The 247,313-nt window shown below is 21.8% G+C and overlaps 13 protein-coding genes across 24 annotated transcripts in view; 6 read left to right on the forward strand and 7 right to left on the reverse strand.

Annotated features, from left to right (window-relative positions):
• Positions 1 to 12,275, reverse strand: part of LOC105366532 (zinc finger protein rotund) — a 126,177-nt gene extending 113,902 nt beyond the window's left edge. Inside the window, exons 1-2 of the mRNA XM_011505012.1 lie at positions 12,121 to 12,275; positions 11,849 to 12,026 (exon numbers count right to left, since the gene is read on the reverse strand). Of these exons, the coding sequence (XP_011503314.1) occupies positions 11,849 to 12,025 (177 nt within the window). The 5' untranslated portion in view covers position 12,026; positions 12,121 to 12,275. The remainder of the gene's footprint in view (positions 1 to 11,848; positions 12,027 to 12,120) is intronic.
• A 24,106-nt stretch (positions 12,276 to 36,381) lies between these two features.
• LOC105366531 (ubiquitin carboxyl-terminal hydrolase 48) lies at positions 36,382 to 104,153 on the reverse strand. 6 transcript variants are annotated; one of them, XM_011505005.1, is made up of 18 exons: positions 103,985 to 104,149; positions 103,475 to 103,620; positions 103,189 to 103,392; positions 102,764 to 103,090; positions 102,463 to 102,699; positions 102,110 to 102,363; positions 101,549 to 102,027; positions 101,224 to 101,325; positions 100,738 to 101,156; positions 100,359 to 100,641; positions 99,583 to 99,767; positions 77,791 to 77,901; positions 72,815 to 72,927; positions 62,524 to 62,645; positions 61,906 to 62,022; positions 57,686 to 57,811; positions 39,708 to 39,789; positions 36,382 to 36,703 (listed from the first exon to the last, which is right to left on the reverse strand). In XM_011505005.1, exons 2-18 carry the CDS (start codon positions 103,612 to 103,614, stop codon positions 36,684 to 36,686), a joined length of 3,321 nt encoding a protein of 1,106 aa, XP_011503307.1. In that variant the 5' UTR covers positions 103,615 to 103,620; positions 103,985 to 104,149; the 3' UTR covers positions 36,382 to 36,683. The 6 variants fall into 6 exon arrangements, with proteins under 6 accessions (XP_011503307.1, XP_011503309.1, XP_011503310.1 ...); XM_011505007.1 differs by lacking the exons at positions 36,382 to 36,703; positions 39,708 to 39,789 and adding an exon at positions 50,465 to 50,826; XM_011505008.1 differs by lacking the exons at positions 36,382 to 36,703; positions 39,708 to 39,789 and adding an exon at positions 52,901 to 53,200.
• A 3,906-nt stretch (positions 104,154 to 108,059) lies between these two features.
• On the forward strand, positions 108,060 to 109,290 carry PolZ2 (DNA polymerase zeta subunit 2). Its single transcript, XM_011505014.1, has 3 exons — positions 108,060 to 108,134; positions 108,641 to 108,938; positions 109,005 to 109,290. The coding sequence occupies exons 1-3, from the start codon at positions 108,122 to 108,124 to the stop codon at positions 109,288 to 109,290; spliced, it is 597 nt and encodes a 198-aa protein (XP_011503316.1). The 5' UTR covers positions 108,060 to 108,121.
• On the forward strand, positions 109,011 to 110,373 carry Pldn (biogenesis of lysosomal organelles complex 1 subunit pallidin). Its single transcript, XM_011505051.1, has 6 exons — positions 109,011 to 109,035; positions 109,461 to 109,568; positions 109,643 to 109,750; positions 109,818 to 109,905; positions 109,987 to 110,073; positions 110,350 to 110,373. The coding sequence occupies exons 2-6, from the start codon at positions 109,510 to 109,512 to the stop codon at positions 110,371 to 110,373; spliced, it is 366 nt and encodes a 121-aa protein (XP_011503353.1). The 5' UTR covers positions 109,011 to 109,035; positions 109,461 to 109,509.
• Positions 110,300 to 112,416, reverse strand: O-fut2 (O-fucosyltransferase 2; the record flags this gene model as incomplete). Its single annotated transcript, XM_011505015.1, has 8 exons — positions 110,300 to 110,534; positions 110,606 to 110,735; positions 110,796 to 110,973; positions 111,208 to 111,400; positions 111,476 to 111,743; positions 111,885 to 112,010; positions 112,129 to 112,265; positions 112,322 to 112,416. Coding segments are annotated over 8 exons (1,281 nt in total), but the record flags the coding sequence as incomplete, so codon positions are not given.
• Positions 112,417 to 116,214: 3,798 nt separating this feature from the next.
• Bulli (regulator of MON1-CCZ1 complex protein bulli) lies at positions 116,215 to 120,732 on the forward strand. Its single transcript, XM_011505016.1, has 9 exons — positions 116,215 to 116,364; positions 116,492 to 116,797; positions 117,264 to 117,438; positions 117,522 to 117,684; positions 118,116 to 118,221; positions 118,401 to 118,554; positions 118,647 to 118,710; positions 119,037 to 119,426; positions 120,209 to 120,732. Exons 1-9 carry the CDS (start codon positions 116,227 to 116,229, stop codon positions 120,696 to 120,698), a joined length of 1,986 nt encoding a protein of 661 aa, XP_011503318.1. The 5' UTR covers positions 116,215 to 116,226; the 3' UTR covers positions 120,699 to 120,732.
• A 3,626-nt stretch (positions 120,733 to 124,358) lies between these two features.
• LOC105366561 (uncharacterized) lies at positions 124,359 to 126,529 on the forward strand. Its single transcript, XM_011505052.1, has 2 exons — positions 124,359 to 124,376; positions 125,912 to 126,529. The coding sequence occupies exons 1-2, from the start codon at positions 124,359 to 124,361 to the stop codon at positions 126,527 to 126,529; spliced, it is 636 nt and encodes a 211-aa protein (XP_011503354.1).
• Positions 126,530 to 131,412: 4,883 nt separating this feature from the next.
• Ntan1 (N-terminal amidohydrolase 1) lies at positions 131,413 to 149,537 on the reverse strand. Of its 2 annotated transcripts, XM_011505017.1 has the most exons (7): positions 149,269 to 149,537; positions 141,775 to 141,962; positions 141,127 to 141,192; positions 133,415 to 133,597; positions 132,595 to 132,803; positions 131,997 to 132,158; positions 131,413 to 131,666 (listed from the first exon to the last, which is right to left on the reverse strand). In XM_011505017.1, the coding sequence occupies exons 2-7, from the start codon at positions 141,959 to 141,961 to the stop codon at positions 131,541 to 131,543; spliced, it is 933 nt and encodes a 310-aa protein (XP_011503319.1). In that variant the 5' UTR covers position 141,962; positions 149,269 to 149,537; the 3' UTR covers positions 131,413 to 131,540. The 2 variants fall into 2 exon arrangements, with proteins under 2 accessions (XP_011503319.1, XP_011503320.1); XM_011505018.1 differs by lacking the exon at positions 133,415 to 133,597 and having other exon boundaries at positions 149,269 to 149,536.
• An 11,050-nt stretch (positions 149,538 to 160,587) lies between these two features.
• On the reverse strand, positions 160,588 to 161,944 carry Snm1 (DNA cross-link repair protein snm1). Its single transcript, XM_011505053.1, has 2 exons — positions 160,728 to 161,944; positions 160,588 to 160,595 (listed from the first exon to the last, which is right to left on the reverse strand). The coding sequence occupies exons 1-2, from the start codon at positions 161,896 to 161,898 to the stop codon at positions 160,588 to 160,590; spliced, it is 1,179 nt and encodes a 392-aa protein (XP_011503355.1). The 5' UTR covers positions 161,899 to 161,944.
• A 1,841-nt stretch (positions 161,945 to 163,785) lies between these two features.
• On the forward strand, positions 163,786 to 168,262 carry LOC105366539 (lysosomal alpha-glucosidase). Its single transcript, XM_011505020.1, has 15 exons — positions 163,786 to 164,254; positions 164,341 to 164,498; positions 164,582 to 164,756; positions 164,843 to 164,933; positions 164,995 to 165,233; positions 165,312 to 165,416; positions 165,937 to 166,194; positions 166,276 to 166,478; positions 166,628 to 166,735; positions 166,808 to 166,985; positions 167,054 to 167,202; positions 167,282 to 167,366; positions 167,550 to 167,820; positions 167,909 to 168,105; positions 168,180 to 168,262. The coding sequence occupies exons 1-15, from the start codon at positions 163,964 to 163,966 to the stop codon at positions 168,246 to 168,248; spliced, it is 2,577 nt and encodes an 858-aa protein (XP_011503322.1). The 5' UTR covers positions 163,786 to 163,963; the 3' UTR covers positions 168,249 to 168,262.
• A 7,624-nt stretch (positions 168,263 to 175,886) lies between these two features.
• LOC105366563 (zinc finger protein 260) lies at positions 175,887 to 178,057 on the reverse strand. The gene is made up of 3 exons (XM_011505056.1): positions 177,720 to 178,057; positions 177,541 to 177,548; positions 175,887 to 177,477 (listed from the first exon to the last, which is right to left on the reverse strand). Exons 1-3 carry the CDS (start codon positions 177,967 to 177,969, stop codon positions 175,921 to 175,923), a joined length of 1,815 nt encoding a protein of 604 aa, XP_011503358.1. The 5' UTR covers positions 177,970 to 178,057; the 3' UTR covers positions 175,887 to 175,920.
• Positions 178,058 to 199,603: 21,546 nt separating this feature from the next.
• On the forward strand, positions 199,604 to 200,760 carry LOC105366564 (dynein assembly factor 1, axonemal). The gene is made up of 6 exons (XM_011505057.1): positions 199,604 to 199,634; positions 199,735 to 199,826; positions 199,885 to 200,106; positions 200,185 to 200,327; positions 200,418 to 200,581; positions 200,661 to 200,760. The coding sequence occupies exons 2-6, from the start codon at positions 199,736 to 199,738 to the stop codon at positions 200,758 to 200,760; spliced, it is 720 nt and encodes a 239-aa protein (XP_011503359.1). The 5' UTR covers positions 199,604 to 199,634; position 199,735.
• An 8,241-nt stretch (positions 200,761 to 209,001) lies between these two features.
• Positions 209,002 to 226,740, reverse strand: Gbeta13F (guanine nucleotide-binding protein subunit beta-1). Of its 6 annotated transcripts, none has more exons than XM_011505023.1 (8): positions 220,905 to 220,978; positions 220,517 to 220,633; positions 216,724 to 217,000; positions 212,764 to 212,909; positions 211,829 to 212,122; positions 210,311 to 210,512; positions 209,751 to 209,967; positions 209,002 to 209,169 (listed from the first exon to the last, which is right to left on the reverse strand). In XM_011505023.1, the coding sequence occupies exons 3-8, from the start codon at positions 216,778 to 216,780 to the stop codon at positions 209,063 to 209,065; spliced, it is 1,023 nt and encodes a 340-aa protein (XP_011503325.1). In that variant the 5' UTR covers positions 216,781 to 217,000; positions 220,517 to 220,633; positions 220,905 to 220,978; the 3' UTR covers positions 209,002 to 209,062. The 6 variants fall into 6 exon arrangements, with proteins under 6 accessions (XP_011503325.1, XP_011503326.1, XP_011503324.1 ...); XM_011505024.1 differs by lacking the exon at positions 220,905 to 220,978 and adding an exon at positions 220,744 to 220,879; XM_011505022.1 differs by lacking the exons at positions 220,517 to 220,633; positions 220,905 to 220,978 and adding an exon at positions 226,661 to 226,740.
• Positions 226,741 to 247,313: the final 20,573 nt, after the last annotated feature.

The raw sequence follows: 247,313 nt of genomic DNA on the forward strand, positions 1-247,313 counted from the left end.
TTTCCCTTTCTTAAGGATAAATCTGAGGATGAAGAAAGTAAAGAGAGAAAAGAGAATATGTTGTAGAAGCTCTTAAAAGAAGCCGACAAGAAACGACTCATGTACAGTAGCCAACGAAAACATTCCAGATTATACTCAATTATTCGAGCGTGCTATACTAAACCATTACGAGCTATAATGCATCTGAGATCAATGGACTTACTTTATTCGTTTCTATTCTTTATTCTGTCTTTCGTGTTTTGCAGGATAGGTATCGAATCTTTTTCACTTAAAGCAACAAAGAAAGAAATAGTCCAGGTTATCAATTGAACATTAAGTCGCATCAGTAGAACAATCGTCATAAAGTAGTGTGATATATAATTGTGTAGCCGATTTAATTTTTTTCATATTTTTTAATTTCATTTTGTAACATCGCTAATAATTAAATTTGAATATTTCCATTTCAGATTCATTCAAAGTAAAATGCAATTCTTCATTTAATTGACATTTTATTCGACTTCCAAGTACGTTATTAAAAATGTTATATTTATAAAGATAGGTGATACTAAGTATTTTTTATAATAAGCTTTGGTCAAAGTAATTGATAATTGAGTAAGATTTAAAATTTAAAAATTAATAATAGGAAAAAAAAGATGATTGAAAACAACATCTGTTAAATAACAGACATGTAAATTATTTAAATCAATGTATTTGTGTTATCTTAATAAATATAAGAGTATTTTAAAAACTATTTAGATTAAATAATGCAATTTGAAAAATAATATTATAATATAATGTATATATACATTACAACTTAAGTAATTTCCGTCCTATAAAGCATTGTGCATCAAACCATTATTGGGTCAATTTGGTCTTTCAAAAAAAAAATTGCTTAAAGCTCTTTTACAATTTTACCGTATATTTTTTATCTGTTTAAAATGAAATATTTTAAATTTTTAAATTTCTATACAATCATTCATGAAAATAATGAATTTTTAATAATCATATTATTTATAATATATTTAGTTTTAATTGAAATAAAACAAATGTAATATGAGAAAACTTATTATGATACATAGAACCTGAATATTTTAAATGATATATAATACTAAATGCATTTATTTAAAACTGCTAAATTACTGTGTACAAAATATTATAAATACAATTAATGAAATATCTTTGAAGATACACACAGCGTAGAGTAAACGATAATACAATTCCATATTTTTTATTAACAATTTCTTATTTGTTAAGTGTATATGCATATTGTCTTTTGATATTTAATCTACTTTTAATAATGCAAAAACATCAGTTATATAATAATATAGTTACGTATTATTTTAAATTGTTAAAATAATCTTAATATACATTATACTGTTTGATTAAAAGAATGACGTTACAAAAAAATAAAGAAGATAGAAGAATTGATACATAAGAAAGATATAAAGTATAAAGAAAATATATGATTGAGAAATCAATAAAAAATATTAGATTAAGCAAAACCGTTTAATACAATAATGTAAAATTAATTTCAATCATTATAATAGACTGTTGAACATAATTGTTATTAAAAAATACTATATTTTTATACTTAAAAAAAATAAAATGCCTTCAAAAAAACTTTTTTTTATATAGAAATAATTTTTTTTTTAGACTTTCACAATTAATCATACTTAAGTGATAAACTGGAAATTAATTAATTATTTGTTTTAGATAAATAGTAGAATTAAAATGTTATGTATAAGATACTTGAGGAAAAAATTAAAAAAGGAATTGAATACAGAAAAAAAAATAACAAACGAGAAACCTACTGACTATTATAATAAAATGTTATTGTTCAACATAATGAATAAAAAAGAAAGTGCGATTACGCGGTTAAACTTTAGGGCAATACACTGCACGAGTATTTTTTACAGGAAGTGAACACTATAAGTATATGTTCAGAACCTCAAAAATATACTATAAAAAGTACGCATTCCGCATGAATTTCATTACGTAAATACTGTTCATGGGCTGTTTATAAAAAGGCTATGATTAGTACGTGAGTCTTATCTGTCGAAGTAAGTGCCAGTACCTTGAAAGTGTTTCGTAATTTTATTCCTTGTTCAACTTAATTATAATAACTACATACAAGATTTTGAAAAGATCGACGTTCATAGGCCGTCACCTTCTCAAGTATTTCCAATATCCTGCAGAATATCTCATTTAATTTCTACTTGAATTTCTTTCGCCTTATTTTCATTGTCAGTTTCCTCACTGTCATTCCATAAGTTTCTATTTATTTTCTCGTATGTTATCGATTTATAGCAAATATTAACAGTAACGTTTTACCAATGTATACTAATTATGATTTGAAAATTATTAGAAAACGATGTGCTACTGTTTTTCTAGAAGCTATGTATTTCGTTTTTAATTAATATTTTAATTTGTTATTTTAATTAATAATTTCATATTAATATTAAAAATTTGCTATAGTGCTCTTTCCAGTTATAATTTAAAAAACAATTTTTTAACTATTTAAATTTTACATCTATAATGTGAGAATGATAATATTAAATTTATATATATAATAAACATCAAATTCTAATAAAAAAGAACATTCTTTAACATGAAATTTTCGTAAGGAAAAATGCTTATAATTCTGATTTTTGTTCTTGTTTATATAACTGGCATATTGCACCAATCAATGTATTTTATTCTAAATTAAAATAAATATTTCTTAAACAAATATATTTATTAAATAGTTTACTTAATATAATAAATAAATATACCCATTATTTGTGTTCATAGAACATTCGATATTCTGCATATTTTTACTATTTTTATAAACTTAAATTTTTTATTATACTTATTTACCTGTATTAAAAAATAGAAGAGAAAAATATATAATAAAATTTAATCTTAAATTTAAAGTATTAACAATAGATTTAGATTTAAACCATTTGAAATTTGTCAGAATTACGAAAAAATATGTCAATTTTAATAAAATTATGGATAAATATAAATATATCTTCTTTTAGTAATATAAATATTCTAAAGAAAAATTGACATAAATTACATTGTAAATTATTATTTATTTCAATTCAACAGAAATTATTTTCATTATAGAAAATAAAATTTGTAATAAAACATTTTTCTTTCCTATCATAATTTAAAGAATATAATAGTAATCAGCAAATTAAAAACTAATTCAAATATGAAAGAAGGTAAATTTTAATTTTTCGTAATAGAAATTCAACTTCGAATAGATTTTCTATAACATTTTCGATTTATAAAAAGGCTGTCATTAATACTTGAGTCTTATCTATCGAAGTAAGGGCCAGTATCTTCAAATTATTTCGTAAATTATATTAAAATATGAATTAGCATATTCATAACATTGAGGTTTTGTATAATAAATTATTCTTTAAATAATATTAGAATATAATTATTAATTAAATATTTAAATATTATAAAAATATTATCAATTCCATATAATGAATAATTACATATAATTGTTGAATTACTTCTAAAATTCTTAGTTAGTTAATACTACATTTTCTTAAATGCTGCTTGTTATTTTATTATAAAAATTTATTGACTAATACAAAAAACTATCAATTTTTGAATATTATATATTTACCTTAAAATAATTCTATTAATGTAATCCATTTAAAATTTCTTTTATGATGGACCATATAACAAAGTTTTTACTAAAAATGTTGATATAAGAAATAAGTTAAATAAAATTTGATATAGTATTTTTATTTTAGAATAGATATAATCATAATAATAATTTTCATAATGAACATATTTAATTTTACTTAATTTTATTAAATTACTAATTTAATATAAATTTTTATAAATAAAAAGTATTTTAAATTATTTAACTGAATAAACAATATAATTATTCAATATTTATAAAGTAAATAGATAAAATTAGAAAATCGTATTTAGTAAATTAATACCATCGAGAAAGGTACGCAATAATCTAAAATTAATTAAAAATAATAAATTAAATAAAATCTTTAATTTATTAAGTACATTTTTTTTTAATCCAATATTCGTACGAGCATTTATATATAACTCTTTAGTTTTTTTCATAGGATTTTTTAAAAATGATTTGCGATGTATTATTTATTTAAAAAACAATCAGTATCTTTATATTAAAGAGACATCTTTATATCAAAGAAAGATTAATTAATATTACCTTTAATATGTAGAATATTATGTATGAATTTATTATAATTAATATGATCTACCAAGAATTTTGAAGTATTCATTATACCTTTTTTGCTAGATTATTATAAAATGATTTATTGAAAATAATTTAATTCAGAAAAATGAAGAGGAGTAAGAGGGACTAAATAAGCAAATATAAGGGGATGACGAAATTAACGAGGAATGTTTTATATTGCATCTACCGACAACCTTAAACTTGGACAACCATGAACACTGGAAAACCGTCTATCCATTTAGTAATAAAAGGAAACTTCTACTAGCGCCACTCTTGAGACAAAAGTAGAATCACTAACTGCATGGCTGTGATGGTACATTGAAGCTGTTTCTTAAAGTTTAAGAAAGTGAGGTGTGTAATTCAAATATATGTGTACATAATATATTATATAATTTTATACAATTGTATTTCCTTATATTTTTTAATTTTCGTAGGGAAAATGTTATATATTTAACTATTGATATTATGTTAAATACTAGTAAATATTATATATTTAACTATTAATATTATAAATAACTGTATGTATGTACTTTTATTACTGTTGATTTCCATAAAAAATTTCTATATTATTTATAATTTACAAAATCTATATTATTATCATGGTATATCAAACATTTATAGTTACTATTATCAACTTTCTATATTTTGATATATTTATTACTTTTCAGTTATATCTTGAATATTATCCTCATATAATTAGTTTAATCAACTAAGAATTCCTTGCACATTATAATTATAAATACAAAATGAAAAGAATTAAATATTATCATAGTCTTTACTTAGTAAAAACAAATATATTTTTCTATGGTTAATTTAACAATACATGTATAAATAAGTATTCAATAATTGAATAAATATATATACAACGTTTTTATATATTTTAACTGTGAATTTTCAGTTCAAATTATAAATTTTTTTATTTTCTTCATCTTACATCTATTTAAATTAATGCTAAACTCTATTATTTCTTTAGTTGGTAATAATAAACTAAATGTTGTTATATTCAAAAATTAAATATTTGAAAACGAAATTTTTTTCAATTAATATTATTTTAATATATTCAAAATTATTAACTAATCATGTACTTAAATATTTAAAAAGATCACAATCTATTTTCAATGGATTTGAATTAATAACTATTGTTATAAAATAATCTTTATAATATTAAAATAGTTGTATATAATAATCATACAGTAATAAAGATGCATTTATGATATATTAAAAACTGTTGTTAAAATTTATAAAAATCAATATTACAGTTAAATAATTGTAATCAAACTATTTTATGAAGGATTAAAAAATATACAAATTTTATAATTATATCTTGTATAAGAATTTACTAACTGAAAACTTATATTTGACATTTTTAATATCATAAATATAAAAAGAATAATTAGCTTCTATACTTTTATAAGATTACCTCAATTATTTCTTTTAATATGAATATTGAAATGTAAATTAAACAATAAAAAATTATAATATAATCAAATCATTAAAGTCCATACCTGATGTAAATATTTACACTGACTGCTATTTAAAAAAAAATATAAATAAAAGTAAAAAAATTAATATAGAAATTAAAACAAACTAAATTAATATTTAAATTATTACAACGCATTGTTTTTAATAGACTAAATAAAATAAATTCAATGAAAAAAAACCAATAAAGAATGAATGTTTTTACTTAACGTCAATGCAAAGTTAAATGATAAAATAAAACTCATATTCAAAGTTTAACACTGAAAATGTACAAATTTTGTATGATATTAAATTAATATTATTAGTAAAAATAATGTCATTCTTATTTTATATATTGTAATATTTTTTAAATTAATATATATATCTATATGATTTAATAGATAGTTTTCAAATAAGCTATTGATTTTAACATGTTGGTATTATAATAAGAGCCTCTCGGTTCCAAAGGTAATTATGCAAACTACAGAGGGACTAGAACTATACAACTCCTGAAATTGATGTTTAAAAAGTAACAGTAACAACTTCATTGTTGTAGCCTATTAGGTAGCAGTATTTACTTGTTCAATGATCAGATATAAATTAATTCAACAATTAATCGTGTATTAAGCTTAATTGGTTCTCTGTTAAGTGTCAATTGTAACGTAATCTCTTGTGAACTATCTCCAGGCATTCAGAGTTCCTTCTCTTCGGCATGCTTCTTATTACGTGAACTTGTAAGATTCTGCGATAAGTTACCTGAGATTTAGTAGATTCGATGCATCGCTGCGATAGCTGCACCCAAAATCTTGTTACCAGAATACTATTACTGACTCAACATATAATTTTATACTTTGTATACAAATGCCATATAAAGACATTATATTCTTATCTTTTATTTATATACCATTACTTCTCTATTATCATTCAACCATACTACCTAATTTATATTTAGTTTATTTTTTCTATGTAACTTTCTCTAAAATGAATTCTACATGCCATTAATATATATAATTGATTTTTACTATGTATTTAAGATTAAGTAGAAAATTTAAATGTTTGCACTAAGTAATACATATATTTATATATTGTTAAACATTATTAAAATTTCTACGCCTCAGAATTTTATTTATTCTTATATAATATAACAGAGGTGTATGTCTATGTAATAGGACAACTATATTCAAATTTATTTAAAAAATAATAATGTACTATCAATATAATAATAGCATTTTAATTAATTTGCTATTTTATAATTTATATTATTTATATTATTATAAAATATGTTATTAATATATAATTCTTCCTATTATATTTTTATATTATAAAAAAGTATAAATTGTATAAAATTTCAATATATTCTTTAAAATTTGGTTAATTATTTAAAATTCATATAATTAAATTACTTAAAAACTTTAGAAAATTGTTCATTTTATTTTTTTTTCTATAAGATCTATTAAATGAGTAAAATGAACTATTAATTATTAGAATATTCGAGAGTAATACATTATTATAATTGGTTGAATTGAAGTGTAAATCATCATAATTTATAATAAAAAATAATCATACTGTTTCATCATAAGTAGTTTATACTATCCAAAACAAAGATAATAAAAGTATGGAGTTGATACTTATAAAAGATCCTGTAGATTGAGAAGTTCCAAAAAAATGAAAAATAATTTCTCATAAAGGCTTGTACAAATAAGCGAAAGGTGCTTGAAACAAAGAATAACGACACATGCACATATGTAGTTAAAATTACCATGGTTACAAAATACATATATAAAGACAGAATTGACTGACAGAAAGATATAAAGAGAAATAGAGAGAGAGAGAGAATTTAAACCGTGTAGAAGAGACATTAACCCTGAAGTACAGGGAGAAAAGCCACCTGGCAGGTTTTTGTTGCAAGGAGATGTGATATTGTTTTTACATCGTTTGAGTTTACCCCCACTTCCGGTGGACACCAACGGACGCTCCAATCACAGATGAAGCTAAGCCACGCCTTACCACCCACGCGTACCTGGGACACGCCTACCTTCTAGAGATAGGTAAGTTGGAACCCGGACGATGGAGATGTTCATCGAATCACTACACGTATACTCAGCCAGTAAGGAGAAAGAAAACTTCACCTGTTCTTCTATTTTTATTTTTCAGTTTTTATCTCTGCCTTCTTCATGTTGCTCTTTTTTTATATAACATATTTTTTAGCATCTAATTTGTTATATATAGATAAATGCTTACGTATGTAAATGATTTCTAGAAGCCTCTTATTTTCTACTTTGTCTAATTTCTATTTTAATAAAGTATACAAAAAATTATTTACCATATGTTCAGAAATTTTTCATTATTTTATCGAATTTCTAAATTTTCTATGTAAAATCAAATGATAGAATTATCTTATTAATTTAATTTACCATTATTATTATGTATATATGCATTATGTATTTATTGTATTAATGATATATATAACAGCTTAATCAATAATACAACTATTTTAACTTAATAATCGAATTTGTAGCTATGATAAACAATAGTACTTGCTTATTTTATTAAATAAAAACTGTCGAATATTTACTTTACAATTATGTTTACTTTACTAATTTATGTATAATGTATGTATCTTTAATATTTATCTATTAAATATACACTTTAATATGTACAATACGAAATAAGTATATTGTAAGTGAAAGTTTTTATAATGACTAATAAATTTTTCTTTTTTTAAATATAAGAATGGAATTATTTTATAATTTAAATGAAATTCTGAAATTAAACATAAAGTAATTTTTATTTTTTGGGACATAACAAATCTGTTTTACTATATAGAATAGTAGCAAAATGTAATAATCCGTGATAATTTGTAAAATATATAATCATTATATAACTGTAAACTACATTTTTATATTTACATATCTGAATTAAGGAATATAATTTGCAGACGAACTAAATTAAATTAGAAATGATATAATTGTTTATCTTAGTGTTTATATGGAGTCAAACTTAGATCATGTAAAGTAAATACTCGTAGTTTATATAAAACAGACTATTCATCGGCGTTAATAAAATATTAAAAATTATTTTATTAATTAATCAAATTAAAATATTTGTTCGGATAGCAATTAAAAACATAATTAGATCTTATATTAATAACTTGTATAAAATTCATAAAGGTAATTAAATTATATTATCACTACATTTTCAAATATATTTAATATATATTGATTTAGTAATTTAAAAACTATTTAAAAATCGTTGTTATTGATCTTGGATATAGAATTTGGTGAATTGATTGATAAAAAATATAACATAATACAAAGAAAATTTATAATTTTTTCGTAAATATTTAAAACTCTCTTACGTGTCATATTTTTCCAAAACAGTATATGTTCTATCATTAATTAATTTCATCTGTTTATAATAAAGTTTAAATAAAAAAGATACATTATAATTATTTTATTAAAAAATATAATAAAGAATTATAATTTAAAAATATAATTAATTATTTAATAATTATAATTAATTTTGTTAATACAGATTTATAATCTGTATTGAATATTCAAATACTCTTCTAGAATGACGGATTTATAATAAGAAATAAATTAACTAGATTTTAAATTGATTTTTAATAATTTAATTTCAAAATTTTAAAAACTATACTATTATAATATATAAAAATTAATTTAATCGAATAAAACTTGTACATAAAAATATAAAATAAAATTTGGATTTTATAATTACGGAAAATTATATTATAATTTCAAATACTTTTTGTAAATTTACTAAAATTTTCTTTTATTTTAAGAAGAAAAAAGGCTGAACAATATTATTATTGCATTCTTATATTTTTATTTGAAAATAGATATTCGATATTTGTAAGTGTACTAATACTCAAATTATCTTAAAAAATATTAAAAAAACCTATTATTAAAAAAAAATTGAAGAATATAAATCTTTATAAGTATACGAACATTTTTGAAATATAGTAAAAAAATAATAATGAATATAAAATTTGGAAAATTCTAAAACCCAAAAATATATTGTCACATATATAGATGATAATGTATTACCATATAATTTATTACGTGATATTAGTCTGTAATTTTATTAAAATATTAGTATCCTATAAACTGAGAATAGGGTAGAAAGAAATAAATAATAGCTACGATATCAAACAATAATTTTATACCGCGCTTCTTTAAGAGCATAACAAAACAATCATTAAAATATAGAATATTCAAAATCTTAGACTAAGTTCGTATAATTAATTTAGTTATCTATAGAACAACTATATTATAATAATAGATATAATTTACAGATTGTCGTCTGTAGAGAGTTTATGTTTCTTTGGTTTTTTTTCTTGCCTCCTAACTGAAGGATAAACACATAAGTTATATATGTTATTTATATATTTCACATTTCTTCACAGATAACATATAGGGTAAACCAGCTGTGCCCAATCTGCTAATTTATAAACAAGCATTAATAACATTTAATACTTAATCAGCAATTTAAACCGGGTATTTATCAAGTAAAGGATGGAGATATAAGATGAACAAATTACAATATCACAATAGTTATTAAGTTTGCATAACCACTGCCAATAGATTTATTTACTAATAGGTTCTTTAAATTAGTTAATTTCAAATGGTGCCATTAAGTTCAATAGATATTTTTAATATTACTTAAATATTACTTAAATATTTAAAGAAAACTAATTTTACTGGCTTATCTTAACATAATTAGCACTACCTACCAATTTAATTACTATACTTACTATTATGAATAACTAATATATTTATATATATAATATATTTTGTACATATTTGGTATAATGATATGGAAAGAGAATTTGCATTACATTGGTAATAAAATTGATTTAAAGATTGCTAGAATATGAAGAGTATTCATTTATCGCATATTTATAAATGCAAGAAAAAATTTATTGAAACGTATAGATTACATCATATACAGATTATATGCAACATATGCTGATTCTCCTGGAAAATGCTGTACTGTTTAAAAGTGAAAAATAAAGTTTTAATATAAAACTGATAACTATTAAATGGATTATACCTTTAACAAAATCAATGTATGAAATATAAAGATATAATTTAAATAATTTAAAGATTAATCTACATGATTTAAAGATTAATTTAAATGATTTAAAAATTAATTTAAATGATTTAAATGATTTAATGATTTAATGATTTAATGATTTAATGATTTAAAGCTAACCTTTAAAATAATTTTAAAAGTCTAATAACATGAAGTAAATGATAGTATTTCTACTAAATTAGAAATCGGTATTAAAAATAAAGAATTTTCTATTAAATTATTAATAGTTTTGTTATATAATAAACTTTTGACTTTAGAAAATTAGAATTTTTCTAAAAATATGTATATAAGAATATCAATTACAATCTTTACACAATATTTAATTAAAATAATAAATGAAATGTTTTATTTATTCAACTAAACTAATTGAAGAACTTTATCTATAAAATGCATAGTTATTTAAAATCTTTAGTTAAAATAGTTTAAAGTACATAAGCTAAATTTTTTGCTAGTCAAAAGTTTTTGAATTGTTTAAATCACACAATCTCATTTTTAATGAGTTAGACATATCAATATTAAAATTAAGAAAATATTTATGTTATATACATATTATAATTAAATCATGTGTTTTGTAGTATAATAGAAAACCTGTTTATATTAATTTTTAGATACAAAAATTTAAAGTGGATATATGTAATAATATATATGACGATGAAAAATATTTATATAAAAATTAAATTATTTTAAGTTTATTATTATTATGATTAATATCGTTTCAATTAAAATATTTTTAGTACAATATTAAAACAATAAATCTGAAGCATGTAAAATCATAATTTCATTGTAAGGGAAAAACGCAATTTTAAAGTAATATATAAATGTAAAATATATAATGAACGATTTACGGCACGAATTATGTGTATACGTGTATAATTGTAAGAGAAGGAATCCATATGTATTTATATATATATATATATATATATATATATATATATTAAGAGCATCGTCGCTATGCTATAAAAATAAATTAAATATATATACTATTTAATAATTATTTAATAATCGGATCAATACCTTTATATTGAAATCATTTATTCTCTAATATATTCGTATACTCTGATATTTATATGATAATCCTACCTTGCTTTGCACATAATCGAGAGCCAGCATACAATCTGAATAGCCGGTTTCCGTTTTAATGGTAGTACCACCTTGTCCGGGAGCACTCGAGCAGAATCCAGAACCGACAACTCCTACAGGACCGCCAAGACCGGCGGCTGCAGCAGCAGCTACGCTCTCCCGGTACCAAGGGTACATACTGCGCAGAATTGGTGAAATTTTTGTTAAAATTTGTAGTCTTTCTATTTTAATTAACTCACTGTTTAACCAAAAACCTATCTCACTCACTCACTTTTTCTCTTTATCTATATTTTTGTGTATTTCGTATACATGCGTTATATATTACACTATTCAAGTGGTTACAACTAAGCGTTTTATGAACAATATGAAAGTTACAAATAATTAAATATATCTAACCGTTAGATTTTTAATAAACTATTTTATTTCCAAAGTTGTATTGAAATATACCAAGTAAAGAAAACTATATTTTTTTTTACTTTTTCTTTTACAATTAAACTTTCTATACTTCTTTCAATTTCTTATAATATGGTGCTTGCACTATACTATTAATTTTTTTATAAAGAACTGTAATCAATAAAAACGTTATCCGAATTTACTGGATATTTAACTTCAATATACGAATTATTAAAATGTTTTGTAATATTTATAAATGAAGTAGTATCGATGATAATGGCGTTACAAATACAGCGTTTGTGAGTTTATGGGTTTGTCGAGTGCACTATATATTTTAATTATGGTATATAATAATTTCGATAAATCTGGTCAGTTTGGAGTTTTTAATTAAACAATTCTAAATTTAATATGTGATAAACTTAACACGTTATAAACAAAATGTCGGTTAATAAGAAATATATAATCAACTGTTTTTCATGTCGTCCTTTGCTTCGTTACGCAGAGCGAGGTTTCCTGACGCACGATATGGTATGTAAACACAGTGACCAGACTCAATTATCGCATCAATATGACTTTCAGTAATCTTCAATTTTTTGACTAGATAATTTTATCAACTGTACTTGACATTCTGTTTGACACTGTCATCTATCTATATGAGCGACAGCTGTTTATTGCATGCTTGTCCAAAAGGTATTTAATGATTTCAAATTTTTTTCATATTTTCTTATCTTCTTATGTATATTGCACAAAATTAACATTAAGCCATAATGTATACACATATCTTTATTTAAGTAGACAGCAATAATATTTATATTTTCATATTGACATTAACGGTAAATTTTGCTATGCACGGAGCACGTGTTCTGTTTAATCTTCTTTAAGCGTTGACCAATATAAAGTTGTAATAAATGCATTAGTTATATACTCTGCAAAAGTAGCGACTGATTGAATAAAAAATTTTTTATTTATCACTGTATCTTGATTCACTCAAAACTATGATAAAGAATGTTAACGGCGAGGTAGAAATAGAAAACCGCAGGTTAACCAGTCTTTCTTTTTTAATAAATAAATCATGTCTGGTGCAGGTGTGGATAAGCACAGAATGGTAACACTATGATCTCACAAGCCTGTATTCATGCTGCGTTGTTGTATAGCCGTGATATTGCCTGTATCTGTATGAAGGACGGCAAAAAATTCCCGCGTTCCGACGTCTTCGTTATCGTCGGCCCCGGAAATCGAGAACCGTGGACCGCGAACGCGGTTTCTACACTGACGCGGGACTTGCGATTCGAACAAGCCTTCGGCTTAGCTCGCGAGGTGTCGGCTCCTTTCGACTTTCGCATATGCGCCATCTCTTTTACTCCTTGCACCACTGCGTCTTCGCTCCTTGAAAAAGTATTAAGATAGAGAATCACTAGCGTTGACTAAAGTTATGAAAGATAAAAATTTGAATAAATATATATATATATTTATGAAATTATATATATATATATATATATATATGAAATATTATGAAGAAGAAAAGTATAAAAGAAAAATAATTCGAAGCGCACGCGTAGAAATGATTGCCCTCTGAATGAACTAATACAAGCGAAAAGAATCAGTCAATCAACTGAAATACAATAAGAAATATATTACTATTATTTTTAATTTAAATGCATAGAAATAAGTTCAAAAAAGATAGATGAAAAATTAATAAAACAAATGGTGTTGAAACTTCTAGTTATAAATTTTTTTAATTAAATAATTTAATATTAAAATATAAATTAAAAATAAAAAAAATATATTGCATATATAAGTGTAAAACATTATATGTGTTTCAATGATATTTTTAATTCCGTGAAGAATAATTATGTTTTCTTTAATTACATAAGATACAAAATGAATGTGTAAATATCTTTTACTTATTAATATTTGTTGGAGATTTGTTAAGAGAATTGCAACCAACTAACTGCATTTTTTAATACTAAATTAAAATATTTAAAATTGTATATAGTTATAGTCTCTTTAAATCATGATTTATAATATGCACTTAAAAGCTAATAAATTAACTTATGCTATATAATATTAATATTTGAATATATTTTAATTTTTGAACAATTATATATTTTATAGTATCTGATATAATGGACTATGATGATAAAATTTAACTCTATTTTCAATTAATATATTTTAGATATGCTTTTATATAAATCCTTGTGTATATATACATATACTTCATTTTATTTCAGTTATGTTGATTAACACTTGCACAAATAATTATCATTCAATATATGTAATGTAATTGGTTAATTGTTATAAATATTTTCTGTAGTTAATAATTATATGTAATGGTACCATAAATTAAATTTCTATAAATAAAGTCATAATTGTGTAAATAGTGGAAAATGAAAGCTATATCAAACATAGTCAATATGTATGTTTCTGACTCAATTAATATATATATATATATGAAATATATATAATTAATATTTAAGATATTTACTAAATAATATAAATAGAGTTTTTTTATATCATATAAATATTTTTAAACTATGTACATTATATTTTTAAACTTTGTACATAACAAATTAATTTCCCTTACATAAATTGAATGAGATTTAGAGCATATAATCATGAACAACCTATTTTTGGAAAAAGTAAAAAAATAAATGCATGCAAAAGAATTTGAAATTATATTCAATTTTGAACATTATAAACCCATTAAACAATTTTTTTTATTATTAAACGACTTTTACTCATAATGGTGTTACAAATTACTTTTTAATATAAGTTAAAATTTAAATGAATAAAAAAATTACTTTATTATTTGAAAATTTTTAAGTTTTTTTTTATTAACATAGCTGTAAATCTGCAAACGATTATATTGATATATGCAAAAACATTTTTAAATACATAAAACTTTATTTTAAAATAAAAAACTACTGAAGCTTTTATAACATAAGTATTTTTAAAATTAATTTAAACTTTGTTATTGTTTGGTCCTAGCTTTTTCGAAGATTTGAAATATTTTTTATATTATTTTTGTTTACATTTCATACAGGCTCAATGAATTAAAAAAATTAAATATATAGATAATAATTATTGCTTTAAAAATATGATATGATGTTTAGTAATTTTTAATTTGGAATGAAAAATAATAAACTATGAAAATAATTACTTATGAGCTTATATAAAAACTAGATACAAAATATAATTTAATTTTTTTCAGAGAAACTGCATTTTGATCAATAATTTTAAATTAAAAATGGCATTTTAACAATTTGAAAATAAATAGATTTCAAAATTTTACGAAAATAAGATTTATCCCATCTGTATACTTTTTATTTAGTTAAAAATTTCCTAGTATTATAGTTAAGTAATTAATATTCATTGTCAATTTTATTAAAATACAAATTTTTAGATTTGGATTTAAACGTTTCATTATTTTATTACATGTTTTTCAAGCTTCTAAATTTTCCAAAAAGTAAAGGGAATTTTATTACACAAACGTTTTCATGTAAGTACATTAATCTCAGTACAATTTTACTCTTAGAGATTATGCTGTGACTTAATGAAAAAAAATAAAAAATAAAGAAATAACTAAAGTCCATGTCGAAGAAACTCTGAAAATCAGCCAATATTTATGAGATTATGTCACCAATGACCTATTTTATTAATATTAGATTTAGTAATTAATAAAATATGAATTACAAAATATGAAAAAATTAGTCTTTTCTTAACCCACTTTCTTCTATTTTCTTTTAATTCTGATTCTATACCTATTTTTGTTTTTTTCTATTTATTTCTATTTAATCTATTTTTTTTCTGTTTACTCAATTTTTTTCATGAATTCATATAATACTATTAATATCACTGTTTAGAATGTGTTGACAATAACACGTAATATTATAATAAGCATACATTTTATAATAAAATAATTACATAATTGTTACATACCTAGATGTAATACGATTGCCACATAATTCAAAAGAAGTATGTCTTTATTTCGTAATATTAACGTTAATGCACTTTCGCAGACCTTTTTTTAATAATGCAGAATACAGTTTAAAATTGTGTGGTGAATATAATGCAGGATTTTTTTTGTTAGCGATGTAAAATTTTTATTAAACCAATATGTTTTTTAGAGTTATATATTATTCATGATTATATGTTACATAAACTATGCATATATATTTACTTATAATTAATTATAAACATTTACAAATTCAAATAAGATTTCAATTATAAAAAATAGTTAATTTCGGTAAAATATAATCTTGCGTTTGGAAAATCAAAAATCTTTAATTATTAAAATGTTTTTCATTTTTAATAATGTAGTAGACATCATGTTATTTACTATTTTGTTCTTAAAGCAAAGGAAAATATTTTTTCTTTAAGCTTACTAAAATTGTAACTAATGTTTATATTTATTTAGTTTATGAATATTTATATAGATATCTAAAATTATCGATTTAGTATTATTAAATGATTTATAAAATAAATAATTTAATGTCACAAATACAAATAATTACAATTAGTTTAAATTTAATTTAAATAAATGATAAGTACTAAATTATGAGAGAGGGAACTTTCAATTCCAAAATATTAAAATATACAATTAAATAAGTATATTTTTGATAAAAATATATGTTATATTGTGTAATTAAATATTCGCATTATTTATTATATGTCGAAAAAATTAAAGAAAATAGTATATGGTATCTGTTAAATTTTTTAAAATAGTGTACAAATTATAAATGCAAACATATTTAGTTATATATTCATAATCAAACTGTAAAAATAATATGTGAATGAATTATTTTCTAAAAAAAAATAAGATTATAACAATAAAAAATAATTTAAATTTTTGCATTCTATCAATTTAATACAATTGATTTTTTATTTAATACTTGAATTTTCAATAAATCAGGGATATATTTTATTTTTGGTCGGACGGTATATACTCGTTTCTCTAGGATGCAATAATATAACAATATTAAAGTAATGAAAAAATAAATATTTTAATATTGAAATAAATGTTGTATTTTCATAATCATAAAAGACAATTTTAGAACTAAAAATTTAGTAAATTCAGCTTGAAAGTTCTTAATTGAAACTTTTATTATTTTAGAATATTAAATATATATCTATAAATACAATTTCATACAATATTTAATTGTTTTAGCTTAACATAAATAATTACATTTACCTTAATTGGTAATTAATTAAAATTAATCAATATATGAGTCTGATATTTATCTTATAATTTTGTTCTGTTATATATCAACATTATAATGATAGCTTTTTAAACCTATACATAATTGTCATATTTCAATTTTTTATAAAAAGTTGTATTTTATAATATTTTATCGTATTAATGAAAAGTATATTATTTATCTATAGTTTTCATAAGATATTAGAATATAGCAATCATTCATCAAATAATTATTCTATATTTATTTATTAAATCATTATCATTTATTTAACGATAAGAAATAATGTACTATTTATTTATAATTATAATAATATTAAAACATATCTGATTATATATAATATGAAATAACTATATATTAATAAATATAGTAAATGTAAATAATAGTATAAAAAATAAGTAATAATTAAATAATTATATTATTTTAAAAGTTCATCTTGAACATATAATAAATTAAATGTACATATATTTCTCTCTTTACTATTTTAAAAATAAATATATGAAATGGTTGTCAAACTTATTTAATATGATTATTTTATTGTAAAAATTAGCTGCATATGAACAGTTTCTAATGAATTGAAGATTATATAGATATATGAATATAATATTCTGTATTATAATTCTGTGCTTGAAAATAGACCATTTGAATCAAAATATTGATATACACTTAAAAAATTGTAGATAAAAATATCATGCAGAATGAATACAAATAAATAAAAACTTGCGTTAAATCATATTGACGAAGCATTTTTCTATTAAATAAATATGAATTTATTTCGATAAAAAAATGGCGTGTAAACAAGTATTTCTCTGCAAATATTTGCTTGTATACCAGTGTTTAATGTAATAAAATAAGAACTAGATAGACAAGATGTTAAATAGAGACATGGAGTTAAAAATATATGGAGTGATTGGTTGGTCCATATTCATAAAATTTAGACTAATCTGCATCAAAGTTTAAAGAATATATAAAAAATAAGAAAGATAGATGAAATAGGGAAAAGGAAGATTGTTAAAATTAGAAAGCTGGACGGAAAGTAATAAAGACAAAAGATGAATCATGTTGATTAACTTTTAATTCGATGCTTGCTTTTGGATTCATTACTCATTTATCACCGTTTATTCTCTGTTATCGTAAATATGAGTGAGATTTTTTTTCTATTACTTTTTTTTATTGAACCAAACAGTTTTTCCACCTTTTATTCATTCTCTTCCCTTTTCTTTTTTTTATTCCTGAGGATCTTTCTAAGAATCTAGCAATTTTATTACACATTATTACTTTAACACTTATAATTTATCTCAATTTATTAAATGGTATGGACAAAAGCTTGAATCTAAAAAGTATATATCAATGAAAATATAAATGGTAATATTTCTAGACATGAATACATAAATAATTTATATTTAAATTATATTTAGTTATAACTTTTTATATAATTCTATTTAAAATGTAATCGGCTAAATTAATATGAAAATGTTACTGGTGTAATTGAACTATTAATTTTGTTTTTGACTATTAAATAACCCAAAATAAAAAATCATGCTAACTAGTACTTTATCTTATACAAATATCTCAAATATATTAAAAGCGTGATAATTTTATAAAAATGTTATTTAAATTGAAAATTATCTAATACTTCTATATAAATTAATTAAATTGCATATTTAATATTTTTTACCATATTTTTGATACTGCTTCGTTTAACTAATAATATTTGAAATTGTATTTAATATAAAGGTCATACAAAATGTCAATATTAATTGCAAGCATAATAACATATATAATAATACTTATAACATTATAATATTATTATATTTAGTTTTTAATTATATCGTATTAATTGAACTTATATTTATTTTTATGAATACTATTGGAATCAATTAGATATGAATTTAATCAAATAGCAAATAGACGACGTACTTAATTTTTTAATTTATTAGTCCGTTATTATTAATAGAAAATAATAAAAATAACGAAAATAATAATAATAATCTATTAGACAATAAAATGATATTGTTATTATCTATTTTTAAATTAAAATTTTTTATCAGTAATAAATGTTTATGTATTTCAAATACATTTTTACAATTTATTTTTTAATTTATAATTTATGCTTTTTAAAATATTTTTATTTTAAATAAAGAAAATCTGTTGTGCATTTTCATAAATTAATTGATTTATATATTAATTAAAATTAATTATAGATCGTTAATTTAAATATTATTTTCAGATGAATAAAATAAATAAAAAACATTAATAAAAGAATAACTAAAACAAGGATAATATATGAAAATTTAATAAATGATTGTCGCTTAGATAAACGTATTTATAAATAAAAATTTGTAAGAAATTTTTTATTTGTTTAGAATATCGGCTTAAAGTTACAACATTTCTTGAACTTTCTGCTTTAAAAGAAACCAGTAGAAAGAGGCTGAAATATCAGAGAAATGTGCAAGAAACGAAAGGAGACTATGCTTTAAGCTGCTAGCAAGGTATAAAAAGCAAGACGCATATGAGTAAGGTAACTAGGCGTATACACGTTGTGGAGAATGCAAGCAAATGGTTGGAGGCGCAAGAGAGGTTTCCTCGTTCGCGCATCGGAGGATCTTCTACCTCGTCGAGAGGCGTGTTCTACCCGTTCTCTTATTGGATAGTTTCTACTTTGGTGGAACCTCCCACTGCATGCGCACCTCTGCAAAAAAGATTCCACTTTGTGATGAAAGCAGTAAATGAAAGAGTAAGTATGAGTGAGGAAAGAGAGAGAAAAAAGAGAAGAGAGGGTAAGAGATGCACTGAAAAAGGATAAAAGGCACTTTTGTGGTTTGGCAACCCTACAAGAGAAGAACCTACAGTGGAGACAACAGAGCTGACAGTAAGCTTGTATTCTCCTCAGGCTGCTAATAAGAGAAAGAAAATTTATTTTTCTTCACATTTGTTTTTCGTTAATTGTATATGTTCATATATGTGTACATGCATGTATAAACATAACGTAATAAATCAACAATAATTTTTCCACTTTATCTGGTATTGTTTTAGGAATTTTTTTATCTTTATGTATTTACATATATTTGTATTGGATCTAATATAATTAGGTGTTGTAGATATATTTTCTTCTCAGAGATTTTCTAAATTTTTCCATATTCTTGTGCAATAGAGATTATATTAGAACTATGAATTTATATTAATTTATGTGAGAATGTGAAATAATATAGATAAATACAAAACACTGTAAATGTTTAAATTGTATCTTATTTTATTTAATATTATTCAACAGTAACTTATTACTTAAGTCATCATTTTATATTTAAATACATATACAAGTAATTACTTTTAGAATATTAAATATTAATAAGAATTCATTTTTCATATATAAAGCAAAAAATTTTAAATTATAAATTTTTAAATATTTAAATATTATATATGTAATGACCTAAAAGTAAAGAAAATATATGAAGTTGCAACAATTCAAAGCTTTTAAAATTAATGACAATAGCATTAAAATATTCAATTATAACAATTTGTATATATTGAATTTTCAACATTCATACTGAAAAAAGTGTACCAATTCATTCACTTGATGTAACGCACAGATCAATCACAGCCATATTCGTTAAATATCAAAATAATTGACTCACAATTTATCATTAACCTAAATACATCAATTATTTATTAAAAACTTATGTATACATAATATGTATTCATATCCATTAGAAACTTCAAAATTTCTAAGAGATTTGTAAAGACAGTATATTTATATTCTCCAGTAGCTTTTTGTTTTTTAAATGGATATTAATAAAATATTTTATTTTATGTATTATTTATTTATATAGTATGAAAATATAATAAATATTTTAAAATATCTATTAATCTTGGACACATAAGAAAAATGTTTTTAATAGAAAAGTATGCTATTGTATTTGTAATGGTCAATATTAATCGACAGGGCTATTTGCGCATTAATATATATTTAGAAAACTATTCTAATACTATATTATAATATTAATCTAATACTTTAAAATATTTTATATTGTACAACTGAATATCTTTGAAATACTTGACAGGAAAACTTACTTGCCTACTGTAATATTATACGGTTTTCTATAATTAAATATTTTTGAAATTTTTTTATTGATAGTTGTCTCATTTTACTTTTTTTATTATCTCTCAAGGAATTTCACGAAGAATAAGAAAATTTTCTTTATGAGCTTTTTAATATTTATAAATATTTAAAATAAAAATGTTATTATCTCTATTTGATTTTTTTATGTAAATAATTTCATTTTCATTTTTTATTCTTTTTCCAATATCGCAAAATTTTTTAATTTAAATAATAGTAATAATATTACTGAATACTAGTTGACATAATTTCTCACAATTCAGAAAAATAAATTGATCTATAAATCATATTCAGTCTAAAAAATATATAGGTAAGTATTTCAAATATTGCTACCTACAACGTTATCATACGATGTTTATATAGATAAGAGAAATTACGAAAACTAGGAGACATAGTATTAAAATTTAATTAGAAAATATGAATACATTAAAAAGAGTTAATATTATGTATATACAGTAGTAAAAATAGAATTTTCATATATAAGAATATAACATTAATCAAATAGATAATTTAACTTTTCAATAACAATGTAACCATATGCGAAACATTTAATGGACTAATAAAATGATTGATATATAATTAGTAATACTATTTATTTACTTATATATTATTTCTACACCAATTAAATTTTGATAATGCACTGAATCATAAAAATGTTTATTTCATAATTTTTTGTAATTAGAAAATTGGCTACTAATCTAATTTAATTAATTTAAAATAATTCTTTCAACCAAACAATCGATTTATAATATATTAAAATATATTTGAGAATAATAATGTAAGATAATATATAAATTGAAAGTGGATAATGAATTATTGTAGGTTGTCTAAAATATTAGGATGTCTAAATTTATCGTTCTTTTAATATTTTGATAAATAAATAAGAAATCAATAAACGTAGAAATGACAGCATTTTGATTAATATAAATATAAAATACATACAAATTATAAACTTTTAATTTTATTTAAAAATTATATTCGTCAATCATGTGTATTATATTAGATAATACAAGAAAAACTATAAAAGTATAAAGAAGATTGTTGGCTATATATATTTCCATTTATTATACTTAATATATATATCAATTTATTTGTAAGGACAACCCTACAAGAAAAACAAATTATAAAAGAATATTTTTACAAACCGTATTATGTGATAATAAAATTAATTAATTATACTGAGATTTGATATTGTATTATTGAGTACGTGAGTGTTTCTAAAAAGTATATTGCAAAAAAAAATGTTACCATTTACAGAAAAAAGTACGGAAAAGGAAAGATTTATATAATAGGAATAGAGTAGAAAAGTATAGTGACGGAAATTATACTATTTACAGATTTTATTTATTTTAGTATTTATAAAATAAAAGAGTATACAATTCTATATATTAATGTAATAAATAATAATAGTGCATAGCGTTTATTGTTGTTAGCTTACTTGAAAATAAAAAAGATATAATTAGTACGACGGTGTTCTACAATTCATGAAATATCTTCCTGCCAAAAGTATTAGTGAAAGAACGAAGTAACTAAGAAATTAAATACAACTACAAAATATTGTTTGTTATTTATTTAAATATTTATTTAAATATTTATTAATACAATGCAAAAGGATTCATTATTTTAATGGATCTATCGTAAAACTGTTTAATCAATTCATGACAAATTTATCAAAATTACAATAAAACAAAGCCCAATTCACACTTTCTTTTATCATGTTATAAATTAGCCATAATTACGTACATACTAGGGGCACAAATTATGTGCTTCTTTGATTGATTGAGACAGAAATGAAGCTGCATTATAAAAGATCTTTAGAAAAGATATGCCTAATCTAAATTACAAAAAATTAACTAAATAATCTACTATTATTCATTAGAATATGTATTACTTAGTTATACGAAATTGATAAATATCACAGACCGATTAAGGATTTCAAAATATTAAATAGTAAATAAAGAAAATAATTGTAAAATAAGGCTATATGAATAATTAATTGAAATCAAATTTGTAAAAGCTTTGCAAAACTATGAAAAGTAGTATAAAGTTGACTTATAGTCAATTATAATACTTATATAATAATGTATAATAATATAGTAATATAATAATACTTTTAATTATAAGTTGTAAATTGGAAAAACTCCTTTTTTTTATTATATGATTGTAATTTCTATTTTAGCTATTTACACTATAATAAATACTTTCGATGGTGTAGTCTTTAGTCGGAATATTATATAGGTTTTACATAATGCCTCAAAACGGGCTCACGTGTCTGTCTTGTATTAAATTATATCTAATTATACTTTATACTAAAATAATCATCATTAATCATAATGATTACAACAAAGATGATTTCGATTAGTTATCAATTTCACTAAATTAGAACTATGCATTGTTAAAAACCCGTATAGCATTTTACTCTCATAATTGTTATGCATTAAATGTATGAAAAAAGGAATATAAAATATATATTATATAGTTAAATAATTTATATTATAATATTTATCTACATCTAGAAGACTACTTTAAAAATTCACTAGAGCATAGAGAATAGAAAAATTGATTGACTAAAAATTGATTGATTGCTGAATTAAATAGAAGTCGCATATATATTCTCAGAGCTTTCCAATTTGATCTCTTCCGCAGTCATTCCGCAGTTGTATCTAGAATTTTAAATATCAAAAACTTTAAATACACTTTGGAGTAATATTTATGGCATAGATATAAGCTTACTCGTTACTAGTAACTCGTTACTATGTGACTAATTCTGAAATAATTATATCTTATTATCATTCACAGAGTTTCATTTATAACATAGAGTCACATATAGTTAACTAATATAACTCATTTCATTTAAGTGCATAGGTTTTACATGATTTTTCTTTGTTTAATAATAAATATTAAACATTACGGTAACAAAGTATGTGACAATGATGTTATTTTTATTCTTAACCTTCACTCTTCATTGCTTTTTTTTTGTACTTCTTCAGTCAATCAAAATTCATCCAGCTATTCATAAATTTACTAGTTTTATTATCACACATTTCTGGAATAGAGTTGTTGCGATTTATTAATTAATCAATTATATACATAATAATTCCTCCAAAAATCATATTACATTTCGCGCTAATACTTGTAATATAAAAGCTTTATAACGGACGAAGTTTTAAGAAAATTATGGTTTACTTGTAATAGTGTTTTTGGTATAGATATTATTATATTAACTAATTTCATTTTTCATTTCATATTTGCATCTTAAAGATCGAACAGTAATTGTTCGATTATTTATAAGTATTTTCTCCCTTTAGCGTTTTCTGTGTGCATTATTAAATAGCCGTTTTATTTAATATTTTTCATAAATTATGGAAACTGAATTTAATTTTGAGCTAATTATTTTTAACTGACCTCAAATCATTTTTCATCCAATTTTAAAATAAACAGTATTCTCACGATATTTGTTATTAGTTATACAACTTTATTAAATATGTAAATCATATTTGCTTAAAAAGATAAAAAAAATTGTCATTTATTATAATATACGTAATATGGTTTTTAGTCATTCTTTTGTATTTTAATTTGTGTTCCAAATGCTATAAATCTGAAAATTTGTAATTGAAAAACAGATTATATCTGTCCATAAAAGTTGCTATTTTTCTCACTTTTTTTCTCAACAAGTATTTAAAATATTTTAATAAATTGTTCAATATGCAATCAATGTACTTTATTATAATAAAATTTTATTAGAAATAAAATAAAAATTCTTATTAAGTTTATTTACTTCTTTATAGTCATACGCTAATAATTTTTGTATTTAATAATTCGCTTTTTTAGCGTTTTGCGAGTATACAAAAAGCGCGAACAAACCATTAAAAATTATGCATACTTTTAATTGACATGATTTATATGCCAAGCCAAATAATTATAATTAGGCCAACATTTAACATACATATACCAAAAACTGAAAAATAATCTTAAATAGTTAATTGAAAATGATCATTACTAGATTTATGTTAATTTTCACAAAACATAATTTTATTTATACTTCATAGTCTGATATTTTTATCAATCAATACAATACTTTTTAAATACTATTTTATACTGATTATTAAATGTTATGTAAATTATTTTATAAGAAAATATTTATATTGAGCAAGTTTTTTAATTTACATTGCTGGTATTACGATTCTGACTAATGGGATTAATTATGACATATATAGAAATAGGATTCGTATTATTTATATAATAATTTTTTATATACGGAAAAAATTACTTACTTTCTCTGTTTAAAATGAAATCTTTTAAAGTTTTAAAGGCATTAACTTTGTTTTTAAATACTCACAGGAAATTTTCTTTGTGTAAAAATATTTATTTATATTTTTTATGTAATTTAATCAAATTCATATACTTTTGAATAAATAATAAATAAATCTTTTCTTTGGTTATTATACACAAAATGATAACACAATATTTACTCAACTTTATTGTACTAAAGTGAATTTGCGTGAGTTGTCTCATTTACATATATATATTTATGTATATATTTATATATATTTTAACGTTATTGTAACAATAGTATTTAAAAAAATTTGTATTTGCCCAATTTTATTAATCTTAATATTTACAATAATAAATATCGATTGTAATTATTTTAAAAATATTTAAACTGATAATATTATTGAATCAGAATTTATAAAATTTTAATTTCTAAATTTTTTTCAATTCTAATTGATTAGGTATAATTTACTATAAATATATTTTATTGTGAGTTATTGAATATACTTAATTTATATATAACATTTATTTATTTTACATTTCTCAGCTAAAATAATATACAAAATTTTATAAATAGATATTTTTATGCAGAGAAAAATTTCTGTGAGTAATTTTTACAATAAAAGTTAATCGCCTTCAAACAAAACTTAATTTAATTTGAGCTCTTGTTGTATAATCACTAACAAAAATTTAAATATATTTTAAACAACGAAATTAAATGATTTTTATCCCTTATATTCGGAATTATATAAGTACAAACTAAAATTATTAGCGATAAATCCTGACAGATACATTTAGAAGAATGACAAAGCTGACTGAATTTCAAAGTGTGGGAGAATTCACTGGTATTCTGGCATGTCGCGATTGCTGTTGAGACACTAAAAATTCCTTAAGTCGGCTTTCTGAAAGGAATCACAGCACTTCAAGAAAGCGTATAATCTCTTATACAAGGTAAGTACACGTATCAAACTGATTAGTTCTTTTAAAAAAATGTTCATAAAAAGGGGCGCATATAATAATTGTTTATGATTTACAAAAAATATATATGTGAACAAATTCTTCAAATATGGAATATTTTCGTTTCTTTGACTAGGCTCCTGTACTTATTAACAATATTGTTTATAATCCGTATATTATTTTTGCTATTATAAATATTTATTATTAAATATTATTATGCATACTTAATATGATATATATTATAAAATTTTAAAAACATGATAAAATAATATAATTTATTATAACATACGTTATTTAAAAATTTATATTTCAAAATAAAATTTTTATATCAATATGAAAAAACTAAATAATGTATTAACTAATAATTTACGCCAAAAAAGAATTAATGATACAGTTCAAGATATAACATACTTAATAATTATAAATTAGAAAATAATAAATAGATATTGAAGTACCAGATTACACTAATTTATTAAATTATATATTATATCGTAAGTCAACATAAATATCGAATGATAAATCGTAACACGATTAGTTAATTGTCTCCAATTTGCTGTAATTACTTTCTCACGCAAATGTTACTGTCAATTACGTTCTTTTAAAGGACGATTAATTTAATTTTTTTAGTTTTAATAAAGAAATTTATATTCATATTTAACAAATATCACTTTATAGAATTTATTAATATACTTTTGTAAGATTTATAGCTATTATTTTATATTCTGGAATACTATATAATTTTCATAAAATTAAAGAATATGATCTTGAAATTTCAGTCATCCGATACGAGTATTAATATTAGTCGTAGCAAATATATTCTGAAAAGGCTTTATATTGAAATCTTTAATAAACTAAATATATCAAATTATAACACCCATTTACTTAAGTGATGTATTAGACAAACAATTAAATCGTATACGAGTTTTAGTATCAATTACGAAAAAGTTAAAATGAATAAAAATAAATAAACATATAAATAAAAATATTAAAAGAATAAAAAGTAAAAATTAATTAATCAGTAATTTTGTATTAATTACCTATCATTTTATCATGAGAATGTAAAATTAATTGATTAGTTTATTAATATAATACGATAATATAGTTTTTCATAACGAGAACGAAAGATCGTATACTGTTATACATTCTGGATCATTTATTTTATTGTGGTTCACAAAATGTTCATCTAGAAAATACAGCACTAGTAACATCTCGTCATCTAATTGACAGTCGGAATGAGGAGGAGTAGGAGATCAACGGCTATACTGGCAGTTGACAAAAAGCTTGACGCGTGATCGAACTGCTGGATGCTCTCGAAAATGATCCCGGCGTCACATCGTCGGCTATGGCTCCAATATTTCGTTTTAGTCTGGTTGCTTAACTCCTTTGCTTTGACTTCTCCGCAGTGTACGAAGACGCCTTAGTCGATTTCTTAGGCAATTAAAAAGTTCGAAGGCTCGTTTGCTTTTTCAAATTTATTTCACCGAAACCTGTGTCCTTTTTTCCTAGTTAAAACTTCTTTACTTATCTCTTACATGTCTGTGAAGTAGTTATTATGTCCAAAAGAAATTCTGTTGTAGATGACCCTCTTTTTTATTTATATTAACTTGCAGTTTGTCATATAAAAATTTTCGTTTGGAAAACATTCGAAACACCTCCGTATTTAAATTTATATTTACATTTTCTTGTTGATGAATCATTTTAATTAGTAACTTTTATTCACCTAATTCTTTAAAATTAAGGCACTGAACTTGAAATTATTTATTTAAAATAAAAAAGATCAATTAAGCATTATATATTAATACATTAAACATTAAGAAGTTAAATTATTCTAAACAATAAATTACATTTTATTATTAGTTATCAGACATATTTGTGAATCTAATAAATTCATTACAAAATTATATTAGTATAAAATTCTAAGAATATAAAACATCATTTTTAAAATATAAACTTTTTATAATAATATTTAATAATTACTTGTATAATTAATATATTATTTAAAATCCATTTGAATGCAAATATAAAAAATGAATTATTATAATGAAAACATTATCTTTTTTTTTGAGGAGAGAATTAGCACAGATAAAAATTTCATAATTTTATATATGACGATTTTAATATTGATACTTTTTTATTTAGTAGTAAAGAAACTATTTTAGTTTAGTTTACTCTATAGTTCTGATTAATAATATCCGAATTTAAAATAGTTGTAGCTTCTTCTTTTATAAATGCATATAACAAACATATATACAATATAATATCAACAAAAAGTTATTAATTAATTCAATTTCCTTGTATATAATGGAGTAAATTTAGTATAGAGCTTTAAAACCGTTAAATATTTTTGTTTTTTATTTTTATGTTTTGTTGTATAGAACAAATGTGTACAGAAAATTAAAGATTAAATTTAAAATTACAACCTAAATATAGAAAAGCATTTTAATGCATAAAATAATTGTATACTTTTATGGTTATATCTTATTTGTTATATACTATTAGTTTATATTATTAGTAGTTACATATTATTTGTTAGGAATACCAATTTTAAATAACAATATGAAAAGTTATACTATTAATTTCATATATATTACTTTGAATGTTTACATTTCTATAAAGTAAATATAATATGAATGTTATTTTTATGGAGTAAGTTGCTAATGTTTAGTTAGCGATAATAATAGTATTATCTCATTTCATTAAATAACATATTTATTTGAAACTACAAAAGATAAGCATAAATTTCGAAATATAAATTTAATAAAATATGATTACATTCATTTTTAAAAACAAAAATAGTGACTAGAATTAAAACTAAGTTTTCAGTTTAATCGATCACAATAATAAAGTTTTTGATAATATAGGAGTTTATTATGAAAATATAGAATGACAATAATATTTATTATTAAATAAAAATATTTACTTTTTGATAATTTAATTAAAAAATTAAAAGAGTGCGATTTATGTTAGATGATATCACAGAAAGAAAAATTATAATTGAGAATTTTATTACGTGTTAGTGAGATATAGTAACAAATTAGTTTATAATAATGGACAGAATAACATAATTGTTTATATTTTTAATATATTCATGAAATTGAATTAATGTCTTTTATACTTTAGTAAATTCGCTGGTATTTTAAACAAGCTTTTTTCAAGTTACTAGAGTCTCATTTAAGACTGATCGTTGAGCAAAATGGCCGCCCTCGTCCTGTAAATAAACGACTGTCATCTGACGCTTACAAAAACCAGATACATAGCAGACTGGTCTCTGAAACTTCATTCTTACTCTCTATATTTTTCTTCTTTTGTTCATGTCTTTCTCTTCTTTACTTTCTTCATCTTTTTCGTGATCATCCTCTTCTTCTTTATTCCCTTTCTTGCTTTATAGTTCTACCTTCTCCACGAATCTAAAGATTAATTACAAAAAAAGCTTGTGACCAGAATTGGAAACGTTCTTCCGCGAATCGATAGGCTGATATTTCATTTGTTTTAATAGAAATATTTATTTTTCTTAAAATATATTTTAAATATTCAAAGAGGTAGTACAATTAGCTGTATTATTCTGTGAATTACTTTAGATATTTTAATAGATTTAATATATTTCATTGAAGTATTAATAAAGGACAAATTATGAATAAAGAAATAATTAAAACATTTTTAGAAACTACATAAATTTATATAATTATCATGATATTACGATAATATTTTATACTAAAAAAACTCATTGTAAATTATTCTGAACTTTAATTAAAATTATAATTTTATCATTTTAAGCAATTTATCGTTTTCTATTCCTGAAAATATATATCAGAGACAGATGGAGTAAAAGAAAAAACATTGTAATTATTAACTATATAAGTAAATGATTGTGAAAGAAAAAAAATTATAGTATTATATTGATAATAACAAATTAGGTAATATTTAATACATTAGCTGAAAAAGTTATTTATTAAATATATTATAAAATTTAATAAAATTTATATTATAACTACAAATTTATAATTACAACCCTTTTTCTAACATTCATTTATATAAATTAGGTTACATTATCTTATATCAATTTTAATGAAAATAGAGCTCCTAACATTTAACATTCATAACATTTATATCATTTTTAACATTTAGCTAATTTCTATTTATATTTAGATAACAAATTAGGATGAAATGAAAAGAAATATTACATATTTAAAGATTGTTGTTTATATTAAAAATAATTAGTGTAACATATTAAAAATAATTTTAAATGTACAAAGAAACTGAAAATAAGAAAAAAAGTTGTCTGTTATCCCTTGTACATAGATCGTTGATTGATTTTTCTATTAAATCAATATAAGCATCCCCATTTCTCAATTCATAAACTTTATGATTTACCTATTTTTTTAGCAATACCTGCAATATGGTTTTGGAAGAATCTCATTTTAAGATTTTGAATTTACTTACATCAAGATTAACTTTTTGTTTATGTAGTTCACAGGTCTGGTATATATTAAATAAATAATTGCCATAGATCGTTTTCCATTCTTGTTATACGCACAAATGTGTAGTTGCTTTATTGTAAAAAACTGATCATTGCTCTGCTTATTATGCAAATAAGTATATAAAAATTAAATGAATTTAACTATAGAAGAATTTTGACATGAAAATGAACAGACAAATGAAGAGAAATTTTATCAATTTGTTAGTATTCGATTTTCTAAATTCAATTTATATCTTATATAAGGATACCATCATATTATATTATCTATCTTTCATTTTTCACATTTGAATTTCGCTTGGCAACAAAATTAAATTAATAAAATAAAAGCTTATATATTTTGTGATACAGTAAAAAAGAAAAAGTAGAAAATTGAAATCAATGAATATTTAAATATCAATTTTTATTGTTTACAATAATTATACAACTTTAATAATGTGATATAAATCTATCCATGATGGACAGTCATTTTTAATAAACTTGAATTTGTCATTAAAAAAATTTAAATCCAATTAATACAAATGAAAAATATTTATAATATTTATCTTTACCAATATATTAATAAATATTTACTAAAACTATATCTTTATATAAATGTTTATATTAAGCAATATTTCAATTCTGAAATCAATATTTTACTACATTAATTTTACTATTATAATATTATACTATTGCAATAACAGAATTCATTATCGCATCATTTTTTATGTATGTATGATAAGTTTCCGAAATAATATTTCAACAACTACTAATAACTTAAAACTTTTAAAAATTTGTTATTATGTTGCGTATAAATAATTTACAAATATTTATATCCTTATGTTGAATGGATACAAAAATAACATATATTCACAAGTGCCATGGATTATATGAAATGAATTTTCGCAGAAGATGGCTAACGACAACAAAAATGAATTACTATTTTAGTAGAAATGATAATTTAAACAAATGTGATTTTAATCATTTTATATAAATTTAAATAAACATGCGACCATAAAAATAATATAATTTAAAAAACAGTTTTAATGTTTATAAAATAATTAAAAATAAGAATAATTACAATAAACTAAAATAGGATTAACTTTTTTAATAAAATATGAAAATATTAGAAACAGAAATAAAATAATGAATGCTGTTTTAGTACTTCGTAATTAATTCTTCAGCTTTTATTAAAAAATTTTTAAGTAAACAACAATCATATATATATATAAATGTAAATATGTTTTAAGTTCGTATTACAATCTAAAAACTATTCCTCATAATTTTAACGCATAAAAAAAAGGACCTTAATTTAAAAATATCATTGGAATCAAATAATCCCTTTTGTGTTTTCAAATCATTTTAAAAGGTCGATAATAAAATAAGATAAAATAGTAGTTAGAGTTTATTTTTCTTTTATCGAGTTAAAGAATTTTAAAGAAAGTATATATAACTTCCGCTTATATACTTTGCTGAAAATTTGTTCAAAACAGTTTTTAGAGTAGATGTAGTAAACATGAATTTTAATTATAATATATTAGTAATGGTTCATTTTTTGTCGAACACATTATTTTATTAATTATACTTGACAATTTATTTCATTTATTAAAAATTATTTTTTACACTTTGTCAATTATTCCATAACTCTTAAAAAATAATTATATATATTAGAAAAATTGCTGTTTCTTTTATTTAAGATAGCGAAACTAATAGTTTGATAAATCTGGTTTAAATTTATTAAATAATTAATTAAATATTTTGACAAAAAGTTTAATCATATTTTACTAATAGCTCAATATTATTAATTTTAAATGAATTTTATGTGAATATGTGGTTAGAGAATCAATTTTATATATTATTGAAATTTAATCCAAATGTTTCATACTAAGTAAAATAATAATATTAAGCAGATAAGATACGAACATCAACTACATTATTTATTTATTAATATATGAAAGATTTTAATTAATCTATTTAAAAATATTGTATGCCTATAATAATTAAACAAATCACATAATATATAGGAAAATTTTTATATACACTTTAAACATTCATGTAAAAATTAACTACAATTATAGTTTTTATAATTCTGAATTTTCAATTGTTATATATAAAATCAATAAATTCCAACTATTCTATAAATTCTATGATATTCTATAAACATTCTTGAAAAATTGCATATATATATAATTAATTGTATCTTATATAAGTTGATAAATAATAGTAGTCCGAGAATATTAAAGTTAAAACAAATGAATTAATATTTTCTTTTATCAATGCTTTTAAATTTAATACTTTTTATTAATGGTACATATAAAACATATATATTGCAAATAATATAGTATAAATTTATATTTGTGCTATATACAAAATTACAGGTGTTTACTAAAGTATTAGATCAAGGAGTGCTATTTTATCAGGATTAGTAACTTATGCGGGTCTCCAATGACAAATTAGGCAAAAAACATGATACCCTTCCAATTTATAAAGATCAAGTAACAGAGCAAATGAGCAAAAGAAAAATGCAGGACTGTAGTTCAATAAATTAAAAAAAATCACATTAAATTTTTGGAAATGTTTGAATTCTATAATTTTTTCAATTTATATGTTTATTACTCAATAATTAAATTAAATTACATTAAAGAACAATTAAAATATATTAAATTTATTAGGTAATGGACTTTGTTTTTAGTATAATTATTTGCTTTTAGTGTTACTGAATTAAATCATAAAAGTATGTATTATGTTTTATAATCAAAATAAATTTTAATAATATACAAGTATGAAATAAGTGTGCCTGAGAAAATTTTTCTAAACACAAAATTTGACAAACAGTTATATGAAACGTAGTAAATTAGATATTTAATAAAATAAAAGACAATGTAATTGCTTGTATCATTATAAATTTGTACGAATATGTACACCTGCACATATAAATAAATATAGAACTATGCGTTAACGAAATCCCACGTTTTTAAAGAAATATATATACAATATAAGATTATATTCATTTATTTATTTTTAATTAGTTGAATATTTTTGGTATATACAATTAATTAATATATTAACGTCAATATAGTTTAACTAGTAATTACTTGTAAAATATTTTTTATTTGATTTATGTTCATTTGTTAAAAATTCGATATTTTACAATTAAAAATAAATAAATATAGATAAAAATATGTTGTTCAAATTTTATAATTTGATTCTATAACATTTCTATATTAAAATTAAGAATGAACATTAATATTCTACTAATATATCAGAAAATAGATAAAAAAATCTAAATGTAATTGAATTTCAATTAAATAAAAGATAAAATACTTTGAGCAAAAGCTTATACGTTAATAATTCGGTAAATTTTAGAAAAGGTTTTAAGTGATAGTATATATAGTATCAGTATAAGTTATTGAAAATTGTAGAATTTGTCATTTTTTTATTAAGAAGTTCAATAGTATAAGGACAAGTTTAACATAATTCAATTTATTCAATTGGCTATATGATTGATTTATAATATAAATAAGAGAATGATGACTTGTGCATTTAGTGAATCGTCCAATACTGAAATTTGGACGCATGAATACGCATACAAACTATTTCCTTCAACTATTTTCTCAATTTATGTCGAAATCGTAAAAACTTTCAAAACTAATTAATGTACTTCTAATAGAATCGGCACCAGGCTTCCATCTTTTTTCATGGTCTATTTCCATGGTCTAATTTTCTTTAATTAATGAACCAAATAAAGCAAACTCATTATATTTTATTTCAAATTTTTATAAAATTTCCTTACACTGGTACATATTGTTATTAATTCAAACTTTAAAAATTACAATGAAAATCAAAACGTTTTTAAACACTTCTCCAATTCAAATTAAATGTTTTATAATATTCTTATTTCGTCATAAATTGTGATTTTTAATTTAATTCCTTATATTTGATTATTTTCTGATTTTTAGGTTTGAAAAATTTGGATCTTTAAATTTTCAATATGACTCGTTAAACAATATGTATTTTACAATATGTAATACATTTATTTTTTCACTATCAAAATAAGGTATTTTTTAAAGAAATAATAGTAAATATAAACATCGATATTATTATTCATTTCATTCGTTCATTTCCTAGAGTATGTTACTATCATAAATAATTTTAAAAATTTAAGTATAAATTTTTTATGAAGTTTTTTATGAAATTCTGAAATTCTTTATTATTTTTATTATAAAAACACGATAAAAGTTAAATTCTAATATTTATTAAATAAATTTTACTTAGATTATTATATTGAAGTTATAAAATAAATATAAAACTGTTAAAACAAATAATCGTAATATATCTGGAGACTTATTATTATTATATTCTACTCCACCATGTCAAGAAAAATTAATTTACCCCTATATAGTATTTAAGAATGTGATTTTTTTCTATACATAATAACAAAAAATTTATTTAACATGCTTTGTAGTATTTCTACGAATGTTTTAACTTATGAAAAATATCTAATACATATTAATTGCCTTATTTATAATAAATATCACTATAAGCCAATTATCCAATGTATTGGTTTTTTTATCGTTTTAGAAAATTTTTAATAAATTCATAGAATAATTTTATAATATACGTTCTTTTTATAGAAATATTAAATACACATTTTATTATTTTTTTAAACAAAATTTGCTTTAACGTAAAAATTATAATAATATATTTAAATAATAATAAATCATATGTAAAATAATGTTCTCTTATTGAAATCAATTTCAAAATACATAAGTTGTCATTTTTATCATTGTATGTTCTAATTTAAAAATAAAATGTTTTAAACAAGAAATAATTTTATTTCACTAGAAAGGAATACTTATTTTATAATTATTATAGAACTATAAATATATATACACATACATACTGTTAGTTTTTATGAACTAAATTTAACATAAAGTTGTATATTTGTATACGTCTTATTAGTCTATTTTATATAAAATATTTGTTAAAATATTACTATAATATATAAAAAAATTATATATATATATGTATATTTTAAGTTGCATTTTATGTAATTAAATATTTGTAAATTTTTCTTTTTTTTCTAGTTAATTGTTAGTTGAGTATATTCAACGTTAAAGAAAAACAATTATAATTTTTTAAGATTTTAAAAAATTTTTATCTAATTGTACTTAAATGTATTAATTAATACTTATGTGCTTGTAAGACATTTGCGTGGTATGTTTGCAGAACAGGAATAGTTATTAGTGAAAGTTTTTGGTTTTCTTTCAATATTTTCCATACATTATCTACATTGAAATATTTTTTTAAAGTCTTTTCTTAATATCTCTCTCCATCGCATCTCTATGCACTTAGCATTAATAGCGATACAGATTTTCATATAAAAATATGTTATTTAATTTTATTTATTTACATATTATAATTACAAATTCTTGATTTAAAACAGCATTATCCTGCAAGTTCTGTTCCTGAAATAATCAAATAACAATACATGATCGTAAATAATTTACTAATAATTATTATATTAAAATCAATTATATAAATAAATACATAATATTATTTTTATTTTTAAATATTTTTTATAAAATTTCATACGTAAAATAGTTTTGCTAATGTAAGTTTTTAAATCAGTGTATTTTTTAAAGTTTTCCAGTTTTTAAATCATCATAATGATTGTTAAATTATATCTCTGTTAGTGCCATATTAATTATTGAAAACAGTAAATAAGTTATAAAGCAAATTTCAATAGTATCAATATAAACTTAGTTATTAATAGTTTACTGACAGTTTATTAACAGTTGTGTGATTGTTATAATATATGATTGTTATAAATATTGTAATAATAATAGTATTTTCAAGTAAAATCCATAATCTGTTGATAATTATTGCGTGCAGTCGAATTATGCAAATTCCTCAAAAAATAATTAAAAACAAGGTATTTTTGTAAATATTAAGAAATAGGTTATTCAAATTTAATGGGTTTTATAAATGAAATCTAATCGAAATTTTAATGTAGAACAATTTTTTTTATTCATTTAGATATAATGTTATAAATTTTGTATAAAGAATATAATTAATTAAAAATTTAATAACACTTTTTTAACTATATTTTTATTATCACTCAAATATATATTTAAATATCATTGAATGAATATATTTGTAATTTATTCAATATTCTTAAAACTGAATTTTTGAAGAGTATAGAGGAATATTAATAGATATTAAAAAATTACTGTTATATTTAATAACACTACCTATAAGATATTTAATAAATTTATTTATTCACAACTTTTGTTTTTCATAATATTTCATGATTTTCTTTATTATTAATTAAAAGATAATGACAGTATATATAAATTTAGTTCTTTAAATACGTACGTTATAATCTATAAAATATCAATAAACATTATAACTTCTTATATTTATAAATTATAAGCACATGTATGTTGTAATAAAAAATATATAATATTTTAAATTTTCTTTTGATATTCGTGAAACAAAAATTATTATTTAATTAAATTAAGTTTGTACGTAATTATATTAAAAATATTAATGATTAAAAATAAAATGTATTACAAAAGAATCATAATTAATTAATTATGTAGAATAGGTACTTTTAATGATATAACTAATAATTATTCAATTATATTTACGGTTTTTATTAAATTATTAAGATTTTTTACTTAAACCAACAAATTAAAAAAAAGTTAATCTAGTACAAATATATAATTTATCAACACAGTTTAGAATATTTGGAACTTAAGAGTTTATTTTAATAACGCAATGAAAAAAACATTAATTTCTATAAATATCTAAAAAGGCCTCTCATACTTACTAATTAATCATCATATCATACTTTATTAATTAATAATATATATAAATGTGGTTTCAAATATTAGATAAAAATGAGAATGACTAATAAATTACACTAATATTTTACAATTGTTTACATTTCTAAATCATTTATTCTTTTTACGTATTAAATTAGCGCTATTATCACTATTCGGTTTTTTATTATAATTTTTACAATATACCATATATTATTAAATATAATTATAAATCTGGCATTAATTTATTATACATACATCCAGTTACTGTTTATCTTTTCAGATGGATTAATGTTTATTAACACAATAAATAATACTGATTAAAAAAGAATGAAAATAAAAATAGCAAAAAGATAAAAGTAGTTTCTCACTTGGGATTCATTTCGCGGCAAATTGCGACATATTTGTCAGATTTTTGTTCACGAACAAAACCCAGCTAGTGTGCTCCCACTTAACTGAATTGATTTTCAGAATAGCTGTCTGATATATCAAAGAGAGCAAAGGGAAATCCATATATGATCTATTCTACAATTTCGAAAGAGATTAATGCAAAATATCAAAGTTATTTCAGACAAAAATAAATATTAATTTTTCGTATTTATTTCCCTTTGCACACAATTATTTAAAAAAACATTCTTTGATTACGAATTCTATACTTTTTTCAAATATAATTTTGTAAAATTTATTATCGTTAAGTATTTATAACATATATATACATATAATAGATTGTTTAAAAATTTGTTTTGAAATTTTCAAAATATTAATATTTTTATAAAAAGGATTTAATTCTTTTTATAACAATTTTATATTTATTTTATATAATAAATTATAAATTATTATTTTTCACTTGGGAAATGCCCTTTTTGTAGAAAAATATTTAGGATTATAAGATATATTCAATATATATTTATAAAAATATTAAAATAAATTTAAATTAAATATTCAGAATATTTAAAATTATATTCTTGTTAAAATAAAATCATTTTTCGTGATAATTTTAATATAAATTTTTTATATAAAATTTGTATGTAAATTACAGGAATTAGATTATTTACCTTTTTTCTTTGTAGTATAAAAGTAAATGCTTTTTTATGTTTAGAAACATTTTAGTATCTGTTCAAAAAATAAACAGAATTTACTTTAGGATTGTTATCAAATTATAAATGTTATCAACTGACTTGGAATATTTTGCTGATGAAATTGAAAATTAATAGGTCCGACACAAAATAAATAATTAATATTTCATTTAATGTAATACGTTAATATTAATCAAGTACAAATAATAATGAAACATATAACTTTTAATGAAATTTAAAAATATTTGTTTTATCAAGATAGCCTTCGATAGTACATTAAAAAATAAAAATGGAAATTCAAGAATAGACATTTTTAATTTCAATCTACACTTTAATAACTTCTTCAAATTTGATGAAAAAGTATATTTATGTTTATTATAAATAAGTTAATAAATAATTTTTTGTAACTAATATTATAGTTTTTCAATATTTTTATATAAAATTCTTCATTGAATTAAATGATTTTAAAAGTATTATTTTAATGAAAATATTAATTTAAATTAATAAATAAACTTTTTTTAAAGATTAATTGTGATTATTAAATTTTATGAAAAAATAAATTTATTTACCTTTGAAACCTTTTTCTGGAGACACATAATCTTGATTGACGGCATCAAATTCGTTATCACTATTCTCTATTGACTTATCAACCTATAAAAGATGATAAATTAACATAATTGATTTAGTTATTATTCATAAATAATGTGTAATACATTAGCAATATTACATCAAACAATCCAATAAGCAAACTCTTAAATTATAACTATAACTACATTTATGATTTATAATTAACAGATTTATATTTAAAAAGTGTGTTATTGATTTATACATTTGTTTAATACGTATATAAATAAATAAATATAAGCTTATAACGTAATAAACAAAAAATTTCTATACATGAACTATTAACAAATATTTTCATTTCAAATGTGAGATTTAATTTTGGTAAAAGTAGAAAGATAATCCTAAAGAGGAAAAAGAGTTATTTTTTCCTTGTGATAATCGTTCTCTGAAAAGATATAGTATCGTTACATCAATCCATGGACCCTGTTTTCATCAAACAGATGCATATATGTGCACGTGCATATGCGCATGTGTGAGTAGAACACGTGTGAATAACTAAAAACTAAGAATTTCTTCCCACGCGTCTTTTCACATCGTATCGTTCACATGTGCGTATATTTACATCTCGTTAATTTTTATTTTAAAATGCAATAGTAATTGAAAAATAGAATACAATTTATTTAAAGTAATAGTTTAATATCTTCATGTTATTTTCAATATATTTCCAAAGGATATTTTGTTTATTGCTGATAGATTGTGCCATATTAAATTATTAATTTTATTATCTATATGATAATTTCAATTTTGATTTTGTAAAAAAATAATTGTAATGAAATAAGAAGTTTAATATATTTAAATATTAATGAATGTAGTTTTTAATCTACTATGTATCATTTATTCACAAACTATTATCATTATTTTGTAGAAAAGTCGATTATATGTTTAAAAATACTTTTATTGATTATAAATAAATTAACTAGACATATGTTATAAATAAAACAAATAAAACAAATAAAGTAATATTAAAATATTACTTTTTTGAGTTATTGAATTTAAAAGATTAAAAATCAAATATATAAATCTTTATAAAGTTAAAATAAATATTTCAAATTATTTTTTGAATGTATATTTTAATGTTCAAATTATTATTTAGTTACTTTGATTCGCAAAATCTATTTCTCAAGATATAAAGTGCGTTAAAATATTTTTATTAATGCATTAATAGTAACAAAACAATCTTATAAATAAATTATAATAAAATTAAAGCATTTTGTTTTAATATAAACACTTCGATCGGCTGCCCCCCCCCCCCTCCCAGCTAAATATAGTAAGTACGATATCCAGAATATAGTTAAGTGTAACACACATGTCTCTCCGTTTATGTGTTTTCTATTCAATATCAGATACATCTGGTCGTATCAGAATATACTATTTTGAAGGATATTTCTACAGTATCGTAAGATACTTAATATAATATAATATAATATATATTAATGTTTTATTTAAATTAAGTATGAAATAAGAGATAAATTTCTGAAAAATAAAAATTTTAATATATATTTTAAAAGGGTTACATAATTTACCAAACCAAAATCATTTTTATATAAAACCGATGCATACACCGTATATTAATATTTTTCTATTATTTTCTTCACATAATTTTATGTAGAAAATTCAAATTCATTTAATAAAACCTTATTTGTATAAATATAAATAGATGCAATTTGATAAAACCTTACAGTATTGTTAAACTATTGTCCTTTTCCAGTAATTTTAATACTTAAATCATAATTAAAAATAATTGGATAATAATGGATAATAATTGGACCATAATTGGAAATAAAAAATGGTATATCACTAGTCACGGTGACCGTCAATTTATTTCACAATGATCTTCATATTCAAGTTTCAATTACTACTTTCTTCTAAATAAAAATTAATTATTAAATAATTTATACTGTATTTTACAATAAGCTTGCCACTTATTATTTAATGTTTTCGATTTTTTAAAATTGGTCCTTTTGCTCTTTCGTATAATAAACTTAAATATTTTTTAGTTTTTTAAATTATTTTATTAATAGGAAATAAAATATTGATATTGAAGCAAATTTTTAGTAATTGAACACAATAATAAGCACTATTATTTGTAAATTGAGTAATTATTTACATTTAGTTTTAAAGCGTAGATGGAAATTTCAATGTTATCACATAATCTTTAATTAGTAAAAAATTTAATTTATCCTTTAATTATTATTCATAATATTTATATTTATAATTTTAATTTTTTCACTGCGAAACTTCAATTTTCTAAATTTCTATTATAAATTTTTATCAATAATATTTATAGTATAGAATAAATAGCTAGAATAATATCAGTTGAAAAACAAAATTAAACACCTATTTTAATAATAATAATCATATCTATAAAAAGGTAATGATATACATATATAAGAATCAAATAAATTGAAATTTGATTTTATAAATATTTATTGAAAAATTATAAGATAAATGAATGTTAACTTCTTGAGAAGTTAGAAAAGATTATTTTGTAAAAATGTTAATTGGTAATCATTATCAAATAAAGAATGTTTTATCACATTTTATTAAAAATTTTCTTTTATTATTCTATTTTATATACTTTAGTATACTGATAAATCCATTAATATTTCAATTTTATTGAAATATGAAAATTAAATACAAATTGAATTTAAAAATTGCATATAAAAAGTTTATATATATATATATATATTGTTTCAATGTTAATTTTGTTTGATATATTTTATTACTTACTGTATTGTAAAATATGTATATTATTATAAATTTTTTAGTTTAATCAGGAATTTATTCAATAATTTTAATAAAATTTGTATGTTCAATTACAATGCGTAGATTTTTTATTTTGATTTGATATTGTGTATTCTACATATATAGAAAAATTTAGTGTTATTCACATTCACTCACACACAATCTCATTTTATCTCTTATTCTCGCTCTCTCTCTCTCTCTCTCTCTCTCTCTCTCTCTCTCTCTCTATCCATACACTCACATAAATATGTATGCTATAAAATGAGTAATATCATCCAATCGTTGAATAATGTCAGAGTCGATTTTAACAATATTCTTCCAATTCGCTTTTATTTTGTCTTTATTTGTCGGTTCTCTTTCTTTATCATTCTTTCTTATATACAAGCTAAAGTCTTTTCTGCTATTATTTTTTATTTTTCTTATTTCGGAATATATAAAGTACAACCGTTATGCGACTATTGGCATCCCGTCTGTTTTACTCTATTTTCACTTGAATACTTTCACGAAGAGTGGCATGTGCGTGACCGCTTATTTTTATAACAGCAGACGAACGAGCTTTAAAAAGGCAAAATTACCGGTCAAGAGAGAATTTGAAAGAGTGGGAGAGTGAGTAAATGAAAGGAGAGAGAGAGAGAGAGAGCGGATGATGTGCTAAACAAAGGAAGAGCGAATGGACAAAAGAAAGCGAAAAATGAGCAATAATGTGCCAAGCTTCGTAAGTTTCGGTATGTATGTAACAATTAAGGCATTCTTGAACTAAGAAATTTCAGCCGAAAGAAATAGTAGTCCCAAATAAAGACAAAAGGAGAATAAGGCGGAGATACGAAAAAAAAGATATAATACATGGAAAAAGTAAAATTAGTCAAGATTTTGTCGAAGACATTAAATAAATAAGTTTTTTCTTTGTTAAAAAATGTATACTTATACAATTTTAATCATCAAAATTTTTAACTAACTGGAAAAAAATAACTTTTTTCTATAATTGTAGTCATAGAAGGCATTAACTGTAGAATTAATTTCTAAATATTTATTTCTATACTTTTAATTTATAAATTATTTAATTAAAAAAAAACTACATAATTTGTATATAAATTACGTAGAATAACAGTATTATCTTCTAAACATATCTTTTTCAAATAATACACAAGAATATGATATAATTTATTTGAATTGATTTATAATTTAAAAATTGCAATGAAAATAAAATAGATATATTTTTCATACTATTAGAAATGCATTATTGAATACGTACCCATATATTTAATTAAACAAGTAATTAGTTTTCGAAATAAAGTAGAAAGAGAATATAACTAGGTCAGGCATAATGATTCAAGTCCATATTTATTTTTTATGAAGAAATATATATTGTATATTTATATGTAAGGTTTGATCAATAATCAAATTAACTTTGCTATTACTAAATATATATAATTAAATAATAATTAAAAATTGTGGATATCAATGTAATTCAAATACAAGTCATGAATAAATTCATATTTAACAGAAAAATAATTGTAGCAACTAATTTCAATTATTAAATAAACTTTAAATATGAATTTTTGAAATATTTGTAAATAATTAATGATAAATACGGAAAAATCTTAGTTCTAATAATGTTTAATATCGCAAAATGTTATTTACATCAGATCAATAAAAATAGTATTACAATAATGTAGATATTTTCAAGTGGTTACTAATCATTAATAAATGGTAATAAAACTTTTCCATCCTTCCATCCTTAGCTGAATAAAATTTTCCAGCAATTTTCGGTTTTGCATCCATTCATGTTGACTACATTTTCGTAGACAATAGGTACCAAACAGCAAGAAGATAATGCTCCAAGCTGAGTTGCTTCAAATTCAGCTCTGCAATTATGAGCCATAGACCATCACAAGGCTTGGAAAGAGGCTCGTAACGAAGCTGAGTATATTACTCGGTATTTCAAAAGCCACAGTCGATTTCCTCTCATCATCCTGCCGCAGTGAGGTACTTGATAACCCCGAGACCGGGAGTGCCCTGGTTAAGCTTCGTCTCCCCCTTCTCATCTCAATGCTGGTTCAAGGACTTTTTCGGCAAAAAATGTACTGCAGATGGATGAAGAGAAGAACCCTTTTCGTTTACTGAACCCGTTACACCACTCTTTTTTGTGCTTGTTTTTTAATGCAAGGTGCACGACCAGAATGTTTTCTTTTTCATATTATATTTGGTCGTTGAACACTAATAAGAAAAGTTGAATCACAAGAATAATTTACGATTTTTTACTCTTAACAGTTATAAACAAACAATCACTAGTTAAAATTTATTTATTCATTTTACTTTTTGAATCAATATAATATTGAATTACTATAATTTATATATTTATTACGTACTCTTAATTTTATGAAGAATATGTAATTAGATTTTGAACAATTTTTTATTAATGATTTAAAATAGACATGCTGTAAAATATAATTAATTTTATTGGTAAAATTGGTATAATCAATTTTATAAGAATTCTAATTGAAAAAATTAATGAAAACAAAATTAAAAGAAGAATAGAAAAAAGATCAGATTTCAGAGAAATAATGTATTTTTAAATATTATTTTGATCTTATTTAATTAGCTGTAATAGATTAAACTAAAAATTTTTATAACAGACATTTTTTATTTCTTATAAAGATTTTGAAAATTAATATTTAAAAATTATTTGTATTCTGTAATAAATACATTAATTATATCAATAATTTTATTTAAAATATTTAAAAACATTTATATGAAAAATATCACTTTTTAAAAACAATTTAAAACATCAGTAATAATTTATTTATATCAAAGTTTTACATTAATACGAAGTTGAAACTGAAATTAAGATTATATTATACATAAGAATTAAGAAATCATTTAAAATATTATTTTTTATATAAATATAACCTTATAATAAAAATTTTCATAACGTCTTAAATTCATAAATTCATCAATCTTTTCATAAAATGTTGTTACTAGATAAAATTTTTAAATTATAAAAAAATAACCGTTTTAATAATTGTTCAATATATTTTTTATCAGGATTAAAAAGATTTACAAAGAATAAAATTTCATCCATATAATTTGATAGTTATTTCATTTATCAGTTTATTTATGTACTTTTGTTACACTTAGATTATTTTCCACTTTCTGGTTTTCATACTTTCTATTTAAGTTTTAGGAAGCAAAACCTTTCGATAAATGTGTTATATGTTAAAAAATAATATTTGAAAAATAATAAAAAATTTTTAAGCATTCAAGTATTTACATATGTTTAGTAATTACGATTTATTGATTGTATTTTGAAAATAGGATAAATATTTATTACTGTTTTTGTGTTGCAATTATGCAAGTCTCTAAGATGCAACGAAAATAAATGCGGACTACAAGTTACTTCTACGTACCATAAATGAATTGAAATAATATATCAAAGCCCAAAATTAAACAATGTCAATATCAAATTATATTAAATATAAAATAATTTGGCAATAATATTTGATGGTAAATAAGAAGAAAACAATGTGTATAATTATAAATTAGAAGCTGAGGTAATGGACTTAAGAAAAAAGAAATATTAATTATCACAACAGAAACACTTTGACATTAAAGTAACAATCAAAATAGAGGCATAGGAATCAGTCTAGGAAAAATTATAAATCGAATAACTTTATATAAATGATTTGATAATAAACGATGTCTTCAGTGAAAATGAAAACAATTTTTCTTTGATGGATTAACTCCAGTGTTTATAAATTTTATTTAATTCCTACTTAGTTACATTTTTAATAGAATTATTTATTACAATAATTAAGGTGTTACTTTACAAAATGTGGTATGTATTTGATTGTCGTAAAAATAAATTAATATTAAAAACAAAAATAACAATAAAGAATGAGATTAAAGAAAATTATTGGTCCTTTTTATAAAAAATAATATTCACACGTCAAATACTATTATATATCTATATATATATATACTTATATTGTCTTAAAATAAGAATCTGATGCCATGTGAAAGCTTACGCGATGCAACATTACGTTAAGTAGCTACATGGGCTCGCTTTAAAAAATGGGAATAATGAGATATTATTAGTCTAAATTAAAAGTAGTGATCTCACATTCAGATTCTATTGTTATAATTTTTCATACGAACGTTTAAAACATAGCCCATTAATACAAAGATATTTATTCATGACATTAAGGAACATAAATGTTTAAATCAAACTTCTACATTAGCCGATATTACATCAATAAAATATGGAATAAATTTTATATTATACAAAATAACAGATATATTTTTGTTGTTTATTGAATTTAAATGAATTAACGACAACAACAATCAAAATAATAATACCAACAATAAGGATAGTAAGAGTAATACATTATGACTATTTTTAAATAAATAGCTGATGTGTGTTAACTGATAAGCTTAAACATTTCATTTATCATCCAATTTTACTGTCTCTTTTGTCGCACGTAAAGAAACAAAATGTAAAGAAAGCACGAATAATAAATGTTTAGTACACGTTACAATACTATTTAAAATATATACTTTTATTATACTTTACCGCGAAAAATATAATATACAAATATTGCTTATTATTTAAAAATACAATATCAAGCACAGGAATCAATTGAGTATTATACAATAGAAAATTTCAAATGGTTTTGTATTCTGTTTATGTTTTGTACTTTAAACGGTGAATTAACCAATTGACCAATATTACTAAACTTACGTATACATACATGCATGAATAAAATTTGTTGATACTATAAATTATATAAAAGAAAAACGATATATAAAATTAGTTTGTAATTATATTTATATGATGGATCACCTCAGCATAAATGTTTGAGGAAAAATTGCATAAATAAATTGTTTAATTTATATTAAATTAAGAACAAAATACCTATTTTATAAATAAATAGTGTTCTACTATGTTAGTGAATATTTATCTTTGATTATTTATTGTCATAAAGATACTTTATACTTAGAAATCGAGAAATCTATAGCAAAAGAGAAAAATGGACCAAGTAAGTTATGGAGAGACAAAAAGAGAAACAGAGATAGAGAGAGTGCAAGAGAGAGAGAGAGAGAGAGAAGGATAGATAAATGAATTTTCTACCCTTAGACTGTATGTTAATGATAAGAACCGCAAATTTAATAAAGCTCCATCCAGTAATTTCGCGGAATGCAAATACCATATTGCTAGCATCTAAATACACGAAGTTTAATATTATTAAATTTTAGGTACAAAATGTACGTGTGCGATAAGTTAGATTTTATGGATAACTTTATTATATTAAAATCACATTATGAAATAATGGGTTTAATTTTATTCTTTTCATCGATTACACCATTATCCAACTTTCCACATTTTAAAAATTATATTATCTTATATTTTGATATGTACAAATAAATGAGAATTTTTCTTTTGACTCATAGTTTTATCTAAATTGATCGATTAAGTTTGATATTAACATCATTATTTTTTCATAGAAAATCAATTTAATTTATTTTTTATTTTATTTTTTAAAGCCGTATTATATTTTGGTAGAAATATTGAATTTAAAAAACAAAGATTTGTATACCATTAGTATAAATATCATTATAAAGAATTTAATTTAACTAAATTAAAAATAATCTACAGATAAATTTGGGGGTTGGGGTAATAATGAAAAAGTAAACACGAGAGTATATAAATTCAAAGTAAATTAATATTGTCTCCACAACTGTCGTAGAGTAAAACTTATGAAGCTAATTCAAAGGGGAAATTATTACTTGGGGTTGTCTTGAGTCACACCGGTATATTCATGTAATATTTTATTGTTTCTTACAGAATATTTTATTATTGGTAGAACTCGTAAACTTCATACTTTTAACTGAATAGTAAGTACATTATAAATTTGTTTTCAACAATAATTTTAAAATACTAAATAATAATTGAATGCACAAAAAATTCATTTTTAATTATATGAAATTGAAAAATATTTGTAATTTATAATAAAAAAAATAAGTTGTATTTTTACTATATTTCACTATTTTTAATTGAATGTAGAATAGAATATTTACATAACATGTTTGAGTAGTATTTTAAAATATTTATATTGTACATAATAATAATTAAATTCCATAATCTATTTAAATATACATTCATAATATTATTTGAAATTATATATTTCATGATAATTATATAATATATGACAATTATATATATTTGAACTGATAAAAATAAAATGTTTATTAAGTACTATTTTTATACTGCATAAATTAAAATTAAAAAGAAATAAATAAAAGCTTGAGATTTAATAAATGGTGTCATTGGATAATAATTATTAATATATGATAATATTATTTAAGGATTTTACTTTTTTTCGGTGTCTGTAGTACACTATCTTATAGGGTGCTATAATGATAAAGCTCTTAAGTAAATTAAGAATTCTGTATTGTTTATTATCATTCTTTTAAAGCAAACATAAAGACTTATATGCCTTTGTCATAAAAAGGTCTTTATTATCTATGAACATTTTTTTACAATAAGCAAATTAATTTTAATAATTTAAAGCTTTTTTCAGAATTATCGTATACATTAATTTATTAAAGAATTTATATATTTAAACTAATTTACTTAATTAACTAATAATTAAATAATTAAATATAAATTTCTATTATAAGAAAAATATAAAATATTATTCGAAATCATATTAATTTAAAATTATTGCAAACTTAATTGCGTAGCAGTAATTTTGATTAATAATCTTAAATTATAATTTTAATTTTATCTATTAACTTTCATAAGATCTATTTTTAATAAATAATATATTTTTCGATAAAATTTTTGTAAACAATAATACTAGGAAATATAATCCGATACTATTATTGGTATCAGTTAAAAATGTTTTCTTGTACAATTTTTCAAATGTTTAATTCAATATTTATTAATATTTTATTATTTATTATATAATTTTAATAATATTATACATAAAATTACACTATTATTACAAAAATTAGTTTTTTAAAAATAATACTGAATCTTTCTTTCCTGTCTTATCTATTTCCTTTTATTTATTTGTGTGAAAGCTTTAAGTATGATAAGGTTATATATTTATAATTGATGTAAATTATATTTTTAAAGTGTACTTTTGTATATATTTTAGTAAGCTTTAATGCAGAAATAATAAATAAATGTAATTTACTTAGTAGTCTAAAAATTTTAGTTTATTCTATATCCGTGACTTCATTTCCTTATACCAATTACAAAAGAAATTTTAAATAAATCATGAAAAAAAGAAAACAAAATTTTATAGGAAGCTCATTTATTTCAAAATAAATTATTTTAAATAATATATGTAAAGTAATATTTTCTCGAGTTTTATCGTCTTAATAGTTAAGAAAAAGCATAATTATTAAAATAAATATAAAAAGCTCTTAAAATGTAAATAAACAAAATTATAACATTATTTTTATTAGTATAAGATTTACTTTTATTCCATAATAATAAAATCAACAATAAAATATATAATAATTTGACACATAATTTAAACTGTGAGAGGGTACATTTTTATTAAAAACAGTATATGAAAATTGTATTTTGTACAAAAATATTAGTTTAATGATTTAATTCTCAATTAGTAAACCAATTATAAATAATTAATGTAAACAAAACTTGATTGCATCAGATATTAATGTTAAAGTTAATAAAAAAAATAGTTAATGAGTCAAATTCGAGTAAAGTAAGAGAGATTGAAGAGCAATCAACAGAAGAGATCAGAAACGACTTAGTCCACGAAGAAGAAAAGTAGACAAAAGCTAAAGTATTAGAAATGTCTACGGTATACAGAGTGAGCAAAACAGTGGGAGAGAGATATTGTAAAACGCAATGAAAATGAAAGAGGGAGAGAGAGAGAGAGAGAAAGAAAAATAGAGAGAGAGAAATAGAGACAGCGAATGAGAAATTGGGAACAGAGAAGTCTAGAGAAGATTCTTAGTGTGTCGCTTAGCACCCTATCTGCAGGGATCTTCGTGACCCAACCAACCCCCGTTTTCCAATCCCAGACAAGGGCTGCGTTTGTCGTGAGCATTACTCACTCGATGCGTTTCTCTACGCGTAAGGTCCTTTCTCTCTTACTCACCAACGGCAGTTTGCTACTTCAAGCGACTACATTAGGGAACAAATCTTCTTCTTTTGGCTCGCCTCCGGTTGTCACGCTCATTGTCACCCCTCGACTCTTTACTCTACTCTCTCTTTCTTTCTCTCATTTTTTGCCTGTTTTCTATATATTTGTATATCCATGCCTTTTCAGTTCTCTCGACAATCTATTTTTGCAGGGAACACAAATACTCTTAGTAAAGTGAACCTTATCTAAAACAAATGTCTTGGTAACAGTGTCAATTTGTTGCGGCTAATACTAATGTTTAACATATCGGTCTTTATTAAACTAATCAATGCCAATGCCTGTTTTTATTAGATTTACTTTTCAATATTATTTTTAAATATTTTGCTCATAAAAAATTTATTCTTTATAATCAGGTTTGAATAAATTCAATTACGTCTACATTTTTCAAATGTTTAGTACTATTGTATAATATTATACGTGCTCTATTATATTGGTATATTGATATACTAGCATGTTAGAACTTAAAAATTTATTAATTTGAATTTTTTAAGGGCTATTGAGAACAATGTAATAAATAATCTCTATTGCTGAATTATGAAATAACATTTTATCGAAATTTACATATATTTTTTAATATGTTATCATTTTAATTAGTTTAAATTTTTTTTAAATATAGACAAAAATATGCATATAAGTTACTATAATAATTTATTAAGTACAATAATTAATTAAAATAATTACTACATATATATTGAAATATATAGTATACAATAATAATTTGTGGAATTGTGCAAATTTCTATCAAGATCATTTTTTGAAATTTAGTTTAAATTTTATTCTTCAAAAATTTTTGCATATAACTTATTTCGTTAATTGAATTATGTGTAGAGTTATCTATTTATATTTTAATTAATATATAAACTTAAATTTTTACCAGTATTTTTTATAACAACATAATAATATTATAATGTAATCAAATAAATTAAATAATTAACAGTACTTTTTATGATAATGAGATTTAGAATGGCAATTTTTATTTATTAAAACTTGTTCAAATACTATTGAAGAAACGAGCTTTAATCATTAAATTATATTAAAAAAATTTTTTAAAGAATTGACTATTATTATTAATATATATTATATTTGGAAAATTTATAATTATATTTAGAATATTTATAAGCTTTGGATCATAATATCTATTAAATATTTTAAACTTTAATAATCAATTTTATTAATAAAAACGATTATTTAAATAAAGATAAAAATAGAAAGCATATTATCAAGTATCTATTTATTTTTAAATAAAATCTAATACTGCTGAAACAATATAAAAAATATAAAGTATAGTGAAAGAAATTTTACATAGTTTATATAAGTAATTCTATATTTTAAGTGGATCGAGGTTAGCGTTTTCTACTATTACTGCCGAAAGACAGATATAAATCACCGCATTTTCAGATTGTCTTTTTATCAGTGGCTTTTTTACAGCCTATGTACCACTCTCTTATTGTATGTACAGATGATCACATGAACCACATATACAGACGCGTACTCTGTGACCATCACTGACCCTTGTGGTCATAAATATCCCCATTAATATTAAGTTAGGCATGTGCGAGCGCATGAGGGTGTAAAAAAGTAGATATAGAATCGGAGGAGGGATAGCGCGTGAGAAAAAATCTCGTATTCCTCGGAAGAATTTCATATATGGGGGACCGTGAGGTTCAGAGCAGAGGTCGAACAGAGAGCTAACAAAACTTGCACTAAGACAGATGGGAATTTGCTTTGCGAAAAAAATCCATTGCTTTAGCGGAAAATATTTGGCTTATTTTTTCAGCTTTATCTGTTCTAACTTAAAAATTTTTATTTAAAAATTATTAGTTACAAAAATAAGTTTTAGTTGAAAAGCTAAAATGATAAAATAATTCATCTGATTTTTATTTTATACTAATAACATGGTATTATATTGTTATTTTATTTAAATATCTCAAATGTATTGAAAAATGATATATAATAAAAAAACAATTAAAAATAATAATTTAATCCATATATTTATTAATGAATTATACCGAAATATTAAATAAATTACAAATTATTATATTATATGTGACTAACATATTAATATACAATATTAATAACTATATATAATATTTATATGAAAACTTTAAAGATTCAAAATACTCATGTAGTATTTTTAATAGTAAATATAAATAATACATATCCATATTTACACACATGTATTCATTCTTACATATACATATTCAAATTGTCTATTCATAATATTTACCGTGAATTTTGTCAACGGCGTACAGTTTAAGTTCTTTCTTAGTATATTTTGAGAAGTATATTAAAAGTATAACCGACTAGTACACATTCGTAATATTTTCTTTCTACAAATATAGCAATATTATTTTCGAAACTCGAAATTATCGATATAGTTCAGTCATCTTATCAATTAAGTCTTCACTTCTTTTTTTATTATAGTAGTTATGTTTATCGTTGCTTGCAACAATTTACTCGACTTGTAAAACGAAGAATAAAGTTAATTATTAGGTGTGTCTATTTCTTAGTACCTGTAGAAAAAAGAAGAAACAGAAAAAAATATAATTACGGATTAATAAATAACTTGATTTATATTTTTCTTAAATAGTTCATTACTTTTTTATTAATTATTTCAAAACGGTAATTTTACATTCTTTATAATTATTAGTTATGCAGATAAAATTATTTTTTTATGTTATAATATCCTCATAATTATAAGTTGACAGAAACTAATGTAAAAATCTTTAAAAAATCTTAGGAATTATATCAGATTCCCTGTTACAAAATGTTAATAAAATCAAATGTATAAAAAATATAGAAAATTATATACAATTTTATTTTTATCGGTTTCAAACGAAATATATTTAAAGTATACTTATTCAATATTAATATTAAAAGACTCATAAATGTAGTACACCAGATCGAAGATAGAATTATAAGAATTATTAAAGTTTTGAACTTAATTTTCCTTCTTTAAAAGATTAAAGTTTATATAAGTATTTTTTAAATGTAATTATAATTAATGAATATATTAATTTCAGTATAATTGATAAGTTCTATGAATTGATAAGTTTAGAATTTAAATATCTTTTTATTAATGTATATATATTATACATGTAAGTATGAGCAGAATGTAATTTAATAATAAATGATTGCAATTTTTTATAATTTTATTTACAAAAAAATTAATTTGAATTTAAAAACTGTAAAAGGTGTAATCTAATATCATTAAAATTTGTATTTTATTATATAATTTTTTATTTTAAGACTATAACAAATACATTTTTTTTATATTGCCTTACAATTGAACTATTGCAGTATATATATATAGTATTTTTCATTATCTTAAACAATAACATGTTCTATAAATTTATAGAACTGAGTTTCTAAATATATATTCTTAGAAAAACTATTTTTTTACTATTCTTCATTCGTTATTATTTTCCTACTATTCATCCATTATTACTATTTGCATTATTTATATATATTATATTAATAGTTAATTAGAACACTAATTTACTCCAATTAGTTATTTTTTATAAATATATTTTAAAACAATAATGAGTATAAAAAGAGCATTTTTAAAGTCGATAAAAGGGTTATTATAACCGAGTCAGTAATTCCATAAATTTAATAAATCAATTATTTGCAGTTAAGCGTTCAGTTCTGACAAGTAATCGATATCATCAGCTCAACTATGTGTTATTCAATACTAATACCAGTAGTTTTCAAACAACTGACAGTGTACGTAACAGCCATTTAAGTGAATAGGGGTATTACATAACAAGTTAGGTGCCAGGATGTCCAATATATAGTTATAAGGAAGCGATTTAACGTGCACTATTGACTCCATCCAATTGAAAATTGTGGTAAAGTCTGCTTGCTCATGTATGGCTCCCCTCAAAATATGTTCTTCGTTCTACGGCCCTCATTCCTTTCTTTTTTCTTACTACGTGTTGCCTCTATTGCTTCTCTTTTTAACTACCGCTACTGACCGCTACTGACACTACTTCTACTCTGCTCTTCATGGCCGATCGACTAGTCTTTAAAATCGGTCGATCGTCTTTTCACTGGGCGGCGAAAGTGTTTGATGTCGTGTGACGAATGTTCACGTTGGACGCGCCTTCTCTCTTTCTCTTTCTCTCATATTATGCTTCTTCACCATACTCCCTCGCTCTCTACTTGTTTTTGACCATCTTTCTTCAGTCCATATATACTAGCATACCACATTTGCGAAATGAAAAGATTTTACCGACGTTATTGAATACCATAGGATATCTTGGAATATTTATAAGCCAATCACCAAGAATATGTTATGTTTTTCTCTATTTCGAATTGACTGTTAAAGATATTTTTAAATATTTTTTTATATATTATGTATTTAAAATTTTAATTTTTTCACAATAAATGATTTTTAACAATAAAGAGAAATTAAAACATGGAAATTTAAAATTCAAGAATGGAAATAATTATAAAATATATACATAAATTGATAAATTCATCAGATTGATCATTATTGCATAATATACTTATATCGAATATGGAAAAATTTATGTAGTTATTAAATATTGTCTTATTTTTCTTTTTTATAAAAAATAAATAAGATAAATTTGGCACATTTGACAAATTTTCAGCATATATTCTATATTATAACTCTTTTTTTATTACTTAAACGCTAGAACGAATTATATAAATCTTTAGTTTATCTAATTTTAAATTATTTTATATATCAATATGAATGTATACGTGATATATTACAATGCGGAAGTAAGTTATAATCCGTTGTTTACAAACTTGATAAATCTTAATTTAAAAAAAAGGATAAACTCAGAATTAATAAAAATTAACTTGAGAGTCAAAGTGTTATTATAATTACTAAAGTAAACTTGATACATAAAATTGGAGGCTTTTTAATTTATTAATATATAATCGAAATAATTTTATAATTATTTATGAATACAGTATATACATTTCATTTTCAAGATCCATTGAGTAATATTCTTAAAATAAGTTTCTTATTTATTTTGATACCATATAATATTAAAGAGAAGAATTTTTTTGTCAACTTTCTACATGACATTTGGAAGATTTATATATCTAATTGATAGACTCTATTTTAATTTTATAATTTTTAATTACATTTTATAGATTTTATTTAATTTTTTGTATTAAAAAATATAAATAATAATTATTGAAAAATTGATAAACTATTAACAATCTCATTTATTAATAAAAAATAATATAAAATATAGAATGCATAGATAAAATCAATATAAATTAATAAAAGAAACAATTTCGATGTTATTTTCAGAAATAGTAAGTAAAAAGATATAAACTTAAATAGATCATCTTGAAAACAACAACTTTTCCAATATTTCAATGCAACAATTTAACAAATTAGAATTTGAAAACTACGACAATAATTTCTAATTGTATAGATAGTAACTGTACAAAAATTTATTGTATAATAATTTAATGTATCCTATTTTATTAATTTCTGTTTTCAATAATGTGCCATGTTGGAAAATAGAGTAATTGTATTTTGTCTTTTATTGTATTTCATAACTAATATTTTAAATAAACAAATATTTAAAATTTTTTTTTAATTTGTTATTAAAATTAGATAAACAATTGATTATTAAATATATTCAAAAATTTTAATATTTATGCAAAGTTTTATTTAAAGTTTTAAACATATGTAAAAATTAGAAAGCATTAGTAACTATTGTAAAAGTACTATTGTAAAATGCATACAAATTTTTAAAAATTTATATACAATCTAATCCATGATAAAAATAATCAAAGCGAGTACTATTTACGGATTTTCACTCAATCTTTTTAATAGTATAACTTAACATAAGTTCTATTAAACTATAGTACATTTACAAAGAATGCAAATATCCTTGAATTAATTTCAACATTACAATTTGATAGTTTATCTTTTACAATAATAAGAAATTAAATAAAGAATAAGTAAATAAAAAATACATTTAATTATTTTATTTTTTCATAAACCAAAGGGGCATGGAAAGGAAAAACAAAGGAAAACTTTAATCTCCAATCCGTTTTCGATAGATTTCGTAATTTTTAATTAGTTAAGAAAAAAAACTTCTGAATTAAAAGAAATTGATCAACTCATAATTAAATATATAATAAGAAAAGATGCATATAAAAATATATTAAGTTAATATTATAAGTTTATATTAAGAAAAGTATATTTTAAAAATACTCCATTAAAATGATTATAAAAATTAATCTTATTAATTCACTTCAAACATTTAATAATTGTATTTTCAAATGTAAATATTAGATTATTGATATTAGAAAATTAAAATTTCATAAAATTGTCATAGAAAAAAAGAAAATTAACAAATTATACATTTAAACTATATATTTAAATTATAAATATTTTCAATGTATATCAAAATAAAAAATAAAATAATTAAATATATATATGATATATTTTTAATCTACAAATATTTTTAAATTAAATCAATTTATATATATATATATATATATATTAAGAGTAATAGCTTTTAAAACATTGTATAATTAAATAATTTTAAAAATAATTTTTCTAGTTACTAATAAAAATAAAATAAAATGTACTAGGTTTCTTTAGAGGTGTTATATAGCAATTAGGTTTATCCAATTAAAGCTTCTAATCTGAAGCGCATTCCTATGTTTATACAAATTTGCCGCCTTTCTGTTATCTAAGAGACTTAGTTGTTCTTACTTATCCATTGTCTTGGGGTTCAGTTTGTGGGGGTGATCTTAAATCTAAATTGCAATCATTTGTCAAGATGAATGCTTTGAACACGCGAAAAGCGGTAATCTTCCATAGAGACTGAAATTACTGCTAAATGCGATGGTCTAAATAAGTGCGCATCTGGGTATGCAAGTAAAATAAATTAAATAAGTTCTTCACTCTAAAAAAGTGGCGATTGAAATCAGTAGTCTAATAGCAATTCATAATCTAATAATAACTTAAAATATTAATAATGGAAAAATATTACCCTTAAAGTAAGTAAAGATCCAGGTAAAATGCCAAGTGTAGAGAGAGTTTGTTCGTCATCCGTTAGTTCATGGTCCCCAAGCATTACATGTTGATCATATGGCCCTGCTTTATAAATATGCATAGTCTGTGAAAATATATTAATTTAAATTTATATTACTAATGTTATAAAAATAAATATTCATAATAATAATTGTAACAATTAAATATCTAAAATATTTAAATATAATGAAATCATTAAATACATATTCAGTAGACATATATAACATAATTAAATTTATAAATTAGTAGTAAAAATTCTTCGTACCACGGAAATTAGAATTTAGAATTTTAACGTAATGTTTCATATAATACACTCATTTATATGAAAAATAAATCTTGCAACATCTTATTCAAACACATTAAAACAGAGTTTTATATTTAACTAAATTTGTTAATAAATCCAATATATAAATAATTTAAAATAAAAGTTTTAACATTAGTTTATGAGTTACGAAAAGTAGAAATTTTATAATTCGCTGTTTATGAAGCAAAAATACTAAAACAAGAACACAAAAAAAATTAAACTGAGTAAAAAGCATAAAAAAATAAGTAAAAGAGGACGAATAAGAAAAGTTTCAAGCACCGCGAACATCTTGAACATGCACCCGATAATTGCTTAATTTGTAGAAGCACACCAATATTGCTTTTTACCGAAGAGTGTGATTTGTAAGTGTAGCGACGTAAACACAGCCAGTTTCGTTTTACGAGCTCCATGGTGCCTCACGCCTAAGTACATGATTCATAATTTACTACGTATATAGGAGCGTGTGCCACGTTAATTCAAGTTTACATTATTACAGTGAGAAAAGGACAGCAATATAATTTAATGTAGATGCAAAATATTGAAAATGAAAATGACTTGAGATCATTATCAATAAAAGCTTATATACAGTATTTATAACAAAATGGATATATCTACGAATATAAATAAATAGGGATAAAAAATACTTCAATTCAATATTATTGAAATTATATTTATTTGAATTGCATTAATATTAATGTTAATATAATTCTGTTTTCAAACGATCAATATTAGAAAATGAAGAACCTTAAAATTCATTATCTCTACTGCCACTAATTAATGGTGTTCCTTTCTTAAATAATTATATTTACAATGGACATTATCAATATTATTATTATGTAGATTATGCACTAACATTTATCTCATCTTTTAATTTTCCTTTTTTAAATTATAATACTGTTTAAAATATATTATAAAACATTCAATAGTTATAAAAAATATAATTATAATTTAAGATAATTAAACCACTTGATTATATAATATATGATTTTATAAAAATATAGATGAGTTTTACATAGTATTTTTATAAACTAAATACATATTTCTATATTGAGAATGCTTATTATATAAAAATATGTATATTCCTCAAATATTACAAGATAATATGATCCAGATTAGAAAATCCAGAAAATTCTTCAATTATAATATGATTTACTTACATAAAAATTTAATCATATTTTATTAGAATAAAATGACATATTGCCATAAATATATAATTTTATATACAACAATTTTAATTTTAATGCAAATCATAAAAACTATAATTTTAATATAAAAAGATTTTAAATAAAAATCATTAGTATACATAAATATTTTTTTATGTTATATAAACGTGTTATTATTAACTAACGTTAATAATAATTTTTTTTTTTTAATTACATTTGAAAGTAATTACGAAAATAGTTTACATAATTTATATTTGTAATTCTTAAATTACATACTAATGGCATGTGTTACAAAATGGTAAATATGTTGAATTATAATTATTTAGATATATTACCTTGTAATCTTATAATATAGTAGTACTTATAAAATTACGAATTCTCAATAAAAAGAAATTTAATTCAAACTTCTGTGATGATTGTTGGCTTGCTAACTTTATTTCTGTATAGCTTTATTTTATATAGAACTTTAAAAAATTTGATTTACAAAAAGCAAGTTTAAAGTATGTATATGAAATAAAATTTGCTTTTAACAATAAATATTTTTGAAAATCACATTTTATTCTTAATTTTAAATTTATTTAATATAGTGAACTCTTATGATAAAAGGTTAAGAAATTGTTTAAAATTTTATTTTACACAAAACTAAATGGTGATATAGCATATATTACTTAATAAAGATAAGTATTTAAATATTTTTCTGTAAATAAGATCTGTTTAGGATTATAATAAAATTTATTAAAATTAGTCATTTTTTATTCCATTAAGTAGTACTATCGTTTACAAAAGTTTGTAGTAATGACAATGAACAAATAAAAATGTATTATTTTCATAAATCATGTACTGGATATAATCATTTTTAAATATATTTTTTTAATTAAAAATGATATTATATTAAATGCATATTAAATTTAATTAAATTAAGGAATATATATGGTTCCTGAACAACAAAATTTAATTAATATTATAGATATTAGTATTACTTATTCATTTCTATAATTTATATTGGGAAATTAATTTATTTGTTTGTATTGTGCAAGCAAAAGGAAGGAAATTTTTTTAACATTGAACAAAATATAAAGAATAATTATCACAACATTTATAATTATTTTTTGAATAATTAATTTGTATTTATATTTACGGTTCATTATTAATAACAATAGACCTGTTAAGCTAAATTGAGCCTCTCGATTAAATAAATTTATTTTAAAATTTGATATATTGATTTACTCTACGATAATATCTTTAAATATTTTCTAATTAAATTATTAAAAATTTGTTTCCATTATTATAGAATAAATTGGAACATTTAATGGTTGTTTCTATTATGTAACTAAATTATGGGATCATAAAAACAGGTTATTTTAACTAAAATTATTCTGATTTTGTAAAAGCAATTTGAACAAACAAAGAAAAATAAAGAATTGAAAGAATTTGAATAAAAAATGGAAAATTGAAGATTAACCAGTCATAAAACTTTTGCAGCATAACAAAATCAAATTCAATACATATACATCATGATTTTATAAACTAAGTAATTATCTATGTCTTATTTTTCAACCTTTTCCATTTATTACGTTAATATATTATCATATGTTAATTATTCATTAAATAAAGTTTTGAAATTTGGTATTACAGAAAAACAATCAGTACAAAAAACATCTTTTTAAAAATTTAAAAATGTATAATAAGATAACTAAAGTATTAAATATGTTAAATAAATAAATAGTCCATACAAAATAAATAATATATATAATAAAGACTAACACTTTGAAATTTAATTATTATTTAAATTAATGATTCACGTATAAAAATTAAAAAAATATAAATATTTTTAAAAAATAATAATTTGCAGTTGAAAGTAGCATTAAAAATATATAATAAACGCAGATTGCTTGAAATATAGAGTGTTACGTATCCCCTCTCCTTCTCTTATTTATATTCTGCTATGATCCGAATAGATTCTACGGATGAAAAAAAGTACTTTTCATAATAATAAATTCATAATAAGAAAAGCAAAACATAGAGAAGAAGCAAAATCCTACAAAGATTAATAAAAGAAGAAATAAACAAAAAGAAAAAAGGGTACAGAAAATAAAATATAAAAAGAAAGTTCTTAGTGTTCAACAATCAGAAGAGAGTAAAGTGGAGAAGATGAAGGTCTGTTATTAGGATCGAGGTTTATGCCTTTTTCGGGTTTTTGCCATTGCCTCCGCGAGATGGCTTCAGCTTTACAATATAAATACGCTGATAGTTTAAGCACACTTCCCAGAGCTCCAGTTTATATGCTAACCAGCCATAACTATGCTTTAAAACTTTTGACCAGCAACGATAATGGGGTTCAGACATTCAGACTTCTTTCGCGAACGAGCACCAGATAACTAACCTCAAAGACTCAAGTGAGTTCATGCTTCCAGTTCAATGTTTATCATTAGACTTTTTCATTTTTATTTAACTCTGTTATTGTCATAATTAATTTATTTAACCATATAAATATAATGTACAGTTATATTGCATTATTTATTTTTTGAAGTTCAAAAAGTGATTTCTTAGTTAAGTACTCAAAACCAATAGATATTTAGTACATCTATTTTGTAGTATATGTATTTAAATTAATTTTATACATAAATAATTTCAATAGAATTTATATTATTATTTATAATACTATTTATATTTTTTTAATGTATGATAAAGTAATAGATAAAATTTTTATACCATAAGCTTTAATTCTTTCAAAGTATTTTCTGATGATACGGTTAATTCATGTGATCCTTTCACCTTTCGCCCTCTTCTTAGTGGTCTATTATTTGTTACTAATAATCCATCAGATACCTGTTAATATTTATATCTTTTTGAATAAATTATATCTTATACTTTAATACATAAATACATTATAAACCAAATAACTATAATTCATTTGATTAGATGTGTCATTTTAATTAAAGTTTATATTATTTTAAGAAGAATAAAGTTTAAAAAAATAAACATTACAGTAAGAAATAAAATAATGAATTTGATGAAATACCGATAAAACAAATAATATGAGAGATGACTTTGATGTTAAACAGGTGCAATACCTCTAAAAAGAAACTTGACTAAGCGAATACATATAAATCAAAGGGAATTACTGTCTTTAATCATTGTAATTACCGCAAAGCTAATATCTTTATCAGTTAAGTTAATCTTAGGCAACAGTTAATTTTAAAAAAGTTTTACGAATAAACTATATAATTCACTATGACCTACTCTCTTTTTCTCATTATTTTTTTCTTTACATCTTTCTTCTCTTCTTATCTTTTTCTCCTTTTCACACTCTTACTACAAATTACTCACCTCAGTGCCGCTTCTTCCTTCATTGTCTTCCAAGCGCTTTATGTAAATTGTTGCCTTTTCGTACTTCAGATTTTTTTCTTGCTCCTGTTGTAACCTGTCGAACATGCATCCAGTACAGGTTTCTGAAAATAAAGACAAGATCATATCTCAACAGACATTGTTTTCTTTTGTGTGTCTAATTATATATCCTAATATAACCAGTTTATTAGAATTCATTCATTTTGTTTTTTAATATACAAATAGTATAAATATTTTTAACAAGCACTTTTTGTTAAGATTGGAATTTTAACAAATTTTATTCTAAAATTATTAATAGAATAGTAGATTTATATATTAGATATATTATTTAAAAATTATATAATTATGCTATTGTTTAAAACAAACGATTCTTTTAATTAATAAATAAAAATTATTAAATATATTCTAATAAACAATAAATGTTTATATAAAATAAAAATAATTTATAAATAAATCTTTTTTTAGATTATATTTCATATGAAAAATTGAAAGTTAATAAGCTAAGATAACGCCTGTAATAAATTTATATTATTTTTGAATGAAATAATAATAACTGATATTATATTTTAATATATTTTAATAAAGATTTATTATGTAATGAGAACAGATATTAATTTAATGTTATATACACTACTGAGTGTATAAACTATATTCCCTCGTACTAATTAATTATTTGATTGTCGCTTTATTTTTTAAATTCTTTCTACAAAAATTTATTTTTCATATTTAAAATAAATTAAAAAAAAACTAAATAATTTTATTTAAGAGGATTCACCAATATATTTAAATGTTTAATATTAAAATAAGATAAAAAATAAAGAAAAATAGAGAACTTAAATCAATAATTAGTGGGGACATTTCCTGATTGTGAAATGATTCCATATAATTTAAATCCTACTATCGAGTTATTCAGGATCGTATTTTGGATAGTAAATAATAATTAAGAGAGAATCAGAAAAGTTTTATATTCACAGATAATTATTTTTATTATATTTATAAATTAATCACGTTAAATAGTTTTAAAATTATAAAAAAACAAAAAAATGTAAATATTCAATAATGGGCTTACAAACATAAATTCAAGGTTCCAGGATTTACTATTAATATTAAGTTCAAAAAATATAATTATACAAATCATTAATTACTTTAATATGATCGTGAATTTTAATATCTTTGTAACTTATATTTTCTTTGATATTTACGTTTAATAGTTTTAAATGCTTTTACTTTATATATTAGTGATAAAGTTTAAAGAAAAATAATAATTTTCAGAAAACCTATTTTATTGAGAATATAACTTTTGTTTTTTTTGAGATCAAATTTCAATAAAATTTTATTTTTCTCTGAGACGTTTAGTTTCCACTGAATTAAAAATAATCAAATTTAAATATATGTTTAGAACTGCTTATTATTGAATTACTTGCAGTAAAGTATACTTAATTCTAAATAAGTATTATTTTGCTTAGCGTTCTACAATTTTGCAAAATGAGAAAATAATTTTGTTAAACCTTATTTTCTGTTTGGAAGAATAAGCCATATATGATAATATGAAAGTTAAAGAAATAAAAATGACAATTTTTTTCTTCTCTAATTAATTTTTATTTTATAATATACATAAAAGTTCTAATTCCAACAAAATTGATATTAATTAAAAAAATTTTAAGATAATAGTTATTTTTAGGTTAATTCAAATAAAAAAGTAAACACTGAATTTATAGTTCAATATGAAATTAATTAAAAAATGTTGAAAACATATACAAATAAAAAATGGAAAGTAAAATGTTTAATACTTTTTAATATTTGAAGTTTCAAAGATATTAATGACGTTAATTATGTATTTCATAAACGTTTTCATTTTTTGATCGATTTTATGATCAATTTAAAATATTTGCTTCAGTTATTATACTAAATATAACACGCTGTTAGTTGTATATAATTTTTCTATAAATATTTTAAATATTTAGAATTATTAAATTATAATTTATTAAAAACTAAGTTCGAGATTTTCAGATATGCAATGAATATAGATAATTTTTCAATATGAATAAAGCATCAATATAAAAAAAGTAAATTTTTCTGTATATAATTGAATAAAGATTAATTGAAATATTGTAAATGTTTATAGTTTAAAACAAAAAATTCATTATTTTCTGTATTAATTTTTAAAATAATTACAAATATATGCATTTATTTTTCTTTTCTAGGAATGAATAACAGAAAAATTTAACATGAACATAAGATATTGATATAATTATGTTTTAGTAAAAAATGTTTCAGAAGAAAAAATAGGAAAAAAACTATAAACTATATAAAATGCAATCAAATCGTCAAATTAATGTAGGAGAAATATAAAGTCTCGTTCAAATTATCTTTTAGTAGTAAAAGGTTAGTTATTCTAGGAAAGTAGATGAATTTGCTGGAGTTTAGGACTTAGCTCTTATCCATGTATAATAGATCTTTCTCCCAGCTAGCCGTTGATTAATATAGTAATTAATAATATACGGTGACCATGGGTCTTGCGCTTAAGGGGTGCTATAACTGCTTGAGGGCAAGAAAACCTACATTGTTTTAGCTACTGTAACTTGCTAACTGAACGTGCAAAAAAATATTTTACAGATGAGAGAGACAAATAGATAGAGATAGGCAGATGGGGAGATAGAAATAGCAATTTTTATATATTTCTAAATCCTGCCTATAATTGTAAATATATTACTTTTTTTTTAAGTATATCTAGTTCAGCGAAATAATGATATATTTTAAGCTAAATTTGACTAAAGACTAGAAATTTCTATTAGTTCAATTGAGTATATATTATATACTAAAAAATATCAAACACAAATTTAAAATAATATTTAATACTATGTAAATAACTAAGATAAACTAATACTAAGATAAAACTAATTTAAAAGTTTTATTTTAACAAATGACGAAAGTATATAATGATTCAAAAAATTTTATTTGTTTCAAATAAAATATTTTTAAGAAATTATATTTATATATAGTTTATAATAAATTAAAAATAAATTTGTTTAGGTAAAACAATTAATTTTATTGTAAGTTAGTTAGTAAGTAAGTACAGAAGTAAGTAAATTTATATTGACAGGAACTGCTTTTGAATGAATTTAAATGTCCCACACTGTCAAACCCAAATATGAATAGATATAATAGATTTAGATAACACTTCCCAAAATCATTCTCTTTAGAACTAAAATTTATATTCTAAAAAATAATTTAATATAACCTGATTCGATCAATCTTAATGTTAATTCATATGATGCAAAAAATTGAAAAATATTATATATAAACTAATGGTTAGTTATGAATATTTTAATTTCGTATGCATGCTAATTTTATTAATTATTTGCCAATTATTATAAATTTTGTTCAATGTGAAACAACATTAATAAATGTACCAATTAAGCTTTCATATTACAAATAATATGAAATTTCTTAATATTTCTGTACAATTTACATTTAGTAGGATAGGATAGATAAGTAATTTGTTTTTAATGGTAAGAGAAAATGATTTTAACTAGAATATTGGATAAAAACATTTTTAATGTAATTCTGATTTATTTTATGGTGTTTTTAATTATTCAGATTTATGAAAAGTAAAAATCTAGAAATTATTTAATACCTTTTTATTTGAAGATATTGGATATTAGTAAAATTATCAAAATAGTACAATTAAATCAAAACGCATTAAGTATATTTTGTACTACAAGAATAAAAAATGTATAATCTATATGATTACTCAAATGACATTTCTTAAAGGGGCTATGTAGTAATAAGCTTGCTCATTTTATTCTATTTTTTAAAAGCAAAATTTTCATCAAATATTGTTTATATATTTACTTAAAATTTTTTTAAGATTTTCATAATTTTATTTTCTAAAAAGTAAAACGCTGGACTTATTATATTGTGAAAAATGTTAAATGTATAGTTTTTTAAAACTTGTTCATTATTTTTGCCAAGTTCAGATTTTTTTGAAAAAATTAAAAAGATCGTTTGAAGGTATTAAGTAAAGTACTTAAAATTTTTCATTGATTTTAATGAATTTTTTCTATAAACGATTAATGAATCCCATTTTTTAATAAATATAGTTAATTCGTAGGCAGCAATTCTTTAATTCGAGATTAAAATTCTTTATATTCAAACTATGTACACACACACACAATATAGTTTTAAATAATAACTTTACAAACGTTCATATATAAATTTATTATTAAATAATTATTTAATTATTAAAAAATTCTTTATCCACGATGTTTAGAATTAAAAATAATTTTGTGAGTTTAAATTTTCTACAATTTAAAAAAAAATTATATCAATAAGTATTAGATAAAAAGACATGTTTTTTGCCTTTTTTTTAAGAAGTTTAAAAATTAATTGTGAAAAATGTAATCAGTTCCTCACGTTAAAAAGTATTAAAAAACCTATATTAGCAATTATTTTTATAGAATTACGTTTTTCTAAAAAGTAAGAATTATAAAAACTTCTTAACAAATTACAAAAAATAAATGTTATACGCTTATATTTTATTTATATAACGATAGACTTTATCGAAAATGTAGAGAACTCAATGCTAAATACGCATTTGTCCCAATAGTCCGATAGCATTCATTGCTAACTTTTTGTTTCTCCATTTTATGGTTTGACTATACTTGGATAGTACTTCAGGGAAATAGAAGCGCGAATATCACCGATGTATTTTATCCCTTAGTATTGTTGTCTGTTACTTTCAAACAAGTGATTCTGAATTCGGCTTTTATATTTTTGTGGAAACTATACTTATACTATTTTTCAAATCATGACAAATTCTAATGTTTCTTAATTATTATACGATTATATAATTTCATCTTATACAGAATTTATTACTAATAATTAATCTTAACACAAATAAACAAATTGTTTATTGAGACTTTTCATTTATTTAAAAGCATATAGATATATCATACAGAAAAACCATACGGTTTTTAAATATTATATATATCGAAAGAGAATCAAAAAATTAAAAAAAAAAAAAATATTTAAAATACATATGGCTATAATTAATTAATTTTTACAATATAATATAATAATTAAATTAATTGTTAAATGTATAGTTAATTAGACATATATTTTTAAAATTAGAATTACAAATTAATCTATTGGTTTTTTGGTTAGTTAGGATTAGGAGTATACTCGCTCTAATTATTTAAATAAAATTGAGTTAAATTTTCTATTACTATAAAAATAACTAAATATTTAACAATAATCTTTATCTTGGAAATATTTTATCACAAATATTTTTATAAATAATAAATAATGTATACAACATTAATATTGAATAATCATTAACAAATATATATTAATTATTAGACAGCTATTTTCATAAAACTATTACATAAAACTATTTTATCTACTTATTACATGTTTTATATTTCAATAATATGAAAAATAATGATTCGTATAAAAAAAAGTTACATTTTATATATTAGAATAATAATGTATTCTCTTACATTAGCATTTTATCATAAAAATGATAACGAACCTTATCAAAGAATGATTATATTATTTCTTATCTAACCAGTAATAGATAAGATGCTACCCTTTGTCTTTCTATATTACAAGATAACCTTGCTTATATTTAGAAGTCTTCTGCGTAACTCTTTTAGAATTATAGAATGCTTCATTTTATTATATGAAGTTTCATTGTTCTCTACAAATGTTACTACAACAATAAAGTTATTATTCTGTCTGATTCCAATATTAAAAAGAAGGATTTTATACAATAGAAACAGATATACTGTGTAAAGCACTACTGTTTTATTTAGGTAGGTTATTAATATATACTTAAAAATTAACAAATTTTTTTAATTTTGTTTAATTTTGTGTAAGTTCTTATAGGCTTATATAAAAATTAATTAATACATACTACCATACTCTATTTATTGAATGAACATATGAAGAAATTAAATCATATATGATGCTGGTACGTAGAAATAATGACAAATTCATTAAGAAGAGTAATAATATATACATTAACTTCAATAAAACTATTACGTAGTATAAAAGAAAAATCGATTAAATAATCTTTTAACATAAGTATAATTGTGGAGACAAATAATAAATTATAAATTTTTAATAAATAATTGTATAAATTGTTTAAAATACATTTTTTTATTTATAAGTAGGATTTATTAAATAATTAAAACTATGAATTTAATTATTATTAATTAGGTGATGTTCATTTAAAAATCCAATACTAAATACAATTGGCGTGATATATATAGAGTTGGCTGTTAATGAATGGTGATAAATTAATAAAATAAAAAGAAAATCGTATTATTTACACTAACCAAATTAACATCATTGATTCATTCAAACAATTGATCACGTATAAGATAAGGAAAAGAAATATTGTCAGCAAAAATTCCCTAGAGTCCAAAGATATACATGATGAATTTACCAACTATTTCACCGGAAAAGACAGAAAGAACAGAAAAATGAAAAAATGAAAAATTTAATAAGAAAACAAAGGATCAAAAAGAAAACGTTTATAGATTGGTAATGAAATGATTAAATAATATAAAAGTAATTATAATCGCTTTCTGATACACTAAAATATTTTATAAGAAAGGTTAAGAGATAGAATATGTTATTAGTTATTATATCTTTTATAGTTTGGTAATATTTGGCCTTCAATCATAATAAAAAACGCATTATGAAATAAGCTATACAAGTGCTAATATGTGTGAAACATTAAAAAAACAATCATATTAATTCATAACATATATAACACTAAAATTGCGAAAATATACTTCAAATGTAATTACAATATCTATATCCTTAGAAAAAAATATTAGTATCTTTCTTTCTTTTTTATTCAAATTGTTAATTACAATAATGTCGTTAAAGCAATTACATTTGATAATAATATAAAAGTAATTAAATAAAAATAATTAAATCTATTGAAATTTGTTTATTTCAAAATAAATATGTCTTCAATTCACTGTATACAAAATATTATTAAATAGTTGATTATTTGTAGATTGTTTCTAAATGTATTAATATATAATAGTTAATATTTATGATTACAGTAAAAAATCTAAGTATACTATGTATTAATGTAGTCTTTGACAAGAAATATGTTTTAATAGAATAACCGTAAATTGTATCTACTAATGAATGTCTTCAAGTGAAACCACAACAAAGACTAAATTTAATCTTCTTAGAATGTCTAATGTCAACAGATTTATGGTTAATCTTTCATATTTTAAGTTTACTTAAAAAATTCGTCAATTAAATATATCTTATAGTGAAAAAGTATATACAATAAATTATATTTACTTTCAATTGTATAAATATTCTCAAATATCAACTTATAATACTAACTTTTCATTTTAACTTCTTCATGATTTTTTTAATAAGATTTTTTATAATAATTATTAGTATTAATAAACATAAATATTACTATATAAATGCATTTACTTTTATTATTTCTTATTTCTATTTGGATACTAAATGATGGAAAAAACAGGTTAAGAAGAATCGGTTCTTGACAAAAAGCTTATTTATTGCAGTAGGAAAAATATAAAATAAACTTTCAAAATCTTTATAACCGGAGACATTGTTATGAAACGTAAAGAATATTTGTTTTATAAGAATAACGTTGAAAATATCGCTTTAATTTCCTTTCGAAGAGGAAACTAATTTATCCTCCAGACTAATTTTTGAAATTTAAGTACAATTTTCATTAAGCGGATAAACTTTTTCGTCTTTTGATTTATTCTACCACAGTATTTTCACGTACACGTGAAGATTTTTTAATTATATTATTTTGAGTTATTTATAAAATACATAATATTATTTTTTATATAATTTATTTTAATTTTACAAATAAAATTATAATTTAAGGGTCAGTATAATTAATACTATTTTCAAAAATAGAAAATATTTGTTCAATATATAGAATTATATAAATTATGATTATTAATCATTCATCAATCAATCATTACTTTTCTAACAAGGGCAAAAAGAAGTTATAAGGAAAAGATAATAAGAGGCTAGATAAATAGATTAAGTAAATCGAACTAAATAGAATGAAATAGTGAAATATAGAGTCGTCATTTATGGTCGATGCAAGTGCTTAGTAAACTAATCTGCAAAGTTCTGTTCTAAATCTAAGCGTGGCCGTCTGAATATTAATTTTACCGATGTCGAGCACTACGTTATGTTTTGTGATGCATGCTGGCTTACCTCATTTTCTACCTCGCTTTCTCCTTTCGTCTCCTACACACTCACAAATTTAATGTGCATGTGTGCGTAAACACACACTGTCACTCTCTCTCACACACACCCACACACACATGCATTAAAGTGTGGGTAATACAACATTTCCTTACATGATTTATGCAAATTTGTGTATATAGCGTACGAGATCAGGGAAAGGGAGACATTGAAAGGAATGGGGTGGGATAAATGGGCACTAGTCAAGAGAAAACGATATTTACGAGGGTTTAGCTAACCAAATTTAAGTTTACTTACTGTGATAAGTAATTGGAAGGCCAAATTACAGTTTAAAAGGTCCTATTTTTCTTATCGAGAATGAGTACATGGTTAATGTATAAGAACTCTATGATTCAGATACTGAAATGTACGAATCCACAAATTACATTTTATTATAATTTAATTGTATTATTATTTGAAGGAATAATGTAAAGTATTTGACTATGTTTTTAACTAGTAAAATATTTTTAAATTTTTTTTATTTACCAGTATATTATAATTAAATGTTAAGCAAAAAATCTAATAAAGACAATTTTGTTTACTTCTAAATGAACTACTTTATACTAATAAATATAACTAATATTCAATTATTTTTTATATTGAGAGTGTTATTTTGTTAGATAAAAATTGTATTTAATTATTAACAAATATTCACATATTACTTAAATATAAATAAAATAACAGAAAAAGTGTTTTAGTTTAAATTAAATCATTTTAAAATTTTTTAAACTTTATTTAACTCGTGATTTATATAACTATACGATTAAATTATCATTTTCGAAATACCTTATGAATAAAACAAACTTAATTTTTGTAAAATAATATTCTCAATAGCAATTATGAATTCTGCAACATGTATCATTTTACAATTTACAATTAATAAAGCATCAATAATGCAGAAGATAAAACGTTATTAGTAATAATGTACTTAATATTTTAAGTAGCTTAGAATAATTTTGAATTTTAATATTACGGTAAATATTTTTTTATTAAGAGTGACAAATAAGTTATTAAATATATACTCAATTCAAATAAATAAATTATATATGAAATAAAAACATAATGTTAAATTACAGGTAAATTAAACACGTAATATAAAATTACAGATAAATTAAAAAAATTTTGTTTAAACTCACAATAATGATACTATGAAATTAGACTTATAGTACAGGTTTAAGACTTATTTATCTAAGAGCTACAAATTATTTTAATGGCTAACTCAAATAACTAATATGAATTAATGATTACAGTTACTACATATTGTGTATTAATATATTGATATAATGCAGTTAATATCATTTAATATTACATATCTATACAATATACACAAAAAAATAAATACAAAAATATTTAAGTAATTACGTAGTATGGTATTTATTTTCCTTAAAAAATAAATTCATACATATTAATAATTAAACGAAATTAACATTTTAATATAAATTGAAGAAATAAAAAATTCGCGTTAAATATTAAATCCTGGTGATATTTTTATTTGTAGAAATTTTATGTGCTTCGTGATAAATTTTCAATAATTTTTAATTTTTTAATCGGAAATGTAAAAAAGATGAGGTGTAAAACTGAAATTGTTCAGGGAAAATTTTTGTATGACAAACACATCAAATTTCTATTTCTTGTCATAAATATTTAGCACAAAAATTAAATAAAGACTCAGAAGAACAAAAGACATTTCTAGGCCAATGGAATAATTAGGGACAATCGAATTACATGTGATTATAAAATTTTAGTATAGAAATTAATATATTGCCATTTAATATATTTAAGAACAATATATATTTTACTTTTACTCTGCATCGAATCTACTAATTTGATACAGTACTTTAGATATAATTAGTTGATAAATAAATATATCTAAACATATTTTATTTAAATCATAATATACTATATTATGATGTTCCTATGTACAATTCATAAAAATATAACAACTACTTTTCTTCTGTATAAAATTATCTTAAATCTTATGCAAGGTACAGTGTATATTTACCTGGTTCTGTATAATATTGTTTAGATTTATCCACCTTGAGCATTTTTATCGTATAATCAACTGAATAAAAACGCATCAGTTTTTTCCATTCCTCCTCAGACACGATGCTATATCTGTAATGTAATTAAAAAAAATTTTAATTATGCGATTCACATAATTTAGATGCATTGTAAAATATCATAAAAATATATTATTAATAACGTAAAGAACTATCTCAGTCATATAACATTATTTCAATATTTAAGCATTTTCGTATTTTTATTTTTATATTATATTTATGTATATTATATGTATATTATATTTCTATAATAGCACAAAATAACTAATATTATATATTCATATTTATAGGAAAATAATGAATCGATAATAAATTATATAATTATTATATTTGTTATAAAGTCAATAGTAAATAAATTATTCATTTAAATTGAATATTATATGAAAATTTCTAACTATGAAAATATTTAAAAATCATCAATAATTGAGGATTTTCAACAGGGGAACTATATTAAAAGTACCACTAGTAGAAAGAATTTGCCGTTTTCTACTCAATGTCTTTTACAATTCAACGCCATTTTTTTACCTTATCACCCTCAATTATACCAAAAATTAGAAATTTCTTGCAAAGCTTGACTCAGCCGACTTTTTACTCACATCGTGTTACGTTCATTCATTTATTGATTTTTTGTATTAGGTTGACACTATTAAAGCTAAAGGTAGTAAAGTATAATTTAAAATTATAGTCAAACAAAAATTTTCAAATTTTTTGATAGTTATCTCATTTCTATAATATAAATACGTATAAACAAAATTCAAATAACAAGTACTATTCTTTGTCTTCGTATTACTAATTAATGAATTTTATAAAATTTTGTACTAAATTTTTATATGATATAAAAAGCTAGAAAATACAAATGAACCAATTATAATTTTAATAAAAACGAGTATTTTAATCGTTTAAGTTGATTAAAATGTAGATAATAAGTAATAATTACGTTATTATTTTTGGTACTTTTATGGTTACATAATAAATTTTCAAAAAGATTACAAAGAAAAATATTCTTGTTCGTATTTATAATTGTTATGTGCTATGAATAAAATAATAGATATTTTATTACAATAAATATGGATAAAATATTTAATTATATAAAAATATTATATATATTACTATCAATTTTATATTATTATAAATTAAAATTTTAAATATTATAAATTACTGTTAATTACTATTATGTAATATCATCCAATTTTTATTAATGTCTACTCATATCAAAAAGAAATTTAGAAGCAATTTCAATCAGGTTAGGTATATATTAATTAAATTTTCTCTAATCCTTGAAATATTAGTTTTTCAGAGCAAATATAATGGGAATTACGTATAGAATAAACTCAATTTTTTTTAATTCTTCATTACAGAAATAACTAATACTACTATCTAAAAATAAAGTAATAAATTAAACTTATAATATAAATTCTTTATAAGAAATACAAATTATATATGATTACTATTTATAGACATTAAAGCACCATTAAGCAATTTAATTATTTAATTATATAATAATTGTTTATATTATTTGGTTTAAATTTATTGTTTATATTAATAATTGCAATTAATTCATGCTATAGATCTTCTAATTTTGTTAATTATTCTAACATGGACAGAAATTTTCAATAAAATATTATATAATATATTATTACTTTTTTTTCAATAATTTGTTTATATATTTATAATTTGTTATAAATATTTGAATAATAGTTTTTTTAATGAATAATGTATATTGTATAATAAGGTAATTTTAATAATTACAAAAACTATAAATAAAATTTTTGGTTTTTAATTATATTATTTCAATTTCTAAGTATACTTGATATTGCTAATTAATTGCATATAGTATTAAACTTGATTTAGTACAATATGCTGCTTATACTCATTTAAATTTCTCTCCACTTGCGCATCATGTGAACTCTATTTTATTTGACAATCATCACCTCTTCCTCCCGCCATTTTATTTTCATGCATACTACTTTGAAGTAAAAAGCAAAGGGATAGCGTGTCAACATCCAGTCTATTTGCCTAACGGCTAAATAATGGCAACTTGCAGATGAAAAATATGAGGGGGAATAATATTTTTTATGATGTCATGCGTTATTTTTACTTTATCTCTTATATTTTATACCAAAAAAAAATTTATAATTTTAGATTTCATTATTACCAGAATAATTTGTTCCAATATTTTAATTTATTTATGTAACAAACCTTTATAATTTACATTACTCTACATTGCTCCAACTATAAGAATTCTGTATTAGAATGAGGATGAATATAGAATACATTAAAAAATCGGAAGACTTGGATATCGATGAATATATAACTTTTTTAACTCCTACTAATTTGTTTCAGCTATATTAAAATATTAAAATGAAATATTTTTATTCATCTTCTTAACTAACAAATAATCATCAAATTTACTTTGTTTATATATAAATTAAAAACATTTATTTATATTTAAACTTAAATTATTATTGATCAAATAAATAGTAGATAACATCTATTAAGTATAATTAATAAAGTTAATTCAATAACATATATTAATTTTCAGTTAGATTAATTTCTTAAAACTACTCGCATATATTGCTTTGAATTTATACTTAAAATAATTATAAATTTTTATATAAATATATAAGTTTTAATATTATTGTAATATGTTACAATAATATAACATTCGTTAAAAATTTGTTTGGTTTCGTCAAAATATGTATTTTATTTTTAAATAATTATATTCAATTATTAAATCATAATATTAAAAAAAATATATTTAATTTAGAAAATATATTTTCGTGAATATAATATTAATTAAAATTTTGTTTCCCTTACAAAACTTACGAAAGTATACATCAATATTGATATGATAGAAGAAATAGTAATGTCGTTTAATGGAAACTAAGTAATATAAACAGTTAAAGGTATCATAGCAGAACATTGCAAAAAATGTCTATAATGTGCATAAACTAGTGGGTTACGTATTTTCATTTTTCAATAGTGTATTTAGTATCTATAAAATAGAGTATACTATTACTTGTGTTATCAAAATCATGCTTTACCAAACTCTTTCTTTACACAATATTTTAAGAGTTTCCAAGAAATTTGCTTGAAGATTATTTACTATCTTTCATCTAGCATTATTCAGTTTAATCTTATTTTATAATATTCTTATTAATATTTTAAATATAGATACAATCATTCGTTTTAACCGAGCGTTCTGTGTCCTTATACTTGTTATTTTTAACATAATTATACACATATATCTTTTTAAAATAAAATTGTAATTATGACTTTTAATTTTTAAAAAATATTTATAGTATGGCAATAAGTATCATTGTTTGTTAGTTCGTTTATTTCAGATATTGTTTATGTTACTCAAATTTTATATTATTATTCATGTTTCAATGTGTAATTTACACTTTATAATTTTAATCAATTGTTTTTAATATTTAATTTATATAACATAAAATATACTGTTTTAACAGTCAATTAACGATATGTTATATACATAATTAAAAATATCTTTTAAAACATTACAAAAAAATAAATAGGTTTAGATTAAATGTATTTAAATTAAAATTATAATTCAAATAAAGTACTGCACAAATTTAAAAGTATATTATATTATTTATGTTTTAATTAAATTTAAATAATGTCATTAAAACATTTACTTAGGAATTTATAAGCTTATAAATTGTAGTAAATAATACTATAAACATCAAGTAAATAAATAAAAAAAGGTAGGTCAATTAATTATTGAAACTTTTCATGATTATTTAAGCCTCAAGTTAATCAATTAAACATCATTATAAAAAAAAATATTAAAACTTTTATATGATAAAATTAATTATCATTATTTACATTTCTGTTTTTGATTTTTGTTTTTTATCGATTATTGTTATTTATAATTATATAAACTAAATTACGTCTTTATTTTGATTTTTACATAATCACAAATCAAAAAATTTAAACATAAATATAAAATTTTTATAGTTTATACTTAAAAAGTATAAATGGTATTAGAAACAAATTTCTGTAATTAATATTTTAATACAAAATCTAACTAAAAAACGTTCATTGTGAAAGCATTATTTCATGAATGATATCCTTTGGGCAAACATTAAACAAACTACCTAAAACATTTGTTATTGTCTAAAATTTTTTTTAATCTCAAATAAAAAACATAAATAACTTTATAATGATAACGTAGGGTTCTTTCAATGAAAATAAATTTTAGATCAAGGTATGCTTATCTCATTATCTAAATATCAAGTCATCCAATGAAATTTGTTTTTTTTTATATATTTTTATCTTAAAATTAAAATTCGATTCTTGAATATGCATAAGGTAGCATTTTTTTCGGAGTATAACTTATACTAACTGATATAATGATACTTGATGTTGTTAACTTAATCACGAAAATGGAACTTTAGAAATCTACATTTTTATAAACATAAGCATACAAGCAACAAGATAAGCATTTGGATGCAATGAAACTAAAAATAATAGAATAAAATGTAGAATAATGCGGATAAACCGAAAATAAAAAAAAATTCTAGATCGATATCATTTAATAGTTTATTTAATGAGACGAAATATATTGTATTTAATAAGTATGTATTTTACATTAGGAAATAAAATTTGTATTACAAAAAATACGGATATTTTTCGAAATATAATACAATTGCTTTAATGTTTCTACTTTATAGTAGTAATAATAAATTTATTATTTATTTTTAACAAAGTTATATAATATATAAAACAAATAATATTACTACAAAGTAATTAATAATAATTAAGAAATAAAATTTTACTTAAATTCTATATAATGAAATTGATTTTGTAATCTCATTTTAATTTTAATAAAAATATTTATCCCTTACTCTTCTATTAAAACTCATTAAAAATAATAGCAAATAAAAAACATACTTACTCTTTGCTACAGTTATTTTGAACTTGATACAGAAAACAATGATGACTTTGACAAAGTAATTTTGAATTTTGAATTTTGACAGGTGGTGATTTTGAAAAATTTTCAGCATACCTGAAATAAATAATTAGCATCTTAAAATCTGTAACCTATAACATACAATTAAGAAATAGTACTTTATATTAATATTGCCAATACAATCAATGCTGAAATATTAATAATTTCAAATGAGATCTATTGACCAAACGAAATATAAATAATACTAGCTGCCAATCTTTGAATTGTACACCTTCGTTACAGCAATTCTTCGAATATATTCAAACAATATTTTGAAGACTGATTATTACTTTAAAACTATATAACACTTATAAGTTTTTAAATAATCCTAAACGTATAGATTTGCAACTTAAACTTGTAAATTATATTATGTGCTAGTGTATTTTATATTTACATTACGAAACTATTATTTCAATTATAAATATATATCTTCGTTTTAATTGTAATATTTTGGGCAAAAAATTATATAAAATCAAATAAGTTTCATAATTACTAATAATTGTTAGTGATTCTATTATATTAATTTTTATAAACAGAATGTAGAAGAAGTGATAAAACATTTATGTATCATAAATGTAACTCGTAAACAAATCTCATAAATTTATATATATTTAAAGTTTTTATTAAAATATGTATTAAGTTAATGTTTGAAGAACACGTTCTGTATAATTGTAGATTTTTTAATTATAGATGAAAAGAATCATTTCATAACTTTTATTATTCAATTTTTTCATCATTTCAATAATATAAAAATGATATAAAAAATGAATATAAAAAAATAATATAATATAACTCAAAAATATTTACTATCGATGATCTTAAATTAATGCATTCGATAAATAAATACATCGTTTATATTTTTTAATATAAATTTAAAAATGTATAATTTTAATTTAAAAACTTGACATACATGGACATAAAAAATAGTTGAAGAATAATTGAAATTAAAAACATCAAATTATAATATAATGCAATAATTAAATATAATAATAAGGAGACTAGGTGCATTAAAAATATTATTATATTAGCAATTACAATTATTCTTTATTAATAATTAAAATAAAATAAAATTTTTATGTAACAATATTAGTTTTAACATTTATTAATGACGAAAACAATTTACTAAATTCAAATAATATTTACATAATTAAATTTAATAAATTTATTGAAAATATAAATTTTTATAATAAAAATTGGCCTCTCAATTGATTTTTCTAATATTTTCATTCTTGACTAATATAATATAAAATCGAATATAACTTATTTATAATAAAAAAAAAATTGTTTAATATTTAACATATGTTTTTGTATATTCTAATCTCAAAATACTTAAATCTTTGTTAACACAATGAATAAAAATATAATTAATGTATTTTATTAATGTTAAAAATATTGGATTTATTAATCATAATATAACGTGATATTTCATAATCAACTAATTCTTAAACATAAAATTTTTAACAGTTAATTTTTTATCAAGTAAAATTAATATACGTATCTCTATTAAATTTCTTCTTATTAATATTAATTAAAACGCTAATGTATGACAAGAAAACTTAGGATTTAAATGATCTGAAATACAAGACACTAAATATTAAACATAACTAGTACTGTTTAGTACCTTGTAATCATTTATCTGTTAAAAAACTAAAATGCAGTCAAATATAAATATGAAATTTTAATAGATTTTTAACTTGAGAAGCGTCATCACCGACAAAAATATTTGAAATATAAACTACAAGACTCTGTTTCATTTGTTCAAGTATGCGTATAAAGAGTATTTACACAACCCTTATAGCATCATTTGTAAGTGTATATTAATTATAAAACTTGTTCAAATATTTGTGCAAATATAGAAATACTGAACTCCCCTTATAATGGAACCAAGTTGATTTTTCCTATTTTATATATGTTTTCTTTTGTTATTCTGTTTCTTACTCCATTTTCCTTTTTGGTTACATTTTACACACTTTTATATCATTTTTTCTATATGTTATTAATTTATTTGCTATTTAATACCAATTTGCTACTCAATTATATTTATTCTTATTTTCCTAGATATAGGTGAAAAACTATATATAGTATAAAATATTTAATAACGTAACGATAACGACTTAAAAATACCATGGCTATATGTTACATTAATTTTTTGTTTTAGAAAATACATTATACAAGGAATCGAGTTAATATATTTTTACACTAGTCAACTATGAAGATAATAAGTTATTATTAAAGATTAACGTTTTATGATACAGATCTATTTATTATTGCAGATGATTATATTGTACTATTACATTAATGATTGTGATAAATATTTAAAATCATCTTTGAAATACTAAATTAAAATATTGAATCTATTATTTCAATCAATATTAATTTAAAGAATCGTTAAAGTAATTATAAAAATATCATATTATTTAAAATTATAATTTGTAAATAAATTTTTTTAATAAAAATAGCATATTATATAATTATTCAAAATGTTTTAGTTAATGTAATAATGAAATATATATCAATTGTACATAAGGTAAAAAAATTAATAAAAAATGTAGATATATTGCTTGAGGTATAAAAAAACAAATATATTGTTAATGTGTAAAATTCAAACATAAATTATTAAAGTTCAGTAATATTCTAAATTATATAGGTATATAATAAATTCAATAATTACAAATTAATCCTTTTATGACTTCTTACTTTCTTGTTTTACCGATTTCTTTATCGTGTAGATAACTACCTTAGTCACGGTTTTATTTAACTTCTATATGGAATTTTACTGAACTTCTAAATAGTATAATTCCCTGGAGATCGTCAATGAGCAGCAGAGCCATAACGAGTCATATAAATGCAAAAATTTCATTGAATTATCATGCGTATCAGCATAATAAACTTGTACACATTGAAGTAGAACAAACAATTCGCTCATTCACTCGATTATACGTTATGTTACCTATAAATTTTTGTGAATTTCAAAGCCGAAAATAAATGAAAATATATATAAAAAAATCTGGTTTTTTTCATTCTATTCATTGATTATTTTACGTTGTTTATTAAAATATTATATTACAACACTTTTAAATAAAATAAAATCATCTAAGAAGTATCATTAACTTATTGTATTCTTAATGAAAACTTAATAATAATAAAAAAATTATTAATGAGTATTATATTTCAACTTATATTATGATGATTAATAACAAAAATAATCTTAAAATATATTCAAGGATTATGGCAGTGTAATGTATATTAATTTAAAATAATGCTACTTATCTATTTATTTATTTATTAGTTTTATTATATATAAATATATATAAAATAACAGGAAATAAAAATGAAAAAATCCAGCATCTATATGTTCGTAAGCATATGTAGCTTGCCTCGCCTAGATACTAGAAAAAACTTGTCTCGTTACACCAGACTGTCCAATTTCATTTAAAAATAAAGATATTGAATTGTTACATTTAATAAAAGCTATAATTATAGTTTCTTTAATATTAGTTTATCATTGCATATTATGATATATATTTGAATAGCTAAATATTGTAAAGATTCTGCAAACTATGTATATTCTTCAGTTTACTCTGTATTACTACTATCAACTACGGGAATACAAGTATCTGCATTAATTTATATCGTTACAATTGCATGGGATTGCTTATCTTTGTTATACATTCTGTCATGAATTGTTATAGTTTAATAAAATCAGTAGAATCTTCGTAATACTCTAATTTTAAATATATATATATATATATATATATATATATATGCTGTAATCTGAGATCTACATAAATGCCTATAATCTGACCCTAATGTGTGACTGGATACCCACATTTCCTATCACCATAGCAAAGTATTCCTACGATGGTACAGATATTATTTTTTCGGCATTTATTATATTAAACATGTTAACACTTTATATGTTTGTTTTTCGAGAGATCTGTAAATTATAATAATCAATAATATTTTTATGAAAGTTTAATGTATAACATAAAGGTAAATCTATTTATAAAAATTATTGAAATTTACGCTATTTCGTTATAAATGCACATAAATTTAAATTTAAATTTTTTACTCAACCTTTACACTTATATATACATATATTTAATATTAGTAGCTGCTAATACTTGATAAAGTAATTATTTGAAAAATAAATAATTATATAGTATTACTTACTTTCTATATTTAAATTATATATTTGATAAATGAAATACAGGGAAAATATTGAGAACTTTAAATTAAAAAACTATATCATATAAATATTTTTTAAATAAATTTGAATTTTTCCTGCAACGTTTATAAGAGATAATAATGAATTAGAGTTTTAATATTAATATTTCTTTATAATATTTTAATTAAAAAATCTATGTAATATTGTTATATTTTCTTAAAAAAATATATTTTGAAAAAATTGTTTACCATTTGAGTAAACTTCTCATTTTATGTCTAACAATAATTAATAAACTTATGTATAGAACAAAGATATAACATAGATTTGTTTGTCATAATCATTATAGAAAAATAAATATTTATCATTACGGAAAGTTATTAACCAGTTACTGTGCCTGGTAGTCTCATTCTATTTCTACATTTACGGAGCAGGGCAAAAAGCGAGCCAGTCATTGCGGTAAGAATCTTATTATCCGAGGTCTTGAATATAATATCCTGTTCTATGCACGAGCGAACCCAACAATAGACCTTACTGATGCTAACGAACCGAGACGGGTTATACGTTTGCGAGGTGACGTACAGTACCAGCAAGAATTGACGAGTAAAAAATCGTCACACTGGCCCGTCATTGAGTTCTAGGCCTTTTTCTATACTTTACTTCGTCACTTGAAGTATATTTAATTTTTTATACTGATGTTCGAATGTATTATAACTGGTTATAAAGAATAAAAGCGGCAACTAATAAATATTAGACTTAAAGAGAACTTGACAGTTGTTTCACCTAAAAAAAATTGTTTAAAACTCAATTGGGAAAAATGAAAGTAATTTCAGATATACCTTTATTTCTAATATTTATTATCAACATTCGAATTAAAAAATTTACAAATTATGTGCATATATAATCCTTATTTACAGATGCATAGTTATACGCCAAATATATACAAATATATTAAAAGCAATTTAAATTATATAGTTGATACTCACAAATCATCAATTTTTATATTAAAAATAAAATGTTAAAAATAAAATAATACAATTTTAAAACTTTACATTTTTAAATTATTTTAATTTGATACAAGTCGTTGTTAAAGTCTTTTAAAAATAAAATTTTTTTAATATAAAAGTATATAAATTTATTTTATTTTTCATTCCAATAAATACAAAATTTTAAAAATAATTTATATATTGTATTTGGTTTTTATGAAATTTAAATTAAATTAAATTAACGTAAATCAAATTTTAAACCGTTTTACTGTGTTTCAAATTTACTTAAATAATGTTTTAACATTAAATATAATCTGCTGCGATAAACCCATAATCTTGTATAACTTAATTGAATTACTGTTACATAAAAAATATTGGTTTAATTATATATTATTTATTTACTTAATTATATATTGTATGTAAATTATATATTTTTTTATGATAAAAATATGTGTATATAGGCAATATAAAATATGTATACTACAAGAATACAACCAACTACTATTTTATTTAATATCTATCTCTATAGTTTTAATATAACAAGAATTATGAAATCCTATAGTTAGTCAACAAAAATTATAAATATATAGTGTACAATAGGTTTATTCAATATGTTTACCTGAAACAATTTAATACATGATTTAATATTTGAAGTACAGATACAATAAAGTGTCGATTAATTGTTTAATATCGACGATACAGTAATGATGTTCATAGATAAAGGTATAAGTTAAAAATAACTGATAAATGAATATGGCTGTAAAGAAAATTGACTTTATTAGTAAAAAAATAGGAATCAGTGACAGATATTATAAATAAGAGTGGTATAGAAAGATATATAAAAGTTTTACAGTTGCATCGGAAAAGTAGTCAAGCGTTGCCAGTTATATCTGATATTTGTATCTTTGGTATTCATTTACTTTGAATAATAGTATGAAGTTGAAATAGATAGATAGACCGGTATATAGATCATAAACCTATCATAAATCTACTGACATAACGAACTACGTGTCTAATATGTAATAGAAACAATAAAAATAAAATATTTCTTTGGATAATAATATTAATTATAATAAAAGTGAAAAGAGCTAAAAAATAATGAAAAACAGTAATCATGTCAATATAAATTTAACATTTTTAAGTCATTTTATAATAAGATAGTTTATTACAGAACTAAGTTTATAATAAAAATAAAAAATTTCATAATAGATGATTGTTAATAAAAAACTTTTGAAAAACAAGTGGAAAGTATAAAAATGAAATATGTATTATTATAAGGATATAAAAGATCTTTTTGCAAAAAAAAAAAAATTCGGTCATAATATCAAATAAGTTATTTGACCGTACTATATATGAAAACTAATTACGATGTCTTTTTAGATCTAATACATTTTAAATTCGTGATGAGTACTTCTATTTCAAAACATCGATATTGATAATTTATTTATCTTCAATACTTATTTGTAACATTCTGGTTTCTATTACACCAATTAAGTTTTTATTTCGTAAATCATTCGAATAGAAATTTTCAACAAAGTACGTCTACGTAAAATAATTGTTAACTACGCTTACATTCAAATGTGCTTTCATGATGTACACATTTTCAGCTGCTTATAAATTCAATTTTCTTAATTCAATAAAAAATTAATTTTTTCACTTTCACAAAAATATTTTTTACATAAAATAAAATTTCAAATACACCCTCACTTATTTTTACATCAATAAAATATTATTTATATTTTCAGATTTCAATATCGAATTAATACACATCATATGTAAAAGTTTAATAAATTGCACTTATATTTGCACTTAATGCTACTATATTTTTGGTTACTAATGTACGTTGCACTCAATTTTTATATAAATTAGTTGAAATTTTATTTCAAATATATTAGAAAATAATATTAAAGAACTTACTATAAAAATAATTAAAAGAAATAATCAATACATACGAAATCATATATAAAAGTGTATAGATTAATTTGTATGAATAATAAAATGTGTGAAATCTTATTAATGTTTTCAAGGATATTAAATATATAATAAATAAATTAAAATTAATAATATAAGCATATATAATAGTAAAAGTATTCAAACTAGTGTTTTTATTTTTTATATGGAAATGAAAATTTATAAACGATAACCTTTTCAAAAATATAAATAAAACCTATCCTATTAAATAAAATTAAATATAAATTTCTTATTTAAAATATTATATTCTATATAAGTCAGATCATTTAATTAATTAAATATTATTTGTGTTAAAACAATTTATTAGAAAAATTATTGCGTCTTTTAAAAATTTCTTCGTAAATGCTCTCATTATATTATGTTCGAGTACGTTGAAGAATTTTGTACGTATTTCTATATCTATTTGCATGTAATACTAAGAAAATAAAAATTTTAATGCTTTCTAAATATTATTAAATTCAGCACTATAAAATACTGTAATAATATAAGATATTTATGCAGTACTAAGAATCTTATTTCGATTCATAATTGTTGATTTCAAATAATTTATTTAGAAATAGCAAAAAATACTGTCATAAAATGCATACATTATTTTAATAAAGGTTAACTGTTAAAAAATAATAAAAATAACTCAATTATTTTATAATACTATTAGTCTATATGATAAATGGAATTAACATTATAGAATTTATTAAAATCTGAGTTATAAATAAATTTCTATATTATCAAACCATATAAATTTATTCTAAAAAAATTATAAAATGATAATTTGTTATTTATATAAAACTGGAATTAAATAAATTGCAAAGATATTATTACACAAATACTATTATAGAAAATAGTGAACTACAAAAATAATTATAGATTGTTAGAAACATATTTACAATGTTGTATTGAACTTTCGCAAAATCAAATACAATTTAAGAAGAGAATCAAATGAAGGTAATATCACAAACGGTAAAATACTTGTGCACGAAGCGTAAATGTCAACCATTGTTATTCTATATAATAAAAAGGACAATAAAAACGTTCAGGAAAATCCCATGATTGGTCGCTTTTAAATATTTACGTGGAGGGCGAATACGATTTTACTGATGAAACTAGTAATTAGTGACCTAGATTAATTATATAAAGGGGGATGATGTGTGCATTTACATTAAAACTCATATATTATGTAAAACATTAATTTTTAAATGATTTTTATTATTATAGAGAACAAAAATATTTATCAGTATTCATCTTAACTTAATATACCGTACAAAATATATTTAATATATATATATAACAAAATTCTTGCTTCAAAAATAAATTCTTATTTTATTTAGAAAAGAAAAGCGATTTTTTAGAAATACATGTTTGTGGGATAATTTTAATTAATAACATTAATTTTACAGTCTATATTATAAAATATTGTAATATTATTTAATTCAAGCAAAATAAAAATGAAATAAAAAAATAGAATATTATTAAATTCTAATACTTATGTTTAGATACATGTTATATCTTAAAATATAAGTATTTATGTACACTTTTTAAATCCTGAAATTGATTTATACAATCTGGTGATCGACCAATACAAATTAAATAGTTATACCATATTCAACTATAATCAAAGCATTTTCTTAAAGTGTCTACTTTGAATCAAATTAAATAATTTAAAGTGCTATTATAATTAAACAACGTTGTATTTATACGTGGGCATAGGCACGCAAACAGGAAACAAAAGAAATAAAAAATACAAGCATCATATAAACTAAAAATCATTATAGATATTATAGATGTAGTAATTATAGATATTTCACTGTGTACAATAAAACATATTAATTTCTGAAATTCAAGTATCTTATAGTTTTGAAAGAGATAAAATATAAAAAATTCTTTTATTTAATATACGTAAAGGAATTCACTATATACATTGAATTAGATTGTTTTTATAACTTATAAATACCATGAAAAATTAGCATAAAATTGTAGAATTATATTATATTAAAATTTACTGATATTACAAAAAATTATTCACTGAAAAAAATTTGTAAAATAACGTAGACATTACAATTTTTCGTATTTATAATGCTGCTAGCTTATAATCAATCAACAATTATTTTAAACATTGGTTTACACAAAACAAGCTGTTGAAATTTGTTTGACTTGAATAATACAAAACTTTCCTAGATATACTTTAGTTATATAAACTCTTGGTATGATACCATATTTAACTCGCATTCTTTAAATCTTCTCGCATTTTTTGTGGTAGGGTTATCAGTAAGTTTTCGATACAAAACTCTTCAGATACCAAGTGAGTGAAATCATTGAAATTATTTAATAAAGATAACAAAAGCATATAATATAAAAATCAATCTCTGTTAATATTGGTAACACTGTTAATAACTCCATCTGTGTTAATTTTTAACATTAATTTGTGTATTCAATTATTAAAAAGTAAATTATAGTCTAACTTTTTGAAATAAATGTTATAATTTTAATAATTTATTTTTAGCTCTCATTAAATTGTATTGGTAATTAAATATACATCTATATTTCATAGAAACATTTCTTCTAAACAATCGATGTGTCACCAATTGTAATATGTGATTTTTTATAAAACTAATCATATTCATGCATACAAAGAAAGTACATTATTTAATATAAATCTCACTAATTTTCAATTATCTAAAATTATTATTTATCGATTTAATCTTCTATTTTTTTCTTAAACCTCGTCAATTTAGAACATACTAAGTACTATACTAAGTAAATGTTTATATAGAACTACAACTACGAGAAAAATATGTATAATTAAAATGAATTTCTATTAAATAGATATATAATATTTTCATTCGATAAAAATAAAATATTAGTATGTTAACGTACAAAAATACTAATACATTATTTACACTCTTCATTCAATTCTAAAATTTTGTCTTTCTACAAGAATTTCATTTCATAATTTTATTTTATCTACAAACTTTTCATATGTAGCTAAATTTTAAAAACGGAATTTTATATCTTTTATCTTTCCTGCATTATCTAAAAAAGCAATCTTTGCTTTAATATTAGCAGTTCCAATTAAAATTAAAAACCAATTAAAATACTGTTCAATTTGTAATAGTGTTAATACATTATAATCTTTAATAAACTTACTTCAAGTTATATTTATTGAAATTACACGAATTAAAATAAGAAGACTCTTTTAAATATTCAGTGACATTTATAACATTAAGAATTTATAATATTAATAAGTGCAATCAAATAAAAAACGATAAGTATGTGTAATTCATTACTATAATATGTACATTATATTATTTATCATAATACAAAAACATTAATTAATAGACAGATAGAAAGAGAAAGAAGGAAAGCGAGTTGTAGAGGATGAAAAGAAAATTAATTAAATATTTTTACATACGATTTTATATAACTTTATCTTTGTGTTTCAAGCTTTATCTTGAATATTTTTTTATGTAAATTAAAAAAGATAATTAAAATAGTTAATGAAGAAAGTCACAAGTGAAATAAAAAAGTATTATAGAAAAATTAAAAAGAAAATCAAATTGCATCAAGCTTAAGGTCTTTTTGTAGAGCTTTAATAGTTTTTGCCTAGAGATTTTTTTGTCATACTCTTCCTTCTTTACTTCTCTTTTCGTCTCGTTTTCTGCGTTCGTTTCTATTCACTGGCTGCTTCACTGATCTACCCTCAAAGGGTGGATGATATATGATCACCCCCCGGAGACACTGGTCGCCCGAAGACTGCGTAGAAAAAAGGAGCAAAGAGGAAAAGGTATACATGATTCTTTCGAAAGAATTCCTTGAGTACATGTGTATATTTATTTGTAAGACGATTCGTTCGTTAACTATTATTTCAAAAGCTAGCTTAAGTTATCGTTTTTACACTTCGTATGTTTTTCTTATCGAGTTTGGTCCGATAATCGATTCACAGAATACCTGACAAGTTTTATTTTTTGTTGGCAAAATTGTTAATTTAGTATTATTTAAATAAAAAAAATAAAAATATAAAAAAACTAAAAATAAAATGTTGACTAAATTATGACTAAAATATATATTTCTTGTTCTAATTCTTTCTTTCATTCATTCTTTTTAAAACTGCTCTCTTTTCTTTTTTTGTATTTATTCGTGTTAGGTACTTTGAGTGAATTGTTAACAAACAAATAAATAGTACATACGTAGGCTCAAATAATATATTTGTATATAGTAAATAGTATGACTATAAATACTAATTAATATATACAAAAACTAAAAAAACTAACAAACACATTCACGATTTCTGACCGTTTTTAAAATTAAATATTATAATGTATTATACACCAGCTTTCTGAAAAGATTGGCCTTGTTTAATTATTGTTATTTCTAAAAAAATTATATAGCGTCAAAATTTCTATTTATTTATATAAGTGAAAATGAAAAAACTAAATTATTTTAATTAATTATTTATTTATCTTTTAAAACAACATAAAATAATGAATATCTACAATATATACGATTATAATAACTATTTGATACATGTGATATTTAATTAAAGAATAGAATTATTAAAGGATATAAAAATAAAATTATTAATGAGTATTTTAGTATGTATCTACTGATTTTAAGCAAAAATGAAAAGGGAACATTGAGAAACGAGTAGTGTTATTGCAGTTATAGTACAATGAACCCATGTGACCCATGATTATTAATTGTAATAATCTGCGCAGTATGAAATCTAATCTTTTTTTCTAATAAAAATTATTTTATGTTAATTAAAAAATATTTTAAGAATTGTGTATGCATATATGTATATATATTATTATCAATAAATAAATATATAGAGCTAAAAATTATGAATATGAAATAGATTTCGATTTATATAAAAGCGTACAAAATAAATTGGAATATATTTAAAAATATAAACTTAATGCCATAATTCGTTAAATACATATCTTTTTTATTATATTTATATGCACATAAAAGAAAGCAAAGAAAGTACATATATACATAAATTGAATCTATTTTATTGTTTGTTATCCTTTTAAGTGTTTTTTATTAATACTCTGTACATTGATACATTTATAAATAATAAACGTTTACAAATGTTATGTTTAAGTTCAAATTATATGATTGATGCGTCATCACACCTGACAATATATAGAAAAAAAAATTTAGTTAACGCGCGCTGAGAATGTTATGAATATATTTTTCTTACCTTAAGTTAGTTACTGTAGGTACTATTACTTACTAGGTATTGATTACTGTAATATAATATAAACTCACAATTCCCAACAGATTTAAATAAATAAATTTTTTTATACGCAAAATATTCTGTTTAATATATTGTATCAGTTTCGTCAAATTAAATATGTAAAACAATAATTTTTATAGTTATTTATAGTTGTTAAATATTACTAAAGCCAATAGACAAAATATTGTTAAATACTCAGTTGTTACACATTTTAATATATAATTAAAAATTTAAATTTAATAACACAATATTTAAATTAATAACAATTTTAACTTTCATATTATTAATTTGATCATTTATATGATATTTGATCCAATATTAAAAAAATAAATAGCATTACCACGCAAGGTTAGACAAGCTTATAAAAGAAGACTATATATGTTTGAAAAGAAAAGAATATACACAGAATATAACAGAAAAGCTTGTGAAAAGATAAAAAATGAAGTTTCCAATCAATATATCATTTTAAAAAGAGGGCGAATATACGCATGATAAATAAAAATGATAAGCTTGAGAAAAAAGTTGGAAACGATGTATTGTTAATGTTTACTTGTAATTTAGGAATAAATCTAGTAATGTTTAAAAGAATAGCTAAATATCAATACAAGTTGCCAAAAACTAAAAAAACAAAAAGAAAATTTTTCTATTCCTTAGATCGACGATCACTCAAAATTGCGTGGTCACAGCAATGAATCAACTTATTTAAGGGTAGTTGAATTTTGCGAGTAGATGCACGACGTTGTCAACGTCGTAGTCAGTATCGTCGTTATGTGCTTTCCAAACGCGTTCACAAGTTTCCGTGAAATGATTTATTGTTTCCCTTCCAAGTCACCGACACTAACCTACGAGGCCCCTCTTATGTACGATTTTCACCCTTCAAAAATATTCGTGCCTCTTTCCTTTTACTACTGCATCTCCTTCACTTTGTCAAATAAACACAAAATAGTCAGAATTTATTTTTAAGAAACCATTAGTCAAAGGATTGAAACATATTTCTACCGAAATCTATGAGTAACTCTTTATTTGATATACACGAATTTTATTCAACAAATGTATTTAAGAAAATAATGAATCTTTATTTAATTTTCTATTAAAATTAAATGAAAACAATCATTTTTAATAAAATGTGCTTATTCTTTAATAATTAAAATTTTCATCTGAAAGTTTGCAATTAGAAAGATTAGTTTAAAGTATTGAAATTTTAAAACATTAAATATATTATATAATGAAAAGATAAAATGATAAATTAAAGTATACTTATATTATACGAGAACTCATATTATACAAGAATTAATAATAGTTACCTATTAAAACATAACTAAAGTAATAAATCATGTTTTACTATCGGTATTACTTAGTATTTAATTGTAAATTCAATTTTAGTATATTTAATCCGATGTGTCTTTTATTAAGTTTATTTTTTGCATAAAAATCTTACAGAAAATTAAAAAATTTAGAATTATAAGAAATAAATAACTCGTAACACACATACTACCAAACCTAAAATATATATTTGAGCTCTGCCTCTGTGTGTACGTATGTATATTTTTCTATCAAATGAAAATTATGCAGAATAGCTGAAGGTGAGGAGGCGGAATATCTAAAAAGACTATAAACTTATTTGACATCATAATCAATATTAAATTATTAATTACTATGCTTTTACACTCTAGCCAGCGATGTCTATAGTGCCGACCATTGTATGCGGATTACAATACAGTGTCCACGCGATCAAAGTCACTTTAATATAAGCCATTCATTAATAATTATTTATTCCATAATGGCAGTATACTCACTCTCCTAAAAGTTTAGAATAAGAAACAGGTTTTGCAGACTTAAATTACCAACATACAAAATTAAATTCACAATCATCATCATAATGGGTACAATCAAAATATTTTTTTAATTTTACCCTGTATTACTATAACAATTTATAAATCAATAAATTCAATATCTTTCAATTTTTTAAATCATTGCACCACAATAGATTGTTTTTAAAAAATCTTTAAAATTATGATTTCTAATGAAATTTAACATTAGCACAATTAAATAATATAAATTTAATTAAATTATGTTGTATATTATAATCATTAAATATCAAAGATTATAATTAAAACTTCAATACATTTTTATAAAATAATAATGAAAATAGTTAGTACTACATTATTTCGGTTTAATTAAATAAATTTTTAATTATAAATAAATAAATATTCTCTATAATAAAATTCCTTTTCATAACTAATCTATATATTTAAATGAATTTAACATAAAATAATGTTTAAAAAATCAATACTATTATTAGCTTAACTGTTATGTCAATAATTTAACAAAAATAAAAGTGGATTTAAAATACATTATGAAATTATTTAATTATATTGCAAGTTTTCAGATTGATACAATTATTATAATTTCATTATTAAACAAAATATTGAAAAATGGAATACTACAATATTATAATAGTTAATCTGAATTTAAATTAAAAACTAATTAATTAAAAATTATCAAATGAAAATCGAAACTATAAATAGCAGTTATAAATAAATTAAAAAACAAACGTATTATTATTAGCAACAAGTTCTAAATTTAATACCAATATTTTATAAGCCACGAATATTGAAAAAAGCGTATTCAATTTTTAAATATTTTTTTAAAAATATACTTAAATAATCAAAATTCTTAATTTGAACAAAAGTTATTTAATAAATGTTAAATTAAAAAATATTTAATTTGTAAGACAATTATCCGACAATAGATAATTTAAAAAAATCAATAATACTATCCTATCATATACTATCATATATCAGTTAAAAGTGACTATAAACTCAAGAAATCTTTATTAAACGGTCAGTTTAAACTAAATTTAAACTTAAATATACTGAGTCAGTCAATTTCCAAAATAAAAATAAAAGCATTTCATACTAGTACTATTCAATTTTCATACTACTCAATTATACAGTAATTACTTTTAGAATACATAATTATTTTTTACAAAAAATTTACATATCTATTTTAAAAGTATTAAAAATGAAACAAATTTTATTCAATTTTCACTAAGAAACAAGTATAAAATTACTTAAAATAAAATTTTAAATAATAAACATAGGATAATGACATTTTGTAGCTTTATAAAGAAAAAGAATATAATATTGCTTTAATATATTAAATATAATAATCAACATTATAATAAACTGTCTTGTTTTCTAAATAAAATGAAATTTATTTTATAATATAATTTAAATGATAAAAATTAGAAACAAATTTGTACAAACAGTGAATAATTAATAAGATTTTATTCTCTAATTACGTATTAATGTTTTTTAAATGAGATTATAAAGAACTTTTATAATATACAATCATTCAATTAATGAATTCTATAAATAATATATTTTATTATATTTAATAATATAATATATCTTATTTAACCAAAAAAATAAATAAATTTATTAAATATTTACCTTTAAAAATATAATAGTTTTTAGTTAACATTAAGAAAAATACACATTACATTTAAAGTTAACATTCAATATAATTAAAAATTATGTATTAGAATTAAAAATTTCAAAATTTATTTAATAATTATATTTATAATTATATTAATCATAATTATAATTAATATATTTATAATTTCTTAAAAATTCTACATTAAAATTGTTAATATTGTTGTTATTAACTAATGAAGTTGATCACCCAATACAAAGAAAGTAACGGCTGCAATAGACGATGTTGAGTAATCGTTTATGCTAATACCTAATCCTGTCGGAAATCCATTCAAGTGACGTTGACAGATTGACTAGAAGATTTTAAAACTGCTTCTATAGTAAAATTGAGATCCTCGCGATAATTTGTTTTAGCATACAATTCTTTTCATAGTATTTGAATTATGAAGAGCATGTGTTTTATTCATCGTACTCCTTAAGTATATATTTACACTAACAATTAAATCAAAAACTGAAATTGTAATTGTAAAACAAGAATATTATTATATAAAATGTTATTTTAAACAATTACAATTTTTTTTATCTTTTTTTTAGATATTTTCTACTTTATAATAAATTACTCCTAATGATTTAATATTTTCAATTCATAATACTATTCAATTCATTCAATAATCGTATTAAATTCATAAATACTTTTTATGTATTTATATAATTTTATATTAATTCAATACAGTTTAATAATTAAAGAGAAAATACAATTTCACACTGTCATATAATAATAATTTGATCCATTTATTAAATGAAAGAAAATATTTTCTTACTTTAAAAATTATTGATGACATTTAATTTAAAAGTATTAATTAAAAAAGAAAATGTGGATGAAAATAAATTTAAGCGCAAAACAATTAATTAAGCATTAAAAATTGAGTATTATACATACAATATTCAAATTTATAAATTAGCTAACACAATTATAGAGAATGTCTGTTAAAACCAATAGTAAGTATGTAGCGAAATATTCATCAACCACAGTCGAATGAATTAAAGCTGCTTTAAAAAATATGTAGCTGAAACTATATAATAAGTCAATTTGTGTAATAATTAAATAATGCAAAGAAGATATATAACAAAAAATAAACGTTAGTCAATTTACTTATATTTACAAAATACTACTAACAATTATTGTTCCAGGCTGAATTTGAAATTGGAATAATTTGATTTTCATATATTTTATTTGATTTATTTCTGTATAAAAACATTATTATAAACAATTGTTTTTGAAGTACACAGATATTTTGTAAACTGTTCTTTTATTTAAACAAAAATTTTAATTATTCAAATCATTAATTATTATAAATAAATTAATAACTTTATATACAAAAGGTATTAATTGTACATTTAATCATTTATTGGAGATCTTGATTAAAGGTCGAATTAAAGAAAATTTTAATAAAAAAATATTATATTTTATATTTAGTCGTAAATCAGCTTATTCATAAATATTATTTTTCAAGATTCAAATATAAAATATTATTTTTCAAAATTTTTACGAATTAATTAAATTTTGATTTTTAAATATTTAGTATAAAAATGGGTCTATAAAATCTAAAACATCAAAATTGTAAATATTCATATTGATAAAAATATTAGTTAATTTTAAAAATAAAATTTTTTTAATTCCTGAAATGTATAAAATATGAACGTATAAAAATATATTTACAATTAAAATAATTACTTAAATTAGCCAATTTAAATATTTAATATTAAAGTCTGTTTTGGAAATTTTAAGAACATTCAATTTTTATTAAGTAATATATTTATATAAACTTATGCAAACTAAATAAATTTAAACATGCTTCATATCAATTGATTCAATTTTATTTTTATTTGATAAAAAATATTGTATTAATTAATTTTTTTTAATTTTGATTTCAATTCATTAATAATAAAAAAATTAATAATTTTAAGAATTAAAAGATAAATTCATTTTTTGAATACTTTAAGTAATAAAATATGAAAGGATAATGAAAGCAAATACTTTGTATCAATGAGTATATAATTAGTTTTGAATTTTTTAAAACTTTATTTCTACTTTCTTATTTTATTCCTTTTTACTTACATTTAAATCATTGGAAATTTTTGTCTCATATTTAAATTTCTTATGCTATATTCAATATTTAATAAAGTATTCAATCAGTACTACTGGTATATGTGAATAATTAATATCTAAAATGTACACAATCTAATTACGAAATGGCTTTGATAAGTTAATAACTTTTCAAAAAAATTCTAAATCCGTATTTTTCTGTTCATTAAAAATATCATCTCTATGTATATATAAAGTATTTTATGAAATTTATTATAAAATTTTTGCTAATGGTTATTAATATTGTAATATTTAGTTCTTTTCTTCCATAGCATTGTATAGTTTTTGTATTATTTATAATTGAATATTTTAACATAAGTATATCAATATTATTAATAGAAAAACTAAGAATTTAAAAATGTAACTTTTTATAATAAAATTTTTGAATTATCAAAATAGTTCCATATATTCTATTATATTTGTACTAAGTATTAAGTTAAATATGGAAATTACGTGTATATGCATGGCCGAGGGAGGGACGAGAGGGGGAGATAGAGAAAGAGAGCGAGAGAGATAAAGAGAAAGAGAGAGAGAGAGAGTGTAATACCTTATTAAGATTTCATAAATATGAAAAGGGTACGACAGTTCGATCGTACAATTAACATTCTTAGTTAACCTTATTACTTACTGAAAAAGCACAAAAGAAATGAAACTAGAATGCAGAAAGTTATATATGAGCCAATCTAATCTCGTTTGAGAGGGGTAAAGCCAGCGCACTCATGAAATCATGTGTAACATGACAAATTCTTAATCCTTCTAAAGACTTGATCCCGATTTTACTGCATATTTGTACAGAAAATGTTTTCTTAGATTAACATATATTGAATTTGAAATTTCTTAATAAACAGAAAATACTAAAGCATGGAAAAACTTTACGTATAAAAAATATGTTCTTTAAGACATAAAAGTTTTAAAATATTCTTTGAACTATATAATAAAAAGCATTGTAATAAAAACTATCATTTATTTCATTAAGATGAAAAATAACATATTTTAAGTTTATTTGTCATTTATCATTTATTTATTTATTTTATTAAAAGTTTTCCCAAAACAATATTTCGAGTTCAATACGTAAATCATTATAAAATAGTTCCATAATTCAATATTTAAATTGATTTATAAACACATAAAGTATTACACGTAAACTCGTGTTTAATTCTATTTAAATTTACACAACATTTATATTCTGACTTACATAAAAAATAAATTTGAAGCTACTTACTCAAATACTTTATTAATTTTTTACATATAATTTAATATCTGTCGCTTATTTAAAAAAACGCTAGTCTTTAAAGAGAAATATCATATATTAAAAACAATAATGTAATTCAAACTATTAAACAAACTATAGAATTATTTTAATATAAGAAATAAATCATATATAAATTCGTATCTTTCAGTACTTTAGGAATACAATTTATTGATATTTTATTTAGAATGTCTATAAAATGAAAATAAATAATTTACTCAATGCCTTATATTTTCTATAATTTACTAAAATAGGGAAATATAAATTTAATTTTATAAAACGAAAGGAAAAGTTTGAAAAATTAATTTATTATTCATATTTACAATACATACTTTATTGACCGCAGTAAAATACTTCGAACATATTAAAGAATAAGCAATATTAATAATTTTTGAAAAAAATTAGAAACATGTATACAAAAAAAGTAAAAAATAAAAATGAGATATAAGGAGAAAAGAGTTGTGTGTATACACGAGTTTTTGTAAATAAAGTGGCATTGAATTTCAAGCAATACACATGCGCGCACACACGCGCACGCTATTATAGAATGCGAATGTTATTAAGGCAGGGTCTTTTCTAGAAGTCGATGTATCATTTGCTCTTAGGTCGTTAGGCAGTTTCAATTAGTTTTCTCTAGCCCTCACAAGTCGACTGTTACACTTAACCCTCCATTTCCTAAGCCCTTATACCGGAGACTAATCGTAATGCTCTCTTTTTTCTAGTAATTACTGCAAAGCTCGTTGACGTGATACGCCACAAGTCTTCTTTTCCTTTAGGATTTTTGTTTATGAATTCAATGTTGGAAAACAGGTACTTTATCAGTTACCATTCGCACACTGACACACAAAGTATCCTAATTATACCATCAAAAAATTTAACAATTATTTCAACTTCTGACATTAAGAATTAGTTTTATATTAATTTGAATAAACATACAATTTATATTATCACTACAAAAAAAAACTAAAATATTAATTATTGAAAAATATATATATATACGCGTGCATATATATATGCATTGAAATATATATATATATATATATATACCTCTCAATTTCAAATGAAGCCTTAGTTTAAAAACAAAAAACGCTTAATAAACAAAATAAAAAAATATATATATAAGCAATTATTACATAAAAATTAGAAATTTAATAAAATAACTTTGCATATTCTAGATATATTATGTTATAATAATTAAAAATATTTAAAAAATGTAATATAATTTTTTCGTTTAATGTATTTTTCTTTTTAAACTTATTACAATATTTTATTCAATAAACAATAACTAAACCTTAATAAATAGCTTTAGTTGATGATTGAGAAATACTATAGAAAATATATAGATTTGAATATTTTTTCGTCATATATGGGTAATAATTTAAAAAAAAATTTCAACAGAAATAAATATCTTTTATCTTGATCAATTAAAGATAGATAATTCTACTTATATCAGAGCTAAATTCAACAAAAAATATGTTGATAACTATAAAAGGTATTTGTATGCAAAACTATAAGGTTTAGTGGTACATCATTATATAGTATTATTTAATTATCAATGAAATTTAGTGACACTGAAATTAAAAATTGAGAAAAAAATGATATATTATCAATATAAATATGAAATTAAAAATTTTTTAAATAAAATGAAAATTTTAAATATAAATTGATTAATAAAACATAATTTATACTATATTAAAAAGAATAAAAACATTAAATATGACTCACATAGTGAAATTAATAAAATCAAATAAAAAATCAATTATTAACTATTTTTTAAAATAAAATAATGTCATTTAATTACATGGTAAATTTTTTAATAATTTACTCTAAATTTTTAAAAAATAATACTGCTTATTTGTCTACAAATCCTTGTATTTTTCTCAATTCAATAATAAATTTTAAATCAGAAAATTTATATATTTTATTTCTAAATTAGTACTAAAATATTCGATAAAATTATTTGAAATTATAAATAATGCAAGTGACTTAACGCTCTGTAATTTATGTAACAAAAATTTTGCAGAAAAAATTTGATTATATTTAATCTTAATAATACATTATATAAAAATATAAAATTAAAATAAAATTTATAATGAATACTAAATAAAAATATAATTACTTTTTTTGTAAATAATTATGGTTTAATTTAAATATTAAATAAATTAAATTACAGATAATTGATTATTCTACTAAACCACTCTGAATATTATTTATAAATTTTCGAGTTTTTCTCCTAGATAAATTATATACATAACGATTACACAAAATATCATTATTAAAATATATATTTAAACACTTAGTTAAATTTTATTATAAAAAAGATGTTTTTGATATTCTTTCTTTTTCTATATAATAGTATATAAAAGAATAAGTAAATAAAAATATTTTTAAAGTGTACAAAAGATCTATACAAAATATTTTGAATGTAAATTATAATTAATTTGATAAATAAAACTTTGACTTATATTTGGTATAGTATCTTTTTAAATAGTTAAACAAAATGAAATATTCTGAATTTTAATTTATTAAAAATAATAAATCTTTTTCTTACCTAATGAATAAACGCCAGGTGTCAAGAAATCCTTTTTCAATTATATAACATGGTTCATTAGAGGTTAATGATTCTACAATCTTATGTCTACTCTTTTCATAGTATAAATCGCTTAGTTGATCTTTTTGAAGTTTTGCATTTACTTTATCAAATTCCTTTGTCTTTTTTGCCAATTCCAAGTTTTCCTATAATAAAATTTATCTTATCGAAATTACCTTATCAACAAAAAATTTATTTACACATCAAATATAAAATTAGATATATACTCAATTCATAATTGTTACATTTGTATATTTTTAATTGATACATCATCCCATTCTTATTGTTTTGTATAATACTCAATTACTTATTTTATTATTTAATGAATAACTTGTTTTACAGTATTTTTTTATACAATTCGGAAATAATTCATTTTACAATTAAAAATTGTTTTAATATAAAATTACAATTTATGCAAATTTAATTAAAAAAATAATGTACATTTATTGCATTTTTGAGACTGTAAATAATTTATTTATAATGTTAAGATATTTAATGAATTCAATATAAACCATTTTTATTCAATAATGCTTATAAAGAAATAGAAATAAAAATACAATACCAAATTACTTTTATTTTACATTATAATTATAATTAAGTTTATCATTAAACTTGTAAATTTAATCGTTAATATAACCAATCACAACTAAAAAAATTTGAATTTTTAAATTAAAATTCGGAATTATATTAGAAACAAAAATAAGTTAATACAAAAGTATCTTAGATCAATCATATACCTGACAAACAGAACAGACTACTGCATTTGAAGGATATTCATTACAATTTGGAAAATATGTTCTGAGTATTAACCAGGCTTCAATAGGAACAATTTTCCTTTTTGAATCTAAAACACGAAGAGAATTATGTTCACATAACAAATCTTCATTAAAGTTCCAGTTTTCTTCTTCATCTGTTTCTTCTGATTGAATATTATCTACATCACGTAAAAAATCTTTCATTGCTAATGTCTTCCAATAACGTAATGATTCTGTTCCAACAATACAACCTTGAATACTAGATCTATGAAAATAATAAAATAAAATATATGATATATTCTTTTAATTAAAATACTGAATTACAGTCATAATTATATTAAATAATAATTTTAAAACTTACGATGGCTTAATATTTTTTAATATATCATTAACTTCTTTATAGTCTTTTTCTAAATGCTCTTTGAAGCGTAATTTTTTACATTGTTTTTTTACACACGTCACACATAAAGATTCTTGTGTTAATTCATTTTCACCACCATATTTATTATATATTAAATTTGCAGCATATAGTGGTATACATTTGGCTTTATTAGCTTTTAAAGGGTCTAATTTATTATGTGGACACATCAAACTAAAACAATCAACTGGTTGTATTATTTTTAGTGAATCACGATCCATTTTTTTTGTTCCTTTCAACCAATTTAATAGCCATTCAGTTGGTACCCATTTATATTCATTATAAATATTTGTAACTGAAATCATTTCATAAAAATCGATAACGAGTTGACGTTTTTCATTTTGTTCTTCTAATTCTTTTTGCTAAAAATAGATTGATAGTCAAACAAATCGTTAAATTATATATAAAGTATACTTTTAAGCTTATTACCTTTCCTTGTTGTTGAGCTAATAAACTTAATTCATGTGCTTCATTATCACGACGTACTAAATATTTCATTTTACAACTTAAGCCCCATTTTTCAAATTCAATCTGTTAAATAATAATTATATTAAAGTATCCATGATTAAAGTTGAATTTAAATAAGTTAAATGAAATTTATCATTATAAATAAAACTAAAGATAAGTTATATAAAATATACAGTAAGATAAAATGATTAAAATAATTCAACCTAATTAATTCTTAATTATTTAGACTAATTTTTCTTTCAAATAAGCCAATTGCTACGCGTAAAATTAAATATTATATACAAACATCTTCATAAGCATCTCTTGCACCACAACTCATTGTCATAAAATTTAGATTTTCATTAGAGTATTTCATATGCTCTATTTTATATTTATCATCCAAGATGATTTCACCATTAGCATTTGCAAATTTATACACTTCAATTGATCCATTATTAGAATTCTCTTTATTAGAACAATTATTCTCAGTTGCTTGGTTATCTATCTCAAATTTCGATTTTTTTTCAAGTACATGTTCTTTTTCAGTATAATTGTCTTTTAATCTTTTTCCTTTTGTAGTAATATTCATAGAATCTCTTATTAATGTTACAGACGGATTTTGTAAATCAATAATATCATTAAGAGCAGAATTATTTAATTTTTTTATAAGTGCTTTTTTTGTATAATCTATATTTCGATTAGATCTTTTGTACACTAACATATAAGCTGTATTGGATGAAAAGAATCCTTTAGGTATGCGGCCTCGTTTACCACCTTTTCCATTTTCTGAAATGGAACGTTAATATATATATATACACACACACACACACATATCATTTTCAAGTAGAATATTAAATTAATATTTTACCTTGAATAGTATCATCTTCTATTCGATTACTTTGCATTTTTTCTACTTTATCATCACTAAATTCAAACCATTCTTTATTAGAATTACAAATATTAGCACTAAAATGACCTGAATGAGCAGATCCTCCTTTATGATTTAATGCTGCCACTAATGTAAACATATGAGTTCGTGGTACACAACTTAAATATTCTGACATATCTAATTCCTCTGGAAATTGTATTGATGTAGATAATTTTTTTTTACGACCAGAAATCCTACATTAAATGAAAATTTTATAAAAATAATCATATTTCTATCTTTATAATTAAATCTAGAATTTAATCTATTATAATATTGCAATATAAATGTATTACCTTTGAAACACAAATCGCAACAACTGAATATTTAAGGTATCTGGTAAAGAATCTAATCGTATAAATCGTGTTGCATCCTGTTTATCATTACATATAGTACAATGATATTGATTTGTACCTGTCAACTGTTCTACTATTAAATATTTATCAATAGCTTCACTTAATGTTGATGCCAATTGTAGATCTAATTCATAAAATGTTGTTGATGTTTTATGTTCTGTTCCACAAGTTTTGCAGCTACATAAAAATTATTATTATAATAAAAACTAAGTTACTTAAAGTTAGTTTAAAAGAAAATTACCAATTAATATAGCTATATTGCCCTTGGGTTAACTTCTGTAACATACTTGTTAATTCAGTATTTTGTTGAAATTTTCCTTCTATATGACATAATAGAAGTTTGGAAAATTCTTGTACATCTTGTTGAGTTGTTAAATCTAAACCTAAAGCAGATGCTAAATTAATTGGATCGAGATATTTATGATTTCCAAATTGCATCATGGCAAAAATATACTGTAATTGTCCAACAGCAGTTCCTGGAGTATAGGGTTGATTTACTTTTTCTGCATGTAACATTTTTTGTTTTTCATCCGGATCATCTTCAATATTCCATTTAAAAATTATTTGTCTAAAAGATTTTAATATTCCATTGAAATATTACTTGTGTAAAAAAAAGGTATACATGTGTTTTATAGCATTTAATAATATACAAATTTAAATATTCACCTCATATCTTCATTGTGAAACCATACTTGTATTAAACTATTAACATAACATGTTGCACCAAGATTCATTAGGCCAACATACTCTGATGGATTTCTTAATTCTTTTAGAGAACTTTCTAATGTTACAACTTTTACAGGTTGTGATTTGATATAAAATTCTTCTCCTAATCCAGTCAAACATCGTGGATTACTTGTACAATTTTTTCTATAATAAAATAGTAATTACACTTTACAAAAAATATTAAAACAAAAATCCATTAACATTACTATAAATGTGAATGACTAACTTGCAATTTTTACACTTCTTAATAACAGATCCTATTCGATAGGCATATTCAAGATGACTTTTAATAATTTCATCTGGAGTGGTATTTAGTATCCAAGCCCAAGCTTGTTTTTCCAAATCTGCTTTTTTATCATAAGGCATTTTAAACTAAAAATAATACGTATAAAAATAAAAGATATATAATTTATAAAATACGTTTTTCAAAGGTAATATGCAAAAATTGAAATCATTTTCATAAAAATATAAAAATAAAAAATACTAGTTTCGTTATTTATATTAATAATACTTTAATAATAATCACATTTTTTTATAAACATTTGACAAACTATAGATTATCGACAATTTGTTGTAAACAAAAATAAATGATTACAGTTAATTTACATCTGTTTAGCTTCGTAAATGATATAAAAATTAACTTTTCCTATAGTAACCATATTAAGAGATAAATAAAATGGAAAAACATAAATCTTATAATGGTTCACTTAAAAAATCTCTTTCAAAAATTACTAACAATCTTAGCAATGTACTGCTAAAACGAATTTCAGTACTTAGAAATCGCTAATATTAAATGTAGTCAAAACGACACCGTATACAGACAATGTTCCTGATAAAATGTTCTGAAAGAGATGAAAGAATTTTCAAGAAAAGCGGGAGCCACAAAATCTGATATATACACAAAGAGCAGTTTATATTACTAATGGAGATAGAGTTATAATCACATTTAAACGTTGGCATTTGCCTACATTTTGTATATTAAACCTAATGTTTATATATATTTTGTTGTTTTTTTACGTTTGATTACTAAAATATATTTAAAATTGTAAACTAAAAAAGAGGACTATATTCCAATGGTTTTTGGGATTCTATACGTTGTATAATCAATTCTACTATTTCTACTATCGTAACATTAATTACATTTAAAAATTTTATACAAGAGCATACTATATAATATAAAATAGATGGAAACGGGCATACAAAACTAGGTATATTAGCAATTAAAAATTTTTAATAAACTTTAAATTTAACAAATACAGGCACAGATGCTTACACGCCATATTAAAATAATAAGACCGCGAATATTTGATATCAAATAGAATTAATAATAGCATAGCTGCGAAAAAAAAATAAAATCAGTAACATTTTAAAACTATAAATAAATAACTATTTATAACAAATTTTCAAGACGCAAGCATGTAGAAATTTTGTTACTGCTTATTTAAGACTTTATGGATACATTCATTAATTTTGTAATATTGACTCTTCATTTAACTTACTCAAATAATAAATTTAACTTAATTTCATTTTTATATCTATATTAGTGTAAGTATTTAATTTATATTTAGAGCTGCTATTATTAAAGTTTGTTAATTATCTTAAAATTAATTTTAAGTTTGAAATTGCGTAAAAATTTTAATTTTTAATTTAAAAAAATCAATATTTATATTTATACAGATACCAAGCACGTAATACCTAAATGTAGACCTATACTTGATTTACTATTTTACTGTACTTTAATTATACTACTTTATTTATTGTTTATTACTTTATTCTACTTCACTATATTTAACATCTATTTTACTTTATTCAATTAAAATAAAAACTTATAAAACTTAATATTGTTCTCAAAATCTATGTTTCTATTCAACTATGTTGTATGTAGATAAAATTTTATATATTGCAGTGGATTATTATTTACTATTAGCATTACTACATTATACTACAAGCTATAATGAACTTGTATTATTATTATATGTATATGATGTAGCAGTCACCTGAAATATATATATTATAATCGTTATAATTCTTCCAACATTTGTTTACCCTATAATGTATAATTTAATGTTCATAATTTATACATCGTGATTCGTGCATAATCTGCGATTTAAATTTATACCGTGTATAAAATATACTGAATTCAGCACTGAGAGTATTCATTGCCTTGTACGTTTAAATTACGGATACAATACACCCTGGATCCTACGTTATTGAAATTAATAAAAAATTTATTGTTTTATTTAATATGATTCTATTACATTTATATTTATTATTAATGCATAATATTTGAAGTATTCGCTACGAAAATTCTCGATGGAATTTAAGCTTTGCTTTCTGAGAAATTGACAGGATTTCCAAGAATTACAAACGCTAAATGTACGCAATCGTATATAAAGAGCAACGGACGACGAAGTAAATTAATCTTGTTGAGTAAGTTAAGTGAAATTAGTACAAATCATAGCAGTTAAAGTTCTACACGTCTGTGTACAGAAATCCGTGTAAGGTATATTAATTTATTTACATTATTTATTATCTATTGCTGGCCATCTCTCGGTGCGTGCTCCGCAACGGGACTATAGTCAGACCGCTTTGAGGGCGACGACGTAGACTAGCATCTCCAGTAAACTAATTGTATTACATTATTATTGCGGCTCAGTACCGACACTATTGGTCAGGCCTGTGTAACTTGATTTTTATCAGATCGAGAAAGCGGGCGCCGATACTGTCTGGTAGCTCCCGCTATAGTACACCACACCGGCACTATGGGTCAGGCATCTGCAACTTCATTATTATCAGACTGCTGAAGAGAGCGCCAATACTGACGGGTAGCTCTCGCTAATACAGTATATTGGGACTATCGGTCAGGCCTCTGCAACTTGATTATGGTCAGACCGCTGAAGAGAGCGCCGATACTCCCACTACAGTACATTAAAGGACGCCGACAGCATACTAAGACCACGCACACCCGAACATTCTCTATTTATGTTCAATACATTTGTAGTCAACTGTTAAATCTCGACGAGCTCAACAATTCTCACAACGATCGGTAACAGCAACAACCTATGTAACAAAACCCTAAATAAAGGACACCAAACCAATTGTGTTTGCACTGAATTGATGCATCCCCCCCCCCACTCCATTAAACCGGCGGTACGATCTAATCCATCCACCTTGCTCTTCGATCATTCTGGTGGCTGAAATTCCAAACAATGTATTATTTCATTATTAGAATAATTAATTAAATTATGTATTATCATTAAATAATGTATTCAATTAATTAATTCTAAAACGTTTATTTAAATAAAAATATGCCGTCTAATAATATAGGTGTAATGAAACCATCGATACAAAAAAATTATAATAGCAATCGAATATAATTTTTTATTCAAGAAAATTTTTTATAAATAATATAATTACTTGGGAATTATATTAAAAAATATTTATTTTAGTTTAAACAGAATGAACAAACTTGATTAACAAATATAATAAACATTATTCTATTAAATTCATAAATACTTTAAAATAAAAACTAAAAATTGTATTAACTTTTATAAAAAATATTAATCTTTCTAAAGATCACGATGTAAAAATTAAAGAAAGTAAATTTTTCCATAATTTATAATTTCATTTTATAATTCGCTCATTTCGTAAGTACCATTGATAATAGAAATTCATCATAGTATTACAAATGCTTAAAGAATTATAGAAAATATTTCATTGTAAATAATATTTAGGTTTGAAATATGGAAGCTACGGTATATCATCTGCGATTTTAACAGAATAGAAGAAAGACTATCAATAACTGAAAAACAATGATAAAATGTCTCGACTTTGACAAGTGGATTAATATTTAACCATTAATTTTATTATTTGCATACACCATATGAGCAAAAACTTATATAACTGAATTATCATATGATAAAAAAGGAAAGTTTAAAAAAATTGAAAACATCTTTTGAAAACTTTTATATCTCTGATTTGCTTATTTGTCTGTATCTATATAATATAATATATTTTATGACAAATTTTACGTAATAATTGATTTGAAATTATAATTATTCCATACCTCACTTTACACGAACTTTACTAAATTGTTTAAAAAATAATTTACTTCTTCGATATAAATATAAAATTAGGAATATAGTGAATTACTATAATGTAACAATCTCAAAATACATTACAAAATGACTACATAATATATAATAAAACTTTAAATGCTCATTGATACTTAGAACCAAATCAATCTATAATTTGCAATTTTATTACTTTATAATGAAATAATAATTTCTTTAATTTTATATATATGTATTTTTAGAGAAATTTGTTGTTTGAGAAATTAGTTTTTTGTAAAATGTATTGAATAAATTACATGTGTATTTCATATAATAAACCGTGTTACATATAAAAACACGTACTTAGCTTGTACTATAGATTTGGCAACGTGACCTGCTTTAAAGTCATGAAACAAAACGATCTACACAAGTAGGTTGAACAGAAATAAATAATATGAATTTAAGAATTTAGTTACGTTCAATGAACTGTAAATTTGGAAAATAAGAAAGAATCAGCAGCAAAGTAATTATTATTAAATGGTTATTTTTCGTCTCATATCGTTCTCAAATCGATAAGCGTAGAATATCTACTACTAAAACAGTCCATTACTTTTTTGTATCTGAAGAAATATCGGTTACATAGCCTTACTCGTAATTATACTAAATTGATAATGAAAGAACCACACGCAGGTATGTCAATTTAATACTTAAATATTACTATAATAATCATTTTTATTTTCTGTATATCTTTATTCATCAATTTTCAGAAAGGAAAGAAAGATAAATAGAAGAGGATTATATACGTGGAATAGGGAATAAGCATGAGATATGCATGTAATTATTTTACACTCTAATAGAAATTAAATAATTTTTTTTAGTATTACGATTACATTGTTTCAGACAATAATTAATTTCTTATATACAATGTATACAAAAAAAATTATATTATTTTTGACTATACTATGTTTGAGTCTTAATTTTATTAATAAAGAATTAATTAATTCTCTGATCAATTATTATAAACTTTTATTCAACTAACTTAATTTTTACATTTTCTATTAAAATTACATAACAAATAAAGTTTTTTTATCAAATAATATTATAATAATTAAATTGATAAATGAATAAATATAATTAATATAAATTATATTTATATGAGAAATTTATCAAAAATGATGTTTTTATGATAAATAAAATCAAAACATTTTTAATTTAAATAAATTCAAGTATTGAGAGTATTGGAAAAATTCAGAATTGTAAATGAAATTATAAAAAAAAATAACCAAAAATTTATGTTTTAAATCTTTTCATTTAGTTTTAATAGTTTTTTTTATTATTAGTTGATACAGATATTTTATTGGAGTTTTTAGAAATAGCTATACACAATATTTTGTATTATAGAAACTTATATCCCAAAGAAGCCTATATAAAGATACAAATTTATGGAATATATGTATATATTTCTCAACATCCTGAATTAAATAATTATATTAAAAATACATTAATATGTGTAAAAGAACTAGTTCAAGAAAACAAAAACCATTTAAATTCAATAAATTTGTTATATGTAAATGAATTGAATATACCAATAGAAAAATTTGTTTTTTATTTTAATCAATTAGAAATCAGTCCATCAAAGTAAGTTGATTATAAAACATATTAATTATAATGAATTTTTAAATTAAAAATCTCTTTTTATTTTAGAACAGATCCATGTTTTAAAAGGCCAGAAGAGGTATTAAAAAATTTATGTTTAAATTTATCAATGTTAGAAATCTGTTTAAAACCACTTCCAATAAATTCTTCATTTTATATTAATATTATTACAAATTGTATAACACATTTAGTTATAGCAGAAAATTCAAAATCTTATAACTTCCCATGGACAATTGACTATGACTTTAAAAAAATGGAAAGTGGTCTATTATTACCAATAAATAATTTTAAAGTAGACTGTTTTGAGTTACAATTAGTTGTTATTGAAAATTAAAATTAAAAAGAATGATATTCCATTCTATGTATAATCGATATTTTTACAATATTTATATATGTATAATATTAATATAAATATTATGTTTATATAAAATATATTATTTATTACTATTATTTATTATAAGCAATTAAATTAACTTTGTATAGATAATTATTATTAATATTAAGGATAAATCATGTTCAGCGATTAAACAGTGATTTGAATCATTTTAAAATTATGACAAACACAGAAGAAACTACTATAGCAACAGTACTGTCCAATAAATCAAATATTAGGTTATTAATTTTATTAAATGTAATAATGGAGCGTATTATTTCCTTATATTATTTTAAAAAGATTAATTTTCCAGTGAACCAGTATTAGATTTTTCGAATATATCAAAAAAACTTACAAATGGATTATTATCTATTTACCAAAAGCCTTTTGAAAACACTAAAAATGAACTTGCAGGTTTAATGTAAGATTTCAAGATGTTATAAATTATAATTTATAAATATTAAAAATAAGTCTGATTTTATCTGCAGATCGAAACAAGTTATATGCATTACTCAAATGCAATCAGAAAATAAAAAATTATGTGACATACAAGAAGATATAGAACTGAATAATTTGGTTTGTTAGCAATTGTAGATATTTATTTTATTTAAGCTTATATTATATTTGTAATTCAAATTATTTATTATAATAATATAGTTTTCAACAATGGAAACCTATAAAAAAAAATTACTAAATATTAAAAAAGAAATCTTAGTAATTCATAAAAAAACATTGAAACTTAAAGTAAGTAATAGTAGCATATATATATTAAATTTTATTAATATTAAGTATGATTTTTTTTAGAAAAAAACCTTTCAATTTCAACAAAAAAAACAGCAAAAATGAAAAATGAAGAGGTCTTCAATTTTTGAAATAAAATACATAATACATTAATAAAATATTTAAATCAGTTTATAATAAAATTTATAGATAATAAAATAATAATAATATAATAGTTACATACAAAATTGTCTATATTGTGAATATTATATTGTTACATTTTACACCTGTTTCTTTAAGTGTAATGTATTTAATAAAATTTAAGTACAATTTAACCCCAGATAATTTCCCATTTATTTCCAATTGAGCATTTTATTTCATTACCACATAACACATTGAATGTTGTATTAGTAGGAAAACCAAGGATTTCTCTATCTTCCTGAATTCGAAATGAAAAGGTTGATTCATGTGTACCTACAAAATATCTATAAAAAATAAATAAAAAAGAAAAATATATAATGAAATATTAGTTTATATTGTATAACTATTACAGTACCTTGCATGTGAACATATTATTTGATCAATAATGGCAATCCCTCCATCTTTAAATTTATTTTTCACAAATTGGGTTGGAATATAACGAAATACAGAATAATCTTTAAGCTTTTCCTTCAGATCAATGTATTCTAAAATAAAACAATATTATTCAACATTATTCTTTATATCAAATTAAAAATACTTTTAACCTTGGTTATTTGTATCAGTTGCTATATAAACAATTTTTAAATCTAATAATTTTAAAAATGCTTTTATTTGAAAAGCTGCATATTCAATAGTTGGTGATGATGCTGCATGACCAATCAAAAAATCTTGTCTTCTCAGATGAATAGATAAATATGGACCACCAATTGCATTTCTCTTTTTCTATTTAAATATTACAATACAACATAATAAAAATTACAAAAATGATTAATCAATTTTTAGCTTATTCTTATTCATATGTTTATTAAAACTAATAAAACATGTACTTTACATAAAAATTCTATATTGAATAAATTTCCAAAAACTACTACGAATAGAATGAAAAATAATAAGTTTAACAAAATTAAATAATGTAAAATTATTTATTACTTTATATGCTTTATATTTTCAATATACCTTATCTAATCTCCAGTCTTTTAGTTTTATTGTTCTGTCATCCATATCATTAGAATTTAAATATTTTAATCTAAAGTCATTACTAATTTGATGTAATTCTGTGTTGTATCGCATACTACGTCTTGCATTCCAATAATCTACAGAACCATAATTATAATGTAATGGAATTTCCATATGATCAAACATAATACTTCTATATTATAAATTGAAAAAATAAATAGTAATTTTTAAGTAATTAAGAAAGATAATGGTGTTAAAAAACTATTACCTATATAATAATGGTTGTAGATTTTTTTTTAAATTAATTGTAGTTCCATGAAAAGTTATACATTTAACTTCTCTTGCAGTTACATTTGTATAACCCCAAAAAGAACCAGTATATTGTTTATAACTATTTTTTTTATAAGGAATTGTGGTGTTCAAACAATCACTAAAAATATTCTTATCTTCAAAATTACCAATTCTAAACATCTCTTCATCATTTTTTAAAAAATATAAAACATCAATTATGGTTTCTTCATTTTCTGATGGAATTTCTAAATATAAATATTAAGTTATAAAAAATATTATGTAGGTATTCATTTTGAAAAATTAAAAATATTAAAAATATATTTATCAAAATCCATTTTTAATTTACCAGTAAGACATTATATATTATAATTTATCTTTAAGTATACCTTTAATAAATTCAAATAATTCTATTACTGGTAAATACTTTTTCAAACTCTCCATATCAAAAAATGTTTGCCATGGTATTTGTTGTTGAGATCCTAGGTCTACACTTTGCCAATGATATAAATTTCCTGTAAATTTAATATTTTATAAATATAAATGTATTTGTAGTTTACTTAAATAGATACAATAGTAACAAAATAATTTATAATTTTAATTCTTTAAAATTACAAGTAATATTTCATTTACCCCATGGAGGCAATACTACATTCCATTGAAATATTTTATCATCTTTTATAAGTTGTTTTAAAAATGTTGCAACTCGAATATAAACATCTCTTCTCAAGTTAAATCCTTCAGGTGGGTTAACATCATAAAGAAAATATCTAAATGCAAAATAAAATTTTATTACTAGTAATACTAAAAAATAAATATAACTAACCGTTTATTTGAAAGATAAGATTGGCGGCTTGTACACTTTTCATTTATCTTTTCTTTTTGACAATATAATATGTCATTGGCGATCGATTTTATAATAAAAAAATATATAATCAAAATATAAGTTACAAATTTAATAAACATATTTATTAGCACTTATAAATATTATATTATATTGTATTAGATATCGATCAAATTACAAGAAATGAATTATGTAATAATATAGATGATGTTCTGCTTGAATTTAAGCAAAACTTTTACGTCGATAAATTTAACATAGCAATTACAAAAATTGATATTGATTTTGTTTATTGAAGACTGAAAATTACTCACAAAGTAATTTAATTTATGTTATAAATTAATAAAAAAATACTTAAAATTTTGTAGACAGTTAGATTATCTAAAAATGTTGAATTTATTATAAATTTAATTTTATAAATGAAACCAATTACAAAAAATTTAGGACGCATGCGTATTACTTTTTATACTAAAGACAATTTATTTAAATTATTTTGCTTTTATCTAAATGCAGTACTTTACTATTTGACTATTCTAATCTATATAATTTATAATAAATATTTATACTATGATTGATTAATTACAAAACATTAATTTTGTGCTATATGTTTAAAAATACTAGAATGTACAGAAATATAAGATCTATTTTTCGATATTTAATCAACTCGTTAGAATTTTATAATTTAATTTGCGGAATAATAAGAAAGTACAGATACAAAAATGATCGATCATAATTAAGAAATTGAACATTTCTGTTACGGATTAAAAACTTGAAAGTTGAAAGTGGGAGAGGTATGAATGCGTGATTCAGTTATTTAAATAAAATACTAGCAACGAGCGTTCTAGGCTATGCCCTGTTGACGTCACGACCAAAATCGTCACGGTAACAAACATCAGCGTTTGAGAAATAGTGCGATAATATTTAAGGGCAGCAGTTCAGTTTGTCTCAGTTTATTAACTATTACACAATAATTATAAAACGCACTATATATTTTCGACCACATCTACAGAAACCACAGTTTAATAATATATAATTAATAATCAATTAAGTAATAATCTACGAAAGAAATAGTGACATTTATTCTAAAATTATTAATAACGTATTAGTGACTATAAAACAATAGTGAAACATAAAATATATTGAAGCAACTCATACACAAGACCGACGTAATAAAGGCACAATATCAACCATACCACTATTGAAAGATATTATAGATAAGACCGACGTATCATAGGCGTGGCACTAAACCATAACACATATGTCAACAATTTAATGTATGTTAAGGTAGCATTTACTAATTATACAACAAATGAGGAAATACATTCATAATACGTAACAATAAAGAAAACTTTATATTTAATCTATTATATCATTTTATATACTTCATAATTAATTATATATTATTATATTTTTTTAATAAAAGAAACAACGATAAACAATTAAAAGTAGTCTTGAATAATTGCACTGTCCCTTCACTTGCCAGCAACACCTCCACTCAACATCTAAAGCAGGTTTTTAGTCTGATCCCAGAAAATTTCAAAATCATAGAATATAAAATAGAACAATGTAATTTGTAATTTTATTTATGTTTTATTCTATTCGACAAAACAATTTTTCCAAAATACACATATTTATAATTTATAATAAAAAAGAAACACCTTTTTCTTAAATTAAACAAAATATTATGTTGAATCTTTTCTTTGTTCGTTTATCTTAAAGAATGGTAATACTTCACCACTATTTCATCAAATAAATTTATACATAAATTTTTAATGCATGTGTTCTTACTGGTAGTTTCGTTTTACAAAATGATTAACTGATCGCAAATTGTTATTTACCTTATTCGGTCCAACGTTTCTTACAATTATTTAAATCATTTAAATTTTACTTAATTCTTAGCAGCATAATAATATACATAATTAGACTTTGTACTTATTTCCCAAGATCCTACTCATTAATTTACTATTTATTCATATAAATAGATAAATATATATATATATATATATATATATATATATATTCTTATATACGTTCTTTCATTAATCATTCTCTCTTATTAATATATATATAACTAAATAACTAAAGTACTATATAACTACAGTACTTAAATTAAAAAATTTGTTTGAAGTGAACATTTTATGTACAAATAAATTAAACTTTACTTCATATTATAAATTTATTGTAGTAATTATTTCAATTTAGGTTGTTTCACAAAATTAATAGTAATAGAATTAAAATGAATAACAAGTACTAGTAGATGTAATATCAAATAAACTACCAAAAAAATTGAACATATTTTGATCGATTTTATTCTACGTGTGCCCAGTATATTTTCACAACGTTTTTATAAAAATAAACGGTATAATTTCATTAGATTTTTTGGGGTAAAGTATAATTTTATATATAATGGAATTAAGTATAAAATTTTATATTTAGTTTTTTTCATATTTAATATAGTATTTCATATATTCTTTTTGAAAAAATAAAATTAATATATTACAATTTTTAAAGATCGTTAAGAATGCCTAAGAAAAGTAATGTTAATATAAAATAGATATTGATAAAAAAGAATATATTAAATATTATTATGATGAAATATTAGATAAATATATAAATTCAAAGGTTAAAATGATTATCTATAGTTTGTTTAAGTTGAATTAAATTCCAAATATCATACTTTCATAAAGCTTTCACAGTTTTTTAAGATTTTTTGAGTCAAATAAATACATCGATATCTTTGTTCTATTATTAAAAATTCTCCCGTTTAATTAATTTTATTCTAAGAATCTTATAATTCCTAAATATTATTCTTAAATATTAATATAATTTCCTACTGTGACGTAACTTTTAGTTTCAAGTTTGTATATATATTTCTTAAGAATATAATTTTTAAGAAATTAAAGTATTTCTTAACAGCAAGAACTTATCGTGGTGAATTTTTATTATAAATTTTTATTAAAATTTATTTTATTGTAACTATTAGTATGGCGAAATTTTAATAAAGAATAATCAATGGTGATGATTTCTGTTGCTTAAATAATTCACGTCATATTCAAAATAAAAAATATAAGATTTAATAATTATTAAAAAATGTTAGTTAAGTACAAAATAAAAATAAAATTAAAAAATAAAAGATTCAATATAATTTTATAAATTACAGTAATATTAACATTTAAAAATAAAAATTTTTATTTTATGTAAACAAACTATTAAGTTGCATTTATAATATGTATTAGTGATGAAACTGACTATTGATTTTTCATATAAATAAAGTATATTTTAAATACTGATTTTACATAATTATCCCACAAATTAATTAACGTTTTTTAACTAAAATTTATTTAAAAGAATAAGTTATTTCCTTTGTTTAATTTATTTATTCATTATTAGTAATAATATTAATTATAATATCAATTAAAGTTATTGATATTTGAAAAAATTTAATTTCTCTTTCATATATATGATTAGTCAAGTTTATTTTAAACTATTTTATCAATAATATATTTTAATTGTTCTTTAATATGTTATTTAGACTTGAATTTATTTATTAATAATAATATTATTATAGAATAGAAACATTACATTTTCTTACTTATAATATGTATTTGTGGAATATGTGAAATAATACAGTATCCTTACAGTCAAAAAGGAATGTGAGATTTTTATAATATTAATATTTATATTAACTGATTTTTATTTTAATATACATTAGAAGTAACTCTTTAATAATAAATTTTCAATTTTTAAAATAAATTAATTATCTTCAGAAGTAAGCTAATATCATGCACATTTTTATTTATTAAAATTTATGATTAAAAGTATTAAAATTATTATTAAAGTATTTTGTTTTAATTTATTGTAATTTTTATCAATAGATAGATGAGATTAAAATGTCAACTTTAACCAAAACAGACATAGTGGAAACAAATATAAATGATGAGTATTACTTAAAATTATCTTCAGATCCTGTAAAATTTGAACCTGTGAATGATATCACAGATGTTTTTTTTGATGATTTTAAACAACAAGTATGTTTATATTATTTATTTTGTATTTATTAGTTACATGGTTTTATTTATCTGTAATAATAATTTAAAATTGTTTCATCAATATTTAATATTTGTATATTTTTTTATTCTTGAAAATAATTTGTAGGTATTTGCTATTAGATCTGGAGGTGTTACAGGCGTAATTGTTAAGGGTCTGGAAGATAATATTAACTTTAGAATGGATGACAAGGGTCCAGTAATTTCTATTAAATTTTCTCCTGATATGAATATTCTTGCAATTCAACGTAGTGTAACATCTGTTGAATTTATAAATTATAGTTCAGTTAATGCATTAGATAGTATTCAATATTCTCAATCATGTAAAGGAAAAAATGCCACTATCCTTGGGTTTGTTTGGACACATGCTAATGAAATTTTATTTGTCACTGATCATGGTGTTGAACATTTTCAAGTAACGTATAATTTTATTTATTTATATAAAAATATAAATTCATAAATTCTAAAATATTTTGTTTTCATCTTTTAAATTGAATAAATGTAACATTCAATTTAAATATATTAAATTTTACAACTCCATATACATTGACTTATTTTTATTAGAATTTATCATATTTATAATGTTTATTATTTAAAAATCATAATATTAAAATCATAATTATCTAATTGACTCAAAAATATTATTAATGCAAAAATTAAACTGTTAAGTACAATTTAATTTTGTTTAAGATTTAAAGAACATTGTTAAACATATTTTAATTTTTAATGAAAATATAGAAAGAAAACACTGGTTTAAAAAATATAAAATAAATGATTAAATTATAATATTAAATTAGAAAATGTATGTTATAAAAGTAATAACAGCATTTATTAAATTGTAATCAAATTAGTATTTTTTAAAATTTTAATTCTCTTTTTAGATTATTCCAGATAAGCGATTTGTTAAATCACTGAAATCTTTAAATATAGCTGTCCATTGGTTTATATTTTGCCCTCAAAGTTTTTTGATGTTACTTTCTTCTGGACATATGGGAAATCAAATGCAAGCATTATATGTTACTCCTGGAAATCTACATAAAATTACAAAGTTTGAAAGTAAATTTTTTAAGTTTGTTTTTCTTATAGTTAAGCATTTTTCTTAATTTTTTTGTGAAATAATTAAAAGGATGTGTTTATAGTAGAGACAATTACAACAAAACCAGGAAAGCTTGCAGTTTCAGAAAGAGATGTAGCACTTGCTGTTTTATATGGAATACCTTGCATAATAGTAGTTCGCCATCAGCCCAGTGATAGTATTCGTTCTGTTGGTTTAACATTCCTTTATATATACACAATTCACAAGTTAGTTTATTATTGTATTTTATAGTAAAATTAAATATTATTAAATAATTTTCTGCATTGGCACATATTATCATAAATATAAGTATCTAGTCTTATTTTCTAATTATAAAATAATTTTAATTATAATTCAATATTAGCTTAAATTATTAAATAATTCAGTTACAATAATTTAACTTCTGTATGGAAAAATTGATTACAAAAACAAAGAATCTTGGATCAATGTTTGGCTTTTTATAATCATTTTTTTGTCATTTAAATTTCTTCATTTTATTTAGTAATTATTAGCATATTAATATATATGATGTGCCACTATTTATTTTAAAATTATTATAATTAATAATTATATTTTACCTCATAACTATACTTAATAATAAAACAAAAATCAATGAGCATTTAAGTATTTTTATTATTTAATAAATCAACTATTTTAGAATGATGACTGTTAAAAAAAGTCATATAATTAAACTTGACATGAATGGTCGATTTGCAATTAATGTTGTAGATAATCTCATAATTGTTCACCATCAAGCTTCGAAAGTAAGTATTAATATCTTAATATAACAATATTTACATTTAAAGAAAGATTATTTATTAAAATAATAGTTGTAAAGTGGTATTATCAATTTATTATTATGAAATAATTATTCAATGAATATTTAAGAAAATACGTATAATTTAAAAACTGATATATAAAATAACTTAATTTCTTAATATAGACATCAATGGTATTTGATGTTATGTTACCTGGTGTAAGTGATGGAACTGTAATTCATCATACTAGTGTTGCTCCACCAAAATCAATTAAACCATATAGTTTAAGAGTTCCTGGTCTCAATATATCAGAATATGTCAATCAATCGTATCAACTATGTATCCTTTTTATAAAGTATTGTATTTAATAAATACTTATTTTGAATTAATTCAACTGTTTTCAAATAAATATACTTCTTAATACAAATTAGACTCACCTAATTGGGTCGTTTTTCAACCAAATATTGTGATTGATGCTAAATTAGGTTGCCTGTGGTACGTTCATAACAATAAAGTGATAAATATATGTATTTGATTGAGCAATAGTAAATTTGAACTTCTAACATTATTTAATATTTATAAACTTATTTTTAATGATTCAAATTGTTAATGGTTTAATAATTGAAAATGAATTTTTGATTTTCTAAATTAAAAAATAACAATTATAACACTACATAAAAGAATTAAATTGAACAAAGGTTTTTAAAAAACTACCAAATAAGTTATTTAATATAATTAAAAGTATACTTTTTTATTGCTATTATTACTGTTTTTATTTTGTAAATTATTTAAAATTAAACTTAGAATAATTTTTAACTTAGGTATATCGAATTGCAGTTGGATAAATTAGCAAAACTCATTACTAATAAAGTTCAATTAGTTCAATTTTTAATGCATCGAAAAAATTCGAAGCAAATTTTAATTCAATTTATAATGGATCTTATAATGCAAATGCCTACAACATTAGTTGATATACCTATAATTTTTGAACGATTAAATTCAGTGTATAGAAATCATTTAGAAAATGAAATCCAGAGTATAATGGGTACCCCATTGCAAAATAATACAAAAATAGTTCACTTTGTATCTAATAGTTTTAAATACAAAATATTTATTGATCAAAGTGATATATATAGTCACATTCTTTCCAAATTTTCTGAGGATAAAATTGATTCAAAAATGATTATCTGGATCCTTCTTGAGTATATCAGGTATGATTATTTATATTAAATATTTAATGTGTTTATTAATATTGGATATAAGTTTAATAAAATTAAAATAATATTTATGAAATTTCATTTTGTGTTTATGCATGAATGAGTAAGAACAAGTGTATTTTTGTATTATTGTATTATAAAAATACATATTGCAGTGTCTATTTAATACTGAAAATAAAATAGTAAAATATGTAGTAATACTGTTGTTAAATATGTATTTTTTATCTGGAAATTATACAGAGACAATGAATCATAAAAATCGCACCTCATGATGTAAATAAGAATTAGTTGTTGAAAAATGCCGAGGATAAAATGTTCTTTCATTTTAAATATCACAGAATTTAATTTCACTCCCATAATTAAAAACACAATAATCTTGTATTTTGTAATAATACGACTCAAGAAAGGACGCGAGTTTGTCTTTTTTTTAAGTCATTTTTTTTAAATACTTTCATTATACAATTTATATTAAAAAATTTTTAAAATCGATCTACAAAGAAACAGTTTACATTAAGATTTTTGTAATACTTATTAAATTATTACTTTTTAAATATTTGAAAAAATATATATGTGTATGAATGTTTATGTTGATATTTCATTAAATGTTAGGTAGCAAAATTGCTGAACAATTGTAATATTAGAAATAATAAAATAATTATACAGTCACTTCGAACTGATATTTTTAACAAAAATTGTAATGAAAATTTTCTTTAACTTTAGTAGAGGTTTATAGATACTTCATATTTATTTTTTAACTTATTTATTAATATTTTTAGATCTTTATCAGAGCACGGGATTCCAGTGCAACATTATATTTATGAGCTTGTAATAACAACATTAGTTCATAAGAAAGCATATTATCAACTACATCAATTGCTTCAATATCATGTTGTTTCCGATTCAAAACCTCTTGCTTGTCTACTTCTTTCATTGGAAAATTTATATCCAGCAGCTCATCAACTAGCTCTTGATATGCTGAAACGTCTGAATATCGCACATGAAGAAATTATTGAAGTTCTCCTATCAAAAGGGCATATTTTACCTGCTTTACGTTATATTCGAAGTATTCACAAAAGTGACGATGTATGCGCGCGGAAGTTTCTTGAAGCTGCAAAAGTGACAAATGATTGTATTTTATTTTATTCTGTTTATAAATTTTTTGAACAACGAAACTTGAAGCTACACAATACGACTGGTTTTGCTAAAAGCGAGAGATGTCAACCTTATGTGCAGCACTTTAAGAAATTATTTAGAACAAACACCTGATGCAAGTTTAATATAAATTCAGAAATACCTTTGATATAAATTAATTATGAACATTTTTATATATACAAATACGTTAAAATTAAGTATATATTTATAATTATTAAATTCTGCAAAACAACATGAACTATGTAAAATACTTTTCCACTATTTATACAAAACTACAAGTATTCATTAAAACTGTTATCTTTCAAATAATGGTATTGCCTATGTTAAAAATTGTTTAAAAATTTAAGTTCATTTCTTATTGTATAAATAGTAAGTTTATTAATGGAATGTTATCAATGCATTCATATTTATGTATATATTTGTATAATAAAGTTTAATTATTGAATAATTTATTTGTTTAAATTATAAATACTATTTAAGTCTGTCTAAAAATAGAGTACCAGGCTAGGAGGGCTAAATATCTACAGTTACGTGTAAACTCCCAGATGGTGGAAGGGAGGATTGCGGGCAAGTGGACAGGATAGTGCATGTATTCAATAATAAATAGATTTGGTATTTGTTTTAGTTTATTGCGATAATTGCATTAGTTGTATTATAATGATTTTTAGTTTATGCTTGAATACCTCGTTTCATGAGTTTTGTATGTGGGTTGCATATACAGGTAGAAGGGCGTAGCCTTCTGGTCCTCTATATGTAATGCGCGTGGTGGTGGTGTTATACACGTAGAACAAGGTCGTAAACCCCCGTGCTGCCTTGTGCAGTGGCACGTGGCAGTAGCTTGAATTTACCTTGGTATTGTCTTATTGCTTACGTTGAAGGCTCTGCAGGTGCGCTTTTGGTGACTAAGATGAAGTGATCTTAGTCTGCAGATATTGCTGCGTACTGTTTACTTGTTCCTTTTTCCTTGTCTTGCACTGCTGCGAGTGTATGATTTGATTTGCACTTATCTTGCACTTGTTATGAGTTGGATATGACTAGGCTTTGCTTCTTGATCGGACTTTACTGTGTATGTCTACATCCTTGTTATTTGGCGTTCCCTTGGAGAAGAAGCTTTGCCGGCTTCTTTCGTGAAAAGCGACTCTCGTGCGCCTTGCAGGTGTCTTTCTTGAAGGCATTCTCGGCCACCACGTGGTCCTTATGAATTTCCTGCTTCTTGGCGTTTTCAATCAGAGCGCCTCTTTTTGGGCGTCTCCAATCGAGTTGATCCTTTATTATTGGCGGCTCCAATCAGAGCGCTTCTTACTTGCATTCCCACCATGAGAGGGGGACTTCTTGGCACGTTCTCGCTTCACTATCCGAGCTATATGTAGCTGGGTTTGACAACAGCGTATGCGTGCAGTGTTGCCTTTAATATCCCTTTTTCGGATGTAAGACGAGGTGGTTTTTGCTTATATTTTTATGACTTGATTATGCCAGAAATATTATGACTTGTCGTTGATAGATGCTTTGTAGCGATGCCGTGTCAAATGTCTCGTAGCATTAGTTTTATGACGACTTTTTGCTGGACACGTGGACCTTTGTTCTTGCCAGATGTATTTATGAATTGTATTTTCTTTTGATATTCGACGTTTTGCTGAATTGTTTAGATTTAATTCATCTGAGGCGCGTTTGAATGTTTATTCCTCGAGTAGTCGAGAGTTCGCTTTTTTTACGGAATTCTTATCTCGAGTTTCCCAGATGTCTAATGAGCTGGGAGTTTCTACATTCTCGAATAAAGTCTTTTAATAATATACATTTAGTATTACAATAAATTTTGTATTACTTAACTTTAATGATACAATTGTTTTTTAAATAATAAAAAATTCTATTTAATTATTATAAATAAACTATAAAAATATATTTATGATGCTGTTTAGATAAATATGTTAATTTAGATAAATATATGTTCTAAGAAATATATTCATAGGTTTATACTTTGGTTTTACTATTTATTATCTTTTCAATATGAATTAATGAATTAATGAAGTTTTTATGAACTACTTTTATTATACTTCATATATATTTGTATATAAAAATTAACGTGTACAATTTTATGATATAATATATAATAAATAATATCAAATTTTTTTATTTACTCTATTAATATTGTTACGGATTGCAGCATTTTTAAGCGGAATAAAAGTGGGAGAGGTATGAGCGCACGAACATTTGTTTTGTAAACAAATGGCTAACGGACTCGAAGAATGCTTCTAACGTAAAAACTCGAATATACGACTATAATTCCGAAAAGTAATAACAAATGAACCCTACAAGGCTATACCCTGTTGACGTCACGACAAATATCGGCATAGCAACAGCCACCAATGCGCTATCGGCGCAGCAAGTCGGTACGAGAATATTTAAGGAGCTGCACTTGACGCTCTCATCCTCTTACTAGTTTAATCAAACAGTCATCAAGATCGGATCGCCATCCTACAAGTTAACACCACTTACACAGAAATCACCTCGAATACACACAGATTGTCTCCAACTAACACGTAAGGTATACACATTCAGTTTACTACCAGCACACAGATCGACCTCACTACACGTAAGTCAAGCTATTACACACGTTCTTACGTGACATCAATGCACTGAGATTGACTCTACACGTAAGCTACAGTATTACACACGTTCTTACGTGCCATCAATACACTGAGATCGACTCCACACGTAAGCTACGCTATTACACACACCTTCTTACGAATCACTAATACACGGCTCTGTGAGTTAAGTAAGCAGCAATACCTAGACCACGGCATCATCATTGCCCTTCATTAGTGACGTCACACATCAACGCCACCATGGCGGCATCAATTCTCCTCAACAGTGACGTCATGCATCAGCGCCCCACTCAGGCCTCTCCAGCTTACCGGTAGCGGCAATCGGCGACGTCAACACTCCCCTTTCAAACCGTTACACTCTTCACGGCATTATTACCCTTCATCAGCGCATCTCCAGTAGGATAATTACGCGCAACATCAAGAATACACTTACAAGATTATTATCACTCATACTACTTGAAGAAACTCACACCTATTCATTGTATCATTCATTCAATCTCACCTCAATAGACCACTGATTATTTATATCATTATATTCAGTAAAAGGAAAACCAACTCATACAAAGGCAGTATTGAATTATTGCATTGTCCATTCCACTTGCCAACAAGCCTCCCTTCATCATCTCAGGGAAGCCTTTAGTCTGATCCTAGACAAATATTTATATAAAAAAGCAGTGTAAGAGTATTTCAGAATATTTACAATTGTGTTTGATGAAGTTTATGTATAGTTTTTTATACATAATTGCCTGTGGGATAATATGTGTTTATTAATAATACGTACACTAACAATTCTTGATTATTATAGATTTAAACACATGATCAATAAAAAAAAATATATTTACGCCATTTTTATTGATTTTATTCACTGTATTAGTGAAATATTCTTGATATTGAGCTAATTGGATATGAATAAATGAAAATTTCAAATAAATTCCGATCAAAATGTTTAGATCAAGTTTGAAATTAAATTATATATTTATGTATATTATATATATATAAATATATATTATCTATGTCACTATTTTTTTACTTAAAATATTTTGTCTTGTATTCTGATATACAGTGTTTTTTATAATTTATTTATTTTTAATTTTTTAAGAGCTGTGGGTTGTTTAAAATATTCAGAGTTTCAACCACTACCAGACCATACCCACCATTTGACTGGTGGCAAATGGGCATGAGTGAGAGGGTAATGCTTCAATTTAGTATCAACACAATTGGTTTTCGTGACATTTATTTTGAGTTTAAATTATAAATATGTAATTGCGATTCACTGTTGGTAGTGAGAATTGTTGAAATCGTACCGCTTCTTATTGATGAAAACGTAGGGCCTCGTCCAGATATGAAAGGGAAATCTAGTCAGTACGACTCTTCTTGATTCACTCAACTAACTGCGCTCCTTCGACGCGTGTACGTGTTTTCAATGTTTGGTTCCCCTTCGATTAAATTCACAGAAAGTCATTCAACATAAATCATGTTGAAAATCATTATTTTAATTCATTACTTTATTCAAGAATATAAGAGATAATTACTTCTAAAATCATACTGCTTATTGTATTAAATAATATATTTATTATATATTTAAAAATTGTTTTTAAAAGACTAGATATTTTCTTCTCTATTATAAATTTCTAAAAAAATTTATATTTGATATATATAAGTATTACACAACCCAGAGTAAATTAAAATTAAAAAACAATTATTATATAATAGTAACATAACATTTGTTATAAATATGAGCTTAAATAATAAAATTTGAATAGTAAGTTTATAAATACAAGTTCTTATTTTAATATTGCTTTAGATATGGAAATTAAATATGTTTTTTATATATATGAATTATTTTACTGTATTTATAATAAATCGTTGATCATTTTTAATTTATATTATTATTAAATAACTTATACAGATCAATTTACCAATTATATTATAAGTCACACTTCTTTTAAATAATAATTTATATTTAATAGAAGTACATTACTAGTATATTTTAAGATTGAAAATAAATGCTAAATATATTAATTAATTGGTAAACATTGAATGAAATTAATCTAATTGAAAATTGTTTATATTTAAATGGTCACACTCATTTATTAAATTAGGAAATTACAAAAAGTGTACTTGAAAGCTTAAGAATATGAGTTGCGGAATGTAGTATTTAATATAAAAACGTATGTGTTACGGATTGCAGCATTTACGCCGTAAACAAAGTGGGAGAGGTAAAGACACCTGCTTAGGTCAAAATATTGCGCGCCAAGTCGTAAACACGATTCTCCGAAGTCGGGAAACTCCAATACTCAATTAGTCAATTTTACATTACAATTCCGACTAACAAGGGCCGACGAACTCTCCAAGGCTAGATTCTAGTGACGTCACCGGCATAACAAGAGCAATCTAGAATTCACTGGAATCGCAAGCCTGTACAATAATATTTAAGGAGACGCGCTTGATGCTCTCGTCCTCTTACTAGTTCAATCAAGCAGTCATCAAGATCGAATCGCCATTCTACAAGTTAACTCCACGTACATAGAATTTATATCCAACACACACAAAGAGTTTCGAAGACACGTAAGCTACGCTATTACACACGTTCTTGCGTGCCATCAATTCAACTGAGATCGACTCCAACACACGTAAGCTACGCTGTTACACACGTTCTTACGGATCACCAACACACGAAACAAGTAAGCAGCATATCAAGATAACCGCATCATTGCCAAAAAGAGTGACGTCACAGTATCTCTTAATACAATATCGTTACGACAAGTAACGAAACCCAACATCAAGTCCTCACCACACCTACCTATAGCACAATTGTCAATATTCGGCTGGGTGGTCATTGGACCAGCTGGTAACTGCACTTGCACTGCCACATCACTGACTATAACCACGGAAGAGCTGGAAGATAGCCTGCAAAACCTACTATTACGATTTTGGATAATAGAAGAAATACCAAGGGAACCAAGCGGTCAACTCAATCCAGATCAACAGCAGCGTGAACAGTATTACACAGCAAACCAAGCACGAGTAAGCACTGGAAGGTACAAGGTCAAACTCCCCCTCTCAGAATCCCCTGAAACACTTGGCGACTCATACTACGTGGCCCATCAATGCCTGGTACGCCTACAAAAACGATTCACAAGGGACCACAATTATCGCACGCTATATGTTCAATTCATGACAGAATACGAGAACATGAATCATATGCGAAGACTACCAGCAAACTACCATTCGAACAAGAGGGCGTACTATCTGCCGCACCATGGCGTACTAAAACCGGACAGTTCTACGACTAAGCTAAGAGTCGTCTTCAACGGATCAAGCCCATCCTCAACTGGATGATCATTGAATGACATAATGCACACCGGCGCAAACCTAAATCCAGATATAGTAGATGTATTAATTTGGATCTGCAAACACAGGTACTTATTCTCGACAGACATCACAAAGATGTACCGACAGATATTGGTCCACCAAGACGACTGGGATCTACAGCGAATCCTGTGGATAGACGAACTGGGCAACGAGGTCATTTATCAATTAACCACTGTCACATATGGGACCAGAGCGGCCACATTTCTACCTGTACGAACACTCCTTCAACTCATACAGGACGAAGGAGACAACTATCCACTTGCTGTAACCCCTATCAAATACGGAAGATACGTGGATGACATCTTTGGCGGTGCAGACAATCCGAATCAACTAGTGGAGACAGCAACACAATTAAGGGACCTTTGCATGGCGGGCGGATTCGCGTTAGCAAAATGGCACTCCACCAACGAAGAAGTAATAACCGCCATCCAGGCACCGCCGAATCCGGAACAGTCTGTCAACCTGACCGAAGATGCCACCAAAATTCTAGGACTACAATGGAGGCCACACGAAGACGTTTTCACATTTTCAAACATCATTGACTCCCCAAGCAACCACCGCTTTAAAGGGCACCATTCTCTCTGACATTGAACAATTGTTTGACCCATTGGGGTTCGCATCGCCCGTAATAATACGAGCCAAATTACTACTCCAAGAACTATGCTCCACTCAGTTGGATGGGATGATCCACTCCCAGCTCAAGTTGTCAATCGATGGCACACCATCAGAAGAGAATTACAAACACTAAACGAATTAACCATACCTCGGTGGTTCAAAACAAGGGAAACATCCAACATAGAACTATATGGATTCGCGGACGCGTCGCAACTAGCAATGGCTGCCGTCATCTACATGGCAATATACAATGAAGACAATGAATCTACTGTAACATTCATATGCTCAAAAACAAGGGTAGCACCACTAAAGAAACTAACAATACCTAAGCTAGAATTAACTGCCGCATTACTACTATCAAAGCTCACCACACGCATCAAAACCTCACTAAATGTAAGGATAAGGGTAACACATCTATAGACAGACTCACGAGTAACCCTGACCTGGATCAAGGCTCACCCATCAAGATGGAAGGAATTTGTGTGCAACAGAGTCACACAAATTCAAGAACTCACAGCAGAAGCACAATGGAGGTATGTGCCCGGAACTTCAAATCCAGCCGACTGTGCATCCAGAGGACTCACCACCCAACAACTCAAAACACACCCTTTATGGTGGACTGGTCTCCCATGGACACTAACTCCAAACTCGTGGCCAACCCAACCCATTGACAAAGAGGACCAATGCGACCAGGAAGCCCGTCCAAGTATCTTATTAATCGTCACTATCAAAACGTCGGAATACGACTGGGACATTGTCTACAAGTACCCAACATTGACTAAGCTACTAAGAATAACTGCAACATGCATCAAATTCATCGCATACCTAAGGGAAAAACGCCCTCCTTCAAACCAACTCACACGTGACGAATTAAATCAGGCCAGAACACAGTGACCCAAAGGGCACACCTGGCCCAAGAATTTCAAACGATGCAAACAACAGGCCTGACCCTATCATACGCATTCCATCGACTCACCGCCTACATAGACGTACACGGAATCATAAGAGTTGGTGGACGACTAACGAATGCGGCAATATCAGAAAACAGAAAACACCCAGCCATCCTCCCGAAACAATCACAACTCACGAACCTCATAATCGAACAAGCACATCTGAGAACACTTCATGGAGGCACTCAAATTACACTGTAATATACCCGACAACATTACTGGATCATAGGAGGAAGATCAGCGGTAAAATCATACATCTTTCGATGCGTTACGTGTGCTAAACATAGAGGAGTCCTCGCTAGCCAACTAATGGGACAATTTCCCGCCTCAAGAGTAACGCCATCGCGACTATTCACATGTATGTAAAACAGTATGTATGTAGACAGTATGTAAAATATTTTTCGAAAATGACGAGGATCAAGCAAATCCAAATAACGTCAAAGAGGCATTAAAAGCAATGGAACTGCAGTGAGAAAGGAGTCTAATATTGAATCTAATGTGTGACACGGCATATCAATGTATTTATCGTGTTTTCATATATGATTTATATCAGTATATGTATGCAAGTAATATATGCATAAGAATAAAGAGAACTATCTAACTGAAATTATCTTTAATTCTAGGTAATTTAGGAGTATTTTAAAAATGCTGTTAAAGCAATGAACAAAATTGCTATGTAGGTGGAAGTTCTTTTACATTTAACTTGTTTTTAAATACTAAATTTTTTAAATATTATATTAATAAATTATATATTAAATGTAGTGTAGTCGATAAATTCAATGTAGTTTATATATTTAAATAATACTTACTTATGAACTTATAAATAAAATGTAACAAATATATAAAAAGATAAAAATTATTAAATATTTAGAAAAATAAAATTACTACAAACATAATTCAAACACTTTTGTTGTAATTATTAACCTAATTATTAATCTAATTATGACTAAGTAAAAATCGAAATGATATACAGAATCTGATGGTTACATAATAAAATATTTGTCATTCAAATGTCCTTAATTTTTTTGTATGACATAATAATTTATAATTTAATTGAAATATATTTTAAATTACATTTGTAAAATTTAATTAAATAACAGATATTTAATTAAAAGAACTGAAGATTTTTAAACATTTAAGTAAAATTATTTTATATATAATATTGATTGCAGATTATAAAACCAAGAGCAACTATTTGTTACTAAGTGTTACGGATTGAAACAGTTGAAAGCGGAATACAAAAGTGGGAGAGGTATGAGCGCGCGAACATTTGTTTTGTAAACACTGGCCAACGAACTCGAAAAATGCTTCTATACCAAAACTCAAATATACGACTATAATTCCGAAAAGTAATAACAAATGAACCCTACAAGGCTATACCCTGTTGACGTCACGACAAATATCGGCATAGCAACAGCCACCAATGCGCTATCGGCGCAGCAAGTCGGTACGAGAATATTGAAGGAGCTGCACTTGCCGCGCTTTCCCTCTTACTAGTCTAATCGTGCACTCTTCAAGCAGGCTCGCCATACGACTACAACGGCTCCAGCTAACTCATGTAACCTACGACCACCACGCTCGTTCCTTACGATTACGACTCCTACGGCTCCTGTTAACTACGTAAGCAGCAACACACCACGGACGTGCACCGCTACCACACCACATCGAATCTCACGAATACCTACGTCGTCATCATGTCGTCACCTACGTCACATCACGAACGTCACTCACCACTACAGGTGTAAGAGCTGTCCTCACGTTCGCTGACGCACCGCGGACATCCTCCCACCACTACAGCACTCACTCTATTCCGGCGGCTAAGGCGGCGCCAACTCGCTGCCCCCTCCAGTGCGAGTCTCCCACTACAGCAACTCATCGAGTCTGCCACTACAGCAACTCATTGTATGAGAAGAAAGGAAATTACTCTTCAACCTACCAAGAATACACTTACACTCTCGTCATTACGTAACCAACATACGAAATCTCCTTATTTATTCACTTACACCTTCATTCATACTCCTTACAAATCATTAACTATTTATTATATTTAATAAAAGGAAAGACAATAAACATTAAAGGCAGTATTGAATAACTGCATTGCCCCTTCCACTTGCCAGCAAGCCTTCACCCACCAGGTTTTTAAGTCACCCAGCACTAAGCTAGTTCCATCTATTTACATGTTATAACTTAGCAATGAAATTTGAAAGATGGAATTTATTTTTTTTTCGAAACTATATTTAATATCTCTTATTATTAAAAAATATATTATAAAAATTATTTTTGACATTTTTACAAAAAAAAATTTAATACATTTTTAATTTATATATATCTTTTTCAGTTAATTAATAATGTCCCAAAACTGTTTTTATATTAACGTATTTTATGTACAATCCAGTACTACTATCATTAAATTATAAGTAATTATACTATAAAATTCTTTATCATAAAATTTAAACTATAAAATTAATATCATAGCTATTCTTTACAATATATTTCTATTATGTAATTTTTATGATAATATCGATAATGTGTCATAATATAATACTTCAATAAATTCATTAAATAATGCCACCAGTAATTCATGAACATATTTATTATAAATATAGATCAATTATCTTCAAATATATTTATTTAAATTACTCATTCCTTGATGAGGTTATTTAATGAAAAGACTTTGAATTAAATACGAAAGTAATTTCAATACAGATTTACAATAGTTTCCATGAGAATAAATTCAATTGCACTGGTAAATTTTACATATTGTATCGTAATAATTTGATTGTGATGCCTTATTAAATGAATCATATATTATTTAAATATATTAGTTTAATAAGATGTTTATTATTATATATTTATCTTAAAGAATAATAACAAATTATTAAATTCAAATAAAATTTATTACTTTTTTTTATGTTCTAATTTTTGCTTTTGTACAATTTTGTATATAATCATTTTATTTTAGCAAATATTTTCGTATTTTTATTTAACAATAGTCAAACATTGATATATGAGTAAAAATATAAAGTTTATAAAAATAATCTTTAGTGCATAATAATTAGATATCTTTCTAAATATAAGAAAATATTTAAAATAATGTTTATCAAGTTTTAAATTAAATTAAATTTATAAATTAGCAAATTAAATAATAAATTAGTTTTTACTTTAAAACTACCATTTTTATTTGATTGATCTTACGAAAAATTGTATAAAAATTAATGATTAATTTTTAACGACTTAGTTAATACTTTTAATATTAACTAATAGTTAAATAATTGAAAATTAAAATTAATAATTTATTGTTTTACCAAAACAATCTTTTCAATGATTTCGAATGTATAGATTAGCCCAAAAATTTGTATCGTTATAGATCGTGAATTTACTAGTTCAGAATTTTGAAAATGATGACCCGATTATTAATATCGTATTGGCTGCCAAGTACCAGTTGTTTCATCACGTCGATAATAATGTGGCCTATTGTCTCGGAATACCGTTACAGCTGGAAATTGGTTATCTTGTATATATTTAAGAGTTGCACGCATCTAAAAACAAACAATATTTGTAATAATTTAAAAATAAAATTAATAATTAGACAAGATATTTATTTGTTAAAGTTTGAATAGATTCGTGTTTTTCTTAATAAATTAACATTATTTTTAAAACTATTTATAATTACTACATCTTGTTATTACTTATTTGAATTTGTAATTACTTAATTGGATAAAGTTTACACATATTATTAAGAATTATTCTTTATAATGTTTTTAAATAAATTATTATAAGTAATTTTATTTATGAAAATTTTTTACCCATTTTTAAATTTAAATATTACAAACTTATATAAAATTAAAAATAGTTAAATAATTTTATACCTGAGAAACAAAATGTGGCAGTTCAACGTCTGGTGATGTTGAAAGATGTTGTAAAATACATTGATCTGACTGTGCGAGCCAAAGATCAACACCTCGTAAAGGATCATAATTAAATGGTCCAATTCTCAAAAGACCAAGTGTGCAATCATAAACATCCAGAACCTTATTAATAAAATTAAATATTAAAAGTTTGTAATTATATAAGATATTATATTTTACATTTTAATATTAATTTTAGTAGCATTATTAATTATATTATATGTAAATAAAAATAATTAGTTATTAACAAAGTACTGAGCTTTTTAAAAAATTTCCTAAACATATTGCATAATGTCATAAAAGGTTATATACATAACAATCTCTTTTGGAAATTATAAAAATCAAAAATTAATATATATTTAAACTCATTAAATATATCACTATATATGTATAAATATTTATTTATACATATAAATATATACGTATACAATATCATTTGTAATTTGGATAAATTTTTATAAATAAGGTTCAATGACCGAAATATAATTAACTAGAAAATACACACATTATAAAACACAATAAATAAAATATAATTATATAATATAATCATACACAATACCTGTTGTCCACCGGTTAAGTGTCTAGCACATCTGAGTGCCTGATCTGGTCCCTTGTCAGGAAAAGTTGCCGGAAAAATCTCACCAGTTTTGACGTTAAGACCTATACCATATATTATGGGCCAGTGAATACTACCTCTTACTGTTGTATTGAGCTCACCTACACAACATAATGTAAGATCTACCTCGATAGGCTGTTTGTGAAACGCCGCTGTAAAATTAAAAGTTTAATAAAATTTTAACGCAATGAACAGGAATGATAAAATATTAAGAATATATTTCTGATAAATTTATCAAATAATTGACTCAAAATTTTGTCAAAAAAATAAGAGATTGAAAATGACAATTTATGTTAAGTATATATATATATTTTTTATTGTAATTTTACTATAAAAATATAATATATACGCACATACATACATATATATATATATATATATATATATATATATATATATATGTATGTTATAATATATAACAAAAAAAAAATAGAAATGTATATAATACTTCAGTTATTATTTTTATTCTTTAGAAAAATATATTTGTTTTTATTAAACTTATTTATCCAATGACATATGGATAATTTTTTCTTAAATTTCATTTCATTGTTTATTATTTATATATTTATATATTTATATATTTTACACATAATCAATATTTTCCTTATAAAAGTTACATATTCATATTATACGATTATATTTGGAACAAAGTGGACAAACGAATAACATTGTTACAATAAATAAAAGGGAATCAAAATATTATGAATTTTAAATAATATCAAATATTCGGTAAAAAATTAATTTATCAACTTTAGAAGCTTACAAAGTATATTATAGAAAAGCTCTTCAGAATAATTTCTTGGATCAGAATAACCACCGACAAGTTGAATCTCAAGACGTCCCTCAGGAAAACCAAGAGCCAATTCTGATACTTTCTGGATCATTTGAACCGCTGCGTCTTCTGTTCCTGCGCCGTCTAGGTGTGCTAACGCAACTGCACCAGAACCTAAAACAAATATTTTTACTTTACAAATATAATTAATAAAGAAAATCATAAATCATTATAAAGAACATTCTTTAAATATAAATAATGAGTTATACAAAACATCAACAGTTTTTATTAAACTTAAATGGAAAATTATACATTTCTTTATATATTTTCACGACTGATATGAAACGTGAAATATTTAATAATATATGATAATGGATTCAAATATCAGTTCTAATGTATTGCTTTTATGTATTTACTAAAAAGTTAGTTGTATAATATTTTGATTTAGATAGAATATGAAATAAAATTCAAGAGATTTATTAAAAATTATATTTTTTAGTAACATTAAGAATAATTTTATTAAGATTTTTGTATAGCATTAAAGAAATTAAGTTCTTATTTGGCTTTAATCCTTTCCTAATATTATTATAATTATATTATAATTATAATTAATATTTGCAAAAATATAACATACAGCTTAAAATAAATTACATATATACGTGTCCTTTACTCTTTACTTTTTATTTGCTATATTATCTGCTTTCACAATGTCTATAATTTTTTTTTGTTCAAATAAAGTAGTTTACAAAATTTATAATGCGTTTTTATACGTATTCTAATAATACAATAGTAAGGAAAATACAATAAGTTTTAAATACTTACCTATTAATGGATTTTTTGTATTTACTGGTTGGTAAAATTACATGTAAAAGCAGTAATATAAGTAATTATTAAATTATAAACAGAAATAATATTCTACTATACTTTATACAGATCAAAATGATATTTTTATCAATAATTGTTCACTGTATTATAATAATATCATTATTCGTACTATAATACCTGTTTAATACATTTATTCATTGAAAATTTTTAAATATAGATAAGATGCCAGGATTAGTTGATTTTATAAGCGTATTATAGTTGCAAAAGTTCGAAATTTATTTAATAACTTCATGAACAATTCAATTACGAATTTACCTTTGCACAATTATTATAAAAACAAATTTTTTTAAACTTTATAAAACCATCGATTATAATTAATAGATATTTAAAAGTATTTTAAGTTTTCATAGTTTTTTTGTCTATGTAGTATAATATACATGCTTTTTTCATTTAGTAAACCAAATTCAACGTAGTTAAAAAAACTAACGATATAAATTGTTTACTTTTACTTGCTGTATTTGGAAATCAATAGAATTATTTTATATTTATAATTACTTTTTAAAATCAAAAGGACAAAACTATAGTGATTTATTTGTTAAATTTTTTTTAGATCATAGACAAATAATATTGATAAATTAAGAATACTCTTTCCTATACATTTTTTTTTAAATATAAGTATAATATTATAATTTGCAGATCACATTTTCATAACCTGTGTAGTTCTATCTAATAATATATTTCATAGACTGAATTTTTATCGTATCAAAATATTCTGAGATTAATACTTTTCGCATTACACATGCAACATAGATATGATAGTAAATAATACTTGTTAATTTAAAGTAAATTTAGTAATACCAAAAGTATCACATTTTACTTCTCGACGCTGTCGAGTGAATTTATTGATTCAAATAAGATATTTTGACCTTACCATGACAACGTTTAGAATAAAATTCCACAAATAATTAATTATACTTATAATTACTATAATAATTATAATTACTATATTTGTAATGTCTAGCTTGGTGCATAATTTATTGATCTCATATTTTAAATAATTGATTTCATTTTGTACAAACGAAAATTAGTTATTCTAATTGTTTTTGTTCTTCATTTGTACAATTTCATATTTATACTTCTTTTTAACTAATCAAGATTTTTACTGTTTATATAAAATATATAAATACACTAAATATTAAAAAAAAAAGAAAAAAATTTGAATTAAAACAGCCCATATATTTGTTTGTGAAAAAATAAATTATTCTCATTATAAAAAAAAATAACTTTAAAGTTCTATTTTAATGCATATGGTAAGTATTATCTATAGAATTAATATTATTTTGTTCACTAAAATGTAATATGACAATAATATTCAATCTCACACATAATATATATCACAAAAAATTTAATTTATCCACATTAGTGTTAATACTATCAATAATTGTGTATAGGTATATTCATTCATATATGATTCAGGTATATACGTATATTCATTAGCAACTTTCTGCTTTGGCCCGACTGAAACATTTCTTCCAATTGAATTTCTTTATTTATCAAAAAATATATTTATTTCTTTACTATAGAAATAATCTTTATAATTCTATAATATAATAAAATAGTTATATAGTTAATAATATAATATAAAGTGTGCTTTACTTTTCAATCAATATTTATATAACATCTAATGATTTATCAAAATTATATATAAATATTATAATAAATTTCGTATATAACTATTAGGCACTGTAAAAAAAATGAAAAGCTGTCTTATATAAAGTAACATAACAATATACATTCATATTTGGTACCTTTAATAAATTGTTATTCTATTTAAATAAAATAATATTCAAATTCATAAAGAAATTACTAAACTATTATTCTCCCTTGAAATCAGTTTAAAATCAAAATTGCATTCATTTTATGATTTCTTAATTTATGTCGTAGTTTTTCAAAATATATTCATTCTATAAATTTTTTCCTTGCATTTTTCAATTTTGAAACATGTTGATTATCATTAGAGTTTTAATATCACAGATTTCAAAAGTTTTTGTAATTTTAAAGTTCTCTTTTTTTAAGTGTATCTTTGTCGCAATGTTTTATAATACTGCAAAACATTCTAACTACTTGAAAAATAGTTTTACTATTCGTTATTCTGTGATATTATTCGTTGATCGTGATCCAATTCATTATTCTGTGATATTATTATATATTGTAATATATATATATATATTCTAGATTTCTCGTCATTTCAGAATTTTGCATATCCATAACTTCTATTAATTTTAATCCTAATTTATTTAAATTTTCTTATTAAACCGAATAACCTTAATTTCATACAGAGTTTTCGAATTCTCTTACTGGACAAATCTCTGCATCATGTTTACACCAATTATTATAGTAATTGATTAATCGTTTCATTGTTCGATCTCATTGTAGGAATTCTTATTGATAGCACATGCAGACTGTATTTTACAAATCTTCTTTGACCTCGACTTTTCGTAATATGTTCTCTTTTTACAATATCAGTTTATAGTATTTATTAATACAGTAACTCAAATTGTATATATGAAATACATAATATAATAACATTTCATAATTTGAGTTCTTTAAGTATTTCGCTCTTGTCTAGGCTATTTGTTAGTATTTATTCAAATTCTTTCCACAAAGGCTTTTATTTTATAAGGTTATTTATTACTATTGTAGATAAGACTACGTCAAGAATATCAACTTCTTTACATTTCTGCTGTTCCTGTAGTGTCTTGTATTAACTAATTGATATCGGTAACTGGTTCGTTGCAATCAGTTTGTATTCATTTTCAGATACTACCATATTTATGCAGATTGTAATATGACTTGATATTAATGTTGTTTTGACACATCAATATTACGCTGCTAATAATGGACTGGCCAACATTTACTTTTTACCCAGTTTTATTTTAAATAATGAATTTCTTATTATCAATACTTACAATCAATATATATATAGTCAATTCTTGACATTATTTGTCTTGGCATGATCAATTTATTTGCTGAACTTTACTTTTGTTTTCTTATACTTTACTTATTGTTTTATTGTTGAAGATCTAATGTTTTTATTATTTTAATTAGTTAAATGAAAATGTTTATTCTTTTCAGCGCTGCCACGTCAATCAACTGTTTTTCTTCTTTACATTGATTCAATTTTTTGCCTTATTTTATCTATCATAAAACAATTTTAAAAAGTTTTCCTTTTGCAATGTTAACAACATATTTATATACATTTAATTTTAGGAACTGTTATTAAAGAAAATTATATTATAAAGCTAATTGTTACTCAATAAAATAAATTATTATAATAAATTTTATTATTCTGACGTACTCCTATTATTATGCTTATTGTTAATCAGCTTCTCAAATGTTATTGTTATAGGATTATAAAATCGATAATTTATAATAGTTAATTGTGATTAGAAAAATTAAAAATTTATAATTGATTATAAAGATCTATATTACCTTATAAAAATCGTTGCAGAAAGTATTAATTACATTATATTTTAAGTTGAGCAGAATGTGTAACATCCTGTTAAATTTCATGACTTGAGTCAATATGATCCAGTTTTGAAAAAAATATCGAAATTAATGAAAATGACAAGCAAATATACTTTCAAATAATTATATATTTCTTAATTCTTTTAAATAAATTTGTATAATGTTTACGAATTCTTAACAACGTAATTAAAAAAGAGAAGATTAATATTCATGAAATTATTATTTTTCAATTATATTTCAGCAATAACATTATTTAGTTTATAATTACTATTATTTATAATTTTGTTTACAATAAATACATTTTTATTCTGTTATAAGGATTCATTTATATTTTTATATTTGTATAATTTTGTCTAAACAATGTTAGAATTTAGTATTAATTGTATTTTTTAATATAATAGTTTTAAATTAATTATTATTTGTTTTCAATAGTAGAAATTTTAAATTTAATTATTTAATTTTTTTATTTTTAAATATGTCTTACTGTTCGGAGTTCCAGTCACTTGGTGGTCAAAAGACCAGGATATTTGGATTAGGCCATATCCACCACGTTACTGGTGTCAGTGTGTGAATAAGTGAGAGGTTAATGCTTCAATTCAGTAATAAACACATTTGTTTTTCGTGATATTTATTGAGTTTGAATTATAAACACACAAGTATGATTCTACGTTGGTAGTGAGAATCAGTGAGACCGTACCGCTCCTTGTTGGTATTTTGGGTGAAATTAGCGTGCACTTCAAGTCGAGGTTATAGTGCACTTGATAAAAGTTACTACACTAAGAAGTGCAAGGGCGTAAATCCTTGACACTCCTTGTATAGAGCCACGTTTGGTACTTTAGGTACGAGTTTTTTTATTTAATACCTCAGCGGGCATTTAGCAGTATTGTGGCACTTGTACAGAAGTAGTGGGCATTGTCTCCTCAATTCGGAGTGCAACACCGATTATAATGACCTCTATAGAAGGTGCAGCCCCTCGTCCGGTGATCAGTATCCGAAGACAACGGTCTTACAGAAGGCGCATCGCTTCGACCGCAGAGTGTGGTGGCATCTAGCAGTATAGCGTGTTTCCTCTTAGTTGACTCATGCAAGAATGCCCTTGTAGCTGGTGTCATTTCGTGTACCTTCAGCCGTTTGCGAGAGCTTTGCAAGCATATAGTGCCTATCGCGACTGGTGCGTTCGCACCATCAGTGCCGTATGAGACTGGCGCGTACGTTTTCAATATTTGGTTCCTCTTTCGATTAAATTCACAGAAATTCATTTTCTTACCTAATTCTGTGATGAGTGCATTGGTGGTGCGCTTCTTATTTAATATTCACTCTTGTAATGCGATCAGCATTCTTGACTACTTGACTATTGCGCACTTATAAATACATTTATACATTTATAAATGGTTATAAATGATTATGACTTCACTGTTGGCTTACTAGCTTATTATTGTAGAGTCTGGCAGAATTATGTGCGTATAATTTGTAAAATTCACTAACTAGTATAAGGCGGAGTTTAGTTGCTGTGTAGAGTATTAACTGATAACTAATTGATTTAGTGATTTATAGTGAACCTACAAGCCTATTGAATACGCGCACGAAACTAAAGGCTTATTCGTTCCGTGGCGTCTATTGCATCGACTATTCCATGGCGGTCCTGCAAAGCCAGGCCGTGATCCGTGCCATGGCGTCTTCACTGAGAGAATTTCAGATAGAAAGCAAGTTTGTCGCGTGCGTCCTTTAAATATGCGCACGGAAAATTATTTAGCTGGCAACAATATATTGGTGTTGCTATGCCGAAAGTTTTGCATGACGTCAGAGTCCAAGCTCTAGAACGTTCGAGAATTGTAGGGAAGCAAGATTTAGACGTTTGGAGAATTCTACCGTGGTGACTATGTGGTAACTAGATAAATAATACAGGACGTTCGCAAGCAAAAGCGTTAAAATGATCGAAAAATTCCGGAGTCAATGTTTACGATTTCGCGAACTATAACGATTACAAATTGCGGAGAATTAATTTTCTTGTAAAGTGCTCCAATCCTGAACACTTATTTTATAATAATAATTACATATACTGATACAATTTACATTTTCTACAAATATCATAGATTCCTAAATAAGATAAAGTTAAATTTACGTATTTTTTTAGATAATTAATTATGTGTTAGAATTATATCGGAAAAAAGAAGGTATATCTTTTACAAATATTTTATGAACCGAAATGCATAAATAAGGTAAATAATAAAAAAAAACAATATATAATGAATAGACAATGATGCATTGGAACCATCAAAATAATTATAAAATATTATAGAATTGAACGTATACACGTACATAACCGAGAAGGAAGTAATATGCAGACTGATTCTTCGTATAGATATACTCCCGCATGGTGTATTATAGATATCTCCTACAAATGGCAGAAATATCGATTGTTGATATATGAGAAAGAGTCATTCTTGCAAAAGACGTTTATATTATCAAATTACAAATATATGTAATTTAATTATTTAAAAAAAACCATTGTGTACTAAATGTATTTTTAAATCAATACGTCAATCCAAGGTATTCTCATGAATAAAAACATTCCACTTACTTTATAATAATTACTTTTTTTATTTGTTCCATAACAAATCTCAGTGGGAATAAACTTAATAATTATAATAAAGTTATATCTAATTTTTTTAATTAAATGTACAAATTAATATATTTGAAATATTTGCTGAAGATAACTTAAAATTACAAAAATTACAGCCGCTTGACAAGATTATAAAGAGACTTTTAGAAGTTTAAAAATTTATTATATAGCGAAAATATATGATCATATAAAATGTAGGAAGACAATAACAAACATTGTATAATTTTTTTTTGACAATTAGAAATATCTACAAAAATTATATTATTATTCAAATATGTAATCACATCTTTCTACAGATATAGTTATTAATATTCTATGAATAATACATAATTATTCTAATATACCATAAATATATATTATAAACCATGTTGACCATAAAAAAGTATAATTTTATAATTAGATAGACACATAAGAGAGTACATAAAAGCAATATATTTACTGTGTTAAATGTAAAAGTTTATCATTAGAAAGATATTTCAATTAAATAATAATATTTCAATTGAATAAATAATAGGTTTAATATATTCATTTTAAGAACTAATTAAAACGATTGTAATAGTTAAAAAGTAGTAATTACAAATATATGAAGTACATAATATAAAATGTAATTGTTTAAAATACAACGGTATATTTATAAAAACTTTCATTATTTTTAATATTTTCAAAAATAAAAATAACATAAATTATTTTAACATAAACTTAATAAATATAACGTTTAATAACTTACCAGAATGCCTTAGCACAACAATTACACATGTCGTTACGTCATCTGATCCAAGAATATTCACATTTTCTATAAAATAAATTATTTAAATTCTTTTACATTTTATTTACATAAATAATTGATTTATTTAAACAACATTTAAACATATTTTTTGTATTTTAAATTTTAATTCATAATTATTTTAATATAAATTTAATCCAGCAATTTACAGAAATCGACATTACATTATATAAAGTTAAATAAAATACTTTATACCATCTTCATTGCTGCGATAAAAATATTTTCATTAAAATATTTATTTGACTGATTATTAATGATTGAATATTAGAAAAATTAAAAATGTTATTTAATAACAATAAAGAAACAAGGTTTAATATTTTTACTTATAAAATATTAGTAAATTTGAATAGTAATTTATAAATTCGATCTTGAACGACGAAAGTAAAAATTACAAAAAAACTTTTTTTAATATAAAAAAATATTTGGTAATTGCAATTATAGAAACGTTAATGATATATACTTTTCTTGTCAAATTTTTTTGTAAAATTAATTACATCATTGTTGAAAGTTGATAATATAAAATATATTTTTAAAGAGTGATTATTTGTTTAAATTTTATTACTAGAGTAATCTTTGACAATTATAAATTACTATCATGTGGCAGAGTAGCAGCCATTTCTCGTTGTTGAATATATAAAAGTCCAGCAGGACCAACAAGCTTTGCTGGTGTCATATGAAGTTGCGTCGCTGTTTCTCGATATATCGGGTGTGCAGCATATAAAGATCGACTATCCGAAGGGGTCTCCTCCTGGAGAACCCCATTTACGACCAGTACCATTCTATAAAATATAAAATAGTAATTATTATTAAATCAAGTTATATTTTAATCATATATATTTGATTGTAAAAGGCTATATATATTGCAATTACAATCTTAACGTTTTAAGACTCTTCATTATTCATAGAATAATATATGTCATAGGAAAATATATAAATAGTGGAATAAAACTTTAATTCGTAGAATATCTAAGCATAATGTTCAATTTTACATTAAAAATAGTAATTAGAATTTTGATATTTAGATTAATATTGATAAAAATATTATTGTATAATTGCTGATATCTATAATGTAGGCTTTTATAAAATATAATAACACTATATATAAAAAAAATTTACCTTTTCTAATTTTAATTTCAAAATTAAATTTATATAATATTTTGAAAAAACTTTAATACTTTTCATTTAAAATATATTTTTTGTGTATTTGTGTATTTTCATAAATTAAGTGCTAGCATACATTAATAATATAGTAGGTGCTTTCAATGCAAAATGAAAATCACCAAAAATTTTCACGAACCAATTATTTAATATTTTAATCCTTTCTGTGATATTTTCAAGAAAAAATTCTATAATACAAAAGATAGTTTATTATTAAAACACTAAATTATGTGACACGATAAATGAAATAAAAAATCTAATGCTTTAATGGTTAATTATATATGCTACTCCAAAATAATTTAAAAAATAAAAATAAATGCATTCTTAAAATACAAATATTATTATTATTCTCTAAATAAGTTTTTTTATTTATCTATTACTATATTTTTATTTTCATTAATTATTTGTTTTATTAAATAATTTTTTAAATACTTAATAAAATATGTGCTTCTCTGAAATGTTTACTTTCTCGTCGAACGAGTATTAATAATTTACATACATTTTGAAGTAAATTGATTGAATATTTTTAATTATTTTATAATATACTATTGAATCAATTAATATATTATTAAAAAATTAATGGTAAACAGAATTTTAAATCTACTGTTAATAATTGATTTAGAGTTGATTAAAATTGATTATTAATTATTAATTTAATGTATTATTAAATTGAAATTCAATTCATGAATTCATCTAAATATGAACACTTAGATTTTATTCGACTAGATGTAAAATTTGTAAATACTACAGGTATCAATAAGACAAAAAAAGTGCCGATAGATGAGACTTATTAAAAAAAATTCTATAAATGTAAGTCTATAAAAGTAATATTGGAAAAATAATCAGATAAATGATATAGCACAAAGCTCAAATTAAATACAAAAACTATCACTAGTCAACCAAGTAAATCAATATCGAACAAAACGTCGAATAACTGAGAATAACGGAAAATTCTTTGAAATATGTATTTTTAGCATTTTTAACAATAAACTTTTCTTACACAATAATTTACAAATACTACTTCAAATTAAATCATTAGATAGAAAGAAAGGAAAATCAATAATTGCTAAATAATAACTACTATAAACTATGTGCACTGAAGGTGAAATAAATAATAATAGATGAAAAGAACATAACAGTTGCAAGCATAAAGCGTGAACCTCTAGTTTTCACGATACTTGTACGAATAAACATAATATTCAAACATTTAACATACGTATATTAATTTAAGTTATTCTAGTACTTCGAATTTTGATATGATAACTAATTCTTAAAAATCGACGTGGGTATTGGTATCTGATTTATAGGATACATTAATCATTTATTTAAACCATTTAAATAAATAAATATTATTTAAATTCATAAACTATTTATTATATTTTCATACGTTTTAAAATATAAATAAAGAGGCATAATGAATAAATGGAAAAGTATTTATCTTCAACAGTTTTTTGTTTTTATTGATTTCAAATAAAATCGTGAAGTTACTTCAAATATTTTGTAATTTTCATATTAAATATAAATACGTTAAATAATACTTTAGGGTATTTTTAAATACATTGAAAATAAATTGTTTCTTTATTCAATTATAGGTTTTACCAGTATAATACTCCCTTTAACATATTTATTTGGACATTTATTTAAATTGGAAGATTTTAGTAAATTTTAATGTGGTAATCATTTTTATTATAGGTAAATAATAATTTTCAAATACTTTTATTCATACAATATTTATGTAATATATCATTATTTTAATATCATTACAATTTTTTATATTGTTATTAATACAATATATAATAGTCTCATGAATAAATTCAAATAATCTTATAATCAAATTTAATAAACATATAATTGTATAACATTTAATAATTTAATAAAAAAAATTATGAAATAGTTATTCAGCCTTGAAAATTCAATATTATAAAAAATTTTTTTTTATTTAATTGAGATACACGTACTAGAAAAATATTTATAAATTATACGTGAATCAAACTAAACTTTGCCAAGCAGAAGGAAATTTAAAATTAAATTATTAATTTCGAATTTAAGTTGAGCCAATAAAAAATATAAATATGTTATGGACACTGTATATAAATCATAAGCTATTGTACAAAATAGAACTAAATTTATTAATTTAAATATAAATAAATAAAAGGTCAAATGTTTTAACATTAAATGAACATATGACTTAAATCATGTATTAAAACACACACACACACACACACACACACACACACACACACACACATATATATATATATATATATATATAATAAATAGAATAATTATAATTCAAATTTATTCATAAATATTCTTTAAGAAAAAATATTCCATTTAGCAAATTTTTTTAGCATACAATACAATAAAGCTAGACTTTTAAAAAATAGTAGAAAAAAGAGTTGTGACAAACTTATCAAACATTGATTTCCTTGTATTTCTGTCATTAGAGAAAAATATTTCTGATATTTTATTTTAAATTTTTATTAATTTTTAGTTTAAAAATTAAGCTTTTATCGACTTGAGATGTTTAGACTAATGAAACTACCGAAGTAGTAATTGTACAGGATATAAAAATTTTATTTAATTAACATATAATAATAAAATCATATTCAACATATATTAGAAAGTACTTTTTTTAATAACACATTAATTTATTCAAGCATATTGTTAATCGTATATTACAAATATAAAGATAAATAATTTTAAGTTAATTGTTTAAACTATTAGTAGTAAAAATTAATTGGAAATATATATAAATTTTTGCTTCATATGAATTAGTTTAAATTTTTAATAAAATCAAATGTATATATGAAATTTTAATTGGAAGCATACAAGTCATATTATTGTACATGTTAAATATTTAACAAATATATGTACAAAAATATCATGTAATTGATTGTAAAAAATACATATAATTTTATAATATTAATAATATATTTAATAAAAAAAAATATCTTTAATAATTATGCTAAAAATGTAATATGCTATTGAACTGTAATAGATTAAAATTATAATAAATAAAAAAAGTATTCATTTATTGGATAAATTATTACAATTATAACATTAGAATTAATCATAATAAATTCTAATGTAAATACTTATAAAGAAATTCAGTACTAGACTATATATCTATATGAAAGAATCTGTTTTCATCTGCTCTTCATTTTCATTTTATTAAAAATTATAAAACTTTTATGACTGAAATTCTAAAATATTTCTGAGAGTGTGAACGTTTTATTTTAAATCATTTAAATTATTATTTAAATTAAAAATTGAAAATGATTAAAAAGCATTTCAATATAGAAATCAATTATATATACTTACTAGCTATATAAAAATTTGAAAATTAAAATTAATTTTTTTATACTATTGCGTTTTATTTTATTATGAATATTATAATTATTGCATTTGAATCTATATTTTGCTAATTTCATTTCGAGTCAAATGATATAAATAGTATTCATATTTATTATTGCATAAAATCATAATATCATAAAAAATTAAACGATTTATAAACAAATATTTTAATAAGATTTAATATATTATAAATTTCTTAATTATAAGCTTATCGTATATATTTTTTTGTTATTTTCAATATTGATCACATACATTTATTTTATTTCAATTTTATTTTTTTTGCAATATTCTTCTTTAATAAAATTCTTCTTCGTTAGTAAAATTAATTTTTATTCTTTTTAGTACTTTATAATTCTTATTAGTTTAGCTTCAATGTCGCTTTCAGTAAAATATTTTAAACACAAATAAATAAAGAATTTATATTATTTATTTTTGTATAATGTTAGTGTTTTATAAAATGAAATCTTTCTATTTTATTATCAATTATAATTTTAATCTCTTGTTAAATTATGTATGAACTATACATTTCATATTTTAATTATATTGGAAATTTATATATTTGTAATATTTTTAATGTTTGTAATTAATATTGTATTTGTAGATAAAATAAGAAAGAGTATATCTGATTTATAGATAATAGTTATCTTTTTTTCAACTATAATCTTAGAGATGAATGTAACTGATATTAACATTACAATAAATGTTTTATTGTTTATTTTTATCTTCTTTCACAATTACTCAAGTTGTGATTTGTTTGTACCACAAATATTCCTTGTATAGCCGACACGCCAAAAAATTATTAAATTACCAAAACAAAAAGTGAAAGAGAAAACTATATATCTATGATACCTCTGATCCCACATTTTTTGTATACGTTTATTATCTGTATTATATTGTATATTATAATTATTATATGTATATATTATAATTTCATTTCATATCAGAAAAATATCCTTAGCTGTTTAAAGTAAATATTTCTTTCTTAGTATTGATCTTTCTTGCAAAGCAATGGTTATAAAAAAAAATATACTCACTTCAGGTAATGTTCTAAAAACGTATTTTTATGTTTTTAAATTTAACAAAAACTTTTATTAAATTCTAGTAAGAATTTGTACTTATTTAATAAATTAATTAAAAAGTAAATAAAGAACAAACTATGAGTTAGTATATATATGAACATAATTATTTGACAATAAATACATACAGTTAAAAATACAATTCAGAAAATAAAAAAAATATTTTCAAATCCTACAAATATTTACAATTTACAATGAATGTTTATATTGTTATAAAATAAATTTAAACAAAGTTGCTTGTATTAATTCTAATTTAATATTCAGTATCATAATTAAAATGTAAAATGTAATAAACACTTTAATATACTCAAAAATAACTAAGTAAAAATTCTATCAAGAAATACATATTTATTAATTTCCATTCAATTGAATATCCTCACATTTTAAACATACAAATATTTATTTTATATAAGATTTGTGAGAATGTTATAATCCAAAAAATCTATAGTAAATTTATCAGATTCAGTATAGTATATTAGAATGAAATTTTTATATTTATTATAAAAATGGGTAAAACTAGCAAATGATAAATATTCATGATGAATCTAAGAATAAACTAAAAGTATAAATTAAATATTAGATAAAACCTTTAATAATTGTAATTTCTAAAAGTATAAAATATAAACAGTCTTAGAAATAATATAACTAAACATATTTAGATAAAAATCTAATTCATAAAAATAAAACATAATATATACAGAAAAATATTAACTATTAATGGCAAAAAATAAATAAAAGTAGTATGTTTGAAACATTGTAAGTTGATAAATATTTACAATGTAAAATTTTATGAAAAAAAATATAATATTAAAAATTCATACTTAAATAAGTACATGATGATTATATTTAAATACTTAATCACAGATTTTAATCAAATTAATAATAATATTTCTAAAAGTTTCAGTTAATATTGTCTAAATTAAAAATCAAAAATAGTACTTATTGAATATTAAAAATACAGACAATTCTGTTATTCGTATACATTTTGAATGTACACATTATACTTGTATTCAGTACAATTACTAAACAAAATGAAAATGACAATATGACTCAATATTAGGCAAATATGAAGTTCATTGCATTTTATTTTACAATTAATATTGTAAATTATGTACATGAATAATTCATACATTAAAAATTTTTTATATTACAATTTTTTAAATTTTTGACATAAATTCTTTTTTTTGTATAAGATAATTTTTTACAATTTTTCAATTTATTTGTATTTATAGGGTTTATATATTTATGAGGTATAGTTATAGGTATATCCAATTAATATTTATTTGATTTTTCTTTAATTTAAAAATTAAATTTGTTAATGATTTAACCGTAAATATCTAACATTACAAAATGTCTATTTAAAGTTCTATTAAAACTTACAAAATTTTCAATTTAATAGTATTTGTATATTAAGTTAATATGTAATTAACTCCTAAAATAAATTCAGATGAATTGTTTCTATTAAATTTTTGAAAGTTGTAAATGAATGCAAAAGAAAGTTTGTAAATAAACGAAAAAATATTAAAAATTATTATTCTGATATTATTCTAAGAACTTATTTATTTGTAGAAAATAGAACTTATTTTAATTAATAAAAATTGAATTTTTAATGGTAAGTGTTAAGATAAAGAACTAAAATAAATACTCATAAATTGTTAAATAATAGAATTTTCTTTGAAATAACAACTCATGTATACAAAATCTGAGATCTATATTGAAGTAGTATAAACAATACTTATTTATAATTAGTAATGTATGTCTCATATACGTATAATAAATTGAATATTTAAAGTCTTCAATGGATTAATAGCATTGAACATAGATGTGAGTTTATTTATTACTTGATCTACATTTTCTTGTATGCTTTCTAAGGTGTGCAAATTTGATTATATTTTTTTAAAATTTTTATTTTAGTTTACCTTTTTGTGAACTCAATATTTTTATTTATATATCATCATTATATATTATATAACATATTATCATTACATTTAAATTAATTATTGTACGATATAAGATAAAGATTGTATTTTACAATTTTATATATTTATTAGCATGAAAGAATCTTTAATAAAATACTGGTAATTTATTGGACATTACTGATAATACAATATAAAAGTTTTATTTTTTACAATTAAGTTAAGTATTATTTTCAATTATTATTTTGCACCTTGTAATATATTGACTGTATAAAAATTGACTTAAATATAAAATTATTACTAGTTAATTACAGTATAAATGATTTGTACTTTATAAAAATGAAAAAATGTTGATAACAAATAATTAATTTTGTTTCCAAACGTAAGAAATTTCAAGTATCTATTTCCAGTCATGGTTATTATATCACAAAATCACTGTGCGACACAAAACATAATAAAACGATTATACTTCAAAATCGCTAAAGCAATCAGTCAATTAATCATTCAATAAATAATAAATTTATAAACTGATCGGTTTTGATATATCAAACTCTACACTTTTTCTCACAAATATTTACCCCGTGTATTATATTTTTGATGTTCTCGCACGTACATGCGACCTTCCGAAAAAAAAGCAATTGGCTAAACTAGACCTGGCTGTCATGGCCTCAGCGGCAACTGTTGTCCATTCAATGACGTTAACCACAGAAACGTGGAAGAGGGGAGAAATTAAGAAAGACCGATCGTGATCTAATTTACGAGGCGTGTGCACACTTTTTAACATATCATATTGGGCTAATTATAGCCTGTGCGTTTAGTATCAATTGAAGAGTGGATTGGTTGCTTAGATACAAATGGTCGATACGCATTATTGACCAATGAGATTTCCATGGGTTATCACCAATGAATACGAATCGAATACACTTTTGGGACGCTACCAACATGATTTTTATCTTTTATATTATATGAATACACAAGTGTCAAGAATAAGACTTTTGTTAGTGCATACTTTACTATCATAAAAGAAATATTTTGGGTAAAAAATTATTTATTATTATCTCGTTGAAACTTGGATTTTGTAAAATTGAATATACCAGTTTAATATATATATATATATATATATACATGCGTGCGTGTGTGTGTGTGTGTGTGTATCGCGTAATATTCTGGAAAACAATTTTTAATAAAATAGTTTAATCATTTTTTTTGTACTATGAAAATTGTTGAATATGATAAAGTAAAGTATATGTATCTATCATTAATTTTTATCATATAATTGGTTTGTTATAGATAAGAACTATTTTTCCTTAAAATGAATACATAAAAACTATTTCAATGAAAAAAAATTTACCATCTGTTGCAGAATTATTTAGATGACAGAATATAATCTTACATACTGATTCATCAAATATAAAAATTTATTAGATAAAACATTAACTACTGGTTTTATTCTGAGTATACAAAAACTTTTGAAGTGTTCCCATTAATTGATTATTATATTTGAAATCAGATTTTTCATCTATTGATCTAAAATATGAGGATATATGCCGTTTTAAAATAATATATATATAAAGAAAAGAGCAAAATAACACGTTCCTTTATGTTCTTACGACAAACGCAAAATTAAGATTGTAAGGCAAATTCGTATACAATTATATACGTTATACTATATTAAAGAGCCCGTTGTTGTTATATACAATTGAAATTTCTCATTTCAAAATCATTGTTTTTTTATGAGACACGATATAAATTGAGATAAATCCAGTAGTTCCAACTAGAGTAAATATATTGAAAATATTTATTTAATAATCCTCAGATATAATTTAGTTGAAAATTCTTATGAAATTTTTATTTAAAATATATGTAAAAATATTAATGAATTTAACAGTGCAATTTTATTTGATCAACCAGTATACCGAACTATAATTTGGAGTAAAAAAATATACGAAAAATTAAGTACTCTAAGTAAGAAAGACATGGTAATACTATACAAATCGAATTACCGTTATCATTAATTTCAGATAAAACAAGATTTATTCAATGCGAATAAGGCTATTATAATCTCAATAATTTATTATTTGTATAAATACATGTTTTAATATTGTATCTTATTATGTTTAAATTCACTATTTGCTTATCTTACTATTATAACTAATGAACAATTATAACTTTTTCGACGAATATTCATTTTAAGTTTTAAATAAAGGATGTTTTATTTAACTTCTTTCTGAAATAAAAGAAATTTTTTAATATGTATAAAAATATAAATTGAAGTTGAAAGTTACTCAACTTTCATCACTGAAAATAATCTTGGCATCCTCCACATACATACTAATCGTATAATAAAAGATTAAAAATTGTTTATCAATTATTACCTTATTAATACACTAAAAGATATAAATATTAAATTGGCTATTTTATTTTACTAATATAAATTTTTTTTTATTATATTTGTTTTTTGTAAAAACAGCACAATCAATAAATATAATAATTATTGGTAAACTAAATAAACATTTGAAATACTACTTGTATTCCATCGTGGAACTTGTATACAATTCTTGTTCATAAATTATCTATCAATTTCCTGTTTGTTTTTCATTGCGATAAAATATCGCGATAAAAATTTGAATTATTAGATAATAAAATCTAGTTTTCATTATATTACTTGTATAATACAAATATATTTTTGTATTTTTACTTCTTTTAAGAAATTTTAATGTATATATATAAAAGAAATGAGTTAGTGAATGAGTGAAAATTATAAAGTAAACACCTAAAAAATGATAGAAGTACGCTTTCAAATACTAGTTCATTTTATGGATTCTTAATAAGAATATTTTTATATAATCATTCACAAAATGCATTAAATATTTCAAATTTTTATATAAACATATATTTATTTATCTATATAAATATATATTTTTTACATTATAAATATGCTTACTTGAAAATTTATAAATTAAACATGAATTTATCAATTTCACGACACACTAAATAATAATTTACTGAAAACGTGATTATGTGATCTTTAATTTTATTTGATTTTATAAAAAGTAAAAATATTAAAAATTTTTAATTTTGTATTATTATTTATCTTCTTTTCAATTTCCTTAATATTTTAGTTTTATGTAATAATTTTTATATTTTTTAAATACAAATAGTTATTTATTCACATTAATAATTACATTTAAAAAAATTATTTTAATGTATTCATTATGTTTTTATTATTTTATTATTTCAGTTGTAGTTAACATAGAATGAAAATAATATACAAATCAGCTAATAATTATTATATAATATTAAGAAATAATGATTATTTTTGATATATCAAACATAAACTTTCAAATTTAATGTCATTTATATATAAAGTTATTAAAAACATATTTGTTAATTATTTACTTTTTTATGGAATGATTTTGAAAAATTGTTATCTATATATAAAAGATGGAAATAAGTTATAGCTTGTTATATTTGAACGATATCAATTTAACTTGAATTACAATATTGAATGGACCAGAAAATGATAATCATCACTTTAAAATATGATGAGAATAAATTTCTAGACTAAAAATAAAAACATTTTAATGTGTAAAATATAAACATTTGTTCATTTTTATGTAGAATTTCTCATGAGATAAGTTTGTTTGTTATGAATAAGTTTCAATTAAATGTGTAATTTTAATAATTAAAATTTAATTGAATAATCAAATATTAATTCTTAGTAGAAATAAATACTTAATCTTGATTTATTTACATAACTTATTACAGAAGCTTTTAAGAAATAAAAATACAACAATAAATATTTAATACGTTTATAAATAAATAAAATTTATTATTTTCATAATAAAATAAATATATATTTGGACATGTCATTAATGTAAAGTTTTAATCTAATAATGTACCAAATTAAAATAAATTTAAATAAAAGGATAAATAATTTTATAATAGAATTTAATATTATTAGTATAAGAAAACTTGAGAAACTTTTAGCGGACACAAAAAAAATTTTACATTAAATTTACGCGAAAATTGTAATGTGAATGATTCATTTTACATATAATTTTACGATTTGAAGTATCAAATAAAAATATTTTTATTACACTATATATAGGTATCACTGTGTGTAAAAAGAAAATTAATGGAAAGCTATGTGAGGTTGAAGTGGCCTTTTTTACTGTCGTAAATGAGTTTATTTTTGCGAAAAAAAGTGTAATTAAACACTTACAACTACTACGCAATCCTGACTTCTCGAAATACACTTATTTGCCTATTGGAACAATATACAGGCATCAGTTATTGGTGAAAGTATAGGTTATGGAATCATAATACCCCAATAAAGAATTCTACTGATATACTATAATTATATAAACAACAAACTCGCCCGCAGTTCTAGAATCGTAAAACACAACCTAATGAGATACCGAGTCACGCGTGGTTATCAATTCCCATAACCTCTAAATACCTGTAACCCTTTTTTTAGTAGTGTATAAATGTTATCATGTAAATTCTCAGCATTTTCCATGCACCCATCCTCACAAAATAGAAAAAGTAATTACATTACAGTAAATTAGTCACAATATGAATGTACAGAATTTACATTAGTAAAATAATATAATGTATATTAATTATAAATGTATATAATTTATGCAGAATATAACATTTCATTTCCATCCATAATTTTTCCATACTCTAATTTTTAGTTTGTACTATTCAATGAATAATTAATTCAATGTAGGAAAAAAATATAAAACCAAATTATATAATTAGCTAAAAATAATATAAATTTTTAATATATTTAAATAATCTTTAACTTAAATAAAAAAATTAAAAGCAGGCTAACACGTTTAAATATATATTTACTTATAAATATCTTCTAGATTCAATTTTGTATAGATCATAACATATTTCAAAATACGATTTAAAAATTTGTTATAGCACACATAATAAGCAACAAATTTCATTTTACAAATATTAATATTTTACCTAACAATCTATTTAAAAAATTAAAAATTCTTATTAATTTATTCTTATAATGTATTATATATATTAAATTATAAAATATGATAAATTAGAAAATACTATGAGTTTTAATAGTATAAATATAAAATTTTTATCTTATATATTATTCTAATAACATATGCTCCTGATCTCAAATACGATTGTAGTCAAGATTTTTTAAATTTCATTATAATTTCTTACTAAACGCTTGATATTTGAAATATAAATTTTCAGAAACACTATGTAAAATAATAGATAGGAGAGATAAACGTACATTACCTACATCCGTTTTCTCTATAAATTAACTTCTTCCGTTTTTAGTTTTCCATTGTATCTTTATCAAACGAACGTACTTGAAAAGGTAAAAAAATGTATATAAAAATATATAATTTTAATTAATGATTTCAAAGTTTATTAATACAATTTATACCATAAATAATGATAAACACCTTTAATTTTATGTTTTTATTAAAATTAAATGTAATATTTCAAATTAGTTATTTTAAGTAATATGAATATAAATGTATAATATAAAATTATTTGAGAATAGTAAACTTTTATTACAGAACAGTATTATAAAACATATTTTCCAATGTTTAATTTATTTAAATAATTATGTCACTGTATTATTTATAAGTTTAAATATGTATGCTTGTATTAAAATAAGTTATGAATATATTAGATAAAAAATGTCTCTTTTTTATCCAGTTTTTATTCTTAAAATTTATTGAATACCAAGATCCAATTGTATGTTTTAAATGTTAGATACAATTTTTAATTTGTATTAATGGCCGTAACATATTTTGTTTATACATTTAATATTCAAAATTTAATAATTAAAAAAACTTTGGAAATAATTTAATTCTTATAAAACTTATTAAAAATAAGTATATCTAATTAATATTTATTATTAAATAATGTTTTTATAATATTTTACATATTTCTTCTCTTTGTTCTCTTATATTTTGATTATTTACATACAGTTTTAAATTTTAATATTTTTGATTAACAATCTTATCAAGAATCATAAAACTATGCAGTGTAAAATAAATACAATATAGAAATAGAGAAAGTAAAAATATAAACTCATTAAGAGTCTGAATATATAGATAAATTTCATTTATATATATGTAGGCAAAGAAATAAATATATTGGACTATTTATTTAAAAATAATGTATTTTTATTAATATTAATTAATAATATTAATATTTTAACAAATCATATTCAAATAAATTAAAAAACTGATGTATACAATTTTAACTATACATTAATGAAAAAATATATAATAAAAATATATAATTTAAAAATTTTTTAAGGTTACCACTATTTATAAATATAAAATGATTTAGATTTTTTTTCAGTAATATACCAAATAATTTTTATTTTTTGTAACTTGTAGAATTATATATCGATATTACGCTATTATAAAGAGCCAATAAGCTTGCATCATAATCACAAGTCTGAAAGAGACAAACTTTTTTCTACATTTTAAGTTTTGCTAAATTAAAACAAATATCGTAAAAGTGAGAAGCATATGAGCTTGTGATATCTTAGGATCCCACTAATAGCTTAACTTTAAGGGTCGTAACTATTGATTAGGCTTACTCTTCCTGCCACATTACATATTTTGATTGAACTCGACCTTTTTTCCGTATGCCTCCTTTTCTTCTCGTATATTGCAACTTGATATTAATTTTGAAATGGTTAGCATATTTCCATAAATACATTAACTGTTATAGAATGTAATACAATCGTGTTCGTAATTATATACTATTTAAATATATTATCATACAAAACTAATTATAAATTTTTTATAAATACATTATGAATTGTCTGTTTATTCCAGTTGTAAATTCATCTTAATAAGTAGATACTTAAGTTTAATAAAAATATTTCCTCTCTATATATATGTTTGATATTAGCAAATCATCTTGGAATTGAAGTATAAATACGTTTTCTAGATATTTAATGTATATTATCAAATATATTACCATAATTAATATTTTGACAATTATATTATTTTTTTTTACTTTATTTTGTTAAATAAAATATTAGTAGTGCACAAAAACTACATAAATTCAAGTAACATTTTTATTTAAATTTAGGTATATATAATAATCGTCTATCAAAAATAATAGAAAATACAAAAAACATCTTTTAAATTATAACAGAATTAATTAAGTAGTATATAGAATATCTTACTAATATATTTATTCAATGTATATAAAAATTTCCAATATTTACAAGCTGCAAATTTTAGATTATATATATATATATATATATATATAAGTAATACTTTATAATTAAATTAATTAGTTCTTTATTAATTATTAAATAATAGTATTATGAATTTATTTTTAATTCATTTTTTTGCTATCATATTTTCCTACTTGTAAGTTTAATCTATTATTTGAAATTTTATATTTTTAATATTTCTTTTATAAACATATAAATTTCAGAAATTAATTTTTTTTTATTTATTTATCAAAAATTTATCACAAATTATACTTAAGTAATATTTAAAAATTTTGTCTAGTAAAAATAGCCAAACAGCAATGTACGAATTTATTATTAGGCACAACTTTAGAAAAATATCTCATTAATAACGCAACATATATTACATTATTGAATTTTAAATAATTGTTATCTGGTAACAATGAATTTTACTGTACAGTAAAACAAAAATAATAATTTTTATGTGCAAGTTAATGAATTAAAATCGTAAGAAATATAAAAAATTAACTTTTTCTATTAGATTTTTTTATCTTTTATTATATATTTCGAATAGTATCAAAATTTTGACATTTTAGAATATTAATTCTATATTTCAAGATTTTTTAGCCTCTATATTATACTTTACTAAAATGTACATATATTTAATTAATGATATTCATATTATTAAACATTAACTAAAATTTATAAATACATTTCTGATGCCTTATATTAAAAATGACAAAACAATAAAAGTTTAATACAAATAAGTTTTACTACTGAATACTATATGACCTTGATTTTGTTTACCCTCTTTTTCAATCATATATATAATCTTTACTGTTAGTTTTATCGCTGTAACTAAATATTACGTAAACATTTCTGATAATCTATTTACTAAATTTACTAATTAATAGGTTTAATATTTTTTATTACATAATAATAGTTTTTTAAGATATGAATTTATGACAAAAAATTTTATTCGTATATAAATTTATTAAATAAAGGAAATTTTTTTATTTGTATACTTAGAAATTTAAATTTAACAACAAATAATGCAAAAAAGAAAATACTTAATCCAATTTAATGATCGATTGCTATTAAGTTATTAATTATTAAGTTCTTTTATTTAAAAGATTTAGCCATCAATATTGTATTGAAATTATTACAAATAAAGAATTATTTAAAACACTATCTTTCCTATTATTTGAAATATATTTATATCTTATTTTCTGTGATGAAATTAAAAAAACATTCATTGAATACTGTTTTCTTAACACAATTCTATATTTTTATAAATTTCTATGAAAAATCTATAAATAAAAATTATTACCATAAAGTCGAATTAAATAAAAACAAATTTACAATTATTTTAAAACTAATATTAAATAGTATCAATTTTCAAAAACTTCTTCTGAGAAAAATAAATATAAATAAATCAATATTAATTACATTTTTTAATTCTAATATATTTTGTGCCACCTTATGAGATAAAAACAACTTGAATTATAATAAATATTAATACGAAATTAATATACATATTATCACCATTCAAATGCCATGTGATTTTTAGTAATAATTGTAATTAGCAAATACGAAGTTATAGTAAAAATTTGAATGAGTTTTTACACTTGCTTATGGTTATCTATTTTAGCAAATTAGATCGATCTTACTTAACACAAACATTGATTTTTTCATTTTTTTTTTGATTTCATAGTAATATAAAATAATGCATAAAATTTACACCCAATAATCAGGGATTACATTCATATTAATAATAACAACGACATCCTCTGATTGTTTTCATCGACATCATTTATATATCTTCTGTTTTTCTGTCTCTGTTTCTATGTCTCTTTCTCTCTCTACCTCTTTCCTATTTTTAATTATTTGTTCCCTTTTTCAATAGCTATGTCCAACTCATATGTTAATCTTTATTATAATTTTTATTTTCTATTACTTCATTCTTCTTAATTCAATTCCCAATTAACATTATAAACATTTTGTAATTGTATAATATTTATATCGATAATTCCATTGTAGAATATGCATACAAGAAAAACATGATCATACTGATTTCATTAACTATTTATAGAAGAGAAATAAATTATCCTTGTTATTTTAATAATATAACATTTTACAAATATTAGTTCATTTAATGATTGTGAATATATTATAATTATTACGAAATTAATTTGTTCTCAAATTAAACATGTACTAACAAATTATATAGCAGCCATAATTTTAGTAGAATCTAACAATAAAATATCAGACATTTTATAATAGACTAACTGCCAATATATTTATAAATCGCAATAGTAAATAGTTTTTATTAAAGAATTATTCAATTAAAAATTCAAGAGAAAATATATGAAATATTTTATAATTAAACTTACATATTGTAAGATTCAAATTGTTTAATATATCTAAAAAATATATACATATGAATCAATTATGAAAAATTCTAAAAGTAGATTTGCTCAAAAATAAATATTAAAAAAAATAGATGATTTTTTAAAAATTTTGTTCTAAATCATCATTTTTAATTTTATGATTGTTAGTTTTACAGAATAATTTATATATGTATATGCAGATCGTAGAGTTTGTACCATGTATTAAATAATAAATACTTTTAGTACAAGTTTATATTTACATATTTAAATATATAAAGCTACGTAAAATAAAAATAGATTTTGTTATATATATAAGTTAGTATATTAGTTATAAATATATAAGTTAAGTATATACTGTCTGTCATGGATTGAACCTTATAATTGAGCTAGATATGATAGCGATCAGCATAATATACACACAATTTGTTAAATACCATCATGCACCATACAAAAACCTGATTGGTGAGTGCACAGTTAAGTGTATTCTCCTTAACGAAATATATGTTTCACAGACAATTTTAATAAGTTGTTTATTCCAAAGTAACCGAATTATCAATCATTAAATAAATATTTTTTTTGTTTAATAGTAAATAACTTAAGTAAAAATAATTTTTTTACATCAACATTTATGTAAAATCATTTTTAAATTAAGAATATTTCAATTTTTTGAGCACTTTTATAAGTACAGATGTTATACTTCATAAAATAAAAATTGTATATAATAAATAGACGGTTTCGTACATACTAGCATTACTTTGTACTGTTGTTATTTAATTATCATTTCCCTGATTACTAAAATATATGATTTAATTTTTTCAAATTTTGTAATTTTAATGTCAAATAAAGTAAAAGTCTTATTTTATAATATTGTATACAAAACTGCTTAAAAAAATAATTTTTTTAAAAGAAAATAAAAAATAGAATTTGATTAATAAATAATTAATATTTTATTAAAACTACATAATTAATATATTTTATGATACTTACAAAATTTTATTATTACGTTTCATTGTTTTCAATATATCATTATAACGTAGGAATTTCCAATTACTATTTTTTCGTTTAGATCTGGCTAGTTCTGACTATTATTATTGATTGGACGTATTGTTCGATTTTTGAATATTAAAAGTTCACCTAAAAAATATAGTTATTTTTGTAAAATAACATAAAGGTTTTAATAAAGAATGAACCTAATCCCGGGTTTCATACTTTTAATTTAACTCATCGTAAGTTAAAATCGCGTATGCATATTTCAATAATTTTTTATTTTATTACATATAGTTAGTTTTATTCAATTATAATCAAGTTGTATCACCAGTAATTTTTCTAAAAGTGATATTAGTCGTATTACTAAAACAATCTACTGTAATTACAATTTACGTATTTACTAAGTAGAAAATCAACTGTTTCTTTAAATCTAAAAATACTGAATATCATCAAAAAGATTTTAAATACTGAAACATTTAATGGCAAGTCTAAAAAACAAGATGATCTTACATTTTAATTTTCATTTCAACAATTCATTACTTTAACCAATTAATAAAACTTTTTATAACTTATAAATTTTAGAATTATTTTATAATTAAGGTAACTTTTATATATGAACCATACGCAACAAGGCCAATTATAAGTATCCATAACTGAATATATTTTTTAAAATAATTATTCAACTATTTAATAATTGAAAAGCTATTTTAACATAAATTTCTACAATTTTCTAAAACTATGTATAGTAATTTGAAATAATTATTTTTCTGATGCTTTATTTTCATTTAAACTAAACAAGAGTAATTGTTACAACTAATATTTTGCGTTTATGTTATCTAAATATAACAAGAGTGCATGTTTATGTCGTATAACTTTTATATTCTTTTCTCAGATCTATAATATCTTAATATAATATCTTAATAATACCTTTCATAATCGCTTATTCTCCCTGTAATTATATCAGGATGCAATCACAACATTTGCATCAACAAGTTGTAATTTAATGTGAAGTTAACCAATTTTAATGATTGGAAAAGATAGGTCACTGTTAATATCTTATTTTTTTGATAAAACCAGAGAATTCCGTCGTATCATAACAGGTTGAAGATGAGTTGAGGAGCAGTATATATGGGAGTATAAATAGTAAAAGATGTACATATATGGTTTCACAGAGTAAATTTTTGTAAAAAAAATTTATTTTTGTTTCTATGAACAATCAGGTGAAATTGTGTATAATACATAATTAAAATATTGTGTAAGAATACAAAGTATAGTAGATGAACTAAGGATATTTGATTAATTATTCCTTAGTCAGCTAGAATAGTATGATAATTCAATTGAAGTTTCATAACAGTATCAGTGTATGTAATACTAATGTAATCAGTAAATATTAAATATTCTTCGAATAATTAAAAAAATTTTCTTTATAAATTTTCATTATTATTACTGATTATAGCAGGTTTCAAATCATATGTACATAATTTATATTTTAAAACATCTAGTTTCATTCTGTTATTATAAACTTCACCACTTTTAATTATTTGTATAATTGATGACAATAAGTCATAGATTTTTTTTCGATCATTTTTATCGCAAACACAAGCAATAACTTGTTGTGGCTTGAAATATACTAGAAAAGCCTTTAGTTCACTATAAGAAGCATGTGTCGAATAACATAAATTTTTTGTCTGTTTTCTTATGTTATCCCATTCAATAATGCAAGATGTATTCTTATCAATCCATTTCTTAGCTGAAAGAACGATAGTTAAAATATGCTTTTGATTAATATTAGATCTGCATTTTAATTTAAGTGTGTTTTTCCAACTATTTTTATTAATACATGCATGAATGGGCGTGCTTTCACTAACATCAGTAACACAATTAGTTAATATTTCCATTTGCTTATAAATCTTATAAGCCTGATCTTGAACATGAATTTTTTTATGCAAAATTTTTGATAATTCAATATAAATAAACTCACTGCCATATAACGCAGATATTTCTAATAAAACAACGTTTTTTGGATCTTTTTCTATCCAATCTTTTACAGTTATATATAGTTCTTTCATACTACTAAATCTACTTGGAAAAAAATTATAGTCTACATTAAAAAATGTTGTATCTATGTAAATTGTATCGATATTTAATGGAATAAATTCTGTGTTATAAATATAATGTAAAGATTTTAAGTTTGAAAAATCTTCTATATTAATCCTAAAATCACCTGTATATAAGATTCTTTTATCTTTCAAATTATATAAAAACATAATTGATCCTGGGCAATGCCCAGATGAAATACTAGATACTTTTAATGAATGATGAATATTATCATATTTATAATTTATAATTATTGAATCATTTAATGATAATATTTTCACATATTTATTTAAATCACTACTTAAATTAAAAGTATGTTTTAAAATTAATCTACTTATATGACTACAATAAAGAAATTTATTTGTTTTCATTAAATAATTAAAAAATTTATAATCTAGTCCCTTCATATGATCATAATGACAATGACTTAAGAAAAACACAGATGAATTTAAATTTTCTTCATCAAAGCAGTCAATAGAAATACCAGGAATTTCATCAATAAATCCAAGAAATGTTGACATTTTTTCAACTTTCTCTTGAATAAAAATAATTATTTTAATTAATGCACAAATTCAAGTTTAAATATTGCTCTCACAAAATATAGATACATACACATACACCCACGTATATATAATCACTCTCTTAACCTTTTTTGTTATTTTTATTTAAGATTTGCTATAACAGGAATTACATCAATTTTCTTGAAAGAATTCTTTAATTATTATCTTATTTTAGATCAAATATAATTCGAATTAGGTTAAGTTAATAAATCGATTGTCACTATCATATAAAATGATTTATTTTATTAACATTGTTAGTGAAATTATTCTTGTGATTTATTTTAAAGTTCATTTAATATTGAAAAGCATATCTTATAATATTTTCAATAGTCCAAATTTATTCACAGTACATGTACATATTCAGGCCATCATATCAAAATGTCAGTGAATAGTTTAGGTTTTACATTGGATACAATTTAAGTTCATAATAATATTGGTATATGTTAAAATCTTTTTAAATAAATTATTTTATGTAATTTTTAAGATGTCAAGTTATATGTATCGTACAAGTTAGTGATTATAACACATTTTATTTAATCAATAATATATATTTGATTTATTTCATAGAAACACATACCATTTACTCCACTATTAATATTTTATAGTCAGATTATTATTAATATTTACTTATTCAAAATAAAAGAATATTACGATAAGTACACTACGAATTAATTATTATTTGAGAATAATAAAGCTTATTAAATGGATATAAGGATTATAGTGAAATTGGAATAAAAATTTATTTTGTTTTAAAATCATGAATATGGTATGTAACAATGAGTTATTTAATATCATTAAAAAATATTAATTAACTATTAATTAAAATTATATATTATTTAAATATATTTAATAGTTTTATTTATATAAAATAATATGTTAAAACTGAAAGTTCCCTAGCTTTCTTAATTAATTCAAGTTTAGAAATATAATAGAAATTAAAAAGTGAGAGTTTTACGTTTTCCGCAAACAGTGGCGTACTCATGCTAAAAACGTTACTGGGTAACCTATCAGTGTAGACTGTTACATGAGCCTTTGATAATTAAATTATTCAATGTTTACGATTAATATTATTCACTTATTTGAATATTGTATTCTAATTTATATTTAAATATTAAATCTAAATTAATTTTAAATTTGAATACAATATTAATTATTCGATACCGTATTAACTGTACATACTGTATAAATTTCATATACGAACTATTAGTAAAAATTGTAATTTCATATTAAACTGATCTTCCATTTCCTTTTAATTATTTTACTGATACTTAGAAACATATCAAAGTTAATGTATTCATAAGACTTGTTAAATAGTAAAAATTTTATATTTTTCTTCTAATTATTCAATCAGATGCTTTAAATTTAAAAATATTTTAAAATGTATATTGTTTATAATCTCAAATATAATTATTTTGTTATTCATTATTATATATTTGTTATAATAATTTTAAATGTTAATTTCTTTTATTTTTAACATATACAGAAATTCTTATAGAATTTCTATTATTAATCTTATAAATATAAATATATAAATACATGTACTTTTTATTAATTTTAGTTTAATTAATTTTAGTTTTTATTAATACTTAACATCTGAATCAAAAACAAAAGCAATATGAATAATCTTTTTGGTAATTATAAAAAATTTAATAAAACAAATAATCATGAGTCTCAAGAATCAAAAATTATTTTCGCAATGGATAATTGTAGTGTACATTTGAATGAAGATAAAACCACAAACAAATATTTAAAATTAAAAGTATCATCTTCAATTGTGGATAAGATGAAATATATTATATTTATTACTCTTTTTGTGTTTGGTTTTTGTTTACTTTATAAATATTCAATATGTTTTAAAATAGTTCAAGTAAAACATATTAAAACTCAGGTAGAGTTAAATCATTTTTGTGTCAATAGAAAGAACAAATTAATAAAGAATAACAGTTTATTTGACACTTCTAAAAATGAATCTATAACAAAATATCAAAAAGATAATGGTGTGCAATGTAAATTTGTACCATTAAATATGCGATTTGATTGCCATCCAGAAAGTGGAGCATCACAACTTAATTGTATTCAAAGAAGATGTTGTTGGCATCCATTGCATCAATTTGATTATAAAAAGCAAGTTCATCTCAATGTGCCATATTGTTACTATCCCAAAAATTGGAGCTTATATGAATATGAAAATTTTACTAAACATGGTAATGATTTTTCAGCATTTTTACATTTAAAGCAAAATTCTTTTTATAAAGAAGATCTACTATTTATTAAATATGAAAGTATTAGAGTAGATAATACTATTCTAAGGATGAAGGTAATTTCATTTTATTAAAGAATTAAAAAAGAAAATAATGGATTTTATATTTCCCATGAATAATAAAAGTTGTTCTATTTTTACAGATATTTAACCCATCAGAAAAACGTTATGAACCACCTTTACCAATAAGAATAAATTCAGAAGCTAATTTAAAAAAAACAGTTTATGCTCAGTATGAACTTAAAACTGATGAATATATACCCGGTTTTCAAGTAATACGTGCAAGTGATAAACAAGTTTTGTAATTATATTTAAATCATTTATTAATGAACTGATTATTAAAATAGATTATTAAAATATATTATAAAATGTATAAAATTTCAGATTTAATTCTATTGGAATTGGTGGTTTCATATTTGCAAATCAATTTTTACAAATTAGTTCTACATTACCATCTCATAATCTTTATGGTCTTGGGGAACATAGAAGTAATTTAAGATTAAATACAAACTGGCAAAAATTTACACTTTTTAATGCTGACCAACCACCAACCGAAAATGTATATATTCTATTATAGATACGATTCTTTTAATTGATTATAAATTTTATTAATATACTGTTAATGAAGCAATATTTATATTTTAGGCAAATTTGTATGGATCTCATCCATTTTATATGATACTTGAACAAACAGGAAAAGCTCATGGAGTATTATTTTTAAATAGTAATGCAATGGGTAAGTTTCAAAAGTAATTTATGATTATTAATTAATAATTTTAATTTGTTTTCATTTACAGATATTATTTTGCAACCAGCACCTGCTATAACATTTAAAAGTATCGGAGGAATTTTTGATATCTACTTTTTTATTGGTCCAACACCTGCCGATGTTTTGAAGCAATATTCAAAGATTATAGGAAAACCTTTTTTACCTCCTTATTGGTCTCTTGGTTTTCACTTATGCAGATTTGGTTATGGTTCTTTAAATAATACTAAAGCTGTTTTAAAAAGAACAAGAGATGCTCTGATTCCATTTGTTTGTATCAAGATAATTTAAGTAATTAATATTAATATAAATTAATATAAGTTTAAAATATGTTTATTTATTTTTTAGGATACCCAGTGGAATGATTTAGACTATATGGATAAAAGAAATGATTTCACATACGATAAAACAAAATTTAAAGGTCTTCCCAATTTTATAAAAGAAATTCATATTGTAAGTTATAATTATTCATATATATATATATATATATATAGATAATATTGTGTATTGTTTGTTTTATATATTATATATGTTTTCTATATTTTATTAAATGAGTACAGTTTGTATTTGTACGCAACTATGTGAAAAAAACGTTGAACTTTTTAAATAAATTATTATTTTAAGAAAAATTTAAAAAATTGAATATAATCATTTTTAATTTGTTTTATATTTATTTTTAGTTTTTAACATTATAAATCATAATAAACTATTGTTGTACTAATTGTACATAATATCGTTACACATTTATTTTATTGATTTTTTTCAATAAAAAAAAATTTTTGAAGAAAAATATAGAAACTAACTTATGTTAATTAATGCATTAAAAAATTTAAAATTACATTACTACTTGATTAATGTCCTTTAAAAAACATTATGTGTTTGTACAAATTTAGAGCTTAACAATCGTATATAAATATTAAGAATATCATGGAAATTGAGAGTAATAATTTTTTTTTTAATTATGTATTTATAGGCTGGAATGCACTACATTCCATTAATTGATGCTGGTATTTCAGCGTCTGAGAAGAAAGGAACATATATTCCGTATGATGAAGGTGTTCGCAGAGGTATTTTTATTTATAATGCAAATGATACTCTACCTTTTAAAGGCAAAGTGTGGAATTTTGGGTCTACTACTTGGCCTGATTTTACAAATCCAGAATCGAAATTGTATTACACAGAAATGATGAACGATCTGCATAAAAGCTTTGAATACGATGGTGCTTGGATAGTGTGCATTAATAAAATTATTTCAACTTTAATCTATTTATAAATACAATTATATAATTCAGTTAAAAGTTGTAATTTTTAGGATATGAATGAACCTTCAAATTTCTATAATGGTTACATTAATGGTTGCATACCCAATTCCTTGGATAATCCTCCATATTTACCAGGTATAGTTGGGAATTTATTATCAAGGAAAACTATATGTATGAATGCAAAACAATATCTGGGATTCCATTATAATCTTCATAATATTTATGGTACTAGTCAAGCAATGGTAGTTAACTAGTAAGTCTTGATAAATATTGAATTTTGAAAATTATAAATAATCTTAAATTTTTTGTTTTATTATTATCTACTTTTTTGTAAGTTATTTATTTTATATGTATTTGTATATTTATTAATATTAATAATATATACTGTCAACATATTTTTAGTGCATTAAAAAAAATTAGAAATAAGCGACCATTTATTATTTCTCGATCTACATGGATAGGTCATGGCTCTTATGCAGGACATTGGACTGGTGATGTTTACTCTTCATGGCAAGATAAAAATTGTTTATATTTTTATACTACTTAAATTAAAAGACATTGAGATAATATAATTGATTACAGGCATGATTTAAGAATGAGTATACCACAAATATTAGTTTTTAACTTATTTCAAATTCCAATGGTTGGAGCTGATATATGTGGTTTTGATGGTAATACTACTATGGCACTTTGTAATAGATGGATGCAATTAGGGGCTTTCTATCCATTTTCTCGAAATCATAATTCAGATGATACTATTGTACATAACATTTAAAACAAAATTAAAATAAAAATATTTAATTTTAAAATAATTTTTAAATTTATAAGGAACAGGATCCAGTTGCAATGGGTAAAATAGTAATTATGTCTTCTAAAAAAGCTTTAAGAATGCGATATTATCTATTACCATATTTGTATTCTTTATTTTATCGTGCTCATCTATATGCTGAAACTGTAGCCCGTCCTTTATTTGTAGAGTAAATGTTTAGAGCTATTGCTCAATAATAATATTTTTATAAATAATATATTATAAATATTTATTCTAATTATTTTTAGATTTTATGATGATCCAAATACATTTAATATTGATACACAGTTCTTATGGGGTAGCTGCCTTTTAATAGCACCTGTACTTAGTGAAGTAAACTTTAATTAACAAAACTATTATGTTTATTTAATAAATGATAATCTAAATAACGAAAATTTTTATACAAAATTTTTTTAATACAATATATTTTCCTCTTAAATTATTCTCATTTATATTTTATTAATGTTAATATAATAATTAACTTCTAAAAAATACATTTTTAACTTATGATTATAGGGAAAAACAGAAGTATATGCTTATATTCCAAAAGGAATTTGGTACAATATTTATACAATTGAAATTTTGTCTTCTAATGGTCAAAATTATACATTAGATGCCCCAATTGATACAATACCTGTATTAATTTATGGTGGATGCATATTACCAGTTCAAGAACCAAGTATATCAACTACATTGAGTCGTCAAAAACCATATGGTTTACTTGTTGCTTTGAATGAAAAGGAAAGTGCTAAAGGAGAATTGTATTGGGATGATGGAGATAGCTTAGGTAAAATTGAGTACCCTTTTAAATTTTAGTAAAATATATAAAAAAGAAAGAAATTAAATAAAAATTTTAATTAATTTTATCTTTGTAGATTCTATTGAGAAGAAACAATATATATTATTTAAATTTGAGGTTATAAATAATGAATTAAAAAGTACTATAATTGAAGGTTCTTATAACAAATACATGAAATTAGGAAAAATAATTATTATGGGTGTTTCTAAAGTTGTAAAACAGGTATTCTTTAACAAAAAAGAAATTGTTTTCAGATATGACAAAGAAAAATTTGTAAGTTACCGCATTTTTTTAACTACTAATTTAATGTTTACCTACAAATAATATTTTTATAATATTTTGTTTAGAATTTAGAAATCAATAACTTATTAGTGGATTTTAAAAAAAATTTCATTCTGAATTGGACAAATGAATAGAAAAATTAATTTATAATAATAGGAAAAGTAATAATGATAAAACAATTATAATGGTGTACAGAATAATTAATGATAATTTATAGATTTTATTGTATTTCTTACTAATTTTTGTATTTTAATTTTAATAAAATATAATAAACTATACAATTGTACTATAAATATATAATAAAAATTCATGATTTATTTAATTGTAATTTATTATATATATTAACTACTATCAATTAATCTACTTATCAATTACATACAATAAACAGTTTAAACATTTTATAAAAAATTGTTTACATAAGAAAATATTTATCCATAATCTATATTATATCTAATACATAAATAAATTCAAGATAAATATATTATTTTGTGATGAATTAATTTTATGGTATATTATTTTTCAAGTGTATTAGATAATTTCCAATAAATTATATATATTACAATAAAAATATTTTTTAAAATCTGAATAAATAAAATGTACATTAAGCTCAATTACAATTATATTGCATATATACATTTTCAATTTATATTCAGAAATTAAAATTTTATATTCATAATTTAAACAATATTATAAATATAAACAATGAATTACAATACATATGACTTATAATCATTTTATAGCAAAAAATTATAAAATGAAACATTATAATTATTATTAAATACTTATTAAAAGTCAAGGAATCATTGTATTCGTAAGCTATAAAACTATGAAATTACCGTAATTTTTATTATTATCATTACAAATAATATTATTATTGGATTAATAATGTAGTTATTAAAAATGAATTAGAAAAAAATATTATAAAGTAGTTATTAAAAAAAAATTAGAAAAAATTAAACATCTAATTTCCTTTTTCTTTTTGTAAGTACAAGAAAAATTAGCTGTTTATGGATAAATAAAGATTAATTTAAATAACAAATTTGATTATCGAAAGAATTATAAATTATATTACAGGAACGTAAAGCATAAAGATACCGTGTTTGCAGTTAATTTTACATAAAGTTTTATTGCTCTTTAATAAATATTTTATTTTATTTTAGAACTATTTTGATTTTATTCTATTCTAGTAAATTAACTTATAAAATTAATTCATAAGTTTTTACATATAATTTATAATATGATGCTTTTTACTAGTAAAATATTGTTTGTTTTAATAATTGTATTAAAATAATTAAAATATATAAAATAAATTAAAAAAAAATAATATTAAAAGAAAATATCTATATTCAACTATGACTTGTAAATCATACTTTTTTAATTGCATTATTTAAACAAAGTACATATGCGTAAATTTTTATGTTTATTTTAAGATGATGAATTTTTATATAAAATATGCAAAATAAAAACAATATGTAACAAAAACATAATATGGTATTTCAAATTATATATAAATTTCAGGAAAATGTTTGAAGACCTTACAACAAAGGTGATTAAATAATTAAATGTTTTTGTTAGTTACAATTTCCTACTCTAATTTAATTCTTTCTATGATTAAATAGTTTAATTATAAAACAAAGTTTTATCAATCATAGAAAAGGTACTTTTATAATATTTTTGTATATTCAATAAAATTAATTTTGTTAAAATGTTTTTATGAAATTTGTATTTATCTTGTACATCATAATTATACATGAAAATATAAATATTATTTTAATTAATATATAATTCTGTAACTCATAAATCCATAAAGTAGGAAAACAAGTCAATTATTTTCATGCTTCTTAAATTACAAATTTTTTAAATTCTATATGGAAGAGATATTCGAAGTTTATTTAATTGTATAATTGTATAATTGTTTAATTGTTTAATATGATAACAAATATAAAAAGTTTGTATTGTGTGAAATATTATATTGTATTTATTAATTTTCTTTTGAAAATAATTCTTATGTATAGTTATTTAAATACCATATTAATTATATTAATATTTTTGTAATGATCTTATAATATGAATGTTGCACATGTAGCATTTCAAGAGTTTTATTAAATATAAAAAAAAATTAATCAAAAAAATTTCTAAATTATTTTAAAACATTTTTTAAAATATATTTTTTATAAAAAGTTAATATATATTATGAAATTATAATTATAAAATAGTTCGTATTAATTTCATATCATATCAATTAATAATGGTTGAAATTCAAATTGCATACATTGTTGTATTAATAATAGCATTTATAATTTTTCAAATTATAACATTAATAATGTAGATAATAGTACAATCAATATAAAAATAAGCAAAACTGTAGCTATAGTATTCTTAAATTTTATAGAAAATATAAGCTAAAAACAAATTATACCTGCATTTTACGTATAAGAATTTTTTAATGTAACTTATAAGAAGTAATGAAAAGCTTTCAATTTTGAATATAATAATATATTTAAAATATAGTATTTTATTAGTGAGTATATATTAACAATTCTAATTATGTATTAATATTAATGTTTATTAATATTCTGTTTTTTATATTAATTCGATTAAAAATTTTAATTTAGAAGTATTACTTGTTTTATATAAAAATGATTCCTTATTTTAGAAGAAGAAAGAAAACAGAACAAATGCTTAAATATCTACTGGTTTTCCAGTCTTTAAAGTATTTTCTTCACATACAAATAAATATTTCATATAAAGAATAGCAAGTAATAATTTTTGTAATATAACATATCTTGTGTAATATTCAATAATTTTTAACTTGATTGCGTGGTGATTTCACAACGATTGCAAAGATAATAGCTCAAAATATATTTCGTCGAATAAATTTTACAAAGGTATAAGTTTATTTTTCTTATATTTATATTGTTAATATGTTTATTTTTCTAATTTGTAAAAGTATTGAATGTTTGATAATACAGTTTAAACCTCTTAGTAATATTCATATTTTTAATATTTTTTATTTAAATTACAAATACTATTTTAAATTATTATTGTCAAAAATTAAACTATTTTAAATATATAGTAAATATGAAGTAGAATTTTTTGATATCTTGAAAAAAGAAGAATCTAAAAATTTGTTTTATAAATTTATAAATATCATCATATTATTACTTAAAATGATAGATAAATGTTTGTTTCATTTTGTAAAATTGCTAAAGTTATTAGTTCATTTAATGAAAAATCCTACAAATTGATCACAATATGAATAAATAAAAATAACTTATAACATGACATTTAAAATATATAAATTATAAATAAAAAAATGATCAATAAATAATTTGATGTCTTGTTGATATCGAATAATATGAAATTATATTTTTAATTAGTTATTTAATTCGTAAGCTAATTTTTTATTATTTTTAGATTATTTTTAATATTTTTAATATTTTTAAAATTAATTAAATTTGTGTACTACATTTCTATTATGTTATATATAATGCGCGTATTTTTAATGTTTTGAAAACCAAATTAGTCAGTATATATTTTTGATCTACTATATTTAAAATCCTTTGTGTAATTTAAATACATTAGTATTAAGATTAATAATCTGATATACTGTTTTAAAAACTTTACTGTAGTTTTGATCTAGATATACTGTTCATAAAGATTTGCTGTACTTTTAATCTTAAAATAATGTTTTTGTTGGCATTTGTATAAGTTAATAATACAAAATTGTAATAAGAAAATATTTAAAGTATTGGTAAATAATATATTATTTAAATCTAATTAAATTAAATATATAAATTTGAAGGGTTTTAAATAAAAAAATGTTTAGTTTACATTTTGTTGCACGTAAATCATATACATATATTTTTTTGTAACACAGTCTTTAAGTAATAAAAACATTTTCGATTTTACATATAAGTTTACAAGATTAAAAAAATTAAATTGTTACAAATGTATTGGCTTATAATATTCTAATGTTGCTTAAATCTAATTATTATCAACCACGCCATCATGTTTATTAATGTAAAATTATTTTATATCAAATAACTTATATATTATCAAAACTTAGATTATATAAATCTACTTTATTGTCTAAGCTTTCATTTATTTAAAATTGGTGGTAGTATAAATTTAAATTTATATCATAATTTCAAAGTCTGAATATGAATTATAACGAATTAATAAGAATTTTTATACCAATATAAATACCGCTAAAAACGAAACACTATATTTGAAAATTTGTAATTGTAAATATTTAAAATAAATTTACTTTTAAAAAATTATATTATTGAAATATTAATGATACATGTGCTATTTTTATTTATTAACTAGAAAGAGAAATAATATGAATTTTGTGCTGTTGACTATAATCACATTAGATATTAGGAGTTTAACGTAAAATTATATTTGTATTCATTTTCAAAAAAAAAAGTTTACCAAAGGTACTTCATCAAATTAAAATATTTCCAATGTAATATAATCATATTGAAATATCACACTGAATTATAATCTCCAAAGTTTGATATCATGAACTTATTACTTATGAAATTTAAATTTGGATTAATATAGAATCTATGGAGTTCTAAATAATAGATTAATTTATAATAAACATAAGATTAGTGACCTTATAAAACTATTTCTGTATAAAGCTGTAAATATTAATTGTATCATAAATATAATTTATTTGTATATTAAAAATTTATTTAAAAATTTTTTTATGTAAGATAAATCCATTCGCTTTAGTTGTAACAAAATCTGTATGTATAACATATAGAATTTTCAAAGATTTTATGTAAATTATGTAAAAAAATTTATTGTTTCTAATTAAATATAGTAAATTTTTTTTTCTTTTAATTAGAGCGGTATGTAAATTATGTTGTGAAATTTATGGATAAAGTTCATTGCACATAGAAAAATCTAAAATCGTAAGTATATATCTATATAAGCAATTGATCGAATATTTTTATTATAATACAAGTATTTTAGGCATATAATAAAAATGCAAAATTAACTGTATAACTGGATATTACAAATATACACTAAAACTTCTCTTGGAACAAGTAATGAGATTTTTCTATCACTCAATTAAGGAGTACTAAATTTATAAATGTTTATTTAAAGATTTTGTAATACTTCACTTATTTATTAAGTAAATTTAATCGAAAATAAGTATAAGTGACTCCATTCCTTTGCTGAACAAACTTTGTATTATTGATGATTAAATTTGATGCATATACATTTTTCACTGTGTAGTGTAAGTTAAATAAAATATTTTAGTAAATTACTAATATAATATATCTGTATAATATTCACCTATTAGTAATACAAAAGAAAAATTTTATAGATGAAACAAACTGTTTTATATTATTTAGAAAAACTAAGATAAGATAAATTATACAAAAACTTATATTGAAAAAAAATGTGCAAATAATTAAACAATTATATTTTAAACAAGTATAGCTAACAATTTCTATAGTTATGTATATATCTTATAAGCATATTAAAACTATTGCTTTGGTAGTCTAAAATGAATTATGCAATTTAATATAAAGTTTTTCTATAAAAGCTATACAAATTTCAAAATTACTTCAAATGACTTTGGCACTCATTGATTATACAAATCTCATGATTTACTCTCTTAAAATTAAAATAACATATAAATTGCACATTTTTCTTGTACAAACGTGATTATAACATTTTTTATCTTTTATATTACTGATATTTTGGCCTTTCTTGGCATAATATTCTACGATATTTCAAACATAAGTAACATTCAGATTTTGATATGAAATATTTTCAGTTAAGTCACTATTATTGTTCTCTCATTTTCTGTACTTTAGATACTTTCCCTTTTTGATTTATTTTTCTTTTATCTGAATTTGTATAAATTAATTAAACTGAATAAAATATATTTATCAAATATTACTTTCATATTATACAAAATTTTATAATATTAAAAAACAAAAACAAAATATCTTAACATATATTTTTGCATAAGAATATATAAGGAACATTCTTTAAAAACATGTTAAGTATAAATATCTTTGAAAATAATTATTTTATAAAAATTTAATCATACGTTTAGTACGTTAAATATATTACAAATCTAACCAAATCTTTTAATAATAAATACAAATCATTAAATATAATTTTGTAATAATTATTACTGAAATAGAATTTAATTTCTCAGAGAATTTACGAAACTCTCGTCACTTTAAAATACTTTTTAAAAGTCAGTTTTTAATTAAAATAATTATGTAAATATAGACTCGGCTTTGCCAAATTCTCATTTTATACTTTAAATAAGTATGAAAGAATGAATACTTTGGATAAGTATGAAACATTAAAATATATATATTGTATAATAACGATAAATATTTACTATATAATTATTTATTGTCGATTCACATTTACCTAACCTATTTAATGTTCAGTGTATTGGTCTTTTTTCTAAATTGTTTTTATAAAAAATGAAAGTATATAATTAATTAAAATAGGACTAACAATAAAAATTAAATTACAGTATAATTATGTTCATAATATCATAAATTATTTATTTTTACGCAATTTTCAATATCCGTTTTTCTTAAACAATAAGATAAAACATTGAATAAAAATATTTCAGTACTTTTTCTCACTAATATGTGACTTTTGGCATAATATAAGTTTATGTTACATAGTTCTGAAACATTTCTATTTTTACTTGTTTTATTTGTTAAATTTTACATATATTATGATAACTTTTCAGGATTCCTGTTAAACTTGACTATTAAACCTCGTGCTACAAAATTGATCGCAGTGCGGATATTTAAAATTTGGTATACAGCTTGTATGATAAAATTAATTTGATCGCATATTAATGGTAAGGCGGTGTAAATAATTTATACATTTTTTGACATAATTTATCAGTACAAGTACGTTCATGTTTTCGCACTGAAATATATGATTTAATTTGAACTAAATTAAATGTTTGAATCAATGGACTACTAAAGTATTATATTATCAATTCAGATGAGTACATTTTCTTACAATCAATATTTTAATTATAATAAGCTATTCTAGAATAAATAAATGCACTGTGCCTATTAATATTAAAAAATTTTATTATGTTAATGTTTTATTAAATATGAACGATGTCTTTTTAAACTGTTCAATAAATTGTAATTTGAATTTCCAGATGAGTGTATGAAATAATTTAGTCAATTGCACTTTAATCCCCTAATAAATATTATAAATAGTTTATTATAGGTTTACAACAAACAGAATAATATTTGGCAATCTACGAAAATTTATACCCTTTACATAATCCTTTGAATAACTTTTTTTTGTAAAGTTTTTTTAAACATTAATTACAGTTCTAAGTCTTTCTTAAACATCAATTATAATTAATTAAAAGTTCGTTCTTATCATAGTGTTTAATAAAGACAGAGTTATTCTTAAATTATTATAATAATAATTTTGATTATTTATTGACTGATTACCGTGATCATATTTTAATAAAAACAAATTTACAATAATTTTTAAATAACACCCTTACTTATGAATTGTCATTTTTTAAAAACTTAATATACAAATTAAAATATATTAATTTAGAATAAAATATTTTAATAAAATTAGAATTTTATGAATAAGAGCAACTAACAATAAAAAAGCGAAATAAAAAATATATCCACGATAGATGAAATAACGAATACAAATTTTATTTTATTTTTATAAAATCAGTATAGAATCGGAAATATCGTTATTGCCTTAAAAGGAATTTCTAACCTGCGTAAACTGACAAATATCTTATTTAAGTAAATATTTTTATGTGGCAGTAAGAGTTTCCAGTACTTCTTCTGGAGTCTTCTTCATTTTCCGAAAACTATTCCAATGTTCTTTGGGCACTGTCCATTGTAGAAATACAGCAAGATTTTGCCTTAGTGCGTCAAATTCAGACATCGAATTAGTTTTAATAGCCTCCTTACCAGCAGAAACTAAAGAATCTATAAGAACTTCATCAATAAGCCTTTTACCAAATCCTAATTCATCCAGTCTATCAGGTTTGGAAATTCTCTTCAACAAGACAGCTAGTAGTAGTCTCATTTTTTCAATTGACATATTTCTATATTTACCTATCGTATTAATTGATATTCCTTCATTTCCATCTCTAGAATTTCCAGGATCTGAACTAGTTGAGTCATTATTAGATTCAACCTGGCAATCTTTTTCGTGAGCTTCTAAATCATTTTTAATTCTGAAAAAATTGTTGCATTTTCTACAAGAATATGGTTCATTTCTACCGTGAATACATTTCATATGTTTTTTCCAATGAGGAAGTTGCGTAAATCCAGCATTGCATTCAGCACATTTAAAGGGCCTTTCTCCCGTGTGTCTTCTAGTGTGTAATTTTAAGGCAGTAGAATGGGCAAAAGCTTGCCAACACACAAGACATCTAAAGGGTCTTTGTCCAGAATGTGTTCTTTGGTGAACGGTCAGTTGACTTTTTTGAGCAAAACGTTGACCACAGGTGGCGCAGCCATGTGGTCTATCCTTAGCATGAGTTCGCATATGCTGAGGTAAATGACCTTTAAATGTTTTATTACAAATAATACAAAGAAAGGATTTAACATCTCTATGTAAGCACTCTAAATGTTTTTTCAAGGCATCTCGCCGTACAAAGCCCCTACCACAAATATCGCATTTGTGGTCTTTTTGACCATTATGACGTTTTACATGTAAAGCTAAATTTGCTGCGCACGTAAAAGTTCCAGAACAAAGGTGACAACTATATGGTTTTATTTGATTATGGGTACGGCGATGCTGAACTAGTTGACCTCCTCTGGCAAAACTCTTATCACAATCGGAACATTTGTAGGGTTTAAAGCCCGTATGAGTACGCACATGAAGTTTAAGTCGTTCTTTTAAAGGAAATTCTTTGCCGCATTCATCACATTTGAATAATGGACCAGAGGTATGCACAACTTTATAGTGGTTACGTAAACCTCCACTACCTTTAAAGTGTGCTTTACATATGAGACAACAATATTTTTTCGGTTGATCTTTAGTATACTTATCATTGCATAACTCTTTTTTTTTCATTTTATTATGACTATTATCCAGAACATTGTTGTTCTCTTGCTCCACAAGGTAATTTGCCTGTATTATATTATTAATTTTATTTTGAAGTTCTTTTTCCGACTGATCAAAGAATTCTAAGGTCGAATTCGATCTTTTTGGCTTTGATAATGCATCTGATTTCGTTATTATAGTTAAATTTTTTCTAGGTCTACCCCTAGTTCGAGGTTTTACATTTGATTGAAAATCGATTTTCTGTAATTTTTTATCTTTCTTGATTTCGACAAAATTTTTAATTATAATTTTTTTTTTAACGATTTTCGATTTTTTAATTTTTGTATTTGAACAAAAATCTTGCTGACGATATACATAAATTTCTTCATCATTCTTATCTTCAAAATATTCAAAGTCTCCATTTTCATTTTCATTTGATTCATTATTTTGCACATCGTCAATTTTTGATTTTTTTGTTCTATTATTGCACTGTAAATTATTTAATTTTTTAACAAAATTCTTATCTTCAGTTTCAAATTGAAATTTGTTTGTACTATTTAAAAGCTTCCACTTTTTACCTTTTCCCCTTTTTGAATAACCAACTGTTTCCAACTGTTCAAATTCATGAATTTGTTGATGTGAAAAACTGCGTAAAGCTCTTAGACCATCTGTGACGTTGATATCTTTATCATCAATATTTTCTTTGATTCGTGATTGTTCGACTGGCTTTAATTCTGTCAGCTGAATTTCTTCTCTTACTGGCTCAATTATTGATTCTATGATCATCTGCTTTGTATTTGTCATGATTGATGTATATAATAAGTCAAGATTAATCAAATAGGAACTTTTTGAGAATGGTATAATTGTTTTGAAATTTATAAATTTGATCTGATTGTTGGTATTTATTAAAAAGCATAGTTCTTAAAAAGATTTTAAATCAATGACAATTACTTAATATCACTAATTGTATAGACAATTTAATTTATTTTCACTTATCAAATCACCTATAGATATGTGTGTAGAACCCAGTCAAATTGCTATCTCAATGTTCTTTAAGGATACATCTGTATTTACAATTATGAGAACTTTGTGAGAATCTAGAGACATGTTCTTCTATTCTTTATTTTGTCTCCTTGTCACTAAAAACTTTATTTTATTTCATTTTTTGAACACTTACTATGTTGTATAATTTCTATGCTTTATACAGTTCCATCATTCAAAAAACCTGAATACAGAATTACTATTTATGAATTTTTTTGTTAAGTTACGCAATAAAAAAAGCATAAAACCTTTAAAATTTATTTTTACTTATTTTAAAAATGAATAATAATTTAATATGATTGTTTCTTCTTTGATTATTACATTAATTATTTCGTAATCAGTCTCATATTAAGGCTTTTGACAAATTCTTAATTTAAAAAAATTGTAATCTTATAAAAATATTTTGAGTAACTTTATTTCAATTTCTTTTCTAAAATTCTTTTACTGACATACTTTTTAGAAATACAAAACACATTTTTCGTATTTTGGCATATTTTATATACATACCATGATATATACACGTGCTCACTTTCATATAATCCTTGTTTTTAAATATTATTAAATTCTAAAGGTTTGATATTAATTCAGCGGTTATATATATCACGTTATAAACTAATTTAAATATGGAACTTCTGTGAATAAGTACAAAGTATTCGTTTAAACATTTAAGAACATGTCAAAGTTAGGCTGTCTACTAATATTCTAGGGCTTAGTTTTTACGCGGGCGTCGGAATCACCAAGTCCTATACTGTCTCGCTTTTGGTCGTAAAAATCATCGATTCTTTCACCCATTGAGGTTTGCCCTTTCCTTTAGTAGACCTCGGTCACCTGTGCCTCCTTCCTCTCCTTTTTCGCTCAGAGGCGACTTGCCGCCGTTCCGCCGGCGATGGACTGAGTTGAAAAAGCACCACAGTCGGCTCAGTTCCCCCAATGTCGGAACTAAACATATATATTCACATACATACGTTGTGGCGCAAGCGCGCAATCGTCGGTTCGATAACGTCAAGCGTTCGTTCACGCTCTCACTCCCTTTTTCTCTCTTTCTCATTGTCAATCTATCTCTCTCTTTCTCTCTTTCTCTGTTGTCTCCCCTTGTATTTTAGCGCTTACTTTTTCAACTGTACTCTATAGATAATACTACTTTCTTGTTGCGGAGAATTTTCTTTTTTATAAATGCTGGATGAATATACGTCACCTTTTCTCCTTCTAGCTCACCTAGTTAGTTTAATTGTCTTAGCCTTTATTATATTATATTGAATCCTTTGCTGGAAGTTCTGTGTTATAATTTTAGAATATATTTATTTGTTAAGCAATAATTTGATTAATTTATTATTTTTTCTACTTCCAATAGTTATAGTATATAAGTTTTATAATATGTGAAATAAGTATGAAACTAATATCATTAAAATTAAAAAGTATTTAACAGTTTTTAAACCACGTGGTACTTCAATTTATAAATAAAAATATTTCGATGCTCCTTACAATGAACAATTGTTACATACGACATATTGAGTTGCTGGTCTCGAACGAGCGTCAATTTCTCTCTTCTCTTTCTATTTTTCTCCCCATTCGTAGAACCATCATAATAGTGGGATACCTCTGGTGCGTGACGTCCAGTATTTTCGACTCAACTTACAATCCCTGGTCCTTTCCACCCTTATTACTGTCGCTGATTGTAAGGGCACGTCTTCAATTCCGTTGTAAGAATTCTATCTCATTTTTTTATCTATCTTTTTTTCTTATCTTATCTATCTTATTTCCAAATAATATTATTGTTAATTTTTTATATTTAAAGATATATATTACACGGATATGTAGTTATCAACGATTTTTCTATATACAGCACATAAATAACGTATTTTTTTATTCTAACTCGTTATTGCAAGACCCACTTTTTATCAGATAATTTCAATTTTCTATTAAAATACAACTACAAATACTTTATAAAATACAACTTGCTATTAAAATATTTAACTGAATTTTTTATACCACTATTTTTTATATTTTCAATTTACTTTATTAATACATTATTTCATACTTACAAATTTTTATTTATGGATACTGTAATTAGTAGAAAAAAGTATTTTATATTTTGATTATAAATCATTTTATTTTTCTAGCTTTTTATAATAATTTTTCATATACATTGAAAATTTCTAAGGTTAAAATAATAAACAAAATTAAATAAGAATTCTAAAATTTATTACTTAATATGTGTTTATACTTTATTTTTTTGAACATTTTTATTTTTTATTTATTTATTTCTACGTTGAAACAAATTATTAATATTTATTTTCAATATTTTTTATGCATTCGTAGTCTCTTGTTATATATATTTATAAGAATAAATATTTTTTTTAAACAATTTTTTAATTATCTATATTTAATATTTTCTTTTTCTCTAGAAACTTGTAGTTTATAAACTTACTACTTTTATATTTTTCTCTTCACATCATGAAAGTTCGTTTCATTCTACAATCGACTATTTCCTCATGCATTTCTGTTTCATATTAATTTATTGATTTTTGTTGTAATTTCTATACTTCGTATAAAGATTTTTAGCCGATATCTTTATTGATTCGAATATTAAATTTATTAATTATAAAAATACTTACTTCTTTAATTATTAAACAAAATCGTATTTTTCAACTTTAATTACTTTAAAATTAATGCATAACAATATTTAATATATTCATATTTTAATTATGATTGTATTATATATTAAGTCCTTCTCGATAATTCTTTCAAATTATTAATAAACTATTTTTAATAATTTGTATATCTTGAATTAATCAAAGATGTTGCGAACCTTATAACCATTTCCTCTGACGATAACAAACTTAGTCCTTTGATTTACTGTCTCATTCGCGTATTCATTTATTAATTTCATAAAATTGATTGTCGATATTCTTTTTTATCGTAAATTTTTCTACTTCATAGGCTCTCACTAATTAAAATTTTTTTTAATAATTATTCACTTTTGTGTATCTGTTAGTAACGATAGTATGTACGTAATCACTAAAATAAACTTTTACGTAAACTATATTTGCAATAACAGTTGTTGGACCTAGCATTGATGTCACTAGGAAATACTAATTCTATGCTGGAATTTCTTTAAGAATAAGGCTTCAAAAGATACCATTAACACGTGTGTTTATTAAATAACGTATACATATACATACATACACACATAAATATAAAGAAAATACAATTATTAAGTAAAAGATCAAATGTGACAAAAAATTCTCTTTATTTTAATTTAAAATAAATGACTTCAGTTGGTGATGCTTGTAGATGTTTGATTTCATGATTATTTAAGGCTCTCTCTCTTTCTCTCTTACTCTCTTTTTCTCTCTCCTACTTTATTTCCACCTCATTTTAACGAGCTCTTAACGGCCCTTTTTCTCTTATTACTGTTTTGCTTTTAGAAAGAAATGTTAAGAGAAATCAACACAAAAAGTTGATATACAGATCTTTAAGACTGAAGTTAGAATTTATTCGATTAAGTTACCACGTTAAACTAGTAAAAGTTTAAACGATTTAGTCTATTTTCGAAACTAGCGGCAATAATAGCAAGCAGAAAAACATAAAAGGGTTCCTGAGATAGAAAATGAAAGAACAAATCACCATTCAATTGACTTGGCAGTTTTTCATTGTTGATCGTTACTATATACATGTACTCGTACACACACTCATACTTGTACTATGAACCAAGTTATTTAATCCTGTTTGAAACATTTTATCTTTTGCAATTTTATATGATTTTGTTTTATTTTTTATTCTTACTCGTTCAATAATCTAATAATGATAGTTGACTGCGTTGATACGATGAAATACCTACATACTTGTACATATAAGTTTCTTCTTTACATAGATTGAAGCCTTAGCAAAGCGGAAGAGAAGAGTGGGTGAGGACCCGTCACCGTGAAAGATATCTGAAATGAAAGGAGAGAACACAAACTAGGGAGACCGAAACCTTTTCTTTTAACATTATTCAAATGCAACGCGTGGTTAGTCACGAGTTCCGCCAATTTCTTTTCTCTTTTTCGTTTTTCTTTTCCTCTTGTCATTTTTCAGGATACACGCGTGAACGCGTCGATTAACACAAGTCTCACTAAAATGAAGACACAATTCGAATGATCGAACTTACTTATAGTTTATCAACATTATATTTTATACGGTTGAAAAAATTTAAGATTTTATAAGTATTTCGCAGGTAACGTAGAATTAAAATAATTTTAAGTTATTAAATGAACCTCATATAACGATTTATACTTTTATTTTAGGTTGTAAATAAATTTTAATGTTTTGAATTTACCTTTAGCATATAAATTATTCATCTATTATTAATAAAAAGGAACAATATATTAAATATAATATTTGTAATATATCATTCTTTTAACCGATTTATTTAAACATAAGTATTAAATAAATATAAATAGATTTGAAAAAATATATACAATTTTTTTTTAAATGTATGTAAAATTTTTCATCCTTTCATTAAAATATATTCTAGATTATTTTTATATAAATACTAAAATAAATTTATATCATTAGTACTTTTAAACTCAAAGTATTTTATTATAAACTCCTTTAAATAAATTATAATAAAATTATTAATATAAAATACAATTTATGTTTTAATTGATTATATTTAATTTTAGAGCTTTCAACGAAAATCTAATTTAAAATTTTTTTTTGAATTTTTAAAAAAATATATAATTTAATAAATAAAAAACATTATTTCATCAATTATTTTCTTCTTTTAGAAAAAATTTCAATTAAAAAATGTAGTGTATTTGTAGTAAAAATAAAAATATTGAACATTATCATTGTTTATTAAATTATTATAATTTATCAATTAAAAAAAAATATAATAATAAATTTCATAAATTATTAAAAAAAACTAATAATTTATAATAAAAATATTTTAATAAATGTAAGATTGGAAAGTTTTTTTTATTAATGAAATTTATAATTGGAAACTCAATTGTTATTAAGAAAATGTATTCTAATAATGTACAAAAGTTTTCGGATTCATTAAAAAATAAAATGATTAATTTAATACAAATTTACTCTAAGAAAAATTAATTTAGTTACTGAACTGATTTAGTAAACTAAACTAAAGTACTAGATTAATTAATTTAGTACAGGCTCCTATAAGCATATTTTATAAATAAATATTCTGGCTTAATTCTATTATTAAATTAAATAAAAAATTTAGATCATATATATTTCTTTGATCCGTATTACTTATATATTTTGATTCGTGATTCCAGATAATATATTATTGATAATAAATATTCCAACAGTTTTAAGATGATCAAAAGACTTTTTAAATAAAAAAGAATATTAAATAATAAATTCAACTACTAATTAAATTGATCGAAATTTAGTACTTACATTTTTCAATAATTTAATAATCTGAATAAATTACAATCTAAAATCAAATTAATCTGATTATTTTGTTATATGAAAATACCTATCTTTCAATTTTCATTGAATATAAACAGTATTTATTTTGAACTGATAAAATATAAAACAATTTTTATTCTATAAAATTGAATTTAAATAAATAAAAATGTGCTCTTTAAAAATATTAATATTAAAGTAATTATATGTGCACGAAGGTCTTATTTTATTTCATTAAACAATTATCATAATTGAACAAGAAATAAATAGGTAATACTAAATAGTAAATATTTCAAGTAGTAATTTATACTATGAAAATATTAATATTCGGAAGAATTATAAACTACAACATTAAATTAATTTGATTTATAAATTTGTAATATTATGTGTAGTTCGATAGATAATTCTATTTTGAAATTATAAAACTAGTTTACTTATATTAAATATATAAATTGATCGATTACTTCTTTAGTAATAATTATACAACTATTTTAGTTGATTTATATTTTATTATACTCATATTATTAAATTCTTATAATTATTTTAACAATATTAGAATGTACTTAAATTTTTTAAAAAATTATTAAATTTTCTTTACTAGTTTCCTAAGTAATTACTGCTATTTGTTTAATTTAAATTTTTAAGTTAAATTTTATATTAATTAAGAAAGAACAATATTTCGTATAGCAAAATACTTTATCTAGTTTCAATAATAATTATTAAAAGATACATTATTTAACGGTATATATTAGGCTAACATCAACATTGTTTAATAATACTCTATTTGCCTATTTATGTATATAAAAATATTTTTATTTTAATATATCATAATAAATTATCCTGTAGATCAGTGATATTGTTATTGTTTTCTAAAATTGTGATATGAATATGAAATATTTAAATAATTATAAAATAAGCTATATATTTTATTAAAAAAATGTTATTTTATATTTATATAAAAATGATTATATTAGTAAAGGTAAAATATAATTAATAAATAAAATAAATAGTTATTTTCAGTTTTAATAATTTAAATAATAGTTTGAAAGTCATCAAAACAATATTAAAAAATGTAATAGTACTACGAAAGATATTAAATAGGTGTTCGAAATATAAGGCTAATGAACCAGCTACGATAATTTAAATTATAGTTTATAAATTCATTAATCTTTAGTTTACATTTATGTTTAAGTCTATCTTAAAGTATTAATATTATACTAAATGTGTTATTAAGTATAACAAACTATTTTAATACATATAATTATTAATTAATTTCGATTGTTACTTAATCAACCACCGAAAAAAAATTGTTTCTTAATTCACAAACATCCATAAATTGATTTTTCATTGTTTTCGCCCTTTAATTGTTTTATAATATACTGCTATGATAGTGAAGGTCTAAAATACGATACTACTGCAGCTTAATAATCGTTCCTTTACTTACTGTTCGAATGATACATTTTTCATAATCTTATCTGTTTGTCCGTTTCGTAAAGATTAGTACGTATTATATGAGAACAAGTGTTTGCTCATTTTTTTTACGACAGATATGAATAATAATGAAAAACAATGATAAATTTCTATAATCCTGTACTATTTGTTATATTAAGAATGTTTTTAACTTAAAAAATGAAATGACTTTAGTAAACATTATTTGATAAATAATTGCGTTGAAATAGACCCTTTCAATTATTTTCTATATTATTAAATTTGTTCCAATCCAAATAATTTGATATTTAACATTTCTGAGATTATAAATTTTTATGAAACATAAAGAATTATATCTATATTTATTTAAATAAATATATATTATATATTATATAAATATTATATTTAAATAATTTATAAAATTAGAAGTGCTAAATTATATAATATTAAAATTTAATTTTTTTCTTTAGTATAATGTTATATATAATCAAAGATAATCTGTACTTTTTACAATTTAAATAAAATTGACTATTTTAGCTTTTAGATAATTAAAAAAAAAAAAAATATTATTCAAGTTTTTGAAAACTAAATTAATGTCCCATTCTAAGAACATATTTAACATTTTATATATATAAAGAAGTTTTTATGAAATACATTAAGAATGTTAAAAGCACATTTAATCTAACTGAATATTAAATAAAAAGTTATATTGCAAACAAAATTAGTTATAATTAAATATATTCTTTATGTAAGTTTTTTATTTTGGCCTAAGTAACGTTATGTATTATAATATTTAGTACTTTATTATAATCTTTTTTTTTACAATTACTGCTTATGAAACTCAAACACTAAATTATAAAGAAAACAAAAACAATTATGTAAGAATACTTGGTTATTTTTAATCAACTATTTCGAACTCTGTAATTATCCAACAAATAAGTACTTCCGTTTTGCTTCTTATTTATTTTTTTAATTTTTATTTAAGTGATAAATTGTGTAATAAAAATCATATTATATTTTAATAGTATAGTGTGTGAATGAAGAAGAACCCGTATAAATTAGGTAATGAAATGTGATTTGTTTGAGAGACAATATGTAAAATATCTGATACTTAAAAGATACAATAGAAACAAGTTTAAAAATTATTACCATCTTAGGAAATTTTTCTGCCTCTACAAAATTGAAATCTGATTCAATGCAGTCATCTATTACTTACATTTTTAAAAGATTTATCTTAAAATTTAGAGTCCTAGATTTAAATAATTACAATAAACAAGTTGCAATTTTTAATTAAATATCAAATTTGCAAATATTTATCTAATGTTATTAGCTAAGCATATTCGACTGTATTAAATAACTTTATAATCTAAATAATAATTATGGTGTTTATAGAGAAATTTCATTTTTTCTAGATTAATAAAAATATTAAAAACAAATTATAAAAATACATGTAGTAAATTAATCTAGATAAATATTTTAATATTAAAACTTATATATAATAAGTTTAATATTATATCTTCAGTTATATAATTTAAACATATATTTAAAAATAAATTAGAAATTAAATAATTAAAATTTTTAAACACATTTCTAAACCAGTTTATTAAAGCGTATTTTTATTTAAGGAAAATCATTTATTATTCAATTTTAAAATAAAAAACAGAATATTATTTTTTAAATATTATAAATATATAAAAATATACAAATTTTAAATCAAGTTCTACTTATACTTATTTTAAAATTTAAAAATATTGAAATATATTTCATGGATTAGATTATACTAATAAATTCATAATAATTAATTAATGTTAGTATGTTCAATTGTATATATAATTTATTACTTAGTATTATGATACATAAATAAATTTAAATCTTTTAAAAATTATTAAAAGGTGTGCATGCACATTAAACCCCCCAGAATAAGTAAACAATAATCTTGCAATAAAAAGTAAAGATTATTTTCATTGTCTCTCATCTCATTATTTTTATTTTTATACATCCATTATATGAGTACAAGTAATAATGTAATTTTCTCAGATAGCTCACATGTTCGCTCTTATCACGTAAATTTGGATGTACGATGTTTAGTAGCAGTTAATGCTAAAAAGTAGTTATAAAAAAGGTTAAAGCCTGTGTTATACTATTAAGCAAATTTTTCAAAATTCAGGATATGTGTCTCGGTTACACACGTTATCTCTCCTACATACTCATTAATTTAAATTTGTGACCGGTAATTTATTTCATAATCCAATATCGTGCATATGCAAATACTTGACTGAGTAAAAATAAAGTTAGCCAAACTTGAAGAATCACTCACGTCAAATGCGTATTTTATTCCATCTACTTACCGAAAACTCAAGTACTTTTAATATCTTGTACCAAGTATTACACTGCTTTATGCTCAAGCCATTTGTTTGATGTAATTGTAACACGATGTTTATCCTGTCGTGGCAGTCTGCTACTATCTCCAATCACTCTATTTCTCCTGCCTAAAGGGTAGAAGCAATTCTATTCGTCATAAGCAACTAACAATTATTCATCATATTTAATTGTACGTTTTTTATAAGTATTATTTTACAGTTTTAATGAACCTATTACTATTATTTTACTTATATTATTTAATCATTCATTTTTTATCACGTGCATTCAGTTTGTTCAACTGTCTTATCTAATTCTTTTTTTTCCTTTTTTCTAATACACTAGTTCTTAATCCATTTTCCCTTCAATTTAAATGTATGAATGAATTTTTTTTTAATACAGGCAAAAGTTTTATAAAGTTTCTAATATTAAATTTGCCAAAGAGTAAAACGAAAGGAACGGAAATTTATATAGTTCAAAGATTTTATATTCTTAAATTTAACGAAATATTAATAAAAGTCGTAAAAAATTATTTTACAAAACAAAGATCTAATCAAAGATATTATAGATCTGAGAAAAGAATATAAAAGTTATACGACATAAACATGCACTCTTGTTATATTTAGATAACATAAACGCAAAATATTAGTTGTAACAATTACTCTTGTTTAGTTTAAATGAAAATAAAGCATCAGAAAAATAATTATTTCAAATTACTATACATAGTTTTAGAAAATTGTAGAAATTTATGTTAAAATAGCTTTTCAATTATTAAATAGTTGAATAATTATTTTAAAAAATATATTCAGTTATGGATACTTATAATTGGCCTTGTTGCGTATGGTTCATATATAAAAGTTACCTTAATTATAAATTAATTCTAAAATTTATAAGTTATAAAAAGTTTTATTAATTGGTTAAAGTAATGAATTGTTGAAATGAAAATTAAAATGTAAGATCATCTTGTTTTTTAGACTTGCCATTAAATGTTTCAGTATTTAAAATCTTTTTGATGATATTCAGTATTTTTAGATTTAAAGAAACAGTTGATTTTCTACTTAGTAAATACGTAAATTGTAATTACAGTAGATTGTTTTAGTAATACGACTAATATCACTTTTAGAAAAATTACTGGTGATACAACTTGATTATAATTGAATAAAACTAACTATATGTAATAAAATAAAAAATTATTGAAATATGCATACGCGATTTTAACTTACGATGAGTTAAATTAAAAGTATGAAACCCGGGATTAGGTTCATTCTTTATTAAAACCTTTATGTTATTTTACAAAAATAACTATATTTTTTAGGTGAACTTTTAATATTCAAAAATCGAACAATACGTCCAATCAATAATAATAGTCAGAACTAGCCAGATCTAAACGAAAAAATAGTAATTGGAAATTCCTACGTTATAATGATATATTGAAAACAATGAAACGTAATAATAAAATTTTGTAAGTATCATAAAATATATTAATTATGTAGTTTTAATAAAATATTAATTATTTATTAATCAAATTCTATTTTTTATTTTCTTTTAAAAAAATTATTTTTTTAAGCAGTTTTGTATACAATATTATAAAATAAGACTTTTACTTTATTTGACATTAAAATTACAAAATTTGAAAAAATTAAATCATATATTTTAGTAATCAGGGAAATGATAATTAAATAACAACAGTACAAAGTAATGCTAGTATGTACGAAACCGTCTATTTATTATATACAATTTTTATTTTATGAAGTATAACATCTGTACTTATAAAAGTGCTCAAAAAATTGAAATATTCTTAATTTAAAAATGATTTTACATAAATGTTGATGTAAAAAAATTATTTTTACTTAAGTTATTTACTATTAAACAAAAAAAATATTTATTTAATGATTGATAATTCGGTTACTTTGGAATAAACAACTTATTAAAATTGTCTGTGAAACATATATTTCGTTAAGGAGAATACACTTAACTGTGCACTCACCAATCAGGTTTTTGTATGGTGCATGATGGTATTTAACAAATTGTGTGTATATTATGCTGATCGCTATCATATCTAGCTCAATTATAAGGTTCAATCCATGACAGACAGTATATACTTAACTTATATATTTATAACTAATATACTAACTTATATATATAACAAAATCTATTTTTATTTTACGTAGCTTTATATATTTAAATATGTAAATATAAACTTGTACTAAAAGTATTTATTATTTAATACATGGTACAAACTCTACGATCTGCATATACATATATAAATTATTCTGTAAACCCGACAAAGCAACAAAATCAATTGATAAAACTTTCAGAGATGTGAAATCTTTTTTTTTTTTAATATGATCTGACAATTTTGGCATATATATTATATAATAATAAATAATATAAAATAATATATTTTTTTAACACAATTGAAAGAAGTTCAAGATTTCGATGACTTATAGAAGCTTCTGATTTAACAGGTACAAAATGTGAGCCAAATTTTTGCAGATTATTTAAAAGAAAAAAACTGAAAAAATAAAAATTTTAAATGACAGAATATTTTGATGAAAAAATACAGCTTTTCAATCAATATTAATGAAGATTATATTATGTACAATAGTGTTTTAAATGTATTGTATATTATTAACTTCAAAGTTTTCGCAATTATAAAAATATTTTATATCGAAGATTATTCATCATTCATACCAATATACTAAAGAACATATAACATATAACAAAAAATAGATAAATCAGCACAAATTATGACATGAATGGTTAAGAACTGGAAAAGAAAGAAAAAAAAATGTAAAGAAACTAATGAAAAAACGAGATGAACAATTAAAAAAATAAGAAAAGAGAGTTTACATAGCAAAAGTGATTGAATATTGAAAACAAAAAATGAATATGCGAAAAAGAATTAATTTTTATATATGTATTATGATTTTTTAAAGTAATGAAATATAAAATAAAATTTATATTTAAAAGTGTATAAGAAATGTTTAGAATATTCATAAATACTAATATTTAATATAATACAATATTATTTAACGATATTTTATTATATTGAAAAATCAAAAATAACGTACATAGATTAAATGTTTTTAAACCGAAAGCATTGTTGGTTCTGTATATAGTACTGAAAACATTAAGATTAAAATAACATCTTCGTAGTCAATTAGTAATTGTAGAGCCAGATAATATAGATACTTTTATTGGATGCACTAATAAGTTTATCAATTTATCAAATGTGCCTGCTGAGTTATGGTTCATTAGTTTTTGTTGAGGTATAATTTGCGTACCTCGTAGTCGTACTCTAGATGAAACTGGATTCTAATTTTTATAACTAAATGGAGTATCAAAACGGAGTATATAATATATATGCAATAAATATGTTCGAGGAAACAAAAAAATAGAATTTTTTTTCTCTTGAATTATCAAGCTTTTATTGGTTATTACGTACATTGTAAAATATAGAGAAAAAAATTTGGCCAAAAATACTTGAAATACTATCAAACCAGGTAATAAAGATATTTATACAAATTCACGGATTCATAAGAAATACTATTTGGTTTTATTAATTCTAAATAAATAATGTAGCATCATGAGATGTTCAAACGTTTTCATATCCTTTACCATTTTCATCTTGGCTGTACATTTAATACACGTGTATTAGATTATGATGGATAGTGATTAATGAGCTAAGTTCAGGTTACATTTTTTTTTTATCATACATGGCTACTTCAAAGTATTTACATATTTTTTCGATATTATTTGACAATTAAATATTTTCTCAAACTATGAAAATTAGCTTCTTGCGAAATTTAGTAGGTTCGTATTCTTTTATATTAAAATATTTTTTGGTTAGAACATAAATGATTGAATATATTTATATTAATAATATGCGTTGTATAAATACAAAAGCATAACAATCGTGTAATTATTATATTTTTATGTTTAAATATTTTAATCGAATTGTGATGTATGATTCTTACATATGGGAAGTATATTAACTTAATAATTCAAAATCTTTATAATTTTTAATATTCAATATTAAAAAAAAATTATTTACACAAAGTTGTTTATACATTAGCAATATATGTTTTCTAGTCTATGGAATTGTTAAATTCCTTTCATAATCCATTTGATTTGGGTGAAAAATGAAATAATGTGAAAATAACTAGTAGCATATAAGGTTGAACATTTAGTATGGATATTATTATGTTTATATATAATTATTCATAGACTTTTTAACCTAATTAGATTTTATAGAAATAATTTATAACTTTGATTATACAAAATTTTAAATAAATTATAGTTAATTTCCATTTAAATGATATTTTTTATAACAGATATTGTCTACGTAATTTAGAAAGAAATTATACTTAAAATATATTATTTAAATTTTTATGAAAAGTACCACATATATATATTATATTTTATATGTTAAGAAATATTAATATTATAGAATTTTAAGAAAATGAAAATGTGTTTAAATGTTTTTTTATACTGATATATATATATATATATATATATATATATATTAGTATTAGCCAAAACAATAACATTTAAAAAACTTAATACTAAATTTGTTTTATAAAAAATTAAACAAAGCACTTATTTAATTTCCTTGAAGTAGTCATGTTCACAAAATTGTTTTTATTAGCATAATATAATGCATCTAGTATATTAGTTTATTTGATTATATATTTAATCAATAATAATTTTTAGCTCTTCAAAATTGTTTTAATAAAAATGACATCATGTGCTTTAATACAAGATATAGTATGGTTTAATAAATCAATGTATGATAAAGCAGAATGCTTTTATTATGAAACATTAGCAAAGTTAAAGTCCATTATGTAATGTATATTTTTAAATTATTTAAAATAATTGTAAGTTTTAATTCATTAATGTTTGGTTTTACTTTAAATTTTAACTATTAAACTACTAATAAATAGTTAACAAAATAGAAAAAAATGACTCATAATTCAAAAATACAAAATTGTATCATGTATAATGATTGTTTCAGAAATAATTAAAATTTGTTTGTTTAAATTCTTTTTCAATATTATATAATAAATATAACATTGAATTATATCTTATTCAAATTATATTAATCTTTTATTAAATTATGGTGATTTATAATTTACGTTTATTTAGAATTTGAATAATGTATTTTTTATTTATTAAATGATATTTTAAGCTTTTATACTGTAAAATGTAACAAGTCAATTTCTGCTTTATGGTTTATTTCTTAGATTGAATATATATATATATAAATTGTTAATCAATGATAGGCTAATAAGTAATTATAACAATAATGGTATTGTTTTAATTTGTTAAATTAGTATTTAAATAGTAATTAAAAAAATTGATTTTTAATATTTTTGTATTAATTATTCAAAAATAGTATAATGTATAAAGAAGTTGTATTTTATTAAAGTAGAATTAGTTATTTTGAAAATATATTTGTGATAGTAAAGCTGGGTATAATAAATTAAAACTAACATTTAATACTTTCTTAATTGCACAATAATTAAAATTTTTAATTTTTGATATATAAAAGTTTCAATATTACCTTTAATAATTCAAGATCACCAATTATAAAATTTAATTTACTTGAATTAAATAAATATTTATTATATAATTATTTATTATTATTATTCAAGTGTAAAAGTGTATGTGAAAGAATAGTTAAATTTTTTTGTGACTTAGTTTATTTTTTCAGTACTGTTGTGATAACTTAATTGTATGTTTGTTTGGAATTATGGTATCTCCACTGTTTAAATAAAATTATATTTTATTTTGCTAATGCCTAATGAATTACAGTTTTTATATAAATACGTATTCCTTATTCTACATTTTATATTAGTAAATTATTGATTAATAAATTTAGTGTTGTTAAATTATAATCAGTGTTTGTACATATTTCATAATATGTAAAATGATTTATTAATTAATATTGTTGTATATGACAACAGTAGAGATGTCATGCAATTTTGGTAATATCCTGGTGTAAGTCAAACTTCAATATTGGTGGATACAGGAAAGGCAGCTATTTATTAGCTCAATCTCTCCTGATGGTGGAAGGTTGGCCAATGAGGTTGCTAAGGCTCGCCAACACATTACAGAGTCTTTACAATGTGTGAGTATTGAATTCTCTGTTTGTACTTTCTAATTAACAAGCATTCCACTTATTAAATTTAATATTAACCTGACAGTTAAATACAAATTTTTATTTTAGATTTCAATATTATTTTCTTCATATTGTTTCTATTGTTTAGTTTTTATATAAAAATATTGTTCAAGAAGTAAATTAAGAATTTAGCAACAAAAAATATAGAAAATATATTTTAATCATGTAGGATACAAATTTAAAAATTATTTTATCTAAACTTAAATAGAATGATTATTTAACAAAATTTAAATAAAAAGTTGTAAAAATATAAAAATAAGATTTTGATGAAATGGTTTATGTATTCTATTTAGTCTTTAATTTTTTAAAAAATAATTAAAAAAAATAAATGTTATTTTTTACTTAATTGATATAAATTCACATCTGTTTGAATTAGAATTTTAAACTATTGTAATAATGAAATTCAATATAATATTTCTGAACTATTTTTTATTTAATTTTATTCAATCACCCCAATGTTTGAAAATAATTAACTTATTCTTTTAATGTATTTAAATGTTAAATATACTATATCATATTTATTTTAATATAATATTATAAACTATAAATAAATTTGTCTTTATAGATGGACAATATAGCATCCCTAATTAGAATTAATAACAATTCTGTGCCAACAAAAATAATATCAAAAAAGCAAACTCAAGATTTTGCAAACAGTGTGTATTTAATAAAGAATTTAGATATTTATACATTATTTGCATGGTTGATTATAGGAAATAAATTTTTATTTATTATAATGTAAATAAATTGTTAATCAATTAATTAGTTTATTATATTACTTAAATTTAAAAAATTTTATTATGAATTTTTAATTAGCAATTAAATAAATAAATATTTTATTTTAAGATAATAAAATTATAATTATTTTATATAAAATGTGTATATCAAACAAGGAATAGATTAAGAAAGCTGAATTTATGCAAATTTTATGTTATTGAGTAATCTGATGATAAGTATCAAAGTATTAATATGCATGAAACGTTTTATGAAATTCAACCATTAAATTTTCGATTTCAAGAATAAATTGATAAATGATGATGGAATTTTGTGTATTCAAGAAGAGTTATTTATGTATTAGATGGATATTGAATGTGATTTTTTATATATCTAATGAGAGTGGAGTAAATATTCATAGTTAAGATGGATGGTTAGCTTTTAAATTTAAAAAAAATCGTTTTTAATTAAAAACTTTCATATATATTGATAAATAGCAAGCTAAAAATGTAGAATAGCAAAATTTTTGTATATTTCCATCTTTAAACATTAGTGTTATAAGTAATGTTCTAATAAATTTGAATATATCACCCGATATAAATTAAGCATAGAAAATTAAATTTATTACATCGATATTTGAAGTGTATAATTTTTACTTAACAAAAGATCAACAATTTTTAACACTAGCAAAATAAGATAAGTATCAGTAGTTATGTGTTAAAATCTATATTAATAAAGGTATGATATACAATATTATTACAGATCCAAATTTGCAATTGTACTTTGAATATTTATATCAAATTTATTAAAATTACTAATAATATATTATACTAACACTAATATTATCTTGAACGAAATAAAACGTTTTTTCTATAAGTTTAGTTTTTCTTTCATTTAATTTCTAAGTTACAAATTGCTTTATACTTTATTAAAAGAATTTGTGTTACTATTTTCCTTAATAATATATTTTGTGTATCAAGATAGAATTAATAAAATATATAATTTTATTGAGTTGAATGTTTAAATTTTGATATAGAAATTAAATTAATATATCAAACTTTTCTTTTCAAAATTTGTTGTTATTGAAAAAATTGACTAATAGTCATAAAAATTCAACTTGTCACTTTTACTACATATTCAATTTTATTTAGTGACATTTAGTGACTGTAATGTAATGGTAACATATAGTGGACACCACAATATTCACCATATATCTTTACTTGTAAAGTAATTATTGTAATTGTAAATGGAAATGTGCAACTGATGAACAGTATACACAATCATTACATCTTTTTTTTGCAGTTCTATTTCTCTCTCAAAGAAATAAAACGGCTGTTTTGAGAACAATAAAACTTTCAAACTAAAATCATTATTTTTAAAAGAACAGACAAACTGCAATTTGAGAAAATTATTCTTTCCCGAAATAATCAGCTGTCACTAAAAACATGATTGGAAACCCAAGACTCTATTGAATTTTTTCAAGAATTATTAAAAATTATAATTTGTTCATAGTGTTATTTAAAACATTTATATATATTTCACTTAAATTTTTTTGTATATTTTAAAATATAAAAAAGAAACCATTAGCAATGTTTTATTTTTTAGTAATACTAAGTAAAATTTTTATTAGGTATTCAAAATATTAAAAATATTCTAAAAAAATTGGATTTAAAAGGACGAACAAAAGAATTCAATATATCACAAACTTCCATTGATATTGAAATTATCTCTAAAAAACCTGCTATAAGCAATGTAAAAGGTGAAGACGTTATAGATGTTTTCGAATTAAATTATGTGGCAAGTAACAAAAAATAGAAGAAATACATTCATAAATAATTTACAAAACTAATATACAATAAAAAACTGAAATTATATTTACTGATAAATAACATCAAATTAAATTAATCTAAATTTATTTAAAATTCTCTTTAAAATTTTAATTATACTATATTTAATAGCTATTATTCTATTTCATATTCTGTATTTAGATTATATAGCAAGATTAATAAACAGATTAAGTTAAAGAGAACTTTTACAGTTTTTTATTTCATAGTATTTCCGTATTAAATTATCTAATTTTTAATTTGTTATATATTAATTGTTAAACATTAGAATGAAGATGCAAAAACTTGCATCATATGAAGTCAAAAACTCAAAAAGTGAGTTCTTATTTATCAAAAGAATTCTAAAAAGAGAAGACAAAGTGATGCTCTAAGCATATTGAAAAGATTTAAAATATTTAAAAAATTGCAGTATCATCAACAAATGCCTAATAACGTTTTACATAAAATATATAAATAATTCTCACACTTTTTTGAGAATTACTTTCTAAGTTTGTTAAATTATGTAATGATATGAAATTATTTTTAGTTTTTGAGCTAATTATTTCAGACATCTTATGAAATCTTTATAATAAAATTATGTTTAATTAATTTTCATTAATATAGAATAGTGAAAATTTAAAATAGATATTTTAAAATTACAAATAATGAAAATTTTCATCAAAAATTTCCAAGATCAATTAAATATAAATCTATTTAATTTTAAAAATGATGACTGAAGAGAAACTTTTAAACACAAATTCATTCTTATACCTTTGAAAACCTTTTTACTTGGATACAAAATTCTTTTTACAATTTGAAAGCTTTAAAAACGAATTTCATTTTTTAAAATTCAACTAATTTTTCTGCTTCAAATAATATTAAGTTTATTTTAAATTTAAAACCACCTTTCAATACTAAATCCAATGCAATTCTTGAAGTTAAGCTATGGCATGACCAAACAGATATAAAAGCAATCGAAGCTCAAGTACGAAATAAAAAAAAGATGGCCTTATATGGGGTCCAGGTATTTACTTACACTAAATCAATAATTTAATTGTATCAAATACTGAATATATCTTAGTACATGTTGGAGATAAAAAATGTTTTGATAGTGATTTGACAGTAATTTGTTTGCATTGAAATATGTTTCAATTATAAATATTTTAATGATTAACTTAATATATATATATATATAAAGAATTAGTATTAGTATAGATAGAATTAGTATTAATATAGAATAAAGAATTAGTATTTTACATCACTGTAATGAATTTTTAATTAATCTAAATTATTTAAGAAAATTTGTGTCAATAGCATTTGGAATCCAAAAACTTTAAATTTCTTGAATTATGAACGATGAAAAAATTTCTGTAGATTGGTTAACTGATCAAAGTCAAGAAATAAAAGATCTTGTTCAAAGTATTGATATTGTCGTTTTCAATCAATTTTAATAAAATAATTTTATTTATTGTAAAATTTAATATATGAACTTTTTATGCAAATTTTATTTTTGGTTGTATTATATTCCATAAAAATGAATGTCAATTGCCTCTTAAATTTATAAACTTTGTAAAAATGGTAAATTATGTTATAAAGAAAGCAAATATTAATATTTCAATTAAAATTTTATAGAATTTTTAACATCTGTACATTGAATTAAGTTTGCTTAACAATTATAGTTTCAGATTCTAGAATCAAAAAATGATTTTTAAATATACTTATTCGTTAATATATTCCACATGCTTTTTCATATGCAAAATTAATAAAGGAAATTTAACAAACATTGATACGACTTTACACTAAGGAAATAGTCAGTTTAATTTAATATTTGTGAAGTATACACTTCTACTTTACATGCATAAAAGAAAATTTTTGATATTACAAGAATAGGAATAGTATAGACAATTAATGACATTAATTTTGGACAATACATAAATTAATTAATGTGTCTCAATCAAGTTATCTCAAAATGTTCGTTTATCTTTGTAATTTTTAATAGCAAAAGCATACAGTATTTATAATTTTGAAAATTAATGATAAATTTAGATTGTTATTTTACTTTACTTTTTACATATAATCATGATTATAAGCTGTCTATTTAAGAAACTGCTGATTAAATGTGATTAAATTCTAATGAATAAATAACTCCACTGTAAGAACTACTAAAATTGTTGCTGTCATGTAGTTAAGTTTGTTTTGATTAAAACGTGTGATGCAATCTGTGAGATAAAGATATATAATTAAGGGATCAATGTAGATATAGAAGAATGAATTTTATTTTCCAAACAAGTTGGTGTACTTGTAATCAGTAAATTATATAATTGATTGTCTTAAATGCAATGCAAAGATTGCGAAGAATATTCTATATTGTAAAATATGAACAGTTTTTAAAAATGCTGAAATGGGTTCAGCCGTATAATGGTGATTTTCTAATATTTTATATAATAGTTTTGTGTATTTATGTTTATTGCTTGAAAACGCTTTTCACTTTTAATTCTCAAATATTAAAAATTAATTATAACTCTTAATTAAAAAATGACCTATTAGTAATGATGAAAAGAAGCTTCCAAAAAATAATTTTTAATAACAATTGGGAAACTCATTTTATGTAACTAGAATTTTATAAATATTTTTTAACACAATTTAAAACAATTACTTAAATTATTTTTTAATAATTATATGTATATTGTATATATTAATATATATTGTAATCTATTTCAAATATGAAAAATAATATAAAATTCATTCATATCACGTTTTTTATAATGTTTAATATCTGATTTTAAGATAACTACTACTTTTCGTATTTACAATCCTAAATATGTATATGTAAATTTTTTAAAAATATTTATTTAAAGTAATAATTAGTTTTCAAGATTTGTGTTTCCGGATAATTGTTAAACAATTATCATAAAATTTACTTAATATGATATAATATAACACAAATGCACGTGAACACAACAATAATTGTTACCATGGAAATAGAACTCTTTTCTAAATTAATAAAAAAAGAGTTGAAAAAGAAATCGGCTACTTTTTTTCTTAATGTATCATTTTTAAACAAGAAAATTCTTAAATGCAATTGTATTTTAAGTGTTATATCTAATTCAAAATAATAAATAGTTAATGCAGTTTTATATGCAGTAAAAAAGTTATTTGTGAATATTGAAGAAATATTAACGGAATTTAAGAAATTTTAAATAATCTTTTTGTGATAAATATTCCACAAAAATATTTGAGTGATTTTCAGAAAAATGTTTTAAAAATCGGATTATGCCAACTAGAACAGAAGACAAAAAAATTTTAGAAGAAATGGAAACTGGTCAATATGAGAAGAATATAAAAAATATTAAACTAATTAATAATCAACAAAATATCAAATTGAAAAAGTTAGTGGATAAGTCAAGCATAAAATCTTTTGAACATAATAGAAAATTAGAAGAGACTCATAAACAAAAAAAATTTCAAAGTAAAGTTTACGATTTTAATAAAAAAATAGATGGAATCAGGTATCTAATTTAATCATGTTTACATAGAAATATAATTGTAAAAATAACAGAAATATAAAAATTTAATTTAGATATTATACTTTACTTTAATTGTTTTTAGAATGACAGAATGTTTAATAAAAAAATATTGTAGAGATAACAAACTTTATGAAACGCCTTATCTCAATGATGTTTTGTATTTGCATTACAAAGGTACTTTTTATACTATTTCTATTTTAATTTAAAGTATTAATAATTATAAAATATATAGGTTTTTCCTTTATCGAGAATTTAGATAATTATACTGGTTTAAAATGTCTTTGGTTAGAAAATAATGGAATTAAAGAAATTGCAAATCTTAATAATCAAACAAAACTTAAATGCCTTTTCCTTCATAACAATTTAATAAAAAAAATTGAAAATCTTGAATATTTAGAACAACTTGATAATCTTAACCTTGCATATAATTTAATCAATAAAATTGAAAATCTTGGTTAGTATACTTTAGTATTTGATTCATTTAATTGTCTTATTATTTATAATATATAGCATCTATTTCATATCTACACAGATTCTCTCAACTATCTAACTAATTTAAATTTATCTCATAATTATTTAAAAACTTTAAAAGATATAGAGCATATTCGTTATCTGGATAGTGTTTCTATTTTAGATATATCATATAATAAAATTGATACAGTTGAAGTAGTAAATGTAAGTTAAAGAAATTATTTTTTTTCTATATTTTAATATTTCTTATTATGTACAACATTGTTTGGAAACCATAAGATTAATATTAATTAGGTTGTAGGTGCTATGAAATCTCTTCGAGTACTAACATTAAAAGGAAACCCTGTAATTAAATTTATAAAAATGTATCGAAAAAGTTTAATTTTGAATTGCAAATATTTGCAACACTTGGATGATAAACCAGTGTTTCCGTGTGATAGAGCTTGTGCTGAAGCATGGTAAAAACAGTAATAAATTATATGTTTATAAATTCAAACACTTGTGTAACATAAAATTGACACTTTTATCAAATTTAAGGAGCCGTGGTGGTCTTCAAGAAGAACAAGTTGAAAGACGGCTTTGGATTGAATGTGATAAAAAAAAAATTAACGATAGTGTTATATGTAAACTGTTTTAAATTTAATATAAATATATTATATTTTTTTGTGGATATAATTTTTTAATTTTTATGCAATTTTCTTTTTAGCTTTAATTAATAGACGGACATTTTCAAAGATTAAAAAGAATTTTAATTCATCATATGTATTCGTAAACTTTGATGAAAAATATAAAAAAGTAAAGCATATTAAAATTATACATTAACATATTTATATACTTTATAGAATAAAAAGAACTTTGTTTAGATTTAATATTATATGAAGTAATGTAATAGAATTAATTATGTAGAGTATTTCTATTGCAATAATATAAAAGCTAACATTTTTGTTTAGATTTAGTTTAATATTTAAACAAAATTTATGAATAAATCTTTTTTAGGGTAGCAGATATATATTTTTTAAAAATTGTATAACGAACAAAAATTATATAAATAATGATATTAAATACATCAATTTAAAAGAATATAGTATAAAAACAAACCAAAATTTAATAATGGCAAAAAATTCTTATAAAGAAATTTTGGAAACTACATTATTTAAAAAGGTTTGAATATATATTTTTAAATATTGAAGTGTTCTAAATATTTTATTGCATTTACTTTATAAGTAATGTTAGTTCTATTAAATTATATTTATTTTTATATACAAATATGTGCATTTATTTTTACAATAAATAAGCAAACTTCTAATATTAATACATTACGAAAAAATATGGTAAACGTTTTGCATATATTTGAATTCATTCAAATAGATTATAATTAGATAAAATAAAATCAAACGTTTAATATATTCCTTAAATGAATTTTGATTAAATTAGTTTCTAGATTCTAGATAACGTGTTTATATTGAATTATTTTTTAAGGTGTGGTTATGTAACCAAACATAGATAAAGTATCTAAAAAAATAAAAGATTTCTATTTAATGACAGTAGTTATTTTGAAATATGATAAATTTAAATAAATTATTATTTAATAATAGTTTTTAAATTGAGTTAATACAATACAAATTAAATATAACTAATAGGAATTTAAGAAAAAGTTTTATAAGTGTGTATAAGTATCATATCTGAATATCATTTGTTTTGTATACTAAATACTATTCATAGTTATTTTTATCAACTATAAATTTTCAGGCGCAGACAAATTTGATAGAATATATTGATATTACTAACGAAAATATTTATAATATATATAACAATTTTTTGAAAAAACATAGAGAAAGCAACCAATATTATCAGAATAATCACATTGTTACAATAAATAGCAGAAAAAGTTGGAATAATAGTGAACACATCATCTTACTATTGAATACAAGTTCAGTAAAAGAGATTAAACAATTTGCAAATATTAATATTAATAAATTTATTAATATAAATCAAATAAAATTTTTTAATACATATACATTAAATGTTGATTTAATATTAAACCAAGACAGAATATGTTTTATAGATAATTCCATAAAAGTCAAAGAAATATTTAAAAGGATAATTAAAATTATAAAATTATTAAATTTTCATATTAATAATAATAGAAACTATTTCCTTTTGAAGAAAATGAAACAAATATCAAGATATAACAACGAATATCATTTATTAAAAGTGAATATTAATGACATTATAAATATTTTGAATTATATTTTCACAATTCAAGAAAAGAAAACTAATTACTAATTATAAAAGATAATTAATCATAATTATTATTGATTTACTCCAAGGTAACAAATTAATCAATATGAATGATTATAAAATACAAATAAAAAAATATTAAAATAATTTTAAAACTGGAAAATTACTACAAATGTACAGATTTTATATATTGAATATATTATGATTTGCATCATATAAAAACAAAATCTTATAAGAAAAAAGGCAGTTAGGTAATTTATTTTGCTGGAATAATAGATCTTAGTTAAATAATGAAATGTGTCTATGAAGTTAATAAATATAGAATAAATTGAATAAAAAGCTATTTGGTTATTAGTTTGTTTGATGATGAGTATGTTTAATAATTAATTATAAAAAAATTATTTAAAAATAAATTACTATCTATTATAGTATATAATGAAATAGGTAAGTACTGTCTTAAATTTATGGTAAGAATTTAGGATGTCATAGAAAAAAAAGAGTATGAGTTTGAAATAAATTTTAAATAATATAGTGCAGGTGATATACATACATATATATATATACACAAATATTTTCATTTATAATTTTTTCTTCTGCATGAAAGGTGTAATATTAATTACTCATAGTGCATTAAGTTGAGTTAAGGAAATGATAGATTAATAAATAGTAAAACTTACAAATTAAACAATAGATTAAACAAAGTGATAAAACAATCAATTTTCATTTCTCAATTATAATAATCTGAGGTTATTCATTTTTAAAAAATTGAAGGTATTAAAAAAATATGAAATTGAAGTAATTATAAACTAGAATACAAAATTTACTTTTATTACATATTGAGATTGGTATCACAGCTCTTCTAATAATTTTCTGCACTGTCCTTTCAGAACCAAATAAGATATACAGATTTTTGTTACATAACCGCTAACGCAGAGAAATTTAATGCTATTTTATAAAAAGGGTTCGCACGAAATTAACAGGGATGATTGGTCATTTTTTTGGCTCGTTAAATGATAATATTATATCCATATTTCCATTACAGCATTGATCTTATTGTTTTGTTCCTAGAAGATTATATTATATTACGTTATATTAAATATTACGAATTATGATGTAAACACGTCTAATAATATAATATATAAATATTTCTGCCTCCAGCAAACCTAATTATCGTTTATTGCTACGGGGCGCAGCTACTCGCGGCATGCCTCCGGCGAGACTGGTTTTCAGACATACCGCTACGGGACGCCGCCATTTGCTATGCGTCTCCAGCGAAATTAATTCTCATCTCTTCCGCTACGGGGCGCCGCAACCTGCCACGTGCCTTCAGCAAGAATCATGTCCGTCATACTGCTATGGGCCGCTGCTACTTGCAACACGTTTCTAGCATAACCAGCCTTCCCTTGCACACCTGCACGAGGCCCTGCCCTTCCTCTCTACTAACTGTCAAGACCGCAGGACGATATCAACACTCACTACTACTGGTGAATCGTTTTGCATAATTGTAATTTAACCTAAAATAAATGTCACGAAAACCAATTGTGCTTATACTGAATTGATGAATTAACCTCTCACTCATCCCCACTTTTCCACCAATAAAATGGTATAGTCTAATCCATTCATCTTAGTCTCTTAACCGCCGGGTGAGTGGAATTCCGAACAATTTGAAATAACTGTATGTAATTATATTTATTATATTTAAATATTAAAATCTTTATTTAATGTTTATTATAAAGCTTCATATTTTATTAAAATTTAATGATTTATATTAATGAATTTAATAAGTATTAGATTTTACATATATAAGTGAAAAATCATTATTAAATATGTTTGATTGTTGGCTATTTGACTTGGAAAAAGTTCAGGATTAATTAAGAAATTTCTTTATATTTCCAACAAAAATCAATTTTGACATATCCAATCAGTAAACATTTATATGCATATATCTATACGGTCTTGCTATTTGATACTTAATACAGAAAACTTAATGATTATCAGAAATTTTGCATATCTAGAATACATTAAGATTTAAAAAATATTAATGTACATACCAACTACATTTATTAATCTTCGGAGAAAGTATCAGATAATTACTCATTGAGAATCAACATCTACCAAGTGTTAAATTAAATGATTGTTCAATATACTGCATATGACTAATAATTGAAAGTAATTTTATTGTACTGTAATATAGTATGCTGCATTAATATAGTGAAATAATTGTATTTTTTATATACTTAAATATAAATTAATTCATTTTACTTAATATCATTTATTAGTAACTATGTAAGCTTAAAAACATAATTCTCCAAAGGTGGCTATGAATATTTAAGATTTATTCATAGCAGTTAGAATGAAGATATGGTAAATTTATAACAATAAACAATAACTTTTTAATTACAGTTTGCATTGTAACACCCAATGACCATAATAGAAATGATAGATCTTAAATAAAATGTGTATTGATCATTTCGTGCTAGTTAATAAAAATAAGAATATGATTCTTGATACGACAGGGCCAGTCATCATATTAAAGAAAATGCTCCTGTATATCTACAACATAGAACGTCTATACCAAGTATGCATGAATATTTTACTAGTTCGTTTCAAGGACAAATTGATTATATTAAATATATTCCAAAAATAACACTCATATTTTATTATCCATTGATATTTTTTCCTAATGCAAAGTTCCATAATCCTAGATGCTAAATACAAGATATAATTTTAAATATGAATGCATGCAACTTATTGTATTTATTAATTTAAATAGTTTTTTGACAAATATTTCAATATACAACGTGCAGCAAGGTATTAGGGTATCATAATAGTAGCAATTTCTTATGTTGAGATAGTAAAAAGTGAATAAAATATTTATTGTATTATTTAAATATTGAAAACTGTCATTTAAAAAAATAGAATAAAGAAAAAAGAATTAAATTTTCAATATAAAGATAAATAAATAAATTTGATTCATTTTTGCTCATATTTGTTTACAGAATTTCATATTGCTTTGCAAAAAATTTTCTGAGACAAATTTTATTACTTTTATTTGTTTATTGTAGCTATTTGATTCACAATAAAAAAATTGTATACATAAATACATATACATAATTCAATTGAAGTCAGTACTTTTACACAAAAGAGTTTATCCAGAAAAAATTAATTTCAGTTTGCAATTTTTCAATTTAACCATTTTTCATAACAAATATTTATTTCCTGATATAATTTTCTATTAAGGAAAAACTTGAATAGAAATATAGTAATTTATTTATATTTAAAAATATTTATTTAATGTACTCATTTGTACGTTCTTTCATCATAAATAGAAAATTGATCAATTCTTTTTATTAGGAGACTCAATAAATATCTATCCTTAGACACAAACAAAATTAATTATTTTTTTTTATTTCATAAACATAGCTTGCTATAAACTAAAATTTAAGATTGTAGTCAATGACAATTATATTATATATATTATACTATATATATACCTATATATAGTGGTTATTATATATATATATATATTCTAAAAATCATTTACTTTATAAACTTAATTCATTATTTTACAACTTTGTTTATAATTCAATGCATATTTATTTTATTTATTTTGTTAAAATCAAAATGAAATTTTACAATTTTTGTTTATACTACATTATATTTTGTTGTTATTAATATAAGCATTTAAAAAACATTTTATTACCTTTTGTTTTTATTATTAGAATGTTTGAATATTAATTATTTTTAAAAATAGTATATAAAATAAGTATGTATTGAATTGGAAACAGTTTGAAAAAAGAAAAAATAAATATAAAAATGCAATACTTAAAATTTTTGTTATTATTTTATCATCGTAATTTTTTAAACGAATGTTTCACTTTTAAAATGTATTTATTGTAAATCCATATATTTTTGTTTATTCTCTTTCGCTGTATGTTTATAAATTTTTACTTACCTTCACTATACATATCGTAAATAATGTATTCATATTTATAAACGATATTATAATTAATTTATTATTTATATGTACAATTATTAATATTTATGTAATAAGAAATGTAGGTATATCTTTTTATAAATAAATGATTAATAAGTGACTATATTTATAAATTAGTTAATAAATAAATAGTATATTAGTAAAAAAGAAAAAACCATTATTAACTTAAAATAAATTATTATCAAATCGATATTATTTATATATCATTTGACTTGCCTTCATGAATTTTAATACTTTTCTATATATAATAAAATAGATATTAGTTGCAATTTTTTATTGCTTTCAATAATAAAAGAAGCCATTTAATTTTACGAATGTGCATGTATCAATTATGCAAGTACATGTATTATTGAATAATAAATAACATAGTGAGTGGATAAGCTTTTAAGTGTTACAAACTAAACAAATACACTTATTTTCTTTATTTTTTGCATAAACTATCTACTCGAAAGTTTCCTTTCCTTTTTTTCGTAATTTAACATAGTGCAGACTTTCATATATAAGACTACACCTAAATTATCATTTTAAATAGGTAAAACAAAACTATTGCCCAAGTTTTTTATTTTCACTTTATATCTAATTACTGATTAGATCAGTAAATAATTGTTATTATTTGATTTCTGATTATTCTAATCTATTTTGTTATCTTTGTTCTTCCCTTATTGTATTTTTTTAATGTATCATTCATGAAATTAAATAAATGTATAAATAAAATAATGAAATCATTAACTGAATAACAATTTGTAAACAAATTAGAGGATAATATTTTTATTATGAGTTATTGATAAGCAAAGAGATTGATAAGAAGCTACACGAATCTCACAATACTTAGTTTATATATAATTTCGTTTTAATTCGTGAAATGTATGCGCGCATAATAGAAATTAGCTACCATTTAGTATGTATAAAGTTACTCTTGTTTAACTGTCCTTTCTATCGTGATTCTGAAATCTTGTTTACACTTTTAGCCTTATTCACATGAAAATAATGAACAGTTGCTATCTTTTACTCTTGAACCTCTGAATATACTTATGTATTTATATATATATATGCATTTAATATGCATTATTTTCTCTAGTAATTTAAAAACACTAAACATAATAAATAATTACATATATTAAGGCTATAATTTAAACAATATTAGTAAAGATCGAAATTGTAATAAAGAAATTAAATTAGTATAAAAATTGGTTTTTTCAATTTTTTTCAGTGAAGATGTTATATATATTATAATATATTTATAATATAATACATTAAAGGAATGTTTAGCTTTAATTTATCGAATTTTTTTATAACCAGAATAAATCACTGACCTTATATTTTAATAAGATGATTTATTTTATTATTTTTATTATTAATTAAGGAAATACTGTAGAGCATAGAATTGTTCCTTAAATTTGTGCCATTTTTTATTGTGTATAATCACTAATATACTTTCTAATTATGCGTGCATACAAGTATCCAACATTGTCATTGCAATCATACATATTTCAGTATAACATTTTTTTTATAGTTGCATACTTACACGTGTATGCGACGCACCTTAAGTCATATATCGCATATAACGAGAAAATAAAAAGTAATAAGTAATTGATTAGTTTTTATTTTGTGTATTATTATTCTAGCTTTTTCCTGTTCCTATTATTGTTAACATTATTTTGTAGGTGATTAATTTTTTGTTATTCTAATATGTGCATATTTCTCATTTGTTTGTTTTTGACAATGTATATATTTGTGGATATTCATATAAGCGTGATAAAATCAATTGTGAATAGCATATATGTGCAGAACATTCACTTTTTATCGATCTTTATTTTTATTTTTGTTGCGTACGTTAAAATTGCAATATTTTAATTTGTTTACATCACTAACTTTTTAAAATAGTCGTCATTTTACTAAATATTTTAGTGAAATTTCTTGAGGACAACTAGATTAATCCATATTTTATTATTTTTTCGGTAGTAGTTCAAGCTAGTAGAAAAAAATCTATGGAATATTTATTATAATTCATCTTCCTTATTGTGTTCTTTTTTTTTGCTTCATTAAAAATGATTTTTTTTTTATGAAGCTTTACAAAATTTGACCATATTTATTTGATGATCGAGGACGTAAATTTACGTAATTTAGTTGCGTAAACTGTGCAGATATCTATTAAAATAAAAATACCTAGTTAAATTTAGTTTTTTGACGATACAATATTTTTTCATTATAAAAGCAATAGGTCAAAAATAGGAATTATCCTATCTTATTTTAATTTTATTATAAGTTATAAATAATATATTTTTTTCTATTACTTAAATTTTTATGTAAAATTATATTTACATTTTATCATTTTATCAACATACTTTTTTTTTAAATTTTGTTCATAATTATTTTTATAATTAATTCAAATAAGACTTGCTATTTACTATTGATTATGTACTCAACAACATCCTCGATCAATACTTGTACCATATTATTGGCAGTCAATTACGTATGTGCACGTATGCATGTGCCCGAGTTTTACAGTCTTCAAAGAAATTTTATCTTCAGGTTCGTCATTTTCTATCATTTGGAATTTATTTTTTGTATGGACATTGTTGTGTATCATTTACTATTTTGTTCTATTCATTATAAAGTACCAATGTATTTATTTTTATGGTGTACTTTTCTGACTGATAAAAATTAACTCTTTGAAGAATATAATTATGTTTATTATATTTTAGTTCCAAATGCGTAGAAATGAGTCCCAAGATCCAGTTGCTACTGCCATCCCATCTTCCGTAACACCCAAACATGATACACGATTGTCATGTCCAGCTAAAATTCCTGAAAATATAAATGTAAGAGATTTATTTTCTATACAACATTCTGCATTTTGGTGTATATAAATTTTGTTAAATTTCATACATAATTAAATTGAAATCATTTGTCCTTTTAGTTACTATTTTAGTTACTAAGAGAACTGTCTTCAAGTAATAGTTAAATTTAAATACAAAAATATTAATATTATATTTTTGCTCAAAAACATAATAACTATTTTGAAGATATTCAATTTATACGAGTCATAATACTTTAAAATTTTGAAACTAATCTATAGATGTCTTCTCAAATAATTATGGTTAATCATTTATAAATTGTGATTTAGATGCATAACAGAAGATTTTCAAAACAAGTAATTTTTATAAAACTTCAATTAATAATTTCTTGAAATATTATTTTTTATTTACGAATTGTTTTACATATTATGTTGTATTTATAAATAGAAACTTTTCATTTAGATTTATTTCTAATTTCTAAAATTAACTAATTCCTATTGATTATATTATTAGGATTTAATATTTAAATAAAATGATATATCTTTATTCTGTATAAGTTTAATTTAATGAAATAAAAATGAATTTTCTCACCAGCTCGTTCAGTTTTCATAGAATCCCAAACGTTGCAATTAAAATCATCATAACCAGCAAGTAATAATCTTCCACTTTTACTAAAAGATACACTTGTGATTCCACAAATGATATTATCGTGGCTGTACATAGCTAATTCTTGATCTGCTCTTATATCAAATAGTCTACAAGTAGCATCATCTGAACCCGTAGCAAAAGCAAATCCATTTGGAAAAAACTAAAATGTATTTAAACAACAAATTTCTAATCTTATTCTTTTGTCAGAAGTATACAAATTTATGTATTGAAATTATGTTTTTAAAAATATTTAATTATTTTTGATGATTACATAAATGAATGGAAGCAAATTATATTTCATTTTATAAATAAAATAATTTAAATATTCCTATTTCAATTTATTGAAATTATCTTTAAATTATAAATTAATAAAAATAAAATTATAAATAATAAACGTTTTATTAATATATTAATATTTCGCATAGATCATGAAAAATATCATTGGTAGAAATAAATATACGTAAATAACACAAAAATATATTATTTTATAAATGTATACATACCGTAACGGCATTAATATCGCTTTCATGACCTGGAAAAGTTTGTTTACAAGAACCTTCGCGAATATCCCACAGCTTTGCACTGGCATCACATGCACCAGAAACAAAAGTGCGCATGTCAGGTGCTAATGATAAGGACATAACATCACCAGTATGCCCAAGAAATGAGGTACACTGTTGACCAGTCTCGATGTCCCATAATGCACTAAAATCATATTTATATTAAACCTAATTTTTAATTTTTTAAAATTTTTAGTTATCATTTTATTTTATATTATGTATACGATAAATATAATTGTTAATATTAATATTTGATATTTCTTGTACATGATATGGAAATGCTGATGGTTCTAAGATTCTGTTAAACAATTTTAACATCGCTATTAGTTTATAACATAAAGTTTATAAAATAATTCATAATATTATTTAAATAATAAGCAAATTATTTATATATAAATTATAAATTTAAAGTTATTAACTGTAATGCTTGAAAATACAATTCTAAAGATTTAAACATTTTTTTACAAGTACAATTTACTTAAAATGTAAAAAAATGAACTAAATGGCATTTTTATATTTAAAGAATTTTTTAAAATAATAATAACAAAATAATAAAAAAATTATAATAAAAAAATGTAACAATAAAAATAATCTGAGCCACTATTCATTTTACACAACTTTACTTACAAATAATAGAAGATGCAAGACAATGATAATTTATTGTTAAAAAGATATATTACTTTTGTATTTTTAATTAGTTTATTAAATGTATTACAAACATATGACTAATCGCCTCTATAACATAACACAATTATTTTAGTTATTTCCATAAGAAATAAATGTAATAATTTTATAACATTGTAAAGCAGCAATAAATAAATTATTACTATACTCAGTAAATTACCTAATTTTTTATATAGAATATATAAATACCTTTCATTTTATTGATACTATTAAATTTATTTAAAAAGTATTAAATATAATTGTAACTTTATTTTTAATATACTTATTTTATATGTATATTACAGTATTGCAATTAAAAAAATCAATGTAATTTAAAATTGCAAGTCTTAAATTAAGTGGAAAAATATCTTATTTGTCACAAATTTAAATAGAATTTATGAGAGTTTATTTATGTTAGGCTAGAAAAGATGATTATTTTTCTAAAATGTGGAGGAAAATCATGGCAAAAAATTGTATTGTATAGAAAGTTAGCAACCTTTAAATTAGACAATTTTAGTCTAAAATATATTAATTATTTATTTTGTAAATTTTATTTTATTAACTTTTTTTTAAAGAAAATTTAAAATTACAAGGATTTTAATACTTGCATTCAATTTTCGAAATTTAACTACTAATAATTATGAAATTTTTTCAGATATCTGGCTATAATTTTATAGGGGAATAAAGTAAACAATATTTTGTACATTTTTTTTGTTGATATGTTAAAATAATGAGAAAAAATAACTATGTACATTAAATTTCTTATCTAAATAAGAATAAATTTAATACTTTAATTACCAAGACATGTCACCAGAGCTAGTCACAATTTGATTATCATCCAGAAAACGACAGCAAGAAAGATAGCCGGTATGTCCTGGAAGCTCTCTACTGACTCGAACATTACCTTCTCTAGTTTTAAGACTGTAAATTGAACAAATATTGTCCAATCCACCACAAGCAACATAGCTTCCTGACGGTGCGTATGCGCATGTCATTACCCATGATGAACGTAGTGGTATGGCATGAACTTTATTCGTGGTATAACTATCCCACACGATTAGCTTGCCATCTTGAGATGCTGATACTAGATTCCTATATTTAAAACAATAAAATATTCAGCTTATTAAAATAATTATATTTATTTAAATTTAAATTAATTCGCGTAAAATTTTTGGACTAATGGAAATATTTTAATAAAAAAACATACTATTTAATGAATTGATGATAAATAAAAATGTATTTATTATCTTTACAGATAGTTGCTATTTCCTTTTATAAAAATAAATAAAGTGAAAAAAGTAATGTGGTTTTGTCACGGATATATCATTTGAATAAAATATTTATCTAAATAAATAATTATAAAATAATAAATATATTTACATATTTTATGGATAATCCATTCTTATTATGGGTATATCATATAAAAGGTTCTTAATAACTATCCTTATTAGTGCTTAATTAATATATTCTATGATTATTTAATTTCTTGATAGGTATTACATCTTTAAACAACTACATTAATCGGAACTTCTCTATTTTTTATTCAATTAAGTAAGGATTCGTAAAGGAAATTACAAATTTTTTTTAGAAATATAAAATTGTCTACATGTAAGCATCGCATTTTTACTACCTAATTAAATTTAACTTCAATTCTACATTCTTTATATTTCTTAGCGCAAGTAATTACATTATATAAATATTTAATCAAAATTGTTACGTATACCAACAAGTACCTTGAATCACTGCCCCAATGCATAGCATATATTTTTGCTAAATGGCCACGAAGAGTACGTCTTGTACGCATTTGTATTCGACCAATTGGTTCCATTGTGGCCGTTGCCTGCACCAGAGTTGTATCACATGCATTTTTTCTTGCATCCTTCAAATAAAATGTTTGATTTTGATATGAATCGTATTAATATTAAATTATTTTAATATTTTATGAGATCTAAATAATACTAATATATATATATATATATATATATAAACACAGAGTATTTTATTGATACAAATTTGAATGAAATATTTGTATGACTACATGTATTTATTTTATGTAAAATAAATTAAAATTTGTTTTAATAAAAAACCAAACTTAAATTAAAAAAATAATTAGTACCTCTTTCTATTTTTATCACATAAAACTACATATATTCAGCATATCGTAAAAGATAGCAATTATAATTCATTGCTTTATAAAATATTTTCACTGATGACGCTAATTATATAATATATCACATATTACTATATTTGTTCTTAAATAATAGTAAGATTTTTATATAATTTTAGTATAAATTATATGAATACAAAATATAAAAATTAGGAACATATGAATGTAATAAGAAAAAAAAAAAGAATTATTAAGATATAAAGAAATCAAAGTATAGATAGAGACATGCGATGTTGTCAAAAACAGCATAAAATACATAGATATGTACCGCTATCCTCTTTATCTATTTAGCATATTCTAAATTATTGGGAATAATCAAATTTTTTCTTATAATAAATAACTGATTAACTAATTCAAAAACTATTTAAAATACCTTTGAATTTGAACCAAATTGTTAACATTTTAATAACAGATTTGCGATATACTATAATATACTATAATATAATTATATACTATAATTTTTCTGTCGGTGCCTGCGTATATTTCTCCGAATTTTAATCAATTATCTTTGGTACCATCTATAGATTAAACCAGATTTCAAAAAAGCATATTTTATTTTCTCAGTGTTAGTTTCTATATTATTATATAACACTATAAATTATTCATTTTATTATCATTATTTTAAAATTATGTCAATATCAACGCATATAAAATAAAAAATGTTAATTATACACTACTTATTTCTGCCATGTATATTCAAATTTAAAAATAAATATTGTTTTGATGTCAGAATAAAACTATAGTATCATCTAAAAATTATTCAATAACGATTTATTTTAGGTAATTCAAATTTTAAATCCAATTTTTTAAATTGATTAAAATTGTATGCAAAATGTTTTTTCAATCATAAATTTTATGCGATTCAGTTTTTAATACGTAATAGAGAGACTGAAAATATACATTCTTTCAACAAGAATACTTAAATTATTCATGTAATAATAAAATCTCTATATATACATATATAATATCTTTAAATATTTACATTACTGAACAATGTAAAATTGGTATTCGCGATTTTAAAAAATTGAATAAAACTGTAAAAATTTTAGTATTTTTTAACATATATTACTTTAAAAGTATATGGCTTTTAACGAACACGAAACGTTTTAAAACATCTGTACATTTCGTTCAAAAATATAATGCATATGAAAATTTAAAATAATATAATTCATTATTATGCGAATGTAAACTAATTATGTTAATATTTTAATTGTAATAAATAATTGTAAATTATTAATTGCATATTGTACTAATTGCATTACATTATGTTTTAATATTTTAAATATATAATGCATTTTATCCGATGAGTTCACAATGAAATGAATATTTAAAAACATGTCTTGAATAAAATATATTTTAAGTTTGGATTTTGGATCTAAATTTAAATTTAAATATATCTTATTTCGAGTTTGATATTAAAACTTTCTACGTATTTTTGGACAATAAATTTACTTTGAAAAAAATGTACAATCTTTCAAATACTGTTTTAAGTTTTTTGCGCTATACTCACTGTACAGTTCAACGAGTATTTATATTTATTTAACTTCGATTTCCGTGCCCATTTTTATAATTAATTATTTAAAATTACCTCATATAATTTTTAAATTGCAACTCCATTTCAGAAAAGTTTTTATAACTAGAAAAATATACAAATTAAAAGTTTCAAATTTGGCTCTCAATCCAACATTGGAAATTTATAATTTATAATTCGCATGTATATTAATAAAATACTATTCAAAATTAATGATAAATGTATTGCAAAAATTAAAAAAAAATAGGATACGATAAATAATAAAATTTATTGTTTGTAAAATTCATTATATTTATTATTAAAAATCTATAATATATATTATAAAAAAGCTACATTATTTACAACACAAATATTTGTAAAAAACTTACTTAATATAATTAATTTTTATTATCCAAATTTATTCTTATCTAAATAGCCTCGGATATTATTCACCATTGCTGCTAAAGAAATATTTTGTAATACTTATAACGAATGAACATAGTTTAAACATTAACTAATAAATGCTTTTGATACATTTGGAAAAGAGAATCTCATTGTTAGTAGAATTTATTTAGTGCTATTAAACAAAGAAGTTTCTAAAAATATTTATATAAAATCGTATTAAAACTGTAAATTAAAACTAAAATTAAATAAAAATAAAAGCAAATTGTTAAAACCGAATGTCATAAGTAAATGAACCCATTTTTATAGAATTGACAAGTCAGTTCTTCATTGTGACATTGAACATAATTAAGAGGAAACTGCTTCGAACCGATTAAAAGGTCAAAACTTTTTTCATTGAAATAACCAACAAAATTATTTTACTTAGTAATGATAAATCAACTAATAAGAATTTTTGACAAGACTAATTTTGTATATATTTGTTAATTAGATATGTAAGATAATATATGTATACTAACACTAGGTATTTTTTGCTATTATATATATTTTATTAAACGCTTATAATCAGTCAGCTTTAAATATTTACATATCTGCGTCTACATACATATTTACAAACATACGGAATAATGTTATTTGTCATCTGAATTTTGCGGTACTCATAATACATTTAATAATTTTGATTTCATTTGTTATATTATTGAAAATTTTTTTAAATGTATTAGTCAATACAAAGATCATGATTTATTATATTCGCAATCGAAACAAGTACTTATAAATTTTGTTAACCATAACTATAAAATATTTAATAAAGCAATATTATTTTAATGAGGTAATATTGAATAGTCGAAAATTCAACATTATATGTTTTATAGTTTAATAATCTAGTAGTTTGTTATAATGATTGTCTAAGTTATAAAAAATATTTCCTAAACAATATCATTTATACATAATGCTCCGTGTTATTTCTAATACGAATTTACATGAATACAAATTTAAATAATACTTTTTCTATGATAATGCAAATTAAGGCTAGGTGAAAGGATTAAAAGTCAAAGTAGTATTTTTTGTAATCGTAGACTTTTTGTTATGTTAATATCGTGTTTTCAATTATTCAGGTATTTAATTTTTATAAAATAAAAATTTTCATAACTTTTAAAATATTTAATAAAAATTCCTATCCTTTGTACAATTCTATAGTTTCACTTAAATTCAAATATTTAAAATTATTAAACGCTTAAATGATTCTAAAATAATAAAGTTTTAGTTTTAAAACCAATACTGAATTTGCAAATTATGATTTTGAACATGAATGGAATGCATACATAATTGGCCTTTTAAAATTATTAAGTTAATTATAATTTTACATGAATATGGAATATATATAGGGGTGTAAATTATTCAAATAAATTTTTAATTTTACAAAATGAAATTTACATAAGTGCAAAATATAAAATGTATTAAATATGAATAGTAAATATCTACAAAATTTTTGTGTAGCATAATATTGTATATATAATTATCAATATTACGAGATTAGAATTTTTCAGATCATGGATATAAGCAAGATATGATGTGAACTTACACAAACTAACAATCACATGTTGACATACTAACCCTGATAGCATTTTTGAGGGTCTCTGCCTCTTGACGAAGGGTGTCCAATTCATTCATGATAAGCTGTCTTGTATTTATTTTTCGTATACTATAATGTATTCTCACGTTTTCTTTGGCAAAGATTATAATGGATAGACTTGTTTTATTGTAGTACTAGTAAAACCAAATTTAAATAAATGCCTTCGGAAATCTTACTCCATTCAACTTAACGCCTTTCTTTGCTGTTGCAACATCGGTGGTAATGATACTCTTGCATTCAATTGTACTTATGTAAGGTCTGAAAAAAACATAAAAAATTTTATTTATTGCGAAAATATAAGTGCATAAACCTTTTTTAAGATGTAAAGAAAGAATAAACTATTTAGATTACATATTTCAAAGTTATTAACTAAATATCAAAATTTTAAAAAACTATAGAATAATTCTTTAATTTACTAAAATATTATATATATTATATTATATATTATATAAATTTTATGTTGTGCAATGCTAGATAATTATTTGTAAGACATTAAAATAATATAAGGTCTTAGACCTTTGTTTTATCATAATTTTAAACAAGTTATCTGGTTTAGTAAAAAATGAATTAAAAGTAAAAAAATTTAGTAGTAGTTTAATAAAAAAATCTGTACAACAAAAATTTTAAGACAATTCTAAAGTGTCAAAGTATAATTTTGCCAAATATCTTACAAAAAAACAGACTGGAAAACAGGAATGTATAAACAAGAACTCTAAAAGGCATTAAATTTGTTTTTATGAAATTTTTCTAAATGTTTGGCCAAAATAGACAAAAACTATTTAGTTTATTGACACAAATGATAATTTATTAATAATTTAATGTATTAACCATTCAATTTAAAATTTAAAATTATGTTAAAATTTTAAGGGCATAATAAAAATGTGAAATCGTTCAAGATATTTCATGGGTATATTCTAGCAAAGTGATTGCATAAATATTTGAAAAAATTTTGGTCAATTTCTTTATATGTATTTAAATATATAGAAAATTTATAATTAGCTCGAATATTTTTTTTCTTTCGAATGTAGTTATAAAAAGTACCTTATATTAAAATTATAAATTTATTTACATATGAACATTAAATTAAAATAAGTAAATTGTAATGATAATTAATATTATTACAGTAAATATATATAAACGAATTATTTTAAATGGTATAACAAAATTTGCATGAATTTTTCTTAAACATAAAACTCTTCTTAGGAGGGATTTTATGAAATCATAAGGGATAAATTTTGTTACTACATAAAATAGTATTACAGATTAGTAAATGTAAAAATTTGTAAGTATTTTCATCTTTAAATCGGTATAAAATTTACATCAAAACAATTTAATAATTGTCGACAGACGCTCACAAATAGTACGAGACAAGGCCTTGCATCTTTTGGATAAATTTGCATTGTAAATTTGAATATACATATAGCTTCTTTTTTAAACTTAATATCAATATTAATAATTTGTCTATTTTTGGAGTAATTTATGTACAAACAATATTAGTGAATGCATTATTAAAAATGTTTTTCACAGTTTTAAGTTTGCCACCAAATATTGAGTTTAAAAAGATTTCCACATTAATTTAATATTTAACAATATTAAGTTAAAAAACGTTTTAATTTACATTTTTTATGAATATATATTATAGATTGCTATTAATATTAATATTGTTACTCTATATTCAATATTTATATTTATTTAGATACTGGAAAATATATTTTTACATATTTACTAAAACAGTATTACATACTTTCTTAGGATTACAAAATAGTTTATAATACAATTTTATTTTAAGCAACTAAATCTATATTAAATTATAGGTGTTATTCTTATGGATCATTTTATCTTCGATGTTCGGTTTTATATATAAATAAATTTTATAATATAAATACAATTAATACGTCATATTATTTAGTCTAAAATGATTTTAAAATAATTATAAAAATAATTCAACTTTTTTTTATTTTAATTCATCTTTTCTCAAAATTATAAATTTTATTTATCTTCTAGATTATTTTAAAATTACTCTAACTTTGATGTTTATGCTCTTATTATATAAAAGTTAATAAAATGCATAAATTATAAAACATTGAATTATTATACTGGAAGTGCTTGTCACATAATAATAACATAAAAAACAATATAAATCAATTTCAACACTACTTAATTATAACAATTATCATGTATTTATATGAATTTACTTCTTAATTATTATTTTAAGAATTACAGAGTATCTTTGTATTCAGGATTGTAGAACAAATAAATACTATGAATGTATGTGTGTTTATACAAATATTAATAGCAAAATTATAAGGGACTGATAAAAATAGAGATTATCAACAAATTTTCAATGAATAGGGCTGAAAATAGGATCTAATATACAATTTAATTGATTTGTATAAAGAATTATAATTATCAAAATGATATAAATGTATTGATTATTGTTACTCATAATTACCCTACATATGCATAAAATTTCTATAAAAAAATTGCTACAAAAAATTAAATAAAAGAAAAATATCTAAAAAATTTTGCAAATCAAGTTTCATAGTTACGTAAAATATAGTTATAATTTATTTAAAAAAAAAATTCATAAAATATATGGCCATAGTATGACATTATACTTTACTTTAAATTCATAGATGATTTTTAAACTTTTGTTTTAATTTATAATTTAAAAACGTTATAAGATCATGAGTAATGAATTTGCTATTAGACACAACTGATCTACACATATATTCAATTAATAATGAAGTTCTTTTATTTAAGTAAGATATCAAACAGTATTACACAGTTGCACAAAAGATTACATACTTTTAAAATTATTATTGGTTTAAGTATTTCAATTTTAATTATTTATCTTCAATAATATTTTCCATAAAAAGTACTTTTATTATTTTAAATTCTGAAACAATAAAATATAATATTTAATTTATTTTGTGAAAAATATATCCTTTTTTATATATGCAGAATAAAACAATAAAATTTTAGATCTTTCAAATTACATATTATTTAAAATATAATTGCCAAAAATTTATTTTTAAAATAATTGATCTTACTTATTAGAAGTTTAGAAAAAATTTTCAAATTCCAAATTCAAACAAAACAATTTTGTATCTATTCACTTATACTTTCCAAATTAAAAATTTTATTTTTATTTTCAGAGTAGGTTACAAAATAATATATATATTTTTTATTTATACACACAAACATGTTGAAACTTTTTTAATATATAAAAAATTACTCTTTACAATTTGTCAAAAACATTAAGTTATTTCTTTGGTAATAATATAAATAAAAAAATATTAAGAAAATGCACAGCATATTAGTAAAATAAAAATTACTTATATAAAAATATTTTATTATCTATGAATTTTATAAATTCATAAAAAATATAATTATTTGAAAAAATAAAAATAAAACCTTAATTATATTGTATAGTTGAATAAGTTTGAAAATTATTTCAAATGATTTTTTTTCTAATAGATTTGTATTTTACATAAGAAAATTAATATATTTATTAAATTCGATTTCCCTGAAAAAAATTCAATCAAATTTTATTAATATAATAATGTATATTAACAAAACAACTTTGAGGTACTTAAAGTATATTCAATTATCTAATACATAACCTACATGATTTATAAAAATATTAACCGAAAAAAATAAATATTCTTTTAGCCTAAACAAAACTTGTAATGAAATCATTGCACTACACTAGTGCCTATTTGCAATTAATCTAACATTCTGAAAAATATTAAGGGTACTTATATTAGTTACCTTGAATAAATATCTTATTCACACTTCTTAAATAATGTATAAACCTGCAACCAATGTCAAGGCATTGTTTCTTACGATGGGTATTCGACTATGACTACCTTTTTATTCGAAATCGCTCTATAGAAAAAGAAATGATCACATCAGCTCCATGTATTTTATTTTACTCATAGATGTCATATTCACAGACATCTTAAACTAAAATACATTGGAGGAAAAATGTTGGATACCTAGTATAATATAAAAGTATTCTTGAACTGTCTGTTGTTTTGATAATTAACACAATCACTTCTAAAAGATTTATGATTATAGAAAATTAAAATAAATATTCATAATTGGTTCTTTTTTTTTAAAAGATTTTTATCTGTTAAAGCAGAATTGAATTACTAACCAGACCACACCCAAAATAGAACACTTTTCAGCGGGAAGTAAGCTGCAGGTCTAATGAACAGTGTAACAGCATAATGAATGAACAATTGAATAAGAAAGAGTGAAAAATAGAAATTAAAATAGAAACGATACTGGCGCCACACAGCTTGGCAATATAGAAAGAACTGATAACGGCATCTAGCGGTCTATTACCAACTAATATAGTAGTAAGGGAACATAAACATCCCTTTTAAGCATGCGCATTGAAAAATTAACTTATTGGTTCTTAACATTGTACTCAATACGAATTTCAAACTATATAATATTGATATTACGAAATTCATATTGCGAACATCATTAAAACTTATACTCGCACATTGTTGTAACGATTATATACGTTATTTTTTGTTAATTATTTATATAAATATAACGTTTACGAATATATTTAAAATCTGTACATAATATTAGAGATCATTGACACTAATCTGTAATTTATATACACTATTAATAAAATTATAGATTTTAATAAAAATAAGAATTTTTCAATACAATCAAATCATAATTTATTTATTTCTATAATAAATTATATTACTATGTTAATTTTAATAATTTATAAAAATAGGTGATTTTTTCTGAATAATATTCAGAGATTTGAGCATTTTGAAATTATAATCGATATTTTTATCATATAATTATAATTTTTGAACATATGCAAATATGTAGTTGCATATACTTAAAAATATTAAAAAATATAAAATTCTTACAATATTTTGTTATGTTTAGTGTATTGCACACATATTTCATTGTATTTTAAAGATATAATCATTCTTTTATTTTAACTAATGTAAATTAATAGTAATTAATTTAATAAAATACATAGTACTCCTACAACAGTTTACAGGCATTTGAAATTTCTTTAGAAAAACTAACTAAGAAGTTGATTCTTAAACTTATTAAAACATATTTTAGTTGAGTTCTGTTATAAATAAGTTAAGTGTTTCTAACTATATTTTAAAATTAAAAGTACTTATAATTTTTATCCATATTTCACATATTCTAATAAAGAATAATATAATTTCATATAATACAATTTAATAAGTTTTTATTTGACAGAAAAGCTAGTTTTATAAAAATAATAACAAATAATATAAAATTTATTTAATGATTCATTCTTCATTTTTTATACTTCGATTTATAATTTTCAATAAGCTTATAACATCAATATTTTTTCAAATAAAATATGTTTCTACAACTTTATAAGAGCGAAAGTTGATAATCGTAATCCTTCTATTATTATTGAATAGACCATGCTAAAAAACAAAATTCAAAATAATTGTGGTTGATGTAATTTATAGTGAACCCAAAAAGAAATTGCAAAGACGTCGTTACAGTAAATGATAAATACTGATAGTGGTTTCGCTCATCAATACTGCGGTTATAATACCATTACACGTTCTGCAATGTAGCTAGAATCCATTTTAGGAGATTGCCCATAAATAAAATGTTGAATGAAAGAATAATAATTTATTCCTTTATAAAATATAATATAATGTTAGTACATGATCTTATGCACAGAGTATAGCGGAATGGCACTTATTAAAGAAAAAAAATTATAATTGAGGGTAACTCAAATTACAATAGGTTTGAAAAATAATCTATATAATACATTTTACAATAACATAATGTTATGGAGCAAAGTATACCATTTTACTGTAAATAGTTTATGTTAAGTTCAGTGATGGAACTTTAATAAAGTAGAGGCATCCGAGTTAAAACCATTCAATTAGTTTTTATTATTATTTTGGAATCTAATATCTTAATAGCATTGACAAATTTCATTAACTTCACATCTTGTTAAAGTATATAGGTAATATGTTATAGTACTTTTTATCAAATCTTTTGTTGTATTATATTTGCTTTTAATTAGATAGTATTAATTTTTGGTATAAAATGTATGTAAGCATTAAAATTTATTATATTAAATGTATCAGGAATAAATATTATTTTTATAAATATTTTAAACAGTAATATGTTTACTTTGAAAGAAATACACCAGTTACATTTGATACATTCTAAACTCATACTTTAACATATATTTAAAATCAAATATCAATATAATAGACATAATCAAATTTTATTTTTTTCATTCAGATAGATACATTATAAGACAGTAGAATATTGAACAGATACTGACAGTAGAATTCTCTAAGAAAAAGACAAAAGACGACACGTCTATAGTATATGTATTCACATTTAGATTCATATATTAAATCAATTTATGCCTTGCATTGTAAATATACTCAAATATCACAAATCTTCATTCATATTTATTTAATTTTCTATTCTTTATGGGGTAAAACACATTTTAGTTGTTTAAAAATTTACTTAATTTTAAAAAACATTTATTTGAGAATTTAAGAAACCTAAAAAGTATATTTAAATATTATTACATACACATTATAAAATAAAAAAAATTTGTTATAACTTTTTCAAAATTGCGCTATTTTTAATATATAGGGTATAAACCAAAATATTTTTCATAGTATATATTTCAGAACTAAAAACAATTAGATTATTATTCCGGAATAAAAATGAGAATATGTAAACATAATATGCATATCATTGAACATATTTTATAATAAAAATTTTATACACACTTGTTTTCAGAAAAACATTTTCAATTAATTTTTAAAATCTTCACATAGTTTAAAATTACAAATTAATCTTTTATATAAATTTTGAATACAATTTCTATTTTATTCGAAAAATTAATTTTTTAATCATTTTTTGTTTTAAGTTAGTAAAATATTGTATTTTAATAGAAAAAGGAACTTCTATGAATTTTTTTTATAAATATTTTATTGGTCTGTCATTCATATATAAATATATATAATGATAGGTATTATGAACATTAATACTGTTACTATTATACCCTAATAATATATCGATTGCAATTTAAGATTCAATTAAAAATACTATTTAAAATTGTAACTAAACAAAATCTATCTTTAAGTAGATATGTAACAATAGATTTTATTACTATTATTTCTAATTTTATAATTATACTTTTAATTTAAAACTCTTGATAATCTACTGGAATTAAAGAGTATGTTTCAAGATTTCAGTTCAAATTAATGAAACATTTCTTTTTAAAAAATCTAGAATTAACAAAATATGCCACTTAAAATTTTTTATAAAAAAAAAATAAAAACTTTAAATAAAAATATTGTTAAGTTTGATAACACTTCAAAATATTCATAAAAATGATTACATTATGAAGTATGGTTTAAGTTGACACAAAAGCTTAAAAAAAATGTTAATATTCTTCATAATCACGAATTATGCAATTTGCTCTAATTGATAATTATTATAAGAATTTTAATAATTCAAAATATTCAAAGAAATATTTGAATACATACGAATGTTGTTAATATTATTTTAATAAATTAATTTATATAATAGTTATAATATCAACAATTGTCTTCAATTACAAATACTTGTATTGCGAAGTTAATTTGACATGATATAACTACCAATTTATTGTTCGGTGAACTTGTAAAATAATGTAGAGGAATCACAAAAATATTTTTTAAGGAAAAAACAAATGAAAACATTGAATTTGATCAAATAAAATATAATAATAACAAACATTCGTATATATTATTCGTCAGAAAATATAATGTATTTATCATAGTCTATTTTAAATATTTTAATAGATTACATAATATAACTTAATTAAAAAATTATAAATTCTTATTACATTCATACTAATGTATATAAATATAAGGAAAATAAACTAGTGTTATGAATAAAAATCTTCCTTTTTTACCTAAAGTTTTTGTGTTTATTAACTATAACAAAAATAATTATATTACATAAGATGATTTTCGCAAATCTATCTTTTTTAGGTTGTATTAGCATCCGATATTAATGCAATAATATAATTAATGAAATATATTAAAGAAAGATTATTATCTTTATCATTATTATTTAAAAATTTTTATTAAACTATATGGTGTTATTCCTGATTATATTTAAAATAAATATAGTATTAGTAAATAAGGTAAGAATTGATTATATAAGTGAACAAGAATTAGACTAATAAGAATATTTTAATTAGAGAAATTGATAATACACAATATAATTATACTTAAAAATAATTCACCTTTGAATAAAATAGAGACTTTTTGTTATGCTTCATTAATATGAACTAAACTACTGCAATAATTTGATTTTTTAATTATATTTATTAATCATTTTATCTTCTTATCAATTAAATTAAATATAGTTTATTTAATGTATAATGGATTTTTGATATACAATATTATGAAATTATTTAATATAACTTCATTATTGTGATAATATAATAAGTTAATTATTGCAAATAGTAATCAAACAAATTCTAATTCATTTTAAAAATTAGTAAGCATAAGGTTTTTTTTTAAATATTATTTATTGCATTTCATATTCCTTGTAATTCAATTAAGTTTTTATACATTGCAAATTACATACCACAGTATGATTGTCTTAAATGATTTTTATATTTAAAAATGAAAACTTCAATTTGTAAAGACAATTTGTAAATAAACAGTGGACTATAGATACAAACAAGAAAATGTATTTAAATATTAAAACAATAAATCAGACAAAAACATGTTTCTTAAAAGATTTTATTCAAAATAATGAAACAAAAAACAGTTATGACATAAATAGATTTAGTATTATGAATATGATTATAATGTATTATAATAAAAAGTTATTATTATAAAAAAAAATAAAATATAAATTGAACTATTTATAAAATAAATAATTGAAATTATTGAAAATATTAAAACAATAATCTGTTTTATGGATTAAAATCAGTTTTGACCATGTCGAAACAAAAAATAGGATTTGTAAATATAAAAAAACTAGAATTCAGATTTTATGTAATTGATTTTCTGGATACATGTTCTTGAATCAAAACAATATTTTCTAAGCAATTAATTGATATCTAGTAAGCAATTAATGAATATCTAATAAAAAAATATCAACCATCTTCTAATTTATATGTACACTGAACTCAAAATCACCTTGATATATAGTTATTAGCTCCTATGCTAGATATGAAATGTATATACAGTTAGTAAAATGTTATTGAAAAAATATTTTATAAACATATTTTATATATAGAATCTTTATAATTAATATATTCTTATAAATACAAAATATAGTATACTAGTTACACATGCAATAACGTAGATAAAACATAGATATATGTAAATACAAGTATGTATATAAAGATGCATTTGAAAACAATTTGTTGCATTAATAAAGGTAATAAGAATGATAAAAAAATTAAATATAATCTATAATATATGAATTAACAATTTTATAAATAATCTTAAAATAATATTTAATCGAATCAATAAAATAAAATCTAGGTTAAGAATAACACTAATAAAAGTTTATTAGGATTAGATTAATTACCTATTGCTTATTAATAATATTATAGAAGTTCAGCGATGGCAGAAAAATATTAAAAATTGTATTAATAAGAGTGAAAATAGTATAACAGTGTAATAACAGTGGTAGTTTGGTAATAGGAGATAGAATATTGTTGAAATAATAAAAGTATAGCTAATAGAAAGAGTAATATAGTATTAGTAATAATAAAAATTATAGTAAAACTATTTTGTAGTGAAAGTAAGAATAAAAACAAGTTATAACCTAAAAGGTTAAAAAAAAAGAAAAAGAAATGAGAAATATTCATTGATAACTGAAAAATAAATATCTTACCTACTTATTCTAAGTGGAATAGCCGCACCTTTTGTTTGTACAAATCTTTGCCTTCTGTTTTATAATTTGAGGCTTTAAAATTTCCAACCTAGTGATGAAGCTTACTTTTTATCAGCACATTTATGACAGTTACTTTACTTTTTGTCTTGTGATTTTTGTTTTATTTATAAACAAAATCCGCAAAGATGCCGGTGCTTCTTAGTATACACACATAATTATACGTACTAATGGTTTTCGAATATTTGCATGATTTGAATGATGCATTGATGCAATATTAAGTTATATTTATAAAATGCACATCAATTCCGTAATTTATACATTAAATTTTAAAGTGGAGATATACAAATGGCAAAATGCAGGCTGAGGTAATAACGATAGCAAGCTCAATGCGCGCACTCTTTTGTACTTGAGTTGCGGATGATTCCACGGATGAATATTTTACACTCACATTTATTGCATTGTTAAAATAGTACTGCTTAGGATTAATTTTAATCTATTTTGTAATGAATTTTATGATAATAATTGCTTAGACACTTCTTTGGTTTGTTTTCACTTGAATATAATCGAATTTATCACGCACGACAATGATTTGTAACCTATATATCTCTTACACTCCCTATGATTCTCTTTCTTTCTTGCATTACTGTTTCGTAATCTATCTTATTTCTTTCTTCATTGTACATTTAATAACTAAAAGAATCCGACACTTGTGATTTAGATTTGCGTATGCGCAGTGTACACTTTGTTTATTAGTATAAGCAATACATTGTATCGAACAGAACTTTTTTTTCTTTATTAGTTTAAATTAAATATTGATTTACTTTTTATTATATAAAGTACTAAATTCAATATTGCCTGTAGTACTGCATAAAATAAAAAATATAAGAAACAGAATTGCTTTAAAATAGTTTCGATGTCATACAATAGTATTATTTATGATTGTGGCTATTAATAAATAATATTCTATAAATAATTTAAAAATTTAAAAAAAAATTGAAAGAAGTGAAGTATATAATATTTGGTATTAAGTAGGGTAATAAAATACTGTTAAATATATTTTAAATTATTTAATATAATTGTAAATTAGGAGAGATAAAAGTTTTTAATAATAAAAAATAAATTATTAATAACTATAAATGAAAATAACCAATTAAATAATTTAATAAATATCTAAACGAGTATTTATTAGTATATATTAGTGTAACATATTAAAAAAAATGGATGATTGATGATAATTTTAAATTAATTTTGTAATAAGATTAATAAAATCGAACTTAAATTTAAAGTGTTCCAGTTTTGTATCTTCATATGAAGTGCAAATTTAACTGCTTTCTAAGTTGCAAAAAAGGTTTGTAAGTAATACTAATAGCTAGTTCACAATATTTGAAGAAAGCATAGCGTTACTAAGCCCCTTCTCTTATTTTTATTTTTTTGTATATATTATCAATTCTAAATTATGAAGTTTAAATACAGGATTATGTAATCCAGATATTTGTATAATAATATAAGGATATTGCATGCCATCATTTGTTTATTATATTTATATTAACTTCTATAAGTAAAAAATTTGTTTTAAATATTGATACCAATTATAGCATCTTTAATTCCAAATAATACTGTGTATCTGAAATGGTTTTAATTTGTATTTTTATAAATTAAAATTAGAAATTGATTAAAGCTACTGAGTGTCTTTATTTATTTTAGATTTACAAATAAAAATGATTTTCAATATACATTCATCATAGTTTATTGTGCAACAATGTCATTTGTATTTAAATTAAATATATACCAATAATTTTCAAGATTATTTTCAATATTAAAAAAAAGACAATAGTTAAATTATCTTAATATAAAATACATTATTTTTCCCAAAAAATTTATTATTTTTATGCTAAAAACTTGTGAAATATAAATTTATTTATACACAAGATCATTATTCCAATCACAATCACAATGATTCAATTCATAAATTTTTGTTGCATTATTAGATTTATCAGATTTTTTTTTATTATCTTGTTGTATATTACGTATACTTATATTTATGTGTACATTTACATTCAGAAATTTAATTAATTTTTAGTATAACAATTAAACTTGTACATCAAATATTTAATATGTGTTACTTTATATGTATAAAATTTAAAAGATGTATTAAAACTATTTTCATAAATTACTACATGTAACTTTTATATTAGAGACTACCAAAATAAATTAATTAAAATATATATGAATAAATAGAAGTTCCTATTTTGAAAAATTATAAAATTTTCATTAATCATACAATCTTGTGTTAGATTTATAGATTTTATAAATATAACAAATCTATACCTAACACTATGTAAGTATTATGAATAAATATTTTAAGAAAACAATTTTCATTTTTAAACTCACACAGCCATCCAGTTTTAATATATAGCTTATAGAGTATTTGAGTATAATTATACATTAGTAAATAAGTGGAGCCTGCATTTTTTTGTTAATTTACATATATTGTTTATGAATTTAATTATGTTTCAATTTTTCATGTATTTATACAAGCAATATAATTTGAAAGTATTATACTATATCTACATTTTATACATACTGTATAATTTTAAAGCACTAAGCAGTCATGTCACTGAAATTTTATATAGAATGGTGCGTTTTTGATCATTTTAAAAATATTTTCACTAAATTAAATTATTTAATTTTATTCATATCATTTGAAAATTAAAATTTTTTTATACCAAATATAATTTGCAGTGCATTAATATAAAATAGAAAACGAATAATATTTATGAATATAGGGGTTATTAATATAGCAGCTAGAACCAAAATAGTTTCATAAAAAAATATAATTATATGAATAAAAATTAAAAGTATGGAATTTCATATACATATAATTGTAAATTCAGTTGATAAAATATCTTTTTGAGAAAATATTTTAATTTTGCAAATCACTGTTTAATAAATAAATTTATTCATAGAGCATAATACATTATACAAAATAAATTTTAATTTCAGTTATGTAAATTTAAAATATTTGATCAAATATTTAAGAAATTTAGTATGCTTTTATGGTAAAAAAAGATTCATCTGATCTAATGAAAATGATTGAAATAAAAGAGGTAATCGAAATAGTTATATTTTATGTTAGCATTACCAGTAGATACTATTTTTCATCATAAGATTAAATGAATACGAAAGGTCAGAAACGATGTTTGAAAACCTATCTACATTCATAAAGAAAAATATTAATCTTAAATACAGTTTTATTGTTCTTTATTAAAAATTAAAGTTAAACTTAGAAAATAGATTAATGCAAACAAATTGATAATAACATGATAATAAATTGATGATCATAAATTGATAATAACAAATAATTGAAATATTTTGTAATTAATTAGTATATATATATATATATATATATATATATATACTAACTGAGAAGGGAGAGAGAGAAAAAAGGAAATAATGAAAAAACAACTAATACAAGTAATGATATTAGCTGTTTAAATCATAAAAACATTGGTTCTACAAGTATAGTTTGATCTACAAAAAATTACAACAGTAATTATAATAATAAAATATAATATATATATAAAATATAATATATATAAAATATAATAAACATATTCATAATACAAATATTAATATAAAATATTAATATAAAAATAATAATTTTATAATATAATTTTTGTAATATTTATGTATATAGTATAATTTTTTTCATAATATTATTTGTATCGATGTTTTTTTTTATATTATTGAACTGAGTTTGATATTTGTGATTTATTTATTTTAATATAACTATAATTATTTTTATATTCTTTAATACAAATTTTCTCAAAATTCACATGTTTGATAGTATTTATTTTGGATCCTTTTAATTGCAAATTTTCAGATAGATATTACAATTTTTTAAATTCTTCATAAGTTTTTATATTAAACAACGATATTAGTAGCTTATTTTTTATTGGCCTAATAATTATATTAGAAACTATATTGATCAATAAATTCGTATTTATTTTTTATATTTGGATAAACAGGTGATTGGCTTGCCATATTATTTACAAATTATAATAATTTAAAATCCTAAATAATACTTATCATATTTAAGAAATTTCACTATTTGATGTCAAAACATGCTTGTATACTATGTTATACTTATAATGTTATACTATGTAAAAATAATATGTTGTAATATAATTGTAATAACTTTTAGTTATTTAATATCTTGTAAATGTTTTATGTACGTTCTTATTACTTTCTATGCGATGATATTCTTTTTTTTTTAGAAACTAAAATGAGATTGATGTAATCTAATTGATTTTTATATGCAAGCTCACTAATATTACTTATGCTGATGTTAAATCACCCATTGATAATTGAATTATGTTTAAACGCACTTTAATTATTTGACAATACATACAAATTTAATAAAGTGATTCCTTTTTAATGACATTTAATTCATTATATTTTGTAAGGATAATTGTTTAAGGAAAAAAAGAAAGTTGTAATTACGAAAGATTTGTAAGTGAACTATTTTTGAAATTTTGAAAAACTATACTTTTTAAGAAATATCTGACAAGTAATAGTCTCAATTCCATTTATAAATATTCGACTTTTAAATATTTACTTTATTATGCAATGTTATTCTAAACGACTCACCGAGATGGCCGAATAAGCTGATACTTAAAGATTTCGATATTAATAAATTTAGCTATAAGCTGGATTCATTTGAATATATTATAATTAAATTCATCCTAATATAGATTTCTATTGAATTTCTTTATGAATTTGTAGTTTCAGATATTTTTATTTTAACATGTATCAAGGTTCTTATTGAAGAATGAGAATAATAATTGTAATTGTAATCGAAAATTATGAATATCTCTAACACTAAAATCATGGCATAGGAGATATTATATCTTATTATAATTAAATAATATTTTATTAGATTTTTGTGTACATAGCGACCATTTGTTAAATGTTAAATGTATAATAACATTGAATGCAAAATATCGATATTACTATAATATAATTGTGTAAGTAAATTCTATATATTCAATAATACCTATAAAACATTTTCAATATGTGTATAATGTAGATATAAATTCTTTTAAAAAGAATTTTTGTTTATTTACAGGAACAAAATTAGTTTAAACGAATGATAACTTTTTTAAACTAGTTATTTACTTGATTTTAAAAATAGAATTTCTAATATAAGTAATATACTTTAATTAAATGAAAATTGACAAAATATAAAAGTACATATGTTTTTATAATTATATTTATAATTATATTATTATTATATTTTTAATTACAATTTAATGTAGTTAATAAATTGACTAAATTGCAATAGAGAGAGTTATTTTTTAAAACTGAGATAAAAATAAAGATAGTTACAAAGTGCAAAAATGATGAGTTGATCCATTGATGTTATTTCTAATTACAGATATTTAATTATTCTCAATATTGATCTGATATTTTTTACAAACAAATTATTTATATAATTTGAAAAAATAAAATACTCATAAAGTGTTAATATATATTAGGTAAATAATAAATAGTTTACCTTTTTAAAATTGATTTTTATCAATTTTTTCATTTGAAATCAGTAATATGAATTTGCTTGATTCAATCATTTTATACCTTTGATAATGAAGTGTATATTAACAAGTAAGTTAATAAGTTAACAATTTATTTATAATGTTATCTATACAATTTTTTATCAGATGTATACGACAATATATTAACCTTTATAATGTTTAGATAAATCTTTTTCAATAAAATATTAAAATTGTAAATCTTCTAATATTCAAGAAAATTAGTTTAATTTATTGATTAAAAATTATAAAAAACAGTATTTAAGTAAATTAAGAAGTATTTGTAATAGTACAATTAATAAAATATTAATTAATGTAATAATATGAACTTAAATTAACAGAATTTTTAAAATTTAATATTGAAATAAAACAAAAAAATATTTATTTTATTATTTTTATTAAGTCGTAAAATTTATATAAAATATTAACAATAGTATTAATGTTTTTTGTAATGCAATTCTTTTCTTTGATTTTATTGTTATATAAAAAATTTTCTTGTAAAATGAAAAATTAATTATTTGATAATTGTAATTTGTAAATAATGTAAAAAATTTTTGTTAAATCTATATAAAATAAGCAATGTTATTGAGTATGTAGCATATTTAACTTATTTTAATTATAAAATGGTGTTCCTACACAGAATGTTTAAATTTAAATATTGTCGATAAAGCTTAAAAAATTATTTATATAGATCTAATATTTTTAGCATAAATTTTTAATTATTAATAATTACATTTTTATACCTGCGTTTACGTGATTTATTCTAAATTTAATGTTAACTTATTAAATTTGTAATTTAAAATATGCTATTAGAAGTAAAATATTTTTATTGTTTCATATTATTTCAATATTATTTTTCATAATTTTATTATTACTTTTTTTAAAGGAAATAATTAGCATATTTATAAATATATAAATTATACAAAGTTGAAATGTAAAATATATGTTCCAAAAAGATAAAAGTATATATTACAAAACCATATAGAATTAAAATTGAATGCAATACAGAATTAATTTTTTTAATGTTAAGGGAATACCTATAGATTTCTGAAAATTTAACTCAATCAATATAAAATAACATACAATAAAACAAATCTTATCAACATATGACATTTGAATTTAAATGATTGAGTGCTATATTAATCATAATTAACTACAATGTAAATAATGAAATGATGATTTGGATCGATCTAGCACAGGCGCTTCCAAATTATAAATTGTGTAGTGCTGTTTAAAATGCGGTATCATTAATGAATAAAAGCAGCAGCGTGTAATCACGGCATCATTAATTAATAATAATAACAACATGTAATCGCGGTAGCTGTGCACTAAAAGAAATAGGAAAATCTTGTGTATTTTGTTCAGCCTAAGCAAGTTATGTCGAAAAAACTTATAAAGAGAATTGCACATACTATACCAATAATTAGATAATATAGGAGTAATATTGATACTATAACGAAAGAAAAATTGCATTTATTGACTTTAAGACCTATGTCTTTATATTTTATTGGTGTGTTCAACACTAATATTATGCAATCTCATTAACTAAAAAACAGTTCATATTGGTAGACTTACATGATAAATATCTTGAAAAAAGTAATATATTATTATAGAATAATATTTATCTCATCTTTTTTATGGTGTTATATGTATATATATATATATATATATATATATATATATATATATACATTATAAATCTAAATAAATATAATAAACGAATATTGGAAAATCTAATTCTAGATATTTGGCTTTATTACCATTCACCTATTATTGCTGAGTACTATTGTTTTTTAGTAGTTGAAATAAACGCAGGATTACTACGTTATTCAAATTTTATATTATTTTGACTTGTATAATATATATACAACAACTTTTGTATTGTTTTGAATTGTATTATTTATATACAACTTATGTTTTAATTTGATTTGTATTATTTATATACAACTTTTGTATTATTTTGAATTTTATTATTTATATACAACTTTTATATCATTTTGACGGTATCGTTTCTATTTCATTTAATATCATATATTTTATTCATTTTTAGGTGATTCAAATATTTAAAATATCTTATCTGTTTATTCAATGAACTATATAAATTGCGTTGAGTGTATATGTTCAAAGTAATTAAATAAGATATAAAATGAATTTTTTTATTATTAGATAGTTATATATTAAATACGATTTTATAAACTTAATAGGACTTAATAAGAATTATTTTATTTATATAAATACTTCGACTTCATTTGTTATCAGATTTTACAAAAATGATTATATTTACTGATTAAATTTTCTTTATATAATTTTCTGACACTCGAAATTATCAACAAAAAAATTTTTTATTCATATTAAACATTATTTAAGTGGTACGTTACATTATTATGTGGCATCAAGACTGAGAATAACTGGGACCACAATTAAAAATTGTAAACCGATGGTAAAATATCCATATATTCTACTAATATATTTTAAAGGTGTGCTTTCTTATATTCTACAATTTAAAAAAATTTGCTTATATTCTAGAAAATAAATATCATCGCAAAATTTCTGCATATTTAATAAAAAATATTAAGTATAAAGTACAAAATTTAATATTGTAAATTTATATTATAAAGATTTTATGATTGCTGAGAAAATATTGACTTTATAAAAGATAAAAATATATAAGTGATAAATACATTTCTACATATTATTTTTATCCATAGAATATCCATAAACTTTTTTTAGCGAATGTGTATATTTATTATAAACGTATAAGTTTATTTGTCATCTTAACTGTAATTTCAAATATTGTAGTATAATTGATTTGTTTGTATATATTTAAACGGTTAACTTATAACATAGTTTATTCATACATGTTAAAATTATTTATGAAATATATGAGCTGTATTAATTATTTTTTTATTGATATATTTAATCAATTACTAGAATATTTATTAAGATATTCATTGAAAATTTGAACATAATATATAGATCTATACTGTTCTTGGTATATTAGTGTTTAGCTAAGAAAATTTTCGAATTAGATTAATCAACTACAGAAAAAACATTTTATTAGGCATACTACGAATAGCATTGCGTTAATTAAATTATTATTATTACAATTAATATTATTATAATAAGTATAATTATAATAAGTAATATTGTATTTTAATAGAATAGCTCGTTTAATGACCATAATTATCAGTGTATTTTGTAATACAGCCATTGTTATTGCTAGCCGCAATGCTGAAATATGATTTTTCATTTAAATTTTTAATGCTATGTACGTTCGAGTTATATTTTGTATGATAAGTATAGCTATTAACTAATATATTTTTACTTGTATTCAAAATTTTGTAAGACCAAAAATTAAATGCGCGAATGAATATTTCAAGTCCTGAGTTGTTTGTATGCGTTTTAAATTTTTCTTTCTATCTCCTTTTTTTATTTATTACTAGCACGAATAGAAGAGTTGAAAATAAATTAATAAGTATATGCAAAATTTTTTATAATGAGTGCACAATATGAGTTGAGAATGTAACTTCTGGAAATACTCTTGTAAAATACTTAAATTTAAGTTTGTATATACGATTTTCAAATTTTAAAGCATCTTAAAAGACTTCGTTTGTCAAAACAGTATCTTCCGTTGCTATAGCAATCCACAAAATTCGGAATAATGTATGTATCTAATTTCATGCATTAGTGTCAATAAATTCAAAATTTTATATAACATTTCACATAATCAAACTTGTTTTTAAATGATTTCAGAATTAAGTTATCAGTTTGCGTAGCGAAGTAACATGAAAAGTGTTAAAAACAGAGTTAAGAAAACAATCAAAATGAAGACATTCAAAATAGAATTTTATATTTTTTAAATGTTTAAACCTTTCACGCATTGTTCAGTTTTCAATAAAGTTTATTGAAATCAATTTATTAAATTTATAAAACTGTCGATATATGAAATCGAATTATTATAAATTTAAATAATTTATCTATATTTTAATTGCAAATATTTTAACATATTTTAGTTCTTTAATAAAATTTTGAGTTCATTTAAAGTTTATACAAATTTAAGATAAAATTAAAATGGTGGTGAGTCAAAATATATATCAATAAAATCAAGTCTTTACAGAAAAATTATCGAAGAAAATACAAAATATTCTGAATGTAAATTAAAACAAGAAAATTTGCTAAGATAGAAAATTGTTTCACAGTGGAACCTTATATTATTAAATCTAGAATTGTATTGTTTTAATTTTTATTTTATTTTTTTTAGTTATATATTTAATTAAAAAATAATTCATATTTACATTTTTTAATATTATTATGGTAAATTTAGTTGTTTAATCTTTTTTTTATATATTTTATTATTTATAAATGACCTAGTTATTTAATCAATGGCTACATAAAATGCAAATCAATTATTTCTTATATTTATAAAAATAAAAATAAATTATTTAATTATTTAATTATTTTAAATTCGCGTTAAAGTTATATAATTAAAATTAATCTGAAGAAAGATATGCACTGTTACATATAATTATTTCTAAACCCCGCACTTTTATTAATTTTTAAATATATGTAAGAAGCTTTTAATTTATCAGTTTTCCACACCTATTCGAATTTCTTTTCATTTGAATTAATCATTAATAATTTTGCATAATTATGTTATATTATTATATAATTATATTTTCTGTATTGTAATTTTTTACATCGTTTTATGTTTAGAACATTTCGAATTTGCTATTGCCATGAATTATTATTTTAGCAGAATTTACAAGTTCTAAAACATTATAATTCAAACTCAAACTTTATATCGTACTAAGCCATTTAAATATAATAAAATAATACGTCATTATTATTATACGAATTAATCTTTATATATATAAAGTATATATAAATAATTCATGTTTTTAAACATGTTGTGATATAAAATAGTTCAAATAGTTATCTTAGTATTTACTGATAATCCTAACTATATACCAAAAATTCAATCTTTAACTTTTGACTACATAATTGAAAATTTGTCAAGGCTTTGTAATATATTATTCCTGATGGCTTACAAAAATAATAGTTTGAATTAAACACAAATTCTAGTACTGAAACAATATTTTATTTTAATATATTGTACGTACAAAAAATGTATTAGGTATTTTCAAAGAAAATGTTTAAAAATTCTTCTAGTAAAAACGAATATAAAAAGATTTACAAAAAAATTTTAATTTCTATATTAATGATTAAAATGTTTATAGAATTTATAGAAAAATTCCGTCACAATAAATAGATTTTTAAATTAATTCAAAATAATTATATGTATCATTCTAATAATAATCTATAATAATATGCCGAATAAGAATTCAATACCATCAGAAAAAGATATGGTTAATTCTGATAATTATTACAATATCCTAATTGAGTTAATTTTGTATTATTAGTATTATTATTCTTGAAATAATTTTTTCTTAATTATTATATTTATATAAAAACAGTAAAAGCAATGCAAAGTAAAAGAACACTTGGCTGAAGGGGAAAAGATAATTGAGATACTATTCTAGAACAACGTAAGTATATTGTTATCAAAACATTAAATAAAATGATATTTTATTTCTGATTATATATTATACTTTGATTGATTGTAGATTAAAGCAATTAAATCAGCCATAAATTAAATACAAATATGTAAAACATGACTTAAAATTGAAAAAATGTACACTGTACTAATATTAATTAAAGTATAATTTAGACTCTTAAATTTTGTATTAAATAAGTTAAATGATTCAATACCTTTAATATTCAATTATTTTCTAATTATAAATTTTATGGTAAGTAGATGTTTGTAATTTAATACAGAATTATTTATTAGTACCAGCATTTGCAAATTATAGCATTTTTACTGATATATTTGACTACTTTGCACACACAGATCTAATGGTTTTGTTTGACGTTCTATTTTATAAAGCTTTGTGTACCGTATTAATTAAAGATTAAAACCTCTTATGCACTAGTTATTAGGATTTATTATCAACATATAGTTAGAAAGATATGTTATTTAATGTAAAAGTTTTTTCAATAATTTATTTTCAAAATTTTCTGAATTATATTTAATATATATTATATCTAATAATAGATCTACTCGTGGTATTGTAAGGTGTTTTGTTTAAAAATATTATAGAGTTTGAGAAATTAAACAGACACCAACGAATATGACATATAGGTGGTATAATGATTTATAGAATGATATCAAAAATCTATATACTTAAAAATAAGCTACTAGTATTATAATATTCATAACAATTACTATTATGATCATATATTTAATTTGTAAAGTTTCAATTAAAAATTGTTGAATATCGTAATAAGCTATTAAAGAAGATTTTTGCTAAATGGATGAACTATATTAAAATTTAATATAAATGCCAAAAAATAATATTTATATATATAGAAGCAGATTTGAAAAATCTAACCAGATTTTTTGTAACAATTATCAATTAGCTGAGTTTAAATGATAACTCACTCACAATTATTTTGTAAGTTTATGTATGAGTTACATAAAAATTAGATAATTATGATCATGGATTCATCATTAACCTAATTGAAGCATATCTCTTAAATACTTAATCTTCTAATTATGAAGCATATTGAAATATTTTAACTTAATAATAATAATGACCCAGATATCAACTAATATAATTTGTACTATTATTGAATTGTTAAAAATTTCAATATTTATTTTACAAATATATTCTTAATGAGCATCGTTTAAATACAGAATCACAAGTGTAATGAATAAAGTTGGAAATATAGGAAATCGAAAAAGTATCGAAATTAAGTATTACTCACTTGAGAGTGTAAATGGCTTTTTTAATCAGTCTTAATGTAATATATATAAAATATTGATTAATTTTTTCTTGTAATAGAAGATGTGTCTAATTATGTTGTCAATAGTATAATATATGGTTATGGTTATGGTTATACGGATATGGTTTATTATCGAGAATTAAGATGATTCATTAAATAATGATATAAGGAGGCTACGTCAACACTCATTTCTACGTAATTAGTTGTAGATAATAATTTCAAACACGAATTATAAAATTAAATCGATTAAGATACCATAATGAGAAATGCTTGAAGTTGTTCGGTGTACAATATAATTTTCTGTACAAAAGGATTGTTAACGATATAAATAAATTTTATTAATAAAGTTTCTAGTCTATTGATGATCAGTATATTTCTTTAAAATAATTGTTTTGCTAATTTATATATAATTTACATTGAAAAAATGAATTTTTCACATTACATTTTTCCAATTTTTTTAATGCACCAATTAAATTCAAATAGTACTCAAAAAAACTCATTTCATTGTTCTCATATTATTAAATAATAATATCAAAATAAATTCTACGAGATATCAATATTTTTATCTTTTTTATTACAAATATTGCATATAGTAACAATTGTTTGGACTGGCGAAAGAACTATTCAGTAATTTTTATTCGCTTTATTAAAAATTACATAAACTCTTTTAGCGCAGTTAATTATTATAAATATTTTGTTTGAACAATTAATTAAAAAGAAATATTTACTCCTTTTTTTTAATCAACATATCTGACAGTATGTATGAAATATCTCTTACATGACCTATTTCTTTAAGTTTACTAATTAGCCATATAGGTTCTTCGATGTTAGCTAATATTTCTAATATTACAGTTTCTTAACTGTGGCTACTATAAAGTCTAATAATTTTTCTTATTTGTCCATCAAATTAGTAGATCATGATGATATGCGGATGATAGGCTAGTGCAATCTGTTTTTATTGTATTAAACAAAAAACGAATTTGAAAGTAGAGTGCAAATGAAAAATGATTAAATATAGATTATTTGACAATTTCTTTGTAACCTGACATAGAATATTAAATTATAATTTTTATCATATTTCTATTTTCTATTTAATTTTTAAAATAATGTCTATTGAATACTGCTTTATATGTCTGATGTATTTTATTTCATTTAATTTGATGGACAAATTAAGTAAAATAATTTTTCTTAAAAATTTAAAATTATTTTCCTATTAGGGTAAAAAAATATTTACTATGATTCATAATTAGATAATGATATAAATTAAAAAAATTTGATCGTGAAAACTATTATACACACGTTGATTATAAAACTATTGAATAAAAATAATTCAATATATGTACAAAAAAAATGTTTAATTAAAAATGATTGAAAAAATAAAATTCTTATATATTTTATGTCAGTATTGCTAATTCGTTAAATTATTCTGAAATATCTTTTATTTCAATATTTTTGAAGTTTTTTTAAAAATTGTTTTAATATTGCAATTTCATTTGTACTATAGTAATTTAGATATAATAACATTATCTATAACCATGAATTTATTCAAGAAATATACAGTATAATTAAAAATAATATTTTTTTTGAGCAACAAAATATTCAAAAATCTTTTCGAATGCTACAGTAAGAGTGATTTATAAAAATGGTGAAGTTGGAAAAACAAGATATCAACCAAATGGAATCGATTTACATTAAACACAAAGTAAGCATCGATTAATAAATACTTTATACAAATATTATTTAAAAAAAGTAACTGTCACGTTATTTTTCAATATTTATTTTTGTTTTTATTTTAATAATTTCATTTAGATGCAAATCTATTCAAATAATTAAAACTTATTTTTTGTATAATTTGTTTATATCTATATATTCATATTTATATATATTATTTATATATATATATATGTGGCTATTTTTTAAATGTTTGAAAAATTAAATAAATATTTGTTTTACTAATTGTCAATTATAGTATAATTGTACTGCTGTAAGTATCTAGTAATATTATAATTATAATCATTAATCAAATATTAATATAACCTTTTTAATTTCGAAATTTATATATGTATGCTATCAACAATTCTGAAATTATTTAGTAAAATACATTTCGGGTAATAAATCGTAAAATTAGCAATAAAATATAAATACCAAAATATATAGAATATGAAATATAAAACATATAAAAATATTGCTGTTAATCATTATAACTGGGACTTTTTCTTTTTTACAAACAATAGTTTTTTATTATATCATAGTTAATATGCATAGTAACAGAGAATGTAACCGAAAACTTTGATAATAATAAGACTGAAATTTCATCAGTAGAGTAAGTACAAAGATAAAAATTACAAAATATTTAGTATTTGAATATTTAGTAATTGAAATACATTTTTTCAAATTGAGTATTTATTGAGTATTTTTTAAATTAATAATATTTTAAGTAAATTATAAAAAAAATTGCGCTTGTTAAAAATAAGATAATTATATTATCTTTATTTGTATTATTTATCAGAAATCTAAATTTAATCGCCGAAGCTAATACTTATAATTCGTACATGTATGATTGATCGTATATGATCGTATATATAACTGAACTGAGCATCGTATATATAATTGAAAATAGGAATATTGAAAATTATTATATTTCATTTGACTTTGTATTTAATACTTAGGATGTATATTTGATACAATAATAGATATAAGAAAGTTATTGACAATATGAGTGTTCACTTGATTAAAAATAATCATGCAATTATTTTTAACAATGTTACGACATGCACTATTTAATTTGATTCTTTTTTTTATAGAACTACGTTATAATTTAGAAGACTTTATACATTGTTAAATAACAGAAATAATATAAAAAAAACACGAACTCTAAAACATTTTAAGACCCTCCTAATCGTATTCTATAATATAATAATCATGATTTATAAAATTTAATTGAAGTAAGATTTTAATCAGTTATGTACGAAAATAAATATTACAAAAAATTATTATGATTCATAGTTAAATAGATTTACAGCAATATTTTAATACATCTATATAATTTTCCAAAATTTTCTTTCTGAATTATTGTTTTAGCAAACGATTGCTTTGAGGTATAAACAAGAATAAATTTTATGAAGATTATTATTTAAACAATAAATTTATAGACTTTTTATCGCTATTTTATTAAATCACTATTTTATAACAATCCATTGGCTTATTTTTTATAAAATATTTTATAAAATATCAAATATTTTTCATGACTTTTGTAATAATGTTCATGGTGAATTTATTTGTATTTCATAATGTAATCAAAATATATATTACCAATAAAATTTTTAATCAAATATTTTATTATAAATATTAATAGTAATAAAAAATATATTTTGTAATTAAATAGATCAAAAATGTATGGTAACTAATGTTCCAAAAAATATAATATATTGCAAGGTTTCATTCAAAATTGTTATGCGTATACCGAAATATTAAAAAAACTAAATGATTATCAAATTCTATTTATGTTATGTAAAGTAGATAATTATTGTTCTACCTTGTATGGCATTTAAATGCAATAGAATATAAAATAATAAATATATTTGGAATATGAATTAAAAAAAAAAATTAAATAATTAAACTATTAGTTGAACCAATTACAATTATTTGATTATATATGTATATACAAACATTTACGCACATACTTAATACAAACATATTTTGAATAGTTCATTAAAAATCATTAATAATAATTTTGTAATAATAAGATTACTAAGAATGCATTAATATTTTACAGTATCTTGAATATAACGTTATAGATATTGTTAAATTTTATATATTAAAATAAAAGAAAACCTATTCCAAAATGATGTACTAAATAAAACAAAATTAAATCAATTATTTTTTAATTTATTATCTTATACAACAAAATATACAGTATTTTATTGACTAGAATATCTCTTTTATTAATTATAATTTTATATAATGTTGATTTTCAACAATCTTTAATAAATCAAACTTTTAAATATATACATCGAGTATGTTTTAACTGATTAACTTTAACTAACAAACTAATTTAACTAAACAACATAACCAATGAAATAAATAAATTTTTGCCAATTATATTTATATATTTTTAATACTATAAATATTACTTGTGATATATTTTCAGTTATTTAATTAATAAAAATTTAGTTATAAAATTTATTATATTTTGAATTAAAAAATTCCTTTAATAATAATGTATTTATTTATTTTTATATATTTTATATTTACACGTTTAATTTATCTTTATAAAAAACAAAAAATTTATAATTCGATAAATTAAATATTTTTCCATTAAGTTTTTAATAAACTTGTATTTTGTTAAAATTTTTATTTTGCAGACATGAATAGAATTATTTAAGTCAATATTATCTCTAATCTAAAAATGTATTATTTTAAATTATATAAATAGATATAAGTTTCATAATATAATTTTTTGAAATGATATTTGCTTGATTTGTTTCCAAATAGAATTTGTTTATGTATCTTAAGGAATATTTTTTAACGTATATTCAAAATACATAAATACATTTCTTACATAAGTAAATTTTGTTTAACAAAACAATCCCCAAACATGACATCAAGTTTACAATTTGTTACTTATTTTGTGGAATAAACCGACTATTTTTTTATATATAAATGATACACTTTAATACACTTCATTAGCTTCAATTGAAAGCTATTTATCATTTTCTTTAAATTAGCCGAACTTTCCATTTATTCAATAGAATATATATGCTTCAATAACCTTATTATTCATAAGCTATGTCTAAATAGGGTATTGTCTAACATAATAGAATTTAAAAAATGAATGTAATACAACTGATTTTTCTTTATTTATTATAATTTCCAAACTTAAGATATTTTAAAAAATTTATAATAGAATTATTAGTTATGGAATTGAAAGTAAATATATCGTATATTTATAAAGTTGGCTTATTCAGTGAATTTATTCAATATGATAGAAATAAATATTGGACGTAAAAAATTTTTTTCCAACAATTTTATAAAACATAACACAGTCATTAATAAATTATAAATATTGTTCAACTTTTGTACGTTATTTTTCTTATTTGTTGTAAACACAATTAACAATAATAATTCAATTATTATTTATAATTATGTAAATTTCTTTGACTATATTTTATAAAAGCAATTTTATTCAAATGCATTTGTAATTTTTTAAATAATTAGATTTCTTTTTAACTCATTTTAAAAAGAAATTAACATTTTTAATATATGCAATAATTATATTAAAGTAGCTATATTTGATATAAAATGTATAACTAGTAATATACTATAATTTAGATATTAGTAATTAATTTATTCAATTGTAATTAAAGAAAAAAAAATGAAGGCATAAGTCTAACTAACTTAATTGTTCTATAATTTAGCCTATGTATATAATTTCGTTGTTACTTAATTAAGATAATGTATTTATTTTTAATAAATTTTGTATCTTTTAAGAATATTTTGCAATTTTAAAATGTTTTATTAAAAAAAATAGTTTCCCACATTAAAAACTAATTGTTATTAAAAATATTTATTATATTATTATGATAATTAATAATTTTAGAAGTTAATATGAATTATTATTGAAATTATTATTAGGTCACTGTCTGGGATCAGACTAAAAAACCTCCTTATGATGGTGGGTGGAGGCTTGCTGGCAAGTGGAAGGGGCAATGCAATTATTCAATACTGCCTTTATTATTTACAGTCTTTCCTTTTATTAAATATAATAAATAATGCATAGTTAATAATCTATGAATGGCTTAATGATGTGTGATAGAATGAATAGATCAGTGTTTCTTCATTAATGTTGGTGGCGATAAATCTGCACGTGTATTCTTGATAGTCTGGAGCGTGATTCCCCTTCTTCTTTTGGGTTGAGTAGTGTAGTGGGAGACTCGTGGTGGTAAGGGCAGCAAGTTGGTGCCGTCTTAGCAGCCAGCGTGGGGTGAGCTGTAGTGTACGGAGTGGTGGGAGGACGTCCGTGTGACGTCACTGCTTGTGTACGTGAGCTCAAATGTAGTCGTGGCATTGGTGCACGTTCGTGTGGTCGATATGGGCGTAAAACGCGGTGTAGAGGTAAGATGTAAGAACGAGCGTCTGGTCGTATCTTACTTGAGTTGGCTGGAACCATTGTAGTCGTAGTCGTAAGAACGAGCGTCTGGTCGTATCTTACTTGAGTTGGCTGGAACCATTGTAGTCGCAGTCGTAAGAACGAGCGTCTGCGTTACTTCCATGCGTGCGTAAACCGCGAGTGTAGATTGGCGGTCCTGTCGTGATGGGTGCTTGATTAAACTAATAAGAAGGAATCGCGGCACGTGCAGCTCTTTAAATATTCTCGTAAGAACTCGATGCGCCGATAACGCATCGGTGGCTGTTGCTATGCCGCTATTTGTCGTGACGTCAATAGGGCATAACCTTGTAGGGTTCATTTGTTATTACTTCTCGGAATTATAGTCGTATATTCGAGTTTTTCGGCTAGAAGCATTCTTTGAGTCCGTTGGCCAATGTTTACAAAACATATGTTCGCGCGCTCATACCTCTCCCACTTTGTATTCCGCTTAAAAATACTGTAATCCGTAACATTCCGCCCGCCATCATCAATTCATTGATGATTATGATTCGTGTTTTCGGTGGGAACTGGAAGAAATGCAAGGATGTGAATTGGTCGCGTAATTTTCGAAGAGGCGGTTTTCAGTGTTACCACTCTGGTCAGTCCATCCTTTCCAGGGTGCAGCTCTAAGACTCTGGCGAGAGGCCACTTGCATGGTAGTTGTCTTTGGTCTGTGATGAGGACTAGTGATCCGACCTTGATAGTATTGCTTAGATGAAGCCACTTGGAAGTCGAGAGATATTGTTGCAGGTAGTGTTTTGTCCATTGCCTCCAGAACTGTTGGACTCGTTGTTGTATGACTTGCCACTTTGAGTGTATTGATATTTTTGAGTCACTTGCTGATGGATTTGGTAGGGTATTGAGGGGTCTTCCTATGAGGAAGTGGCCTGGAGTAAGGGCTGAGCACTTGTCAGGGTTGTCAGTTAATGGTTGCAATGGGCGTGAATTCAGGATGGCCTCTATCTGGGTTAGTAGCGTTGTGATTTCTTCAATGGTAAATGATGTGTTTCTTGATGATCGATTGATATGGAACTTGATGGATTTTACTGCAGCTTTCCATTTTCCTCCCATATGGAGAGTTGCAGGTGGATTAAATTCCCACTGTGCTTGGTCTGCCATGAGTGTGGCGGTAATGTGGTAATGTTCCTTAGTGCATTGAGTGAATAGTTTTCTTAATTCCTTGTCAGCTCCCATGAACGTTGTTCCACAGTCTGAATACTTGACCTGTGGAATGCCTCTGCGACTTGAAAATCTTCGGTATGCTGCAATGAATCCTTTAGCTGAGTAATCACCCACTACTTCAATGTGCACTGCTGACGTAGCGAGGCACACAAACACACAAATCCAGGCTTTGTAGGTTTTGGCTCCTCGACCCTTCCATATCCTTATAGTAATGGGACCAGCTTAATCCACTCCAGTGTGGCTGAATGGTTGCGAAGGCGTTACTCTTGGTAGGGGTAGTTGTCCCATTAATTGATTGTCGCGAATTCCTCTTTGCATAAATAACGCATCGTAGAATGTGAGATTTTACAGCTGATCACCCTCCTATAATCCGGTAATGTTGTCGGGTGTATGATAGTGTGATCTGGGTGCCTCCGTGCAGTGTTTTGAAATGTGCTTGTTCGATGATGAGTTTTGTAAATTGTGATAGCTTCGGAAGGATGGCTGGATGTTTTTTATTCTCTGATATTGATGCATTCATTAATCGTCCACCGACTCTTATGATTCCGTGTGCACCGATCTAGGCAGTCAGTCAATGGAACGCATGTGATGGGGGTAGTCCTGTGGTTCGCATTGCTCGTAATTCCTGACAAAGGTATGTGTTTTGTGTCAATCTTATCCACTCTGTTCTTGCCAGATCTATTTCAGCATGTGTCAGTTCGTTTGATGAAGGGCGTTTTCCCTTTAGATACGCGATGAATCTAATGCATGTCGCAGTTATTCTCAGTAATTCATCAAGTGATGGGTATTTGTAAATAATTTTCCAATTGTATTCTGATTCTTTGGTGGTTACGATTAACGACACATTTGGGCGAGCTTCTTGATCGCATTGGTCATCTCTGTCAATTGGTTG

The sequence above is a fragment of the Ceratosolen solmsi genome, unplaced genomic scaffold, assembly GCF_000503995.2.
Source record: "Ceratosolen solmsi marchali unplaced genomic scaffold, CerSol_1.0 scaffold49, whole genome shotgun sequence".
NCBI classification, from domain to species: Eukaryota; Metazoa; Arthropoda; class Insecta; order Hymenoptera; family Agaonidae; genus Ceratosolen; species Ceratosolen solmsi.

Coding starts and splice junctions, on each gene's coding strand:
- LOC105366531 (XM_011505005.1), bottom strand. CDS start 103,614: ATGCCTTATGATAAAAAAGCAGATTTGGAAAAACAAGCTTGGGCTTGG. Junction 103,393..103,474: donor AAGAAGTGTAAAAATTGCAA/GTTAGTCATTCA, acceptor ATTTTATTATAG/AAAAAATTGTACAAGTAATC. Junction 57,812..61,905: donor TGAAAGAATTAAAGCTTATG/GTATAAAAATTT, acceptor ATATTTTCACAG/ACTATGCATATTTATAAAGC.
- PolZ2 (XM_011505014.1), top strand. Junction 108,939..109,004: donor TTAGAAATCAGTCCATCAAA/GTAAGTTGATTA, acceptor TTTTTATTTTAG/AACAGATCCATGTTTTAAAA.
- Pldn (XM_011505051.1), top strand. CDS start 109,510: ATGACAAACACAGAAGAAACTACTATAGCAACAGTACTGTCCAATAAA. Junction 109,751..109,817: donor AATGAACTTGCAGGTTTAAT/GTAAGATTTCAA, acceptor TTTTATCTGCAG/ATCGAAACAAGTTATATGCA. Junction 109,906..109,986: donor ATATAGAACTGAATAATTTG/GTTTGTTAGCAA, acceptor ATAATAATATAG/TTTTCAACAATGGAAACCTA.
- Bulli (XM_011505016.1), top strand. CDS start 116,227: ATGTCAACTTTAACCAAAACAGACATAGTGGAAACAAATATAAATGAT. Junction 116,365..116,491: donor TTGATGATTTTAAACAACAA/GTATGTTTATAT, acceptor AATAATTTGTAG/GTATTTGCTATTAGATCTGG. Junction 117,439..117,521: donor TAAAATTACAAAGTTTGAAA/GTAAATTTTTTA, acceptor ATGTGTTTATAG/TAGAGACAATTACAACAAAA.
- Ntan1 (XM_011505017.1), bottom strand. CDS start 141,961: ATGGTACTGGTCGTAAATGGGGTTCTCCAGGAGGAGACCCCTTCGGAT. Junction 133,598..141,126: donor TGTTGTGCTAAGGCATTCTG/GTAAGTTATTAA, acceptor TATTTGTTTTAG/GTTCTGGTGCAGTTGCGTTA. Junction 132,804..133,414: donor GCTTTTCTATAATATACTTT/GTAAGCTTCTAA, acceptor TTAATTTTACAG/CGGCGTTTCACAAACAGCCT.
- Snm1 (XM_011505053.1), bottom strand. CDS start 161,898: ATGTCAACATTTCTTGGATTTATTGATGAAATTCCTGGTATTTCTATT.
- LOC105366539 (XM_011505020.1), top strand. CDS start 163,964: ATGCGATTTGATTGCCATCCAGAAAGTGGAGCATCACAACTTAATTGT. Junction 164,255..164,340: donor ATACTATTCTAAGGATGAAG/GTAATTTCATTT, acceptor CTATTTTTACAG/ATATTTAACCCATCAGAAAA. Junction 167,203..167,281: donor GCCCGTCCTTTATTTGTAGA/GTAAATGTTTAG, acceptor AATTATTTTTAG/ATTTTATGATGATCCAAATA.
- LOC105366563 (XM_011505056.1), bottom strand. CDS start 177,969: ATGACAAATACAAAGCAGATGATCATAGAATCAATAATTGAGCCAGTA.
- LOC105366564 (XM_011505057.1), top strand. CDS start 199,736: ATGACAGAATGTTTAATAAAAAAATATTGTAGAGATAACAAACTTTAT. Junction 200,328..200,417: donor ATACAGTTGAAGTAGTAAAT/GTAAGTTAAAGA, acceptor AATATTAATTAG/GTTGTAGGTGCTATGAAATC. Junction 200,582..200,660: donor AGAGCTTGTGCTGAAGCATG/GTAAAAACAGTA, acceptor ATCAAATTTAAG/GAGCCGTGGTGGTCTTCAAG.
- Gbeta13F (XM_011505022.1), bottom strand. CDS start 216,780: ATGAATGAATTGGACACCCTTCGTCAAGAGGCAGAGACCCTCAAAAAT. Junction 212,123..212,763: donor CATTGGGGCAGTGATTCAAG/GTACTTGTTGGT, acceptor TTTTAAATATAG/GAATCTAGTATCAGCATCTC. Junction 209,968..210,310: donor GCGATATTAATGCCGTTACG/GTATGTATACAT, acceptor AATACATTTTAG/TTTTTTCCAAATGGATTTGC.